At 41.7% G+C, this 286,968-nt stretch overlaps 16 protein-coding genes, 2 non-coding genes and 2 pseudogenes across 31 annotated transcripts; 10 read left to right on the top strand and 10 right to left on the bottom strand.

Annotated features, from left to right (window-relative positions):
- Positions 1 to 120,682: 120,682 nt before the first annotated feature.
- On the top strand, positions 120,683 to 124,261 carry ccni2 (cyclin I family, member 2). The gene is made up of 5 exons (XM_028982539.1): positions 120,683 to 120,892; positions 121,292 to 121,448; positions 121,680 to 121,814; positions 122,493 to 122,567; positions 122,729 to 124,261. The coding sequence occupies exons 2-5, from the start codon at positions 121,329 to 121,331 to the stop codon at positions 122,963 to 122,965; spliced, it is 567 nt and encodes a 188-aa protein (XP_028838372.1). The 5' UTR covers positions 120,683 to 120,892; positions 121,292 to 121,328; the 3' UTR covers positions 122,966 to 124,261.
- On the bottom strand, positions 123,289 to 140,845 carry septin8a (septin 8a). Of its 3 annotated transcripts, none has more exons than XM_028982536.1 (10): positions 140,816 to 140,845; positions 136,888 to 137,002; positions 136,589 to 136,784; positions 135,484 to 135,670; positions 133,675 to 133,836; positions 132,196 to 132,292; positions 128,798 to 128,966; positions 128,566 to 128,698; positions 127,692 to 127,861; positions 123,289 to 124,341 (listed from the first exon to the last, which is right to left on the bottom strand). In XM_028982536.1, exons 1-10 carry the CDS (start codon positions 140,843 to 140,845, stop codon positions 124,176 to 124,178), a joined length of 1,425 nt encoding a protein of 474 aa, XP_028838369.1. In that variant the 3' UTR covers positions 123,289 to 124,175. The 3 variants fall into 3 exon arrangements, with proteins under 3 accessions (XP_028838369.1, XP_028838370.1, XP_028838371.1); XM_028982537.1 differs by having other exon boundaries at positions 124,176 to 124,338; XM_028982538.1 differs by lacking the exon at positions 123,289 to 124,341 and adding an exon at positions 126,153 to 126,829.
- A 1,001-nt stretch (positions 140,846 to 141,846) lies between these two features.
- sowahaa (sosondowah ankyrin repeat domain family member Aa) lies at positions 141,847 to 144,427 on the top strand. The gene has a single exon (XM_028982695.1). It carries the CDS (start codon positions 141,880 to 141,882, stop codon positions 143,314 to 143,316), a length of 1,437 nt encoding a protein of 478 aa, XP_028838528.1. The 5' UTR covers positions 141,847 to 141,879; the 3' UTR covers positions 143,317 to 144,427.
- Positions 144,428 to 144,432: 5 nt separating this feature from the next.
- Positions 144,433 to 168,271, bottom strand: shroom1 (shroom family member 1). 2 transcript variants are annotated; one of them, XM_028982687.1, is made up of 9 exons: positions 168,086 to 168,271; positions 149,295 to 152,032; positions 149,101 to 149,138; positions 148,473 to 148,940; positions 148,146 to 148,305; positions 147,700 to 148,067; positions 147,305 to 147,425; positions 146,945 to 147,217; positions 144,433 to 146,233 (listed from the first exon to the last, which is right to left on the bottom strand). In XM_028982687.1, the coding sequence occupies exons 2-9, from the start codon at positions 151,914 to 151,916 to the stop codon at positions 145,979 to 145,981; spliced, it is 4,305 nt and encodes a 1,434-aa protein (XP_028838520.1). In that variant the 5' UTR covers positions 151,917 to 152,032; positions 168,086 to 168,271; the 3' UTR covers positions 144,433 to 145,978. The 2 variants fall into 2 exon arrangements, with proteins under 2 accessions (XP_028838520.1, XP_028838519.1); XM_028982686.1 differs by having other exon boundaries at positions 147,700 to 148,305.
- Positions 168,272 to 171,862: 3,591 nt separating this feature from the next.
- On the bottom strand, positions 171,863 to 192,465 carry aff4 (AF4/FMR2 family, member 4). 6 transcript variants are annotated; one of them, XM_028982688.1, is made up of 22 exons: positions 192,069 to 192,464; positions 185,696 to 185,890; positions 185,110 to 185,282; positions 182,742 to 182,868; positions 180,222 to 181,106; positions 180,085 to 180,129; positions 179,890 to 179,976; positions 179,624 to 179,663; positions 179,453 to 179,513; positions 179,257 to 179,349; positions 178,906 to 179,050; positions 177,881 to 178,741; positions 177,167 to 177,252; positions 176,569 to 176,806; positions 175,904 to 176,001; positions 175,722 to 175,785; positions 175,252 to 175,388; positions 173,519 to 173,590; positions 173,339 to 173,432; positions 173,207 to 173,250; positions 172,873 to 173,090; positions 171,863 to 172,444 (listed from the first exon to the last, which is right to left on the bottom strand). In XM_028982688.1, exons 3-22 carry the CDS (start codon positions 185,124 to 185,126, stop codon positions 172,317 to 172,319), a joined length of 3,540 nt encoding a protein of 1,179 aa, XP_028838521.1. In that variant the 5' UTR covers positions 185,127 to 185,282; positions 185,696 to 185,890; positions 192,069 to 192,464; the 3' UTR covers positions 171,863 to 172,316. The 6 variants fall into 6 exon arrangements, with proteins under 6 accessions (XP_028838521.1, XP_028838522.1, XP_028838523.1 ...); XM_028982689.1 differs by lacking the exon at positions 185,696 to 185,890; XM_028982690.1 differs by lacking the exons at positions 185,110 to 185,282; positions 185,696 to 185,890.
- A 1,224-nt stretch (positions 192,466 to 193,689) lies between these two features.
- zcchc10 (zinc finger, CCHC domain containing 10) lies at positions 193,690 to 195,678 on the bottom strand. Of its 2 annotated transcripts, none has more exons than XM_028982696.1 (4): positions 195,603 to 195,678; positions 195,223 to 195,384; positions 194,600 to 194,712; positions 193,690 to 194,497 (listed from the first exon to the last, which is right to left on the bottom strand). In XM_028982696.1, the coding sequence occupies exons 1-4, from the start codon at positions 195,641 to 195,643 to the stop codon at positions 194,235 to 194,237; spliced, it is 579 nt and encodes a 192-aa protein (XP_028838529.1). In that variant the 5' UTR covers positions 195,644 to 195,678; the 3' UTR covers positions 193,690 to 194,234. The 2 variants fall into 2 exon arrangements, with proteins under 2 accessions (XP_028838529.1, XP_028838530.1); XM_028982697.1 differs by having other exon boundaries at positions 193,691 to 194,497; positions 194,600 to 194,644.
- A 55-nt stretch (positions 195,679 to 195,733) lies between these two features.
- hyou1 (hypoxia up-regulated 1) lies at positions 195,734 to 208,361 on the top strand. Of its 3 annotated transcripts, none has more exons than XM_028984686.1 (24): positions 195,734 to 195,757; positions 198,254 to 198,323; positions 198,431 to 198,524; positions 198,631 to 198,709; positions 198,812 to 198,966; positions 199,179 to 199,255; positions 199,359 to 199,540; positions 199,619 to 199,734; positions 199,826 to 200,012; positions 200,699 to 200,833; positions 201,806 to 201,888; positions 202,166 to 202,298; positions 202,373 to 202,560; positions 202,759 to 202,897; positions 203,137 to 203,197; positions 203,283 to 203,359; positions 203,618 to 203,770; positions 203,864 to 204,054; positions 204,751 to 204,838; positions 205,045 to 205,301; positions 206,235 to 206,319; positions 206,430 to 206,703; positions 206,881 to 206,976; positions 207,542 to 208,360. In XM_028984686.1, exons 2-24 carry the CDS (start codon positions 198,260 to 198,262, stop codon positions 207,589 to 207,591), a joined length of 2,964 nt encoding a protein of 987 aa, XP_028840519.1. In that variant the 5' UTR covers positions 195,734 to 195,757; positions 198,254 to 198,259; the 3' UTR covers positions 207,592 to 208,360. The 3 variants fall into 3 exon arrangements, with proteins under 3 accessions (XP_028840519.1, XP_028840520.1, XP_028840518.1); XM_028984687.1 differs by lacking the exon at positions 195,734 to 195,757 and adding an exon at positions 196,324 to 196,739 and having other exon boundaries at positions 206,881 to 206,973; positions 207,538 to 208,361; XM_028984685.1 differs by lacking the exon at positions 195,734 to 195,757 and adding an exon at positions 196,324 to 196,739.
- A 91-nt stretch (positions 208,362 to 208,452) lies between these two features.
- On the bottom strand, positions 208,453 to 212,229 carry LOC114792173 (zona pellucida-like domain-containing protein 1). Its single transcript, XM_028983073.1, has 11 exons — positions 212,186 to 212,229; positions 211,864 to 211,958; positions 211,483 to 211,709; positions 211,199 to 211,383; positions 210,753 to 210,825; positions 210,540 to 210,637; positions 210,384 to 210,464; positions 210,124 to 210,295; positions 209,918 to 210,029; positions 209,751 to 209,777; positions 208,453 to 208,898 (listed from the first exon to the last, which is right to left on the bottom strand). The coding sequence occupies exons 1-11, from the start codon at positions 212,227 to 212,229 to the stop codon at positions 208,744 to 208,746; spliced, it is 1,269 nt and encodes a 422-aa protein (XP_028838906.1). The 3' UTR covers positions 208,453 to 208,743.
- Positions 212,230 to 214,945: 2,716 nt separating this feature from the next.
- On the bottom strand, positions 214,946 to 215,543 carry hist2h2l (histone 2, H2, like). Its single transcript, XM_028983810.1, has one exon. It carries the CDS (start codon positions 215,527 to 215,529, stop codon positions 215,149 to 215,151), a length of 381 nt encoding a protein of 126 aa, XP_028839643.1. The 5' UTR covers positions 215,530 to 215,543; the 3' UTR covers positions 214,946 to 215,148.
- A 212-nt stretch (positions 215,544 to 215,755) lies between these two features.
- On the top strand, positions 215,756 to 216,562 carry h2ax1 (H2A.X variant histone family member 1). Its single transcript, XM_028982795.1, has one exon. It carries the CDS (start codon positions 215,838 to 215,840, stop codon positions 216,222 to 216,224), a length of 387 nt encoding a protein of 128 aa, XP_028838628.1. The 5' UTR covers positions 215,756 to 215,837; the 3' UTR covers positions 216,225 to 216,562.
- Positions 216,563 to 216,857: 295 nt separating this feature from the next.
- zpr1 (ZPR1 zinc finger) lies at positions 216,858 to 221,308 on the bottom strand. Its single transcript, XM_028982794.1, has 14 exons — positions 221,070 to 221,308; positions 220,819 to 220,980; positions 220,607 to 220,697; positions 220,432 to 220,502; positions 220,268 to 220,354; positions 220,049 to 220,171; positions 218,506 to 218,571; positions 218,368 to 218,434; positions 218,197 to 218,267; positions 217,857 to 217,946; positions 217,634 to 217,744; positions 217,452 to 217,541; positions 217,243 to 217,308; positions 216,858 to 217,162 (listed from the first exon to the last, which is right to left on the bottom strand). The coding sequence occupies exons 1-14, from the start codon at positions 221,187 to 221,189 to the stop codon at positions 217,031 to 217,033; spliced, it is 1,347 nt and encodes a 448-aa protein (XP_028838627.1). The 5' UTR covers positions 221,190 to 221,308; the 3' UTR covers positions 216,858 to 217,030.
- A 593-nt stretch (positions 221,309 to 221,901) lies between these two features.
- On the bottom strand, positions 221,902 to 225,971 carry LOC114791978 (heat shock cognate 71 kDa protein-like; annotated as a pseudogene).
- A 4,420-nt stretch (positions 225,972 to 230,391) lies between these two features.
- On the top strand, positions 230,392 to 236,226 carry LOC114792831 (cytotoxic and regulatory T-cell molecule-like). The gene is made up of 11 exons (XM_028984302.1): positions 230,392 to 230,617; positions 232,109 to 232,252; positions 232,374 to 232,523; positions 232,616 to 232,735; positions 233,086 to 233,247; positions 233,576 to 233,680; positions 234,125 to 234,229; positions 234,397 to 234,540; positions 234,654 to 234,734; positions 234,827 to 235,016; positions 236,071 to 236,226. Exons 1-11 carry the CDS (start codon positions 230,554 to 230,556, stop codon positions 236,099 to 236,101), a joined length of 1,296 nt encoding a protein of 431 aa, XP_028840135.1. The 5' UTR covers positions 230,392 to 230,553; the 3' UTR covers positions 236,102 to 236,226.
- LOC114792833 (cytotoxic and regulatory T-cell molecule-like) lies at positions 236,084 to 241,514 on the top strand. 3 transcript variants are annotated; one of them, XM_028984305.1, is made up of 10 exons: positions 236,084 to 236,266; positions 238,439 to 238,594; positions 238,698 to 238,853; positions 238,946 to 239,065; positions 239,416 to 239,577; positions 239,896 to 240,000; positions 240,445 to 240,549; positions 240,717 to 240,860; positions 240,983 to 241,054; positions 241,147 to 241,514. In XM_028984305.1, the coding sequence occupies exons 1-10, from the start codon at positions 236,203 to 236,205 to the stop codon at positions 241,338 to 241,340; spliced, it is 1,278 nt and encodes a 425-aa protein (XP_028840138.1). In that variant the 5' UTR covers positions 236,084 to 236,202; the 3' UTR covers positions 241,341 to 241,514. The 3 variants fall into 3 exon arrangements, with proteins under 3 accessions (XP_028840138.1, XP_028840137.1, XP_028840136.1); XM_028984304.1 differs by having other exon boundaries at positions 240,974 to 241,048; XM_028984303.1 differs by having other exon boundaries at positions 240,974 to 241,054.
- Positions 241,515 to 243,271: 1,757 nt separating this feature from the next.
- LOC114791977 (heat shock cognate 71 kDa protein-like) lies at positions 243,272 to 247,078 on the top strand (annotated as a pseudogene).
- LOC114793230 (small nucleolar RNA SNORD14) lies at positions 244,777 to 244,871 on the top strand. Its single transcript, XR_003750222.1, has one exon. It is a non-coding gene; the product is annotated as a small nucleolar RNA SNORD14 (small nucleolar RNA).
- Positions 245,544 to 245,638, top strand: LOC114793229 (small nucleolar RNA SNORD14). The gene has a single exon (XR_003750221.1). It is a non-coding gene; the product is annotated as a small nucleolar RNA SNORD14 (small nucleolar RNA).
- Positions 247,079 to 247,354: 276 nt separating the features above from the next.
- Positions 247,355 to 259,558, top strand: jhy (junctional cadherin complex regulator). Its single transcript, XM_028984010.1, has 8 exons — positions 247,355 to 247,712; positions 249,763 to 250,387; positions 254,297 to 254,401; positions 255,958 to 256,523; positions 256,884 to 257,067; positions 258,244 to 258,330; positions 258,869 to 259,003; positions 259,125 to 259,558. Exons 1-8 carry the CDS (start codon positions 247,531 to 247,533, stop codon positions 259,329 to 259,331), a joined length of 2,091 nt encoding a protein of 696 aa, XP_028839843.1. The 5' UTR covers positions 247,355 to 247,530; the 3' UTR covers positions 259,332 to 259,558.
- Positions 259,559 to 261,413: 1,855 nt separating this feature from the next.
- On the bottom strand, positions 261,414 to 262,822 carry bsx (brain-specific homeobox). The gene is made up of 3 exons (XM_028984618.1): positions 262,483 to 262,822; positions 262,105 to 262,295; positions 261,414 to 261,968 (listed from the first exon to the last, which is right to left on the bottom strand). Exons 1-3 carry the CDS (start codon positions 262,733 to 262,735, stop codon positions 261,735 to 261,737), a joined length of 678 nt encoding a protein of 225 aa, XP_028840451.1. The 5' UTR covers positions 262,736 to 262,822; the 3' UTR covers positions 261,414 to 261,734.
- Positions 262,823 to 266,426: 3,604 nt separating this feature from the next.
- On the bottom strand, positions 266,427 to 268,652 carry lim2.1 (lens intrinsic membrane protein 2.1). Its single transcript, XM_028984399.1, has 5 exons — positions 268,523 to 268,652; positions 267,630 to 267,811; positions 267,225 to 267,374; positions 266,976 to 267,110; positions 266,427 to 266,724 (listed from the first exon to the last, which is right to left on the bottom strand). The coding sequence occupies exons 2-5, from the start codon at positions 267,802 to 267,804 to the stop codon at positions 266,663 to 266,665; spliced, it is 522 nt and encodes a 173-aa protein (XP_028840232.1). The 5' UTR covers positions 267,805 to 267,811; positions 268,523 to 268,652; the 3' UTR covers positions 266,427 to 266,662.
- Between the last annotated feature and the right edge of the window lie 18,316 nt (positions 268,653 to 286,968).

Below are 286,968 nucleotides of genomic sequence, written 5' to 3'. Positions count from 1 at the left end.
ATAAGCTGCACTGTGCATGGGACTCTCTAGTGTGAAGGTCAAAAGTGTCATAAGAATTTGCATAAATAGATAAAGCAAGCACAAAATCTTTATTAAAAACTGTGTTCTCGTTATCAAAAGAAAATGTACACACCAACAAAAAAAGTTTGTTTCTCTTTTTCAAAACACAGATCAGCACTAAGCAGTTCTTTCTTGTTTTATCGATTTATGTAAATCCTTAGGGCGCCTTTACCTTACACTAGGGAACAAAACCCACGTTTCGCTCCAGGCAGTAAAGGCTTTTCTCCATTTTGAAAAAAAAGATTTGTATCTAAACATTCTAATATTTTTTTCTGGCTGCTTGTCATGTCCTGATACTTTTGTGTTTGTTTTCTCCTGTTTGGTTTGTCACCATTGTGTCCCTGAGCAAGACACTTAACCCTAAGTTGCTCCAGGGGGGGCGGGCCTGTCCCTGTAACTACTGATTGTAAGTTGCTCTGGATAAGGGCGTCTGATAAATGCTTTAAATGTAAATGTCTGTATATGACCAAGCCACTTAATTTAACAGGAACAAGTCTGACTTACTAACACCTTGAAGCAGGGTCACTTTCTAAACTCTTCCGATGCCTTCATTCAGATTTCACTTGATGCAGCCGCGAATGTGCGCTCACATCTAACTCCAGATGCCAACGGTGCACTGCAGCTGCGACGAGATCGTCACAGCGCCGCGGTGATGTAATGCCGCTCCGGTGGTTCCATCATGAAACATTACGACTTCTGCCCCAGACGATGTGACACCGCACTTATTCATAGCATTTTGCAAACATGCTCCAAATTAAGCATATGAATCAGAGCGCATGGTCCAGGCACAACTCCGAGACAACACCATCACGGGCTGCCTGTTTTAAATTAGGTGGACATTAATTATGTAGCAGCTTGCCTAGCATGCTGAACCGGATGACATTTTTTAAAAGTAATTAGATGCTTGTTACTTTAATTAGGAACTAAAGGCTAGAGGAAGGGGGGAGCAGCAGAATCCAAAGAGATGACTTCTTAGAAATGCTTCTTGTTTAAACACAATAATGTGACGTTGAATGCGAGGAGTGGTTCGGAGGATGATTGGTTAAATGCTCATGAGGCGCCGCTCAAACAGCTAAAGGAGGAACTGCCGCTGGAGCTAAGCATGAAGGGAATGAGGGTCCTCTCCCAAGGCAGCTTTTCAAAATGAGGTTAATACAGCATTTTTAAAAGAGCATATCTCCACATGGCTTCATTGCTTTTGCATGCGATGGATAGTGGCTGGATATCAAAGAATGCCTCTGAAGATGACAAGATGAAGATGAAGCAGACGACGAATGTCAGTCAGAGTGATAGACACAAGAAAGGACATGAGCTTTAGAAAAGGAAAACACAGAAGCAACAAGGCAGGTAGAATGTCCCCAAAAAGTGTCACACCATTCTGTTTTTTTTTTTTTTTTTTTAAAAAAACAAAAGTCCTGCTGAGATTAATTTATGTGCTCGATTGCTGTTGCAGCACAAAGAGGAACACAGTGAGGTTTTTCTATGTTCTTTGAAGGCAGGTCTGATGGGGCTTCTAGCATTAAAGGGGACATTAGCTGCCGGTGCAGACAAAAAAAAAAAAAAACAAGCTATTAAAGCAAAATCTCTTCCAGATCCCCCCAACCCCATCTGACTAGCTCACATTTTTTTTCCATTTTGAACCACGAGTGGTTTTTCTGTTGCTCTGGGCAACAATACCTTAAACACAGGGGAAGGCCTTTTAACGTGGCATCGAGGAGGAGGAAGAGGAGGGGGCAAAAAAATGTGTACGTCTGAAAGGACTTTATGAGCTGTCATGCTCAGTTACTCCTTGTATACATCACGTTCTGCATTAGTCAGCAAAACGTTAGTATAAATTTCCTCTCAATACAATACCCAAAATACAATATAGTTATTATTACATGGCGGCCTATAGTAAGAAAGGGTCACGTTCCACCAGGCACCCAATTTGTGTGTCGTCAATTACTCCCGTGTTAAACTTGTTCAAGATTGGCTAATTAAAATTAGCCAAACACCCAGAGAGGCATTTCCCTTCCAGATGCATTAAAAAGCCTTTGATTATGCACTCGCTCATGTTTCATTCACAGAATATTTTAATGTCAAAAGATACATTGCAGGGTCATGAAATATTAAGAGGCCTCCGGGGCAAAGACAGTTTTCTCTCAAGAAGATCAAAAAAAGAGAGAGAGAGAGACAGAGAGAGAGCGATATGAAAAGAAGACACGAGTCAGTCCTTAATTCCCTCATCTCATGGTGCGACCGGATGCTCTTCTCATCCGGCCTGGTCTGAAGAGATGGTATACAAGGGCATCGGCAAGAGTTACATCACCGTTCGTCAGGATGGAAGGAACAGAGCGCAGCAGACATGACAATAATTTTTTCTGAAGATTGGTGCTGACCGATAAAACAAAGAACAAAGAACTGTCATTGTCTTTCCTAAGCAGCTTTAAACATGCTGATAATAAACTCAATTAAGGGGTTGTGTTTAAATCATGAGGACATAACATCATAATTGCAGCTTACCTCATTTTAATACCAAGGTTTAACCTTCATTGGTTCATTAATGGAATAAAGACACTGTCCTATATTTGCTTTGTTGGTAACAGCCTCTGCTGCCTGGGTTTCTTCTGCTACGTAAAATGAGTAGAAAAAAAGAGCGAAACTCTTTTTATTATTGTTTTAAATGTGCCTCTGCCTTGAGGCATTAAAATAAGAATTGCTGGGTTTTAATGACACCCCCTCACACACATACAGCCCATGCCTGTAATAATTAATATACTTGCTTTGTATGTAACGATCATAGCAACATCAAACACACACACAAAAAAAAAGATGTTAATGGGAACAGTGTTCAAACAGACGGCTTGACTGCAAGAGACCATTGTGAATTATATTGGACTTTGTTATATGGGCCCTGAACCTACAGGATAGGGCTGTTCAGTCACATTATGCAGGTAGATTTGCTGGAAACACACTGTCATATCCTCCAGTGCTGGGCCAAATGAGCGTCTCCGCACTGAGCACCTTCGCCTAAACAAAATGGAATATTTATGAAGGCTATTTCCACCTGCTGAATAGAATGAAATTGACCTCGGCGAGGTCTATCTACTGGTCATGCAGCTCCCTGGGGGGAAAAAAATGTGCTTTGTGCGTTTGCTCAAGCAGCAGAACAGACATTAGGGACTAATAGGCGAGTGAATTATGCATAGAAAAGCAATGCCTTTCTGATTGAATGGTTACCTTTTTCCCTGCAAAATGTCCCTTCCACCCCCCCAATCCCTTCTCTCTGGCTCTCGCCCCGGCAGAAATGGATTTGAAAGTGGATTGCTGTCGTTGAGTCTGTCGGTGTCTAGTACAGGTCTGAGAGGCCATTTCACCAAAAATTGCTACGATTCCATGACTTGATGACTTTTTCTTTACGTTTTATTTTTCTTATACAACAGAGAGCCTACCACACAAAGTATGCAGAGTTTCAAAGTTTCATTTCTCTCTTTTTTTCAATGCCCTCTTAAAATAGTCCAAAAGTGATTATCCTTGGTAAAAATTCATTGCGTTAGCGTGCGTTTTCCACCTCTACCCTCTGGTAGAAGCCATGTGCCAGAGGAAATGTAAATCAGGCTGCTCTGTGGACTGTTTTATAGTCTCCTCTGCTCCTGCATGAGGACAAGCAGCTGCTCTCAGCACACCTTCGCCTCAGACCACCAGTAATGATACTGAAAGAAAAAAAAAGCCAATTCCGATAGAACAGAAATCGATCAAGAAGTAAAAAAATTCATTTGCTTCGCTCCTACCATCACCCATCACTCATGAACAGCTGATCTGTAACACCAGAGCAACACTGTACCTTCTTGGCCACACCCACAATGCTAATCTTTTACACATTTCATACGTTGAAAGAGACCATGGCTGATATAAGGCTGCAACAGACCCTGCAACCGCAGGTCTCGTGCATGCTGGAGCTAATCCCCGTGGTGCTCAATGCAGCTCACTGCTGTTTAGGCTCTAAATGTACATGACAGCTTCCCTAAGGACATGACATGGTGGGTCTTCATCAAAGCTTGCGAACAGGTGATGAGAGCTCTACTTTATTTGGTTTTGTCTACAGGGGCGCTTAATCACCTGGAATCAGGCAGAGCCGAGTTGAAAGGTAAGGACAAGCGCAGCCTGAGGACCAGTCTGCAAACAAACGCAAGTGGTGGACGCGAATAAAAAAAACACCCAGACAGCAAAATCACATGGAATTTTATCAAAGTCACCATGGAAATTTAGTAAAATGTCATTCAAATGCTGCACGCACGTGTGCACCAAAAAAAAAATGCCGGTTTATCTGCAAATTATGGCAGAGGCAAGTTTTGGGAGATTCACTCAAAAAGAGTGAGCGACAGGGCTTGTCTCAAAGTTTACCGAAGGACTGTTTACCTGTTTGCTTTAGCTAATCTGTGAACGGGGGTCTCTTAAAAAGCAAGCAACGCGCTCTCAAAGTACCCCACAAGTTATTGTTGTGTTTGTTGCAAACAAACATTTAGCTATAAACCTTCCCCGTCTACAGCGCCGCCTCTGGATCTGTGGGAATTCCGCGGATAAGAGACAGTCTTTAGTTCTCTGCTAAATGTAACCATGTGTGTCCTTAACCGATTAGTCCTGTTGCTCAGGGACATTTACATTTACAGCATTTATCAGACGCCCTTGTCCAGAGCAAATTACAGTCAGTAGTTACAGGGACTGTCCCACCCTGGAACAATTTAGGGTTAAGTGTCTTGCTCAGGGACACGATGGTATTAAGTGGGATTTGAACCTGGGTCTTCTGGTTCATAGGCGAGTGTCTTACCCACTAGGCTACTACCACCCTCAACAGACTCGGGACCAGCCTCGGGACCATCCCGAGACTCAGCTAGGGTTCCAGCCAAGTACACACTCACATTTAACTCAGTGGGCAGCAGTGTGTGGGGACGGTACTTTGCTCCTGAGTGGACTCGACCCAGCAACCCAACCATCCTTACCCAGTAGGCCAACTGCATGTGATGTCGGTCACGGTGTATTATTTCGACTCTACTGAAAATTAATGGAAGATTTTTGTTAATATTGCACAGTCCTTTGATATGAAATTGTGTGGTGAGCAACGCGCTGTACAAAGGCTATTTGTACACATACGGTTTCATCCCAGAACACTCAAATTGTGAGATTTATGACAAATAGCCCAAGTGTCACAAGTTTTTGTAACCCACCCCAGCCCTAAAAAAGTGTCCATTTGTATGCAGTGTCCTCTTACTTTAAAAAGAATAAACTTCTTATTGCTTCTTCTACCCTGGTCTTCAGAGGAAAGACTGCCTTTTTTGATGCGTGTGCAGCACACTCTGGGGAAAATTCACAAACCTTAAATGTGCATTCTGCCCCTGATTGATGCTTTTTCTGAAGATTACCTGAAAGGGGTTTTGTTCATTTTTAGAGATTTTTAGCTGATCGCAGCAGAAGGGACTGTGCCTTGAGCAGGAAGGTCAACAGTTATGGAATGTTGATAAGCTGGTGAATGTATTCAAATTCTGCAGAACTTTTTAAGTACTGGTTTCTTTGTACAAAGTGGATTAGATGCAGTGTCTATATTCAACAGTACATTTCTTAATACATTAAACAATATCATACATTTAAATATATTACAGTCAAGGTTTGAAATTGTCTACGCTTTTCGGGTAATTACAATGAGGAACAAACAAACTATTAAGTGTTTTATGATCTCATTCATCAGCAAGCATCAAGCCGCCAGTTTGTCCCTGAACAGGATAATGAAATGGGTGCTTTAAACGGCAATCTCACTGTCAGACAGAAGGGTGCTTCTATTGATGAATCTGCGCCATTTGCCTTAACTGCTGCACCCTGACAGACGGTTCTGCTGGCTGCCCCTCCCAGCATCGACCAGCAAAGAGCCACAAAGACACAGGAAGTGCTGATCAGAAAGACGGCGACAGCTTGATCAAAGCGTAGTCGAGGCAATGGAAGCGTCCCTGTGATGAGGATCTAAGTAAGCTCACACACTTTTGCTTCTCCTTGACATGCCCTACAGGAAAAATTGATTCAGCAGACTGAGATTAATTGTTCTGTGTTATCAAAAATCTCCTTAATGACGGTGCTTCATAAATATGTCAATACCTGCCACACTCATGGACAAAGTGACTTATACATATAAAAAAAAAAAAAAATCATACATTATACCTTTGGACAGCAAGATCATAGATCACATTTTTGATTTAGCTTTTTAACACTATTGGGATATATCTAGATAAATTTTATCATTTTGCCTTATTCATGTTACCATTTTGCAGGCATTTAAGGCAGAGGTTACAAAGCATCATGGTTTTATTATTAAAACTGCAAAAAATCAAAAATCAAGATTCCCTTTACTTAAAACACTTTTCAAGTGGCATTTCTATCTAAAAATCAACCAAACAACAAAGAGATAATAATAATTTGATGGAATACTTCTGAACATAATAGATTTTCTATATTGAATCTTTCATTGCGTTTATTTATCTCTCTCAGTTTTCTTGGGTACAATTTGAATTTGATGTGGGTCATTCCATTGTAACAGATTTTCTCTTTGCTTTTAATAAAGGTGACATACAGACTTCTCTACATGCTAAATATCCTAATAAACAAATGAATTTAAACATTAATATTTAGGAATAAAGGCAAATGTTAAAATAAATAAATAAATGATGGGAATTATCTTTTTAATTATACTTTTAGGTTTATTTATGCGGAAATGGTCGAAAAATGGTTGCACCATCTACTGAAAATCAGAACAGTATGCCACACACATTATTTTTTATCAGCACTCCCATCACACACAGAAGGCTCTCCACATGCTGCAATCATTATCACCTCATGCTCTCACCACACACTTGATCTGGGACAAAACTGGGGTGTGAGCAGGGTCTGAAGTATTGTGGTGAATGCAAACTCCCTGGGTGGACAGATGAAGCTTGATATCAGCAGAAACTTTTGTTTTAAACTTCAGTTCCTCATCAAAGACTCCAACACAGAACATCCGCAAAATGCACGAGGCAGCTTAGAGTGAGTCTTAGAAGAGCAAAATAAATGCAGGCTGCCCAAACATCTGGGTAAGGAACAGGATGGAGATCCCACAAACGAAGGCAAGTTCGTGAGAGAATGAAGGAGGCTGACAATGAAGAATAAAAACCCTCACATCTCTGACATCCCCACCAGACTCTGCTGAACGGAACACAAGCTTTGCACTGCACTGGGAGGGCGTTCATTAAGTATTTGCAATGCACTCTTCCACTTCAAAGCCACCAGCTTCTCGAATCAGTGATTTTTCATGGAACAAAATCAGCAAGAACCCTCTGCCTCATCAGAACTAAAAACTGCTCTTCCCCAGTTAAAGTTTTTGTGAGGAAAACAAGAAGAATAGGCCTTGTTAACTTCAAAAGTTTTTTTTTTTTACTTTGAATTCCGGCCTGTCATAGAGCCTTTGGCTGATTGATTTGTTTTTGTGGCACACATTTCAACTGAAAATGGCGATAATTTGAGAGACTTATCAGTATTTATGTTGTTTGATTTTTTTATTTATTTATAAAATGCATATCTACTACCCTTGTTGCCATGGACCAAAATGCTGAATGATGTATCTAAAAAACATTTTTTAAATAAATTAACACCATACTTACCAAAGTTAATTTTTTTAATGCTTTTTTTTAGGAAAGACAGCAGCCTTTCACATGTTTGCATTACTACTAGTAAAAAATAATGATTCTTTAATAAGTGATTATAATCTTGGATGAGAGTGTATCATCCAATTACTGTATGAAAAACATATTACAAACTGCACATATTTGTAATCATCACTGAGTAAGGACAGAATTCAGCACAGCCAGCTCTCCAATAAATACTCACATCCTAAATACAAATAATGCAGTAAACACATAAAAAGTGAGTATTCTGTCCTGTGTTACAGGTCTGCTGACATTGGTACATTGCCAAGTTGCAGTTTTTGTCTCCTTTTCAGAATGAAAGCTGATACTGAGATCAACACTATGCAAATGTTGTGGGGGACAGAAGAAAATCTATTTGCTAATTGCCAGTCAGAAATAAAGAATTTGATGTGCAGTGGAGTCTGGCTCACAGAGGGACTTTTCCTCCGACCTGTCCAGGAACGTCAGATTCCTGGCTTGAAAAAAAGTGTTCACCCACGCATTCTGCAACACTATATGCACACATTGTTTTTGTTGGGACCCCCAATTAAACAGCACCCTGTGGCCTGCTCAGAGGGAGGTCAGCGGTCAGACCTCCACTTAACCAGCAACGTTAGACATTCATTTTACAATATGATTTCATGTGCAAAATTAGTGGCTGTCTCGTGTTCCCCTTGACATTCATAAACAGAGGCATCAAGCGCAGGTACAACAGCTGCCGCAGGGTGGAAATTATGCATATCTATAATTTCCCATTACAGGACACAAGAAAGAGAAAAGACGACAACATGACAAGTCAAGCGCATAAATCAGAGTGGTAAAAATGTCTCTGCTTAAAGGGAAATAAAAAAAAAGACTTTAATGACAATGGCAGTGAGTAATGTTAAATCAAGCAGAGGGCAATTTGCATTAAAAGCATGGGAGCATTTGTCAGAACACTGACATAAATGGTGGAAATCAAAAAGAAACAACAAAAACACTGCAAATAAAGACCTCTGCAAATTTCAAATGAAGGTGTCCTCAACTGGGAATTATGGCTCTTTTGAAAATAATTTGGTTGATATTTTGTGGAAAATTAAATGAAACATGAATTTTTAATGTGACCAAATGGCACTAAGTCTGTGAAAAATCTGTGAAATTATGTGATATACTGTCAGTACACAAGCCTAAAATGCTCACTAAAAATTGTTTTAGACTTACTTTTATTTGAATTAGAACAACCATTAGAAAGAGTCTCCAGGGGGACTGTCCCTGTAACTACTGATTGTATGTCACTCTGGATAAGGGCGTCTGATAAATGCTGTAAATGTAAATGAGTCACAATGTCTGGAAACATATTAAGTATATTATATTATATCATCACCTAGAAGCAAGCATTTCTAAGTTCAACAACACTTCACATGCAAAGAATGAACAACTTCTATCAATCAAACACTCCGTTTACAAGCAATAGTTTTTCATGACATATATGAGAAGCAGTAAACAAAATTGCAGGATTAGTAATCAATCCTGTTCCTGGAGCACTTCCCCTGAAAGAAAGTTTTTGTTCCAAAATACTTTGTGTTCAACCTACCCCATACATAATTAACTTGTTAATGATCACTTTGTCCTGATTAAGCTGTGGTTGGAATGAACAGGTTCCAAGATCCAGACAAGGAACCTCTACCTCATCCTGTTTTTTTTTGTTTTTTTTGTAGTTTCACCCAATTTAGCCTTTTATCTTATTTCCACCCAGTTCTTGAGTTGAATCGGGAGTGGTATAACATGGAAAGAACTAAGCAAGTCCAGTTCCCTTCAGGACCAGGGTTGGAGACCCCTGACTTAAGCTTTACCAAGGGTAAGAATTTATTTAACATAACATTTTGTTGAACATTTTTTTGTAACATATAGGAATGAAAAATGTCAACGGGATCACAATTTATATTCTCATATCTCCACAAAGTTTAATATTCTGTGCCTGTGGATTGTCTATTCACACCTGAAAATGTGCTGGGGAATCAGCCTTTTGCATTATTTACATAAAACCTGAATTCCAAAACACAACATCTGTCACTTGCAGAGTTTTTTTTTTTTTTTTTTATCTATGTTGGTTAAAACTAAAGTATTCTCTCTCCATTGGCTCTGAAAAGGACATACATGTAGCCATGTCCCCAGTGGCTTGAAACTGCAGTGGTAACTTGCCCCTGAAAGAAAAAATAAAGGAGCCTCTGCCATTCGTGTTTATAAAGGAACCACGATAATAAGGCCCTTGGTGCCTTATAAGCCAACTCTGACAAAACATGATTCCATGAATAGAGAAGCCTTTTGAAGTTCTAAGTGCTATGCTCCTTCGTTATTTCCTTCTTGGGATTGGTTGCTGTTCGGCCCTCCATGCCAAAAAAAAAAAGAAGAAAAAAAAAGTGGCAATTCATGTCTGTTTGAGATTTGGTCACTTTCACAGGAAATGTCCATGAGAGATGTTTTGCTGCTCCATCAAGCCTGTACGTTTTGTACACCAAAACAACTCTTGTCTTATTTTCTCTGAAATAAATGCATTTTGCATTTCATAAATGCATTTTGCATTCTTTTTATGTGCATTTCCCACAGTCTCATGCAGCTGCCACTCATGCGGCTGATCAACAGGTCCTAATTGGGTCGTGCCATTGGGTCCGGGCGGTCCAGGGACCACCACCCTGCCAGACACAGGGAGAGATGCAGGATGCGTCAGCAGGGACGTGCAGCACCAGACGACATTGCCCTCCTTTTTGTGTGCAGGTTTCCTGAGGGGCCGGAGCCACCACCATGCCAGGGGAAAGCAGGGGAGCAGCCAGAGGGTCTGGGTCCTCCGATGCCAGGGAGAACCAGCAGTGGAAACAAGAGTGGCAGATACCGCGAAGAAAGCACCTGGAAAACATTCAGTCTTATAACACCAGGCAAAAAATAATAATAAAAAATAGCATCTTCATAAATATTCTTGTGACGGCACAATTAATTCTCAAGTTAATATCGGTGCTGAGCATAAAGCAACGAGCTCGAAAAAGAGTCTTTCTTCTCTAACTGCTCTAGGGAAGAATATGTTTATAGTCAAGAAATAACTGGCAATGCAAAACACTTAATGAGCAGGAAAATGAGCAATTCTTAGTAAAGTGCAAAATTACCCCCAAGTTGAGGCAAGAAAGTGTGTGGACACTTTTTCTATCTGCAAATTATGCTGACTTGTTAAATAGGTCAGATTAAATTTGGCTGTCGTTGGCAGTATTAGTTTTGTCAATTCCACAACGGAGAGGGGAAACCAAAGTTCAATTACATTCCAGTTTGTGTTTAGATGATAAGCGTTTTGCGCAATGTGGAAAAATATACTATTTAAAAACCCACAGTGAAAGAGTGAATACATGGATGCTATAAGATAATGCTTTTTTGTTGTTGTTGTTGTTGTTTGCTTTGTTTGGATGGTTGGGATTTATGAATTATTCATGCATGTGTTAAACTGAGTCACTGTGGTAAGCACAAACATGCGGCAACTCTTATATTTTAAAAATTCTAAGCCTTGCATTTTGAGGACTGAACACTTCATTAAACAGCACAGTCTCAGTGAGAATATCAAATGAGCTGGTTTACTGTGGTCAAACGCTGAACTGAAGTTTAAAATGCTTCATGATCAAAGATGTTTTCCACAACAAATTCAGAATCATTACTGATGTGGGTCATTATAAAGCTGATCTGGGAATCTGATGGGAATCGTTGACTTTAATGATTCGAGCCTCAGCTGACCTTGATGTTTCTGAGCATGTGGCAAATCAGGGATCACACGTCACTATATTGTGCATTTAGTATTTATGAGTAAGTCGCTATGCAGTCCTTTGATCAGAATATGACCAGTATTTGTGCGTGTGATGTTACAGCACAATTTAATTGCAATCTGTTTGGAAACTACGCTGTCACTGTTACGGGGCAGTGGAGGCCTAGCGGTTGAGGAAGCGGCCCCGTAATCAGAAAGTTGCTGGTTCGAATCCCGATCCGCCACTGAGGTGCCACTGAGCAAAGTACCGTCCCCACACACTGCTCCCCGGGCACCTGTCATGGCTGCCCACTGCTCACCAAGGGTGGTTATTAAATTGGGTGATGGACACATTTTGTTGTGTGCACCGTGTGCTGTGCTGCAGAGTTTCACAATGCCAATCACTTCACTTTCACCTTTTACCTTGTGATGGATATAAGTTGTAACAACTATACACAAAAAGGACCAAAACAGAACAAATACAAATGAAACAAACACAAACCACCCATGGTGTGATGTATTTGTTGCAATACATTTGACCAATATATGGTGTTTAACTAAATAACAGTATTGTCAATCTATTTTAATATGACTGAATAAATACAAATAATGTCACATACACAAGTATAACACAAGTGAAGAAACCAGAAGACATAATTTTATCTGCTGCATATATGGCATTACTACTTTAATAACTGCATATGTTCTGAAGCTTGTTCTTGCACCCTGATGCCATTCTGTGGCTTGATTTTACTCTGCGGTCGCCACTCAGAGTCCTCGGATTGGTCCCAATCACTCAATAATGAATGAAGCAATTAGCTCAGATTATTAAGTGCTTTGTGGAGCCTCACTCGTGATGAATTGGCAGAGCGCACGTTCAATTAATCAGGAGCCCTCTCCAGGCAATGGCGGATGGCACTCCTGTTTGTGCCCCCTAGTCTGCCATCCGGCATCCTCTTACCTTGGAAAGAGACAGGTTCTGATTCTATGTCCTTCCCGACTATTGACAGACTGGAATTACAACTACAACAACACCATTATGGTTGGCACTTGGCCACTAACCTGTCATGTTCAAGAACCTTCATGAATATTTCAGAATGTCTTGTAGTTGATATTTATATTACCCGAGAAGGTTAAATTCAGGATTACAGTTTGTGCTTAAATGCAATTGACAATTGCCACAAACAGCAAAAAAAATAATGAAAATTGTAATAATGGCCCTAATGCAGGCACTTCACCAAGCATTGTTGTTTGCTCTGGCCCATCACGCTAATCACTCCCGGACACCCAGCAATATCGATTGAACTTTAATGCTTTTCTAAGAACTTCAGATTTGACACTTTCACGAGTGAAATATCAACACATTCTTTGCAGTAATGAGACACAATTTATTAGAAGGTCACTGCAAAATGTCCTGGAAGTACTATAGCTAATTTTATCCTTTCTAAGCGTTCCAAGCATAATTTCCAGCTGCTTGTGGTGGAGGGGCTTGAGATATTAACGAGCTATGCAGCCAAATATTTTGGCCCTACTGAGGTCTCCTCATCTGTCCTACATAAGGTAGACTTAGTACATTTGTAGTAGCTGCAGAGCCCCAGAACCTCAGAAACAGCTGAGTGGCAGGTGAGGAGTTCAGGATAGTGCTTAACGTCTTATCTCCAAGTAAAGTCTGGGAATCAAACAGGTATCTGTCCTACTTTTTGATGATGAGAGCCACCAGATGGGACTGGAATTATTCACAAGCCCCCAGCTGGCGGCAGCACAGCTGGAGCTAAACTTGATTCAGAACATCTTCAGACTTGCAGAAGGTTGGAGGGATGTTAACACCGTAGTGACCTCTCTAACAGAATAGAACCTCAAGATAGAGGCCTGTGAGAAACTTTTTTTTTACAATCAGTAGTTACAGGGACCGTCCCCCTGGAGCAACTCAGAATTAATTGTCTTGCTCATGGACACAATGGTAGTAAGTGGGTCTTCTTGTTCATAGGCAAATGTATTACACCCACTACCCAATATCACAACATTGCAATTTGTCATCAAGGTCTGCAGTTGAGTACATTGTCTGATTATCTGATTTATTAGATATTCTAGGTCGGAAATTTTATAGGGCCACATTTGGAGATGACTATTGGTATATCAAGCATTGTGATTAACAATGTCTTTTACATGGCCAAGTTGTGTCTCATAATCATATATTTTGGCAGTTCTCAAAATATTTGAATTTCAATGCTAAAATGAAAGACCGTCTTATAAAAGAGACCTCGCAGGTGAAGATTGTATGTTTATAGGGGTGTGTTTTTCTAGAGAGAAAGGCACAGTCACTGTGACATCGCAATCATTGCATCAAACAGTTATTGCATGAAGGCACAAATTTACTTGGCTGCCTTTGGGTGATAACATTGCACTGATTCTAAAAGAATGTTTCAGTTTTTCAGTAGAATTTTATGGTTCGCTAATAATGACAGGAGGAACTCATCATAAGGGAAGGAATAGATTGCAGTTAAGCAGTTTTGTGGTGGTTTGGGCACCTAGTGAGGATGCCTAATGGGTGTCTTTCTTGAAGGTATTCCAGGCTTGTTAGTTGTGTTGTGTCCCTGAGCAAGACACTTAATTTTGAGTTGCTCCAGGGGGACTGTACCTGTAACTATTGATTGTTAGTCAGTCTGGATATGGTTGTCTGCTAAATGTCGTAAATGTAAAGGCTGTGTGTGACAATGCAAGTAGATGAGCCAGGATAGGTTATCATAATATGGAAATAATATGGTTCGAATCATGCTTAGAGAGATTTCAACAATATTGTATTGTTAGTTCATTAGTGGAAATATGATTCCACAAAAAATAGGTTAAAGGAATTTGTCACTTATGACATCAGTTAATGGAATTCCATTAATTACTATTAAATTACTATTAACTATTAAATAATCATATATTTGCATTTACGACATTTATCAGATGCCCTTATCCAACTTACAATTAGTACACTGACATGTCACCCTGGAGACAATCAGGCTTAAGTGTCTTGCTCAGGGACAGTGTCTTCAGACCACCTTTATATTTTTGGTATAGACAGTCCTTGTGAGCCGAACCTGTGAAAATTGTAGGACGGAATGCTAGTACTGAGTGTGTGTTATTAAACTCTTGCTGATGAGGAGTACAGGTACAACAGTTATAATGGACATTTTAATTGACCTTTTGTTTTCATCTACTACTGTGTTTCATCTACTACTCTATAATGGCTTGAATCTGTCACAACACCAAAGAAGGGGAGGACCCAGGTGCAGGAGCTTAAACAAAACCATTTTATTTAAACTGGACAAACAAACACATAAGGCTCTATTTGGGGCAAATGGACGTGGAAACAGGAAAAGGAAAGATTAAACTCACTCTGGAACACATACTCCACCGACACGCCCACACACTCCACCGACACGCACCGGACTCCAGACTCTGACATGACGCGTGAGCCAGGGCCGCTCGGGGTCTGCCCACCAGCCACACACACAAAACACACTCAACAATATCACACTCACACCACGCTGACACACACTGATGGACAGTTTTGCAATAGCGGACCAGGAACAGTGGTGCGGGTATTTCTATAAAGAACAGATACCATGTGCAGGGAGTCAGGAAGGGGCAGGCCATGCACCAGGACAGGTAATCACGCTCAGCTGAATCTGGATGCCTGGGAGGATTGTTGCAGAATTGTATAATATAAATGAAATGATATATACGGTTTACGCACTTGAAAAGACTGTAAATGCAAAGACTGTAATGCAGCACACGTTAAATACTACAGAATCTGTACATTTTCATTTCATTTACATTTACAGCATTTATCAGACGTCCTTATCCAGAGCGACTTACAGTAAGTAGTTACAGGGACAGTCCCCCCCCTGGAGCAACTTAAGGTTAAGTGTCTTGCTCAGGGACACAATGGTAGTAAGCGGGATTTGATCCTGGGTCGTCTGGTTCATAGGCGACTGTGTTACCCGCTTGGCTACTACCACCCGTTTTGTGTGACAAAATGAAAAAAAGAAACCACAATATGGACAGATTTTTGAAAACTAACCGATAATGTATTATCTGGAGTATTTATAAATAATAACAAAAAAATTGATCTTGAACTTGTATTTGAACTATTATAATGCACAGTACGATGCTAAAAAGGCAATTGGAGTGGAGTTGTGCTTGTACCCAGCCACATTTCCAGGTTATTAAGACCCATCTCACGTGAGTCTGTGCTCAGGAGCACTGAAACATGTCCAGTGAGGCCACGGGTGAAAGCAGCAGGCATCTCACAAATGAATTCTTTCATCACACCCTCTCTCCCTGTAATGGAGAATACATGTGTTTTTAAAGGATGCTTTTGAAGAAGTAGTAGAATCAAAGCAAGATATTTGACATTGAAATGTATCGATGTTAAAGTTAAAAAGTCTCCACAAATGTAAATGCTTTAAGTAGACGTACACAAAGCGACTTAAGTCCAGTAATGAATGACATTTTTTTCGTTACTGTCCACCACTGAGTATACAGATACTGGTACTATACCTGGTTTCCCTGGTTTCTGATGTTCGTCACCATAGTCTATTTATAGCTTGACTTTGACATGGGTGATATGGTTCACGCTAGAAATGTCTTGAGAATTACATGCACCTTATTTCCTGATAACTCCCCATAATCATGTACATAAATTACCAAAGCAAAAAAAAAAATTACGATGCTGCATGGTTTCTTTCTTTTTATGAGTATGCTATAAAAAAAAAACAAATCAACTACATGAAAATTAAGAATATCCGTTCACAACAGAAATTTGCAAGGTCAAGTGCATTTGGCAGTTCTAGCACTTTAAGGTCATTTTATCTGCAACAAGTTTGTATGCCGCATAGATTCCAGCCTCATAAATAAGGGGAGAACTGCTTTACATTCTGCAGCATGCACAGGAAAATCACTTATTAGAAAAGGGTTGCACTGCAGTTACTCTTGATTAGCAATCCATGCTTGTGCCAGCATGCGCTATGGGGATTCTAATTGCATACAAATTCAGCAAGTCCTCAGGACACTGGTCAGGGTCAGGGTCAAGCAGACAGAGGGGAGTAAATGTAGACAACAATTAAGTGCACAACACAGGGAGGTGTTTTGTTCATGTTATTGTGTTTTGTATGCTCAGGCTGATTGTGTACCGTTTTGTGTACAGTAGAACATAGTGTTGCTACTGAGGGACAATGAATGGGTTGAGTACAGTGACATTGATTCTGCATTCCACTTTGTAATCTGAGAATTCTCTGGATGCTCTGTACCTGGGTCATTTCATGGTTTCTATTTTAACACCTTTTAAACCTTTTTGCTGTGCTTTCTTCACTGGCTTCCTTTAGCTGCCTACATTGGATTTCAAATACTCATGCTAGCCTACAAAGCCTAAAGTAGACCAGCAACGACCAGCCACAAAGCACTTTGCAAAGCCTAGACGCTCTACTGCTCTAAATCCTAAAACACAGTAAGATTCTTCAACATCCTTTACATCCAGGTGGACAAAGTGAACCAGGTCTTGCTGCATCCCAACATTAACATCTTAATGTAGGCGAGGATAATGAAGAACGTAACTGTTGTCAGACTGTTCCTGTACCTAATGGATCAGTGGTTATGAGGTTGGCTGAATTTGTTTATTTGTTGTTGGTGTTGAAATGCTTTAGAAGATTTCACTTCGTTTAGCATTACTTTGAATGTGTTCCCAGGGTGTCAAAATAAGGCAGGTTTTATAATTTACCAGATGGCAGAAATATAATTTTAACATATTAATCAGTATCCTGTTGTGAAAATTGCAAGCTAATTCTCTGATATGACAGAATGTGACGCATCTGTAGTTTGAATTAATGTGCAAAGCCCAAGGCAGTAATTGCTATATGCACCTGACAGTACCTGACAGGCAAGCACCACTTTTTTTTTAAGCACGCTTGCAAGCCCTGTATCTTTGCCAGAGAGCTTCCTGCACAACAACCGAATGTCTGCTTTAAAACCGCAGTGTCAGTCATGGGCGCTTTGGTACCCATGCTGGTCCCACCTGTGTCAAGAGCACCCTGGACCATGTGACAGGAGACACTTTCATCACCACAAGATCTGACCTGCATTCCTCCACCTCCTTAAAAGAGCTTAAACACACACACACACACAGACACTTGGACTACAGTATTCCCATGCTGACATGCTCGGGCTTTATGCATAACGCCTGGTTTGTGGCTTGTATGGTAGTTCGTGTTTTGTCTTTTTGCTGGGAGTGATTATGTATGGCATTTGCTCAGACTGATCAGATTCTGTTACTGTTCAGATTCGAGTGATAATAATGCTTTAATAACTGCAGTTAAAGGTGTCATTAAGTAATGAAGTCACTGTAATGAACTTACAGTGTGCTTATTTTTACATGAAACACCTTATAAGGTGTCGACCATATGAAAGCAAAAGTGAAGTGATTGTCATTGTGATACACAGCACAGCACTTGGTGACACAATGACACGTGTCCTCTGTCCTTGGTGAGCAGTGGGCAGCCATGACAGGCGCCCGGGGAGCAGTGTGTGGGGACGGTGCTTTGCTCAGCACAAAGGGATTTGAACCAGGAACTTTCTGCTCCTTTCCAGTTCCTTAACCACTAGGCCACCACTGCCCCTGCCCCCTAAATGATGTAGGAGTGAGTTAACACCAAGAAAACTGATCATAACCTAAGTGCACTGCAAACTGCACTGCACTGCACTGAAAATGTTTTTTTATGCAACTAAATGTTGCATTTATCAAAACCAGTGAACATTTTTATATTTTTACATTTTTCAGTGTCTCTGTGATGACAGCTAAAATGACTGTGATTTGCCCTGATTCTCAAGCAGCCCAATAACATTACTGACTGATGTTTGCTATAAAGACAAAACAGGCAAAGGCAGACAAAAGGGATGTTGCAGTCAGTCCCGCAGCTTTCCCAAAAACGACATACATATCAACATCAATAATTGAGAGCTAAGAGAGTGCACCCCACCCCCCAGCCTTGATGAATTGTCTAATTTGCTTATGAGTTGTTCTTGCAGAGGTTTGTCAAACCTAACAAAATGGGACAGGGCTATTAATTAGTCTTTATGTAGTATAGCACAGTTCGTTATAAATTGTTACTTGAATGTATTCTTCCTTTGATTTTCAGATAGTATTAAAAAAATTCTGGATTCAGAAATTTGTTTGTAGATGACTTGTTTGTATTGAGATGTTCTAATATGCCATTCCATAATTTGATTTCACATTTATAAAGGATTTTAACAAAATTGCTTATGAGGAAGGAGCAGCTTTTGAGTCTGTAGGATAAAAGCTTAGAATAAGGTGTGGGCTAATAGGTGTATTTTTGCTGGTGATGTGCTATGAGACAAGGTGATGGCCTTCTTGGACACTGGGAAGCCATCTACGCAGGAGCTTCTGCTTGTTATCCTCTCACCCTGGTCATCATTAGTGTCCCTGCGACCTTTTTCAGCAGCACAGTGCAATGTTGTCACACATTTTGAATACAGAGGACAGTCCCTGTGACATTTATGAGACACATATTCGGTTTCAGCAGGAAGCCCCTTCAGACTGGGAGCCTCTAAATGGGGTCCTGTGGGTAATAAACTGGTTTTAAGATAAATTACAACCTCTTTAGGGTTAGCAAAAGTAAAAAAAGAAATGTTTTACATGAAAACATACAGTATGCCTTTAGATCACCTTCTAGTCATCTGACCTCTTCAGTCCCCATGGAAGTAAGTAGACCGAACCATTTCCCTCAGTCTGACAAATGATGCAGCTTGAATGTAATCACTGAGCTGGCCGGTGCTTATCTCTGAGCCAATCTTATAGCCCACGCTTAGATATGCATAGCACTCCATATCTCCATATCTCCAAATCTCTGTCCTTGGATCCTATCATACCTTTAACGTTGTACTGTTATTGGATCAGGTCTGGATATGATGCCATGTGGAGGTGGCGTTGATTGTTACTTGCATGATACCCCCTCCTCTTCACTGCTAATGAATTAGGGCATGGGACCACTTTATTGATTGCCATACTCGTTCTTCATGCATGATAATGTATCGTTTATGGACCAGCAGTCACTGTCCTAATCAGCAGAGGAACGGGACCAGACGAAAGGGATGGGGAAGGTGGAGGTGATGGTTAAAGGCTTTGTGATGACAGGGATGAGTCTCCAGAGAATTACTCCAAAACAGGAGGCTATACCGCATGACAGGGCTTAGTGATGGGCCTGGTAACAGGCTCATTTCACAAGAACAAATTGAGGTGCCATTCATTAAAATGGTTGGATACACGTCACCACGTTTTTAAACCTTGACTGAAATAATTGATTACAATGATGGTTTTAGGTATTAAAAAAAAAGCAAACAAAAAACGTGTGAGCTTTTTGTCATGCAGATGGTGCCCTCACAGAATGGCTGAGTGGATTCTTCTGAAGATTAATGTTGAACTGTAGGCATGCAATAGCAGAGCTTTGTTTTAATGAACAATGACATCACAGGCACAGCATGTACAACTTGAGCTCCTATGGTCAGCAAGCCCTAATGGAATAGTTTAGGTGGCCTAAGAGGGACAGCTTGCAGCACATGCAGGAGATGGAGGACCGGATCTGCCAGGTGGCTCCTCTGGTTATGGTCCAGGAATTTCAGACAGGTTAGCAGGTCCTTGTGCAAATCCTTAATTCACTGTGTAAATGTATTCTTTCTTGGAAGAATCCATACGCCATGGAGGAGCATCTGGGGCTGAACATCAACCGTCTCAACCGCCTCAAGTGGTTTATCCATCCTGTTTGCTTTCTCCCTGCTTGGAATGTGGCTTTCAACTGTGCTGGAGCAGGTGCACCTTGGACTAGACCTCAACCTGTCCCCTTTCCTTAAACTGAAATTCAAGTATATTTTGTTCTTTTTATATACGGCAAGCACTATAGACAAATGTAATGAATCAAATGTCCTGCCTCTATCAAAATGGTGTCTCTTGCTTGCATGTCCCAAACAAAACACTGACAGCTGAATTTGTTAACAGTGACTCAAATCTCATTTCTCAGATGTACATAAAACAAAATGCAATTAATATTTACCGCACAAATATTTTGTGTGTACTTTCATCTAAAAGATTTTGTTAACATCATGAACAATAACATATGAAACCTCCCAAATACTTATTATTTCTATTGTAAAGGGTATTTTTATAGGGCATTGTTCAGTAGAAAGAAATTGTCTCACCCAAAGAAAAGCTTGTCTTATCATTTTGGTGCATGAATATAACTCAATTAATATATCTTTTTCTTGCATTGAAACAATACTTAAACAACAATATTTTGATCTTCCAACTATAAACAATGACTAAAAAGAAATTAAGAAATATATTTAAGGTCAAAACTCCCACTTCAAATAAACAATAGAACAATAATCAGATTCAGTGCAATTTATATATTATGTAAACATTAAGAATTCATAAATCAAAAAGAATTTAACTCATTTCATTGCTTTAAAGTTTCTAATCGTTTCCCAGTGCTGGATTAAATGGCTAAATTGAGCTTAAAGTTCAGTAAAGGCCCTCACTTTTCCTCTGAGTCAACGTCCATCAAGCGCACCCTTAAATTAAAGAAAAAAAAAGGGACTTGTGTGTCCCTGTAAACCAATAAGAAATGCACTCTGTGATTCTCAGTGGTGCAGTGGTGGCCTAGCAGGTAAGGAGGCAGACTCGTAATAAGAGGGTTGCCAGTTCAGATCCTAAACAACCAGTATGCCACTGAGGTTCCACTAAGCAGGGTGTCGTCCCTACACACTGTCAATGCACCTGTCATGGCTGCCCACTGCTCACCAAGGTGATAGGCTGATAGATGTTGTGTGCACCTTGTACTGCAGTGTTTCACAATGACACAGTCACTTCACCTTCACTTCCCTTACTTTATGGATCCAGACATCAACAACTTGTCCATAAACGCGCTTCAATTTTAAACACATATGGTTTCATATGTGAAAATCGATGCACTGATTCGCCGCAGTATTATATATTATATACTAAAAACACATTTGACCCCAATTGCAATTCAAAACTCTAAAATAGAGCTGGATCTACATCCATTACTATAAAGTGTTTTCCACAGACTGATACATCAAGTTGTGTTTAGGTAAATATTTGAGAGCTTCCATAAGTTCCTCAGGCTTTTTTTTTTTATGGGGGGCATTCAAATTTTATGAAGCTTGTCAGTTCTGCTTATGCACACATTAAGCTTCACCATGTCCATCATTTCATCAATATGAGGCATTCTGCTCTTATTTACAGGGAAATTATCCATTTTGGATCACATCCATTGACTCAGCAACTACCTCGATAATCCAAGCAACTTTGTAAGAAATGGAATTTAATAACCTGAAGTAGGAGCCATTTTATCCAAACAGGAGTGATACATGCACTGCATACAGCATGCATTCAATCCGTTCTTTCTTCCCAGGGCCATTCAACATGGCCATAATCACCTGCTAGGTTTCCTTTCAGTGGGAAAAGCCAAGGGCTCTCAGAAAGTGCTCCAGGTGGTGAAATGCGCTCTTTGAGGATTTGGACCGGTTATCTCATGTGCCATGTCTGCCCTTTGGCCTGGCGCCTTCTACGACCAGCCAGCGACTAAATGACCGTCGCAGCGGCGTGCCACGGGCCTCGCTTACGTGCGTGCTGCCTCTGCAGAGTAATAAAAGAGCAGGGCTTCCTCAACACGACACGCAGGGGGGGAACAGCGGCAAGAGCCCTTCGGGCACTTTAATTGAAAGTGAATGGCCGCTCACATTTCAATTAGTTCTCGGGCTGAGAGGAGGAGAAAGTATATCCTTCACAGAGCGAGCAACAGAGCCCCCGGTTAATTAAAAGTTTTGGAGCATGTCAGTTTAAACCTCATCATTGTGGTGTTTACATTTCATGAAGTCATAATGATGTGTCCAATTAAACTGTAAGGATGGAAAAGTGGCTCATGGCTTGCGTTGTAATCTTGTGAATGTCCTTATCATGCAGAAAGCACAAACCGCAGCAGTTCTGCTTTTTTTGCCTCCTTTCACCTTGCCATCAAAGCAAATTGTTCCACATGCGTCAATGCTGTAATCCACCAAGTTTTTTTTAATCAATTGAGGTAATCTCATTTAACTCCCCAAATCAGCCTCATCATCACTCAAACACCGCTGACCTCTGAGGTTGTCTTCGTCACCTTTGTAATTACCCTGGAACGAGCCGAGAATATGATGATGCAAAATCGATCAGCAATGAGCCAATCACGGAATCATTCCAACGGAACAGGTCGGCTCTCCCTTCAGATGAGACATGAAAAGCAAGTTTCTTTGGAGGAAGAATCAACATTAGTCATGCTCAGTCCAGATGAAATTTCTAAACCTGAAATAGTTCACAAAATCAACAAATCTCAGCATCCAATGAGCGAATATCCAATTACTTTCCCAGTCTGGTTCTTTCCTTTACATCTAAAAGATTAAAAGGCCTTTCTGAAATGTTTTAATCAAAACAGAAATAGACCTCTCCATGTAACACAGACAGAGCACTAAAATTCTCAACAGAAATTAAAATTCTAGACAGAACATTAAAGAAAGATTGAAAAAAGAAATTAGAAAGTCTTGTGTGTTAAAAAAATGTGACAAAACAGAAAAATTACACCACACTGTTCATGCATGGTATGGCATCTTTGAAGATTAGGTACTTGTGGCTTTCTTGAGTCAGAAATCTAATTTGTGTAGATGTTCCAGTATGGAACTGGAGAAGCGGAGATGAATTACGGTAGCTTCAAATCTGCCCTCAGCCATATGGTGAAAAAAACATCCGTTGTTATCACAAGTGAGACTGATTAGGAGTCTGGTCTGGGTAGCATGGACATTCTTGGAGTGTAGCATCCAAAACGTCCATACAACATGCATTACATTGCCTGTATATACTGCATTGGCAAAGCTGATACCTTCTGGAGTTTGGGAATTACAAAGTTTCAAATACTGCTCAGGGTTTCTTCAAAGACATTTCAGGGACTTCAGTAGTCCATAACAGAGATATACTGCCAATTGAAAGACAGACTTTCTTTTAATAATGGACCATCTTGGTCAATGACAATCATAATTGCCTTAAAGGCTTATCTGTACTTACAGTTTAATATCATACTGGTTAAGAAGATCCAGGGATTGAGAGCAGTGATGAGATGTGGAACGAGGTATCAATTCTTTTTAGAGTGTGAGCCATTCAACTTGCAATCTCGCAGAGAATACATAGTGCCTCACATGAAAGATTTGACCCCCACTGCGTCTCCCATGGTCCTGAAATGTAAAATTTATTTTGGTAGTTTAACACATTTCTTAACTGCTTGGCTCTGTACCATAGACATCAAGACATCATTTAACATTCAATCTTTAAACATAATTAGTATAAGTATTTAAAACAGAGAGAATCAGACTTGTATTAACATTTTAAGAGTGACATTGGAGGCCTTAAATACTTTGTTGGGTCAAACGTTGGAAAACATTTTCATTTTAATCAGAGGTGGGATGTAGTCTACTGAACCGATCATTTACATTAGACCCAGACCTCACTTATAAAAACAACCATCTGGATTCTGGAGAAATACAGAGGATATTTTGCTATTTTCTGTTTATTACAAAACCTCACATTGTCTTAGGGAATACATTAGTAGTATTCTTACAATACGTACTTTCTTTTCATACTTACGTTTTGCTTACTTACACTTTAATAGAAAGTGAACTTTACTTGCTTTCAATATATCCTCCTGTCACAACCTTTAGGCATGTCACGTTCCTAAGTCTAGGGGTCTCAGAAACGCAACAAGGGTGTGGAGAGGAGGAGGTCCACTGTTACACATGCAACCAAACAAACGATACAAACAGTGCTTTTATTCACAGTGAGCTAAGAGGCAAAATAAAACAGTGGACTCAGGACAGTTAACCAACATCAAAACAGCCTGGATGGTCCAGCAGGGATAACTCAAACACACACACACACACAAACAAGTTAACAAAACAGGCACATAAAGCTAACAGGCTAACACAGACAAACAACAAAGTGTCTATTACACAAAGCAACAAGAAACATGAATGAGACCCCCAACAGAGCTCCTTGCAGATCTCCATGGACCCTGGGGACCTCTCGAAAGAGTAAGGGCCTAGCAGACCCTGGGGAACACAATCCGAAGTCTCTTTAAATAGGTGGAGGTGACCAATGGCAGATGGAGCTGGTAGGTCTCAACTCCTCCCACGAAGTCAACCTAAAAGGGACAGGATGCAAAAAACACAGCCAGACACACAGAACACGTGGGAGCATACGTCCAGGGACGTAACAAGGCATGACGAGACAGGTGAACAGAGAGGAGGACGAAGAGGTGACGTGATCGTACAACGTCACGATACAGGGGTTTAATGGTGCAGAACAGGACAGGGGAGACATCCGAGACGCGGTGAACATGTAACACATCAAAGACCGACGGCAAACAGAAACGAACAGGGCAGCTTCATACACTTAAACAGGTCAAAACGATTAGGGAACATTACACAGGTCAACCGTGAAGCTCCGGTCCGGACCGGATCATGACACCTCCAACCATAGCTGTAATTCTGTAATACTGTAGGCTCTGCGTCATGGTCCGATCAGTTTTGTATTTATATCACTGTATGAGGTGCATGCTAAGTGGACCCTCTGCTCTCTGCCTGTGCCCAGATTGATATGTAGTTGAGCATCAGTGATGTGCTTGCCGGTTATAACACAAATGTGCATGGAGCCCAGGGAGACACAATGTTGTCTGCGCTGCTGGCAGTGGAAGCAGGGCATGGTATGGTACGCCTGGCATGTGCACCTGCTCGCCCTGCTGCCCACTGCAGTCTGTGAGCGCAGGGGAAAAAACTGCAGACTCTGCGCAGCTGCAGATTCAGGCAGTCAGAAAACACACAGCATTTTACACAAACATCCCTCACGCGCCAGACATGATTAGTCTAAAAAAATTAAAAAATAATGTTTTCTACGATTGCAATCGATTTACGATTCTTTAAACATTATAACATAATTCAAGAACAGTAACAAGAAGATTAGGGCCAAGCTGATTTTTGTATATGCTACACTTTCTCCCTCACAGTGGGATTTCTCAACTGAGTGATCACTTCTAAACTTATTGGGATTAAATTTTCTGTTATCGGCGACTATTTTAATTGCATATTTTTTTCTGAATTCCTAATTATGGTTCAAAATCCTAAACTGGGTAAGAGCCTGCACCCATGCTCAGCAGCGAACACGTTGTGAGGCAGTACGTGACAAGGGCACTCTGACCACAAAAAAGTCGACTAGACACAGGCAGTTGGCTCCAATGTAGAGTAACCAGCTGCAGAGCTGTAAACAGTAATGGAGATCTGAAAGACATTATCTCCAGCGCATGGAAGAATGGCTCTCTGATTGGACGCTGAAGGTCTAGCCTTCCAGCACAACATGAGGAGAAGTCGCCACTGGAAAATTGGGTTTTTCAGCTTTGAGAAAGATACCTTTTGTCCCCACTAAAGACAGAGGTTACATGTGCCTCCCACAATAAGAAATGGATCTATAGCTTTTTATTTTGATAAAATAAAAAAAAAGCTGGCTGTCATTGCAGAAACCATTCCATTGAGATGTTTGGTTTGAGGAATCGATGACTTGATTTATGGTTGGCCAACAAAGTCGTTTGATGCAGAAAAACTTTTATGGCATGGTGTGACACTAGATATATTATGTGATGTGCAATGCAATCCACTGTAATTTACAAATCTCAATTCTTAAATGTGCTAAGTGAACACAGAATTTGACTTGAGTGTCAGGTCATTCATTTTATGGTTCATATTAAGATGATTGATCATTCTAATATACCCCAAAAGAAGAGTGTACATGCCCTCATTTTGATCTTAGAGCAAAAGCAATTATTGCAATAGTACTAGCCATTTTAACTGTCAGACAAAGTTTACTGCTGCTCCATTTGTATTAAATGGATTAAAAAGTTGTCTGATAAACAGATTAACTGATTAAAATAACAGTGTGACAATGCATCTATTTTCTCTGTAATGCAGTACACTTTAATGTAAGAAAAGTGCACTTCAAATTATCTGCAACATTTTTCAATTTTACTGCCTCTGTAGTCTTTTTACATACTTAATATATTTCTTATATATACTGTCAGACTCAGCTAAATTTTTATAATATATTCTAAGTGCACATTAGCACAAAAAAAACAAGTCACTATCTAACTTATTGAAAAACTGGTGGTGAGATTTACAACTAATTGAAGTGGTTGTGCCGTGTGATTTATTTACATCAATCACCAAAACAATAATGGGTGATGTGCTGATTAAAAATGGCTTGAATTTATAAAGTCATACACATGCATCGAAAAAGAGACGGCCACTTCATATTTATTTGGAGGCGAACATCATTTGCATAACTAACTTGGTTACGCTGCGCAATTATGTTCGTGCATGACACACGCTGCCTTGCTCTGCATATAAATGAAGTCCTGGAGATAAGAATACCTCATAAAGACTGGTTTAATTGGCACCAACACCCCCCACCACCAAACAGTTGCTATTAAAGGCACAGTGTACATAGACATATTTAACAATGCGTTGGATCAGGCCTGCCCACTGAGAAACACGTTTCCTCTTTTTTCCTTAATTGACGAAGATAAAAGACTCAGATGATCAGTGGAGGAGCACTGCTAGCCTGTCTTGACACCATACGGCATTCAAGTGCGGTTTTCTCGCGACAGGCCATCTATTTCGTGATCAAAAGGGTTTCATGCTTTGCTCTGAGTACTTCAAACAACATTAATAATGAAAGCGCTTCCTCCACCTGCAGTGTGTCGTATCAACGGCCCACATCTACGCCGTCTTGTGAGCAATGAACTTTCTTGGCAGTAAAGAGGGGTCTGTCTGCTGAAAGTTTGCTGCCGATTCAAACAGTTCAAGCTAAAGCAAGATTAATCTGACCCATAAGACTTTTTTCTATATATGACACACATATGCTTTCATCTGTAATAAAAGGTACTGGACCAAGAATCCAGAATGTTCCTCTGCATCCAGAGCATTTCATAGACAAGACTTTGTTTCATTGAAGAAGGGAGATGCCAGGATGTTCAGGGTTGGATGATTAGCAGTCAGAGGTACACATACATACCACCACACTTTACTGGATTGTGCATGCAGGCACACACACAAACCGTCAACAACGTGTGCTGAAACCACCTTAAACAGCCTGAACACAGATGCTTTTACACATACACAATGTTCACTCTAGGGGGAAGATTCTATATGGGCTAAACTTTATGAAACTAATTACTGGGAGGGAATATTGAAGGCAGTGAGCCAAATTAAAAGTTAATATAGCCGAGGAGCCGATAAAGTATTCTGGATCATATAGCCTGTATTGATTTGTTGTTATCTCAAGTCCGCAGACATGGAACAAAGCATCATTGCTGATTCACTCAGGCATGAGAATGCTGTGCAATGCGTTTCTGTTTTTCCATGGTTAAATGTACATTGTGACAGGAAAGTTGCGGTAAAATGGTTTTGTAGTGTAAGGCCTCAGCTGCAAATTCAAATTCAAATTCAAATTTTATTTGTCACATACACAGTCATACACGGTATGATGTGCAGTGAAATGCTTTCTGCAACTGCTACAGACCACAGTATTGCAAATGTTGCAAGTAAACAATGAACCAATATGCAAATATTGCAAACATAACCAAGTATTACACTTTTACGTCTTTAACATAAAATATGTGTAACTGGTAGGGTGAAGGTGTGCAAATGAGTTACAGTTTTTACAATGTTTAAAGAAAGAGCGAAAGAGCCATAAAAGAAAGAGCAGTAAGGACCTAAAAAGTGCAGAGTCATTTTGTGCAAAGTGATTTTGTGCAAAGTGGTTTTGTGCAAAGTGGTTTTGTGCAAAAGAGTCCGGAGTGATAGGAGGTGAAAGTGCATGAGTTCTATGTACTGTTGTTGAGAGCTTGGACAGCCTGCGGGAAGAAGCTCCTCCTCATTCTCTCTGTGTTGGATCTTCCCTGATCGCAGCAGAGAGAAGAGTCCATTGTTGGGGTGGGTGAGGTCCTTCACTATCTTCCTGGCCCTGGTGCAGCACCGTTTGCTGTAGATAGATTGAAGGTCAGGCTGTAACCCTGAGCAGCTAGAAGCTTAGGCACTGCGGTTTGATTTCACTCTGTGCACATAAGAGCCTTTCAGTTCTTGTTGGAATATTTATGCATATTTCATTTATTGTTTATTACCGAACTTAGTTTTTATTATTGTTCAGAATGTACTCACAATGTTATTCAGAACTACTCTGCATCTCAATTGTAGCACTGACTTATAAACTCAACTCCCAAAAGCAACATACATTTATAATGAATGACACCATGAGTGGTTTTTAAGACATGTTTTCCACACGTTCTGGGCCACTGAAGGCTAAAGCTAATTTGTGCCCTGTGCCCAGAAGTGTGACCCAGCTCAAGGTCACCATTTTGGTCATTCCCCCATTATCAGAGGGGCTTTCCTAAGGTGGAACGTCAATAACTTTGCCAGATAAGGACCGATCCTGTCATAATGGAAGCACTTTGAGGCCAAGACCAGGGTAATCCTCTGGACAGTGGTGTCTCCATCAAGTCTGTGCATTGATTGATGGTCTGGCATGGTGAACCATTGCTCAATATGGCCGTTGAGCTTAATCTTAAATCCACCCTATAGTGTCTCCAGTCCATCATGGGTTAATGGATTAAATGGGTGACGGTAGCTTTGTAGGAGAAAAGCAGATGCTTAGGTATTTGTGCGAAAAGCTGTACAATCTCTAAAATCAAAGTCCTATTATGATCTCTAGCCCTGAAAGGTATGCCCATCCAAATGAATTATGTGTTGTTGAAATATTGTCACAGTTGAAACATACAATATTGTGTGTTTGTATGTCCAGTCAAGTTCATATTGACCATTCCTTTTTGTTATGGCCTGATTACATTTAGGTTAGGGACATTTTTTAAATCTATTAGTGTCAGAGTGATGAGTCCATAAAATTAAACTTGTAAGAATTGCTTTACTGTGATACTGCATCCACTCCAGCGTTTCAGCATTGCGCTGAGTGACAGACCTCTGAGGACAGTCTGTCACCAGGCGGGCCAAGCAAATGCCAGATTGTGAGATTGCCGACGTCTGCCTCGGCATATGCTCATTTGATTTTCACGTGTTTGTTTCATTTGCCCACAAAGCACAAATGCCAAATCAATTTCTACCCTCTCATCTCAGGTGGAAATGTGGATGAAGGTAAGATTCTTTTACAAAGAACCCAAAAGTCCTTTGTAATGACACAAAATAAATACATAAATGAACAAATAATCTTCTGACCATGCTTGCTTTGAACCTAGATTTATATATAGTTTTTGCTGTTTGTTCATTCTCTGTTTATAGGGTAATTAGTGACCTTTTGCATTTCCAGAGAAAGTCTAATGACTAATACCCCATTGCCACAGTGACATTAAGCAGCTAGAAAGACAAGATCTGAGTCATACGTGTTTATACATATGACCCTTTAATATGTTACTATTTTAATATAGATAAAAATAAATATCACTATAGCATTTTTTTTCTTCTCCCTAATGCAAATGCATAGCATTGTATTTGTGGGGTGTCAGTGACACACCTTATTTCATCAAATGAACAATTTTAATATCCTTTACGTTAAATATTCAGTTGCATTGTTAAATTATGAATGAGAGGGAGGTTGGAATATGCCGGTGAGGCCAGCTGAGCGGCAACTTAACTTCAGGAAGTGAAGAATTACTGAGAACATTGCGACTGTGTGGAAAGGATGGCCAGACAATCAACAAGGGGTTCGGATAACCTTCATCCGCTTCAAAGCACATCAGATCAGTTGTCCAAATTAGATTAGAGTAAGCACCAAGAGTGCAGAGGCTCATAAATGCAAGGACATTGAGACAATGGAAAGCAGACAGAAAGAAGCCTTAAGTAGTTTCTTTATGTCACTGTCAAAACTCACACACCATACAATAAATTGGCAAAAAACTTTTGTTGACACTCAGAGAAAGCACTTGGGCTTTATTCTGACAAGTGCAGACAAGTTAATGGAGCAAGCAATTAGATGGTTATTGGTCATGATTGACTTTCCAGGGAATAAACCACAGGGAGCTACTGGACCACAGATCTAGCCCACTTGTCAACTTTCTGAGCATTACACCTGCCAGCTCAGCTGAATGTGATAGGGACTTTAGCCTTTGAAGTCCTCTGAGGTTCCTCTGCTTAATAACTAAAGTGTCTTATTTTATTTTTCTCAATCTGCAATGGCCCTGGGATTATGACCCACCATATTATGCAAGATCATTGTTCATTCAGGTCGGTCAACCCACCGATCCAAGGATGCATCTGCACACTGTTTAACTGGATGTTGAAGAACAAATAATTTGCTTAACTGGATGTTGAAGAACAAATCATTTGCTAAGTATTTGTGACGTGTGCTGTGTTTCTCTGAAAATGTAGTGGGGTATTTTTTGTAGTCCAGTGTTTTTTGGGAATGAACAACAAACACATGCTTGTTAATATTATGTAGATGTTAAAGTATCATCCAAATAAACAAAACATTAATATTGCTAAATGACTCATTGACACATGGCATTTGATTGCACACCTTCAGCAAAACCTCAGTGTGTCAGGCTGTCCTTGGACTTAGCAAGTCTATGATCCTCTGCAGGCACTCGAACACTAAATTTACCATGCTTTCTTAGGCAATCACTGCTATGGTACAGTTACAATGCATCTCTGGAAGGCTGCATGAAGAAAGAGGTGACATCCTTGATTTAGGCACATGAGTTCCGATCTTAAACAATATGAAGCAGTTAAAAGGCAGCACTAAAAAAATTTGAAATGTTACGTATGCCCCTGGGTTAATGAACAGATTTCTTCTGACATGCTTTGGACATGTCAGCCCACCTCGGATCAAGGATTCAATTTATTCAACTGAATGTAATGCTTTGACTTGATTCAAATGGACAGTCACTGCTGTGGTCATTACCCCAGCCAAATTATTACCATCAGCACAGCATTAAATGGTGCATTAAATAACCTTTACGCAATATTTAAATGAATTTTGTCTGAGGATATGCTGAGACTTGCATGCCATTATGCATTGCACAATGCTGCAATTGTTAAAAGTTTTTTTTTTTTTTGCTTTTATATACAGTACAGGCCAAAAGTTTGGACACACCTTTCAATTCAATGTGTTTTCTTTATTTTCATGACCATTTACATTGTTAGATTCTCACTGAAGGCACATGTGGAGTTATGTACTTAACAAAAAAAGGTGAAATAACTGAAAACATGTTTTATCACACTAACAATCACTTCATTTTCACTTTACTTTTACTTTCAGAATGGCCAAAGCACTCTTGCCATTTCTAGCCACTGCAGGACCGTAGACAGGCTAGGGGAACAAGTATTAATGTTAAATAATCTGAAATTTTTAAAGTGAAATTTTTATAATAGCGGACCTTTAAAGGAACCCAAGGAAAAAACATGTCTGTTCTTCAGCTGTTTGCAAAGCTTTTGCTGTCTGGCCTGAATGGGGATAGAAAAACCTCAGCGTTGTGTTCAGGTCTGGTCTCACTGGGGTTTGATAAAGATGAAGTGAAACGTTGAAAATCAATAGGCCGCTCGATATGTCCTCAGCTGAGGCATGGGCCGCTGGAGTCCTGGGAGCATGTGATAATTTAGCAGGTTGCGGACAATGCCTCAGTGACATTGCAAAGACAAAAAGTTTAAGGAAGCGAAAAGGCGAATCATTAGGTGATATTATGTGATGTACAATGACATTGCACAAAATGAAAAAAAAAAAAAAAAAAAAAACGAGATTCTAACCGGTGACTTTCCCAAATATTTCCTTGAGAATTGGTTATTCAAGGACTCGTAGATAAATGATAAATGGATTACCTCAGGCTTTTGTGTTCAGGAAGGTATGTTGATTAATATGGTTGTGGCGCTCAATATCCCTGGGCCACAAACATCCCTGCATCCTAATACTCAGCAGGCACTAATGTTGCAGAATCAACAACCTGAACTTTACTTCAATCCAGAGGAGCATATTTGCATCCGGAAGCGACACTTCACTGGCATATCGACCCAGATGTTTTCAATGAGCAATAAACCATCCACGGTGAAATAAAAAATCTATCATAATGGTGAATCGTTTTTTTTTTTTGGCATCAGCTGCTTCGAAAACACGAAACCTGAACTCGTCGAACTGGTCCAGCTTCACTAGCATGAATAGCAAATGCTGGTCAACCAGCTAGTTTGCCATTTTTAGTCTCTGTCTAAACCCTGTAACTGCTGTAGCTGTTCCGAAATGTGTGCCTGACTTGTTTCATTTAGACATGGCCATGCAATGGCATGGTGGTTAGCAACTAGTTCTGTTATGCCACACCTGTTAAAGGTCTGTTTTTTTTTCTTTCCAATGAACTTGAACATTGTCCGAGCCTTTTACACGTCAGCACTTGCAACACTTGCAAATCTGGCTATTGATCAATATTGCTGGTGGCCATCCTGCAGACTATGAACGTCACAGTGCATAATCACAGCTCACTGTTGAACAGAGATAAAAATGTTGTCTTGAAAGGACACAAAAGCTAGATCATGAATCTTCTTTCTTATTGTGCACTCACCCACAATATCAGATCGTAACAGCTTTATCCCCCAGACAAAAACAGGGATAAAAGATTAGCCTGGCCTGTGTGGGTCAAAATCTGATTTTTTTCTACCGTTGTGTTTTTCAGGTTTAAAAAATGGGCCTTGCTTCACACAGTAATCCATTCAAAGCATGATGTACAACTTCACAGGGTTCAATTATTTATCCTAGGCAGCCAGTCTTCATATGTATTGGTTTGTGGGAAATTGGTGAAGAAGCCGTAATTTACTGTCCTAATCTTGCTTCTGGAGTGCTAAAATGCTTTCAGGTCATGTAATCAATGTGGAAAATACTTTTTATAATCCCATCACATGTGTTGTCACTATTGTATTAAAAGTCTTTCTACATGATTCACAACTATTACTTGCGATTACCACTAGTGCAGAAGCAAAAACCACTTTCTATGTATTTATCTAAATCTATGAAATAATGGATTAATTGGGGCTCAACATCCATGTAACCATATGAATAAATAAGAGAAATAGACTCAAGACTCAAAAATTACATGACACTTATAAGTCATCACTTTCATTATAAAAGCTAGTTTTTTTTTACGTCAAGTAATTAAAAGTAACTTTTACTCAAAGTAAAATATAATCTAAAATGTAATAAGTAGATTATTAGATATTAATTGTTCTTTATTAAATTTTTTCAGCAGTTTTTCCACCTCTGATATTTTCACAACCTAGGTCCAGGGGTGCACATGCAGAGGGGTGGCAGGCGAGACAAATATGTATAAGTGGAGTGAAAGTGAAGTGATTGTCATTGTGATACACAGCAGCACAGCACACGGTGCTCTACATGTGTCCTCTGCATCTCACCCATCACCCTTGGTGAGCAGTGGGCAGCCATGACAGGCCATGACAGTGTGTGGGGACTATGCTCAGTGGCACCCCAGTGGCAACTTGGCATTCAAACCGGCAACCTTCTGATCATAGGACCACTTCCTTAACCGACAGGTTTTTTATTAGTCTAATTTAGCCGAACATAAACAAATTACATGTATAATGTATGTTGTGTAATTTGTGCATGGATTACACACTTTCCTATGTCTAATGTTTCAGCATACAGCATACAACATTTACAGGAAGCTTTGTTACGCAACTTCGCTTCAAAGATTGACTCACGCTTCTAGCCAACCGCTTCAGCAAATGACTCAAGCCTGAGCATCTGTCATCTGGTTTTCAGTTTGCAACGTTCCAATTTAATAATCCTCAATCCCGTACTTTTATTCCAGTCAAAATGAAGGCAGATGGGATCATGCCATCATTTCTCCTGGCAACACAACTAAACATGTAATCTGGGTTTTTAAAGCAGCCATGGTGCATGCTCCTCCACACCCAAGATAATTCAAATTGATTTGTGTCCTATGTCCTGGCCTAGGGTCATGAACGTAAACAATGAGAATGGTGGAAGGGAAAATGCTACGAGTGTTTAACAAGTTACAGGAAACAAAAAGTTGAGACAGCTTCTCCCCACCCCCCAAGGCCAACGCAATTATCTGATGTCTTCCCCTTCTTCATCACTGGATCTTCCATGTTGTTTCTTGTGTCCAAATTTACAGTGGGGGGGAAACCAGAGAACCCAGTGGAAACCTGTACCAACAAGTGAAGAGCATGCACACATGAGTTTAATGAGTGTTATAACATTGTTGCAAATTAGTGTGTCTTTTAGTCTTGAGGTAGAAGCTGTCCTTCATTTCATGTTTGGATTGTCCTGAGACAATCTCGAGAAAGCCAAAAGTAGAAAAGTGCAGCGTGGCCAGAGAATTTCCTGAGGCAGCGCAGGGGGTGCAACTGCCATACCAGTGTGTAATACACCCTGCGAGGACGGGCTCCTCAGTTCACCTAGAGAAACTGATAAGGACTGTGAGGAACTGAACTGAAGGTGTCAGCCGCTTAGACCACCCGAGGCTGTCTGTGAGGCAGACCCCAAGGAAGTTTAAAACCGCTGACCCTCTCAACAGTATCTCCAGAGATGTAAATGCATCCAGCATTCTGAAGTTTTGATCAGCCTATCCTGACAGCACTCTGCCATGGTCCCTTTTCTGGGTATTTCTAGACTCATCACAAAAACTTGTTGTTTACCTCAGGGACTCACTGATTAAATGTCATTGTTAATCGCCATTTTTGCAGTCAGCCTTTTCTATGTCTGAGGCTATTATTGTGTGGTATTGTTTGTTTCCTGATGACTGTTTACTTCAGAGAGGGCCTTAAACACTTTCCTTAAAAAGGACATGACAAAGAACAAGGGTCCCTTAGAAAGCTAAGCATTCCTGAACAGTTAGATGAGAGTTACAACAAGTGATGGGAATAAAGGCGTTAAAAAGTAACAGTGTTACTGAAATGCTGTTAATGTTACTGACAATGACGTGCGGTGCATTACAGTAACAAAGCTGTTTTCATCCCACCAGACTCTCAGCAACAGGAGCAGCAAAGATTTTTTCTTTTTCTTCATGAGAAGTGAGACAACCGCATATGTGATGATTGGTTAGGGTTGAGTTCAACTTCATGGTAACAGCAAACCAGAGGCAGAGGTGGACTATATAACAGGCGTGACTTTCCCCTTGTTTCAAGTCAGGGATGCATACGTTAAATGTACACGATGCCCTGAACCTAAGTCTTTGTTAATGCCAGTAACACAATTCAAATCTGACAAAACTCCTCTTATCGTCTCAGGCGTCATCAAAACTAGTGGCCAAGAATGTGGAAGTTAATAGTTCCGCTAGCGAAGAAGGAGGTAGAGACACGCCCTCCACATTTTTACATATTTTAACATTTTAAGTTACTTCCCTGGTAGCTAGTTACGTTTATAATACTATGTCTCAGTTACTAAATCAATTACTTTTTGATATAAGTAATTAGTAACTATTTTAAAGTCATTCATCCTGGTTACAACACCGCTAAACTAAAAGTGAAAGTGAAGTGATTGTCATTGTGAAACACAGCAGCACAGCACACGGTGACACAACGAAATGTGTCCTCTGCTTGTAACCATCACCCTTGGTGAGCAGTGGGCAGCCATGACAGGCGCCCGGGCAGCAGTGTGTGGGGACGGTGCTTTGCTCAGTGGCACCTCAGTGGCACCTTGGCGGATCGGGATTCGAACCGGAAACCTTCTGATTACGGGGCTGCTTCCTTAAACGCTAGGCCACCACTGCCCCTTGACTCCATTTCAAAGGGCAGGGCCATTCATGCTGCGCTAATAGAAAACTTTGTTTTATAGAAAAACTGTTCCCACTTAGTTGAGTTTTCTGAGATTCAGGAGAATGTTGCATGCTGAGTCCTGTCAAATATAGTTTCATGACAGGCACCACTCGATATATTTTGCTCGATGTTTGAAAAGCAGGGATGTTTTTGTAAGAGGTGTCATGTACAAAAGCTACAATGTCTTTTTGCAACAGGTGGCTATGATCTGCTGCCTGAATCCATCTACTGTCAGTACTTGACCCACGGTCAAGTTTATGATCACAAAGAGAATACAGATGTCTCACATTTGAAAAGAAAAGAACAAGAAAACCTATTCAGCAATGGAAAAAAATCTTCAAAAATATATAACAATCAACAAAGTATTTTAGTCAGTTCTTTGCGAAATACTTAGCCGATGCCAGTATAACTATCATGTGTCTTCTTGATGTCATGCCATGAAAACTCTCATGAAACTGGTTTCTATAACTTCAACTTGGTAGCAGAGTTGGCAGAATTTTAAGCCTTCTTGTCACAAACCTGACTTTGTGGGGTGACAGAATGAACAGACCATTTTTTGGACGCAGCCAACTTAGCCCCGATCATTCGGATCATCTCGATTTTTTTAGCCGCCCGTCAAAGGGCATGGCCAATCCCTTTTCCCAGCTCAGGTGCAGCCACTGTTTTAAAGTTCCCTGCAAGGCCCTGACACCCACAACGAACCCTGCTGCGGCCGTGGTTGCCTGCATCATGGTTCCCTGGTCTTTGTGTGGCAGGACCTTGGCGCTCATGCCAGTCCACCATAGGGATGAGGAGACCTACTGCAGTTTCCTTGTGTTCCTGGTAATGCCTGAGGCGAGGAGGTGTAATTGGTCCTTTGGGGCTGTTTCGTATTCCTTTTTGATCATGTGCCTGAATATTATTCCATGAAATCCCTGCTGTTGCGTAAATATATTCCTAAAGAAATTATGCTGGTTTTTAATTTGACTTTTCTTTTTGTTTGCTCACTTTGCATTTTGTAAAATGAAAACCCTGAAAATGTTTTTTCACACTTGCCAAAAATGTTTTCACATTACTGTATGTTAGACACTATGTTGAACTGACCATTGTTTTAATGACATTTTTGAAACCCATGGAGACAGATACCTTGTGCGCACCAATACATGTGTCTACATGGTTTCAGTGTAATCAAAATGTCTACAACAAGTCTGCAGAATGCTCTGATGTACTTCCATTTTGGCTCTATCACATGAAAATGCCCTTCAGCTCGGGGTGTAATGATTTCCCCTGGAGTGCGGAGGTATTGTGCGAAGTAAATCAATGCTGCCACTGGCTCAAGCTTTATTGCGCTCCAAAGGGAACGTCAGCTCATGACAGTGGGTATGAAAGCGCTGTCCTTGGTTGCTGTATGCCTGCGCCGAGTGGCATATCACGAGAGGAGGTCGTAAAGAGCCTGCATCTCTGTTTAGAAACATAACATAGAGTATTTATGCCCAATGAGGTCCCATCAATCATTTACTGCCTTTAACCTCATTACCTGCTAATCACCATGGTCTGCTCTGCAAATTGTATAGTTATGACCCATAACTTGATATGGCATGGAGCCAGTATTTCACTCAGCCTTGAGCTACATGGCCTAAAATGTAAACTCACTTCAAGCTGACTGGTTTAACTATACAGGAAAATGGGGTCAAGCCATTAGTAAGTTTTAGAAGGCATGGGGTTTTGTAAACTGTGCTTTTAAGTTCCTGAAAATAAATAAATAAATAAATAAATAAATAAATAAATAAATAAATAAATGAATGAATGAATGAATAAATAAATAAATAAGTAAGTAAGTAAGTAAGTAAGTAAGTAAGTAAGTAAGTAAGTAAGTAAGTAAATAAATAAATAAATAAATAAATAAATAAGTGAACTGAAAATGTGCCCTTATTGGATATAAAACACATTATTGAAACTGATCGAGAGTTTACAAGCAGGAGTCCTGAGATAAGGGCCATAAACGTCTTTGTTAACATGGTCGGTTGCCTCCCAATCTTCTGAGTCATTGAGGGTGAGGCCAGTGTCCCCACTTTCTCAGAGGTTTGCAGAGCACTTAAGCAGATGTTCTCTTCCAAACTTGCCTATTTTATGTTAGCACCTGTGCCAGCTCGCCAGCTGTTTTTATGGTCTTTTTAAACAGCAATAACAATTTGTCTGCTGATGTGTCTCTGCACAGCTCGAATACTACGTTGAAAACGGGAAATGCTTTCGGGCAGATAGTAATTCACAGGAAATGTGCATTCACAGGAAAACTATTATGAAATATTATTTTTAAAAATAATATTGGACATTTTAGAGGGATATGTGGTGCTAATGTGTAATTATTTGATGTTTTTATGAAAGGAGTTTAAAATCTGGCTGATTTTCACCCGCACTCTTCAATATGTCACATGCACACACATCACCAAAGATGTTCTGAGTGACAGAAATCATTAAAACAAAATGAATGCGTTCTGAAAGCAGATGATTAGCTTGGATGCTTTAAAGAAACTGAAATGGATTTATGATCAAAACCAAAGAAAGTATAGGAATTCTGAATGTAAACTGAAAAGACACATCACATGTGTTAAGTCGTTTGTGGTGATGATGGTATCTAGATTCCTGTGATTGAAGGAGGAGGTTTTGTGATCAAAATGTAGGGTGAAGGTGAACAAGTGGGTAGGCGTGAAGAACGCATTAAGCCTGATAATGTCATTCAAGCTCATCAGTAGCGTATTAGGCTTTATTTACCAATGCACGATTAATAGTTCATCAGAAAAGTGGTACCAGTATGTCGGATGGATGCCTGACGTACCGGGGTGTACCAGGGTGACACTGAAAGGCCCATGTGCTGTAGTTCATGTCCGACCTGAAACATGTAAGGTCTACGTTAGCCTTTTGATCATCAGACCAGGATCAGTGAAAGTGAAGTGTATGTCATTGTGATACACAGCAGCACAGCACACGGTGCACACAGTGAAATGTGTCATCTGCATTTAACCCATCACCCTTAGCCATGACAGCTGTCTGTGGGGGCGGTGCTTGCTCAGTTTGTTGAGTGGCACCTCAGTGGCACCTTGCCGGATCGAACCAGCAACCTTCTGGCCCCAGTAGGTATCAGTAGGTATCTGCATGCTGTTGGATGTTCAGACATCTTGAGCTCAAGGCAGCGTGCCGTAGAACAGCGCTGTGTTATTCTGGTGACACAAACAAAATGTGCTGTGGGACCGCGACATTCACATCAGTTTGAAATATGTCACAAAAAAACTGCCGCGCAAGTGGAGAACTGCCTCACAGAAATCTATGTGCTGTTTGCATTTCGCTCTCCCTGGGGGGCTAGGGAGGAGGGGGGGGTTGTTGGGTGCGCTGCTGTTTGTCATTCCAACCAAATCCACCCACCATCCCCCTCTTTCTCATCCTCCCATCGAGCTTGAGGCAGTTTACGGTGCAGAGGATATCTTTGCTCCATGTTCCCACCAGGAGTTTGCATCTGAAATGTCCCCTGGGCATGGAGGGGAAAGGCCACCATAGCAGTGAGAGCTTTACCCTAATCATGGGTATTTTGAAGAACCTTGCTTGTGTGATTGCATTTTTGAGGGTTTGACCTTACAGGGTTAGGCTGCAAGGTCTTTGCAACAATTTCTCAGAAAGGTTTGACTTCCACACATGTCCTGTGACAAACCGTTGTAAATATAACATCCTTCATCCTTTTTTTTACTTGTTGTTAAAATCCCCAGTAGAGAGGACCTAGATACAAAAACCAACTGTCACTGCAACGCCTCGAAAAATCCCATAAATGATGAATGAAGACCTTGTTAGCATACTGCCTGCATCTTAAAGAAACTACTGATGTTATCGGTGGGACACGCTGAAGAGATCCGATTTTTAAAAATGCATGTATAGGAGTTTTTAGGATTTAAATTACCCATGTTAGGTCTGCTGAATAAAGGCCAACGTTCTATACACGGTCTGGTTTAATATTTGATATTCCTCTGCGTTTTTACTATTTCATTTGTTTGTTTTTCAGACTCATAAATTGTATTTATTTAACTGAATCTTTAATTCTATTATTCTTTTTCAGTGTGTGTGTATGCTTCTATTTTGTGTCACTTTGCCTGCAGTGCATGCTGTGCATCTTTGGCATATTTTGGCAAAATATGTTTGATATGTTTCAAATATGTTTAATATAATTCATCAGGTGGCACCCATTAATCATGTGTGTTGGGTCCTAATCACCCTCAGCCTCTTCAGATTATGAGCAGGCTGGTTAGGAATCTTTTAAAGCAGGGCCGTGCCACCCTGTATGCTACAATTACATTTTATGTATATTTAGTTGCATTTTCCCCTTTTTTAACGATGTTGAGCGCACACTTTTTTCTATTGCTAACATTAGAACATCGATAAATAACATTCATGGCAGAAAATAGTTTATTCATATATGTTCATAATTTCCATGGCTTCATTTAGAAGACTGCCCTATTTTTAAAGAAACAGTTTCATCTTAAAGTAACAACAACAATAAAACCAACATTTATTTAATATACAGCTCAAATTACAACCAGTATGTCTCAATGAGCTGTCCGGTCCTCTTTTAGGATGCAGCTTTGGCTGCATATTGTGTTCTCCTTGGTCCAGTGATCCCACCTCAGTTATGCTGAAGGTCAGGGCTTTTGAGGTGTTGAGGTGTTCCAAATAGGTCAGTCCTTATCTGCTCGTTGTTTTTCTGGAAGAATGGCCCTGCAGGACCATTTCAAGGTTGAAATATGTAATTTGGTGCCTGATGCAGAGAAATCCACTGGGTTCAGTGTTGTGACAACAGCAACCTGTCCATTTTACTGAGTCTTTTTTTTTTTTCTAAAGTTAAATCAATGTTATCCATAATTCAGATTCTCAGCTGGTGTCTTTCACTTCTTACTTGGGGGGTTTTGGCAGGTTGTATTTGCAAACATGTTTTATGTTGTTTAGGTCGGGGCAGTGAAGGCACAACCTTCAGCTTGTGCTTCATGAGATGTCCCCTTGAAAATTCTTGTGTGAGTTCAGATCATTCTAACTTTTATTCTGTGAGATGTTTGCATCCTGAATTTGAAGGCTGTGAGAGTGCCAACGCTTGACTGGCAGCCCCACATATATACAGAGGTGTTTTTTTCCTGGAATTCTGCACCCATCCCTTCTATCGGCGTGACCAAAGGCTTGCAAGCATCAGGTTTGCAAACCTCAAATCCAAATGTCGCTAGGATGTAAGAAAGCTGCCAACTCGATCTCACAGATCAAATTTGCTTAGTTGCACTGTAGAATTTTCCTGAAGGTGTTTTGCAGCCAAACAGACTTTTTTTTTGTTTGCCTTTCTAGCAGTTTCCTTTGTCATGCACACCTCAGCCTTACCGTTATCTGCAATTCTGTTTATTTTCTAAATTTTTCTACAGATTTAAATTTTTAGACCGATTACATTTGGTTTAAATTGCTAAATGTTTTTTGCTAGAGTAATAACCGATCTCTGTTGCCCGGCATCATATTCTCATTGCAGTTAAAAATCCCTGTATTGCCGAGCTAATTACAGTGCCATTACTTATTTAAATCTTGTGTGTTTATGAGTCAGCCAATAAATAGTAAATTGTCTGAAAGAGATGTCCTCAGGGGAGTTTTGAGGCAAGCTTTATTAACTCCACTCCTAAGGATGATTTCACACAAGGCCAATTATTTCTAGAATCCCAGCCAGGAACCATTTAGAAGAAAAGGGACCACAGGACTAATGACACAGTTAAAAGGCCCCCAGAAGACACAGTGTTATTTGAACCAGGGGACAGTTTCACTATGAATAGGAGCAACTGAATTAATCTTGAATCACCTTCCATCTCCATGACATCAAACTGGCAAAGCTGGCCAAATGGCACTCCAGCTCGTGACTTAAGTTGTGTGGTTATTGGGAACAGAGGACCTCTCTTCTCAGAATAAAAATGGATCAGTACAACTTACGCAGGCTTGATCAATTAAGATAAAGAAGAAGAAACTTTTGGGGTCTCTGTGTTCATATTATATGAAATTGTTTATTTAGCAGTTTTGATCATTCCTTTCATAATTCATCGCAACTTACATCCGTTCAATATAAAAGCTGCTATGTGAAAGTTGGTGTATTAATAGGTATTGATTGGTTTTGATTTAGTCTAGTCAAATAAGAAGATATCCTCAGGAATTATGTCTCACGCTGTCTTGGGAGAACCATGGTATTTCCCCATGATAGGCGCAAGACTGTTGCTGAGGTTGGACCAGCTCAAGTGCTGGGACTGGACAGGCAGCTGGACCAGCAGCTAGTTTGCCTGTGTTCCAAAATGGTTTCATCTAGATGTCTATTACTGACTGGTCGTGACTATAGGCTGGTAGGCTTGTCAGATCAGGTCTCATATCACTTGGAGCATCTTAGTTTGGCCCAGAACCAGTGTTGAAATCCCATAATTGGGGAAGGGGTTGTGGAGACAGTGAGGAGCTGAGCAATTTCATGGGATTTTATGGTCATTTACCTCGAATGGGGATGAATGCCAAGGGAACTGAGAGGACTGTACTGAAGTTGAAGACAGAGATGACTCTGGGTGAGGTCTGTTGACTGGTTGTTATTCTGTACAGAGGTTTGCCCCTGCTTGCTGTTCCACCTTTAAAGCTCCTTGATATATATAAATGCAATCGCAGTACAGAGGTCTCAGAAAAATGTCAGTCTATGATGACATTTAGTTTTTTCTGTCAAAATGTGATGTGCGTTCAAATGCCATCCACTCAGGAGCTGACATCATGGCTAGTTGTCAAGCGCTTTACAAGATAGAATTTTCATCATGGCTACACCCTTGGAAATCTTTCCATCTGTGGGGGGGCAGAGCATATGCGATTTTGTCTCTGGCTTCAGTTTCCTTTTAAGTCTCCCATATAGACAGTAATGCATTTAAAGAATCATCCTGCAAATCCAAGCCGCGTAATGGAAACAATAACATGGTGAGATAGGTCGGAAGAGAATGATTTGCAGATATAACCTCATTAGATACTTGACGTTGGTGGGGAAAAAAGGGCTTCACTCCCCCGCCACACACATTCTCTACTCACGCGGCATGACTCTTTAATAATTCATTCAACAACAAGTAACAAAAACACATTAACTGTGGAGACACACACAGATGCAGGAGATCCATCAAGCTGGGGTGCTGCCAAGGCGGCTTGGTCCCGAGTCAGCACATCCACCATTACCTTTCAGAAAAACACAAGCACATGAACGAGGCCCACCAAAGCCCCACAGATAGATGAGGACACCACTGAGGAAGCTTTTAATTGCTTTTCAGCAGCTTGCTTTTATACCAACGCCGAGGCAGAAAAAAACAAGAGGAAGGCAAGAGTGATAGTACATTATGTTCCACCCTCAGGCTTTTATCCAATTTTGTCAACTATGCCTGTCAGCTCCATCATATGACTGAAGGCCATGTTGTGAATGGTTTAGATTATAAAGATCTACTTTTCATGGGACATGGATGACCCATTTATTTGTCATTTTTATACAGCCATTTTATTCCTGGTGATATATTCAGCCATGGGTGAGTGTTTTTTTTTTTTACGCCAGTCACTTTCACCACCATAAAACTTGTGCTGATAAACTGAATGTTTGTCCACAGCAGAAATCATGTTTGTAGACTAGATGAGTTAAGAGCATAGAGGATGGAAGGTAATGAAGGAGATGGGATGCTTGTTCTAGACCTGGGCATATGTGGCAGAATTAAATTGAGGAAGTGCATGAGGTGTCAAACATGCTTCTGGGTGCTTTCATTTTCAAACTTTGCTTGCAAAACCATTATTAAAGTGCATTCTCAGAAACAATTACACAGTTGACAGGGTTGGGTGGGTGGTTAATTTATCTTCTCCGAAATAAACTAGCAATCAGTCCTTTCTGGTTGATGTATTTCCAAATGCAGTGACATTGTACCCCTTGTCTCTAAAGCATTAGCCCTGCATGAATTGATCCATGAACTCCAAATACATTTTGAACAGAATCAACACATTGAAATATTTGAAACATATTTTTTCTTTTTTGGCACCTATAATTAAACCCTATGCCATATATTGAACTCTATATTGACTGCATGTAATGAAAAGTGCAGTCTGTCCGTTGATTTGTGGTGCAGATTGCTCTCCAGATACACCAGCTGCATTTCATTTCTCATCTGTACACTCATTTCTGAGGTAATTTTCATGTCAGGCGCAGGGTCGGAGGGAATGGATAGCGGTGTGTTTTCTGAAGGAGGACTGACCCTGTTAAAGCTGAGCTTGTGTGACTCCCCACGTATGCACCATGGGTGTAATGTTTCATAATGTGTCATATTGTTTCGTGACACCTCTCTGCTCCGCACTCGCCCACAGGACTCACAGCAAGGCTTCACTCAGCATGACACGGGGAGATGAATGAGGGAATGGGGACAGGAAGGGAAACAGGGGGAGGGCGTCAGACACTTCCCTTTGTCTGCTGCTGTCCACAAGGCTCATGTCCTTAGAGAAGGTAGAGAGGGGGAAAATTGGGATGGGAAGTGGAGAGGGAGAAAGAGAAAAATCCCCTTCCGATGAGGCATCTTGATGTACTGTTTTGCTGGGGGGTGCCATGCGACACCTTGAGAATGTTAAGCCATGTGACATGACAACCACAGGAGCCTTAGCAGGACAGAGCTACCTGTCAGGGCTTATTTTTAAATCCCATAAGCTTACAGAAACACACTTAAGGTACAAACAAAAACAGTGCCAGAAACTGTGTGTGATAGTGTGATTTTTGATGAGTGTGGTATATTTATTTATAATTGCTGGAAGTGCTGACATCCCCCAAGGTCACATTTAATTATTTCCTGTCATACCTGCGCTCTCACCAGAAAGGAAATCCTTCATATCTAAATTAATTGAAGTTTCCAACGAACCGCCAACGGTGGCAGAGGCTCTTGCTATTTCCTGGCCAGTAGGCCCTAATCGCCTCCCTTATGCAGAAGCTTGACTGGGGGGCAGACGGCGGCATAGTTAGGTGTGCCGATTCCTGCTGCGCATTTGGCTTTGCACCGTATCGCTCACCTTCCACATGAGATGCCATGGCCGACTCCCTCCTTGTCTGCTCATGAGCACCTACTGAGCTCCCATGTGTTGCAATCTGCCCAGTCCTTATATATTCCTTATATTTTTATATTCATATATATAAAAGGTGTGTGTGTGTGTGTGTGTGTATATATATCACTGTAATACAACTGTTGCCATTCTGCTCATGTTTTGAATCCCTAATCACCACTGCTGTCCTTAATTTTCTCATTCATTTATTCCGTAGCATCCCACTTTGAACAGTTTCTTACCAAACAGCACTAATGGAATGGAGATTTTGCACTTTATTTGCTGGGGGGAATTGTGTGAATGGGAAGGCATTGATTACTTTAACCCAGACACTCAGATGCACATAACGTCACCTGGAATGACTCTGCATCCAACTGCCAGATTAAAATCCACTGAAAAATAAATGAAAATGGCTCGCAAATGTGTCACGACTACGGAAAATCAAATGTGAGACCATGACACGTTAATGTAATCAGACTTTTTTTTTTCACAAATTGAGTTTGGTTACTGCTCCTCAACTTAAAAAAAGAAAATGAAGTGTTTTAAACTATGAGATGCCATCAAAATCTGCACAAGTGCTGTTACATTTTTGATTAAGCATCACCGCAGTCATTTTTTTTTTTACTCCCTGTTAAGTCAATAATAGGTTTGATTGCCTGTGCAGGAAATGTATGCTTTGACAAAACCTGCTGGGTGTCAGATAAGCGGTTTCAGTCTGGAGACGCCCCCAAAGCATTTTCACCTGGCTGCTAACAGGTCATGCACAATGGCACTGGACTCATTAAGAAGGCCAACACCACTGAGGTTTTGCGATTACCTTGGCTCCACTGCTTCCCTGTTTTAAAAAAACTGGACCTCTTATACACATCCACACTTCATTTAAAATATGTGTAAATCCTTTCATTTTTTTTTTTTTTCAGCCTTCCAGGTCACAGGGATTCTGGAGTCGCTCCCAGTAATCCATGTTCACAGACAGGAACAAACCTTTAACAAGCTGTCAGCCTATTGCCTGCATGTAAATATATGTGAAATGCCAAAATGAAATAAAATACAAATTCTGAAGATCAGACATTGGAGTAATTTAAGAAACAAAACAAAAGGCAGAACTGAAGCTCTCCTCTGCAATCTTTCATCCAAAACCAAAAGATGGTTGAACAGCAAGTTTGACTAGCTATTTTTTCATATTGTTTTTTTGATGGTCATACAGGCTAAGATCTGCTGAAAGTAAAACTTCCTCTACATGAGAACCTAAAAGTCAAACAACAGGAATGATCATCTGTCATTCCAGCTGCAAAGTGTGAAAGAACGATTTTGGTCCTGGGTGAATGACGTTATTTCTTTCTCTAGATATTGAGCTCGAGCCAATATCTAGAAAATATGCTAGCTTCACTGGCAGAAAATGCAAAGTTCAGGTGACTGCCTCAAGGTGTTAGAAAACCCAGCGGTACCATGACAGAGCAGACAGGAAACTGTCTACCAGGAAGAGAAGGAAGGGCATAATTAGCATGGACATCTCTGCAGCGTTTGTGGTGGTGCTTGAAAGGGTTCCAACCAGGTCCGGAGACAGAACAGGGACACTGACAGTGGAATAAATGAAATGTCAAGGAAGTGTAGCAGAGAGTAAGGCCAAGTGGCATCCAGACCTTTCCTAATGTCACTAAATAGCTTCCCTTTTACTGATATCGACCTTCGTAATGGTCATTCACTGAAATGTTGATCGTTACAGCCCCACCTTACAGAGCAGTCAAACACTGGGTGGGAAATGAGGCACATTGCGGAGTGTCAGTTACCTAATATTTCTGAGGACAGGAGATGAGAGGAAACTTTTAAGAAACAATTCCTTTGTGGTGAGGACACATCAGAGGAATTTTCTCAGCCATGAACATTGAAACTATATCAATAATGTATAGATATGTGACTGTAGTCTTGGATGAGTAGGTTGTGAAAAGAGAGAAAGCTGTAATCTTTTGGAAAGCTATGTGCATGTCCGCTGTACAAACAACACTTAAGTTCGTGTTTTTCGCAGATCATATCAAGTAAGACTAGCTCCGACCAGCAAGTTTGACTGGCTTGAGTTGTGCCGGTCATGTTAATCAAAGCCACTGTATTGGCTAAAACCAGCCAAGACCAGCTTAATCCAGCAACCAGCCTTATATTGAGGTTCTAGCACCCTAGTGGATAAGACACTTTCTCATTAACCCAGAGGACCCAGGTTCAAACCCCGCTTGCTACCATTGTGTCCCTCAGCAAGACATTTAGCCCTGATCTGCTCCGGGGGACTGTCCCTCTAACTGATGATTGTAAGTCACTCTGGACAAGGGTGTCTGACAAATGCTGTAAATGTAAATGCTGTTGTTAAGTATATGGACAATTTGTGAAATATCATTTATTTGTGTTTTTTTTATCTAACAATAGCTGGTACAAACCTGGAGTTTATTGTAGGTAGTTTATTGGCATTTTTGCTAATATTTAACATTCCCTTGGGCTAAAATTAGAAGATATAGTGATTATTATTGTCATTGAGATACACAGCAGAGCAAAGCACATGGTGCACACCATAAAATGTGTCCTCTGCATTTAACCCAGCACCCTTAGTGAGCAGTGGACAGCCATAAAAGCCACCTGGGAACCTGGGTGTGGGGACGGGGGCAACCTTGGCGGTTCGGTGGCACCTTGGCAGTTCGGAATGTAAACCCTCAATCTTTCAGTTACAAGTCTGCTTCCTTAACCGCTGGACTGCCACAAATGATTTATTCCTGGTAGGTATTCACTGCTTTTGGCAAGGTAACATGAAGGGGAGATGATGTATGGATAATTTGAAAAGATAATATTTGTATTGATTACATGTGTAATGTAGAGATATAAAATGTAAATGCATCCCACAGGATGTAAAGAACGTCCGGCCTCTGTTTGAGGCATCTTTTGGTCCAAGACGACCCATTAGATGATTGGCAGCACCAGGTTGGCAACTTCTCTGTGCAAACACATGCCAGTGTGCAAGAAAAATTGGGTGGGGCCATAAGAGACAAGAAAACACGCAGGGATGTAGCATAATGCTGCTTTCTATTTAAATGTTTTTATACCAAATGTGAAGGTGTCATTAAATCCTTTTCGACTTCGAGTTTTTTTTTTTTGAGACATTGTGTCTCCCAATGCACACATGCATGCTTATTAATGTGCCGGAGTTAAATGGTTACACTAGATTTATAAGTGTATTTCTTCTTTCTTGTGTCTTTTATTTTCTTATTTTCTAAAGACTTTTATTTTGTTTACCCGTATTCTGATGTGGGTAAGGGAATTATAACGACAATCAGGGTGTTTGTTCAATTGTAGAATGTTAAAATGTGTTAATGTTTCTGGTTATGTTAAATATGTTTCTGTATTTTTGTTTGTTCAATTTATGGTTATTATAAGAAGTTATGTGGGTTCTAAAACTTTGATAACCCCCCTGAAAAGTGGTTGGATGCAGCCCTTGGGTTAGTGGGTTGGAGACCCGGTTTAGTTCTCTTAGACACATGGCATGAGCTGTGAGAGGTGCGTGGGGTTTGTGTGCAAAAAAGTTATTTTTTTTCTATTTTAATTTATGTACATATTAGGAATATTTTGCATGTGTGTTATTTTGTGAATATTTTTTCATGTTCCGTTAATACTGTATATTGTAGAGAGAGGTGCAGAGAGACGTGGTTTGTGACGCGATGTTCTGATGTGACCTTGCTTTTGTACAGGTATGCAATATTTTAAATTGTAAATACTTTATGTTATTGTTCGTTCTCTTGGACACATGGCATGAGCTGTGAGAGAGAGAGGTGCAGAGAGACGCGATTTGTGACGCGATATTCTGACCTTGCTTTTGTACAGAATACACTTTGCACGGAAAATTTCTTGGGTGTCAGCTCGTCTATTACGGTTCAAGAAAAGAAATCAAAAAATTACACAACGCAGAAGAAGAACCGCTACATTAACATGTAACCTTTCTTAATTTAAATCACCCATCATGTTTCAGAAGAATCAAAGACATCTGTGCAAATAATAATGTTACCTGAATCGGTGCAGTTGGTCTGATAAAATCTATTGTACAAGCCCCATTCCTGTATTAGAAAGAATATTCTTTGTACTATTGATCAGCAGCGTGTTTAAAAATGTAATGGCAATAGATCAAGCATGAGATTTATTTTGTGCGAGTTGTCATTCCAGATGCATGAAAGCTGGAAATCTTGCTTTTATACACATATCATTTCTTTGCTGATGTGAGATTCCATTCACATTATTGCTAGTACATGCTTAGGCCAGAATGGAGCCATTACAACATGACTTATGCTCTGTAAATGAAGATTGGAGACCTAGGTTTCCATGTTCTATCTGCTAAATTGGCCTAAATTGCATGTGGACCTGTGCACTTGCAACCTGTCCAGGTAGTGTTACTGTCTGCTTAGTAAACAGAGATTGCCAGTGTAGACTGCATTTTCCCCAACAACCTTGACCTGTATAAACAGGTTGGGAAAAGGGAATGCTGGTTTTGGAAAACATAAAACTGGAATGTTTTTCTTTCTATTGCAATTTGAAATGACAGGAAAGAGGATCATTTTATTTTGGCCTGAAGAAAACAGATAGAATCCCTTGTTGCTCATGGCACACACAGAAAAGAAATCATTGCATTTCATTGGGCAGCATGTCTCATTCATCTGAATAGTTCTTCACGTGGATGTTTAAGGTAATTAAATCTCGGGACCAAATGAGGATTTATGCGCACGCAATGAAAGACAGGCAGCGACACCGAAGCCAATGGTCCTGCTTTCATAGGGCCTCCACACACACTCTTCTGGCATATTTCACTGAAAAGCACAGGTCTTCCTGGTTTTGCTTTGATATGTCATTTGCCAGGGGTTCAGTGGCAAATGCTGCACCTGCGCTCCATTATGCAGGATGGGCATGGGGACTTTTAAAAGCCCCCGTCCCTGCTTCTATGGGCCGAACGTCTCTTCCTCCTCTCCCTGGCTCTAAACAGGCAAAGAGGATTTTGTGCTTTTGAGATCTAGCTGCACCGGCACTGAAAGAGAACGGGGTGTCACTTACACTAAATCATCCATGAAGGACAAGACAGAGGGAGGGAGAGAGACAGAAGCTGGGGGGTGTCTGTGGAAGTGGGGGTGGCCTGTGTTTGGCGGATCTCTTGTGAGAATATGAGAGGTTTCACCTGCCACAGTTAGACGATGAAGGCTGATTATACAACAATGCAGTCTGAAGAGGTTTTCTCATATAAAGTATGAGTAGAACCCTTTAATGTCGTCATGGCAGATTTATACTCTGCCCACTATGTATTTTTCCACTTCCAAAAAAATTGCTAAATGTACCATGAAATGCAGAAAAAAATAACTATGACTGGATATGCAGATTTTAATGGACACTGCATAAAGGCTTGAGAAGAAATGAAGGGTGTGCAGATTACGGAAAGCATGCCAGGTCATCTGTGAATCATGATGGAAGCAGGCATCTGGCAACGCATTCGACTTAACACAACGTTAGATCATGGTATGGAGATTTATTCTATGTATAGCCTACAGTGTTTTTGAGGACAAAAACATTACTGAGTCACCAACAAATCTAGGGATAAAGCATAATTTTGCCTTAAAAAGAAGTCTTCTGCAAAAGAGTGTAAATGCGCAACAAATTTGCCATTTGCTAACAAAACTCAGCCTTAAAATCCTGTTGGACATAAAAGCACATATATGTGTATTTCATTTTATTTTGAGCAGAAATTGTATTTTTATCTTTATGTTCTAAGTTAGCTTCTCCAGCTGCTCAGTGGCTAGAACTGATATTAAAACAGCCGCTGTGGTTATTAAGAAAAAATATAATTGCTGGATAATAAATGTTATGCACTTATTAGATTGCTGCTAAACTGTTGTCCAAATCCCTGCTCAATAATATACCCCCCATAAAGTCTTGGTTACCGCTGCCTGGTCAAAATCCAGATGGACAGACAGCAGTCCTTCTGCCCCTGTGTGAGCTCAGGACTGACTGATGTTCACAAGGTCAGTGGCTGACGTGACTTCAAATCCATCAATCAAGCCTGGTAAATGAGCGACGGCATCGTCTCCATTTTAATGAGGCGACTCCGGGTGGGGACGATGGCACAGAAGCCCTTGGTGCACAGGTCACTGAGTTTGTGACAGAAAAGCTGGACCGTGTGAGCCCAGGAACAACCGTGAGATCTGCTTTTTATATTTTATTACTAGGGCAACACACCCAGTGAGGGGGGGGGGGGTGTTCATCTGTAACAGCAGCAGGGATCCAGGCCCGCATCCGCTTCCTGGCATCTCTCGCTGCGCACCATGCCCCCGGCGCTACAAGCCGCTGAACCGCTCGAGATCTACACAAGCAGTTCCTCCACTGAACTGATCCCCCTTTTTTTTTTCAACCCAAGCTGAGACAGTCCTAGCACGGATGCACAGTATCCGCTGATGAGTCAAATACTAAGAAAATTCAGAACTTCAATGAACTTCAGAGACCAGAAACTGCACATAGAGTGTGTTTATTTTATCAATACTTTCTTCAAATTAGCCAACAGTAAAACTTTCATTGAATGTAGCCTGGAAGCTAATTTATCTGCTTGGTCGCATTCAGGCTTCTTCTTGGCACGGAAACCCAGTAGGCCTTGGCATCTGGAGGTTAAGCTCCTTAACCACCAAGATAAATGTCTAAATTCCAATACTTGAAAAAAAAAATGATTAGTGATAGTATTAGGTTGATGTATCTTTTTTTGCATGTATTAATGTATTAGAATCCAGATTTTCTTTAAGTGCTCTCCCTGACACTCTTCTGTTTAACATTTCTTTTTGAAACCCTCAGAAGATTTATCTGTTCCCTCATCAGGACTGGTACTTAAGGGCTCTCCATGGTTGCACAAGGGACTTTGCCATGGTTCAGTGCAAAAGGAAATTCAGTTGTGGTGTCAAAGTACCCTGTGAAAACTTTCTGAAGTGTGCCTTTCGAGGCATTATCAGGTGCTCTGGGCCTCTGCTATCACGTGCTCTACAGACACCACTCCCTGGGAGATTTAGGCAGGAATGGAGCTTAAGGAAAGCAGTGGCACGGCACTGAATCACTGCGCTCGTCCTGGCCTCCTTAATGGGCAAGGAGAGCAGAAAATCCCCCTTTCAGCACATTGTGGTCATGCCTCAAAGAAGTCCCTGCAGATAATTTTGTCCACCTCACAAGCAACGACCAGGAAAAGACTCGCACAAGTGCAGCCCCTGAGCACCACACTTTTAGCTTCTGAATTCAGCAGGAATGATAAATGGCAACGGGAAACACCTCACTGTTTCATTATATGAACTGTTTCACAGCAAATTAGGTGTCTGCGTGGAAGAGAGCGCTCTTTTTGCGTCTGCTCACTTTTGCATAATTTTCAACTCTATAATTATCCTAATTTGATGTTTGCAAAGAGTTTTTGAAATTAATATTCATGGATCCAGGGCTTGTAGGCTGCACTGTCTCTTGGCAGGTTATAAAGCAGCTGTATTTAGGTTTAGTTTTAGTTTTTATTTTTTTGTAGAGCCAGGCATTAAGTATGGGTAACGGGACTATAAGAGGGAGAGGCATAAAGGAAGCAAAACACACAAGAGACTATTTTTCATTTACACTCTTTCACTAAGGGAGTAGAAATTTGCATGTCCACTGAACCTTGTGACTCACTGCAAATGTATCAAATTTTAATGGAGACAGAATGTAACGAGTTGCAAGATTTATTTTTTATTTTCTTACTGATACATTTGTTAATATTTCATGGATGCTGTAGCCATGGCTACAAATTTAGTGTCTGAACAGAGAAAGCAGAGGATTGTTCAAAATCCCCTAATAGCCTGACAGTGGCTAGGACGAGGCTGCAGAAAAGGCCAGTTCACCTATTGCTTATTCATATAACTCTGTGTTCCTCTTATTTATTTATTTTTTCCCACTCTCTCTCCCTCTCTGGCGCAAACTTGTTTAATATTCATCTGGCTGCCTGGCCATGGAAAAGAGCAGCTCTAATTGATGAGGGCTTTTAATGCAGGTTATGCAGCAAGAACCAACTCTTCTTTTATTTAATTCTTTTTTTCTGTAGCAGAAATAAAGGAGAGCATGCTGTGCCTTACCAAAGAGAGAATAGAGTGCTGACATGGACCTTTGATGTTAGGGGTGCTGTAGTTCATTTAATGTAATCTGGCCCTATTCAATTTACAATTCTCTTTTCACATGAGGGGACAGTACAAAAATCCTAATGGTTTATATGCTGGCTAAATCGAGCACTCTGTCTGTTTAGGCATATGCTTTTTGTACTCAGAGTCTGATTACATTACTTTAAATAATGACATGTCTTGTTTTTTTTTTTACTGTGCTCTGTTTGGTAGGGAGTCTTCAATGAAGTCTGAGGGGAGTTAATGCAAGAATCTGTGAGAAGCAGAAACAGCACATACATTTAAAAGGAGGAGTTGAGGGTTGCACCTATGTCAGGGCTTTAAAATATTTAAACATGAAACATGGAATGTCATACATGATGCTACCACACTGCTACACTGAAAATCTGAGATTTCTATTCTGGAACCTTTTTAGCAATGCTAAGCATTGAAAAAGCATTCCAAGGTCAAGGTCAAATTTGCTATACTGATGCACATGTTTTTATAATGTTCAGATCTTACTGAGATTATACTGATCATCAGGTTTTGAACAAAGTAGCCTATTCCACTCATGAGCATTATGCCCATATAAATCTCAATTAGAGGGCATAGCAGACATGCCCTCTAGAGACAACGCATAATATAATAATAATAATAATAATAATAGCAATAATATTTAAATTGCATATTTAAACTGAATATTTTAAGATCTTAAAGTAAAAACCAAAAGGTTTTCAGTCCATTTATATCATTAATCAGCCAGAGCCATCATCAGGTTATCCTGATTAAGATTAGATTAAGAAGAGGATGTGCATTAAATACAATGGCTGTCAACATTAGCTGGATGGCCAGAGGAGCTCTAGCTCTGACATGCATATTATTTATTAATTTCCCTCATCATCAAAAGGGAAAAAACTTGCCAACAAAGGTTTTCTTTTTCTTGGGCCCTTGAGTGCTGCAAATCTACAAAAGTGAACGCTCCAAACTCCAGGAGACTAAGGCAAGAGCAAAACTAGCCCTGAGAAGCTGCAGAGATGCTGTGCTGATCTCTGAAAGATTAATGCAGTTATCTTCCTGTCTAACCCAGGGCTTAAAGCTTGCACGTTATTACTGAGGGTTTTGGATCGCTGGTTTAATTTCATGCAGGCAATTATAATGAATCCTATTTAACATAACACAATATGTGTGGTATCTCTTGGGAAGAAAAAAATCAATATTTTCATAAATGAAAATTCAAATTGAAGGGTCACACTTGGCTATTGTTGGCTGATGGATATAGAAGGAAAGGATGGAGAATAGCTTTAATTTCCAGCTGTGGTGCATCTAGGAGTGAAGACTCACACTCTGTGCCTCTCTCACCTTGTCGGGGTGCATTAAAGCTCTGTGTTTACTTGGGAACACGGTTCGGTGGCCTGACCAAACTCACACAAATGTATTCAGAGTGGCAAAGTCATTGACTTGTCATTCAGAGTCAGGCTCACAGATAACATCACGGTTGTAATCTCATGGACTGGAGCCCTGTTGAAGGACCTTGCTCACCAGCAGCAGTTCTGCTGTGTACCAGAGACGCTTTTTATGCAAATGTGGGTCTGGGTGAACACGTACATGCAGAATTAGTTTGGGAATATGTAGCATTTCAGATAGGATGGTGAATAAATGTCTGGGCTCATTCTAATAAGTCCACCAGTTGCCATTGTGCCCCAGACCTTCATCTACTGAGTGGGAAACTGAGAACATGGTACTGTTGTAATGGACCCCATGCTTAATCACTGCCACCCACCTTGGCAGATTGTAATTTAGGTGCGCTGGGAACTACCCCTTAGAGTTTCTCTCCCTTTCTGAGGAATATTAACTACTGTATATTTCCTGGACATTTTAATAGCCTTCGCTTGTAGGATATCTCATTAGTCAACCGGTTGAACTTTCCTGTCCTTTGATTACTTTCTTTGAACTTCTGTCGGGATTTCTGTGGATTAAAGTTTGCTCTGTCTCTAGCGTAATGGTCATTACGATCTGTATAGGTGTCACATCCATGCGGGCACGACGAGGCGGGTGCACGGAGAGGAGGACGAAGAGTGACGAGGAGACGAGGAATGAAGGACGCTATCACCTGACATCACGAAACAGGGGTTTTAATGGTGAATCACAGGACAGGGGAGACATCCGAGATGTAGACACTGGTGAACACGGAACATAACGTTAAAGACCTGACGGAGAACAGAAACGAACAGGGCAGCTTTATACAATTAACACAGGTGAAAACGATTAGGGAACATTACACATGACAACAATGAAACTCCGGTCCGGAGTAACCCCTTTTCGGACCGGATCGTGACAATAGGAACACTGACACTGTGAGCACATATAAGGGTGGTGGTAGCCTAGTGGGTTCGCCTATGAACCAGGTTCAAATCCCGCTTACTACCATTGCTACCAACTACCGCTTACTACTACCAACTACCGCAACTTACTACCGCTTACTACCAACCCTAAATTGCTCCAGGGGGGGACTATCCCTGCAACTACTGATTGTAAGCTGCTCTGGATAAGGGTGTCTGATAAATGCTGCAAATATCAATACTTGTGTCCTATAAATTCAGGCTTTATAGATGCAAAGAGTTAATACAATAATACAATATCAGACGAATCCGCCCTTACCTGTCAACCCAGGCCACCCAACTACTGGTTCAGTCCTTAGTAATCTCACGACTGGACTATTGCAACTCCCTTCTAGCTGGTCTACCACTATGTACCATCCGACCTCTTCAACTCATACAAAATGCAGCAGCACGACTGATCTTCAACCTTCCCAAATTCTCCCATACCACCCCTCTGCTACGTTCCCTCCACTGGCTCCCAGTAGCTGCACGCATCAGGTTCAAAATACTGATGCTGGCCTACAAAGCCAAACATGGAGCAGCACCATCCTACCTCACAGCCCTTATTACACCCCGCACTGCACCTCGTATACTCCGAGCCTCCAGTACTGCTCGCCTGGTCCCTCCATCTCTGAAGGTAAAAGGAAAACATTCATCTAGACTCTTCTCCATCTTGGCCCCTCGGTGGTGGAATGAACTTCCCCTCGAGGTCAGAACAGCTCAGTCACTGAGCACCTTCAAACGGCAGCTCAAGACCTTCCTCTTTAAAGAATATTTAGATTAAATTGTAATTTTCTTGTTGTCAAACTTTGTGTACAGAATCTACAACAGAGTGAATAAAATAGATGTATTCATAGTTGGGGTCCTAGTGAACCGGAATTGATCTCTTCATCGATGGAAACTTGAAAGCACGTTGTAAGTCGCTCTGGATAAGGGCGTCTGCCAAATGCCGTAAATGTAAATGTAAATATAGAGTTAAAACTTGCAACTGCTCATTCAGAGGATTTTCTTTTTTCAATTTTTACACATTGCAGAACAAATCTGAGAGACACAGCACTATGAAATTAGATTTGTTTTTATTCACTACAAAACCTAAATGTCATGATGGCTGGACATGGCATGGAAGAAGGATGCATACGCATGATGTCACAAAATACATGCTGAACAGGACAGGGGAAACATCACCAAACAATGACCCAAACAGACATGAACAGGGCAGCTTTATACAATCATACACAGGTGAAAACAATCAGGAAACATAATAAATATGAAACTCCAGTCCGAACTCCGAACCCTGAGTTGCCACTAACAGATCAAAATGTTTCAGCATTTTTGACTGTTCAAAGAAGGAAACAGTTACTGTGATGACAGTGTTTCACATCATTACTGCATGTATGACATAATGATATAATAAAAAGGTCTTGTTCTTACACATTATTCACATAGTTGATCCGTGTGGAAAAATCAGGTTCTCTCAATCTGGACATCATAATCGCACTGTGACTCCTGAAGTCTCTGTGAATGTCCCTCAGATCTGGGAAAGTTGACCAAGGTCCACAATCGGCTGTCCCCTTTGATGTGTTTCTCCTATATGATTAGGAGAAACAGGGAGAAACATCTTAGCTAGGGTCACTGTGCTGATCAGCAGCAGAGGTTAAGGAACCTCTCTGTCATAGTGGAGTCACTGCTGGTTGATCTTCTGATGCCTGTCACACCGCAGGAATCCACAGGAAGGCAGGCCACTATTCAGATGGGGTGTATGGCACTGTGTTTGGCGTCGATGCACCGGGCTCTTGCCGGAGCATCTCTCCCCGTTGTTTTAGCATCTGGGCTTGTTGTTGGATTAAACATCCTTGCTGAGTGACTGTCTGCTGTAAATCAACGCCTTCTGTTGTCTCCATATTTCAGCCAAATCTTCCCCACTCAGGAAATGGAAATAACTGAGAAGAGTTTAATCCAGTTGGGCAAATCCAAATCCGAGGTCGTGTATTCCTGTGGTTGGACAGAGGCTTTGTCAGGATGCTTGGTGCAATAGAAAAAACATCGCATTTTGACCGTTCAATTTTGATAGTAGGACCAAACTGTAACAGAGGTATTAATAATGAACAGGTAATAACAGTACTAACTGGTACTAAATGTAAGCACTGAAAGCAGATTAGACGCAATTAAAAGATTATATGCAATCAAAGAATTAAATAATGTTCCAGCTCTAGCAAGGTTTTCGGCGATAGAGTCGGAAAAGTCAGTCATCTCTTTGGGAGATTAATTTCAATGCAGGCTGACCATTTTAATATGGGTTTTTAAAATTATGTTCCGAGTTAGTATTTGAGTGTTTGGCTGGGCATAACAATAGTACCCTTATCCGGGTAAGTCAGCCGGTGCACTTTCTGAGGAACATGACGTTTTAAAGGCCCCCTCGGTCTTTGTCCCTCAATAAGGGCTTCATTGGCTGAGTCAAAAAGAGAGATAATTAAAACCACACACACACACATACACACACCACACTCATCTTAGTGTCGAGTGTCTAAATTAAACTAGATTTGTCTCTGAGTGAACTTACAATGCTCTCTTTCACACACCCTCTCAACTGAGCAATAGGGAAAATGAAATGACATTTAAATAATCCTAATCGCGCCGCAGTTAACATCTCTGGAGGCACAAGGAGAATGTACCACAGCCTTTCTTCTTTTTTATTCAACCATGAGGCTGGTGGAAGGCCCATCAGAACACCACGACTTAATATACTGGCCAAAGGTGGAATTTTTTTAACCTGTTGTGGGGAAGGGGGTTGAGGAAATTCATACGGGACTGCCATGTAATAGTATTTTTTATGGAATCTTGTAACCCAACTCACACATTCAGTCAAACTTGCTTTAGAGAACAGCCTCATTTTAGATGTGTCTTGGGTCTTAAGACAGGGTGTCTTTTTTAACTGTGTTGCAACTATTACATTCTGATAAACATGCATCTATTGCATTCAATAAACATAACCTGAATTACTAATGCCCTCAGTGCACAAATGCACATAGTATGAATTATGACAATGTGATCGGCTCAGCCAGTCCACCTCCAGAAAAAGCCTGACACATTTTTTGATGGGATCTCAGACAGGTTCAAATGCATTCTGGGCACTGTCATTCAGACACCCTAGAACCTCTACCGACCACTGGCAGCCATGTTTGATTTGGGAGGTGAAGGCCTCAGTTTATCTCCAGTATGGCAACTCTTACCATCTGTTACCATCTAGTCATGGTCTAGAGGCAGACACTGCCACAAACCTGATGCACTCACTATGTGGAGATCACATATTGACCCCCACTTTAACTTAAGACAGGTATAATGGGTTAATACCATTGACTCCCCTATCGAAGGAGGAGCTTTCATGCATTGGTTGCTGCAAACTCTTCAATTATCTTAACGTAATCCAATCCCCTGCACTTGGAAAAGCCATTGATTTATTTAATGATTCTGCTCTTAATTCTTTGCATAATTTGTCAACGTGTGATGTTCCCAAGTTGTCTTGCCTCCTTGTCCAGTTCATCCACATTGTTCAACCCTTTCTGGATGTAGACGCGTATGAGTCTGCATATCCAGACATGTTAAGGGTCTCGGCGGCCAGCACCACTGGCCAGAATCTGTGAGCCCAGGTGAGTTATCACTGGCCGATGTCAGCAGGAGTCACGCCCCTGCTGATGGAGCTGCCGAGGCTCTCTCGGTAATGAACCCATTCCCCAGCGACACGACCTTTGATCCCTCGTCTGAGGTCCAATGTCATGTAATAAGATTCATTACTTCTGTGGCATCCTAACACTCAGTCCTCGCCACCACACCACCCTACCCTTATGTTGCCTCCACTGTGCCCTTTCTGGTCTTTTGTCGAGTAAAGGGTACCTCCACATACCGACTATCTGCCACAGCTCCACCTGACATGTCCTTAATAGAGAAATCCAATCAGGCCGGCTACCTGCACAGAGAGAAACAGGCACCTTTAAAAGAAGATATTCCAGTTATAAAAGTTATAACGGAAGCAAGATAAAGAGAGAGGAGGTGACAAAATGTGAGAAGTAGAGAAAAAGAGGCAGGGGGGAGATAGAGAGCAAGAAAAGGGAAGGAAGAGAGAGGGAGATGCGAAGGAAATTGATTTCTGGCCTGGAGAGAATCGAGAGTGAGACAAGGGTAATCTCTTGAAGTGATGCTGGGACTAAACTACAGAGAATTCGTAACATGAAGCGGCCATCAACAATGCATTGTTCGCTGCTTGTAGTCATTCTTTTTTGTTTCTCTTTTGGAGAATACTTTAATGTTTTTTTTTTTCATAACAAAATCACATTTTCCTTTTCTGGATAATTAGTCCAGCATTTTTCCACACCCAGAAGTTCTAATAAAGTTATTTTATTTTCAATCAATCAATTCCTGATTCAAAATGCATTTCTTCAGCTATAAGTCCTTCCAGGTATTTAGTGTCAATGTTTAGCTTTTTTTTTAGCATCCTCCATCCTTGCGGTTAGAACGATAAAGTGAATCGTTCCACCTGGAGGTCTCTTCACCGAAGCAACCATTAAATTTCATGGTGGAGCCACAAAAATCAATGAGGAATTACAAGTGGGAAATCAGATTTAGTGCATCCGGAAAGCATTGCAGAACAAAAAGTCATGTGATGAATATATCAGAAGCACTAACATATATATATTATTCATATATATAAATGTTATATATTCAGACTTCATTCCAATACAATAGCATGTCAGGATTGCTTAATTAATGACAGACAAATTTATGATTAACCCAATTAATAGTTTAAAAGCAAGGACATTTAAAAGCTTCCTTGAACTGAATATATGGAATGAGATATACACACACACACACACACACACACACACACACACACACACACATATATATATATAGAAGCGGGACATACTAGAAACAAGGATTTTATTAAATAATAAATAAACAATGGCACGATGGCCGAAAACAGAGGAGAAAAGTGGAAGACTCAAACTAGCCCACTGGCATGTGGCGATTGCCAGAACTCAAAACACAAGTAAAGTAAAGTGAAGTAAAGTGAAGTGATTGTCACATGTGATACACAGCAGCACAGCACACGGTGCACACAGTGAAATTTGTCCTCTGCATTTAACCCATCACCCTGAGTGAGCAGTGGGCAGCCATGACAAGCGCCCGGGGAGGAGTGTGTGGGGATGGTGCTTTGCTCAGTGGCACCTCAGTGGCACCTTGGCAGATCAGGATTTGAACCGGCAACCTTCTGATTACGGGGCCGCTTCCTTAACTGCTAGGCCACCACTGCCACCAAATGTTTGCCATATCCAATATGAAGGCCAAGTTTATGAGAGGGTTCACGAAAATGTCGGAGAAAACCCCAGCACCTCTTATCCTCCTGTCTGGATGACAGCTCTTTAAATTAAAATTAAAAATTAAATTGACTTGAAATTTTTGGAGTTTTTTCGACACCCATATGGCTAATCTGATTTTGCGTCTGTGCTCATCTTTGTAGATTCTTATCACAAGAGCAGACTTTAAAAAATAAATTAAAGTCAAGCACATCTTAAATAAACTTTTGCATGTGAATGCTTTGTGCCAGTTCGTTCTGCTTTATGGGGCTCTAAATACAAAGTAAGATGCGAAAAGTGCTCAGAGGGCCATGTCTGATGTGATCTGATTCGATATCCCTCTCCAGGGCCTCGTGCTGAATTCAGAATTACATTTTGTTAAGCAAAGTGACTACGTTTCCTCATTCCTGTCTTCCCTAGGTAAAGAGAGGGACAGATACAATCTGGCCTTTTCTAGATGCTATCAGCCACACAACTCTCAGACACCATTGTCTATATCTGCCAGTGTCATGCGTGAAAACAATACAGTGTAGTTGCAGGAACTCTCCATACCTAGAGCATCGCCCCAGCAAATGGGGGAGGATTACTTTTAAAAATTCATGAGGACAAGAGTGTTGTGCATCCAGCCTTTTAGGAGAGGATGCTGAAGTCAATGCCAGGAGGTATTGGGGGAATTCTGAATGTGGTTCAAAGAACAAAAATCATTAACAATATAATTTTCTGGAGTAAAAAACTTTTTTTTTATTCTTTATGACCACTTCATAATGATATTTATTATTCCAATTTTTTAAAAATGTACCTACTGAGCGAGGTCAGTTCAAAACTGTGTCTTTTTGGGGAAGTGGGCAATAAAATTTAATACAAAATAACATTATAATTATTCATATCTGATATATAGCCAAGTGTTGTGCAAAATAATGGCCATTATGTAATGTTGATGGCATGAGGTCGTAAACACATCGGCACACATGAAAAATTTTCTTGACACGTGTGCTGCTGTTTCCCAACCCTGCTCTAGTATCCTATACACTAGATCCATGATGGGCTCAAGCTACACTGTAGAAGTAATTTTTAAAACAATTTTAAATAACATATTATGCTAACTGGTAATTTATTAGATGAATATAATTGAATTGAAAGCTTATTGTAAAATGGTTGTTAAATGCAATTAATATTATGATTAAAAGCATTAAAGCACTTTATGATTAATTATGATTAAAAGCCTGATAAACACAGGACCCAGATTCCGAAATCTTGCCACTCATCACTAAACTTTCTGTATTTCTTCCACTTCAGCAGCAACATGGCATCTTACCTCATAAGGGGTTTACTTCTTTTTGTGTGATATTTCCACAGACGTGAAAAGCCAAATGATTTACCTTCGTGCACAAGAATCCCAATGTGCATGGATTTCCTATTTGCATAAAGGGAATAGAAAAAGGCAATAAGCTGGGAAAAAGAAATGCTGAAAGGTGACAGGTGGATGTCTGCAGTAGAGGTCCACATCAAATACGTGACTAAACTGAAATACAATGCTTTTTTACAGTGTAATGAAAACATGTACAATTACCAACACACTTTGCAGATTTGAAATGTGTGGACATGTGGGAAATTGATTTTTATTCTTGGTTTCTTGACCCCTCCACCCCCTGCTACAAAACCATGAAGAAAAAGCATAATCCCCATCGTAGCACAAAGCTTGGTGTATGATTATCCCTGCCTGAATTGAAACTATTCACGTCAAAATAGAGCTTTTGTACAGGATTTGATGCTTGACATTGTGAAACTCTGGCATCGCAAGGCATCCAGGATTTTGAAATAGAGAAAATCTTCTGCAAGGCGGCAGCCATAATCGCAGCTTGAGTTGAAAAAAAAAAAAAGTGGTTTGATTATATCTGACTATGTTAAAACATTATTCTTGCGGGATGCAAATGGATGGTGTGTGTTTCCTCAAATGAGCCTTTAACACAACATGGTTGACAAGGCAATTATGCAACAAGTGTGTGAGGAATTGACCCAGACAGAGGTGTGATAAAGAAGGTCTTTTGCATGTACCAACAAACCAGAGCTGGGACCCAGCTAATATGAGAAAGAATCAAGAAAGTAAGCAAAAACAAGGTGCTTTCAAATTGTAGATAAATGAAGCTCTTAGTAGACAGAACTGTGTTTGCAATGCAAAACAACTTCAGTTAATGTGAAGAAGCATTTAATTTTGTATTGCATTTGAAGGTTGTCTAAGGGGAAGGAATTAAGCCAGTGAAGCAACAATAAGCTGGATCTCCTGATAAAAGTTTCATACATGGTCCAAAACAAAAACACAAAAAACATCTCCCATTTGCACTTAAGTGCTTATTTTGTGCACACCTAGTTATTTTCACCATACTGGCCCAATCACACTCACAGTTCATACATTCTGAATGAAGATGGGTTCATTAAAAGAGGTCGAAATCAGGGCCAGAGTGACTTTAACCCCTATGACTTGTATCCTGATTTACTTATTTGATAGGCTAACCAGGCTTGTTTGCATGAAGGATGCAATTTTAAATGTTAATGAAATACAGTAGAATACAGAATGTTACTTTCAGAAAATAAATGAAAAATGTATTTACACTAAAATATTGATTTGATTTTTAAATATATATATAATCTTTGGTACATTATGTATTTATGCATCATTGTTAAATATCTATTTTCTGTTTCCAGTACATTCCACGATATGCAACCCAATGTGATCATCAGCAAAGAACAGAACAGTGATAAGCTGAAATATAAGTACATGAGATATTCAAGCCCAAATTTTATAAAAGATTTTTATCCAAATTCCTAAAATACAAATGCATGCATAATGGAGATTTCATGCAACACATGCATTTTTTAAAATCATACTCTCATGGGATAAACAAATTCCCCACCTACAATTCTGCTGACTGAGATGTATAGAGGATTTGCCTGTCCTGGGCCAGGGCCAGAAAGTATACTGGGCCTGACTTATGTTTACCGGACGTGTGCATTTTTCCCCTCCAAACAAGACGTCATATTTGTAGTTGAAATCAGGAACTTCTAGCAATCCATCAGGGATTTTCCCCAGGGGTTAAAATTTCTTTTTCACCTTTTTTCTACAATGTAACAGTTGTTGTAGTAATGTAATCGTTGTTGTAGTTTCAAGCATATAAAAACCTATCTGCAAACCACTGCGCTTTCATCAATTACAAATCAGTTCAGCTCAAATGGAAAAAAACAACAAACTGTACTGTATTATTGTCAATTTTTTTTTTTTTCTGAAAGTAATAATTTAATTTTCCAGGGATTTCTTCTTTCTGCTCAGTATGGATGAAGGGAATTCTGTCGACTTTGAACTCGGTGAGTCAGGCTGTATACCTGTAATAATTTTTGTACTACAACTTTCTGGATTTATGTATTCTCAATACCATGATATTTTACGTTCAGATATACAGTGGGGAAAATTATTTGACCAACTGCTATTTTGTAAGTTTGCCCACTAACAATAAAATGATTAGAAAAATACATTTCAAAATAGTTTTAAATTAATTAGCATTATCATGAATGTTATAAGAATTTGATCCATTTTGCAAAACAGGCTTTAACAGAAAAAAACAGAAAAAACAGAAATCAGACGTATGTTGTAGTTGGCCGCAAGGTTTGTACATATCTCAGGGGGTATTTTGTCCCACTCCTGTTTGCAGATCCTCTCCAAGCTGTTTTCAGTGTCCCTGGCTGAGGGAGGTAGGTTTGATGGTACATGTCCCCCATCCGTGCTTTGATGCAGCGCAGTTGTCCTGTACCCTTGACAGAAAAACATCCCTAGAGCATGATGTTTCTACCTCCATGTTTTGCGGTGGGGAGGGTATTCCTCCTCCTCCAAACACGGCGAAATGAGTTGATGCCAAACAGCTAAATTTTAGTCATATCTGACCACAGTACTTTCACCCAGCTGTCCTCTGAATTATATAGATGTTCAGTTGCAAACCTGTATATGTGCCTTCTTGAGCTGGGGGACCTTGCTGGCTAAATGATTTCAGTCCAACTTTCTTGGTGACCAATGTCCCAGCTCCCTTGATATCATTGGCACGTTCCTACCGAGTAGCTCTGGGCTCGTTCCATGAGGCGACATTTTACATGGAGCTCCAGACTGAGGGAGATTGACAGTTATTTTGTGTAGGTCCACAATGTTGTCCCTGACATCCTTGGAAAGCTCTCTGGTCTTGGCCATGGTGCAGCGTTTAGTATCTGGATAGATTGAGTTCTTTTATGGTCAGATGTCTTTTGTACAGGTAATGAGTTAGGGCCTTACATGTATAAAAGCCAAAATTCTTGCTGACTGATTTATTTCTTGAAAATAAATGCAAATTAATTTATAACTTTTTTTAAATGCATTATTTTGGGACATGTACTGTACAAAAAAAAATAACAGGACAAGCAAACATATAGGGCTCTACTTTGGAAAAGGAGAAACAGGAAAAAGGAAGGCACCACACCACCAATTTCACACCACCAATAAGACCAGTAATTACTCAGACCAGCCTGTCTGCAGGGTTTGCCCTGCAGTCATGTCCGCCTACCGACCAGACATTGTAAAACCCACCGGGACGTCCCTGTGGCCACACGGCAGGAAATCACAGGGAAGACCGAGGCCGCACTAGCACATGGACTCATACAGACTACACATGGTGACAGGGAAACAACAAGACCGAACCCGGAAGGAGCGGGCGTGGCCTGCATTTAGTGCACCAGGACCGGTGCTCACAATCTTAAAAATTTATTTACACCCAGTCTCTCAAATGAAACTCAATATCGAGAGACGTGAGAAGTACCTGAATGTTTAAGAATGTTTGAGCAGTAACAAAATTCTTCTTGAATGTATTGGATGTGACATTTTTAGGTCTGCATTGATCTACCATTAAAGTCTATGACTCATGTTACCATGAAGGGACCTGCAACATCCTTTAGGTAGGTGTGTAAGTACCGCTTGTCAGGTCAATGATGGAATCCAACTGCTTGTTGTGCTAAAAAAAAAAGTTTACACCATATTTAAGTGATTACAATGTTCCAGTGGCACTTTGCCACAAACAAACTATGTTATTCACTTGACCTGTGCATGATCTTAATGTTGTACATGGTGAATCACAGGACTCATTTTCAGCTCTGTGATGCACTGACATAGAGAAAAAAAATGTAATTCACAGCTCCAAATTCAATTAAACAGCTTGTTTGTGGGAACTTTCAATGTAACTTGCATTTGACAATCGTAAAAGCCGTGTTTACATAGAATGACACACTGGGTGACCAAAAGCACCAATAAAAAACACTCTGGGCTATAACCCCCATTGTAGAAATCCACTAAATGGGATTTGGGATACTGCTGTAATTACTTGGACACCATCACTTCTGCTGGTGGAGGTGTAAAATATGACCCCCCTCCACCTTCACCCAGCAAAGTAATACACCCTCAGGCTTATATACAGTTGTATTCCCTGTTAGGGCAAAGGGGTTGTGGAAAAAGTCAAGTTTTCTGAAATGTCAAAAAACATAGAGTTTTTTTACACTGTACATTCATTTCCATCCGAGTCAAAGCTAACAAGGATCCAGGGACAGAACATGCAGCAAAGCACTTTATCATCCAGTTTTCAATCCAGTATTTCTGGCTGCAGTCGCACTGCAGGTAAGTCCAGCAGGATGTGGCTGCGGAGTGATGACCAGTGCTGCTCTTTAGCCAGGAAGATTTGCATCCCTGTCCGTGGTGCTGAAAGAAGAGATCAGACTTGTTTGAAGGCCCAGAACGAAACCATCAACTGCAGCAAAGCATGTTTAGACTAAATGACTTGCTTGCCCCGATGCCCAAGGAGACTGATGATCCTGACAGGTACACTCATGCATGTATGCCACTGCAAGCTATCACAACTTGAGATGCCCATACATAAATTCACACACATTATGGATGTAGAAGTCCTAGCTTCTCTTAGCAATGCGTGGATGACTGAGGACCAAACATCAAGGGTCCCTCATGAAATCCCCATTTCCTTCCCCAACCCCAGCACAGAATCCTGAATAAAATAGGGGAAAAGTGTAAAATGTGTAAAGGTACTGCACTTAAACAACTTAGACTTATGTACAGGTCTAATTATTAATAATTAGATTATTGTAATTGTGGACTGTACTGCTTTGTACAGCTACATGGTGTATCTTACACTGGTTCTGCAAAACAGAAGTGTGTAGAGTCCACAAAAATCTTGACCATCACTCACTATCCTTGCCTTAGGCAGGGCCATGGCTGCTGGAGCCCATCCCGGGAGACTGGGTATGGGACTACGGACAATTCAGAAACACCAAATCACCTACTCTGTATGCCTTTGGACTGTATCAGGACATTGGAGAGCCCAGAAGAAACAGGGAGAGCAAGCAAACTCCACACACACACACAAGATCCAAGTCAAGATTCAAACTCACAACCTTGGAGGTGTGAGGCCAAGTCATATTCCAGCACCCCACTGCACAGCCCTTGTTGCAATGTGAAAGAAGAATATTTCAGTTGTGCACCATCTGTTAAATGTTGACTATTCCCCAGGATGTTTTCATCCCAGGGCCCAATGCAGCAGATATTCTCTGTTTCTCACTAAGCAAAGCCTGTAGTGGTAAAAGCCTGATTCAGCCCAGTAACGCAACAAATCTATCTTTCTGGAATATGTGTCCCCACTAACCAATTCACACAGCCACATCCGTTTTCACCAACCAAAGCCGATACGTTAATCAATACAGAAAAAGGAGATAATTGAATGACAATCAATTCAGGTTGCTGGTCAGGACCAGCACCTCCACTGAGAGACGTTGTTATTGGGCAGTGAGCTCAAAAGGGAGGGTTTCATAGAAGAAACGTCAAAGAATGTAAAGTGCAATGTTTTGTGTGTGAACATCTGTGAGGCAGACCCAACTCTGATGGTACCTGTTGCTCCTTATTGAATTCTGTGCATCATGAAATGTGCATGATGCTTAACTATTGCTTAAACCTGAGCTTAACTATTTCCATAGTTAAATAGATAGCTGTTCCATAACATTGGTCTACATAGACGCCCTTCGGCAAATTGAGGTCAGGGTCAAAAGATCTTCACCTGTACCCGTATCTGGCCTGATCATTGATCAACTAAGGAAATTAATAGGTTCCGGGTTCAAAAGTGAAGGATGAATATCAATGGAAATCGGTTCAATACACTGGGAACAAAATGAATCAGTTAGGGCGAGAGAAAAAAGGGTCAAAAGTTCAGAGGAGGAAGAAGAGGAGCACCAGCCCAAAAGGGCATGGCCAGGCTCTCCGCTTATTAGGCTGGATTGCCCAATAGGCATGACTAGAGTTTTTTTTTTTTATTTCAAAGTATTTCAAATAAATAAACATTTCTAGAGGTTGAATTCTAACAGGTAAAAGGCCAACACAGCATGTAGAATGTCCATGTCAGTGACAAACTGGTGCGAGACCTGTAGAGCAAAATCAACAACAACACTGCAAAAGAATGTGCAAAAAAATGAAGAGCTACAGATATGTAGCGAGTGGGAGGTGGACCAGTTTAAAGCTTCCAGGCTGACATGAGGTGGCCAATTTAAAGTGTCAGTGCAGCGTAGGGTGTCACAACCGAGGAAAAGCTCTGTTCTCCCTGTGCATGACACAGTAAAGAGCATACAACAGTTCAGCTGGCTGGATCACCTGTTGGCAGGTTTAGGCGCTTGAGTGTCACCTTCTTAGGCTGCTTTTTCTTTTTTTTCCTCTTTTTCTCTCTCTTCGCGAGTGAGCTTACATTCAAAGCACCAAGTGTATTGGCATTATTAAGTCCACAGTGCCAAAGTGATATTGGAAAACTAATTTAAGAATTTACATGACCTTGTGGTTTGAGACTAAGCAAACTTCAACTTTTCTGCCATGGCGGCAAAGATTTCCTTGCATTTCATTAAGGCATTCGTCTGCCTCCTGATGAATATTTCAGATTGGGGGTTGGAGGTTGGGGGGGTTTGCGCAGGGTGACATAACGGTTCTGTGAAGCAATACTGCAGCCCTAATTCTCTTTGATCTTCTGAGTCTAATGAACCTTGGCTCTTAAACGGCCACAGCGGCCAGCCAAACCAGGTCCACAACCGAAACCTGGGAACCTCCTCTTCTCTGTGCCCTGGTAAGAGCTGACAAGATTCAGAAGTTTCAAGCGCGCTTGCGAGGGAACACTGAAAGTTATGCTCAGACCTGAGTTGAAAGTTAGTTCAACATCAAGCGCAACTCTGAGCGCTTCAAAGGTAAGTCTACACACAATCTTTCACACTCTTATTTTACCCCCCTGAGCATGAGCGTTTGTTGCCACCCTTGCAGATTCCACGTTGAAGTGCCATTTAATGCCGAGGTTACATCCCATTTCATCAGTACCTTGCAGATAGATCCTTTCACCGCCTCTTTAGAAATGCTCATCTTGTTTTTAATGAATCATTGATATTCGGCCTGCTCAGTTTCACTTGTCACTACTGCCTCAGAAAAATTGGCTCAGTAGTATAAGCTCATCAAAACAGAGGAGGTGTCAGAGCCTTCATTTCTTTTGTGTCTTTGGTGCAAACAAACAGTCTAACATGCCGAACAGCAATTCAAATGAAGTCAGAAGTCGGTTTTGTAAAAAATCTAGTTAAAGCTGTGTAAGATAGGAGAGGATTGAGTGTAATTTACTCTGGTGTAGCTAAACACTGACCGCTTCTACTCAAAGCCCCACTTTAAAAAAAGAAAATTAAAAAGGTACAAAAAGCAAAGAAGAAGGAGATATCACTACATATTCATAGGTGCCCGCTGTAACTGGAACCAGGACGCTAGTGTAAATTAATCACAGGGCTTTTTGCTTCGATTCATGTGGGAAATGATTTGAAAGATCTGCATGTGGGTCCTGAACTCAGCCAAAAAAGATAAAGTCTCAATGCTTGGAATGTCAAACCTTTCCTGCGGAACTTTAATCTGCCTCAAAGGAGAATCGCTTAAAGGCAGTGTTACAAGAGCAGGGTTGAAGGCACCAGACTTTTTTTGAGAAAGCAGTTACCTAACATTTTACTCTACACTCTAGCAGGTAGTGGCTGCTAGAGACCATCCTGGGATACTAGGCACAGGGTGAGGACTCAGGGCAGGTTGCCAACCCATCAAAGGGCATGCACACACACACACAATTCCCTCACACACCTATACCTATGTGTATGTTCAAATTAGAGTTGCTAGTCCAGCTAGTGTGCGTACATTTTGATAGTGGGAGGATACTGGAGAACTTAGAGAACATGTCAACTCCGCACACACAAGGTCTGGGACTCGAGCTCACAACCTTGGAGGTGTGAGGCCACATCACTCACTGCTGTGCCACTATTGCATAGGTAATATTTTTGTATCTGATTAACTTTACAGCCAGATCGTGGTTATTGCTGTCTTATTGTTTTTTGTTCCATCAAGTCTAATCCCTTTTCTTTTGCAAAGAACTTCAATACAATTATTTCCATTCAGTACCGATTCTGAGAAAAACTTATCCACAGTCGATCAACACGCAAAACCCCACAAACCAAATCTACGTGTCAGGCTTCTTGGCTTTGCTGGAAAATGCTCAGTTGCATCAGCAAGTAAAAGTGGTTTAACCATTCCTACACATTCTCACTCACACCTGTACAGGACCCCTCAGGGTTTGACATATTGCTGTGAGCAGCTACTTGTCTGCAGAAAGTTCCAGCTTCCAGAAAAAGACTTGGATTAAAACTGTCACAGACTTTATTTGCCCAAAGTTGCATCACTTTTCACACCACCATGGAGCGCCCGCTGGGAGAGCATTATATAGAAACCAAAGGCTGACATCCCACAAAGCTGCTCCGCTGATACAGAGCCACTCAACGAGCAACATTGAACCCAAGCTTTGCTTAGATCTTTGCCCTTTCTCAGGAAAGTGTTGTAATTAGGCATGTATGTCACAGTCCAGAATGTTACTTGTAACCTGAACAAGGAATCATGTTGCTTAACTTCAAATACTGGTGCCACAAAGTGGGCAGCATGACAACTTCCCACGCTAACCTGGCTTTTAATTACTGCGCACTGCATCACTCTCACGTCCCTCGTCTGTGGACTGGCTCTGAAGGTGTCAAGGTTCTGGGCAGATTTCAGCTCACAGGGACCAGAAACCATGGCGCCAAGGAAAAGGCAAGGGACAAGTCAACACTGCCCCCTACAGTCACCAAGAGATGATCCATGTGAGAGAGAGAGAGAGAGAGAGAGAGAGAGAGACAGACAGAGACAGAGCAAAGATGTTATATAAGATCAGACCAGGAGAAGAACAAAAAAAAAAAACTCGTTTGCCGTTATTCTGGATCAGACACAATAAATGACTGCTCCGTTTCATGTGATCCCAAACCACTGATAATGGCCTTGATGGCAGAGACAAAAAGAAAAAGACACAGACAGAGCGAGAGAGCAGAGACTCATTTAACCTTACCCCACACTAAAATTTTGAAATAAAACTGCCATCTTTTTATTCCTCAAAAACAGAGTAAAATATGGCCCTACAAGGCCATGAAGGGCCACAAGGTCTGCTAGTTTTCTGGGCTCAAAACATGCGTTGGACGTGTGGCATTACATCAAGAGGGGTTCTACTTATCTGCCACAATGTTCTTGGTATTATGTCTTAAAGGACTTGCTAAACGTTATTGTACGTACTAGACTTATAAAAGGTTTTGACACACCAACTTCTCGGGTCCAGGTCACTGAGAACCCGAGAAAACCTACACCAACACGTGGAGAGCAATCAAACTCTTTGCACACAATGTCCGAGCCAGGATTCGAACTCACTACCTTGGAGGAGTGAGAAACACACAGATGAAAAATTGCTAAGAAGCTGAAATATTTTACAATTTAGACTCTACGAATCAGAAGACTTTTACTGTGATGACAACATTTCACGCTCTGGGCTTGGACAAAGGGAATGGTTTTCCAACAGTCCTGAAAGAGTTCCTGTTCTGAGAACTTTGAATGATGTTTCTCTTTCACTCATGTTAAGGAACATCTCGTGAAGCTGCTAATGACAAGTGTATAGAGCAGTCATTAAGGAAAAGAGAAAGGGACAAGTTTCCATAACCTCCATAGAGAAACAGGTGGAAACATATACACATATGAAGGTCATCAAGTGATGAGTTCCATTATATGTTAAACATGGAGGTCAACACAAGCTAAATGCTCCTCACTCCCAGAGTTGGCACCATGGTGGAGCTCAATGTTTGGCAAGCGATCAGACCTGAAGTAAAATTCCACGTTTTTGCACGGATTTATTTTTGCTTCATAGTTGCCATCAGGCGTTGTCATCAGCAGTAAACACTCTCTCTGCAAACACCATAATTAATCCAAAGCTGTTTTTTTCTAATATTAATTAGCATGAGAGAAAAACAGAGCACAGAATGCAGTTTTGGGTCTTTAACCATTCTCTGTATTCCGTGTACAGCTATAGTGAACAGAGGCTGTGACTGAATAATCCTTGCACAGGCGAAGAGGCACCAAGAGGCAGTACATAACTTGTAAACCTCTTATCAAAAAGTATTTTCATTGCTGACTAATACATACCACCTCCTGATGGCCCCTACTGTACACCCCACAGCATCTCGTGTCATCTCCCATGTCCTTTACCTTTTTGAAATACATTGATTTTGTTAAGCATGTCAATATGGTCAAATTCCACAATGCATGCAGGGCCACTGCAGCCCTACTGCTCCTTGATGCACTTTCTCATGTGTTTTCTTAAGGGCATGAAATCATTTGTGGATTTGTGGATGTTATAATTGGGTCCATTTATTTTCTGGGCAAAAATTCCTTGCTACACCAATCAACCAAAGCCAGTTTTTATCCATGTGAACCAGCCCTGCCTATCTGATTCTGCACAGTAACTTCACTTGTCCAGTTAATTTGTGCACAGCAGCATTTACTAAATTGTCAAATTGAGATTACTGATTGTTTTGCAATTCATGATGTGCTTGAATGCCTGGAGCAGTAAAATGTTGAAATCGGTGTGCATGTCTATAGGGTGGCAGCCATCAGGTTACTAGATGGCGTGAAGCCTAAACTTATAAGCAGCTGAGGCTATATCGTTCTCTCCTCTCCAATTGTTCCTACAATGATTTGGACTGTCATTTTTCTACAGTGAATAGGAAAGGAAAATAGAAAAAGAATGTCACACATGTATGAAAAGTGAATAAGAAAAAGGCTTAATTAAGGAACACTGAAGATGCAGAGGAAAGCACGCTTGCAGGTGCAGGGTAAGAGAAGAGAAGAGAAGAGAAGAGAAGAGAAGAGAAGAGAAGAGAAGAGAAGAGAAGAGAAGAGAAGAGAAGAGAAGAGAAGAGAAGAGAAGAGAAGAGAAGAGAATACCATAATAACAAGGCCACTTGTATCAATTAATGTTATATCTCACATTTTTATTTTCTTGATGAAAAGTAAAATCAGTTCCTGTTGCTATGGCTACGTGCATTCTCAGCTTCCATAGACGATTTTATTAATTCAGAATAGTGCTTAACCCTGAATGGAACTCTATATATAGTTTTAATAGTCACATTTATTTTTTCAGAATCTGGCCACATATAGATTATAGAAAGTTTAATAAATAACACTGACTGCCAAAAATTTAGAGCATCACAAAAACAAGTCATGTTGCAAGATGTTCAAAAAGCCATGTGATGTATTTCTGATTAGCAGTGCTGTATGCTAATAAATAACTAAATAAATACATACATACATAAATAACATTCTGCAATCTGTTTGTTTAGAAATCTGCGACCCATATTTCAATGATGGTATCAGATGGAATAGCACAGCTGTTGTCCAGCAATCTGAAAAGGGCTTTTGCCCAAACTTGTCTTCTTATTTTGGGACGGATTTGGGGAAAACTATTTATTAAAAATCAGATTTCCTGGAAACAATCTTGGGTATGGTCAAAAATGTCACTCCCAGAAAACCAGGCAATGAAGATTCAATTTGAAAGAATTTGAATACGTTTCAACATTTTTTTAATACATAAATGAATTAAAAATGACCATGAATGTCAGATTACTCATTCATCACTCCAGGATATAAAATTGCAGAAAATAAAACATTAGCATACACATTACATTAAAAGAAAAACAAAATATGCTGGGGTATAAGTTGAAAGCAGCAGATTCAAAGGGTGTGTAGCACAGTCAGATTGCTCTTTAGCTACAGACAGGCCCACTTGAAACGTTGATCTTGGCATCTTGTCAGTGGTGAAGTATTCCATTTGCGCCATTACTTCAACTTCTCACTCATGCACACATTCCTTAAAGGAGATGTGACCTCTTAAAGATGGGAATAAATCAATGGCCTCAAGGAAAAATAGCAAAATATGTGAAAATAAATAGGGAAAAAATTGAGAATATATATGCCTCAAGGATGTCAGATCAAGAGAGGTTTTATATCAGATGGTCATACAGCAATGCATTTCACTTCGGTTTGGGCACTTTCTTCCTGCTTTTCCTGTCTTTAGCAGAAAATGATGTTTGTATTTCCTTGTGCATTTGGCAGGTCATGGTGAAGACCCTGTGATCAGTTGTTTCCCTTTGTTTCTGTAGAGAGTTGACGGCTCTAATTAGAGGGGTCTGGTTTTGGTCCAGAAGCCTGAGCAGTGTGGCATGTGTGAGAGTTGGTTCATTAAGACAGGAGGGTGGAGCAGTCAGCGGCGCAGTAATGATATCCATGGAGGACAGCCAGCAATAAGAAGCAGAGGCAATGTGACCACGGAAATGCCAACATTCTGAGTCTGATGTAGCTGTGAGAACATGAAAACTGGGATTGTAACAAAGTAAAGACCTTTTTAGCAGACTTTGGTGACTGCCTTTCCATTGGACATTTGGAGACGGTCATTCTGGCCTAAAACTAAACATGGCCTCCTGAGATAACAGAAGACATTTGGTTTCAGTTTACATGCTACCACATCCTTCTGCAAGTTATTAACTATATAGCAGAGAGAGAAAATAGTGAGAAAGTGTGAGGACAGAAAGGTTTTGGTTGAATCAAAAACTCTTGGTACGTGGAGGAGGGGAAGAAAAGGGGAGAATGGGGGTTAGGAGGGGGTGGAGGTAGCAGACAGAGATAACGACTCAGGGTGGCAGATGGAATAGAACAGGATTATATTTCCAGCAGAGGATTAGTGCCAGCACAGACAAGGTGGCAAAGGCCAACAAACGCCAGTGAATGTTTTAGCCAGGGATCAATACGAAGTGTTATGTACAAAAATTATGCAGAGAAACGTTCTTGATCCTTATGGTATTTAGAATAAGAGCTGCTCTTCAAAAAAGAACATGGTTTTGGAAGACGGCATGATGATGAAATGAAGAGATGCAACACTCACATTCCGATGAGGGAAAATAGAAAGAAAATCAAATATACAACCACAACACACAAATGCTAAGGGTTTGATTGTCCATTTTTTTGTTCATTTTCTGTGAATAAAAAGTTTTACATTTCTTTTCTTTCCCACAGACAACTTTCAAATAGACTTCAGCATTTTTCAAATAATTGTATTTATTTGAACGTATTCATTTATTTATTGAATGCATATTCATACCGCATATGCTTGTACTTTTTAATGTTATTGTTTATTTGTTTATTTCTACTTATTTAACTTTATTTATTACCTTATTCATATTTACTCTTTTGTCATTTTTACACTTGTTTTATGTAGTGTTTTAATAAAAAAATTAAATGGACTTCTTTTCACAGTGACGATTGTTAACACTGATTTTGAAACTGGTTTATGTAATTAGATTTTTTATCTCTACATTTAGACATTGCTCAAGTTGTCTCAATATGTACAGTACAGGCCAAAAGTTTGGACACACCTTCTCATTCAATGTGTTTTCTTTATTTTCATGACAATTTACATTTGTAGATTCTCACTGAAGTCATCAAAACTCTGAATAAACACATGTGGAGTCATGCACTTAACAAAAAGTGGAGACCTGGACTCCACAGTCACCGGACCTGAACCCAATCGAGATGGTTTGGGGTGAGCTGGACCGCAGAGTGAAGGCAAAGGGGCCAACAAGTGCTAAACACCTCTGGGAACTCCTTCAAGACTGTTGGAAAACCATTTTAGGTGACGACCTCTTGAAGCTCATCGAGAGAATGCCAAGAGTGTGCAAAGCAGTAATCAAAGCAAAGGGTGGCTATTTTGAAGAAACTAGAATATAATGTTTTTCAGTTATTTCACCTTTTTTTGTTAAGTACATAACTCCACATGTGTTCGTTCATAGTTTTACATTTACATTTACATTTACAGCATTTATCAGACGCCCTTATCCAGAGCGACTTAAAATCAGTAGTTACAGGGACAGTCTCCCTGGAGCAATTTAGGGTTAAGTGTCTTGCTCAGGGACACAATGGTAGTAAGTGGGATTCGAACCCGGGTCTTCTGGTTCATAGGCGAGTGTGTTACCCACTAGGCTACTACCACCCTATTTTGATGCCTTCAGTGAGAATCTACCAATGTAAATGGTCATGAAAATAAAGAAAACACATTGAATTGAAAGGCGTGTCCAAACTTTTGGCCTGTATTGTATATCAACTAACAAAGCAAAAACTGTATTTAACTTGGCCCATGGATGAGACCATTGAAAAGGGATCAATAGGCTTTGTCAGATATGCCTAATCTCATGTTGTCCCTAAACAAAGCAGAATTAAGAATAGTTAAATATAGGCCTATGTCTAAGCAAATAAGTAAATACCCTGAGACATTTTTGTAAAAGTCTTAAATGTGGAAATATTAACACTCCCCTAAAAAAATAAATCAAAGAAAGACAGTTGTCAGCAAGAAGCATAATGAGCCCACAGCAGAGCTAATCCTCTGTAAATATTTCACTGGCGAGAGTGAGGCAGGCTAATGGATATGCTATTTAGTGATTTCATTCCACTGGCAGCGTAGCTACTGAGGCCGCTGAAAGAGGAGCAATTAATTTAATGTCTTAACTAACCTTCACCAGCTATGAGACTGTCTGCCCATAGCACAGTAATTGCTCAAAGCCGGTGGACAGGATTCTGAGAAAAAAAAAAGTTAAATACCCCCGAGGCAGAGGCCAAATTTACAGTACAGAGATGGAAGGGAATTTGGCTGTGTATTCTGACAGGGATGGTTAGCCGGCCGTGAGGACTTACAAAAGGAGGGTTCACAAAAGTTTACAATGATCTTACACAAATGTCATATCACTGGCTCAGTCATTTCATGAGCGAGTGTCACAGTGAGTTCATCTGAGCAACTGTAGAAGGAAACAGCAGAATTTGGACTATATGGGTAATAGAAGCCTACGAACCAGAAGGTCACAAAGTCAGAGATTCAAACACTGCTGCTCCTGAGCATCTGCTAAATTTCATAAATGTAAATGTAAAGCAGAATCACACACTCTTATGTAGCTTTGTATTTCAGCGTCAATTATTTCTTGAGGTGAAATGTATATTATTCTTTATGTGTCTGTTTCTGATGGTTGTTTTGGAACCTTTGCGATGCACATTGACGCATTCCTGGTAACAGATGTCTGTCATGGTCCCAATTGTTCTCTCTTCTCTCCATCACCCAAAATTGGTAAAATGTCCCAGGCCCAGGCTTTAACAAACAAATTCATAGCACAGTTATTTCGGAAGGAAGATAGCAACGATATGCTAATAAATCAATTGGCTCGTGGCCTGACATTTCCATATCTGACATTGTTCTGACTGGGGCCTTAGTCTGGTCTGGGCAAAACACCAGATTTCGTGTGGCATTTACTTGCCAGTGGCCATGCTTGATTCAGTTCAGTAAAAACCCAGGTCATTTGCTGGCTATAATCAGTTAGAAAGAAAAACATGTTTCCATTGGACTGTGAATTTGCAATGGAAATAACCATTACATTTTCACTTGGTCAAGATTTTTGATCAGGTATAAATGATGGTTTGAGGATGCACTGGACACTGCCCATAACACTATGTCAATAAAAAAGCTAGATTACATTAGCACCAGCAGTTCTCAGTAAGTAATTTACAAAACAGCTGTCTTAATATTAATTTCCCAAGGATAATAATGCAAAGTAGGGGTGGATTAGCGGTTAAGGAAGCGGCCCTGTAATCAGAAGGTTGCAGGTTCAATTCCCGATCCGCCAAGGTGCCACTGAGGTGCCACTGAGCAAAGCACCGTCGCCACACACTGATCCCCGGGCGCTTGTCATGGCTGCCCACTGCTCACTCAGGGTGATGGGTTAAATGCAGAGGGCAAATTTCACTGTGTGCATCGTGTGCTGTGCTGCTGTGTATCACATGTGACAATCACTTCACTTGTGATGAAAGTTGTCACATGAGACACAGCACAGCACCCAGTGCACACAGTGAAATGTGGTTTCTGCATTTATCCCATTCCTTGAGGGAGCAGTGGGCATCCATGAAAGGGGGGCAGTGTGTGGGGATGGTACTTAGCTCAGTGGCACCTTCTGAACACAGGTCCATCTTCTTACCCACTTCTGTTTCCTACCATGAGGAATGAGATTGATTGTCAAGAAGAGCATTGTTCTGTGGTCAGTATTGTAACTCTGCTCTGCTCCCCTTTCATGACAGAATGAGAACTCCAAGAACCTACTTCTCAAATGTCTGGAAGGCCTTCTGTCATCTCGTTGGTTCCACAAAAAAGCCGCTCCTCGGACTACCATCCACAGACTAATGGGCAGGTAGAGTGGGCTAACTGGAAAGTTTTCTGTGGTGCTTTTTGTCCAACCACCATCAGACCTGGCCCCGATATCTGCTGTGGGTGGAACTGGCGAAGCTCTCCAGCTCCACCGGCCTCAGCCCCTTCGAAATCTGCCAGGGTTACCAACCGATCATGTTATCTCACCAAGACCCGGGGACGGACGTGACATCTGCCAGATGCCAGATCCAAGGCTGCAAACAATCCTGGACCAAGGCCCAAGCTGCTGTGCTTCATGACACCCATCGCCGCTCAATATGACCGAACGTGTGTGGCAGTCCACCCGGAAACTCAGCCTCCACGAAGAGTCCCAGAAATTGGCCCCGCGCTTCATTGGTCCCTACCTCGTTCCCCCTCTGTCCTGGGGCCATCTGGAGTTGGCCCTGGAGGTGGTAGGTGGGAGCTGAGAACGCAGAACTGGGTGATTCTCACAGTTTATAATTAGCACGGACTCTGTATTCAGCATTTAGGTCACAGTTGAAATGACATGCAGCTCCCTAACCACTGTGACTCAACTTAATAATAATTCTTGTTCCTCTCCCAGTCCTCTTGCCTCACCTGACCCTGACTTCCTCCCCACCTCACCTTCTTAAACAATGGTGTTGCGGCATCATCTGTGAGACGCTCGCATGGTAAAAGCCAAAAATTCACCCGACCTGCAATTGGATTTACGTTTTTTCACCACAATCGCTCTTTCACTCTGCTCTGCTCCCCTTTCATGACACTACCATTTTAAATAACCCAGCCCCTATAAAATAATTCACAAACTTTAGTATGTAGTATGTTTGAGAAAATTCTAGGGTTTTGAAATGATAATGCATCCCAAAAACACGGAGAGGACTGGCCTTCTGAGCACTAAGTTTTTTGAACGTGTAGTCGAGATATCTGGGCCTTTGGTGACAGTGTGGGTCTTTTCCAACCTGACAACAGAGTCCCCCACAGCGCAAATCAAGCTTACTTTCACTCGAACACAGGAGAAGTGGGAGAGAGGGGGAGAGATGGAGGAAAAGGGAGAGTAATCCTCTTGCTTAGAAACCTCAGAGGCTGTGCATTTCTGCCGAGTCACTGTGGATCTTCACAGCTCTGGCCATTTCCTCAGAGACCAGACAGGCATTAAAAACCCTCATATTAAAATACAAAAATGTAGTCATAATGGAAAAATCCCTAATGCTGTCGAAAAACCCAGCCTGAGGGAGAAGTTCTCTCCTCCACACGCTGAGCCCAGGCTGGTTTAATGTGATGGAGCAAGCGGCACACTTGGCTACCTTCGGACCTAATGTATCCCCTTAGAAGCAGCAGTGGGGGGGTGGCTGAGATGGACTTGATACATTGCTTATTCATTTGGATGGGCTGGGGGGGGGGGGGGGGGGGGGGTTAACGGAAGAGAAGTTGTTTCTTCTCAGAAACCCGCTCTCGCCCCCTTGTCTCTCACGCCCTGGACAGAGAGACATTAATGCAGAGGGACATGATCGCATTGCCACTGGCTGGCATTTCCCCTCCAGCCACCGTCCATTTCACAGGGGGCATAGCTCAAATGTCACGTCCACTTTGGGAATGGGAGTAGAGGGGCTTGGCTCTGAAGCAGCATACGTCTTCACTTGGATGCCACTCCTGTCGCCAGTGCTGCTGGCCTCACAGTTCTCAAATCAAGACTAATCTTTTTGAGGAAAGAATATCTTTGTGGTACAGACATTTTCAGAGGGCCTTCTAAATATATGACCAACAACTATAGGTAAAAATGTCTTAAATGTTACTTATTAATATCCCTTTTTTTATTAAGAAAATACTTTACATGAGTAAAGAGTTGAAAGTTGTGTATTATGTTCTACTCAGTGAAGGATTTTTAGTTAGCAAATAAAATCTATTATTTTATATTTAATTATAGTAACAAAGCCGTAAACAAAAGTCCATTTAAATGCTATGAAGACCCTTAAATGACCAATAAATGATTTATGAGCCATAGACTCATATTAATTTGATTTGTGCAACTTTCAAAATGAAGTGCATTGGCAAACTGGGCCAAACTTTCGTAATGCTTCAGTGTGTTGGAAAATGACCCTGGTACCGACTGTGGACGGAAGGTGTGTTCACCAAAACCATTAAAGTGTGAGGTTTAACAGACAGCTCAGAGCTGGGCTTCCCAGATGTCAGACACAAGAAGACCGCCTCTCTCTGCAAAGCAGTGCACATGTCAGAGATCCGGCCACAGAGGTCAGACATGCAGAATTATAGAAGTGGGTATTAGTGCTTCTGTTTTAGTGCTTCTGTGTAGGTGTACACCAGGCAGCAGGAATGACATAACATTTCCTGTTTGGATGCTCAATCGCTCATGCACAAATGCTACAGAAATTGAACTGTATGTTTGCTGATTAGACACTATATTGTTACACAGAAGTCAGACAAATGACAACGGACAAGCATGGAGAGCAGCAACACAACAGAAGATTAGAAATGTGATGTTGCAAGGATAACAACGGTGGTTATATTTTAAACATAATCAATTCAGAATTTTGCTTATCAAGAATAACCCCCTTTTTTCAGAACATTTTCTTTTTGGAGAATACATCCTATTTTATAAAGAAAATTATTTCATTTTAATATAATGATTCTAGACTAGACATTTGTGGTAAAGAAAATTTTATGAAATCGCTGGATTAATTGAATTTATCATTTAGATTAATTTGTCATATTAACATAGCTAACTGAATGCACATTAAAACACACTAAAATAGTCTATGTTATATAGTCTCTATAAAAGAAGACTGACGGCACCTGGACTCATCACCTGTGCCCAATCCGGACAGCATTTAAAAGCCGGGGATTTCCGCCCCTTCGGAAGCGCCGGCATTTTCGTGAACTTGACCTGGCAACGATGTATGTGTATGTATTTTGAGTTCTTGCAATCGCCACACGCCTGCGGGTTTGTTTACGTTGTCCCCCTTTATTTCCCTTTTCGGTCGTTGTTTATTTGTGTTCTTTTATTGTATTTATAATAAAATCCCTTTCCCAGCATGTCCCGCCTCTCCAAATGCATGTATCTGGAAACACTAGTGGCTGGCTCATTCATAAAATGTCATACCAGTATTTTTATAGACCCTAAATGTAAGATAACAAAACAAAATGCTAAAGACAATTGGTGTGCATTGCTGTGGTGTTTAAAACATACTGCCCATATAAAATTTACAGTATATTGAAACATTAAATATTGAAGAAAAAAAACATACTGGCCACATAACTATAATCCATAACACTGACATTACAGGGCAAAGGTCACCCAGGATTTTTTTCAAGTGCTCAAAAGATTAATCTGCATGTAGGAATTGTGTTTGTTGGCTAAGCAGTCTAATGGTTTGGCTTTGCCTTCATTGCCATTCTGGTTTACAGATTTTGACCAATGGATCAGTGGGTAAACATATAAGAGCATGTGCTGATATGGATGAGGAAGAGGAGTGTCAGAGCAGTGTCTCTGTGTGAAGGGCGGCACACTGAGCTGAATCCAAATGAGCCATACTAGGTGGCTGACTCTCTCTCTCGCTTGCTTTCTTTCATTGCCAGGCACTGGCCAGAATGTAAGGAACAGTTGCAACAGCCAAGGAGAAAATTGCACAGCCGCACACATCAAAACAAACAGTGTGGCACTGTGTAATGTGACAGGGGTGCGACAATAAGGACAAAATGGAAAACGAATCCATGAATACAGAATAAGCCACCTCCCCCTACTTTCCTGACACTCTTGTACACAAAAACACACACAATCATCACGCACATGCAAACACAGACTGACAAAGATTACCCACAAAACTACCCACCAACAATTCACAGGAACACTGCCCATAAGCAACAAAAATATATTTCTTAATATATTATGTAAAAATTTATTTCTTGTGTATTCACATTTTGTGAATTGTACATAGTAATATATGTTGATATGTTTTATATGTAAGCAATATGAAATAAGATATATGACAATATATGAAAATACTGCAATTTTCATATATTGAATAAATACATTGTTATACTATTTGATATATTATTATATGTATAGAAAAATTATTATATATTGAAAAAGGCCTTGCAAATATATGGGGAAGTTTCTCATATACTGAAATATATTTACCAATGAATTGCAATATAAATTCTAGTATATACATTTTTTGTGTAAGGACATATTCACAGGTGTAACACCATTTTTTTTTCCCATTGCACCAAAGCAGTCAAAGAGCCTAATTTTAATAAATGAATCAATTTCTGATTATAAAAATGTACACTGTTGGCTGTGGGGACATCTTAAGCAATTATTCAGCTGAGACACTGCATTGCCCAACAGCTGGAATCACAGTTCAAATCCCTGTTGTGCCGCATTGTGCCATCTGTTTCGGGCAATCCCTGGGAACACTGATTCAGCTGGGTGAGGCGGCCGTATCCACTCGCCCAGCGCCCTGCCGCCAGCTGGGTGTCTTTATAACTACAGCGGCTGCATCAAACAAATAGGACCTTCCCACGAACTCATTGAGTTCACTGGCTGAATACGTGCTGGTGGTGGCATCTGGCATGTGCATAAGAACCTGGTGATCGACCCCCACAGATGAATGCAGCACTGTGAACTGAAGTGAACACTGGTGTGCATGGGAAATGGCATGTAACATAAAGTATTTACGATTCTGCACTCTTTCTGGGTCACTGGTATTTCAGCAGATGTGTGAAGGGTAGTGTTCTAAATATGAGGACATTTTGAAATGTGAAAAGGTCACTTTGAGTGCTGAAAAAGATCCAGCACCACATAGAAAATCCATTGAAAGCTGCATAAAAATAATATCTAGTCAATTTAGAGCTGTCTACACACTCTTGATCTTGCACTCAGCGTTGCCTGATTGAGCTTTCTGAACATGAAATTGTTTTCCAAGAATAGGTATTGTGGAACCAAATTGAATGTTACATATTACATAGTGTTAAAGCACATGTTGGCGCATCTTTGGGCTGAAACAATAACTGTCTTGGTGAAAGACCTTAGTGAACAAGCTAACAATGCCCTCTGTGAGTATGTGTGGTACCAATTGCAGACAGAGCAAGTCACCTTTTTAAATGTTCTGATTTTCTGCATAAACCATTCAACTGAACCGTTGAACTTAATGGTGAGTTATGAATATTGCTGTTTACTGTATACTGTTTGGTAGGGGTTTACACATAAGTAGTTTCTTCTTCTCTTTGCTTCAAAGTGAGTTTTTTTTGTATGTTACGATTACAATCTGCAGCCTGGAAGTTCAGATAAAGACACACAGCCTTCAGTAAAGTATTAAGACTATAATGCACACTCCAATGCAAAAACAAAACTTGGCATTGCTATCAATATAGCGCATATGATAAAAATAGCTGTATATCGGACAGAGGAATAGTCTACAGTACAAAGTAAAAAGTGTACCCTAAAGTGGGATTTTGCCACTGAAAGGATGCAAAAGAACTATACAGAAAGGGGTGTTAATGTAATCCCCAAGCGTGGGTAAACAGACTGAGGTTTGGGAGTGCAAAGCAACTCTTCCCACTGAGTCTTTGAAGGCCTCGGATGGGCAAGGCATTGATAGGACAGAACCCTTTCTCTCGCCCTTCCTTCCTCCCCGCCCTCCTCTTTCCTCCTCTGTTAGGGACGAGATCAAAGCGCTAGCGCTGGAGGTATTTAACCAGGCTCCGCTCTGCCTGATCAAGTCCTCCTGTCATGGTGATGAGCCTGCAACCCTTATACCCATGTGTAACATTTGATCTAACACTCCATTTCTCCCACACACACACAGATACACACCCACGTCTGCATCCTGACCATGCAAGGAGAGAGGAAGTTATTGGAATTTGCACTTGGAAAGTGCTGACGCTGACCATCGATTGATATCTTTCATCCATTCAATGGGGAGAGTGCATGCATAATCACGATTACAGAGCCCCCTGATCTTCAATTTACCTCACATTCATTTCTGTCGATGATTTTAATTTATATTCATTAGCTCTTTGAACCCATATACCTTCACTGCTCTCTGATGTTGGTGCCTGCTGGCTACCCATAGACAGCTCCACAAACCATGTGCTAGAGTTTTGTTCTCAACATTTCAAAGTCAGGGCATGGCATTTTATAACATTCAATGGTGTATTTCTCAGGCTATGTGACCCCCAAAAAAAGGCTGTGCTAGTATCAGAGGACAGCCTACATCAGAGAACAAAATAGTGGACGTGAAATCGTCTGACATGAACAAAGAGCAGTGTTTCTAAAGAAATTTTCTAAGCTGAGCCACAGTGAAAGCGCTGCATTTTTATTCTGTATAAAGAGGATAAGTCAATAGTCTTTATTCATGGGTGCTTGGGGCTGTTTATCGGTCACACAGGGCACGTTTCCAACAGCAGCTGTTACCTGCTCCGAAATTATAATGCACAGAACTCTCAGCCAAAATTTCAAATGCTACCTCTAAATCATACATCTGGAAACCTTTTATTGCACATTATAAATAACTGCAATCAAAATGCAGTCCATGTTTTTTTAGGTTTATCTTATTATTAATAAAGAGTAAAAAAAATGAAAGTTTTGACCATTGAACTAGATTCTTCAGGGAAATCAGAGAAGGGGGAATAGAAGGTTCTTCATCAAGAGAGCTAATTAGATGCCATTTAAATAGATAGATAGATGAGGGATCACTGAGATACCTCTGGTAGAATGCTATACAAGGTTTGGCAGCTCTCCTTAAGCCACACCCATCGCAGAATTAGGTTTCATTAGATCAGCAAAGTCATTTGCATCTCATGTTCAGGTGGCTGCAAAGAGAGCAGAAGATCTCACCAGAACTGAAAACCCCAAAGATGTTTTAGCCAATTGGTATCACAGTCTTGGTTTTCAGGGATCCTTCTGGAGCTGATCGAATTCTGTTGTATATGCATGTAGTGGGAATATACATGTCCCATCACATATTGTTGTTAATATCACAAGATCCTGGACTCCTGTTGTCCCCTGTTTCCAGGTATGAAATATCCATGTAAGGTATAACATTTACTTTCTATATAATAATGGCCATTAGTAGCCAACAACAGGCTGGTTCGTTATGATATTCTCCTAGGCTTTTGACTAAGATAAAATCCCAGTTGTTGATTCAGAAATATAAATGCCAAGTACTTGGCGGATGTGATCATTTGTAGCATTAGGGCTTGATGGAGTATACAGGATGACAGAGTCGTACATTTTAGCAGATATTTAAAAATGAAGCTAATTAGTAAGGCCACAGCACGAGGGCAGTTTCAGATGGCAAAGAATTTAATTACGGCATCCTTCACACCGAACAATGGCCTGTGGTTTCTATCACTGTCTGGCTGTGACAAAGCACATTTTCAAATACTTAAACTTCACTTGGTTGGTTTGCATAATAGAAAATTGAGATGATTAATACCAAATCAAGAATGGTGGATGGTTCATACAGTGTACATATGTTAGAGAAATGGAAGCAAGTGAAAAACGGGAGAAGGGAGAATATTGATCAATATTTTATAAACTATATGTTGCCATGCAGGTGAGTAGTTTTTCACCAGAGTAATAAAACACTTGAAGCTCAGTTTTTCTGGGTACAACCCAGCAGCAGCGAATACGTGACATAATGGTTGTAGCGGGAGACTTATGACATTGGTTGTATTGATTCTTCTGGCTATTTTAACAGCCACACGTACCTTTCAGTTAAACTTTTGCAATAATGGCATCGTTAAGGCAAGTGGGGGTTTCCGGAGCCATTTTTCATCTGCCGACGGCAGCACGAGGGGAGCGGGAGTTGTTGAGACGTTATACAGCATTCCTCTCATTTGCTCTCGTCTTATCGTGCGCAGACAGCAGCCACACCACATTCCCAATAGCTGTCACTCACTGCCGGCCAAGACGGACATCCCATTTCTCAATGTCACACAGCGTGCTGCTCACATCGCGCCATGCTCTCAATGTAGCTTGGAGATAAAGACTGTAGGAAAAGGCAGCATTAAAGAAAGAGAAACAGTGCTGGGCTTTGTTGAGTCTTCAGTACTAAAAAACAAAAAACACTTGAAGTGTGTTTGTGTGTGTGTGTGTGTTCTTTGGTAAAGGAATATAACACGTAAAACTAAATTGCACAAAAAAAAATGCTATCTGGAGCCTTTTGGTTGCAAAAAGTAAAGTTTCTCTCTGAAAATAAATGGTCTTTGATGTCAGATGCTGTGTCTCCCCCAGTCCCTCTCGGCACATTCTCTTTCCATGCACCAGCAGAGTGGCCCTTGAGAGCGAAGAAGGCGATAGACGTGCTTGCACCAGGCCTGCCTAATGTGTCAAACGTAATTTTCAACCAAAAAAAAAAAAAAAAACCTGACCTGACATCCCCACAGCGCCCCAGTGATCTACCCAGCAGCCTACAATATGCTGCATACAAATGCTGATAGCCTCTTGCTTTAATCTTAACTACCTCCACCAACCCTGGGCAAAGCCCTGCCACAATATTAATTTCAGTCCATTGTTTTTTTTTAGCTGTGCTAAGGATTTTGTGTTGCGCACGAGGGAGTTGTAACCACTACAAATTATCCTCTGGCACATCCCAAAGTTTTCTCAATGGGGTTAAGGTCAGGACTTTGTTGTGGCCGATCCATGCAACCAGACTTTTTTTGGCCGGCAGTGTAGGATCACAACCAACAGGGAAAATCTGAGGCACTCCACAAAAGCCTCAAAATACCCAAGAATGTATTGACAAGCCAGTGGGTGTTGAGTCACGGACGGAACATTAATAGGCTGCTTTCAAATGATGCTGCATTGCTTTCAATAATACACATCTGGATACTGGAAACAGACTGTAGGATCCATCCTTAGTGGAAGCATTCTTGAAACCTCAAGTCTACAGATTTTGGTTGAGGGACTATTGAAGCCTGTTTGCTTTTAGATCCCTCTTGAACTTACATTAAAAATTTGCTGCACACTGCTCTATCTCTCTCGCACTTTAACACACACCCCATGACTCCTGCAGAGTGAAAAGCACCACCATTCTCAAAGCACCTCAATTACTTGCCCTCGATCGGGAAGCCTCAGACGGCTCCAAGAAGCATTGCGGCTCACTTGTAGACGACTGGATGCATAACCCAATTTGCACTGGCTCCCGGACCGTCATGAAGATAAAGAGGGCTGCGCTCTAGAACCGGGCTCATGTAGCTGACGCCAAAGGCAGACAAGCGCCAGGCCACAGAAACCTGCAGACAAATGCTTCTAAAGATAGACATGATAATTAAGCAAATAATTAAGAGGCCACAAGGTGCCATCAAGAAAAAAAGCATTAGACAAGCATCAAGGTAAACATCAAAGCCCTAGGACTCCATTCATTCAGGTAATTGTGAATCATAATGCCATTGATTTTCCTGCAAAATTGCTGGAATTGAGGTCGCCAAAATGATCCCAGCGATTCATTTTTCTTGTCTCTGACAAGGGTTACTTCAGAGGGTTATTTCACACAGACGTGTCAGGGAGGAACTCCATTTTGTGATTGTTGTCAGCCCTATTTCTCACAGGACGGAGGGGTCAACAAAATAAAAACGTTATGAAGTCAACCGCTTAACATTGCACACTAAGTGGAAACCTTGTGAACTTTTACCTCCTAAAGGTTATTCATTTACATTTACGGCATTTATCAGATGCCCTTATCCAGAGCGACTTACAATCAGTAGTTACAGGGGACAGTCCCCCTGGAGCAACTTAGTGTAAAGTGTCTTGCTCAGGGACACAATGGAAGTAAGTGGGGTTTGAACCTGGGTCTTACATTTACATTTACGGCATTTATCAGACGCCCTTATCCAGAGCGACTTACAATCAGTAGTTACAGGGGACAGTCCCCCTGGAGCAATTTAGGGTTAAGTGTCTTGCTCAGGGACACAATGGTAGTAAGCGGGATTTGAACCTGGGTCTTCTGGTTCATTGGCAAGTGTGTTACTACTACCACCCTTTTCACCATTTTGCCCAACTGGACTTTAGTCCATTAAATGCTCAGAATTAGTTATTTTATCATATCACACAAAAACTCAAATTATTATATTATAGAAGTAGAATTGTCCAACAGAACCCTAACAGAACCCTAACCCTAACAGAAAAGTTTCCTAGAACAAATCAACACAGGCACAAGGGCCAAAATTTTAACAATTTAAAAATATTCTTATTTGCTGTAACCTGTACAAATACATGGTGGTAACTGGTCGGTTCTCAGTCTGCTCACAGTTTGGTTAAGTTTATGTTGTCCACTTCATGCTCCCATAGTCTCAAGCCATTGTGTGAACTGGTGACCTTAACCTGACCCTGGTGTAATTGTCTGGCTGATCGCCATTGTGTCTGATGATTGCTGGCACTGACTCAAGCTTCCCTGTGACCCCGACATAGACAAAGGTTTTATAATAAAGTGATGGCAGATGGTCCCAAATATGAAATGCTGAAGCAATGTTGAACTACTGATGCTTTGTCCTCACTGAATCGATGCAATGTTAGTTTGTCCCTCCAGAGAAGATGCAATGTTAATAAGCTGGCCCATTTGGGACAGCAAAATGTCCAGCCGAGTTCACAGCTCCTCACCGCCAGCCTCATTGTGTCTTCAGTCTCTGAGCCACAAAAGCACTCACTGCGCCTCTCCATAGAGATCCGCCTCTCCATAGTCCTCTCCATTTCAATCTCCTCCTTCCCCTTGTCCTCCAGAGGTTAATATCATTTTCATTTGCAGCTTTGCCTGTCCTTTAAAAAACTGTTAGTCATATTGCCTGACGTGGAAAGAGAGGCAATGAGCTGGTTAGAGTGGCTCAAGGCCCCTGGAGGGTGGGAGCAGACGGGGAGGGGAAGGTACTCGTGAGTAATGAAATGGATTGTCTTTTGGGTGAAGAGCATGAATGCGCTTTACATGTGAACAAGGCAGACAGATTCAGTCAGATGCAAACGTCTGTGAGTATAAATCTTTTGAATGAAAAATGAAATCTTGGTACGTAGCGCCACTTTACATTTACATTTAAGGCATTTGGCAGACGCCCTTATCCAGAGGGACATACAATGTGCTTTCATGTTACCATCGATGAAGTGACCAGTTGTGGTTCATTAGGACCTCAATGATGAATACAATCTTTCACTCTTGTTGTTGATTCTGTGCATAAGTTAGACAATAAAAAGGCTACATGTTAATCTAAATATCCTCTAAAGAGGAAGGTCTTGAGCTGCCCTTTAACAATAGCGCACCATGTTTAGCGCAAAGTGGTCAACAATAACTAGATAAAACGGTAATTAGAACAGTAGCCAGATAAAACAAGAACTGCTTGGTGGTTATCTGTGTCTTGAAAAAGAGAAACTAACTTTTTGTTGTTGATGTGTAACTATTTCTGTCACCCAGAACATGATCTTTATACATAGCATGTAGAACTCTGTTTAGCAACAGCTTTAAAATAGTGACCATGATGCTTTGTAATGAGTATTTTAATCTTAAAAGAGGCGCTTTTTGGTTATTCCATTGATCTGATTGTCAGGTCTTTGACAAATATGTTGTTTAAATACATGATGGACAAACTGAATTTATCACTGATGCTCGTTTATGCATGATTTTACTGGCCAACCTGTCTAAGAGACTTGATTTACTCTTTACCAGCAATAAAGTCCGTCGTGGTGAAGAGTATGCATCTATATTTATTGCAGCATCAGCAGTCTCCATCATTCGTAGAAGTACGTACATGAGCAGGCAGGGGCCCGCAGGAGCATGCGAACTGGGAGCGGCTTTCAGAATTTTAACAGCCTCCATAAAACTGATGTTAAACAGCCATCCATCACCATGGAGATCCCCTACGCTGTTCCGCGTGGAGACAGCCGTGCAATAACAGAAATGATTGCGCGCTCTGCCGACACGAGCGTGGGCCGGTGATGGGCTAATGCACAGCCATCGCCGGCTACTCCGGGCCCCCGCTACACTGACGCTAACAGGTATCAGGGGCTTCGTGGAATTTCATTACGGCCCATCCCTACCAACCCCCAACACAGCAGAGAGGAGCAGAGATGAGAAAAGGGTGAAATATCTTCAAATGAGATTAGAGGACATAATCAGAATTTGAGCTAGCATGACTTGCTTTTGCTCCAACAGAGTTGTGTTTATTCATTTATTTGATGATTGCGCTGCAGGAAAATGAGAACGCATGAAGCTTTGGATTCTGGGAATACGACAAGGGATGAAGAGGGAATGCTTGGCATTCAAGGAGCCAGTGAGTTCAGAGCACATCGGTGTGAGTGTGTGTGTGTGTGCACATGTGTGTGTGTTAAAATCACTCCACAAATACCCTGTGTCTCTCAGAACCCCTCCCGATGTGGCTTTAATAGAGACAAATAAGTTTGCCGGTTGGGCATTTTATAGGTGTGGGGATTTGCAGAGTGATGGAGTCGGCCGAGCCCCTTCCCATGGCTACTCCAAAACCAACCAGGGACTCTCTCAGCCCTGCTGAGAAACAGGAGGAGATGAATATGCCGGAAAAATGAGAGAGAGGGAGTGAAAGGCAAACGAGAGAGACCTCACTGTGAATGTCATCAAAAAAATGTTTTTGTAGGTTGCGTCCCCATTGGGAAGGAGCACGTTGACTGCATGGCTGTTCCACAGGCACAATGGGATCAGCCACAGCCTGCGCCACCGCGCATGAGCAGCGCCAAAGCCCGCACTCACAAGGCATGCAACCTGACTGAGGAGCAGAAAAGGCAGCACAAGACGATAAAGGAGAGGCAGCAAGTTGCCAGTGATGAAGGGAACACGTTGCAGGGAGTGCATGAAGGGAAGAGAGAGAGAATTAGCCAGGGTGGAACAGAGGGAGAAAAAAAGACCCTGACGAAGAATGGGGAAGAAAGGGCTCAAAACTACAGCATTCAGACGTAGGTAATACATCGCAGACTCCCCAACCACAGACACAGCAACCACCCGCACCCAAACATGCATCAGCTGGCTCAAACACCGCCTAAAACCCACCGACAAATTCAGTAAAAAGCGCCACACACACACACACACAGCATCCCAACCACAAAAAGCCGCATGCAGCACAAATCCCACGGGTGCCGTGTCACTTACTCGAAGACAAGCATTAGCATTTTTCCTCCCACTGTCCAGAACACTCACGTGCTGCTCCATGTGACTGCACAGGCAGCAGCAGACGTCAAATTTACCTTCACCTCAAGTGACGCCCCGCTGTGGCGTACAAGCACACACACACACAGACACACACCGAGCAAGAAGCCCAGCAAGAGACTCGACACCACAGGTGGCCTCTGGGCAAGCTTAATTGGTGAGTTGCACATTCGTTTAAAAATATATTTTCTGAATTTTTTAAATATGTTTAATTTTGTACTTTTTTGTGGTATTTTACCCATGCTTTCGTTTTTTTTTTTTTTTTTTTTTTTCCCCTATTCGTGAGTCAAGCTCTTTCCCAGACTCACTCCTCCGTGGTTTCACCTCACGTTGTGGTGTGTCAGACGTGTGTCTGGGGCACAGAGACCTGTCAGTCTCTCAGTGGGGGGATGGGATAGGAGCACCAACCCAGACAGCCAAACATTTGAGGGGCACGGAGCCCTGTCAGCCCAGCACTGGATGACTGGCTATCAGGAACGGTGTGTGGAGATCTGATGAGCTGAAAAGGAAGGAGGAACGGCACATCAGGGCAAACCTTACAATGAGAAAATCTGAAGATGAAATTTTGTAATGGGTCTGGGTGCGTGTGAACTTCTGTGTGACTTAATATAAGATTATTTTGGGCTAAATAGTGCATATTTCGACTATGACTATTCATGCATGAATTAGTTTTAAAACCCATGTGTGTGAAGGTGACTACATATAAAAGCATGTAATATAAAATTTATTTTTTGTGCATTTAGATATGGATGACTGTAATGTTGAAGCTGATTTAACAAATTAGTTAACCATTCACAGGTACTGTAGAATTTTGCAGATGTATTTCAAACATTTATTTTCTATGTATTCTGAGAGCCTCACTTTAATGGAATACATTATTGAACACTGTTATGGCCTGGATGGTTGACTTCCAGTGTGCTCTCTTGTGGAGGAGAAACCACAATTATGGCGGTTTGCCTACCCCTCCCCAAAAGGTCATAGGCCAGATCAGTACATGCATTAATGTGAAGAGGTGCTACAGAAATCAAAAATTAAAGACAACAAAGACATACTTTAGTTGTAGGGCTGAGTTACAGAAGACACCTCACTGAGATTTAAAAGGCTGACCTTAACGTCCTCCCAAAAAGCTGCGCTGGCCCTGGCAGGGCTAAACACTGTAGCATATATAACAAATAAGCTACAGGTATCCCATATTAAAATGAACAATTACTGAAAAAATGGACAAACTTGGAAAACCACACAGCCCAAGGCTGAAAGAATGTAGACTTAAGACTTTTTTCACTTCACTAAAGCCGTGATTTAGAAGCCTATGGCTAAACCAGTTACTTTGCATGAGGAGTAGCATATATCTGGATTCTGTTTGAAGTACGCCTCAAGGTTTTTAATCAGTGCATGAGTCATCAAAACACTTCACACAGGAACAAATTGCAAAAGTAAAACTTTATATTTGTCAGAAACCAAGATAAAAATGCATGAGGCATGGGTGAGATTAATATGAAAAGGAGAGTAAAACCCATATAGAAAACAGGAACTAGGAACTAAAACTCAAAGGAGACCAATTCAAAACTCAGGAACAGGACAAAAAAAAACTGACAGAAAGAGACTGGCACTGAGTGAAATGATTCAAGGCACCGGAGAGTGTATGTGTGAGATACAAATATTTATTGGAGATGGGAGAAACAAGGGACATGTACAGTGAACTGTAGAGATCAGAAGTTTGGAGATAACACAGTACAAACTTCTGTGAGATATTAAAAATTCTTTGCCTCAAGTTCTATTGAGTTGAAAGGGTGATGGCCACAGGATAAGGGGACATCTAGCTTGATTCTAATAAAACTCATTACTATAATGTGCTCCCTATAAGCATAATTAAGGTGTTTAAACATGAGTGGAAAGATTGATAAAGTTCGGTAGAATGGTGTACAAATTGATTCTCCCATTATAGTCTGTCAATGTAACATATCACAAGCATTGCTTTGTTCTCATGGAGAGCTTCACACCAAACACATATAAGACAAAATCCATACATGCAGCGGGATTCAACCCAGATTTACATAAGAATTAATTATGGTAAAATAAGCAGCTGTGGGGAGCTGGCGTCACTCAGGGGATTTGTTGTTGCAGATGTAATTGAGGGTTTGCATGGTGTAATGCTCCTTTGAGGTGCTCTGCAGTGCGCAAGATGATTGAGAACACAGAATTTCAGGCTGAGGGGCAGTGGGGATCACTCACATACACACACCAACACAGGGCAGGTAAATCTGGAATGTGGGCACACCCCTTATCTCTCTCAATATTCTATAATCTCTGGGACTGTAGTCAGTTTAGGAGTCATTGGTTATTCATCTGTACCACATGAGCATGCAGTAGAGGAGACCAAGGGCAAAGAAGCCGGAAGAGGAAGAGGAAAGATGGAGGTAAAATAAGATAGGAAAGAAAGGACAAGAGACAAATAGTGTAAAATTCTGCATGGAAATTAGCTAAGTGGCTGTGTTAACACTCATTCCTCTTCATAAACACCTTAATGCCCTTTTTATAGTTTTACAATGGTAATTAGGCTCATTCTCACCATTCTCAAATTGCCTCTAGTGAGTGCTGTTTCTTTACTCCATTAGCTCAAGTGAACTTTGTTAGATAAGGTCTTTGAGGGCTGGAGGGGACAAGTCTGTGGAAAATTACACCTTAAAGACAGAAAGCGAGCAATGGATGCTGAAAGCAGTCAGTAATATTTCTAAAATACATGGCAATAAAATAGTTAACAAATGTAATTTCTATTGGAAAACTGTGGTTGGGAGAAATTAGCTAAATTTGCATCTCAACATTTTTGATATTTTAGCATACTTGTGTCATGATCATTATTCAAATATTTTAATGTTAAACATTTTGAAAACGGGCATTTTCATTCCATTAAGGCCGATTTCACTATATACACAGTACCACTCAAAAGTGTTAGATTACCCCAATTATTCCAGTTCAATGTCTGTCTCACTGAATCAGAAAAACCTTTAGATGGGGAAGGCCGCCATACTCACTGACAACTGTGGGTCATTTTCTCTTCCATTGTTAATAGCCTTTTTCTTGCCATTTTATAGCAGCACACTAGTTTCTGCAGCACAACGTTGTGTATGGTACTACATGTATGTTTCTCCCGTCAGTCCTCAAGAAAATGCTGGGAAACCTGTAGGATCACACATGTTTTTTCCAGATCAAGATCAACAAAATAATGACAACAGACAAAGCAATTTAGCAAAAACTTCCATCTTATTTTACATTTGTCATTTGTCAAAGTGCCAAAATTACAGTGTATCTTGTGTATTGATTTCACTTGACTAATTGTATGCATTTTGTAAAAAGCTAAGCATTGAGGGCAACTTGACTGATCTGGGCACAAACATGGGGACAGAGGCGCCATCAAATATTCAATAAAAATTGCTTTGGGAAATGAAGGACGTGCGTTGTGCATGATTATACCTCTGCTCCCCACAGACACACCCCCATCTCTCCATGAACAATCGGTCTAGCCGGCAAGGGGCTAAAACTAAGAGCTCAATCAGAAAATCCTTCTGTCTTCTCACACCCCATTCATCAACCAAAGTTGTGGCTGCTGCAGGGAGATGGTAAACACAAAATTTCCAAGGGCAAACAACTCTCAGCTCAACAGCAAGCCAAGCACTCTCCTGTTTAACCCCTTCACTTTAAAAGTCCATTCAAATAGTCTCATATTCATGGCTTTACATTTACATTTATGGCATTTAGCAGATGCCCTTATCCAGAGTAACATAAAAACTGTAGTTACAGAGACAGTCCCCATGGAGTAGCTCAAGGTTAAGTGTCTTGCTCAGGGACACAATGGTAGTAACAGGGGTTTGAACCTGTCTTCTGGTTCACAAGCGAAAGTGAAGCACACGTTGCACACAACAAAATGTGTCCTCTGCATTTTACCCATCACCCTTAGTGAGCAGTAGGCAGCCATGAGAGGCGCCCGTGGAGGTCAGTGGCAGCTCAGTGGCACCTTGGCACTGGGGGATTTGAACCAGCAACCTTCTGATTACGGGGCCGCTTCCTTAACCACTAGACCACCACTGCCCAGAGTGCTTTACTCAAACACTACTACACCACCCAAGAATGTTAAAAAATGTAATGGACTCACTGCTCTCAAGTCATCAAGGAAACATAACGTCATTACAAAAGATGGCTGTCAGATGTAAGGTTTAGTTATACATTTTTGAACATCTGGTCCCACTGGATATAGCCTATATGGGCAAAGCGAATGGGAATTCCAAAAAAAGTTGATTTCCAAACAGGCAATTTCTTTCCAGGTTGAAGTGCAGTCCCATAAGGAAAATGACATCAATATATTAGTGGTGACACAACATAACATTGGATCATTTTGTACCTGATTTTTCTGTGCCCACCTATGATTCCATCGCTTCCTTCAAAACACACCTCAAAATCAGCTAACCTACCATAATTTGTCATTTCAATGTTTTTTTTAATTGGTAATGTTTGGTCTTGTATTTGCAGTGTCTGTTGCTTCCCAGCTTGGTGTTATCTGTACTGTCATTTGTTCTTTGTTGAGCACTATATTGTTTTCGGCGGGGGCAGTTGTGGCCTAGCGGGTACGGAACAGACCCATAATCAGAATGTTGCTGGTACGAATCCCTGAACTGCCAAGGTGCCACTGAGGTTCCACTGAACAAAGCACCGTCCCTACACACTGCTCCCCAGGGCGCGTTTCATGGCTGCCCACTGCTCACCAGGGGTGATGGGTTAAAAGCAGAGGACACATTTTGTTGTGTCACCGTGTTCTCACTTTCACTTCACTTACACAAAAAATAATATGTTCACTTGATTGCCCAAACTTGATGGTATATAATCATTAAACCATTTGCCATTATTCAGTTTATCAAGTTGCAATGGTACTATACATTTTGTAAAAATTTTATACAAATGTTTCCACTGTTAACTTCCAAAGTGCTCTTTTTCTATTTATTTCTCTTCCAGACATGTTCACACAATTCTTATTTAATGCTCAGTGCCTGACCAATTCATTTGAAATAGGTATGTCCTCCAAGCCTATTTGTCATTGCACACTTCCACTGTGTTTTGTATTAAGCATAGAGCAAAGTTCAGTTTGCTCCAAGCGTGACTCTGTCCTAACGCGCTTGCATACTTTGTGGTCTTCCCTTGCATGCAAAAGGTGCAGGACTGGCTGCAACAGACCGTCACACATAAATAGGACATAAAATGCAGTGCACTAGTTCCTGGAAAGTGACAAGTGGAAAGTTGCTCTGTACGGCCAGATTAGTTTTTAGTCTTGTGCACTCAGTACACAAGAGCGGTCATACAGGGAGATACGGTAGGGCTTAGGGAAATCCGGTCCCTGATGAGCCAAAGAGAGCGAGAACAAAATGGGACAATGACAGCACAACTGCAGATGGGGTTATAAAGAGGGGGGAAATGGACACAGACAAATTAGAGGGCTGTAAGCCCAAAGGTTTACACATGCCAAGAGTCTGGAGCCATCTGCACCGCTGTGACTTTTTGTACTCTCTGCAGGGTTAGACAGAATCAGGGTCATAAGTTCCAAAAAGTTGAGCCAGACTTTTTTTATTTACTTATTTATTTATTTGACTGAGGTGACCAACATCAAGAGGGGGTATGGGAGTTGCACAGAGTGCAGCAGTCCCTGCTTCACCACCCTCTTCCATTTACTTTGAAATGTCCTACATACAGTCGCCACTCAATTAACTCTTTCCTGAGGTTGCAGTCTCGCGCAGTCACACTTCAGGAATCAGCAGTTTGTTCTGTCAAAAGCACTTTCGAACTCAGCCAAACTCTGACCAGACATCTGCAGAAATGTGATGAGCTGTGCATTTGGATGAGATGGTTTCATTAATACATCCATATAGTGACTCAGTCCATCTACAGGGCACCTACAGATTTCATTAAGAGCTTGGAAAGCTGGCAGACTATCTCAAACTGTTATGTCCTACATTCAAAAGCCTCACATGAATGTTCCAAAAATAGTACAGAGGCATAGATAGCCCCAGATCAGTTGTGATTGCAATAATTTATGCAAATTCAAGGAATCCCTGCAATTTCTGCACAAACTTTTGTTTAATCCTCTCTCTAGAATTTCATCAATCATAGCAATGGCTTCTATCAGTAATGTAGTTATGCTGAAAATGTGAGCAAAGACCAGAAGGATGGGAGTTGTAATTAATCTTTTACCCCCATTAGTAAACTTGTATTGTCAAAGCTTAATATACAGTACCAGCCAAATGTTTGAACACACCTTCTCATTCAATGTGTTTTCTTTATTTTCATTTACATTGGTATATAAGTACATAATGCCACATATGTTCATTCAGAGTTTTGATGCCTTCGGTGAGAATCTACCAAAGTAAATGGTCATATAAATAAAGAAAACACATTGAATGAGAAGGTGTGTCCAAACTTTTGGCCTGTACTGTATGTTTATTCAACATTGCATAATGTTATGTATGCATGCTTTTATATGTCTTGTAATGCATTGAAACATAATGTAAATGTGTTTTTCTTTTTCTTCTAAGCATGTTCTTCCCGATTGGGCAGTCCACTGGACTGCACTTTCAAAATCACACAGCCATTCCACAAAAAAAATCACCTAGTCCCACAAAAAAAGGAAGGACTGCCATATTAGCATCTTTGTTGTGCATCTGGGGTGAACAAGCCATTAATCACAGTGTAGTGAAAGGTACAGCGAGTGGAAGGACATCCATATTTGCAATTATTTGGTGAAAAAATATTTTAATCAGACAAAAGCGGCAGAAGCACTTTTTTTCAGGGGGCATTTGCCTCACCTGAGCTTAATTAGTGGCGTTGTGCCTGTGAAAGTCTGATAATTTATTCTAATTAGTTCAAATTTCCTCCCCCAGCCTGTTTGTCAGAGATGGCTCCCTTCTACGGGTAACTGCTGGGGGTCATAACCTCAAATCGCTTCTCTGTATCTGAAGTAATTTCTCCACTTAGTATCTCTTTGATTTGGAATTTCCTACATTTCATTCTCTTTCTTGTTTTTCATCATGGAAGCACCTACAGGGGTGCTTTCAATCCTCCTTCTCATGCCCTCTCTCCCCTCTCACTCCCTGGTCTTCAGACTGACTGGGGAATGGCTGCCTACTTTCCTCCTCAAGGTCTATTGATCATGTGAGACGGACTGACGGCTGTCAAGAACAACATGGTTTCTCCAAGTCACAGAAGACAAGGTAGCTTCCAGCTGTCCATTTCCATTTCAAAGGGCTGGTCTTCCTCCATCAAGATGGAGAGAGAGGTAGAGAGGGCAGCTTCAAGCAAAGAGAGATAGAAAGATTCCTGTTGGAAAAAAGGAGATGGGTTCTGATTTTGACAGATAGGGAGAAAGATTTTAAGAGAATGATTGAAAGATAGAGATCTAGATTTAAAATCCTCGAATTATAACCATCAAATCCAAAATGACAGATAGTTGAAAAATTCAGAGGTCATATCATGGCATTTTGGAAATGAATCCCCCAAACATCCCAAGTATGCAGTGATACTCTCTCTCTATTGCTGCCACTAGAGAGTAGTGACCAAGAAAACCCCAACACCTTTCCACCTCATACCTGCATTTCTGAAATGAGGGGAACGTGTGTGGTGCCAAGCATGGATTATTAACAAACTTTTTTTTATGACATGCCAGTATTTGCTATTTCTCATTTCTGCATTGAACAATTGATGTATGCTCAGCACTGAAGCCAGTCCATGGGAATTAGTTACAGAGAGGCTATTCTTAAAATGTGCATGCGCACACTGCAGAGAACATTGAAGCTGCTGAGCTAAACGGGGCAAACACAATAGGGATATGTGGAGGCTACTCTCTAATAGACCCCATCTCTCTCTTCCAGTTCTCTGATCAAACAAGGAGAGGAGACAGGCACTTTTTGGTTCATTATGTTATCATCACTGCTGGCTGTCCCCACTGGCTCCTCTTGCATGCTCCATTCGTCTCCATTCGATGACGCATACTGTGAATGGCAGGCTTTCATACAGGATGGAGAAAAAATTCTGTGAAGGATAGTGGTCTTGTTGTTTAGGTTGATGAAGCTTAACAACATCTTTATCAGAACATATAATGGGCCCGTAACATTAAAACCACACAGTTTCAAACACTGAGCACATGATACTCTGTCAGTGCTTTCAAATGATTCCTTAGCGACCCCCAGCTTCTTGGTCTGCTCCAAATGATCAGTGTTCCACAGGACTGGCTAACCTGGACAAGGTGTGTTTGAAGGCATGACTATAGCTGCTGCTCCCACAGCAGTATATTACTTAAACTCACCTTCGTTTTTCCTTAAGTCTGTAAAAAAAAAAACATAGAATCTTAATTCTTCCATATCCAGGGGATTCCTTGCATGGAAAACAATCTTCTGAAGCACATTCCATCATTCTCAGTTATGCTGAGATCTGATGATTGAGCCTCAAACCAGTGACACTCCAGAGGAATTATGATCCTGGATGACAGTCCCACTGTCAGGCTACGTCAATGAGAGGAGTAGACACAGGTGAGCAACATGAATTTAACTCAAAAAGGTCTTTTAATAAGGAAACTCAAAAATGGCCTGAAAAGCAGCATAACATATTGAAACTCGAATAAAGCTCGACAAGGGAGTGTGAGCACTCCCCTGCTCTTAAAGGGCCCTAATCACTCTGCTTCTAACGCTGAAGCTGCTGAGAGTCATTAGGACCAATTATATTCAAACCATGGGTGATCCCAGACATGGCATGACAATCTCTGATGCTGTAGAAGACATACTTTATCACTGTTGAACTGGTCACGCCTTTATTTTTCATGCTAGAAGCCATTTCAAGGAGTATCTTTATTTCATGCTGTTCCTGAGTCCACTGCTTGATGTCCTTCCAAAACAGCGAAGTTATTCAGCAGTGGTGACCCAGGTGCAAGGATGCACTGCATGAAAGAGCAGAATGTGAGACAAACTGAGTCAGCAGTCACTGAAGGCTCATTTGCAGGTCACCTATCACCATGATGGGTAAGAAAATGGAATGGAAAGTTGAATGAGGGTGAGGAGATGTTAAGTGAACCAGAGAGAAAGCAGGTTGAAGGAGGTGAGAGGAGGAAACATGGGGAGTAAATGACACTTAAAGAGAATCTTTGCATCATTATTTCAATGCCTTGATATGGGTCAAAAGAAATGAAAGGTCTATGCCCAAACCATTAACAAAAAAAAGGTGAGCTTGTGGAGGGAGGGGTGAGAGCCATGGAACACAGATTTTCTCACACAGATCTAGAAGCCAGCTCCATCCCCCAGGCTGCCTTGACACAAGATTATCCCCCCAAAACCCCACCTCCACCCAAGCCCAATCCCCTCAACTGCCTCCGATTAAAACGTGACTTCAGCCCTATTGCATGCCTGCCCCTTTTGTCAGACATTGATTTCTTTCGCCTTATCTAATCCTCTGCTCAAATAGCAAGGTATTAATTAGTGGAGATGTGCAAAGAACTGAGATTCTGAGAAGGAGAAAAAATGTGTGTGTGTATGGATGGGGTGGGGGTGAAGAGGAGGGGAGCTGAGACCTCCAGAGACCTCCATTGGCAAAGTACAGATGCAACTCTTTCATTGGGAAATTTCTTCAATTTTATCATAAGAACATTTAACCTGAACTCCATTCCCTGCCTCACCTCTTGTTGGGAATGAAGGGTCATCATGCCTGGACATCAGTATCTGTAACTTGGAATTTGCTATCTACCTCTCAGCATAAGCACCACTAGATCTCATTCCATTTTATAAGCCTTCAGTTTCATTAAATTGAAATGCTGCATGCAGCACAGTGTCCGGGAAGAAGACCCTGAGGAAAGAACGTGCTGGGCCATGTGTCTCTGCTGCCATCTCATGGACTGGAAGCCAGAGCTATGGCATCTGCATGGACGGCCTCTCATTAAGTTTTGAGTCTTAAGCAACCCATTTAGTTTTACTCAGTGTCCTATGTCTCACTGAGAATGGGAGAATGTTGAGAGAACTTCTAATTCAGACCAAATCCCTGATTGAAAAAAGGGGAAAGATGGTCTTCTAATTTCTGATGACGATGGAAATAGTGTCCCATGGTAGCCCAGAGGTGCATGATGACTGGTTGACCGAATAGCAGCAGAGAATATTTATCAATGTGCCTCCCTTGAACTGGTCACTGCAACAGCAGTGTGGAGGAAGACTCCAGCTGTGACACGTTCCTGCCACCAGAATGGCTCCTGACTCATCTCAGACTATTATTTTTAAGATCTACACTAGTCTGAATATGCATTGGTTAAAATCCTGCAGCCCTACAGTATGCATTTGGCTCTTCCACTACAAGTCTACACATCTGGATATATCTTATCTAGTAAGGGATAATAAGGATAAATAATCTTATCAAATTAAGCAGCTTGAATCACTGCACAGTAGCAATAACTAAGATAAGATAATCCTTTATTACTCCCACAAGTGGGAAATTTGCATTGTCACGCAGATAGTGGACAGTAGAAGATAAGCGCAACAAAAAACATATATAATAAAAACTACCAACAGTACAGTATAAAAAGTACACTATACAAAGAAAATACAAATATGGATTAGTGTATTAAAACTAGTCTAGTTTTATGCACAAATAAGAGTATAATTCCCCATCTTATCACAAGCTCATTAAACACCTGTCTTTCATGAAGCTTTGATCTTATAACATATTACCTACATAGTCATTTGTTTCTTCCGTACTGGTGACAATCATGCATCATGTTATGCTTTCTTCTTTCATACTCCTGAGCAATTAGTTATGCATAGCAGTGATCTTATTACTGCCACTTGAGAATGTAAATTTATATCAGGTCCTGCCCATCACCTTGGTATGTGTGCCTTGATCCAAGTCAGTCAGTGGAACACTGACTGGAACACTGTATAATTTTTCTCTTGGTTCGGTTTTATTCTCACATAAAAATCCAAGTGAAACAAAGCAAATCACTTCACATATGAACAGAACTTTCTGCTTATTGGTCAGACGTGTCACCGTTGGGAAGTAATCACAGGAAGTAGATCTTCTGTTGTGGACTACTACATGATTATGTGAAATCGCAGTAATCAGACCAAGTGTCTGTGAGGCACCGCACCTCCTCACAATTGTCCGCGATTCATCTTACAGGATGCTGAGTGCACAAAAGAAATAACTTAATTGAAATTTACGAGTGTAGTTCGCAAATCATATGATTTATAGTGTTTGGTCATGTTTAGGTTTCGGTCTCACCGAGCAGATCACAAGCAGAGTTTGTGATTTGATTCGGATCATGAAACCCTCTATTTCGGGGCTTGATGTGGTTGTTTTGATGCGCACCCGAGTGTGATTACTGTGCTCACAATGGACTAAGCGGACCACACCAAGATGAGGAAACAAACCTGAGTTCGATTCGAATGGAAAAGCCTGCCTGCGTGAAAGCACCCTTAGTTGAAAGACTGAAGACTTGACCAAAAAATAAAGGCCATACACACAGCCATCTGTTCATGCTTTATTGTGGGTCAAATGTAGGACAAATGGAGGGAAATAACAGAAAGCAAAATGGGCAATTTGTAGAAACTGAGAATGGCACAGAATTAAGGTCAAACCTGCTTGCAAAAAGGCCCTTTTGTTTGGTTTCAAATGACTTTCACTCGTTTCATTAGGCCAGGCAATGAATTTGGCCAAGGAGGAGTTTTGAAACAAAAGATGGATCTCTTGAAATCCAGTGACAGACACATTTATTTAGGCTGCCTAAGCCAGACCCATTTCTAACCGCAAAGTAATACAGAGTGAGGCTGATGTGATTTCTTTCCCCTCTTTTCTCCCAAAAAAGTGGAACAATCTTCTCCTCCCAAGGTTAACTGTCAACCATTAGGTTATGTAAGGCCATATAAATCTATGCAGTGGAGAGAACGGGGGCCATGAGTGACTGAGGCACTGCTGGCTGGAGTGTGGCCCACTCAGATACCCCCTCGGCTCGGCCGATTTACACATGGGGAATGAGGCGATGTAGAAGTAGGCAGCTCGGTCTCCATTAGCCACAATCACGACGGCACCTGAAGAGGTGAGTGAACCAGAAGCTGACTTCTAGTTTAGGAGCCAACACAAGGCAAGAAGTCTCCAAGCAGTAGTGTGATTATCTATTAATTTAACATTTTTTTCTCCTCATTCTATGGCAAACTGATATGCTAATTGCCACCCAGAGAAAAGTCTTTTAGTAGATAGAGCTGGCTAGATTGGGTGGGTCTCTTAAGCATGCCAGGAATCAGACATTAGGGATTAAAATGAGAGATAATACCCATCCTCCTCCTGCAACCGAGGCCAGCATGTATTATATGGAGGATAGACAAACTGATTTAGAGGTTAAACCACCATCATCAGCAATATATACATTGTGAAAATTAATTAAGCCAAGTGCAACCTCTACCTATCTACACCCTGCTCTTCGGCAACTGCGCAGTACTTCATCTTCTATTCCAAGTTTGGCTGATTGGATTTCAGCCCCCTCCTGCTTTCTTTTTTTAAGTCGTATTATGACAATTCAGCACATAAGTAATATGTGGTAGCCTAGCAACAGACATTTCTCAGCAGCTGACACATAACAGCTAACACCGGTCTCAATCAAATTATGAGAAAACAACAAACCAAATTCCACCCAATCTACCCACTCAAGGGCCAGCAGCTGCTGGTGCTAGATTAGGATACCCCGCCATGCCCCCAACCCTCATGAAAGGCGGCGATGAGCGGAAGACAAAAATAGCATCTAAGGACCGGCTAGCACTGGAGCACAGCATTAAATGATATTGGGGTGAGGCCTTTCACACGCTTACAAAATCTGCCACTCACTCAGTCACGGCAAGTGACAGCATGACACCATAACAAGGGGAGCATGTCACAGCAACCGCCCCTCCCCCCTCAAGTTATTTTTTGATTGCCTGAGTCTCCCACCCACTGAATGACAGCTGGCGTCAAGAGGATAGAAAAAAAAAATAAAAAATCACTCCCGGCCAGAGATCCAGCTGCAGCTGAGTTAGAGTTTGCGCCGGGACTGGGGTATGGTGGGTGCTGTGGAGTACTTCTCCAAAACCCCTGTACATTCATCTGTCCTGAAGGGGAGAAAAGCATAACTATTTGATCACCAGGTGCGCCAACAGCAGTCTATATCTTCGTACTTCCAAAAAAAAAAAAAAAAAAAAAAAAACATAACGTGTGAGCTCAGTGTGCACACATAGTCGCAAGGGCGCCTGCCAGCTCCTATCAGCATCACAATTAAAGTAAGTCTAAAAAGAGAGTGGTGTTGGCCCGCCCTACCCCACTGCTACCATCTGTTGGGCCTTCAGCCATGATTAAAGCGCTGCCGCGCAGCGGTGCCCGGCTGAGGAGGCCGTGCTTCGGAACGCGGCCAACAGGTGACCTCACAATTACTCTCCGCTCCCAGCATCTCACTGGGCCTGCTCTGTAAACCAGCCGGCCCTCCTAAATGTTGGTTTACCCCCTCTCTTCTTGGTCTTCAGGGTTGTGCTGCTGTTTAAAAGCCTGCAGGAAATCGGAACTGGGCACTGAATGCACTCCCGTATTTCCGTAGCCGTTACGGAAAGCCTTTAAACCATTATACCACAGAAGGCTGCTGCTTCTACTCTCAACACCATAGATCATTATCAGCAATAAACTGAGCGCATATACCTTACTTACAAGCTATAATTGTAAACACTCCTCACAAAATCAGCAGCGGGTGCTAAGCGGTTTCCGATGGATGTTCCAGAAGCCGTCAATCCACTGCAGCCCAGCCGGAAACTGCGGCACTCAGTCTCAGTCTCCACTACACATTAAGTGCCCAAGATGTCCATAATGGAGAAGCTGGTCATGAACGATATTATCTGAGTGGTGGTGCTCCGCCAGCAGCAGCGCCGTCTCTCCGGCTCTTCACATCTGGTGTGCTGGGAGATCATTAGATCTGAAGACTGCTACTTGCAATATGGCAGTGCAATAGCAGCCACCATGTGTCCTTATAACACTGCTGTGATGCCTGTACAAATGGGAGAGTTATGGTCATAATGCGGCAAAGAGCGGCATAGTCGACACTGACAAGCACGTCCATCACAGTTTTAATTAACAAAATGGTCAATTACTTTTAATTACATAGGTAACTAGAGTTTCGATTGGACCAAATTGTCCTGAGCTTGGGATGGAAAAAAGGCTTTTGCTTAATTGCTTCAGGTCCCTGGGCATTTGAATAAAAAAAAATAAAAAATTCAAAGCTATACATTCCACTTGAGAAAAGCAGGACTGATCATTAGAAGTACCTGTCTGCAATATCGGTCTGTTGTTTCAAGGAAAGGAAGAGCATCTAATGGCTAATATGGCCAGACAGATGGGCTGCAAGCCGAGTGCAGTGATGAAAACGAGCTGGGGAGGCAACAGCGAGGGCATTAAAAGATGGTGCTCATTGCCCTCTTCGTGCCATGCTACACTAACACAAATTTATTCCTGTTTAGTCCGCAGTGCCACTTCAATAAAGGAGAGGCTATTTAGAAGAACAGCGGGACAATTGAACAACAGAAACTTGTCTCAATATCAGCAGTCTCCACAAATAATAAGGGGCTGTCTTAAAATGCCGACTCATCATTAAACAGGGAACAGTCTGTGCTCATTAGCGCAACATGCCATTTGTACAAGTTCACAGGCAAGCATGACACCACAGTAATGACTTGCTACAAGGCAAAGCTGTGTACCTCGTACCTTCCAATAAAGCCCTGTTTTAAAGTACTGAACACATAGTTAACCAGGAGATAAATGCTTTTCCACAGCGTCTAGGCACTCTAAACAGCACCTGACAGTGAATTAGAAATTGATTAGAGCACTTAATGCACCGTCCCATGGCTCATTTAAACACTAAATGCTAAAACTGCACCCTAGGGTCATACACTGTGATATTCTTTTCCTCCAAAACACTGGGGTCAGTACAAAATCTCGTCTCAGCAATCAATCAGAAGTCTGTTCGTCATGCTATGGAGTGAGATGCAAATTGCTCAACATTTTAAATAAAAAAAAACTGGAAAAAACTATGATATTATAATACCAGAATAATGCAGGACAATGTACATGTCCTGCAGATACACTTATAAAGGTTTATACTTATAAAGTAATCTGTTTATTTGTTTATTTGTACCACTACACACCCTCACAAAACGGTATGGTGAATCTTTAATTAATCTTTCAGATACTTAAACATTTGAGCAATTTGAAAAAATCTCCATTTCTATCCATTGTCTCGTGGTGCAGAAATGCAGTACCAAATTATGTAAAACATGACGTGACCTTACCACTGGTCACCATTCCTGGGTGACAGCCTATCACAATAAAATACATTTTGGATTTAAAAGTAACGCATAACAAGACCCTTGATGGGAATGTAGTAAAGCAAAAAGAACTATATAAAAATATATAAACAAGACATAAGAAACGTGAACATAATCTACTTGGATAAAATTTTACGTAAGCATGCAATGCATGCAAACACCCTTTAATCATAAAATATTATTAGCATTTTAGATAGATAGAAAGATAGATTTGTGTTTATGTCTGTGCGGTGTGTAGATTCAATTGTAGTCCCATTAAAGCTTTGAAGTAGGTTTTCCTGTAATTGTTTGTAACTCAGGTGGTAAATGTACTAACTAACATGTTATTTTGCACACACACACAAACCATTCTCCAAATCATTTTATATACAAAAATCATTTTATATACATTACTTAATTTCACTAAAAGAAGCTGTTTAAAATGCTAAAATGTTTCCTCATGAATTTTGCATGGTGCAAAGATTTAAGGACCGCTTTTCACATCCAAAAGCTCATTCTATGATTCCACCTGCCTACAAAAAAATCCATTAACCTTTACTTTACCATGTTTAATTCATGCATAATGTAAAATACTGCAATTCTTGACTCACTGGTTCATAATACTTCTAATGAAGCAGGCACAGCTGTGTATGGGTTCAGGACTGTAGTTTTTTTGGCACACCTGTCTTGTAGTGGCCTAGCAGGTAAGGAAGTGTACCTATAATCCGAAGGTTGCCGGTTTGTATCCCAAGGCACAATGGAAGCACTGAGCAAAGCTCCATTTCCACTTATTGCTTGCTGTGCTTTTAGTTTTTAGCTTTAGTCTAATCTTTGTGTCCACCTGTCATTTTAGTCTTTATTAGTCTTAATCACATCCAGACTAGTCTAGTTAAGGTTCAGTTGACAATTTCTTTTGTCATATTTTAGTCAGGATTATCCATAAAAACTGATGACATTTTAGTCTAGTTTTGGTCAATTTCATCTTGTTTTTATTTGTCAACAATATTTCTTTTGTCATTTCATTATATTTCATTATAGTAACCATCACATGACCAACATTTACATATTGTCTCATCTTCATTGCGTCAAAAAGGTTACTTGACGAATATATTTCGTCATGAATTTTGTTGACAAAAAACAACTCTATTTAGGCCTATAATTTTTTACATTAAATTTAGGTTTAGTGTGATGAATGTAAACTCTATGTTACCAGTACTATGTTACAATACTACTATTACCATTTGCAGTTTGAAAGATCAGCTCAAATTAAGAAATTCTGCAAATATTCTAGAAAGTTCCATACAAACAAAACCTTTGGGAAGAAGAAAAATTCACACTGGGTTTTGAAAGTTTTGAGATGTACTACCAGATGGGAACAAAAAAAGCTTCTCTTTAGATCCTCAAAACTTTGATAAAAAGTAATTCAAGAATTATGGAAAACGTTGGCATGGAAACTGGAGTATTGAAAAATCACCCATTCTCCTTGCATAAGACCTTTTTTTTTTTTCTTACTTTTTTGAAGGAATAAGACGTCATCTGTTTAAGGATGGCAGACAAGCATTTTATTCTGCTCAAACATCCACACAGAACAAAGCACTGCTGTATGTTAAACAGATGGTTCCACATATATTCTACTGCTCTTCTGAAATTGGTATGACCAAAAAAAACTGTAATTGCTTCTGGCAAAGTTATAAAAGTTCTTATTTTCTGTTCATTGGCTATGTTTGGAAATCATGGTGGTCATTATGCATCATCCCGAAGTGATTGCTTCTGTGCATCTGAGAATCAAGCAAGTGGTCTCTGAGTACAGCTGCGGTTTAAAAGAGCAATGTCCAGAAAAATTTCACTCTGAAATTTCAGTTCTGAAATGCAACAACAAATCAGTCAGATCAAATGTGCCACATGCTTAATGTGTATTCTTATACACAATGCACAGAGATTAAATACTGATTAAAGAGGATGGAAAAGATCCATAATATACACTAGTCATATCTAGACCAAATGTCTGCCATCACAAATGCATCAGTCCAGTTAAACAGAAGAGTTTTAGAACAGCTCAGGAAACATGATGATGTGGTACAGGAGGCAGAGGAAAGATCGGACTGCTGATGGAACGGAGCACAGATGATTACGTCAGTGAACTGCCAACCAGTAAATTAAAGATGTTTTATGATATATTAATGAAATGGCTTAAATATACAGCAATGCCAGCATGCCTGCATTTGTTTATTTATTACTACATCCTAAAAGCATTGTTCAACCTGTTCAGATTAGATTTTTTGCACAGACTTTCCAGACACATGAAAAAAAAAATATATATATATATATATATATATATATACACACACACACACACACACTCACACACACATATATAAAATATTAAATCTGCGTAAAGACGCAGGAGTGAGAAATGAGAGCGCAGAGAGATAAGTGAGTATCTTCAAAAAGAACCACTCCATTTGCCGGTTGGGGAGAAAATGAAGTGAGAAGATAGCGGAGTGGAAAGCACCAGGCCTAATATCTCTAGTGTTACAACACCGGCAACATTTCCTGGCATTTTTTTTTTAAATGTGCGTAAACCTCTAGCTAGCTAGCTTTAAATAAATCATCAAACCAAACCCACACAGGAAATAAGAGTTTGCCATGACACAAGGGGCGATTTAGACCACGTCCTTAAATTAAACATTTATTACATTTTTTTTTTGCTGTATGCAAATTGCAGAAACCACAGTTTCCACCTCCATAGCAATACTGACACATATAACCTTCCCAGAGACACATCAGTGACCCCATCCCATGTCAGCTCTGCCTCAGGGTTCACAGGGCTCACCTGCCAAGCGATCGCCATGGCAACACAAGAAAGCCCCCACCTCCTTACGCACACGGACACCCTTCACTTTCCACTAGAGTGCTGCAGGGACAGAAATGTAACAAGACAGGACTGGTTGCTGAGGTACGTCAGTAGAACACCACACCGGCAACAGCCCCGGCGGACACCCTTCCACAAAAAAAAAATCAATGCAGCCCGAATTAACTGCAGTGTGTCGTAGTGTTGAATTTCCCCAAATATCCTGTCGCCATGGCTTTCTTCCATGGACTGCACTGCAAATTTACAAGAGGAGGGTGACATTTACTTCATACCAAAAAAAAAAATCTATATTTACTCACAGAACCAGCTTTTACGAGGATGATGTGTGCTGTAAGGATCATCGAGAACACTGAAATGTAAATGTTTACAGTTGCTGAGTTATGGGAAGAACATTGTTTAAGTCGGTTGTCTTAAATCAAAATGAAGTGCTGAGGAATCCAGCCAATGCGAGGCCACCGCACCTTCCCTGTCTTATATTCCACGGCACATCTGACCTCAATAGCATGGGCTTCCATATGGGAAGCACTTGCTTTAATTTGTAGGCCTTTAGATTCTATCTGCTGACTATTAATATTTATATCGGCCCGTGCTGCTCAGCACTTCTTTAAATGTTTAATTTGATTCAGGGACATTAAACAATAATGCTGGCATGGCTTTGGAAAAAAAAACCTCCCACCACCACTGTGGAATATGTTCCATGGCACAGGTGCTCAGGTGTTTCATCTGTGCATTTCTGTGGAAGTGACATATGCAGGGAAGGTGGTGGAGCATTTTGCGGTGGTCGTATATATAAATTTACCAACCTGGCACCAGCTGCCATTGGCTGATAACTGAAAAGTGGCTGTCGCTCCTTTGAGTCCAAGAAAAGACACAGCGCAAGGAAAATGTATTTGTGGGACATGGTTGGAGATAATGGACTTCTAAGGTCATGCAGTTCTTTCAGTTACATGTTCTGGCTTGGTGCATTAAAACTGGGTCACCTCAATGTGTGAGGAGGAATCATCTGGGCCCAGTGAAAGATAGCTAGTTTGTGTATTGGTTCATGATGGTGGGTTTTGCAAGTAGGAAGATCCAGCTGGAGCTGGATGCTAGGACTCTGTCGCTCATAACGCACAAGTTAGGAGGAACCAGAATGAGAACTGTGAAGTTCATGTGTCGGGTTAAGTGACAGCTGACAAGGAGATGTCCAGGAGGCCAAAGGCCAAGGGTCATGGATCACTACGGTCTTGAGCACCTCAACAAAAAAGTATTCTTCTCTACACAATGAAGCAAGGGAACAAAAGATCTGCCATAATTTGTGCATTAGACCTCCTATGATGTAGGCGGCTATGTCTCTATCATAAACCTCTCCAAGTGTCCACACGGGACATATCAGGACATACACGCAGGTGGAAAGCAATGCAAAGCAGAAAATGGTTTGTCCTAACTAATCAGTGAGAGGTGTGTTTTGTCGTAAACCAGAATGGCACGTCACCTCTTTCCAAACCTATCACAATAAAATCCTTGTCAGTCTGTGTTTGCTTTTAGTAATGTGCCATTGAGATTAGTCCAGGTTTTTGCCTTGAGTTGCCTTGAGTTGGCCTTGAGTTAAAACTAAATAGACTCACGTTTAAAGTGTAGTAGTGTGAACTGCCTACAGTGGCAGACAGTTACACTGAACCAAAAAAGATGTTCAAGTTCCCGCTTCATCACACAAAATAATGCATATGCTCTTCAAGAGATGTCATTGTCTGATAGAGCCATCTGTTCAAATCTGAGGAATGTCAGCTCAGTAAATGTCACTGATAAATCCAGCTCATTTCAGCTCAAAAGAAAATAAATAAGAATTCAGTTCAGGTACGCATTTTGATTTAGCAGCAGAAACGGGGCTTTAATATGGAAGTCTCAGTATAATGGAGTGGAAAACAAGAGGTTATATTTGCAGAGATGAATATCTGTGATTACAGCGGCATTCTAATTAGATGGTGATGAGAAACCAAACAGATCTGCAGACAGACCATTTAATTCACATCAAAATGGGTAAGAATGGCATATTTTGTATTTTGTTCAGGTTATCACTCTGTATGAGACTCCTAAAGCAGTCATTCTGAACTCTTCTAGCCTTCTAGACCCAGCAGCCAGGTTAGATTTTCGTTTTTTGTTCACATGCCCTGTTTGTTGGGAGTATTACAAGAATCCAGAGTGACTGGTGTGCCTTGGGTGTATAAAGTAAAAAAATGTACAAGAGGACAAATGGAATTCATACTAGGCCTGTAGTAGAATGGGACATTGTCCATAATAAGAGCTCCACAGGCTGGTAAATTAAAAGTAGAGTTGGTTTCCATTTAAAATGATGGCATATATCATAATTTGATATGCCCTTATCCTTATACAGTTCAAAGACAGTCTTCCTGGACGACTCAGGGCTCAGCGTCTGGTTCAGGGACACAACGGAAATAAGTGGGGTTTGAACCTGTGACTTTGTGACTTCATAGGCAAGATACAGAATATGAAAATGTAGTTCTGAATATGCTAGTCATGGATTGTTTATCTTCATGTGAGCAAAAAAAAAATGCTGTTTTTAATTGACACCCTGGTGAAGAGAAGTACTGAGCTGCCAATTAATTGGTGCCTGGTTTTGGGGTAGACATTTCTGAACAGATTTGACAAATAAGCACAACCACAAACTTTTTCCAAACCCCATATGAGGCTGGGGACACACTGTTCGGTTGCGAAAGCAGGTGCTTGAAATTTGTGTCAGTCTGTGTTAATGGCGACCCAAAAACTCGTCAGCGGTCTCCTGTTCTGGAGGAGGCTGTCAAGTGTCTTGTGTGTCCAACTCACTGATTGGTGGAAAGCGTCAACAGGGTGTTAAGTTCAGTAGCATTACGTCAGCTTTTTTTTTTTTTTTTACATCAGACTTTTGTGCTTTCTGGTCCACATCAAACCATGGCCTTGAGATTCGGCTGACTGCCTTGTTGCCATAGCACTGAACCTGAACTGGCCTGAAGTGGAATAGTCAATGGGAAAATGATGATTTAAACATTGCAGGGCACTAATTTTAATGTTCTGTAAACATCAACTAGTGTTGTACTCTTTTCGATATCAAAAACTAAATGCTAAAACTGAATGTTAGTCTACACATTTCTGTGTAATTCATTATTTTACTGATCAAAAGAAAAGCAACTAATTTTTTTCAACTTTTTCAATCAGTGTTTATTTAACAGCACTCACTGTCTATATCTATAAGGGTAACATTTTTTAGAAATATAAGTTACATTTACATTTACATTTACATTTACGGCATTTGGCAGACGCCCTTATCCAGAGCGACTTACAAAGTTACATACATGCAATCAGACCACTCAATTCAACACATCTATACAATAGAGTCGAGTTCCTATCCGATTTCTATTGTTTCTTACCCTATACTCATTTTGTGAACTTTCTCTTTTGGCAAACCTTCACTTTGACGATGAGCTTTGGGAAAATTGCCCAAAAAAGAGACTTTCAAAGAGCATGCAGGTTTGGATGAGAAGGCTTTGCAACCCTCCAGCCAACATATTAAACCAATGCACCTCATTTTCAAGCTTCGCTGCGTGTAATTATAACCTACATCTAGCAGGAACAGACACGCCAGTGGCGGACGTAGCTGTACAGTGTGGATTAATTAAGTTCAGCACATGAATGGGCAGTGGTGAAACGGCATCTTCACAGGGACGTAAATATCATTAAACTCACTTCTGACAGCATTTTTAAAAGCATTTAGCACAATTGCTGAGGCAGTCCAAATGAATTGTTTACCATTTCAGAAGTTCCATAGGAGTGTTTCAAAGCATTACTCATGACATGGTTATGTAATGCTGTGGAATTCTGTGGAATGTCTTCACATCAGTAATGAGTACTGGGAAGATTTTCATGGCGCAACACTGCCATCTATCGGCAGAGAGTGGGACTGGCAGGACACGTGTAAGGGCCACATGGAGCTGATTATAAAAGGCTGCAATGAAATGTGCGAACTACATGTGAATAGCTGTGAGCACACAGTCTCAAAGGAATGCGTCGTGGCTTGGAGATCTGGGGTCTTTTCTGCCTCGTTTTGTATTGCGCACACGCGGAGTAGGAAATTACTTTTTTCACATTAACCACAGTGGAATTTTTAGATCATGTACTCATTTTATTTCGTTTTATGTAGGATGTACGTGATGGACTTCTAGCACATGGACATTGCGAATAGGTTTAGGCAATAAGAGAATGTCATACATTTATAATGCGTTCATTTGGTCTGTTCTCCCCATGTGAACAGAAATGACCAGGAAGTGGTGGTCAATGTCTCCCTCTAACGGTATTTGTATTTAATGCATGGTCGTGGACTATTGCAATGTTCACCTAGCTCACTAATTTACATTTATATTGACTCAATTCACCGCAGAAAAAAATGTTAGTAACATGGGGTCTTTCCTACAGGTCCGCATTTCACATATTTGAGCCACATAAATGGCATAAAATAATAAGTATTAGTATTAATACTATCAGGTAGAGAGAACATTCCATCAGTACTAAAAGCTTGTGCTTCACTAGCATTGATTAACCCCAATGTGTGTCTTTATCACAAAGGTTTTAAAATATATGATGTACAGTGTTATCTTGGGGAGACAGCAGTATAGGTTTGATGACAACAACATAACCACTGCTTTATCTGCGGAAAACCAAAAAAGTGATTATAAGTGATAAGTGGCAGTCCACACTCTGCACACAATCTAGCTCAAAAGCAGTTGAGCAATTTCAATTATCATATGTAATCTAGATGAGCCCTTAAAAAGAGTTGTATCTACTATGAATAGAAAAAAAACGGGAACTCCATGACTGATTACATTTGTGCATCCCAGAGAACTACTAACTGTGATTTTTTTTATATATATATACTTTACTGATCCCGAAGGAAATTGCTTCTCTGCTTTTAACCCATCACCCTTGGTGAGCGGTCATGACAGGCGCCTGGGGAGCAGCATGTGGGGACGATGCTTTGATCAGTGGCACCTCAGTGATTCAAACCGGCAACCTTCTGATTACGGGGCCGCTTCCTTAACTGCTAGGTCACTACTGGCCACCCTAAAATGTCTTGTGTGCCAATATGTGCCATTTGTCCACTTACAGGTTACAAGAAAAAGGAAGGAAAACCAATGAAATAGTCACAGGACCATGGGTGGTCAAGGTCAATGTTGCTGCAGTGTAGCTGCAGACTAGTCATGATGTCCATGATGACCCATGTCAACCACCAATAGCCACAGAAACATCAGAACTGGACCACGTTACGCCCCTTTTCCGGTGTGTAATTAGATTTCTCACATTTTTTTATGTTATGTTACTCTCCTGACATCTACAGGATTTAAGGACAAGGGAAAGAGTTATGCTGATGTGAAATGCTGTGTACTGTGAAAGGGAAAATGTTGATCTGATCTAAACTGAATAGTAATTTGGCTGGTGATTTTGGTGTAATATGGTGCATTGGCATTCATACAAACATGAATAAAAATAGTCCACGTTAAATAGTGCAAGCTATTTAATGTGGCTAAAGGCTGGATTATAACATCTTTTGTTAATCGTTGGTGTTAATTTCTGATGAATTAAGTAATATGAATTAATTAGCATATGTCACTGCATATGGGCTACAGCAGCTGCATGAACACTTGCAAATCTGCATGCAAACAACATGGACCAGGCATGTTCATCTGCTGCACCTCAGGACTTGGTGGTGTTAATGCTGCCACATCTGACACTGTGACACTTGCTTCAAAATTACAATTAACAGGACTGTTAACAAAAAAAAAAAAAAAAAGTGAAGTGATTGTCACATGTGATACACAGCAGCACAGCACACGGTGCACACAGTGAAATTTGTCCTCTGCATTTAACCCATCACCCTGAGTGAGCAGTGGGCAGCCATGACCGGCGCCCGGGGAGCAGTGTGTGGGGACGGTGCTTTGCTCAGTGGCACCTCAGTGGTACCTTGGCGGATCGGGATTCGAACCGGCAACCTTCTGATTACGGGGCCGCTTCCTTAACCGCTAGGCCACCACTGCCCCCATTAAATGTTATTTATGCCAATGACCGGATTCGAACCGGTGACCTCTGGACTCTTGTCTCAGCACGCTACCGCTGCGCTACATTGGCAGAACAGGAATGTGTAATTGCTAATGTGTAAGAAATGAAAAAGTAAATGCTGTACATGTAAATGTAAGAGGAATGAAACGGAGAGGTTAGGAAAATGTTGCATGATATATACTGTGGGTAGAATGCAAACTGGTGGTTACAGAGAATGTGAACTATGTTCCCAAGAGTGGTGGAGGCAGGGGCTAACTGGACATCAAAAGAAGGAGGAGGGTTGAGTATGAGATAAGATGACAGATGGACATATGTTAGAACATTTGGAATGAGTCAAAGGACATCATGGGGACAATCAGGAGGGACAAAAGAGGGTCGAAGAGGACAAATATATCGATATTTCAAATATATCGATATTTGAAATATAAAGTTAGTCCTCCGGGTGGTGCTTTGAATTACAAAATATGACAGACCGAGTCCAAATCTCCAAATCTGAGACCATGGTTCTCGACCAGAAAAGGGTGGCTTGCCACAAGGAGGTCCTGCCTCAAGGGGAAGGAGTTTCAGTATCTTGGGGTCTTGTTCACGAGTGAAGGATGAAGGGAGCAGGAGAGCGACAGGCAGATTGGGGCAGCATCTGCAGTGATGCGGACGCTGAACCGATCTGTCATGGTGAAGAGGGGGCTGAGCCAGAATCCAAGGCTCTCGATTTACCGGTCGATCACCTATGGTCATGAGCTTTGGGTAATGATCGAAAGAACGAGATCTAGGATACAAGCGGCCGAAATGAGTTTCCTCCGTATGGTGGCCGGACGCAGACTCAGAGATAGGGCGAGGAGCTCGTACATTCAGGAGGGACTCCGAGTAGAACCGCTGCTCCTCCACATCGAGAGGAGCCAGTTGAGGTGGTTCTGGGCATCTGGTCAGGATGCCTCCTGGACGCCTCCATGGGGAGGTGTTTCGGGCATGTCCTGACGGAAATTATATCTCCAGCCTGCTCTGGGAACGCCTTGGGGTCCTGCTGGAGGAGTTGGTGGAGGTGGCTGGGGAGAGGGCTGTCTGGGATTCCCTACCGCCCCCGCGACCTGGACCTGGATAAGCGGAGGAAGACGACGACGACGACATACCGAGTTAGCGACCCCCTCTATATGTAAAAAATAAACCAGATAGCATGGACTTGGATAAAGGAAACGCAATTTGCAAGCTGTGTAACGCTTCTGTGAAATATTCAGGCAACACAATCTATTTACAAGCTAATTTGTGCAGGAACTATCCAGATACAGCACAGCAACAACTGAAGCCTACAAACCAACAAAGTACGCTGGATACCGCAAACAAACTCCCATTCACCTCACCTTGCACTCAAAAAATGACAGAATCGAAAGTGCATTCCCCTGTAGCGCAGTTAAAAACAATGGGTTCAGGTACATGTCAACACCTCGGGGCTGCGCTAAGTGATCCCAACTCACAAACATCATGGAGGTAGCAGTGCCCGGGATGTATGAGGAGATACATTTTAAAAAAAAACTTTTCTCTCTGCAGAAACAGTGGCATTGCTCCAATTGCTGGATTTCCAGAGCCACTGAATCTTACGTTACGATAATGTTGCACCACATTAATGAGGTCTGGCTACTGGTTTTCCATGAAAGCCATACTGCCAGTAACTGCTGAAAGTCCACTTTGCACAGTGAACACATGCAAATAAATTCAAATTCAAATTTTACTTGTCACATACACAGTCATACATGGTATGATATGCAGTGAAGGGCTTTAGCCACTGCTATAGACCACAGTATTGCAAATATTGCAAGTATTCAATGAACATGCAAATATTGCAAACATAACCAAATATTACACATGTATGTCTTTAACATAAAATATGTGTAACAGGTAGGGTGAAGGTATGCAAATGAGTGGAGTCAAAGTATAAAGTGAAAAGTTATTTAAGCAAGAGTAAAAAGAGTAAAGAGTTTGTGCAAAAATTCTGGGGGGGATTGAGTCCAGAGTGATTGAAAATGCTGGAGTGTATTGGCGTTCTATGAAGTGTTGTGATTGTTGAGAGCTTGAAAAGCCTGTGGGAAGAAGCTCCTCCTCTTTCTCTCTGCGGAAGAACTTCCCTGATCGAGAACAGTCCATTGTTGGGGTGGCTGAGGTCCTTCAATATCTTCCTGGCCCTGGTCCAGCACCGCTTGCTGTAGATTGATTGAAGGTCAGGGAGCTTGGTACAGCTGATCGAACCACCCTCTGTAGGGCTAGAAATGGCGATATGTATAAAGAGTGCTTTGGTCATTCTGCTTCGCCCCTTATGTCATCATAGGGTGATAGGTTACCTCCCCTTTCACATGCTTTGTCTGCCCAAAGAATGTCCCACCCCACCCCTAAAAAAGTATCTTCACCAACCATCATGGCTTGAAAACGTGTAAAGCTTTGCAGTTGCTCAGTAATTAGTTCAATTATGCAAGACTTTGAATAACCAGTGGGTTAATTTTATTTTTTCTGGAAAAATGCAGACACGACGTCCTGTATGTGCCAAACATCGTGGTTGGTGACTGGTGTTGACGGAATTTCCCGCTCAACTTTCATAGGCCGCTCTCCTCCTCGTCCCGCCTCTCTCCTCTTCATTAACATTTAAAGCTACGCACACTGAAACAGCGCGTCCTGGACAAACCTGATTTTGGGACTGGATCAAAGTGGTTGTAATTCTGCACCAAGGCTGAATTTCGGCAAGAGACTTCAGGTACAGTACGAGGGGACCACTAAGACCTATTGAAAAGCAAAACAAAAAAAATTATAATAAATCATGTCACGGGACCTTTAACCGATAATAAAGAGTGTCCGTGTTCATATGCACATTATTTTTATATGTTTACAGTTCATCTCAGTCCTCTACTGGCACCACTTAAGATTTTTTCAGTGAACTGTACAATATCCCAATATGTACAGTACAGTAATCATATCATGACCTGTGTACCATGATACGTATCTTATTGTGAGATCCCTTCCAATACACACCTCTCCTTACCACAATTGTGTCCCTGAGCAAAACACTTAAACCTGAGTTGCTCCGCGGGGACTGTCCCTGGAACAACTTTTTGTACGTCGCTCTAGATAAGGGCATTGAACAATTCAAGTCCTACGACACCATTACAACCACCGCTACCCATATCATTTTACAGCATTTATCAGACGCCCTTATCCAGAGCGACTTACAATCAGTAGGGTTCACTTAGGGTTAAGTGTCTTGCTCAGGGACACAATGGTAGTAAGTGGGGTTTGAACCTGGGTCTTCTGGAACTATTAATGTGTGAGTGTGTGTGTGTGTGTGTGTGTGTGTATGTGCAGATTTCTTCCATACAGTCATCTCACTGCTGCTATATTGACAATAATTTACCCAATAGTTTCACTTATTTTTACTGACCAAAGCCTTCCACCCTATTTATTATATTTATGATGCCCTTGCATATACCCCCCCAAATGTCTCTTGTACCCATATATTGTGTATATAGTGTTTTTATGTTTTTTTTTTCCTTGTATCTTGTTTTCTTGCATTTTTGTGGTCTTTCCAGCTAATTTCATTGTCCAGGTAACTGTACAATGACAATAAAAGTCTTGAAGTCTGGTTCATAGGCATGTGTGTTACCCACTTGGCTACTGACACCCTAATGACACGCATAAATGAAACATCTACAACGTATGGTATGGGCCTCTTACGACGTGACCGCCCTGGGGGGTATCTCGCCGCCATGCCCAGGCCGGACCGCGGAGCGCCCATTTTGTCCGGTGAGCCCCGTATGTCTGACCCACTAACACATTTTTTTTATTCGCCTTGTTTGTCTGACGTCACGCTGACGTGGGCGGAGCCGCAGGCGTTCAAACCCAGAATCGGTTTCTCTCGCTCCCTCTCGGTTCCCTGTGCGCCCTGAGGTTGCGTTTGCAGTCGTTTTTTTTTTTTTTTTTTTTTTTTTAAACTCTTTTCTCTCTATCAAAAAAGTTTAAAATTTTCGTTTGTTCGAGAGGCAGGATGCGCTTTTGCTCTCGCCTGTTCATTTTGCACAGGCGCGTCACGGAGTAGCTCTCGCGTTTTACCTCCATTTCATGCGCTTGTCGCCTTTCAACCATGGATGTCTGAAAACGTGCAGATAAATGTGGAAGACCTGGGGCAAAGTAGCCCTTTTCCCACGTCCAAAGGTAAGAGTGTACAACTTTAAAGTTGTTGTCGCGCCTCCGCTGTCTGCTTTGTGCAGCTCCTGGCGCGTTATTGTCCCGCTCATATCTCGTGGTTTTTGTTGTTTTGCTGTAAGGGCGCCTGAAAAAAAAAACCGTGTGCGGTTGGCCCCGAGCGGGAAATAAAAGTCTGGTGCGATTAAATAAAACAGTAATTAGCACAAGCTGTAAAACGCGTTGCGTTGTTCTGTGCGTTCGTGCATAAAGCGCCTCGTCTGAGGTCCTGCTGCCATGCACGCTTGCTTGTGTACGTAAGTAATGAAAACGACGGCGTTTAATCACTGTGTTCTGTCGCGGGAACTGAATGAAAAACATAAAAGTCCACTTCCTGGATGCGGAGATTTTACGCTTGGTCCCCCGAAGGTGTCCCCGTCCTCCGTGCAGCCTGGCCAGCGCTGGGATGAAAATGAAGTTCTCCGGTACGGAGGAGAACCAGCGGCTGGTGAGACTGCTGGAGGACGCCCTGGCTCGAGAGGCTCGCCTTTGGAAAGCCCCCGTCCTCAAGAACGGCCGGGTTCAGGTACTGTCGGCAGTGCGCATGCGCTCACGTAAAGACGTCACTACACTTACGGCACGTAGCAGACACGCTTATCCAGAGCGACTTGCAATCAGTAGTTACTGGGACAGTCCCCCGGGAACACACCAGGGTCAACTGTCATGCTCATGGACACAATGGTAGTAAGTTGAGTTTGAACCTGGGACTTCATGGCCTTCCGGTTCACAGAGACCCATTGTCCCCATGTTTCACCAGGGATCTGACATATCGTGTGTACAGCACCAGGAGGTGATATCATGGCTGCAGGATATGAGCGTCCTCTTCAAGTTTACCCAGGAGACCTTTGCCCTTGGTGTCTGTGTTCTCAACAGGCTTTTGGCAACTGTGAAGGTGAGCGAGCGAATGACGTTTCACTTGGAGATATTACTCACACCGCCGAGGTTATGAGTTTGAATCCTGGCTGAGACCCTGTGTGTTCACGACTCTAAAGTGGCAGTGATTGAGTGTGTGTGCCCTGTGATGGGCTCTGACAGGACTAAGCAGTTAATGAGTGAGTGACATCACAAGGAACTAATTGGACACCAGTTTGGGAGTGTTTTCTGGTCAATTTAAATAATTGCCTGCTAGTTATGCGTCTTGAAAGAGAGAAACTTTGTTTTATATGCAATGTTTATAATGGAATGGCTTGCATCGGTGATTGATATCACTGACACACCCTCTTCGTCATTCTGGATCATTTAAAACCACTTCTACTTTTCTTCTCCGTTTCACTCCAAATTATTTTGCTCGTAACACCGTGTTCACAGGCTGTCAGTAGACACAAGTTTGCAACATCACAGTCTGACCACATCCAATACCAAGCCAAACGTGCAGATATGAGTAGCATTGTTTTGATTCAAGATTTCTCATGTTAACTCTCCCCACACAAATCCGAATATGCAAATTAGGAAGAATATTATTTATTGTAAGTATTTAAATGGTTTTATGCTGTTTGCATGTGATACATTTAACACTAACGTCGGCGTCTATTGCCTAATAATTATGTCATTAAATGTATTCTGTTTGTAGGCACAGTCTAAGTACCTTAGGTGCATTGCAGTCACTTCGCTTATTCTTGCTGCAAAAATCAACGAGGAGGATGAGGTAGGCCGTGTGTGTTTTCCCCTTACATGTACACATTCGTGAGTATGAATTCTGTAAATAATCACTGTTACATGGTTTTTATTTGACTCAAGACACAGTTTCTGGTTCACCTTGGTATGTTTTTTTTTTATTGGTTTCATTGTTGATGTCTGTTATAACAGGTGGTTTCCTCGGTTAAAGACCTTTTGGCACAGAGTGGATGCAACTTTTCAACAGCTGAAATTGTTCGCATGGAGCGGATCATACTAGACAAGCTGCAGTGGGATCTTTACACAGCCACGCCAGTCGATTTCATTCACATTGTAAGTTGCAGCGAGCAGGCAGTATTCTTTTGTGTTCTGACTAAAAACACCACAGTACAAAAAAAAAGAAAAAAAATGTACAATTGCAATCACTAACCATTGTCCTGTTCTACAAAATTGTGCAGGTTTTTTTTAACTAACCGGACAGAATAAGATGGTAGCTTCACACCCTACAAGCTGTTGCTGAGCACAATATGAGTCAAGTGCGATGCATATTTAGCCGAGGCACTTATCTGTCTAGATTTTAACCAGTAAAAGCACAAAAAAAGTTTAGCCTTGATCAAACCAGGAAGGAACCTCTTTAGTTCAAATTGAGTGACATATTTTCTGGCCATATTTGCACAATGCATATTTGGCATTCATTGAGAAGCCATGCGGTTTTGCGTCTGAATACGACACTCGTTCCCACATGTGAATTGTTTTTTTTTTTTTATTTATTCTAGTGATCTTGCACAGCCTGTGGCCTTTTGCACCAGTGTCCTAAAAACACAGAACATTTTTATGATAAGACAAGAGGCATCACAAAACAAGGGAAACATTTTCCCCCACCACCACCACCACCACCTACTTGTAGAATTGGTTGCTTGGCAAACAAATAATGGCTATCAATATAGATGTATTTTTTACACCATTAAAAATAACAAGAGTATTACAACATGAGATGAAAATAAATAAATAAATAGAATTATAGAAAAATAAATGTCCTTGTTAACTCTTAAAATAAATACTTCAACGTATGCCGTGTAATGAATACATTCCAGTGAAAAACTCTGCACTTGAGTTCAGCGTAGATGTTGTAAACCAGTGAGGCTAAGGTCAACGTCACCGTAGCAATGTTCCCTAAATAATAACACTTGTGAAAGCTGGATTGTACACCTCCGGAATGTCTGTTTCCAATGCCACGCGATATGTGTCACTACAACCTGAACATCAACACTTTCTCTTTAAAACAGCATGGCTTTTTGTTACAACGTTAGCACTTTGGCTGGTACTAAACAAATGTCACCTGAAACAAGGGAATCTAGACTGGTGGACAACAGCCTTCGCACATTTACCTGGTTTACGGCAATGGTCATCACATGGGAACAGGGGGGGTAAACCGATACTGCACACAGCAAAGAGGGGTTTACACTTCCAGAAAATGGTAAATTAATGGCAGACGTTTAGTTAGAAATCAGGAAAATGACCTAGGACCTATGGTCTTGCTTTGATTTTGGTCTCCATTTCTGTTTAAAACCCTTCTCGGACCATTGCAGTTCCACGCCCTGATGATGTCTGGACACCCCCATCTCCTGTACCTTGGGGCTCAGAACAGGCCATGTCTCCAGGCATCGCTGTGGACCAGGCAGGTGCAACACTGTATGGCCTGCCACCAGCTCTGGCAGTGCAAGGGCTCCACACTGGCTTTGGCGATCATTACCTTGGAGTTGGAGACGGTGACCCCTGACTGGTTCTCGGTTTTCACTGATCTGCTGAAGAAAGCACAGGTATGGATGAAAAGGGACATGAAGGGGTAAGCTGCTGTTGTCTGAGGCGCGGTTCCTCATCTCGTACCCATGTGTACTAATACTAGTGTAAACACTAGTGTTTGAGGACCTGTGACGAGAACGATTTAAGGAACACATAGGTAACATTTTCACATCGACTGTATTTAACCATCGCTAAATAAGACTTGGTCTGTAGTCCAGCTATAGCAAAGTAGTAAGACGTACTGTTGAAGATCTTAAAGAAAAGGGATTGCTGACTGCTTACCCTGTAAAATTGTTATTGGGTTAACAATCCAGGAGGTGGCCACTTGATTGGGTATTTGCAATGACATCCCAAGTCTCATTTAGCCTGTTAACTATGCAGTATTACAAAATGTCACAGTAATTACTCAAAACTATTAGACTTGGCTACTATGATTAGTCTGTAATAATTGTGAAAATGTTACCACAAGCATACATGAAATCATGGGTAGGCGTGAGATGGTGGTATTTCCCTCATTATGAATTGATTATGAGCTCAGGATTTATGACTGGGTATTGCATTAACCACACATTGTCATATGAGATTGTCAAGTACTTACCTGAAGCAAACATGGTGTTTTCCTTATATTTATTGATCAGTGAAGTCACTATATGATTACGCTGGTTATGAATGTCGGTATTTCTTATAGTGACAATTCTGTACATTTAAAGGCCTGATGTCGTTCTACACAGATGGAGAGCTCAGGCTTTATCCGATGGAAGGAGATGGTTGATGAACAGCTCACCAGCCTCCAGATCTCCAGGCCAGCCAACGCTGTGTACATCTTCCATTCCACCTACACGACCAGGTCCCAACCACGTGACACTGAAGTCAGTCGTGAGTGGGGCTACAACAGTGGAGGGCATCATAGGCAGAGAAAAAGGAGGAGGAGCAAGAAGGTACCAAGGTGTCACAAAGAGATGGATGTTGCCGAATTCTATGATGGCTTTAGGTGCCTTTATGAGGGGATGGAATTTGAGGAGGCACATGGCGATGTGCCTGGGGGTGTTTGTGCAAGTCCCCAGGACCATGTCCTACCTTGTCCACCCCTTCAGCCCCCTCTTTGCTGAAATAATAGGAGGTGGGTTTTGAGTCTTCCCCAAATACTACTAATGAAGCACTTTGATACTTTATAAGCTTTTTCTTTGTGTAATTTTATAGTCCATGCATTGTTGTTTTATTTTTTTTTTCTCTAAAGCTGGTTTATTTTTGAAAATGCATTTACTTTTATATGCATTTGTGTAGCTACTACTACACAATGCTAAAATGTTACAAAGATTTATTTTTAATTTAAATAAACCTTTTTTAAGGGTGTGTGGATTTTTTATTTTTTTTCATTATTCAGGAAAAAATGAAAGTTCTTTTTTTTTTAAGCTAACATCAACTTTTATGAAGAAGACATTCCGGTATTTGGCATTTTTTATTTATTTTAAGTAAAAAATGTGAAGTAACTGAAGCACTTACTGTATTCCCTGGTTACATGTCACTTCATATGGAGGTGATAACTTCAGTTTGTAATGTGAAGCTTTTTACCTTGTGTTTGCATTTCAGATTTCATTTGGAAAGGCAGCTATACCTTATGCTTCATTCATGTCTGACTTTTTTTAATATTTACTTTCTCTTCAGTAAAAGGAATGGTTCTTTCTTGATTAAACTGTTGAAACCGTTATACTTTGTCAGTTTTTTACACTTTCTACCTTTGGTTCAACATTTTCACTCTAGCACTCCCTTAATTGTGACAAAATATTGGCTGCAGGAGGGTACCAAAAACTGGTACTAGTGCAAAAAAAAATGCAGTTTATTCTGTTACAATACAGAATTATTACTCTCCATGTAAAAACTATACGCATTCATACGAACCATCAATTACTACACCAAAGAAAGGTTTGACTTAAGTGTAAGATTGGTTTATTCAGCGGTACCTAGGAATTTGCAAAATATATATATATATATATTTACTATACACAAAAGTAGTATTCTTATTTCCATTATTGCTATGCATTATAATAATTGCATTATTAGCTCAGGCCTAGTTTGGCTCAGATCTTTTTAATACAACTAAATTAAGAGGCAGTCACTCACCTGACCAGAAATATGGCAGAACCATCCATAAACAGACTGACATACATTAGACGTTATGAGCTATAGCAAGTTGGCTTTGCATTCTTCTTTTATATATTACCAGTTGTAAGTCACAGATGAATCTCAACATAAAAGAAAAAAAAAACACCAAAAGGAATGTATAAAAAAACCTGAATGATTCTTAAAAAAAAAAAAGCCACTCTTTTTAGTGAGTCAGCACCCACAATGCACTTCTGTCTTGTGTCTCTCCATAGTCTTTGGTCCATATTATTATTTGCCATGGGAATGTAAAAAAAAAAAAACAAATGTTGGCGTTGCTATGGTGATGGAAGACAAGTCCACGTTCGAAGTGATGGGCTCACAAATTAACTGGGGGAGGAAAAAAAAAAAAGCAAAATGAAAAAGAAGTAAACAAACAAAAAATGAAACATGCAATGGCCATATAATAACAAGGGTGATTTTTCATTATATTGCCTGCATGCAGTTTTATGGCAGTGAACTGAAAAACATACAAACATACATTTAATGACAAATAATAATGTAGTTACTAAGCTCTTTGACTGCCTTCTTGTGGCTGAAAGAGCAATTACATTATTATCTATAGGTCATAATAAAAAGCACAAACTAAGCCTACAAGGACAATAAATAAGTTATACTAATAAACACTAAAAGTTTGTCTTAACAAAAAAGATACATGTTTGAATTTCATTACAAAGCATGGATCAACTCATTTTTTTAACCCGTATGCGTCCAATAAAGTCAGTATGTATTATGTTTAAATTGTATAATATTAATAAATATTAAACAATCATATATGATACAGAAGAAAATAAAAGTGACTATTTAAATCTTCCAAACAAAAAATTGGCAAAATTAATCTTGAGTAACAAATCGGACCACAAGATTGAGCATATTCAGCACTCGCTCATGAACCTCAAAATATGCCTCTGGCTCCCAGGAAGTTTGGTGAACAATGCGTGCTGGATTTGTGTCTTTCTTCTCTCATGAAAAAAGAGCCCCTGTGTTCATTGCACTTTGGCATTTTGCAGTATCCAATGGATATTTTTTTTGGAAGGCAGTTCTCTGCTTCTCTATGAACTGCTACATAACTGCTTTAAAAATCATATTTTTGCACCAAAAAGATTCTTCAAAGTAAACCAATGGATGACACCAGATATTTGGAAGATGAGAAAGGGGATGTACGAGCTGATAAGGAGAACGGATGACTCACTTTTTCTTGTCTTTGTCCTTCTTCAGCGGTTGTGACAGGGACAGTGTCTCCGCAGCAACCTTCCGCCTGTTAAAGGCGTTCATCTCCTCCTCCAGGTCCCGACGTTTCTCCTCTACTTTCCTCTTCTCCTCTTGATGCATTCGCTTCAGTTGCTCAAACTTGTCATGCAACTGTGGCAAGATACAGACAAGTGTAAGATTTTTCTGCATTCAAGAAAAAAACGTTTATCACAGATATATGGCACTGACCGTTTCACTGTGTGAAAGAAACATCTCACTTAGTTAACGCTGGTATGTAAGATCATCTCAGAGGAAGGCAATGGGGACAATTATGTGGCTACATGGAAGAAATGTTCCTTGTTCCTCTAACCTCCTGTAATGTCAACATGGCCTAGACTTACAGTACGTTCTCAGAAAATGTTAATGGCTGTTAATGACTGCAGTAATGTCTTCCATTAGCTCGAGCAAACATTTGGCCTTAAATTAGTGACAGTGGTTAGTGAATTTGCCGATCGATCAAACACTGGGCAGGACCACCAATTCATAGCCTTTAGTGTTCATTTGATTGAGCAATGGCAGGAATTTTTTTTGGTAGCTCTCATGTCACGGTATTAGCTGGCTGCAAAGCCCATTCAGGCCTTTATTGCAACATTCTAATTACTTTGTAATTAAGGGAGCTGAATGGCCCTGGGTTTGAGCTGCTCAGTCGTCAGCTGACAGCTTAAGGCCCATCTGTGAGGGATCTGAGGTGTAAAGGCTGCCAATTAGTGCTCCGGGAGTATTCATTTCAGGGATCAGGAAGAAGAAGTGATAAATGTTTTAAAAGCAGCTGTGGTATTAAAGGACCCCGCCTCCCCTCGCCTATCCACCCGGACCTCTCTCTCTTTTTCCTTTAGCTCCGCCTCAGTCTCCTTCACTTTGTTGACAAACATCTGCCTCATCTCCTCTTCCTTGCGTTGAAGGTCGCTCAGGAACTCTTTCCTCTTGGCCTCGTAGGTCTCTTGCAGGCTGTGGGTGGAGCAGATTCTCATTTTCACACCAGCAGGTTCTCATGTAAACAAGACTGGATTTTGTTTCGCATTTGAAATGCGTCGAGCAATGCTTCACCTGAATGGCTGGCTGTCGGGGTCTGTGTCTTTGAAACCCATCTCCTCAAGCTTGCAGCGGCGGTACAGCTCGTAGTGCCGGGCATGAGTCTGCTCCCGCAGGTCCTCCATGTTGACACGAATCAGCATCTCCCTCAGCTTCACAAAGTCACAATGGCTTTCGTTCTCCACTGCAAAAGTCAAAAGCCACAGATCACCAAATCACTTTGTCAGATCAATAGCATTGTGGGTTGAAAGGGCCTCGTGGCCTGCGCATGCAAACATTGGTCAATATGGAAACATCCGACAAAGTCATTATCAACAGCCATCCCCAATTCTCTGTAATTACTCCGAGGTGCTACATATGAGCAAGTTCTTTCACACATTACTGCATGTTACTTTTGCTTGCATATGTATGTGTATTTATTATATACAGATATTATTCTTTCTCCCCTCCTGTTAATTATTGTGACCTGTCTCAAGTGCTACCTGTTCTACACTACTAATACTACGACTAACACCAACACAACTACTACTACTAGAATATAAATTTGGACAAACACATACTTTTTTACGGGGGTTGAATATAAGTTCACTATAAATATAAGATGACCAGCAAATGTTGTACTTTGAGATATATCATGTACATTCTAATTATTACAAAACACTTCATAAAAGGGGCAGTAACATTGGCGCATGGAGTGGAAGTTAAACACAAGATCACAATAAGATGAGAGACATGCCAGCAATGGCAGTAGTTACAGGGACAGTCCCCCCTGGAGACACTAGGTGGGGTTTGAACCTCTGACTTTGTGGTCATCTAGTTCATAGCTGAGTGTCGAACCCAGTAGGCTACTACTCCCTGATACATGTATGGAAATACTTCACTCTAGACCACACGGTGACTGTGCTACATCTGTGTAATGATGTCATCAAACGACTTGCCGACTCAACTTTATTGATGGTTAAGTTCATCTGAAAAGATCTGAAGTACATTTCTGTTCACTGTTTTTCTCATCCAATTTCCATAACTGTTTAATCCGTACTAGGCCCACCGTACGGTGCCTTAGCCTCACCCAGGTCATCTGGTGCAAGGCAGGAACTCAGTCTGGGCAGGGCACCAGCTCATTGGATCCACTCACACATTCACACTTATAGCCAATTCACCTGTGGATGGTGGGAAAAAAACTGCTGAAAAACAGCATGCGAAACTCCCAGCCGCTTTTCTGACTATTTTGTCTGTATGTCAAAAGTATCCCCATGCTCTCATAGTGAAACCCCGAGGGGATTGGCCGATATCTCTACTGCCAACTTCCAAAAGGCTTCTGTTAGAACTCTTGTCTGTCACCATTATAAGACTGAGAGGCTGGGCTGGGATGCATGTCAGCTCAAATAAACAAGAGTGAAATATGAGGACATCAGGATGGGGGGGGATCAAGGAGAAAAAGCCAGAGCTGTCTGCTGAATTATGGGAGTGAGCGGGGCTGTCAGAGGGGAAGGGATAAGCTTGTGCTGAGCCCAGCTGGAAGTGGGGAAGGAGGCCAGACCGAAGCCCAAGTTTGAATAGCAGAGCAAACATGCTCCTCACACCCTCCCACACTCATGCACAGAAAGAGAATGCAGTTTCCTCATCATTTGAAGCACAATCACGTCAACCACCTACTTCGCCTTTGCATCAGCTTTTCTAAAGCGCAACGTTTCACAGTACACAAACACAAAAAAAAAAAAACAAATGCGGCAGCAATTTCCTGCTCTTGAGTGTGACCTCAGTATGGGAGCATTCACAGCGGATGAACATTGCACAGTGGGACTCAAGAGCTTCATGCCCAGAGCAGTACCACATGGCTCTCTCTGATGTGGAGCTTTAAGCAAAGCGATTGCTTAAGATGGCGGAAAACGGGTCAGTCCAATTAAATCCTTCATAAGTCAGAGATAGAAGAAGGAATGATTGTCACAAAGCTAAACCAGCTTGAAACAGTGTTTGTTTGCAGAGATGCGCCGGATGAGAAATGAGGCTTCTGGTATGCAACCGCCTTCCAGCTGAGACCCACGGGGCAATTTGGCTGGCCCCCGTTTAAAGCCCCCCTGGGACCGTGAGTGTATGAGACATGACCATGGACCCCCTTTACTGACAGACAGGATAAAAATATCAGATAGGGTTAGCAGCCTGCAATCTGTCAGTTCTCCTATTTGTGGATTTTGTGTAGAGTTCCCCAGATCCTTTTGGAAGAAATAGATTTAGAAATAGCAACCCCGTCTAAATGGCATAATTAACCTCAGTTTAGCAGAATGTTTACTGTTGTACAGACTGTGGGGTTTGTTTTCCATCTTTAAAGGTAAATCTCTGTCCATATGGAAATGCTGCAGAACATCAAAGATGGTTCTGCTCAGCTGGTCCTTCCACCTCTGAAGGTACCAAGATGACACTTCTCTGTCTAAGGTCCCTAGGTGATGGAAAGATTAGACAATACTTTTACGTTTTTGTAAATCTGACTTGTTTAAGAAAATCTACAACAGAGTGCATAAAATGAATGTATTCATAGTTAGGGTCATGTATAGTGAACCAGAATTGATTGCTTTCACTGATGGTAACTGGAAAGACCATCTGCCAAATGCTGTAAATGCGAATTCTAAATGACATTTTCATCTGCTCCAAAAAAGCAGCACTGTAAATACCAATGCATAACAAACAGCATTTACAGATCATTTTGCAGCACTAGTATAAAAACTGAAGACACTCTATTAAGTATGGGTGCCCTCTGGATGCACAGCGGTCCAGCCATTAACATTCCAAGGCAAAATAAGCTCAGTTCACTGTGAACGGTGCAGGAAAAAAGTGAACAGCAGTAAGTGGAAAGTGATGAGCTAATTACATATCAGGCACTGGAGCTCAAAAATGCAAATAAAAAGAGCTTGCAAATGAGTTCCCATTTGTTTGTCATTATCGTAGGTGGTTTTAGTCATTGTGCAGTGTTTTTGGTTTATCGTTTGTATTTATTACTTTATTTCACTAGTGAATTTCCACAGTAGCAGTGGGTATAGAAGATGTGGATAACTGGTGACATTGTAAGGTGTTCCAAACAGAGCAATTTTGTTGATAGAAGTTTCCCTAACTAGGGTGCAGGGAAAAGGAAATTCTGTTTATGTCCACTTGATAACAAATCACAGTTCATGTGTTCAAGATTTACAGAAATAAACAGGTCAAAACAAGAAAATACTGCTCGCTAGTTATCTGTAAGTTGAAGATCAGCAAGGAACTACCCACACAGTCCTTTGTGTTGCCATCTATTTATTTTTGACACTCAAAAGACAAATGTTAAACTACCCTTTTAAAACACAGAAATTAATAAATCACTGATTTAATTCAAGCATTCTGGCACTTCAGAAGAAATGAAATGAGAATCAGGCAAACACACCCACCTTGAACCACACCCCAGGGATACTGTCTGGCTCTCACCATCTTATTCCCAACTTTGACCTCTTCAATGCTCCCCACCACAGCAAACGGCAGATGGGCCTATAGAAAGCACAGAGGTGTTACACTGGATTAAAGGTCCCATGACATGACAATTTTACTTTATGAGATTATTTAACAACAATATGACTTCTTTTTTCCCCCCACTATCTTTGGCTTCACTTTTCAGAGAGCATCAGCTCAGTTGGCTGGATCTGGAATTTGTCCCCTTGTGATGTCATAAGGGGAAAGGTTACCTCCCGTTTCACACCCCTCCCCTAAAAAAAATAACTCCACTGACCATCACGGCTTTCAATCGAGCGAAGCATTTTATTTCTTCCCGAAAAACACCAACACGACATCCTATCTGTGCCAAATATCGTGGTTGGTGAATAGTGCTGATTATTTCATTTCCATGAATGCCCACTCACTTCTACAGGCTGCTCTCCTCCTCGTCACACCTCTCTCCTCCTTGTTATCATTTAAAGCTACAGACACAGAAACGGCACGTCCTGGTGAAATCTCATTGTGTGACTGGCTCAAAGTGGCTGTAATTCTAAGACCTAGAATAGAGTCTAAGACCTATTTAAAAGCAAACAAATTTCATGTTATGAGACCTTTAATACAAATTGTATATTACTTCTAAGCACAACCCTAACATTAAATGTATAAGTAACCAAAGGCTGAAATCAAAATGTTGTAAATTTACTTTACTTTATTTAGCAGACGCTTTTATCCAAAGTGACTTACAAGAGGAAGACACCAGCAATTCTCGTTCGATTTCTATAGAATATTGAGTTTACAAACTAAGAGCCCTGATAAGGCTCAACTTGTCAGCGAGGAGCATGCTCAAATTATAATGTATTTATACATTATAATGTAAATGTAATAACAGTTGAATGTAATGTAAATAACAATTGAATCCTTTTTTTCTGAAATGCCATGCTTTCCCATAAACAACATCCTTATATTTAGTAATAGAGCACAAATATAAGAACACACACCTTTATCTATTATGCAGAAGAGACAATGAAACGATTTTCAAACCAGTTGTAAAGAAACCTGACCGAGTCAGCAGTGCAGAAGCTGCTCAGCATTTTCAGACGCTCAGATTAGTCGGGAGAGCTGGGAGAGAGACCAGCATCATGGGAAAAAACTCCCAGCAAAAGGCATCAAGAGGCGTCGGACATCGACGCCAGGAGAGGCAGGCACAGACTCTGAGGTCATGGAGCAAGGAAACAGACCCTCCAAGCCTCAGGCAAAACTGCCTTGAGTACAACATCCTCCCCACTTCACAGCTTTTCTCAGAGGGTGGAGGAAGACGTACAGGAAAACATTAACATGACAGGATGAATTAAGGATTTAGCTGGAAGTGTCTTAATAAGGGGTGGGAGGAGGAATGAGAAAGTAGCACAACATTGGCCTCAGGGAAGAGTGGGACGTACGTTCATGGAGGAGTTGATCTCTGTGACGGCTTCATCGTCTGTGGGAAACTGGTAGATTTGGACGCCATTGCTGACTAGCTCGCTCATGATTTTGATCTTAAACTTGTGCAGTTCGCTCTTGGAAATCGTGTCTGCTTTAGCAATGATGGGGATTATGTTGACCTACAAAGAGAAAGTACAAATGTTATTTCTACATAATTAAATTAAATAACATGGCAAGACACCAGGTCCATTTAATGTAAATGTTCTGATTCTGAACATGCCTAAGCCTCTTATCTTGTTTACAAAAATTAAATGCACACTAATTCCAAACTGGCGCTAGGCAACTTGTTCACTAGTGTAAGGTCAAAGGTGTGTTTAGGACTAAATGAATAGTCAAAACAAGAAATACACAATGTGATGCATGGACAGGTACAAGTTTAAATAATCCCGAACGGGAAAGTAGCATGTGTGACACCGGTCAGTCATTGAGTTTATGCCCTTTTAAACCCTGTTTATAAAAACCTCATTAAATGTTGTGTTATGCGTGGAAAAAAAAACTGACATTAAAAGGTAGTTAGTTTACCTTCTTCATATAACTACCAAGCCTTTTTTCTATTTACGCAAATCCCGAGGATGTTGCTGAATTTACACTAGCAAACAAGCCCCATGCTCAGGGAACGTATGCAAAACCAAAGTCTCACATCCTCATTACAACTGTAAAAACAGAGCCATTGTTGGCAATAATTTCACCATCTCAGCAAATTCCAGTGCAGACACACAACCCCCCATCACCGTGACAAGCTTTCGCAAAAGACACCAACGTTACGCCCGTCCACTTGTCCCCTCAGTGCACACTCAGTGAACTGGGCCCTCAAGACAGACATAGCTTGACGTGACTTGTACAGTTGCGATCCTTAAAACGTCAGTCATTCAAACCGAGGCTGCTTAGACGTGCAGGAACAACGCAAAGCAACGGGCCATGAGAGGACAAGGGTTACAGTCATTTCATCACAGTTAAGGGGTTATAACTATCAGCATGACAAAGTGCAATAATTCTCAATAAATGCAAAATATCAGCAAAAGCAACATAAAGCAGCTGCTGTATACGTGGAGTATGTTAAAACACTGCATGGGAACACGTCTCTTGTTTTCACCTCCTCCTTTTCAACAGATTCATTAATTCAGATGTTATTTAGATCTTCCAAGCTCGTTTTGAAGGATTCCTTTGCAGATTTACCCCTAGGTGTGATAGTGGAGGTGTGCGCGTCACAGTGGAGAGCTGGAAGCGCGCGCGCGCACACACACACACACACACACACACACACCCTGCTGCCCCACACACCATCTGTCTGCTTCACATCACTGCATGAGCTCACTCTCGCTTTCTCACGCTCACTATCTCTATCGGGCCTTTCTTCTACAGCAATGATCCGTTGGACTGGTTTAACCATTAACCCTTTCTACTGCATACATTCATAACTCAGCACATCGGTAAAAGCATGCAACGCAGTCTTCACACGAAAGAAATTTCACTAAAACAAACATGCAGTTGCTGTGAATTAGGGCTAACCCTTGAGGGTAACACTGATTTAAATGATCGGACTGCGGTGCTGTCAATATTTCATTCAGAAAAATGCATACTGACCCATGTGTGCACCTAACCTTAGATACTTAACCTTGCTACTTAAAACATCGCAAGGCTATACGCTACATAAGGGGGAAAAAATTTGAAACAAAAACATACGAAAATATGCAAACACAAAATATCGCTATTTTATAAGTGATATGCATTTAACACATTTAAACTATAGCAACTGCAGCAGGTACCTTACTGTCCAGCTTCTTCATGGTAACTAAATCGAGGGACTTGAGCGAATGTCCGGTTGGTGAGATGAAATACAGGCAGATATGGATCCTGGTGTCATGGTAGTTGAAGAGGGAGCGCTTGATCTTCAGTTCTTCCTGAAGGTAGTTTTCGAATTGCGTGTCAATGTAGTCCACAATGGGTCTGTAACTGCACATAGAACCAAAGAAAACATAAAAAAAATACAGTAAAATGTTAATGAGCTATAATATACTATGAAATGTTGTGTATCAAAATATATATAGCATTTGAATTTGAAAGTGATAACTATGTCAAATATATGTTACAAAGATGACATGCTGTATTGCCAATCTGTTTTACTGTTCAATGTATTTCCTAGATTTCTTTTAAAGAAATGGTGTGGTGCCTATCACTACATGATAAATGCAAATTTACATATATAAGATACAAATTTTCAAAATCTAATCAGACCTGATGTTGCAGTTGCACAAAAATAAAATAAAAGATGGTCTATTTTCATCTGAGCATAGCACATAAAGAGATTAAAGGCTAAAAGTAGCCATTCCATTCATTCTCACGCTCTTTATATGAGCATCCCAGTGGCAAGGGGAGAAAATGAGCCGCCGATAGCGGGATGTGCCAAGTGCATGTTTATCATGCATGACCTTTTGCTGAGCTTTCCCACAATGCATCGGTTCTTTAAAGGCCTATTTCAGATGGACGCTCTTTCCCATTAGCATGAGTTGGTTCGTTCCCATCTTGGCGACATGCAGAGTCTGAGATATTCTCTATACAGCTGGTTTATGGGTCACGAAAACTCATGCTCCCACAGCTGCAGGTCAACCCAAGAATTTCCTCATCTCTCCCTCACTGGACAAGAAAACTTGACCAGTGTTCATCCAAACTGAACTAGATTCCCCCCCCACTGTCTGATCTGCTGCTCTGTAGTTTTTGTCAGTATCTTTCCACGATGGCTCTAAATTAGCTTACGTCCCCCTGATCTGATTTCCAGCATTGCCTCTCATCAAATTAACCTTCATTTCTCAGCAGTTTCAGAATTAGGAGATGGATCTGGCGTTTTTTTTTTTTTTGTTAGTAGCTTTCTACCTGTCTTCTTTGTTGATTTGGTCCCCAAAGCCCACCGTGTCCACGATGGTGAGTTTGAGGTGAACATTGCTCTCCTGAAGGTCGTACGTTCGGGGCCGCAGGTACACGCCGTTCTGGTAGTGGCTGGCTTCTTCGTTCTCAAACATCGTGTTAAATAGCGTGTTCATTAGCGTGGACTTGCCAATACCCGTTTCCCCTAGGCAAGAAACGGAATGGAGTGAAGCTCTCGGTTGGGGGGGCAATTACACCAGTTCTATCGCTCCCTGGCACACATGAAGGACACATGAAAGAATGTTTACCCACACAGAGGATGTTGAAGCAGAAGCCCTGTGTCACCGATTTGCTGACCAGCTGATGAGGAAGGCTGTCAAAGCCGACATGGCCACCCAGGCTGAGGCTGCGCTTTTCTTCATTCTGTAAAGCAAACCAATGAATTAATGACGTGATCAATTTTATGATCACTCACTTAAAGATAAAACAAGACACCACAAACTCAGACCACGCAACACAATAGTAGAAACTAAAAATGTAACTTTAAAGGGTCAATATGCTTGTTCTGTGATTGTCAGTCAGTGGAAAATGCACCGAATGCACCGCTTCCTTCTTGAATTTAAGCTGGTGACAGCTTACATGTCTCATTTCAGTCTAAATGTTGTCACAATATTAGAACTGGCAGGCTAACGAAGGCTAACAGCAGATATCAGCAAAGTCTGGATCATGTAATCAAAAACAAGTATCAAGCATCCTCTCCATTACAGCGAAGTGTGAATTTGCAGCTGTTGAAGTGCTACAACTTTGCATTCCAACATATGTGCTACTATATACGGTATGCTACTATATTTGAAGTGGACTGGCCAGATGATGCACAGGAAAGCCCTAGAATCTTCCCTTCTGTGCGATTTTCCCTGCCGTGGGATCAGGTGTAAACAAAAAGTCTCTCTCATTAATGAGTGCATATTTAGCAAGCTGCTGATCAGTCATGCAAATTGCAGCTCCAAGGCCCGAGAGGGACAGATGTGTTACTGTCTAGCTAATAGTCATTTCATGAGACCAGACAAAGAGCTAGATAGAATCTACATACAAACTACACCATTTATAAGTTACAGAAAAGGTCACAAATACATTTACTACAGCTGATAAATGTATAGAAGCACCACTGTGTTCCATTTAAAAAATCTTGATGCCCAAACCAATTTTTCCACAATATAGTGTTGTTACATTTAGAGCCAACTAATTGTAAGTCGCTCTGGATAAGGGCGTCTGGTAAATGCTGTAAATGTAAATGTTTACACAGGAGGCCAAACAAACCGTACTACGTTACAGCAGTAAATATTCGGACCAAAGACATAGATGGCTTGGAAATATAAAAGACGAACCATAATCCATGATGCTGATTAAGAAATTTCACGCCTTGGCAAAACCGACAGCACCTTCAGTTCGCAGCCGTTATGCCCGCAAGGTTGCAGCTGCATTTTTGCAGGGTGGTGTCAATGGTAGAAGACAGCCAACCAAGCCCGGGCCATGGCAGGAATGAACAACAGGCCTGCCGCAGCGCACTACACAGCGGTGCTAGAGTGGCGAGACCAAGTTGAAACGATGAAAGAGTAAAAGTGCATTCCAAAAATTTACACCAGACCATAAATCCAAGCTTAAAGCCCCCCAAGTACCTGCCTTCCCTACTTCCTACTCATGGATCTCCTGAGCGACAGCACATAAACATACGCAGACCCATGCGGATGACTGGAACCAGGAACAGGCTGACATACGAAAGTGAGAAGTGCCTTTTGGCTGACTCCAGTTAAATGGTCCCCCCGGCTAGTGAGGAAACATTTCCACCTCCCCCAGGGGGTCAGAAATCAGTGGGTTGAGAGGAAATGGCTGCATGTTTTGTGGTGCAGAATGACATTTTCTCAGTGTGGCCAAAATGGCCAGTTCCCAGTCTGTTCCGGACCCAGACGTTCGAACATTTCAACAAAGCCTGAGCAGACGGTTGGGGCTGCAGGGACCAGGACGAGGACGGGGGGGCGAGGAGAGGGGCTTTGGCACATTTCCTCCAGCACCTGAGTTGTCTGACGGTCTCTCTGCTTCAGTAAAGGCAGGATGAAACATTGGCAGCCATTGGCGGGGCCTAATGGCACAAATGCTCACCACAAGAAGACAGATGAGATTTGGTCACAGTATGACAGGAAATAAATAAAGTTACACCACTACTTTTCAACAGGACCTTGACTCATGCGCCACAGTGGTGGCCTAGTGGGTAAGGAATCGGTGCCACTGAATCGGTGCCCACACACTGCTCCCCGGGCACCTTTCATGGCTGCCCACTGCTCACTAAGGGCGATGGGTGAAATGCAGACGTGAATTTTCACACATCCTGGCCCTTGGCAGCAAAGAAAACTACAATGGACACGCCACTCATGCCTTGCACAGTGCTGTACAATAAATATAACTCAAAATGAAAGATAAGTTATCTATAGTTTCGCCCACCATAAGTGTTAAGGTGGTACTCATATAAATGCAATCAATAAACAGAAATACTTTAACAGAACCATAAAAGTGTTGTTTATTTCCAACATCCTTTTCAACACCATTTATTGTGTGAATGAAAGAAATCATTTATATCATGATTTGCATTCTCCAAGACTAGATAAAAGCATGCTGGGACCAATGGGGCAGTGCATTATGAACGAGTGAGTTAAATATATAAAAAAAAGAGCAGGGTATGTTAGTGGGCCATGTGAGGCAATGGGTAAAGATTTTGAAATGTTAATTTATTTTCTTCAGCTTCAATGTTGATCACATATCTTTTTGCTCTGAGGAATTTATCCACCATTTACATTTACATTTGCAGCATTTATCAGACGCCCTTATCCAGAGCGACTTACAATCAGTAGTTACAGGGACAGTCTCCCTGGAGCAATTTAGGGTTAAGTTGCTCAGGGACACAATGGTAGTAAGTGGGATTTGAACCTGGGTCTTCTGGTTCATAGGCGAGTGTGTTACCCGCTAGGCTACTACCACATATCTTTTTGCTCTGTGGAATTTATCCACCAGCAATAGCCATGTTGACCATTTAGTGCATTTAAAATTTACATGCAAAACATCTCTTGCATTGAGCCCATTTGTCAACATGTGTATCAAATTTTTTTTAAAAGTCCAAAAATTTCAGACACTACTTTGCATTCTTCCCCATGAAGATTTATTGTGTTAAATAGTAGAAATCAATAGACTCAGACCTAATGAACTTGAATCACAGCCTAACTGGACACTCAGAAAGCGAAAGGAAAAAAAAAAAAAGAGCAAATCAATACAAACAGAGAGCAGAGCCGAACCCCGAGCGGATCTTTTCATCGCACCGCTGCAGTGGTCGCGATAACGGGCCATCAAGGCCACATCCACGCCAAACCAGTGACTGGACCCTCACACGGAGCAGAGGACTCAGAAGACAAAAGGCCTCTCTTTCCTCCAGCCCGGCACGCTGTCACAAACCAAACACTGTCCGTTTGTGTCCGTAGCTCTGTAGTCCTTGCACAAACGCGGCGGCACAGTGGCACCACGCTTAGCCTGTCACTCCGCACGCGGCCTGAAAGTCAACATGGACCCCCCTTCCCACCCAGGCCACCAGCAGCTCGGGGGCTGGTCTGGGAAGAGCCGGCTGCTGAAGCGTGGTGGGACCGTCGAAATCTGGTGGATAACAAATCCACTTATCCCTCGACCCCAGTGCCTAGCCCACGCTCCCGTTTCAGCCCACGTTGGCCAGCTGAAAGTCCACCTCCCTTCTGTGATCCGGCGGGTGCCCGTGCAGGCTGTGATTCTATCATCTTGGATCCATTTCCCTCCCTAAACAACCTCAGCATTCGCCCTGAAGACGTCAGAACTGTCAAACGTGCAGAAGTGACAACATCCGTCGTCCTTTTTAATGCTCTTCTTCAGTTTGTAAACTCCTCAGACCATCGGAAAGCGAAATAGTCCCGATCCCAACAAACGTTACAATCGGTTTCGTTAGCGGTACTGACGAAAATAAAAGATAAAAACAATTTTAAAAAAAATCTCTGTCCCTTCAGTGCCACACACCGCACAGGCGACGTTTCCACGGCGGGGACGAGTCAGTGGAGGCGGAAAGACCCTCGAGCTAGCTGGCCGACGTAGCTCTCCGGCGCCAGCTTCACGTTCGGCAGGGGGAAAAAGTACGCGCGGGGCGCGTCGCGGCGTGCAGCGGGTACTCACGGAGAACACGTCGACGTCCGTGGCAGCCATGGTGCGGAATGTGGTGTGTTTTAGCGCCGAGGGAACAGCCCAGCAGCCCGCGTCTCTGCTCCCGCCCCGTAAGCTGACGGAGGCGCGGCCCGGACTGACCGCCTACAACATGGCCACTTCCTGGAATGGTCCACTGCGCTTCATTCCGCCGGGGGTGTCCCAGGAGCGAATATTTCATATACGAAGCGTGTAACTACCACGCATGCAAAAATAAACTTCGACCAAAGAGAAAAAGCACGAGGTGTTATCCATCCGTCGCGGAACACGTCGTGTTATGTGTGTGATGACTAATCTAATGCAGGTCAGCATGGATTACTCCTGCAAAGGATTTCGGGATTTGTAGATTTTTGTGTCACAAGTATAAAAATTACAATGTTAGACTTTCGCCTGTAAAGCTCACTAAAACTCTCTATGACTAAACTTCTACTTATTAAAATTAAGTTTATATTTTGATAGAATTAGGCTAAGGTACTCACCAATTTTATTGAACAATAGTTATATAACTCAATGAACACGTATAAAATTATATGGAATATAACTAAAGCAAAGTATAGATTTATTAATTAACTTACAATACAATTACAATAGTTCACCCTATTATAACAAATAAAGAGAACATGTCTGCTTATTATTATCATGGTCATTGTTGTCGTTGTTATTCATTTATTATTACATGGTAATATTGTATTATTATTATTATTATTATTAATGTATTATCATTTTTGTTACATGCATTATATTTGTACAATGAGTTTATTTGGCTCTGGCTCCGTTTTTTATATTAGTAGGCCAATTGGCTATGGTCGTGCCTGTGTACTGTATAATACATTTAAACACAGATGAGCATCATATTGAACCGTATTGAACCGTAGAACAATAATGATCCGTTGTAGTCTACTGTGTATTAATGTGTGCATTACTGCGCGCGTTATTGCACACCTGGCTGCCTTGACGTGTCTCCACGTGGACGTGTCCCTCCGGAAACCGCAGGCAGTGCTAATGGGCAACAGCAGGTAAAGGTGCCGGAGCGGGTTATGACAGATCGGGGGGACGAAGTGCGGAGCCGCGTCTTTCCTTCGCGCATCGCTCTGGAAATGGATTTGTCCCAAGAAGGAGTCCTGTCCGTGCTGGTGGACGGGGGAGGCAAGGTGAAGAACTCCGAGCTGCTGCGTAAGTTCAGCGACCATCTGAACGGCAGCGATCCGGCCGAGAAGAAACGAAAGCGCGACCTGTTTAAGACGTTCGTGAACAATGTCGCCGTTGTCAAAGAACTGGACGACGGCAAACACGTTGTCCTGAGGAACAGGTTCCAGCACCTAATCGCGGAATGTACAAAAACGCGAAGACCCGACGGCGAAGGAAAGTTAGAAGTGGGTGCTGCGGTAGCCTCGGAGTCACCTGAGGAAGCAGAAGCATCCAGCCAGGAGTCCCAAGATGGAGATCAGGGTGGTGCCGAGCAACTCGTACACCCGGACTCGGATGGAAATTCATTCTCGTTCATAGAGATGGCACTGCAGACGACTTCGTCTTATGACCTAAAACCAAAGAAGGCGCTGAACTTCGTCCTGGACCAAGTCACTGCCATCAATAAATCAAGCCCCCAGGGTGGGGTGGTCTATCCGGGCCAGAAAGAAATGAAAAGTGGCCAGAAGCCATGTGCACTGCCCTTACGGATGCCGGTTGACGGAGAAGCAGATCACAGCCAGAAATCTACCATGGATGCAGTGAGCCAGGTGGGAAAACAGCAAGGCGTCCAGAGCTCCAGGAATAAAAGGAGAACATTAGAGGAAGGCACATCCACCGGCTCGCTGCAGTCCAGGAAGGTCAGCAGGAGCGCAAGGGGTCACTCCGATGACCCCGAACGCACCGAGCACGAGTGGCTGGTGAGGTGCGCCGCGGGGCAGTGGAGTCAGGTGTATGGGCTCCTGCTGCAGGACGTTCATCTGGCCGAGAAGAAGGACTTAATATCGGGGTTCACAGCCCTTCACTGGGCTGCCAAGGCTGGCAACAGCGACATGGCCTGCAAGATCATCACGCTGCCCCAGAAAAGTGGCAGACAGGTGGACGTCAACACCAAGACCCACGCGGGCTACACGCCACTTCACATCGCAGTCATTCACAACCATGAGGCCATCATGGCCTTGTTGGTGCACGACTATGGCGCAGACAAACACATCCGGGACAACAGCGGCAAAAAGCCTTACCACTACTTAAACAAAGGGGTGGCAGCAAAAACCAGAGAGCTCCTCGGCGAACCGAAGGCCCACCATCAGGAAGGGGTTCATGAGAAAGAAGACGCCGAGCTGCCCAAAGGCCACTCCACACTGACCCGCCTGTTCCAACCACACACTGTAGGTCCGAAGAGGAGGCAGAAGCAGAGAGAGGGCTTCTTCTCGCTGTACGAAGAGCCAAAGGAGGAGAGAGAGGAGAGCGTGCCGAAGCCCAGGATCCTCTCTGAAGTGTTTCGATAAGCGATCCATTTACATTCATTATATAGCCTCTAAATATTTAAACAGGTTGAAGATTTTTATTAGAAAAGTGGGATAAACTACGAATTAACTATATGAATGGTAAACTCTTTAGTGTTACACTGTAATATGGATCACTTTTGTTGCCCAAAGACGAGGTGCACAAACTAACTGTCACTGAATTTGGCATATGTATAATATAATTTATATTATATTATACATATGCCAAATATATATATATATATATGTGTGTGTGTGTGTGTGTGTGTGTGTGTGTGTGTGTGTGTGTGTGCGTGTGTGTGTGTGTTAGAGACAAAGAAAGCATAAATAGGCCTGAAAAACAGAGATGTAAATGTATTTTTTTTATTATAAAAGAATGACCTAAATGCTAAATACAGCCAGTCATCTGAACACGTACTCTTACAAGTTACAATGTTCTACCTATTTATAGCATTGTAGCAGGGCGTGGACATGTGGAATGTATCAGATTGTACCTGTAACCTAATGACGCAACTCTAGTGACCTTTTCGCCTGCAGAGCTGGAGGCCTAAGCCGGAGCTCCAACCCCTCGTCACGTGTGCTCTGAATAGGCCAGTTGTTCTGCGCTGGTTAATGGAGCGTGTGCTAACACGATGGGAAGTGAACAGGCTTGTGCAAGCTGCAGCCCTCAGCCTCAGCCGCACATGCGTGGCGTCGTTTCCCCGCGGGATTCATTTCTGTCCCCCAGGCTCATTCTCGCTACCTGCTCGGTGGTGGAGCAACTGCGCCTTTTCTCTGCTTGGCTTCGTGGTGGAGTGTCCTGTTCATTATGAGCATGGCAGTGGATGCAGACACTGACCTCTTTTGCCATGCCAAAGTGCCAATTGTGAGGAGCAATCAGAGCAACATTTGAAGTGTGCAGATGTGAATATGAACATTGAGTGCATTGAGTGCATTGATGATTTAATGATATAAGGATAATTGTTTTAATCATAATCAATTTAATTATATGTGTGGTACATTTTTATGAAAAAGGCAATTAAACACCCAAATCGCCATCACTTCTCATGCAATCACAATTTAGGCTCAATAAAATTCTTCTTATTGCATATTCAGTGGTTTCAATAAAGCAATTTAATGGACAGATGGGAAATGTGTTATTTATTCACATTATTACAACAACAATGCAATTCCATGTTTCCAGTCATCAAACAAGAAAAACAGCGCACAAAAACACAGTAAAAGCAAAAATAGTGCAGACTGCAGTTATAATGCCAAACACTCCAAGCACAGGCTTACTCGGATGTATAACAGCATTAGACATTTCGCAACCATCTGCAAACGTAAGTTTGGTGACATAACCCAATCAAAGCCTCCACTCCAAGACACAGCACTAAGACAGCTCAATTCACCGATTTTCTTTTTTAAATTTTTTTATGACACACATTGTGTTGCACAACGTGCACAGTAGAGAAAAATAATGATGTGATGCTCTGCTGGTATTCCTCACTATTGGCTCACTTGACATTTGATGCGAAGGCAAACACAAAACATCCATGCATTGAGCCAATTTGAAGTGCCAATGGTCATAAAGTTCAAGAGAAATGTTTGGATGAAAAGTATTTTAAGGATGTATTTGACTGTTCACTATTCAGTAAAAAGCTTGCTTTAGAGTTAGGAACAAAAAAAACATTCCTGGAATTCCATAACATACATAGTAATATGCATGGGCAGCCAAGTCAAGGCACTGAATCAAGGCTACAGAGAATTAATAGGATCGTATAATCCTAAATATACAGCAAGTTCTATACATACCAAAGAAGGAATTAACTTAAAAGGCCACTTTTCTTATGAAGATTGGAGTAATCAGTATAAATTAATGAAAACAAAAGTAAACATGATTCATTACTCAACAGAAGGTGGTTACAAATCCCTTCACATGTAATTAGTAACACCCTTCATATAGTCCTGTTTGTTAATATTTACGTAAGTGTGATGAAAATCTTCAAAAGCTTTTGCAATTATGAAGACCTGATGGTGGATTGAAAAATAAGAAACAGAACCATCAATGATATATAACTAATTCACCAGCCATCTACTGGCATTTGCAATAATTCCATAATTATATATAATTATCCTTTTAAAACCCACAAACAGGGGTTTAAGTGCCAGAGGTAGAGAAACAAGCAACAGTACAGTAATAGTAGAGCGTTGCAGTGCCACCAGGGTGGCCCTTTTTTTTTTGCTGAAATGATCTGATATAGTACAATGAAGACTTTTGCCTTATGTTGTGATTGGGAATACTTACGTCAGAATAATATATTTATTAAATAATATTTACAATGTGGAAAGTATCTAAGGCCTGCAGTAAAAAATAAGTATCGTCATAATTGTCTAATATGTTAGAAAAATTAATGGTCAAACAGTGTGTGTTGATACAATGTTTTCTGAAATGTGTAAAATTAATCAAGTTTTAATTATTACTGAAATTGAATAAAATTAAAGCTCACAAGGCTACATGCTCAAAGCACCTGCTGCTCTAGTTTCTTTAACTTGTCTTCGACAGAGGATGGCTGAGCTACTCATCATAAGCATGAGCAGGCACACAGTGCATACTGAACAATACTCCAAAAAAATTAAAACGCTACACGATTCCGACTTCCTGCTAAAAAAAAAAAATTCTCAATTATGGGGGCAAACTGTTGACCAGCGCATCCCTCTGCTCCTCGCCCAGCCGCTCCCTCTCCTCCAGGTCCTTCTGACGAATGAGGAGCGAGGCCTTGGTCTGGACGAAACGCCGGTAGCCCTGCAGCTCGGCCTCGGTCAGGTACTTGGACAGAAAGCTGGAGACCATGCGCTCCCGTTTGTCCAAATTATCTTTCAGGTCTTTGGCGTCGTCCCTCTGCTTGCACAAGAGACGGTGGCGGTTGTCCAAAGATTGCTGCCGTCCAAAAAAGAGAAAAGAACGGATTAGCGTTTAGGTGACGCAACACAACAGCGTTGCTTATTTCACTGCGCAATCGTTTAGATAGAAAAACTCTGCCTCATTAGCTTAATTTCATTAAGCAAGTGCTTGTCATGCTTTGTGGGCTTTGGCACATCTCGGAGTAGTTTTTGTACATTATGTAAGGAAAAACAATGTTTTTTTTTCTGCTTTTGGCAGTGTGTAAAGTGGTCTTAATTGAGTGTGCTCAGATTTCTGCCACTAGGGGGCAGTGTGAACAAGGTTCAGTTTGCCGAAACTGACCTGCAGTTTCGATGACTCACTGTTGACAGAAACACTGCTGATTGCGCAGCTCAACAAAAAAAAAAAGGGCAGTTTGGACCAAAGATAATGTTGCTTCCACTGTGTAGAGGCGTGACGTGCAATCTAATTCAAGCGGTCTACTTACTACACATGCCAAAATGGCTTAAAGTTTGAGATGACAGACATCAGGGAATTAGGGAGAAGACTCATTGACTCCCTATTTAAAGCTGGGTTTGTTTTGGATCAGCATGTGTACTGTACATGTCATGAATAGTGGTAGTTCCTGTTTGAATTGCCGCCTCGTATTTCTTGTACTAGATTTGTACAAGAGCAAACAAATTACGTGGGAAAATGCTGGTGCCGTTTTCAGAGGGTAACACCAGTGCATATCTTCTCGCTCCTCACCTTCTCCTCGCTGTCTGTGTGCTCGTCCACCACGGTGAGGGCATTCTGCACACGGGCGAGGCGCGCAGAGAGGCAAAGAAGTAGGCTGACCACACGCTCCAGGTCTCCGATGAAGAGCGCATAGCGCTCATGCTCCATGGGCAAACAGCGCTCTTTCACCAGGGCGTCCATTGCACCTCCCCGCACCCCGTTCTCCAGCTCTTCCTGCTGCAACAAGGACTTCTGCTCCTCCAGGTCTTTCAGATGAGCTTCAATCAATGTAATCAACTGCCTCTGTGAAGGCAAAGCATTCAAAAAATTCAAATCAATACAATTATAAAAAATATCTACTACTCTTAAAAATGAAATTGCCGTATTTACCTTTTTCTCTGTAATGTCACCTCCGGTAATTCTTTGGTTAACTGTTTGTGCACATTCCGAACCGCTATCCAAACTGTTAGAAGGCAAGGCACAGCTAGAATGGCCTTCATCATCTTCAGTGCTTAAGAACATGAGTAAAGAAAAGTTAAACGATGAATTATAAAGGATAACGAAACCAGTTCATGTAACACCACTTCTCTAGTATGATGTTTATCTACCTAATATGCCTTACAAATATAGCACTTTATACTGACGCTCCTGGGAGATCGAAACTCATTGCAAATATGCACAGCTGTGAAGGCACCAGGTGATGTGTGATAAACTAAACACCAATAAAAGGCCCGGACAGGATCTGTGCTTGTGCAACTCTTCCATATCATGGCTGTAGTGATTACCTTCCTGTTGGCTGGTCCAGGATGCTGGCTGTCTCCTCCTGCCGTTTCCTGTAGTGCTCTTCCATTAGAAGCGTATCTTCTGACAGTAGCTGCTCCATGAGCATCAGCGCCGTCTTGCGATTTGTCACCGGACACAGCACGTGAACCAGTGATTTGTCCATCGCGACCAAATCTTCCACAAGAGTGGCCCACTGTGATGGATCAATGTCAGTACTTGATTCTGGTCCCTCATCATCAGCTTCTGCTGCTTCTACATTGCTTTTGTGCTTGTCTTCCATTTCATAAGCTTTGTCTTCTCCTGGCTCCTCGTTCGACGTCTCAGCCTCATCAGACTGAACACTCTGGACGGAAGCTGATTGTTGAGCACACTGAGCAGAAGGAATATGATTCAGAGTTTCCTCTGGGTCACTACAGTCATTAGGACATGACTGATTGTCTTCTCCTACCCTCTCACCCTCGGGTAAGGAAGGCCACAGGGTAGGATCAGTTGTCACCCCAAGGCTAAGGGCCACCTCATGGATGGACTCGGATGAAGGCACGACAAGTTGGTTTTCTGCCGAAGAGTCCTTCACGAAGGTCTGAATTAAAGACTCAGTCTGAGATTTGCTAAAATAGAAACCCAGAATAAAACCAATAAATTTTAAGCTGTGAGTGAATACAGATAACATAAGCAAGAAAAAAATTGTAAAGCAGCTGTCTGGTGCATGAATTTTCTTTTCAGAACTAGGTAGAAATTATTTTGCATAGATAAAAGCAGACATAACAGCATGTACCTAGAGGTTGTCTCCTCTGATGTATTTGCAAGATTAGATTCTGGAGCACAAGACTCCGAGCTGAATGGGTGAGGGATGTCACTGGGAGAGTCCATGCGAGGAGAGCCAGAGCTGGATGAAGTAGAGTAAGCAGTGCCAGATGCGCACTCAGAGACAGATATTCCACGTCTGTGATGGGGAGGTTCCCAGTACCCGCTCCTAGTCAGGACAGCCTCGCCAGATAGTTTTCTGTGCCTGATGAACCTCTGGAGAGGCTGAGTTTGTACCTTGAACAAGAATCTGCTCTGGTGAGGGTGGATGTTGGGGTTGGGCATCCTGTTGTGAAGCATATCCAGTTGCTCAGAGCTCTTACTCAGAGATGAAGGGTGGCTGACCTTTGACACACCCAGCTCCTCCATTGACTTCCCTCGCTGCTCCATAAACCTTAGACGTTCCTTAACAGACTGGTTTTTATTCCTGTCTGTGGTGCTGTACAAACAAAGGGTTTGAGTCACGTAATTATTCTGAAATTAGACAGCGTGGCTTTAATGTTAATGTGTGATATCATTTGTGAGTATTTTATTAATTGTGCAATGCACAAAACGGAAAAACATATAGCAGTTTGTATTGTGAATCAGAAATCTCTCACCTTGGAGCATCTTTAGAAACACTAAAGTCACTTGAGATCTACAAAAAAGAATATACAAAAGACCCAAAATATAAGACAAGATAGCATATATATGAGTATGAAGTATTCTGATAGGTCCAGTGTTCAGAGGTATGAGTGTTTGCTCTCTACTCATTATTAAATCAATATCCTTTGGGAAGGAAAAAAAAACAAACCTGGAAGGGATGGGGTGTTGAGGTGGAACGAGCATGTATGAACTTGGACTGTTCCTGCTGGTCCAGGAGACTTTCAGCAGAGGCTGATTTCCCAGGAGATGAAGGCAACTCCTTCCAGCTGCATGGCTGAGAATGTTCACCATGTTCAGAGGAGCTGAACTGGGCATGCCGAATGGAGCTTGAGATGGAATCCAGAATGCGTCCAGCAGAGAGAGGCCTGTTCAGCTTCTTCTTGGGACCTGCATTACCCGAGTAGGGCCTAGGACCCCAGTCTGAAGGCCTGTCTGCAGTTGAGTGCCTTTGTTTGGGAACTTGGGAACAAGGCTGCTGGGGCTCTGCGTTCTTGTGGCCCATTTTACGTTCAATGTACTCCAACAGAGCTTTGTGCTGGATATGCTTCAGTGTGTTTTTAGAAACACTGGAGGCAGACAGAGTGCGACACCTGGATTCAACCAGCTTCCCTTGGGCACCCAGGGACTGCTTGCCCGACTCTTCTACTAAAAGCTGGCTCTCCAGCTCGTTACCTAGCGAGTGAGATGACTTGTGTGTTGGTCCATCTGCCAGCCGGTGTAGTTTTTCGGGTTCAGAGAAGCACATCTTCTTCTGATCATGGGACAATCTCTTCCTGCTTCCAATGCGTGCCACTTGAGGCTTGGCTACTTTAGGTGACCTTGTGGTCTCTTGCTCACTACACTTCTCTTTCTCTTGATCAGAATCCTTCACTTTATCCTTCTCAGATGATTGATGGCTCTCTCTGTGAACTTCAGTTTCTCTCTTCTCATTTGTATTTCCTGTGGCTGTAGCCTGAGGTGGTAGGTGACTGGGTTTGTCTGCTGTGAAAATAGTGTCCTGAGAGGAAGAGACCACAGGGGACAGGATTGAAGGATGATGCACAGGTTGCTCTTTAAACCTGTGTGGCCAGGAGAGCTGCAGGTCTTTCCTCTTGAATGATGTTTCCCTTAGTACCTTGGACTGGGCATCCTTAATCTTCTCCCTGTAGTATTTTTTGTAGGAGTCATCCAGTGTGTTGCAAGGGTATGGGCCCTCCTCTGGTTTCTCATCCACAGGTCTTTTACTTGAATTATCTAAAGAGCTGTTGCTACTTTTGTTTAGACACTTCTCGTCCATACACCTGAGCATGTCTTTTTCAGGTTGACACAAGGGTCCACCGTTCCCCTCTGAACCATGACAGCCAACATCAGAACTACTTTCATTTTCAATTTTGTTCATCATTGCCAATCTGTTGGCACTTGTGAGGTGGTATAGAAGCGGAGTAGTTTCCTTGTTGATCTTCTCACTGGGGACGTCTCCCAAGGGTTGCCGTCTGCCTTTATTCCCCTGCTCCTCATTATTAGGGACCATAGATTGGTCCATCGCCATAGGAGTTGGCTGACTCTCGGTGTGTGAGTATGGAGGAAGCAAGTCCTTAGGTCCACAGTAGAAGAAAGGGTGGCTGGAGGTGTGATGTCTGCCACTCTCCCTCCCTATCAGCCTCTGACTAGGCTCAGCATTTTCTAAATATGATAAGACTTGGTCTGGACTGTGACTTGAGTGTTCCTTGTCCAAGCTCCTTGAATACAACACCTCTCTCTCACACAGGTCGTCATAGCTCCTACGCCTATGGCGGGTCTTGAACAGATTCTCCGCGGTAGTGTGGGACCTCTCCTCTACATGCCTGTAAGGTTCCACCGAGGCTTTGCCAGAGCACGGAGCTTGTCTGGCATTCGCTGATTCAGCTGATGGGCGCACACCAGTCACAAAATAAAACTGGCCTTTGTGCTGAATGCTCCCACTGACTGTGTTCTGAGGCCCATGCCTGGAGTTAGAGCTGCAATGCTGTTCTGGATAAGAGGAATCACTGGTCGAGCTTGCCTGCTTCAGCTCTCTCTCTCTCTGGTCACTGCCAAGCCCGGGTTGTTTTGGGTGTTCTACTTGACTCTGGCACATTGGGGGCAATCGGCTTAGGTTGTTTGCTGACTTTTGTTGCTCCACAGCCTGGGCTAGAATGTCTCGGTTTGCTGAGTTCCTCTGGTAATGCTGGGAGACCCTGTGGGCATAGCCTGGATCAGATTTGGTACAAGGGACATCAGGATTAGCTGTCTGGGACCTCTGGTGTGACCTGTCTGCCAGCTGACCTTCTGGACTCTGGCGTGTCCGGCTGTTCTCCAGGTTCTTGGTTGTGACAAAGCTATCGAGGCGGACAGGAAGTGGCGGTGGAGGGGATGGAAAAGATGATGGAGGAAGTGGCTCTTGGCTACCATGGCAACCGTTGGTGTCTTCTTGTCTATATTGTTGAGCAATGCCCTCCATGGAATGGTACAAGTGGTCCATGCTTTTAGAACTTGATTTGAGAATGTTAGGGTTGTACACAGCCTTCACATACTTAAGATCTGCATAGTGATTGCTGTGTTGATGCAGGTCTTCCGGGAATAATGAAGAATATTCTGGGGCACTGGAACCCCCTGAGAACGAGCTGTATGCAGAGTCACCTTTACTGTGGTGGTGCAAGAACTGATCTGTGCTGCTGGCGGATTTAGCTGGCGATAAACGGCTGATGGGAAGACTAAGAGGATGCAGATCCAGGTTGCTCATCCTCTCAAAGTGAAAGTTGAAGGAATCCATGATCCATGTGGGGAGCTCAAGCTGAAAGTGGTGGCTTTTGTGAAAACGGGTTATTTTTCAGGCTCTTTGGGCGTTTCTTCTCATATCCTTTAATGTTTTATTCAGAAGGCCAGCTCCTGTGCAAAAAGAAAACATGACAACATTAGGGTGAAGAAAAAAAAAACGTATTTCCCTGTACCGTGAATATGAACAGCAAGGGAAAGTCTTTGCTGATACTAATCACACAACTGGAGCATAATGGTATTGGGTCCTCAGGGTGTGTTGACCTAAAATAACAACATGTTTGTGTTACTTTCCTAATACTGCGTATCAACTGGAGGAATAACACCCAAAGTTGATCCGAAGATCAAACGGGCTGTCAGCGAAAACGTTATCAGTGTTCATTTGAAGTGTCCGTAAGGACTGCACACTTTTCTGGTTTGCTGAAATGCTGATATTTTGTTCAGGTTAAACAAGTTCCCTCCCTTCAGACAAACGTGTCAAAACACATCAGTTCAAGGCTTGGCCAACTGTGCTGTAGTGCAATGATACGAAAACACAAATCGCCGTTTAAGGTTTCACGGTCAATTTAGTGCAGAGAAGGAAACCATGCAATACATACTTTATGATCGTTAATATGTTTGTTTTTTTTTATTTTAAGATATAGACAGAAATGAAAAACACAAGTGTAGTTTCATAAAAACAAACAAGGAATTTGTCTCTTTAATGAGGTCTTTAAGGTCAATGTGAAGGTGATCAAAAATGTTTGGAATTCCATGTCGACATTTGAGAAATATTTTAGGATTAATCATGTGATTATGCTTAATGGATTAGTGGTTAAGGATTCTTTTTCAATTAACCTTAAGTTTGACAACTTACTTGATTTGTTGAATGACTCAATGTGTACTAGTTCATATTATGTTATTTCCCACGTTCCATGATAAATATTGATATACTGAAATTGTGGGATCATTATAAGTTATAGACATGACATGACTGAAAAAGAAATGGTCTTTCATCAGACCATGTCACCTTCTTCCATGATGTAGTTCTGACTCCTTTGCTTAGTGTACACACTTGTGAACAGTGGTCAGGATGGGCACCCTGGCTCACCTGTAGCTCCTGTGTGTTTGGACACCCCTCCATCCTGTCCCGCATGAAGATTTTCAGCAGTCTGTATTACAGTAACCCCGCAAGACCTGCCATTTTGGAGGTGTTCTTGCAAATATAATCACATCCTTAGGCTTGGCCACTTTTCCTGCTTCCAGCACATCTACAGTCCACCTAAAACAGCCTATTCCTTGACAGACAATGTATTTACTTCACATTTCATTGGATTTAATGGTAATGGCTGACTTTGCCATTCTGGGAAATGTAGATATGGGCTACAACTATGGAAATCTGAATCAAATCAGCAGTAGCCAGCAGTAATGGTACATATCAAGGACTTTAAAAACACAGGGTATGCATGATGCTGGCATGCAGCCTGCAGCCTTCCAGCTAGAAACACTAAACTTGCTATAGGGTAAACAGTGGCAAAATATGACAATGGATAGTATGTCATTTTTCACCAGCAGTTTTTATAAAATTCCTGCAGTTTATATTATTAAAAAAGCTTTAGTATATTTATAGAATATAAATATACTATAGTATTATAGTGTTTATTTTATAGAAAATGGGATATGTTGGAATATGTTTATATTACAGTAACAACTGTAATACATTTCCATAATTTTTTCCAGTTTCACCCTGCAATCACATCCATGTTCACCTAAGTATCTCACGGAAACTATGAGTGGAGAAAAAAAAATTATCTAAATGAGTGCTTATGTAATCATTATATCATAGTTATCTTGTAACAACCAACACACACATGTGGCAGTGGATAATGGTTATTCAGCAGGTGATATATTCCAGCACTCAAAAAAAAAAAGTTTCACTTTGCTAAAATAATTGTGAAGTACTTGGGAAAGTAAATACACACATTTCAGACAGATATAAATCCATACAGATCAGATTAGGTGCAATTGTTAAAAATCTCCTGCATATGGTGATGCTAAATTTGGATATAAATATAAAGGCCTTCAATAAATGTCGATGACTGCCATCATAAAGACTTCTGCTATCATAAAGACACTGGAAATAAAGATAAATAAGAGTACACAAGCCAACTTCCTGGAGAAGAATATTATATCAGATATATAGAGATGTGTCAAAACTAGACAGCATAAATTCTAGAGATCAAGTAGGACCCAAATATAATGTGGGGCGATGTCAGAAAGATGAAGTTAAACCCGGTGGTGGACCTTTCAGTAGGATAATGATCATAAGCACAGAAGCAAAGGAATGGCTCAAACAGGAGCAACTGAAGCTTCTGGAATGGCCTAGTCATCGCTCTGATTTAAATCCCTCTGAAACGTTGTTTGGGGATATGAAATGGGCAGTATGGGCAATAAATGGATAGTATGTGACAAATGACAAAAACAATTAAAAAGCAAAAAAGGTTTTGTCTAGTAGATCACCGAAGGCACTTCACCTGTAATGTTTTCTTGTTCATCCACTTGTTTTGAGCATTACAAAAAATAATGCAAATCTGACACTTAAAAAGGGACAATTGATTATTAGACTATTTGCAATGGTCTAAGTACAAAAATATGGCCTAGTGGAGTGTCTGGTGCATTAGCAAACCGAAATTTTTGAATGGTAGTATACAGTCAGGTCCATAAATATTGGGACATCGACACAACGTTAACATTTTTGGCTCTATACACCACCACAGTGGATATCAAATTAAACGAACAAGATGTGCTTTAACTGCAGACTATCAGTTTGAGGGTATTTACATCCAAATCAGGTGAACGGTGTAGGAATTTCAACAGTTTGCATACAGGGAGTGCAGAATTATTAGGCAAATGAGTATTTTGTCCACATCATCCTCTTCATGCATGTTGTCTTACTCCAAGCTGTATAGGCTCGAAAGCCTACTACCAATTAAGCATATTAGGTGATGTGCATCTCTGTAATGAGAAGGGGTGTGGTCTAATGACATCAACACCCTATATCAGGTGTGCATAATTATTAGGCAACTTCCTTTCCTTTGGCAAAATGGGTCAAAAGAAGGACTTGACAGGCTCAGAAAAGTCAAAAATAGTGAGATATCTTGCAGAGGGATGCAGCACTCTTAAAATTGCAAAGCTTCTGAAGCGTGATCATCGAACAATCAAGCGTTTCATTCAAAATAGTCAACAGGTCGCAAGAAGCGTGTGGAAAAACCAAGGCGCAAAATAACTGCCCATGAACTGAGAAAAGTCAAGCGTGCAGCTGCCAAGATGCCACTTGCCACCAGTTTGGCCATATTTCAGAGCTGCAACGTCACTTGAGTGCCCAAAAGCACAAGGTGTGCAATACTCAGAGACATGGCCAAGGTAAGAAAGGCTGAAAGACGACCACCACTGAACAAGACACACATGCTGAAACGTCAAGACTGGGCCAAGAAATATCTCAAGGTTTTATGGACTGATGAAATGAGAGTGAGTCTTGATGGGCCAGATGGATGGATTGGTAAAGGGCAGAGCGCTCCAGTCCGACTCAGACGCCAGCAAGGTGGAGGTGGAGTACTGGTTTGGGCTGGTATCATCAAAGATGAGCTTGTGGGGCCTTTTCGGGTTGAGGATGGAGTCAAGCTCAAGTCTGCATCCTTCAAGAAAAACATGATTTTCATGCAGGACAATGCTCCATCACACGCGTCCAAGTACTCCACAGTGTGGCTGGCAAGAAAGGGTATAAAAGAAGAAAAACTAATGACAGGGCCTCCTTGTTCACCTGATCTGAACCCCATTGAGAACCTGTGTTCCATCATCAAATGTGAGATTTACAAGGAGGGAAAACAGTACACCTCTTTGCCAGATCAAAACACTGACAGAATCCATGGATGGCAGGCCTTTGAGTGTCCTTGCAAAGAAAGGTGGCTATATTGGTCGCTGATTTGTTTTTGTTTTGTTTTTGAATGTGAGAAATGTATATTTGTGAATGTGGAGATGTTATTTTGGTTTCACTGGTAAAAATAAATTATTGAAATGGGTATATATTTATGCACAGTAATAGTCACCTGCACACACAGATATCCCCCTAAAACAGCTAAAAATAAAAACAAACTAAAAACTACTTCCAAAAACATTCAGCTTTGATATTAATGAGTTTTTGGGGGTCATTGAGAACATCGTTGTTGTTCAATAATAAAATAATTCCTCAAAAATACAACTTGCCTAATAATTCTGCACTCCCTGTATGTGCCTCCCACTTGTTAAGGGACCAAAAGTAATGGGACAATTGGCTTCTCAGCTGTTCCATGGCCAGGTGTGTGTTATTCCCTCATTATCCCAATTACAATGAGCAGATAAAAGGTCCAGAGTTCATTTCAAGTGTGCTATTTGCGTTTGGAATGTCAAGATGAGATCCAAAGAGCTATCACTATCAGTGAAGTAAGCCATCATTAGGCTGAAAAAACAAAAGAAACATATCAGAGAGATAGCAAAAACATTAGGTGTGGCCAAAACAACAGTTTGGAACATTCTCAAAAAGAAGGAACGCACCGATGAGCTCAGCAACACTAAAAGACCCGGAAGACCACGGAAAGCAACTGTGGCGGATGACAGAAGAATCCTTTCCCTGGTGAAGAAAACACCCTTCACAACAGTTGGCCAGATCAAGAACACTCTCCAGGAGGTAGGTGTATCTGTGTCAAAGTCACCAATCAAGAGAAGACTCCACCAGTGTGAATACAGAGGGTTCACCACAAGATGTAAACCATTGGTGAGCCCCAAAAACAGGAAGGCCAGATTAGAGTTTGCCAAACAACATCTAAAAAGCCTTCACAGTTCTGGAACAACATCCTATAGACAGATGAGACCAAGATCAATTTGTACCAGAGTGATGGGAAGAGAAGACTATGGAGACGGAAAGGAACTGTTCATAATCCACCTCATACCACCTCATCAGTGAAGCACGGTGCTGGAAATGTCATGGCGTGGGCATGTATGGCTGCCAGTGGAACTGGTTCTCTTGTATTTATTGATGATGTGACTGCTGACACAAGCAGCACGATGAATTCTGAAGTGTTTCAGGCAATATTATCTGCTCACATTCAGCCAAATGCCTCAGAACTCATTGGACAGCGCTTCACAGTGCAGATGGATAATGACCCAAAGCATACTGCAAAAGCAACCAAAGAGTTTTTGAAGGGAAAGAAGTGGACTGTTTTGCAATGGCAATCACCTGACCTGAATCCGATTGAGCATGCATTTCACTTGCTGAAGACAAAACTGAAGGGAAAATGCCCCAGGAACAAGCAGGAACTGAAGACTGTTGCAGTAGAGGCCTGGCAGAGCATCACCAGGGATGAAACCCAACGTCTGGTGATGTCTATGTGTTCCAGACTCCAGGCTGTAATTGACTGCAAAGGATTTGCAACCAAGTATTGAAATGTTTAAGTTTGATTTATGGTTCTTATTCTGTCCCATTACTTTTGGTCCCTTAACAAGTAGGAGGCACATATGCAAACTGTTGTAATTCCTACACAGTTCACCTGATTTGGATGTAAATACCCTCAAATAAAAGCTGACAGTATGCAGTTAAAGCACATCTTGTTCGTTTTTAACATTTTAACATTGTGTCGATGTCCCAATATTTATGGACCTGACTGTATATATAGTGTAAATAGTATATTTTCACGTACTTAGTTTTTGATGGATGCATAAAGCCATGAAGGTTTCTAAACTGTTATCTCAAATGCACTTGAAAAACCCATGACAGAAGGAAAAAAACGAATTAAACTTTCACACGTGTTCACACAGGACACGTGGGAGTTCAGAAATTACCACTCAAAGGATTTCAGCAAGCTCACACACAAATACAGTGCAGCGCTGAAGTGGAAGTGACAAGCAGTGCAGAGATGGAGGCCAGAGGGGAGGGAAACTTCATATCCAGCGTTAGCATGGACAGAAACAAGAGCATCCAGTTTATCCGCATGAAGAAGCGCACTTTTATGCATCTAATCAAATGATCTAGCATGGTGTGTGTGTGTGTTAGTGGGGTGGGTTAAATGATCCCTTACCACAACTGCTGCGTTGCATTCACTCCAAGGAAACCCACTCCCTCTCGTTAGGAACTCCATTTCTCTCTATTTGAGCGCAAGAATTGGACCTGTCATTTGCAGGCCGCAGCAGGACTGCTAATGTTACCCACGCCGTGCTGAGAGGCCGGGTCTTTGCGGCTCTGACGTATGCCTCAGACACAGCAGAGGGAATATTTCACTTCTGATGATGCCGTCTGAATGGGAGTGGGGGGAGGACCTCACATTCCAGGCTGGCTTCAAAGACAGAAAGACACAAGGCCGGGGTGCCATTCATTCCCAGAGTTCTCTCCACATGGAGGACAGCCAGGAAAAAGGGAGAGCTGGGATTGGGTTGGCTCGTTTAAGAGGCGCCATATCATCCAAGGATGTATAGGGTAGTCCCCCCCAATCCAGACTAACATTTTAAGCAGCCTAATGCCACCTTCATCTTTCTGTGAAGGACCACTACATTATTACAAGTCAGTACTGGGAAAAATATGCTGTCCATATAGCATAGGGTATATAAATTAAACAATAAATATCTAAATGAATTATTTTTTTTACACATATCACTCCTGATAAACAACGGCATGGCAAAGTATCTAAGATGATCTTCATAAATAGCAGCATTTTATTCGGACTCATGTACAGATGCTTGTTTCAGCCATGTATGCTTCCCAGCTTTATACATTTTATTTTTAATAAAATGTATGTTATTCTATTTTTCCTGTGTAGATCCTTATGGAAATTGAAGTGATGTTCTACTCAACTTATTTTGCTGTATTTACTTGGTGACCTGTGACCGAGAGAGAAAAAGATTGTCTGGTCCTTTGGATTTTATGTGTCATTTTTTAGGAATATGGAGCCTTTCTTTGTGGAAACAGAGATCAGCTGGCAGTCAGAAGTTACTTGCACGTCAGACATCCAAGGCTGCAGACAGGGTCAGAAAGATTTGTGACTACTGAACAAATTATTTCCTAAATATTCTGAATAGCTTCGAACATCTCACTCACCTCTCACTTCAAACACCATTTCCAGAAGGCACCGTGGCAATAAAAATATTCTTCTGGTATGGAGAGAGGTGCACAGTGACCTCTCTCACAATGGCATGAAGTAAGCCGATTTACTCTGTGCCGCACAGAGATGCCTGTGTGATTTCCAGTACTGTGTGAGTTATGGTGTTTTTCACCAGAGTGACCTCCATGTGCTTCCTGCCCACCTAATCTCATAGAACGTCAATGCATTGTACTTCATAGCAGACACGGACGTCACCAAGGGTCACATTTGCTAATGAGACAAACGTTGCAGTACTGTTTCGTTTCTTTGCCCGATTGTAAGTGGCCACCCACTGAGGAGTCGTGCAAACTATGAAGTGGGAGAAGATTCATTATCTCAGTACAATGACAATGGGTGGGATATATTAGGAAACAAGTGAACATTTTGTTCAAGAAGTTGATGTTTGCAAGCATAAAAAACAGGTGACAAGGACCAGAAATTTGTGGCTGCTTTGTGTTTGAGGTGTTGACTTCTCCAGATGTCAGTCAATAACAAGCATCTGTGGGATGTACAATCCATGAAGGCACCACAATTCACAAGAACTTGCAGCATGGTGCCAGACACCACAACACACCTTAAGAGGTAGTGGGACCGACACAACATTAGTCAAAGTGTTATGGCTCATTGGTGAGAACCACATAGCAGAACTGGGCCAAAACTTCCTGTACCATCAAGTCAACTCTTCTGTTCTGTTGTCATTCCAAGACATACAGCAGACTATCGCCCATCTGAATTCCCTATAATTTTTTGATTCATAATAAGTTGATAAACTATACCAAATCAACGTCAGAGTGTATTGTAGTTAGTGGTCTGAAATGTACAAATCGCTTTTGCAATCTCGCAAGATTGCAAGTAGCAGAAATGCAGAACACAAAGGCTCACAAAGAGAGAGAGAGAGAAAACAGAAAGGAAGGAAACTAGGAGCTTATGTACACTGAAAGAGACAATGCTTGCTCTGGCTCAGAATTCCGTCTCCGTAGTGAGGCGGTTCAAACAATCCCATAGAGGAAACGCTGCTCTTCGCCAACATTCAAGAAAATGTGTTACCCGGCAAGGGGCTTTCATTAAAATTTTTCACAGCAAAAAAAAAAAAAGAGGGAAGGAGTCACCCATAGACTGAAGCAGCAGTTGTGTCCAGCTCAGAAATGTAGTAGTTATTAGGCATTTAATCTTGATGATAAAAAAAAAGTTTTAGAAGACAATAATTAACTAACTTAAACCACTGTGGCAGGCCATGCATAAGAGGAACTGAAAGGGTTTTGGCATTTGATGGTGCTGTGCTTGACAGATAATTAACTAGTGTGTCCTGTGCATATGTGGACCAGTGCCAGCCTGATCCATTTTTAAGCAGCACATATGCCTGTGTTACTAGGGCTGGGTGACATCATATCCCACAAATTCAGTTTTTTAGCACGATTTTTGTTATTACAAAAAAAGAATGTTTTAAAGCAGCACTGCTTTTGAACCTTTTTGTCTTAAATAACTTAATTGTCAGTTTCACTCACTTTCATTCACATAAGTGGAGTAAATAACTCCGATGTTAGTGTAATAAGCATCTCAGGTAATCTACTGAGATTCTGTGAAGGGTGTGAAAGTAATATATGAGCAGCCGATCAGATTTACCATTACAGTTTACAGCATACAACTGTTTACTAAGGTACGACATTCAGATACAACACAATATCAAATTATAAATATATAAAAAGTGTTTAATCTCACCCACTGTTTAATTTCAAAAGACTGGTATCTTAAAGTACAGTTAAAATTGACTGAAAATGCTGAAATAACATTTGGAGCATAATGGAGCTAGTGGGACAGAAGTGATACAAAACTGGGTCACGCGATAAAAATCTTTGGCCACCTTTTGTCCGATCTCTCTGAGGAGCTCGCTCGTGATAAAATCACGGGCGACAGCAACAGACTTTACCTCAGCCGACAGCGAGGTGACACAGCACGTTTCCAGAAATGGGTCATGAAGCATAAAAGAGCCATGGTCTGTGGTAGAGGATGAGCAGGAAGGAACTGACATACTTCCATTCTGTATTATGGACGGACACCTGAGATTCGAACACGGGCCACGGTCAGATCTAGTGGTCCTCTACCCACACACTCCTCTCACTGCAAGTCAGCGGCTTATTTCCCTCAGGAATGGCACAGTAGTATACCCGTGGATGGAGACGAACTGTTCATTTGTAGACCGTGTGGAAGGGCATCATCTAGCAACAAAGAGAACTGTGGAGAACCGCACAGTTCTTTGGTGTATTTCTGGATGGAAATTAGGTTTTAGGCTGTACAATTAGGCTTTGTTCTGAGCTAAGAAAAGAGGTGAACGCTTTCATAAGTCTGCACTTTGGCAAGGCGTTATCTTCAAAACCCTTTATGGATGAAAAAAAAAAAGCCTTGCCTCATGAACAAATCATTCACACCTTCACACGAATGAAGGTCTGGCCTGCAGTGCTTTTAAAAGCAAAGCGCCACATTAGGTCACGTTATAAAGGGTTTTCTTCACTTCTAATTGCATTTCTTCTCAGATGTGTCCAGTACAGGTTTGTTCAGTGAAAGAGATAAATGGCAATCTCTTCATTACTTAAACACAAATGAACTTACCGGGAGAACAGTAAAACGTTTTTGTACGTTGCTGGTTCCAATTTATGCGAACTAACATATCATAAAAGTAGGCGTACACAACATACCATTTAAATGATATGAAATTGCAACAGCTCGTGAAAGGTGTCCGCAACATGGTGGCAGAGACCACGAGTACATATTCTCGCCTCGATTTGATGAGAGAGGGTAATTCTGTGCCTTCAACTCCGCCGGCTTTTCCCTCTGAGCCTCAAATCCTTATCGCTTGTGCAGGTCCCTGGACATTGGCAATTACTCAGGAAAAGGAATGTGCATGATAAGCTCCCTAGGGTAAAGCAAATATCGTTGCTACAGACAGTATTATGTCATGCTTTTCCTAGCAGACTTATTATCTCCTATAATTTCCTATCATCTGATCCTCCTCGGGTAGCAGGGTCAAAGAGGAGCATATGATTTGCACTGCTGTTTCTTTTATTTCACATACTTCTCGTGTTACTTCAAAAAAGCTTGATTTCATCTTACATAATATGGAGCAGCACATTACACAGGCCAAAAAAAAAAAAAGAGAAATGTAACTGCTCAAAGAGCCTAATGAAGGCAAATGTGCCCTGTTGCAACTTTCCTCTGTCTGTTTCAAACGAAAAGTAAGCTGAGGAGAACAGGCAATTCTACCTGAGCCAGTTTTCAAGTAACGTGACCTGAGGGCAGGTCAACAGGCTCAGCGCTCGTATTACCTCTCCCAGACCCTGGTAAAACAGACACTTGTCTGGGTCATAAAACTGCATTTACTGCATTAAATGGCAACAACAAATTGCATTTTAGGTGCGTGACACACCATCCACTGGAATTAAAAGCTGTGCCTGTTCTCCATCCCTCGTCTCACTTTAGTGAAAAGCACATATTTTTTTCCCCCCCGTGTCTCGCTATACTTCCAAACTGGTCATCCGTCCATCCATCCCAAATCTTTTCTCAGGATTATGGACAAATCAGACTCAAGAGGACAATTTGTGCAGAATGAGCAAAGCATCAGTGTTAACTGTCAGCAGGTCTGGGATTATCATTAACCAAATGCTTAATGAAACTTTTGCACTTTAAAATATATTAAATATATAGTCTAAAAACTATAGCTGGCCTAAATTAGCTTTGAGTTGAGCCCATTGTTCACGGAACAGTTTTGGGTTGTTTTTTTTCATAGTGCTGCTTAGAAAGCCATGACCATGTGGTCCTGTTCACATTCTGTCATATAAAGCTCTGGAAGACTATTTTACCCTCGTTTTCTCCCACACTGAGTGGACAGGATTGTACAAATGAATCTTCAATTAGCAAAATATCAACAGCTAACTAAACAATTAATTACCATTGTTAATTAATATAATAGTAATACTAGTGGTCTAGCGGTTAAGGAAGCGGCCCCAGAAGGTTGCCGGTTCGAATCCCGATCCGCGAGGTGCCACTGAGCAAAGCACCGTCCCCACACACTGCTCCCCGGGTGCCTGTCATGGCTGCCCACTGCTCACCCAGGGTGATGGGTTAAATGCAGAGGACACATTTCACTATGTGCACCATGTGCTGTGCTGCGGTGTATCACATGTGACAATCACTTCACTTTATACTAAGATGACACAAGAAGGTTTACTGCTCAGGGGAGGTTTTCCAACCTTTCCTTGTTTGGCGAGATTTGTTTTAGCTGATCATCTAATCATCAGCTCATCATGGCTTCATTAAAAACAGAAAAGCACTGGTTTCTTTTTTCCAGAGCTGTATCCACAAGTAGGATTATATTTGATGGAGGCCAGCAAAGGACCAGGACTAGGAATGAAGAATTCACTTCATTAGTTATATTATGCAAACCAAGCAAGGAAACCCGTGTGCTTGATAAGCATTGTGTCCTAATATAACAACAGCATTCTGCAAAAAAACAAAACAAAAAAAAACTTAAATAATAAAATTCATGGCCTGCAGAAGAACAAAAAGAAACAGGAAAAAGCTGAGGGAGATTTGCTTTCCGATTTGACTTGCAAACCACTGCACACCCTGTGTTAGAGGCATTGTCCCTCAGTCCGGATATATCCTGTGTCTACTACAGTCCATCGCACACAAGTTTGATTGCACACAAGTCGCACACAAGTTTGTTACATGAAGCTTTTGAAGTTTGAACTCTGTATGCCAATCGCATATAATGTACTCTATTTTTGGACCTTGGGGATCTACATAACTACATCGTTTCAAATAGCACACAGTGATTCACCAGTACAAAGATTTGGGTTTCAAGACTATTTTATTTGAATGTTTAACATAATTAGCGCAATACTAACTGCCCTGAGTTTGGGAAGTTACCTGGAATATGGCAACTATGGTCCAGTGCCAGTCATGAAAAATCCCTAAAAGTAATCCTGCAAAAATCATGGGGAAATGTGTTATTGTAGTATGCATGGTCACTGATATACGACACTTCATGCATCTTTTGTCCAGGTCAGCGTTATTGTTGATGTTTAATACAGAGCTGCAGACAAGTTAGTCTTTATATTTCTGGAATTTTGTTATGATCATGTACCACTTGTATTTACCGCAGTGTTTGCCCCCCAGATATGATATCAGGGTCTAAAGCCTTACAAGAATTTGAGAGCTAAAAACTCCAGCAAGCAGTCCCCACCTCCAACTCAAATAACAGCTTTCACTATGTGCAGCAGCCTCCTCTGAGGGAAGGTTTCATCTGCTGGATTGTTCCAGATAATGGTGCAATTTTTAAAACTATTCTAATGATCATTATTAGGTCTGACGGGGGCATATTTCATTTACATTTACGGCATTTATCAGACGCCCTCATCCAGAGCGACTTACAATCAGTAGTTACAGGGACAGTCCCCATGGAGACACTCAGGATTAGTGGGGTCTGAACCTGTGATTTTGTGGTCTTCTGGTTCATAGGCGAATGTGTTACCCACTAGGTTAGTAGCACCCATAGGTTAAGTGTCTTTATTTGAAACATATTATATGTTTGCTGTCTGAGCGAGAGCGAGAGAGAGAGAAAAACACACAAGAGATTAAACTTCACCCCAACGCTACTGCTACAGTCCCACGCTCCCTGAACTTTGTAACCTGGAATTCGGGAATTATCGTGAGTGAACAAGAAACTCAAAGAACCGCAAGGACCAGAAGGGGAAATATTACAAAAACTCAAATTCCATAAGAATTGTGGTAATAAAGGTGGGTATTACTGACAAAATGGCATGTCATGATTATTTCTCATTAACGGTGATGCTATCAAACAGCTCAAACCCTATAATGAACCCGTGGATAACCTCCTCGGATGACCAAATAGTAGCCATAACTGTACAGTAATTATGTAATATCTTATAGTCTTATTCATGTCATTAAACTACATTCACGAGCTAATGTGACAACCCATTCTGTCTCGGGACAACAGTCTTAATCCTCCGTGACAGGCCGTCACACACACTTTCTCATCAGGGCATATGAAAATGCACCCCCTGGCACGGCCACTGTGCCTCTGTCTGGGCCATAAATGTACTCAAATGTTCCTATCATCCTGCGTCTCGGTATAAAAGGGCAGATAAAGTGAGTCGGACGTGAGCAGATCCAAGCGGACGGGCCTCAGTAAGGAGCTACTGCGTAAAAATACCGGGCCATCATACTATGGTATTCAGGCATAAAGCTATAGAATGTTGAGTACGGTTTGAGCCATCTTTGGGCTTGAATGCTGCAGAAAATAAAAAAGAGTAACCTTTATTAAAGTAATGCTTTCCCCTGGATCCAGAGCCAACTGAGCGGCCAGCGTAACAGCAGCAAGCACGGCTATAACCGAGCACGCAAGAAGCTGCAGGTCAGATGACATGTGCAATAGTTAAAAGAGTTTATGCCGACAGAAGCCGCGGCTTCACATGCGTGAGCCTAAATTATTTATTGATGGGAACAGGAGAACGCATCCGCTCGCGATGCCAATGTCCAAATCGACAGCAGGGGGGTGGCACGAGGTGTACCGTGCATAGATAACTAATAGAACATATTATTAATCACAGACCCTTACAGTATTTCCAATAAATATTAACACTTACTAAGGCAAGTCCTCTCCCAGATGAATATGACGAATTGATGTCACCCGATTCTTTACAATAAAAGCCTTTTCACAGTAACCAATAATCCAATAACCATCTAATACATGCATTAATACGGGAAGCTTAAGAAGGCACCACACAAACGGTTATGCGCAGGCCGTTAAAACTGAGCCAGGGCGGAATTCCGAACATCCAAGCCGCAGATTTCCCAACCGCTCCAAATCTCTCTTAACACATTCTGCAGGTCCCTCCCACTGTGCTGATCACAGCCAATCATCATCAAAACACGCTTGCATGATGCTGCCTGGAATTCCTCAACCGGTCAAGCTCCTCACATGTGCCATTTCTAAAGCTTAATGTGATGCTTAAGACAATTAGGGACAACAATTCCACTGTGGACTCAAGAACCCACTGAGGAGAGTTGGAAAAAAAAAAATAAAATAAAGTCACGTTTTTTTGCGGCTACCAACCAAACCTGAAATTCAGGGAACTATCTGCTTAATTCAGATGGGATGTTTAAAGGACAAAGCGTCCCACATCCTTCAGTGAATCAATGCACCTTTTAACGCGCCACAGCTTATGTATGAAGGCAGGGTGCAGACTACTGTAATTAGAGTTGTCAGTCAAAAAATAATGCCACCAAACAGACCAGATCAAACGAGAGGTGACATTTACAGCACTTGGCTTCTGCTATTCCGCAGCGCCTGAAAGGTTGTGTGATACTGGCTGGCATCCTGTTAGCATACCCACATTATTAAAAATGGGCAAAAAAGGGAGGGGGGCGAAATTTCTTAGCAATTTTAGGCATTTCTGTGTGTCACAAAAGCTGGACGTTTCATTTTTCCCCAGCAACAAGCCACCATAGACGACCGGCGGCGTCTGGATGCTGGGGCTGAAAGACCGACATGGGTGGAATTCATACTCTAATATTAAATTTGCAGTGATTTCAGATACACTGTCTATCTACGTGAAAGTGAAGTGATTGTCATTGTGATACACAGCACGGCACACGGTGACACAGTGTCCTCAACCTTGGCGGCCGGGGAGCAGTGTATGGGGACGGTACTTTGCTCAGTGGCGTTTTCGCGGTTCGGGATTCGAACCAGCAACCTTCTGATTACGGGGCCGCTTCCTTAAGTGGCTAGGCCACCACTGACCCATGATTCCAGACGGAACTTGCACAATGGTTACATAAGTTTGGTAGTAGCCTAGTGGGTAACACACTCTCCTACGAACCAGAAGACCCAGGTTCAAATCCCACTTACTACCATTGTGTCCCTGAGCAAGACACTTAACCCTAAGTTGCTCCAGGGGGGGACTGTCCCTGTAACTACTGACTGTAAGTGCTCTGGATAAGGGCGTCTGATAAATGCTGGAAATGTAAATGTAGTTGCGGATCACAATACTACAGGTTTTTTAAAGCAATGTCATCTGTGTACCTGCAAACACGACTCAGCTTTTTTTTTGTATACAGGCAGCAGGAGGGTAAATAAAGCAGTGGAGCGGCTGTGCATGATGATGAGGATGATGATGATGATGTGCGAAACAGTATCAAATGCAGATACTACACTGACAGACAGGCCCAGGGGGCAGTTTTCTTACCCTGCCCCTGCTATGTAGGCAGGGTACGGGAGGGCAGTTCACACCACATGAGCTATTGGGTTTCAGCACCAATGACAAAGGCCCAGGGTTGGGTTTCTGCGAAACAATAAAGTCGTCTTCTGCTCTAAATTAAACATACGCATCGCTATCCAAAAGCCACATGCGAACAAATTTATTAGCCAACCAGAACACGAGCATTAAGATATCGTATTATTTGCGAGAAAGGAAATCCAACCGTAATTTCCCCACATGCTCTTACGTAGTAATATCTTTCACGTAACTGCCACTACTGCATCACGTGACTCATCAGTACGTAATTTACAGTACGTAAATTAAACCTTCAGAAACAGTACGTAAATTAAATCCCTATATATATATATATATATATATATATATATATATATATATATATATATATATTCTAAAAAATAATTTTCTAAGAGCGTGATAACGATGAGTTAGTAATAACAGTATGAACATTGTGGTTGTACTTCTGTATCATTATAAATGTCAGCATTTTTCACAACAAAGACAGCTTGCAGAGTTACAAGCACGAAGGGAATATAAGGATGGACCCGGAAAAAAAAGTTGTTTATTCTGAACGACTGCAGGCTGAATTCGGGATAAATAAGTACGTTTATGGGATCTCGTTTCTCGGTTCGGAAGCGCCCCGCTACCGCGGACCGCGGGTGACCGAAACTCGGTTAACGATCACCGGACGATACCAACACCTGCCGACCTCCGGAGACGGCGCCTACCTGGCGAGCGGCGCCGGGACAGCGCGTCTGGTTGGCGGCCTCGCTGCGACGGAGCGCGTCTTCGGACTGTCACGGCGTTGAAGCGTCCGATTCGGCTCGCGTGGCGGGACTAAACGCGACTTTTCCCCTTCTTCTCCGGCGATTAGGGCCAGGCGGGCCGCCTCACCTCCCCACATCGCGGGCAAGTGGCGGAGCTGGAAACGGAGCCGCGATCCGGCCAATGGGAGAGTAGGTGGGCGGGGTTAAGGGATGAACGGGGAATAAAAGGACGCGCTCGTCCCCCTGCCGTCGTGTGCCGTGGTCGCGGATGTCGTTTGTAACGGGACACGAGCAGTTACGCCGAATCGAACAGGTTCATGGCAGAACCCGATATCGTATTGGTTGCCATAGACACAAAATGAGGCGCAGTCCTGCCCCAAATCGCCAAAAGAGGTCAAGGAGAGAGGAGATTTCAGATATACAAGAAAGATTAACAGTCTTCTAAGCAGCAACCACAGGCCGAATTCAAACAACCTCATTAAGCTTCAGAACCTTTTGGGAGGCGAGGCCATAAAAATACAGCCTAGACTCGGCGTAAAGGTTTTAGTAATGCTTCAGCTAATGTGAACAATGTTAAAAAAGTAAGAATAATTTTTAGAAAAAGTAAAATTCCCACTTGTGGGACTAATAAAGGATTATGTTTGTCAAATGAAAAAAATTACAATTAAATAAACAGCGACCGCACAATCTGAATATATATATATATATATATATATATATATATATCACACACGCTTTTCTTATTTTTGGTTACAGTTCAGAACGTAATATCACTTTCATATGCAAATTGATTTACTGAAATGTTATGTCCACTAGATGGCACTCCAGGGGCGGTTCAAATTAATAATATTAAGATTGGTAATAAAAATAAATACAAAAAAAAAGCATGTACACACCAAAACTCAATTGAGTGATTTGACAATATATACTAGTATACTGTAGTTTATTTATATATATACCTTTCATATGCCATGTTCAGACTGTTCATGTATGACTTAAATGTAACATATGGATTTAAAAAGCAAGGTACTGGTTAACCGGTCTAAAATGCAAAGTGCCTAAGAGAGAGTTTTTGTTATAAAAAGAGTAAATTCAAGGGTAATCATATACATTTTATTCTCAATACAATAAAGTACAAAGAATATTTGCAACAGACTGAGAAAATTCATTAGTTACCAGTAATACTCACTTCACAAAAATGTTTAAATTACAAGTTATTACAAGATTGGATCATTTAAACTCATGAGTACCTTTAAAAGTATAATTATCCTATTGCCTCATAATATATTTTCATGTAGACGTTTTGACAATCTCTTCCGGGTTATTTGAAACTGAATTATATTGTTCTGCATCTGCTGAACTGCTGTCTCCTTTGATACACCTATATATTTATATATATTAAAAAGTACAACATACAAACAACAGCTTTAACAGTACAGAAATACCTCTGATTCAAAAGACATCTCTGATAAAATGGGTTTTTACGGTCCTATAGGAAACAGCAACTGCAATGGTAATGCCTTAAAGTCAACTGCATATCCAGTTCAATTTCTTCAGAGCACTGCAATCAGGTGAACAATATCCACTGACGAATGTACAAGTCTGTTTCGTACACAACAGAATCTCACTCAACTAGGACAACACTGAAGTCAGACAAAGAAGTGTATAATACAGCAAATAATGTTTGTTTTTTTCTGAACAGGAAAATGCACGGCAATAATTAACATAAAACAGTGACACAGTGTTTAGTCCAAACAGCGAACAAAAACATAGGGAAGCAAAAAGGAAAGAAATCGTGGATGTGCACATATCATATCCTATTTACAAGGCCATATAAATGTTAAACTGCTGTAAAAATTTTACCCTAAAAGAAATATGTATATACATTTGTACAATTGTTTTATTTTAAATAGAAACATACAAGTGTTATTTAATTCTGATGAGTGACTGAAGAAAAGTTGCCCTGGAGTCAAGAATGGGCAGAGGGCAAAAAAAAAAAAAAAAAGGGGGTTTACTTCCATTTGCTCTAAAGCCCGGTTAGATCCAGAGTACAATAGTGAACCTCCAAAGGTCACAAAAGAAATGGAAATAAATTTGCACGAGTCCCAGTGTCTGCAGGCCAGCGGACCTTCAACCATCATCTCAATGCAAACACATGAAACGTGTTTCTATGCATGACCAGTGCATGGAGATGCGCAGCCTTAAATCCTAGCTTGGCATTTGTTTCTTTGTCACATCCTCACCAAGCTGGCTGGAAAGGGTAACCAAAGACATGGTTTTAATGCCAGAGATGGGCTGCAACATCGCCTCAAAGCACTGATGCTGGAGGGTTATTAGGTTATAAATCAAAAACACAAAATCTGAAACACTGACAATCTGTGCAATCGAGCATACTCTGGAAATCGTAGGGATCTAGCGACATGTAATGGAGTTTGTTGCTCAGTTAGCAGGCAGGGAGGAAAAACTGCATAGACGTTTCCTTCATCAACAAGAAGTGCAGGAATAAACAAACAAACCATGGAACCAGTTTCAAATACACATTGCAATAGCTAGTGCAAGCTGTGGAGATGCAACTACTTCCTGCATACATACAGTACAGAGTTCTGTGTGAGCAACATATCCAATCAGGCATCAACCAAATGGTTCGGTACCGACAGATCTGTGTTTTTAACCAGGATTTTAAAAATCCTTGGAGAAAAAAAAAAAAAAAAAAAAAACCCTATGTAGTCACCTATGACTACAATTCCCCAGTTGCAATGCTAACAGGATAAGGAGGAGGCAGTTTTATTCCCTTCTAAAATAACCTCAGTTTGAAATATACATACCATATAAAATGTAAATATCTATAGTGTATACCATAAATATATTCCATAGAGGACTTTTCCTTTAAATGATTTAATACACAAAAGACAGATGCTATGATGGAAACACCATGATCAACATTAAATATTTAAATACAATTTTGTTCAATTTACAATAGAAATACATTACATTTTCAGCTAATTCAAACCCTGTTCCAAGCCTTTTTTGCCCCACCCTTCAAAAACCACTGATCGGCCAAAGCAAGCTCTATGCATATAAATAAAATAGATTTTTGGGCCAGTTTTATATATATATATAAAATAAAATAAAATAAAAAACCTCCTGTGCTTTAGACAACACAAGCTATGGCTAAAAAGAGCGCCTATGCATGCTACATTTAAGTATCCAAAAGTTTTAAGACTTAAAACGCAAGTGCACAGACCCTTTAGTAGGTTTACTCCTGATGAACAAAATGTAGATCAACATGTTAAAGGTCACAATTATCAATATCCTACACACCCTGCTCTCCCTTTACAAAAATACATCATGCACAACCTCAGCCCAGATACCACAATGTTTTTGAACCTTGTTTTTGAATATTAATCATTTAAAAATAATAGCAATGCTTAAAAACCTGCAGTAAAAAGTGTTGTTCCTTTAACTACTTTAAAAGGATACATTTTAATCTGTGGAGCCACATAAGAAATTGTTGAACTCATTAGCTAGCTACAGTCTTGTTGCACAACAAGACAGGGAAGGACCAAAAAAAAAAAAAAAAAAGGAAGCTCCTTTTCATTGTGGTATGTTATCCACAATCATACCAAACTGTTTGCATGAATAGGGAAGCATTAAAATGGTCAAAAAGGGGTGTGCAAATAAGACATTAAAATAATAATAATTAAAAAAAAAAAAAAAAAAAAAAAAAAAAAAGGTGTGCTGTTTTCCTGTATCAAACACAAGGCACAAAACAAAATATAAAAGGACAAACCTTACTGTAAAGCACCTTTGGTTAGTGGGAGGTACTTTGGTTAAAAATAAAATAAAATAAAGAAAGAAAATAAAAAGCCAAAGAGCCAACTTATATTTACACCTTACTTAAGAAAGTGTACTAAAATTCATACATTAAAAAAATAATGGCTTTGTCATTGTCTTACATTATTCTAAACAAAAACAAATGACAGGAGCGCACTGTTGACAATGAGCGGGGAAATCCTGTCTCCCTAATGAAATCACATGGTGGCTGAAAGTTCATGTTAGCACATGATTCTGTGTTATTATTATTATTACATGTATTTTTGGCAAGATGGTGCAGAAGAATGAGCACAGTGTCACAGATATGTCTGAGGCAGATTGATAGAAGTGTTTGTGTGGGTCTAAAGACACTGGGGTCTTAAGGGATGAGCTTGGCGTCCAGCCGCAGCCAGTGCAGGCCTTGCCTTGTGTAGCGCACCAGCTCAGTCATACTGCTGGTGTTAAAGATCAGTGGCCCCATCATCTTTTCCAGCTCCGTAAAGAACTCTGTGGAAAGAAGAGGGGGGGTTTGGGGGTGGAGGATAACGCATCAATAAAGCTTCACTGACACAATCAGAACATGTTTAAATTGAACTGCAAATTCACAAATCGTTTCTCAGCCCACAAATAAATCCATAATTTTGTGTATTGTACTGACTGGGAGCAAACAATTATAGTTTTCCCTTTTAGTCAAAATACTCTGGAAAATTATCTAAAAGAGTCAGCACCATCGTAGTGAAAATACAATAAAACTATGACCTGGCAAACCAAATGTTGAATTCTCACCTGTATACATGAAAAAAATACCCTGCTACTCTTAGATTAAATCCTTTAAATATATTTAATTATAAACTCTGTGCATTCATATGTAAAACTAGCCCATAATATGTGCTTCTAATTACATTTTAACAAGGAGTTAGTTCAAACCAAGGTACCTCTTTGCTCCCTGGCCAACTGCTCTGCCTGGTCCCACACCTCTGTGGCATACAGGAAGTTGGAGGTGACCTGAACATAGCTGGCGGCCATCTGGTGGATGCGCTGTGGGATGGTGACTGAGGACGAGCTGCTGGGGTTGGAGCTGCTTGAGGAGTAGCTGCCTGCGCTGCCCGGAGACAGCTTAGGAGACACAGGAGAAGGCATGCCTGCGCCTTTGCTAGAGGAGGTACGAGTAATAGACAGTCGGATTAGGTGTGCAGATGGCGATGTGCTTTTACTATTAAGACAGTAGAAATCACTATAAAGTACGCAAAGTACAGAGCATTCACTTACTTTCCCATTCCAGGAGAGGGGGCCTGCGTATTACTTAGAGAATTCTAAGAAAGAAAGATAACCAGTCATTCAGGTTGAGGCACACAGAAAAAAAAAAACTCGTTCAGTTTGTTGTTCGTTCGGAAATGATACCTTCAAGTGTTCCGTGAGTGTTTTGGAGTACTTCAGTGCGCTTTCTTTCCTCAGTTTGAATAGTCGCAGGTATAGAAGTGACTGGCACCTCAAACTAAGAGTAAAATAAATAAAATTCAGAAATTACTAGGACTATATGAAAGAGATATATACCCAAGTAAATGTGTAATTTTCACCCACCAGAGAACAGCTAGCCTTTTGTCGGCAGATGTAGCATCTGGCGCCATGTAGCTCTTTAATTTCATAGTGTACCTTAAAAGAACAAATTTGAACAAATATTAATAACATCAATAACTGAACATCAGCCTCAAAATAATCATAGGACAAGGTTCCTACACATTTTTACAAAAGAATTTCCATGACTTTTCAATGATTAACGCAAATAGTCATGACCATGTGTCTGAGACCAAATTTCTGGGCAAAAAACAAATAAATAAATAATGACATCCTTACAACACTGACCAGAATCTTGGTAATATTGGATATGACAAAGTTCACACAAGCCCGAGCTAAAGTAAAATGGGCTACATCATATCTGGGCATAGATCATCAGCTCAGCTGTAATTTACATTACAAAAGGAGTCACCCGGCTGCAGAGATGCTGGAATATGGAAGCAAAGCATTCAATACCATGTGATGTGGTTCACTTCGTAAAGCTAGCAAAAATACTATAAACCAGTGCTGGTTTTTAAATGTTTCTCACGCAGTCTTACATGAACTATGTACTTCGTTATACATTTTCAGTCAGATTTCAATGACTTTTCCATAACTTTATATGTTTATTTTAGGGCTGCACGATTTGGGGAAAAAGACATATTGCGATTATTGAGATCAATATTGCGATATGCGATTGCGATGTGATAAAGGACACTTGCTTGTATAGCAATGAAAAGTCACATACTAATAGTGATATGTTTAATTTCAAAGTGAAACATACAAACTACTTCTAACAACCTGAAATGCCCAGTGTTTGTCGAACGACAAACCCTGGTAAGGCTAAACAACTGTTTTGATTATATTTGGCCATTATAAAATCCCGTATTATAGTTCTTACGTTTAACCAAAACGTTGTTTGGAGGCTGACTTGAACACAGGGATGCATAGCTTTGCTAGCTTAGCTAAGGTTAAGATTTGTAAACTGAGGTGAATTTCTTTATAGTTTGAGAAAAAAAGTTAACTAAACAGCTAAGAACAGTCTAAATAGTTAATGCCTATGTTTAGCCAAAATGTTGTTTGGAGGCTGACTTAGCATACCTTCGTAACTTTAGCTAAGGTTAAGACTTATAAAACGGGATTTTCTAATGGCCAAATATATTCAAAACAACTGTCCAGCCTTACCTATGAAATGTAATCCCCCGGGATCTGGTTTGGAGTGTACAGCGGTTTGTACAGCCCCAAGCAGCACAAGAGTGAGGCATTTTTATGCACTTCTCTCCATAGACATGTACATGCTTCACGCCACAGCAGAGCCTATCGCAATATGGTGGCGACATTGACGTACGATGCAGCGCGTCATGCGGTGTCTGACCATACGTCTCCGAATCGAAAGTCATGTGACCAAACACGTCACATCCGACTGAAGTGAGACTTCAGTCAGCTCGCAAAGGAGAGAATGGATCGGATATGTTGCCGATCCAATCCATGTACTAAATCGCAGCTTTTTGCGTTCATGTAATCGCACAGACTGACATCGTGATTACGATTGCGATTAGATTAATCATGCAGCACTAGTTTATTTCATAAATCTTCGTAAGAGCTGGAAAATTCTTTTCAAATTGCATGACATTTATATGATAGGAGATTTGGGGGGAAATAATAGACAGATGGTGTGAGGGTTGAGGACCACACACCCACACTCACAAACAGAGACAAACAGATAAAAAGATTAATAAAAAGATAAAACATGGTCTTACTTGATGAGCTCAACAGTCTCAGCATACATAGGGAAAGGGGACTTGGCCTCTTGTGCACTCTTCTCCAAAGCATTTCCACACTCAATAAAAGATACCACAGCATCGAGGTAGTAAACTGCCTTCTCAAACCGGTCCATCTGTTTAGGAAAGGGGGAAGGGAGCAGCCATGAAACCAGATTGCAGTATTTCACCTTTCATGCTTGACGTTTTATCAGCAAAGAACAGCAAACTAATTTTAAGTTCAAACAATAAAGTGTTAAAATTGATGGGTGTCAAAACTGCTGAGCTGGTGCAAGTGACTTGCATTGACTGGCCACAATCTTTGCAACACAGTTTTTAATGCTCTTTAGAATCTGCACCCTAAAGAGATGGCCGTGACCTGACAACAGGGGTGCCAGCTGGAGTTGTGGACCCCTAGTCCTGGATAATACAACCACCCATTAAGGCATCACAGTGCCACGCTCTCTTACCAGTGCATCAGCATTATGTTTCAGCTTCTTGGCTTCCTGCAAGTAGTGATCAGCAGAATGGACCCTGCAAAGTGAGCATATTAGTATTTGTCCCCCAGAGAAAACTGGACCAGACAAAAGACTGCGAGGAGAACTAGACAGAACCACTAAAAAGAAAAGAAGAGAATGGTGTATTTCCATACCGATCCTCAAAGATGAGCCTGGATCGTGCGGACTTTGGCCCATCAGATGTCAGCGGCTGTACTGCCAGTTGGTTATCGCTCAGCTTTGAAGCTTTATCCTACAAAGAAAAGATAGAAAATGTAAAATAGAAAATGTTTTGGAGATATGAACACAAGAAGAAATGTAATGATATTTTGTTTTAGTAGTGCTATATATTTTGGTATAAAAATCTAATGAGAGCCTTTGAGGAACTTGAAGCCAGAATATCACTTATACCCATTTGATTAAGATTATGAAGAGTTTTTGGTGATGAACGGTGCTGCCCTAATATAAATGCACTGGAAACTACTTCACCATGGGTGACGCACAGAGAGCAACGTGATCTATTTGCTAAATAACATAAATGTATTTTTAATAAAACAGGCAGGTAGGACAGGTGGTGACATGATCTACTTTAACTGACCCAGTAGTGTTAGGTAACATCAGTTCCTAAAGTGCTGTAACAAAGACACAATGAAACTACACTTAAATGACAGACTTAATCATTATTTGTTGTTTATGCCTTCTCTCCTGAATGCGCATGAACTAATGACTAAATGAGTGTCTTGCATACTGCTGATAAGGTCAAATGTTGCATCTGATTTCTCACAATGGAATTCAATGCTAGTCTCACATGCAGACATACCTTCCCCTCCCTGGTGCTCCTGCTCTGTTTGTCTTCACTCTTCCTGTGCTTGGAAGCAGAGCCATTCTTGGTGCTGTGCCCACCCTCTTTGCCACTACTGGCTCCGCTGGACAGGGAAGTTGACGACTGGCTGGCTGTGCGTTTGCGGCTTGGGTGCTCAGCCTTGGGCGTCCGCTGAAGTGCAGGCAAAGAGGGGGAAGGGATGGATTCCTTGTCCTTCTCCAAAACTCTCTTCGAGCTGTTATAAGCAAGATATATTTTTAAATCAATAAATTAGGTTCTCTCTACGTTGACTTAGTTTTAAAACCATAAAATATAACTTCTCAAACAATACAATGTCAAAAAACAAATACAGTATATTAAAAAAAATATTTTTAATATATTTAAAAATATATTCCATTTTAATATATTCCATTAAAAAGCTAATATAAACTAAGAATAGACACTATCCCACAGAGGTCAATTCAGTGGAGAGAATTATTTTTACATTGAATTTAGCTGTGTGGCATCAGGTCAGTTTTGTACAAATCCCGTTACACTGGAATCCCTCTAAAATCAGCATTTGGCCCCTTGGAAAGCCTCCACTTTAATAACTTACTCTTTGTTGCTGGACTTGTGATGAGATGAAGGCTTCTCTTCCAGTCTTGATTTCTTGTTCTCAGGCTTCAGACCCTCATCATCATTCTAAACAAGAAAACACCACTCGAGTCAAAATTGAACATTTTGGCACAATGGTACATACAGACAGATGAGTGTGAAGTAATTGATAAGGTCTGTTGAGGTTTGATTTGTTTATGGATCTGTTTTAATCTTTATTCAAGTCAAGATGAAACAAAATGACCACGTGTGTGTGTGTGTACCGAATGTCTTTTCAACTTAATAACCCAAATGCTTCACCTGAACAAAACGGAAACAAAACAAAAAACAAAAAAAAAACAAACAAAAAAAAAAAACGAACAAGACCAAACCAAAATCACTTAAATACATTGTTACAGCCCACGGTCATTATTGGATATTCATGTGTCACTGTTAAACCTGAAACAACCACAATGTGTGCACTGTTAACCACTGAGAGCACATTGGTTAAGTTTAGGATACAGGGTAAGGCAATCCCAGCTGGAATTCAAACAGAGCAGAAATCGCTCAGCCCAGAAATAAATATGATGCAACATGGTTATACAATGTAATAAAAGGCAATAATGACTAGTTGCAGTCATAAAATATTAGGAAATCCTAGGCCTTTATCAGATCAAACTACTCTAGTCGTCATCAGAGGATCAGACTACATTCTGCACCACCATATATTCTGTACCTTGTGCTTCCTCTTTGCTTTGGTGGACACCCTCTCAATGGTCTGCTTTTGGAGTTCTTTCCCGTCTCGGTCGGCAGTGCCATCCCGCTCAGTTTTCACCTGCTCCAGATCTTCATAAAGACGCCCAGGCACCCGTGACAGCAAGGTCAGGTCTATAGTCACCAGGAGCCTGGTGGGATACCGATCCTCCAGCTCGCTAATTGGTGATAGGAGCTCCTCTCCCGGTGGGGTCAACAGTGGAGTCCCGATGCCCTCTGCATACTTGGGTGTCTGTGACGAGGACGGGACACTCTCATTGCCTTCTGAGTCAGAGGAGGAAGAGTCCACAAACTCGCGGGACTTCTCACGGGAGGTTTTGGTGGGTGCCTTGGTCTTGCGCTTGTCAGGGGCCTGTCTGGGGGAGGACTTGGGCTCCTTCCGAGGATTCAGCTTCCGGGGGCCTTTGATGGGGGCTTTGTTTCGTGGTGTGGGAATGTCCTGAGGGGTCTCGCTCTCCACTTTCAGCCCCCCCTTGGGTTCTTCCACAACTGGAGGCTTCTCTGACTTTTTAGGCTGTTTTTTACCTACAGTCCTACGCTGCCCTGCATTCCCCTCGCTCTGGGCTGGAGACTTCTGTCGTCCTCTACTGCCCTCTGAGCCCTTCTGGGCTGCCCGAAGGTCTCTGCCTGGTGTAGGGGTGCCTGTGTCTTTTGACCCACTCTGACCACTGTAGACACGACCTGAACCTGTTTCTCTGCCCTCTTTTCTGTTCTTGGTGGGCACATTGTTGCCATCTACAGGAGAGGCTGGAGAAAACTTGGGGACTCTGCTGACTTTGAACCAGTTGTCCAGCTGCCACTTATTTGCGGTAGGCTGCTCTGGCTGCATGAGGGTGAAAAATATGTATTATTAAAGATACCCAGAAAGAGCGCAACAAAGAAATTAAATGACTAGCGGATACATAAGCCTATGTAGAATCCCATCTCCCTAAGGTTCAACTGATTAACATCCAACCAAAGTAATCTATTCCAGAATGGGTGTAATACCTCAGGCGAGGCAGGTCGAGGCTGCTCATTGGTCTCGCTGTCTGTAGAGCTACTCTCACTCTCACTGTCTGATGCAGAGCTGCTCTCTGAACCCGTATGGCTACTGGAGTCTTCACGAGAGTTATCCACCACCTCCGGCACCTGACTGTGGGACAGAAAAACAACAAATAAATAAATAAATAAATAAACAAGCAAAACTATTGCACATACAGCATGGATACAACTTGATGTAAATGTCTTTACAATGTTGATATAAAGACAGCAAAATCTGTGCATTCGTAAGACCACACAACCACAAAAAAATTTGCATTCAGTTATTTTATTTAAAAAGAGGCCAGCTGTGCAGGTTACCTCTGAGGGGCACTCCGCGAGGCAGGCTTGGCTGGGTCCTGCTCAGCATCACTGTCTTCACTGCTACTGAGTTTCAAATCGTCCTCCAGCCTGCTAAATTCATACACAAGAAGTTAAACATCAGCAAAGTTCTAAACATTCTTTAAAAAAAAATGCTGACAACTTATTATTGAGCGGGCTGAGTTAGAGCCCTTACGTATTTTCTCCATCTTTGGGTGCAGGAGTACTGGAGGAGCTTTTTCCTGTAATGCCTCTTTCTGAAAGAGAACAATGTGGACCCAGAAGGAGAATTGAGAGGAAGTATAAAAAGAATATGATCTAACAGATATGATCAAAATCCACTGGTCCATGTGATGTTATTACTTACTCCCATGTCCTCCACTGTTAAAACTTGAGTGTTGTGTGTCCTAGAAATAATTACCAAGAGTTTATACACAGACTGGGTTGGCACATTAAATACTGCATTTACAGACAGTAGTAAATGAACACAAAAAAAAAAGGAGCCATGACTAATGCTAAATTTATAAAGACATGGACTGTTAAAATATTCAGACAGACAGTTATATAAGCTCACGGTAAGATTAGTCATTCTTTGCAGTTCTAGTCAAAATCACATGAGTCTTTGGCACCAACCTTCGTGGGGAACGGAAACTTCGAAGGCTCCGTTTTGCAGGGAGTGTGAATGGCAGTCAGTGGGGGGGGCCACGACTGAGTCATTTCCTGCAGTAGAGGTTGGGGGGGCACAAAACACTCAGGTTGGGGGAAAACTCTCTTTACAAAAAAAGATTTTTTTGTAAAAGTTTGTAAACTCATTTTCAAACAACTAACCTTTAAAATCTCATCAACACAGCTTGCATCTCCAGACATGGATCCCTGTAACAAATAAAGACGAATAAATAAACCAATAGGACAGTTTCTTTTAAGATGTTGTACCAAATGCACAAATCATGTGTATGTGATCTTACAGTATGTCCAGGATGATGCTCTACAGGCTGTGTAGGGATTTTGAGCTTGGTGAGTGAGGCTTTGCCATTGGACTTCATTTCCCCCATACTGCTGCTATGCGACTGGCCGGTGTACACGTCTATGGAGGCTTTGGGCTCAACAGTCTCTTGCCCGTCCATAGGCCTGACGTAGGCAGTGGGTTTCTGAAGCATGGAGCCCGGCTTGCTCATGAGCGACGGAGGAAAGGTCTGGCTGGAGTGCTGGCCGCTGGGGAAGGAGGACGTGTGAACTCGAGAAGGAGAGTCCCAGCTGGGCTCCCTCTCGCGGGGCGATTTGGGTCGGTAGCGCTCTTTGCCTTGAGTCTCTGAGCCCATAGACCTAGAGTGACCTGGGCCCATGGAGCCTTTGGCTGGGCTAGATGTGTGGGACTTTGAGTGCTCCGAGCTGTGCTTGCTGGACTTCTTGTTGCTGCTGCTGCTGTTGTATTCTCGTTCGTGTCTTTGGCTGCTGCAGCTGCTACTGCTGCTGCTGCTACTACTGCTACTACTGCTGCTGCTCCCACTGCTGCTGCTGGCTCCACCCCTCTGGCTCCCTCCAGGACCTCCTTGCAGGCCTGAGCGCTTCTGGGACTGCGAAGATGAGGAAGTTGAAGAGGAGGTGCTGGGCGCTGGGCCAACAGGAGTCCATTTGCTGTTGCTGCCGCCGGCCTGACCACTACTGCTGCTGCTGCTTCCTCCACGTTGTTCAGGGTACAAGGACTGGCCAGGTTTCTCCTCTGAGGACGAAGAACCTGAACCTTTGATCATAAGTTTGGAAATAGGTGGCTCACTGATAGTCTCCTTCATCTCGTCGTAATTGCCCAGCATGCTCTGGATTCGACTGGATAGCTTGTCTTCTTTGCTGGACTGCAATGGGCGAGAGGAAGGAAGGAATGGAGCATTTTAAACCATGATACCATGAAATGCTATCGTTCTTATGATGAATGGATACACATAAAAAGGGTTTCAGATGGCGTTGAAAAGGGTATGAAAAAAATAAAGTCCTAAAACACAAAAAAAAAAAACGAACAAAAGGAAACAAAAAGACTTTGTTTTGCTCTGGACCAGAAGACCTCTGCAGCTGTAACAATACTTGAAGTCATCAGAAACAGAAGACGTTCAGAAGGCCAGGACTCCTGGGGTGAGTGATAAGGGCTCTCCACACAAGAGATTAAAATCAGCTGCCCTGATGGAATCAGACTCTGGGCAATACACAAAGCCCAAGTACTCTCCACTAGAGGTCAACTGCATTACTCAAAAAAAAAACAAAAAAAACACATGGATAGTTACATGCACAAGGTCTTGTGGTCCACAAAGAAAAAGAACAAATATACATGGTATAATTATATTTAGTAAGTGTTGAAAATTGTTGGTCAGTCAAATCCATGAACTGACCCCCCAAAAAAAAAAAAACATGGATATGGAACATGGATGCCACCCCCCCCCAAAAAAAAAAAAAAAAATCACATGGCATGTGATTTGCAACAGAGTGCTTGTTTATCTAGAAATCAGAGGCACGTAGCATTGCGCTTATGCAACTGTTCTGGTGTAATCACAAAAGACACTTTGTGCCATTAAAATACTAAAGTGCAGCTTGACATTTAAACTTCTCTATACTCTATACTGATTCTCATATATCACATTAGAAAACATGCTTTGGTGGTTAAAAAGTATAAACTAAGATGTCTTTCTGTTCCCCTGTGCTCCAGAATAAGGGGGGTGGGGGGGGTGTTTACCTGTAGCCCTTTCATATGTGTGTCACTTCATTCCCACATGTACCATCATGGATGGCTGTCCCCGTAAACATTCACTTACCTCAGCTTAAAGCTGGTTAGCAGAAGAGATTAGACCGAGGCAAACAAAAAAAAATCCTCTTTAGCTATCATCACACGGGTAAGTAGTGCCTCGATGCAGTGAAAAGAAAAGGACTACTTAAAAGCCCAAGATGGGATGATGTAATAAACACTCATATGTTATTCTCGTTTACATGCATCCTTTAGACATTTTTATGGAATGAAGCATGACCAGCTCTGACCTCTGAAGTCTGAAAATGACAACCTGGAACCTCAGGGTCACTGCCTCGCAGGATCAATCACCTGGCTTGTTACTCTGCAAAACTGTTAATCAGAAATCCCAGTGTAGGGGAAGCACTCCCTTGTGATACAGTGGCCAATGTGGTGTGTGGTGAAAGCAAAATCTGCCCCAACTGCCTGCAGGCTGGATATTTAGGTGAGGAGGGGCCATTTTGAAGCAGTCTGCTTAAGACCAGAGTTACACGATGCTGCCTCCCTACATCAACTGCACTTACCACTCTACATTTGCCCTCAAAATTGCTCAAAAAGACAGGAGGGGAAAAAAAAAAAAAAAGTAGGTTTCCAGGTGAATAAAGTAGGTCGATCTGGTGCAGGCAATGCTGTGACAGACAGAATGGACCACCCCTCCCATATAATAAACCCAACTTAAAAGGAAGATGAAAAAGTAGGAATAACCAAACAAACTTACAACTTTAATAGGTTCAGGAAAAAGAGGGGAGCTAGCTGGAAAGGCCTCTCCTCCCTGCTGGATCTCTTGATTTCTCCTTTCTCTTTCTTTCATTCGGAGAACATTCCGGTCTTCACGGTTCATGTTGCTAACAACAGAGACACACAAGTCACTAAGCACAGAAGGAAAAATAAAATAAAATAAAATAGCTCCCAGTGTTTTGACCCGGGGTAGAACCAAATAGACTCAACTCCACTTCAATTCCAGCACAACACAACAGAAAACAAAATAGAAGAGTTAGCCAATAGAACTGGAATTGACCTGGATTTGACGACAACTTATCAAGGAGAGCTCTTTACCAAATTAATAAAAGAAGCACAAAGCATCCAAAGGCATATCGTATTGGTAAAATGGAAAGATACCTGTTTTCATCCTAAACCAGGAGCTCCCAGTCCTGTTCCTGTGATTGGAAGGGGCTCCAGGAAAAGGATTGTGAACCAGTCTTTGTGAACCAAGATAGGCTAGGTCCAGCACCATTATAAAACCACAGGTACTTGCCATAATTTTTTCTCATATAAAAATACAGCAGTGTTTCTAACTTTGATGTTGAAAATGTGAAATTGATATTATACAGAAAGTCAAATAAAGGTTACCATTAACTACATCCATGGCCTCATTTCAAAAAAAAAACTCCAAGGCTGGAGACTATATAAAACTTCTAGATCTATATATATATTATTGATCTTCCGCCAGTTGTTTTGGCACAAATGTTTAATCACTGTGCCGTGATAATGAGGCATTAGAAAGACTAGGGTAATTGCAGGGTTGATCAACAAATTCTTTTCAATGCTTTGAAAAGTCATGTCACGTCACATCCCCATTATGCCCCTAGCATTCATGTGTACCGTTTTCTCTGTGGTGTTCATTTCAGATCAACAACTAGCTACAGGAAAGCATATCATTGGATCATAACAAACATACAGAGCTCCTTCGTGAGATATAAGGGCTACTCACAAACTCTATTCATTAGAAATCAGTTATAGACCGAGACAGCTTACAGTTTAAATGTTGTTAATGTAACCCTGTATTCCTTTGGTGGTAGTAGCCTAGTGGGTAACACACTCGCCTATGAACCAGAAGACCCAGGTTCAAATCCCACTTACTACCATTGTGTCCCTGAGCAAGACACTTAACCCTAAGTTGCTCCAGAGGTGGACTGTCCTGTAACTACTGATTCTAAGTCGCTCTGGATAAGGGCGTCTGATATATGCTGTAAATATAATGTAAATGTAAAAACCTTTCACTGAAAGCAGCAGCTGTTGGACTGTAAAGAGCCATGACATTTATATGCATTTTAACTTCGTTTTCACACAACGTGAAACTGTTACAACTACAATTGAATGACTTGTAACAAATTCCACAAATGAATGCAGATGGTACTTTTAAAAGTACCTCCACATAAAAGTGAGTAGAACAGAATGATGTAAAATAGGACAGTTGCTTGCACTCCTAATCTGTAAGGCTTTGGGTGTTCCCTGATCGTTTCAGGCTGATAGTACAGGCGAGAACGAGCCTTGACCACGTGGGTAAATAGATAGTCACTTTGCATAACAAAGTATGGCAATGATGGAAAGGGTGCTACTGCCATTGAATACACCTCATCCCATCACAGTCTTGAAGTTGTGGGAAGGACAGACACACTACGAACATAGGATTAGATGGGGAAATGTTGATTTACTGCTGTTTGTGAGCACAGAACACGTCTCTACCAAAAGCCACTAGTAAGGCCTGTGAAACGCATGGCATATTTATATTCTAGGCAATAAAATGAATCACAGAATATGTATCTCATGTCCAGCAATATTTCAATATTACATTTAGGACTTCACAGCCAACTGAGTAAATACTCATTACTATAGCAACAATGACAACCACTTCATGCCTATAAAATAGAACCCTATTAGTGGTCACTAATGGATGAATAAATGTATTAGTCAATGTAACAGCAGACCAACAATTCATGTAGTCACTGATCATGTGGTACACAGTGACTACCATCACCACTGATGGGTATCATTGGAGTCACAAAAAAATAAGGAATAAGAGTGTACTGGTCACACTCTTGCGCATTTTGGCATGTGTTTGATCTAATGAATGGGTTATTACTCTCAACATTCCCATGAATCACTTGGCAGAGAGTAACTAATATCTCACCCATTTCATTACCTCTTACCAATCAAAAAGGAAACAATGGGGAAAATGGAAGGCAAACATCAGGGAAGTAAAGATTTACTGAACCAGGCCGCAAAACTATACTCGGGAAAATTAATCAATGCAGGTTACATACAGAAAACATGGCAGAGAAGTTAGCCCAATGGCAGCTGCTTACCCTACATACGAGGCCATAAGCAGGATCAGCGACGCACAGGAACATAGAGAGAGGTGAAGTTCAGCAGTCTCGCTGCTTCGCTTTCGCAATTCCAAACACTAACTGTGAAGTTTCATTTCCAGACATGGCAGCCGTGTCCACCGCCTGTTCTCACACCAGCAGCACAGCAGTTCCTTGGAGTGGAGAGAAATCGGACTTAGGGAAGGGAGGATACGCTCACTTGCGGAAGATACCACTGTGTGACTGTTGGGAGGGGGGATTGCAGGGTCTAAGGACAATAGATGAAGGCTGCAGGGGGTTCTAGAAGAAAAAGCCTGGACTGGTGCCTACATAAAGCATTTGCAAAAATATAAAAAAAAAAAAAAAAAAAAAAAAAAAAATCACAAATACCATGACTAACAAATGAGCCTACACAAGCAGAAGGGGAGAAGAAGAAAAAAAAAAAAAAAAAGAAAACCTCAGCTACAAATTAATGAGAATGCTACAGAAAGTACAGAAAAAGAGCAGTGAAGGAAGGGAAAAAAAAAAAAAAAAAAAAAAAAAAAAAAAAAAAAAAAAAAAAGCTGACACAGGATCTCCAGCATACCCGTTTACATCAACATGGCTCAGCCCACGACGCCCCCATATATGGACATGTTATTTTATGCCGTTCGGAAGCCACCCAGATTTTGTGATGTCACTGTTGTGAGGAAGGCGCAGCCAACCAGAAGTGCTGTTCTAGTAAACAGGCTTCCTCCCCCACTTATGTCTGCTGCTGTGGAGCAACCTCTTCAACTAGAAGCTACACTTCAAAAAACAGACAAAGAGAAAACAGATTAAAGAGGGGAAAATATCCTATATTCTAAGAGGAATTTACACCCTATTAAGATTCAATTATTAGAGTATATATTTATTCCTAATCAGTGAAAAAAAATATTTCATTATATATTTTATGAAAAGTGAGAGCATTTGTCTATATTACAAAAATTGAGTGGGGGAAAGAAAAAAAAAAAAAGAAAAACTCAAAAAGACCAAGGTGACTAACAATAATGGAGTAAGTCACGTAACTCACACAGCAGCACACACCACTAGGATGTGTCAGCAATGCACTGTGATGCAACGTGACCATTCTAAAGCAAAAACCTTGTGGACAATACATTGATATGCATGTGATGCATTTTGTTTTGGTTTGACATTAAACATTTAACCAAATTGCTCATATGTCTTTATGTAACTGAATATGTTATAAAAAAAAAAATAGGTCCATATGAAATGTTATAATGTAATAATACAGGCTAAATATACATGAAATAGGACATGAAATATTCTCAACATAACACAAGTTAATTTTAGTTCACTTAATTTATCCCCATAACTAACGTATGTAGGAGTAGTCGTGCTTTACTACCAGATAGTTCAATGTAAAGTTATGACAAAAGCCATAAATGTAGTTTGAAAAATTGCCATGTGAGGCACGGGGCAGAGAGGTTTAACATATTTAAGTTTAACGCATGATAGCCAGTAGTAAGAGTTAAAATGTTGTGCATTGAATGAATATTTTAATTAAGCCTGATGCACTATTCAATAACATATATAAACTGAACTTTAAATGTCTGAGTTATGATAATTTGCTCTGAATTTCATTGAAATGCGTAAAATAGTCTAACAGCGTTTCAAATGTCTGCAAAACATTCGTGTTTGCAAAATTCAATGATGTTTTAGGTCAAGTAAAATTGCAAATATTCAAGTTTTTTTTTTTAGCATTTAGGTTTCATTTTACAGAGAATCTCCCAATTGCAAATTTAGCATCATTACTCTCCCTACTCTCCACTGCAACAGAAAATGCAGAAAACTCCCCAGAAAGTAATTACTGGAGGCATCAGAAAACTTTTTAAGAGTCATGAGCTGGTTTCTCCCTTGAACTCAAGTGGAGTACCAGGTCTGGAAATTGTCCAGACTTTCCTTTTTATGCATGTGCCACACAACAGGAGACTAACACTGCACCTTAGGGTGACACCCAATGGCTTGCTGGGATTCCAAAATTACATTTTGTGTGTGTGTGTAATTTATATATAATTACACACACAAAAAAAATGCAGACTGAACTTGCATGAATTTTGCTGTGCCCATTTAATATTTGGCCAGACTGACCCAGATATCCGCATTCTGAATGGTTGTTCCTCTAGGTAATGTTTAGATTGAAAGTTTGCAGTGCATGCCAGAAAACAGCTACTGATCAATGAGATTGCCAGTTCCAATCAGTATCTATGGACTGTGTAGTAGTAACACAATAGTAACAAGTCATCTTAATGTATTTATGTAAGTATGTCAATGACTGTGTACATGACAAATAAAATTTTAATTTGTATTTAAATGCATTAATATATTGTTACATACTTGTACTTAATTTCATTGCGGATCTGTCCAGGTTTTACAAGCCACAAAAAACTGGCACAAAGTGCATTGGCAAATTAAATGAAAACCACCCCTGAACAGGAAAAGGGCCAGACTGAAACCATAATATGTGAGCAGAGTATGAACCAAGGCTCACTATGACCTGTGCCATCCTGGCTGTTAAGCAGTCCTCGCACTCATCTCATTTCAATGAGAGGGCAGGAAAACTTTATAAACCAACTGATTTGTAGAACGCCAGTCTTGCATTTAGATATTTTTGTGAAAGCACATCAATAAATATTATATATTTTAGATAAATGGAAGCAAATCAATTAGTCATGAATTTAGCAGTACGCCTTTCACCCACAAAACATAAAAGCATTAACATAAATTTTCACCCAAATCAACTTCCTCCTGAGCAGAAAATGGAAGCCAGCTGTATTACACAGCTCCATCAGATGACTTCTTAACCCCTGCAGTAGTGTTGGGCAATTATATGATCTTGATCAATGACTGTGCTAAAATTTAGCGCTCTCTTTTTCACGATCACAATAAAAATGGCATAAATTAGCATCTTTTGTGTGTATATTTATATTAGTACTGTAATCTTAAAAGTTTGGCCTGACAAGGCTCGAGCCAGACAGGTCTGACTACCTGAACCCATTTAAAGCCCAAAATTATTGACTGCACCAGCATGCTTTGTAGGGCTGCTACTAATGATCATTTTAATAATTAATTTGTCGATTATTTGTTTTATTATTGTTAAAATCAGAGAATCTGATTTTTTTTTTTTAAAAGAAGAAATGGACTAATAGAAAAAAAAACATGTATGATTTACATCTGCCAAACATAGTGCCACCTCAGCTGCCAGAACAATAAATAATTTATATATATATAAAATAGAATACAATGTTTGAATGTCAGAACTTGTCCTCTATACTACACTGCAGACACTGCACACACTCACAAACGGTCACACTGACACTCACTTACTCTCTCTCACTCCCTTTGTTCTTTCCTCTACCTCCGCCCTGTCTATGAGGCGTCAAACTCTGCAGGCATCAGTGCGCGAGAAAGACCAAATGTGTTCACTTCCGTCCACGCTCAACTATTTTTATTTTTTTTAATAATCAAATGTCTGTGACACAAGACACAACAAATTGATTATGAAATTTGTTGCAGACTCTTTTAGTAATCAAATTTTATCAATTCGTTGTTGCAGCCCTAATGCTTTGTGCACACTACAAATGCTAGACTATGAGTGAAAAAGAACTGTGTGAGGAAATAAGCGGTTTGAATGTAAATATGTGTTACATGGGGATATATATATAGCATGGAGTGCTGGTAGTGACTGTGGCTCCAGAGAATCCAAGCGGGTGAGTGTTCTTTCTGCCACTTCAAAACACAGACACAAAGCAGGAATGGAGAAAAGGCTGATCTTAACAGTCTCTGAGTATCCAGTGATCTACAACACAACATTATATTCTTACCGGGAGTTTAGAAAACCACAATGATTTGTTCTGAACGTAGCTTTAGGTTTCTCCAATGAGCAGAAAAATGGTCTGTGTTCAGGACGTCTGAACCAGCCATTTGTGGCATCAGGTTGTAATGGGTTTGATTTGTGTAGTGTAGGAACCTCTGGTTAAGCATGGAGCGAAAGGTGAGCATTTAAAAGGAGAACTACCAGTATATACAACTGTTACAAGCTAAGAGCAGACTAAACGTAGCTAAATGTAGCATCCACACAGGTGTACAAGAACTTAACGCTTGTATTTTGGGACATTATGGGATGGATTGCAATGCATCGATAGAGGCATTGATAATCGTAATTGAATCGTGAGACCAGTGAATGCTCAAACCTCTAATACACAGTTTAGTGTAGGTGGGTTGTTAAGAAAGGTCTCCATCGTTCAGTGCCAGAGAATAAAAGCAGCCACATTCTCATTGGTCAGTGACCAAAAAGTGGGTGTGTTGTACTGTGGACTCCACCTACCAGCTTGTACAAATAAAATGTTTTTTCCCCCCCAGCTAGAATGAGTGGTGAGCACTTCTTCCTCCCGGTTCGGCAAAAGCTCACCACATTATTATTACTTTTAAATGGAGACATGCGGCTGCAGTACCACTTGACATGTAGTTCACTGCATAAAGGTAGCAAAGAGCAAAACGGCTGAAATCTGAGCAGAGGAGGGCAGCGATAGTCATGGTTTTCCACGTTAACAAACTGTTTATTATCTCCCGTGTCTTCGACTTCAGTTTGGCAATATCAGAAGGAATAGTGATTCAAAAATTGATTGAAAAATCTAATCGTGATCAGGGGCCATTTTGACCAGCCCTACCCTGCCGCCTGCACCTACTTCAAAAGTTAAAATGTTATTTTTGGGCACACCGTATCTACGGGACAAACAAAAATAGAAACAGACCGTAGAGTCCAAATGCCATCACATGTGTCGACACCTAGAGTACTTTATAGGAGATTCCTACACCACACAGTCAAGATCACTCATAACACTAAATATACAAAACAATGGAATTAAATGGAACAGATATACATGACAGCAACGCATTCCAGGAACCAAGAAAAAATAAATTAACAATTAGGTGCTTTTAATAAACTGAAGTATGCGGACTTGCTCGACAACTGCTTCCAGAGATGTTCGCTGGAAGTAATAATTTGACATTATGTGTGGATGAAACAAGCCACAGAAAGCTGGACTCCATCCCAGTCATTCAGGACACCCGTTTGTTCATTTCAGGCTTGGATACAGGCTCATGAAATTTGGCCACCAAAGCGACATTACGGGGTGCCAACACTCACCCACCAGGCTGTATATATTATTCCGCAGAACATGAATTATTACGTTTATTTCTGATCGGCGCAATCACTACCTTCAAGGTCAATCAAGACAGCTGGCTTTCTTCAAAACGACAGTTACAAGGAACAGGAGGTACTTCCTGTTTTTGAAAATGTAACATAGCACCGGATTCACCGTGCAAACAAGAAACAAATCAATCAATCAAGACGCCTGAATTGAATTCAATTTTTTTTTTTTAAAAAAGTACCAAACACACGCACGCAAAAGAACGCCGCTGCAATGGAGCTACCTGCCATGGCTCCTCTGTTACGTGACCGAGTCCCATTCGGCTCTGCGGGTCACTCGCTCTCCGCCTGGGTAAGTGCGCCGCCTGTGCCAGCAAAACATGACGAGGGCAAACTAGACACCGTGCACCACTGAACTGGGTAATTATGCAGCAAACTAAACTCTCAGCACCGCCACGACCTCCCCCCTCCTCCTCCCTTAAGATGGCCTCCGGCGGCCGCACAGGTTTTTAAACAAACGTTAAAGAAACGTTCCGCGGTCCTGCGAGGAGCCATTAATAAAAGCCACGCGAAGCCGGGCTTTTACAAATAATGTTTAATTGTGTTGTAACGCGTTGTGAAGAAAACCTCGCGGGGTCTACGAAGACCCGTGGCAGCTTCACGCGGCGAAAAGGGTTCTGTTTGGTTACTTTTATAATAATAAAAAAAAAAAAAAAAAAAAACATAATAATAATAAATAATAATTAAAAAAATCGATTCGAACGTCAAACTGACCAAAGCCTGCTGCGATACTGCTGACATAAATAGGCAGGTAGCATATTATTGCCTTGGTGACATTATTTGGTAACAAGCTTTACGGCGTTAAATACAGAAGAAAAAAAGAATTACTTTCGGTACTCAAAGAAAAAGAGGTGGACCCGGGCGTCAAAAGAAGGTACCAAATATCACAAAAAGCGAACAACACGTTCCTCTTCCGTAGCTAACTAGCTAACTCCCGCATACCACACCGTGGAACCAGGCATCTGGCCGGCAAAGAACAAAATGGCTAACCAGGAATTGCCAAGCTCCGAGTTTGCCAGACGCCAAATCACGTTTCGCCAACTCCGCATTCACACACGCGCGGGTTTAATTGTGAACAGGGCCGGCTACGCTCCTTAGCGGCCGGCTACCTTAGCTGCTACCTTCAGCAGGTAGGTTTCTTGTGTAGCAAGAGGTGGGGTGGAACGAGAAAACAAGGACATTAGAGCATCTGGTTTTTATTTCCCTCCCCCAAACAGCACAAGGCACATTACTACCTCGGATACGAATCTAAGACCCAACAAAGATCAGCTACTGGCCAGCTTGTTACATACATTATTACATTTTTTATCGTTTAAGACTAGCATAGCACGCAAGGCTGCTGCGACCCAGCTAGCTTCACAAGGTTAGCAGTCCAGTAGCTACGTTAAATAGGCAGACGATGGTCATGATTACAACCTAAAGATTTATTTTTTTTTTAAATCAACATTTCCGCGTCACGTTTTCCATTGTGCTTAATTACGAATAAATTATATATTTTTTGCTAACGCAACAATTAGCTGCTTTAGCTGGCGAGCTATGATGCGCCGCTGTCGGAAAGGACAATCGTGGAGCTGAGGTGCAAAGAAATTCCGCAGGCGTTTCGTTATTTCCCCAATTCCGTCTTACGCGTTTTTGCATCCGACAGAAATTAAAATGTATACGAACTGCTGACATATTGTAAATGTGAACATGGCTTCAGTCCGCTTACCTCTGGTCTTCTTCTAGGCCCAAACCATTCTAGCTATTGGAAATCCTTTCTCTTTGTCTTTTTTTCCCAGTTTATCGGCTGACGCCTGGAGATTCTGTCAACAGCCGCTAATAAAATTCTTTAAAAGACACCGGCGTCAAAGGGGGCTCGACCTGCCCTGCCTACGTGAGCCACGAAGTTATGTGGCGTGCGCGTCCCATTGTTTTGTCTGTCAGTTTTTCGCCCAACAAAACCACCAAGAACACATGAAGAGGGTCGACAGCGGCAGCCAACTGGGTGCTGGATTTCAAGTCCCAAACTCGGTCACGTGACCGACGCTCCGTCCGTACGAGGAGAGGCCGTGACGTTCCCCGCTGCGCGTGCCCGAGACGGCGGACGCGGAATAAAATTCGTGCGCGTCGTGTGGAGAGATGGCGTGCACGTCGCACCAAACGTCCGTCCCCCCCCCCGGGCCAGCGCGGCGTTAGCATTTCGACATTTTTATTATTTTTATTTTTTTTAAATCATTTTTATTATATATAACTATTATATATATATATGTACTGTACTATATGTACACGATGTGTAATATACAGTACAGGCCAAAAATTTGGACACATATCTTTATTTTCATCACCATTTACATTGGTAGATTCTCACTGAAGGCATCAAAACTATGAATGAACACATGTGGAGTTATGTACATAACAAAAAAAAGGTGAAATAACTGCAAACATGTTTTATATTTTAGTTTCTTCAAAATAGCCGCCCTTTGCTCTGATTACTGCTTTGCACACTGCTTTGAAATTGTTTTCCAACAGTCTTGAAGGAGTTCCCAGAGGTGTTTAGCACTTGTTGGCCCCTTTGCAGTCCAGCTCACCCCGAACCATCTCGACTGGGTTCAGGTCCGGTGACTGTGGAGACCAGGTCTCCACTTTTTGTTAATTATATAACTCCACATGTGTTCATTCATAATTTTGATGCCTTCAGTGAGATCTACCAATGAAAATGGTTATGAAAATAAAGAAAACACATTGAATGAGAAGGTGTGACCAAACTTTTGGCCTGTACTATATATATTAATTGTATTAAGATGGCATTGCTTTGTCTGCAGTGACCCAGTAAAACAGTCACTTCACTGCATGGCATGAGGAGAATGTGATTTTAGTCATCAAAAGTGATTTTATGCAGGGTAATGGAAACACCATTTTTTTATTTTTATTTGATCTTCCGCATATCCATCAGACGTGCAACCCTTCATTTCATGACACAATGTTCTCTAAAGTATAATATACAATATATATATATATATATATATATTTGGCAGGTAATTGGCCATCTAAACGTTCCTGGGGCCTTTCTGTCTCACGATAATGTAATTATGCCGCTTGTTTACATGGGATTACATAAATGCGTTGACAATTACCACTCAAACACAAGGCAATACATTTCAATTGGTTTGCAATGATCATATATCTCAAAGACACACAAATCTGAAAAGAGTATGTACAATTTATTAAGAGAACTGCTACACGATATATTTAACAACCCATGTCACAAAAAGTAATGAGCATTGTTACATCGAATTCACTATCTGTTTTTTATGGAGTAGCCAGTACCATTTGGAAAAAGAAAAAAAAATTTAGAAAAAAAAAAAAAAAGCATTTACAGGAACACGACTGATACTAAAGCAAGATATCATTTTCAGTCCGGCATTACAAGAACAAAGAATTTAAACTAAAACTTGATATTGTATCAGATATTAACTTTACATGAACAAAACTGAACTGGAATCAGATGCAATTTTCTGAAAAGTGTGGCTTTCTGACCAATACAGTTTGGTTATTGACTAGAAAATGCAAAAATAATGAGTAAAAAAATGAGTAACAAATTCAAGTGGCTGAAAGAATAGCTTGGAGACCATAGCACAACTTTTACAGAAGATAATACAATGTGACAAATTTCTATTAAAGTCATATGCTTCTGTAAGCAGTCATCTAACTGAGATAGCTCTGCAGTGAATTTCAGTTGATTTAGGATTAATGACCGATGACTTTTGAAGTTTAAAGACTCTATGCACACAATATGAAGTTAAAGGTTGACAAAAAGTCTTGTTTGTTACTGATTAACTGTTCAGGCAACATCCCCTCCACGACCATCATAGGAACTTTTAAAAAAATAAATAAATCAGCCAAAACATTCATTTCTTCTTTTTCCTCTTCTTCGGAGGACCTTGGTCTGTGCTGCTGCTGCTAGCACTACCGCTGCTGGAGGAGTCCGAGTCAGAGCTGCTGCTGCTACTGCTAGACGAGGAGCTGGAGCTGTCCTCACTATCACTACTGCTATCTTCAGAGGAAGATGAGGAGCTTGACGAGTCGCTTGAAGAGTCATCGCTCGAGGAGCTGTTTGAATCACTGTCGCTGCCACTGGAATCACTTGAATCCTTTGCCCTGAGAAGAAAAAAAAAAGATTAATAATTGCAAAAGCGTTCAACTAGGACACAGCCTTGGTCAACAGGAAGGAAGAGGGAGTGAGTGACAACTTTCCATTACCTTTTCTTTTTGGGTTTCTTTTCAGTAAGGGCTCCCCCACCAGGTCTACGAGAGAATAACATTCGAGTCGTAATTTCATTCGACCAGTAGGTGGCGGAGTCTTGATGAAAGTACTTAGAAAAACGAATCATTGTACTTCATTATGTCGTTAATGTGTTTATAAAAAAAAAAAAAAAACACACGACAAACATTAAAAACAAAACACAAAGTAAAGAATCACAGTAAACAGTAGAGTGCAATAAAGCAAATGATTGCATTTTGGAACAGGTTCCGATGTTGAAGGTAGAAGCGGTTAACAATATTCTACAAAAAAATACTGATATATATATATATATATATTTGTACATGCCGACGGAAGTTTTATTCCAAACTTTCAAATAGATTGCTAGAACTCACACAACTCCAAACAAACAACGTTGGTTAGAGAAAACGTTGCAACACGCTTGGTATCAATATAAGCGTTTCAACCGAATGCATAAAGCTGCATTATCCACTCGATTGTTCGCACCTTGGGTTTAAAATTGTGGATTTACACCTTAACCCCACCAGAAGTTTAGTAGAATATAGAAATACAACAACAACCACGGCCGGTGGCGCGGGTTCACTCCCGAGCACGATCTTACCCGGTCCCGCTCGACACCCGACCGACGTCTTCGCTCAGCTTCTTCTTCATCTCCGCGGTCCTGGACGGCCTGTACAGGTACTTCCTCTTCCCGGTGCACTCGTACGTCCAGTGGCCCATCTCCAGACACTTCTGACAGCGGACATTCTGCTTGTTCGCCTCCCTGTTCGACGGAAGGACAAGATGAAGATGACGAAGACAACACGGGCGGCTGGCGACAACTATTGGCGCGGACAGCAAGACGACGGCGAAACAACTTCAACGACAAACTCGCACGAGCTGAAGACTTTTAAGCCCGCGGCCACGTTTACTCGTGTTCACGCACGTCACGCGTGTGGCCCGCAAAGTTCACCGCACGGTTTTAAAACAGCAAAAACTTACGCTTGCCTACGGGCAATCAATCTATGCATGGGGGTCGCCATGCCGCAGCGCTACTTCTGGTCTCGGCAGGAAAGACTTTAAAACGCATCGTTCCGAGCAAAGGTCCTGCCACCTAGTGGCCTGGAGTAGCAACGGCAACGGGGTCCGTCCACAGGGTGAGAAAAACCAGGTATCCTATATGTTAATACTTATAACAGCATATATTAACTTGTAAGTGTAATATGTAAAAAAAAAAATCTTAATATATTATTTCGATTGCGCTTGCACTGCATCGCAGTAGCCGAGTGGTTAACACACTCGCCTACGAACCAGAAGACGCAGGTTCAAACCGCACTTACTACCATTGTGTCCCTGAGCAAGACACTTACGCCTGAGCGTCTCCAGGGGGGACCGTCACTGTAACTACTGATTTTAAGTCGCTCTGGATAAGGGCGTCTGATAAATGCGGTGAATGTAAATGCATCGCCACGCTAATGTAAAAAAAAAGGTTGAAATAGTTGGCCGGTCACGAACAGCAAAGTGAATTGGCAGGTAATTAGCAAACTCTTTATTTGACAAAAGCTCTTATTATCCGTACATGACAGGAGAAATTGAACTTGAAAAAGAAAACACGAATGCAGAACGCATTCATTCGAAAAAGCGGTAATGACAACACGTTAGAATACTAAAAAAACGTAAACTGGCACGAACGCACGTTGTGGAACTACAGCAAACCGGACGTCGCGTAAAAATCTCCGTCGAAACATGCCCGCCCACCGAATCAAACGTGGACCAATCAGAAAGCGCGACGAGCCCGCAGGGCGTGTTCGTCGTGCCGTCGCTTCGGCACGTGGACCAATCAGCGGGCGCCGTCCGCGGAATTGGAAGGGGGCGTGGCCGCGGGCGTCGGGGCTCAGCGCCTCGGTCGCGGAAGCGCGAGCCGAGTGGATCCAATGAGATCACGCCGCGTTCCGGGCCCGAGAAGCCGGCGTTTTTCGGAGGGGGGAAAAAATAAAGAGGACTGCGTGTTGCTGAGCTGGCCAGCGAGCGCTGCCTTTCACCGGCGGCCGCGTTCAGTTCTATCTATCGTGAGCCATCTATCTCATTAGAACACAAGAACCCGGGTGCACGAACTACGGGGGCGACCGAGGTCTTGAGGTGAGTCCCGTAACACCTTATCCGTTCTTTAAACAATTTAAACGTCTCGTCGTTGTCACGTAACTTGGTACGTTTATGTATGTATGTATGTGTTGAGGGGTGAGCGGGCGTTAGCCCGGATGCTGTACGGCCGAACGTTCCCGGAACGTTGTGTTTAGGCTAGGCAGGCGCCCATTGTCGCTCCCTTCGGCGCTGGAAGTTTCGAGGCACGTGGGCGGGATCGCCGCCGCCGGTTGCGTGTTCACGTTGCCCGGGGCCGGCACCCCACGTGAACCCGGCGTGTTCCCGCCAGGGTCCTGTTCACCGGGGCCAGCTGTCACCCTGACGTCCCCTGCGCTGCCGGGCGCGCATGAAGTTGCTCACTATGGCGACCATGCTCGACTTCGCTCTCTGTTTGTCGCCGTTCCTCCTGTTGGAGGAACGAGGCGTTGCAGGAGAAGTGTGACGACTCGATGACTTCGAGGTCGCAGGTCCGAATCCCCGAATCAGGGGTGTCTGTGGGCCCTGTTCCCTTTCAACCCAAGGATTCGAGGGCCCGTGGGTCATCATTGCCCTTTGACCTTGCATATCATGACACCCATCCTACAAACAGTCTAACACCAGAGTTGGGGGTGACCTGGTACTTTGTCACCAAAAACTTTCATTCCTTCCTACTCCTCATGTCTGTTGTTTTTAGGGTGTTTTTTTTTCCCCAATTCATACTACTCAGTGAATTTCCTGCCAAAAATTAGGCTGTTTATTTCAATTTAGGTTAAAACGTGAGTATATGACACCGTGAGCATATGAACAGGCAGCATTCAAACGAAGAAGATGGAAATGGATGCAAATGCAAGTTACGAAGCTACCAAGACCTCAAAATCGTTTGTCCTTTTTGTACTAATTCATTTAAGGATTGCAGTTTATTCTGTTGCCGAGCATGCGGCATATTTTGCTCAATTAATTTAGGTGCCACTGAGCAAGGCACCCTGCACCTTGACTCATGACTAAGTTTTGTATTAGTGATTCAATTAGTCGATGTCTTAATTCTAGACATGCTTAACCCCTCTCCATATGTCCTCTGATGTCAACCTAAACATATATATTTTTACGCATTAATATTGGCAAGGAATTTATCATAAAATAATTCTAAAAAAAAAAAAGGTTTTCTTTTTCTCATCAATAAATGGTTAATAAAAGGTGCACTAGATGCTTTACTGCATTACATCACTGACATTAAAATATATACTCACTTTACTGTAGTGTAGTGGCTATCACATTTGACTTGCACGTGAAAGGCCCTTGGTTCGAAACCAAGCAGAGGTTGCCGGTTCAAATCCCGAGCCGCCAAGGTGCCACTGAGGAGCCACTGAGCAAAGTACCGTCCCCACACACTGCTCCCCAGGCACCTGTCATGGCTGCCCACTGCTCACCAAGGGTGATGGTTAAATGCAGAGGACACATTTTGTTGTCATCGTGTGCTGTGCTGCAGTGTTTTACAATCATTTCACTCTCACTCATATATATTTTTTTAATAGATCAAAATGAGACTGTTGACAGCATGTGGTCTTTTGTGCGTGGTGTTATCAATCCTGCCCTCTCTGACCGGTAAGAAAAATTATTTCTCTAATTATATTGTGGCCATTGGTCTACTGGACCATAGGAGGCCACACACTCACACACACACACACTCTTACCATCATTTTTCTCAATAGCCTCAGTGGCAGTGATGTCTGTAGACTTGGGCAGTGAGTGGATGAAAATGGCCATTGTTAAACCAGGAGTGCCGATGGAGATTGTTTTGAACAAGTAAGTGTTGACTGAGGGGGACAGACTAAAAAAAAAAAAAGGATGTAAATCAAAACCAAATATGTTATAAGGTAACATCCTTCACTTTTCTTCTGGTTTGGATTAGAGAGTCTAGAAGGAAAACCCCTGTTGCTGTGTGCTTGAAAGAAAATGAGCGTCTGTTTGGGGATGGTGCCCTGGGAGTGGTGAGTACATTTCTTCATATTCACACTCGCTCCTTTTTTTATTTTTTTTTATTCTGTTACTTTTATTGTTATTGATTGATTGTTTTTATTTTTTGTCATTAGTCTGTAAAGAATCCCAAAGTGGTATACAGGTACCTCCAGAATCTCGTTGGTAAGCGGGTGGTTAACCCTCAAGTGGTGGAGTACCAGAAACACTTCCCGGAGCACCAACTTGAAAGAGACGAGAAGAGGGACACCGTGAACTTCAAGTACTCGGAGTAAGTTGTGCATTCTGGGTTAGGGGGTTTCACTTGGTGCACTTCTTTCTTCACAGGGTGGTGCTAAAAGCCATTATTTATTGAACAAGCCTTGATAATGTAAAGCAGAGTCGCCCACACAATTTAATCTGCCATTTTGATTTATTCTTCACACTGCGAAAAGAGCTGAATTTTTATTAGGTTTTCTGATTGCATTCTGATTTGTCTCCTAGAGAAATTAATTATTCACCTGAAGAGCTCCTTGGCATGGTCTTGAACTACTCTCGGGGCTTGGCACAAGACTTTGCTGGTTAGCTTCTTATTATAGGCTAAAACATTCTGATTTGTACTTGGTGTACACGAATACAGTAATGGTCTGTATTTTTTTTTTTTTTATGAATGAATGTTTACAGAGCAGCCCATCAAAGATGTAGTGATCACCGTTCCAGCCTTTTTTAACCAGGCAGAGAGAAGGGCAGTCCTCCAGGCTGCCCAGGTGGCTGGTTTGAAGGTCCTTCAACTCATCAATGACAACACAGCTGTGGCTTTGAACTATGGGGTTTTCAGGCGGAAGGATATCAACGCAACCGCTCAGGTTTTTAAATTTATTTCTTAAAAAAAATAAAAAAAGAAAAAGATTTGATTGCAATGTCATTTTTTTTTGTCTTTATAGAATGTCATGTTCTATGACATGGGCTCAGGCAGCACCACAGCCACCATTGTGACATATCAAACAGTCAAAACGAAAGAGTCTGGCACACAGCCACAGCTTCAGATCCGTGGAGTAGGGTGAGGCTCGTGTTCATTCAATAAATGTGCCTCGATTACCGTGGTGACTGGCAAAACAAAACGTTATGCATGAATGTAATGTTGTATTCAGCTTTGATCGCACACTGGGAGGTTTTGAAATGGAACTAAGGCTACGAGATCACCTGGCCAAGCTCTTCAACGAACAGAAAAAGTCCAAAAAGGACGTTCGGGAGAACCTACGTGCGATGGCCAAGCTTCTCAAAGAAGCACAGAGACTCAAAACTGTGCTGAGTGCCAATGCAGAACATGGCGCTCAGGTGAGTAGAAGAGAGCAAAGGTATAACACTGCACTACTGGACAAAAGTTTGGACACACCTACTCTGTAGCCATTAGGGAGACTGAGATGGAGCCATTTTTTGAAGAATCCAATGCTAGAAACATATTTAGTTTTTTTTTTTTTTTTTTTTTAATCAGGAGAACGTGACGTATGTAACATGAGTTTTGGTTTCCTCCCCTTTCTTCATGACTGCTTTGTTCACTATTGTCGGCATCAAAAGCCATGAATGAAAAAGTGTTCAACATGAACCTTCAGGACTGTTGGAAAACCATCCATGTTGCAATACTGTGGTCTGTAGTAGTCACAAAAAGCATTTCACTGCATATCATACCGTGTATGACTATGTATGTGACAAATAAAATTTGAATTTGAGGATCTTAAGCTGGTCGAGAGAAGCCAGGAGTGTGAGATGCTGCAATCACAGCAAAAACTCCCTGCTTTAGTTTAAGCTTTTTGCACTGTTTGCTTTTTTTTTTTTTTTTGTTTATTACATAACCTCACACGTGTTATTTCATAGTCCTATGTCTTCAGGTTTGTTCTATAATGTGAAAAATGCAAGATCCCTGAATGAGTAGGTGTGTCCATGTCCACACTTTTGACTGGTGGTGTAAATCATTTCCCCAGTTTCTCTGTGTTTTTTACACCGGTATTGCTCCTGATTTGCAGATTGAGGGGCTTATGGATGATATCGACTTCAAGGCTAAGGTCACACGTGCCGAGTTTGAGGCCCTGTGTGCAGATCTGTTTGACCGCGTTCCAGCCCCGGTTAAAGACGCGCTCAGTTCATCTGAAATGTCCATGGTGAGTCCTTCAGCATTAAGGACACGCCGATCCAGCTTGCTCAGTTCTGAAACCAGTACCTGGAGTTTTGGATACCAGACTAGTATCTCAAGTACCAATCAGATGCCAGTATTTAATTAATAAACTCATGTTGTGGGGAGAAGACTGTTATTCTGTCACATTTTAAGGAAATGTAAATATTCACTTAAATACTGTTTTCTGTACTTGAAAGACATTATAACAATTACACAAACTTACATGTACACTTATATACACAAAATTATGCACAATAATACTCCAACATGTCCAAAATTAGCAGGACTTAATAGGAAAAACTGCAACAAATGTCAGTAAATTGTACTATGTAAATTCTAAAAATTAAATCCTTAACTAGAGCAAACTAAATATAAATTGATTATATGAACAGAACATTATAGTTCAGTGCAAAAAGGATCAGCAAATATTGACTTATCAGAGAGAGCAAGGGTGACCTATTGCTTATACTGTAAAAGCATTAACTAGGCGTGCTTAAAGCATCAATGTCCCTCATGATCTCAACACAAACTATACCTCATTATTTCATTAAACAAACTGAAAAGTAGTTCTATAGGCATCACATGCTATTTCAATCTCTCCTCCATTTTGGTTCGAGACCCCACTTCGCTTCTTTGTTTCTGTTGGTTGTGCATCAGTACGTCACAGCCACATTGACTGTGGAGTTTTGTGGAGTGCCACTTTGTCATGATTGGTCTGCAAGCGGCTTTAACTGTGAGCACACTTTCAGGATGTTGTGTGTGCATATAAAACATTAAATAACCAACAATTTATCTGAATCGATTAGTTTCTTTGGTCAATGAACTGTTACCGATCCTGATCCAATTATTTGAATCATTATACGATTCATATATTGGTTCAGTGCGTGCCTAATACGCAGTGCAGTTGATTCATGTGCAGAGTTTGGCAAGTAAAATCTTGTGCACCTTCCTCTTGCAGGATGACATTGAGCAGGTCATCTTGGTTGGAGGAGCAACTCGAGTCCCCAAGGTGCAGGAGGTCCTCCTGAAAGCTGTGCAGAAGTATGTGTCCTTCTCTTGTATGCATCAAATGTCTTGTGCATTGGTTTAAAGACCAGGTCCATTATTTTTAGTGATATCATGAAACACATGCACACATATATAAATGAATGCAGGAAACTGAATTAGAATGCATTCATTGTAGCTAAAAATACTACAACACAGATACACCTTAAAATAGTAGCAAAACTATTGCCACCACAATGCATAAGTAGTCAGAATATACTAGCTCAATTCTAGCTTTTCATCATTTGAAACATTCATGGTCAACGGTTCACAGAGAGGAACTTGGAAAGAACATCAATGCAGATGAAGCTGCCGCCATGGGAGCCGTCTACCAGGCAGCTGCTCTCAGCAAAGCCTTTAAAGTCAAGCCCTTCCTGGTCCGTGATGCTGCCGTCTTCCCAATACAGGTAAAGGAATTAAATAAGTGTGGTCTACCGTGACTTTTTACACAGTGAGATGATCTGATAATCTTCACACCCAGGTGGAGTTCAGTCGGGAGACGGAGGAAGAGGATGGGATGAAGACCACGAAACATAACAAGCGCATCCTCTTCCAGCGAATGGCTCCATACCCCCAGAGGAAGGTCATCACTTTCAACCGCTACACAGATGATTTTACGTTCAACATCAACTATGGAGACCTGAGTTTTCTCATTGACAGGGAGCTTGGGTAAGAGGACATGAGGCAGTAATAAATCGATTCATTTTTAGAGTGAAAATTAAAGTCCCCAAAGCATGATTTAAAAAGTGCATTATTTGGGGTACTGTGGCTGTGTAACTTTCATTCCTCATCCCTTTTGTGTGAAAGACACTGATGCTAACCTGTTTTTAGGTCTTTAACAGCCTTTTGTCCTTGTCCCCCTGTCAGCATTTTTGGTTCTTCGAACCTGACCACAGTGAGGCTGTCTGGAGTGGGCAGCAGCTTTAAGAAACATTCTGATGCTGAATCTAAGGGAATCAAAGCACATTTCAACATGGATGAGAGCGGCGTGTTGATTTTAGACAGGGTGAGACGCCAACACACATGAGCTCACCATATCTTGTTTTTTATTTATTTATTTATTTGTGGCCAAGAAGGAACATATAGTATAATGTGTTGAGCAATTTAGTTTATCAGGTTAATTATATCTTATGTCATGTGTGTTTAACGTTAAGGTTTTTTTTCCATTTAAAACTTTTTTTTTTTTTTTTTTTTTTTTTTTTTATAAATACGTTCCTCATGGTTTATCTATGGTGGCTGTCCTAGGTGGAGTCTGTGTTTGAGACAGAGGCTGCTGTGGAAGAAAAAGAAGAGTCAACCCTGACAAGTAAATAGTCATAGATGCTTCAAGAAAATTTTGGTGGTAACATTTTGCATTTGGATTAATAACTTTTTTTTTTTTTTCTGTTTAGAACTTGGAAACACCATTACAAAGCTCTTTGGTGGTGGGAGCTCGGAGCCCAATCCTAATGTAACTGAACAAGTCCAGGTGAGCCTGTCTGATGTAAAGCACTGGAAGGGAGAGTTTCTGAAACTCATTTGTTTGTTGGGTTATGAAAAATTGATACTGTACAGGAATGTTGGTCCATTGGACTGGTGTTCAGAACCATGGATCTAAATAATGTGGTTGAAAGGATGCTCTGGTGAAAAATAAAGTATGATATATTGTAACAGGGTTTTTTGAACAATATATTTAGAAATGTGTTCAAATTTACATTTTAGAAATGTGTTCAAATATGTTCACCAGGATGAGGAGGAAGTTCCACCTGAGGCTGGAAAAGACCAGGATGAGCAGGAGGAAAAGCCAGGAGAGAAGCAGGAACCTGAAGAGAAGAAAGAAGCTGAGCCTCAGGCAGAGGAGCAGACAGACAAGGCAGATGGAGCCGAGGGTAAATCCGAGGTGAGGAAGATTGCTTTTCATGATTACTGAACAGGCAAACATGCACCATTTGAATTTATCGATGTGATTATGACTGAGGTTTTCATGAAACAGGAACAGAACGAGGGTGAGAAGTCTGATAAAGACGAGAAGGAAATCAAGGGAGAGAAGGCTGAAGAGGGAAAAGAAGAAAATAAAGACAAACCCCAGAAAAAGAGCAAGATATCTGAAGATGTCAGAGTGGAGCTTGTAGTGAATGATGTCCTGGACCCCAGTATAGATGACATTGACTCCTCTACGAAGAAGTAAGGATTTGAAATATTATTTTTTTGCCCCAACATCATCTCCCAGCTTCCTCAAAACTATTAGAAATTTTTGCCATGCTGTCACAGTAGCTTCATTAGTGCACAGGCCTATGGGGACTTTCCAACACTACATGACTACTGTAATAGCTAACCAACTATTTTCCTTTACCTAGCAATATAGGGCAATATAGCAATATAATATAAGCAGAAGCTTCAATTGAGTAAAATATGGCCACTATTTGGGTTTGACTGAGACAAAAGTTTATTAACCTGAGGATCAGGTCCTTAAATAAATTTCCCGGTGCAAATAAGTGATGTAACCATAATTTTATGAAACCCAAAAGTGAAAATGACTTAATTGAGTAAGAGGGTTAATGTTAATATTTAATGAGATTTAAGGCATTTAGCAAAATTGTAAAAGTGAGCTCAACTTGACTTGGACATAGGGGGCAGTAGTGTGCCATTATTTTATTTTTCAGTCATTTTTGGTAGTGTACTGACCCCTAGTGACTTGTCTGCTAAACAATATTATGCAGGTGGTTTTAATGCTGTGGCTGACTGATCCAATCCACATTTACTTCTCTGAACAGACTTGACTGTGCTGTAGATTATGTAGGTTTTGGGTTGACTATCTACTAATCGCTATGCTATGCAAAGCGTCATGATCCTGCCTAATCAGAGCTCTAAACTTCACAGGCTGCAGGACCTCACCAATCGTGACCTGCAGAAACATGAGAGGGAAAAATCACTCAACAGCCTCGAAGCCTTCATCTTCGAGACTCAGGTAACAAACTGGATGTTATCCATATAGATTTTCTGGATGATCTTCTATTATGAGGCTTCCTTAAGAGTATGCATCACAAAACATGACATTTAAAAATTATTTCTAATGATGTATGATTTAAAAAATGTATTTAAATATACATATATAGTTGTCAAGTGTAGCCATATTTCTGCCTATGTTTTGTGAAAACATTTTTGAATTTTCAGGACAAGTTGTATCAGGAGGAGTATCAGGTAGTTGTAAGTGAGCAGGAGAAGGAAGAGATCTCCGGCAAGCTGAGCGAAGCTTCAAACTGGATGGACGAGGAGGGCTACACTGCCAGCACCAAGGAGCTCAAGGAAAAGTTTTCTGAGCTGAAGAAGTTATGCAAGGCCATGTTCTTCAGGGTGGAGGAACGCAGGAAGTGGCCAGAAAGACTGGCGGAGCTCGACCGTATGCTCAACCAGTCATCATTTTTCTTGACGTGAGTATTGAACTTCATGGTGGAGTCGTGGAAAGCAAATAATCTTCTCTAGCATTATTGGCTGTATAGAACTCTTTGGTTTTTGAGAGAATGAGATGCCCCACTACACTGGATCAACTATGTGACTAAATAAAAAGAATCTTTGCCTACACATACCTTCTTTCTTTATTTGAAAGAAAGTCAAAGTTAAGTGATTGTCATTGTGTTACACTGCAGCACAGCACACGGTGACAAAAATTAGTCCTCCGCTTTTAACCCATCAGTCTTGGTGAGCAGTGGGCAGTCTCTTGTTATTGACCCCAATGTAAGACACACTTGTACACAGTGAGACCATTACATGGAAAACACAACTGAGGCTGTGGTGGCCTAGCAGTTAAGGAAGTGGCACCGTAATCAGAAGGTTGCCGGTTCAAATCCCGAGCCGCCAAGGTGCCACTGAATGAGCAAAGTTCCATCCCCACACACTGCTCCCCAGGTGTCCGTCATGGCTGCCCACTGCTCACCAAGGGTGATTGGTTAAAAGCAGAGGACACGTTTTGTTGTGTGCACTGTGTGCTGTGCTGCAGTGTATCACAATGTTTCACTTTCAAAATGAAGTGAAACAAACACTGCATGTATGACATCCACTAAGTCTCTGACAATATCCCTAACGTATTGTGAGTAGTGTATATTATAATGTCATATTCCAGGTCTATTTGGAAGACCCAGTGCAGTACCCTTTAAATATGGTGCATTTTAAAGTTTCATTCTAGAGTTACCTAGTGTGTGTTTCCAGTGTCATGCAAATGTTGACACTTATTTGGCCCAAGCGAGCGTGAATTGGATCACACTGAGTAAATCATTTGGTTAGGCTTCGAATGGGGAATTGAGATGTTTAATTTTTACTGTGGACACAGAGAGACGTTCATTTGATTTGTGTGTCTTGTTCTTCAGGGGTGTCAAACTTATTCCTGAAAGCGACCAAATCTTTACTGACGTGGAGATGAAAACGTTGGAAAAGGTCATCAATGAAACTACTGTGAGTACTGACTTTCAGTAAGCTATCCAGTATCTCCTATGCTCTTTTACCTTTTTTAAACCACAATTTACCTTTTTTTTTTTTTTTTTTTTTTTCCCATTTTATTTTAGGTTTGGAAGAATGAAACTGTGGCTGAACAAGATAAGCGTTCCCCTACTGAGAAGCCTGTGCTGCTCTCAAAAGAAATTGAGGCCAAGATCTCCCTGCTGGAGCGTGAGGTGAACTACCTGCTCAACAAGGCCAAGTTCGCTAAGCCTAAACCCAAACCAAAGCCCAAGGATACAAACTCCAGCAGCACGGAGAACAGCAAAACCAGCAACAGCACGGCTGACTCTGAAAAAGTAATCCCTCCCACTGAAGAGTCTGCTGCAAAAGACGAGGCTGGTGAGTGGCACATTTGAATAAAACTCGTAAAACCTTATAGGTTGAAGTGGAGTTGTTTTCCAGGGTTAGAACCCTACAAGACTGAAATTCAATCCCACAATCTTTTTCACTACAAAAACCGCAGGCGTTGACAATGTTCTCAAGGAGATAATCCATTTCCTCTGAATATTCTGGCAGATGCTGCTGAAGAAGTGAGCCCTGCTGGCGAGCCACCTACTGCAAATGAACAAGAGCCGATGACAGAAACAGTATCACAGGATGCAAAAAAAACAGGTATTTGTGATATTCAAGCCCTTTATGCTCACAGAACCTGAGATGTCCTTTTTACCACCTAATTTTTAGTGGCCTGTATTTATTTCCAAAAACCCAGAAGGTGTTCTTGAAGTGATGCTGGTAAATGTGGCCCATTCAAATATTTAATGACAATGCATGGCCTTTTTATGGCGGATGAGACATCCTTGATTTCCATTCTTTCTGTGATTTTTATACGGTGTGCCTAATCAGACAAAATAACAGGGATGTCCTCACATAATGAAATATTAGTTGTTGATTGGCACATTATTGCTATATTCAGTTATGTCAAATAAGTGTGGCCAGGAATCATTTTTTTTTTTATGTTTTGTGTTTTGTTTGTTTTTTGTTTTTCTTCTTTTTCTTCCGATTTATGCTATTTATTGGTGTCCTCCGTGTATGATAATTTCTTTTAAGCCACTCATGCATTTTCTTCAGGCATTTCTTCAAATTTCATTTTAAACAGTACAGACTGATTCCAAAATGGCTGTCTTAGTATGCAATGAGTAACTAATCAAACGTTTTCTGTTTCTTTTCCCATTTACAGAACAAACAGTGGACAATAAATCTGAAAATCATATAGGAGATGAATTATAACATCTGGACAGAAGAAATTTCCCTATATTTATTGACTTTGTTGACAATGTTGTTTTTTTTTTCCCCCTCTCTCCCCCCACTTTACCCCATCAACAAACCAACTTTGTCAGTGGGTTGGTAGGGAGTTTCTCATGGTGCAAATTTTAAGATTTAATTTCCCCCTGGCTTCTGTGTTTTGCTCTCACTTTCTCACGGTCCATATATTTACCATGCCATGAACTGCAGCTCTTCTCTGAGCCCATGGTTACTTTCAGCACTTGGAATCCATGTAACATCTGTGTGGTGTTACAGCTCTTTTCCACTGGATGGTGTCCTGTCTTGCTGACAACAGTTGTACACAGAACTTCTTTATTTAATGTCAGATATGCAACCACAACACACAAAATGGAAACCACGTTCTTGACTGGAATGACTGATTCTTGGCCCTGTTGTGGTGAAGCTCTTATCTACGTTTGCAAATGCTTTTAGTAGCTCCCAGGAGAATCTCCATTTAAGTCTGTCCAGTGTACACGTTGCACCACAAGCCTCCATCGAACAGTTTTTTTTTTTTTTTTTTTTTTGGTGTATGTTTTTGAATGTATGGTACTTTAAAGATTGCCTGTCTGCACTGGTGTCCGTTTGTTCTCTCTTCCGCCCCCACCCAACCATCTGTGCCACCAAACCAAGGCCTATGGCCTTACAGTTTTTGTTTCTTTTCTTGAATGACCTCAAAAGTGTGGAGAGGGAAAACAAATGGATGGTTTGGGAAATGGAGTTTTGGATTTTTTTTTTTTCCCTTTATCTAAACTGTTAATAAAGTCGTTTTTTTTTTAAATATATCTTCTTGTAACGTTTATTAGTAGAAGATTCATGCTTCATGCATTGTGGTATATATATTACTTTTATTGTGGTTATTTAAAAAGAAAATAGGTCATGGCTGAAGCATCACCAGTGATTTTAACTGTGTTCTATACTGGTTGCCATGAAATTATATTATACAGAATATATATATATATATGTCATGATAATACAGAATACTTCTAGATATATGGATTGTGTATATTATAATACATAGGGTGCTGGAACTGTATATTACCCTGCCAGTAGTAAATAGAAAGCCTCCATTAGTTGTTTCACAATGGCCATATTTTAATGTGTTTTCTTTTTGGCCTGTCAGTGGAACAACGTGCACTTTTCCAATTTGTGTCTCTTAGTCCGGTAAATCCAGTAGCAGATAGCTGCTACGGTCACGATGCAGAGAGTACCAATGACTGCTGAGACCACAGCCACCCCCATCACCGCTCCTCTGTTCAGAGGAAGGTTTGATTCTGTGGAAAAGAAGAGGAATGTGTTGGCTTATTAGAGAACATCTATGGAATGGAATAAAGCTATTAAGGTAATGTTTCCCCTGAGCCATGCTGCCTATATTTGTTATGTTCTGTCAGATATTATAAGACTACATTAAATACCAATATACAATAGCTTTTATTTAATTTTGAGAACAGATCGGTATTACTGAAATAAAAAATATAATAATTTCAAGTCTTAGATTTGGAACAAATCATGACCAAGTAACTAATGTGCTTCATACACTACTACACTACACTAAATGTGCCAAAGTTAAACAGAAAACATGTTAAAGAGTGGCCATTTCAAAGTTAATTGTTTAAATGGTTTTAAATCTGGAATTGCCTTCTTGCACTGTCATTCGAAGAATCTCTTTCCACTGTGACCCCTGGCCACTGTTGATTTATAACTTTAAAGTTGTCATCTAGACATGCATATGCTACATGGTAGCGTATGCTTAAAAACTTCAGATTATTGGATCAATCGGAGTTTACTGTGCCATAATGTATAAAAGAGAAATCAGAATTTTGATGGACTATTCTCAATCTCATTTTGGGGAAAATATTCTTCCGTGTCAAAACAAGAGATTTGATCTCCCCATCAACCCGGCTAATTTTTTTTTAATGCGTGGAGCATAATCATCCCTTTGTCTACCCAGGAAATAATGAAATTTAATCTAAGAACCAGACACTGAAAGGAAATAGTCCAATATGATACCAGGAGGTGACCTGGGTCTAAAAAATTACATATGCATCTTTCTATAAAACTCTGGGCTTCATTACACCATCAAGATCTAGTTCAAAGTCAAACCATAAACAAAAAAATTAAGCTACCTTCTGCAGGTTGCCCCACACCATCACCTGTTTGGGGAAAATAAATAAAAAAATGTGAAGATTAAAAGATTGAAACACACATTAAAAACTCTAGATATTCAGCATGATCTGATCATTTGCATTGATTCATGCAGCTCTCCATATGTTGCTTTATTTGAAAGCCCTACCCTTGTCCAATCTGGTGAGAATGGGACCAGAGGTGACCGTTGCCACGTCAGTCACAGAGGTGCCTTGGGCTGTCTCTACTGCTCTCCTTCTTCTGCCAATGACTGTGCAGTTCTGCCGAGTATGAATTCAACAGAGGAGAAAACGTTTTACCACACTGGTATTTAGAAATGCACAGTACCTGCTATACCACGGTACATGATGGTACCTGCATCAAAGAGCTGCAGTAGGTCCTCTCACAGAGTCTTGTGGCACAGTGAATATAGAAGGTTGAGACGGTCTGGTTCCTGTGCTCCACAAAACGAAAAGCCTCAAACGAGAAGCGAGCCTGTTGTGATGCACCATTTACACCCATCACTGTTTGTGCATCGTGGTTGCACCTAGAGAAAGGAAGAAATAACATGGTTAATTCTGCAATGGTTGCATGGGGCAGGAAGAGAAAAAAGATGTTTTATAGCAAACACTTACCCAACAAAGAGGTCAAAAAAACTTCTGTTGACAGGATAAGGGCTTGGCGTAGCATAGCATCGGTCCAGTAGAACATTGAACCTTCAGAAAACGACAACGGCCGTCCATTTCCAAGCCGTCTTTATTTCTTGGTGTAAAGAATATGCATATTATTACCTTTCCGTAAGATTTGTGGCTTTAACTTCAACATAGATCCTCGTTTTCAAATTCAGTCCGCTGTCAGGGATCGAAAGCGGTGAAGTGTACGATGAATCCTTGGACAGAATAAAAAAATGACATATTTACAAAGTGCACTTTCCCCGTAGACATCAAAATCTAAATGTAGATGAGATTTCCAGTGGACTTGAGCATAAAAAAACACATACGCACTCCATATAGATTCATGGCCAATGAGCTGATGAAGCTTCCATTGTTGTCTTTGACAGCTAAACTCACACCGGCCCTGTGAAGCAGACAAAAAGCTTGTGATGTAATCTGATGTATGATGAGGACATGATGTAACGTCAGTGAAAACCAAACCAAAGAGCAATTTTCTCAATTGTCTCCGCCATGAAATGTCCATGAAAATGGCACAAGCTTGATCAAAGCGATCTTGTATCAGTCCTGCAGATTACGCCTGTTTAACTGGTTTAACAGACAGCAAGCGAGGAAATGAACGGTGCTACACTGAGAAGATTAAGAAGTTTTATTGATGCGGCGATGCCACTAGAGGGAGCACGCCACAGTTGGACAGCCAAGGGCCCATTGAATTTGGATAGTTATTTGTCATATTGTTTCGGTTTTAGAAGATAAGGTTAATACGAAGGTAGACTCACACTCCTATCCGTGTGTTGTTGATCAGGTACTGCAGCGGGTATCGACAGGAGAACATGTACAGCATCTGCTGGCGGTAGGTGATTGTGCCCGCGCTGGGGTCCAGAGAGCTGACCGCCCCTGAGACGTTGACGAACTGGACGTTCGAGTAGTCGGAGAACAGGCCAGAGCCGACTTCCTGAGTGATCTGCAGCATTCAAATTCCCAGTCAACCTCCTTCGATTCAATTACAACATTTACATTTTTTAAAAAGACAGGATCTGGGCAGTGTTTTTAATCATTGTACCTGGAGCTTGTTGGAGCAGACTGCTAAAGCCTGCTCTGTTATGGAGAAATTAAACTTTAACACGGGGGGCCTGGCGATCCAGTCAGGGGTTCCCATGCAGTCTGGCTTGCCAAACTGTCCATTGAGGGCCAAGAGTGATGAGTTGAATCCACTAAAGTAGACGCCACACATCAAGATGTTCAGTTCCATTCTGTTTGTGCCACATGTTACCATGACATCAGAGTTCGCTGTAGTGGGAAGAATAACATGTAAGATATTAACATTAATAGTCACACAATGAAGTTATCACTATGTGGGAGCATGGGAGGTCACATAGAGAAGGTGAGTGCTTTCGGATCCCATTGACAGAAACTTTGAAGGATGCGAGAGTGTTTGACTCACTTGGCTCTCGATACGTTGGGTCTGTTAGGCAGGCTTCCTGAGCATCAGTGTCAAAAGTCACAGCAAAGAGAAACGCTGGCAGGAAGAGCCAGCAACTGCGGGGGGATCAGAACAATGTGACGTTCACCTCGACCCCACTTAACCCCAGTAAACATAAAGCCTGAAACTACAAATCTCTATTGTTCTTGTTTGTTCAATGATATGAAAGCACAAAATAAATTATGCACAGCAGGACTGACGTACATACTGAAGCAATGCATAATAACACAAACAACGGCACATCCACCTTTCTGCTTATTGCGATTATTGGAAAATGATTTACCTATCATGGATCAGGCTCCCCATCTCTGTCCTTTTCTCACTCATCTTCAATCTTCATACCTTTTATACTGTCCTCCTTTCTGGGTGGATCAGAAGTGAAAGGGTGTGGAGGGTAAAGGAGGGAGGGAGCAATCTGATCAGATGAAACACAGCTGGTAAACATTTTACGTCATGCGATATGCCTGAAGTCTGTTTTGTACTGTACTTACTTGTACAGTTGTTATTTTTAGATCTATTTTGAAATTGCATTTGTGAATTGGACCATAACACTTTTATTGTTTTTAGGTCAATTTCTGCTGCAAATGAGAACAAGACAATTAAAAAAATGGTTAACCCACCATTTATTTATTCAGATTACATAGCCTATTTAAATGCCCACAGAGGCATTGGTTTATTGTTTAAAAGCATGTAAGTCAAATAAATGTACCCCTTTGCAATTAATCCCTGCACGATAATATGCTAATCATGCCCACATAAACTAAATTCCTCCATAACCGTGCCCTGTCTATGGCCCGGTAGGGGTATTCCCTCACTTTTACACGCATAACCAAAAAAAAAAAAACAGCCCTGGGCCACGAGTCTTTGTGAGAAAATGAGGTCTCTCAAATATTATATCACTATGTAAGAATTCTCAAAGAACATCATCCCTTCTAACAAAGGCTTTTCTTGTGCCCATCGTCCAATGATACGTAAGAAAAAGCTAAGTTTGCATATAATCTCTTAAACCTCAAGCCATATTTTTGTATGAATATCAGTGGGTGAGCAAAATGGTAACATGAACATTTCGTGAACTGCTTGCATTTGGGTCACCCTTTGTTGTTATTGTACCTCTAATCTAATTAAGGTTTTGTATGCCTTTTGTATCTAATGTTGTATGTTTGGTGGTTTTTATTATAATGGATATCTAGTTTCTTACATTACATCCTCAATCAAGCTTCACATTTTTCGAAAGGAAAACTAAATGAAATTTGAATTGAATTAACAATCTAATCACCAGGTCAAGAGACCGAATGTAATATATGGTTGCCTTCACATATGTTTGTGCTGAAAATGTATTGTAATTTTATGCCTGTTGTTTAATTACCAGAGATTGGAGTAGAAGGGTTTTGGATTTTTTTTTTTTCTCAGTGAGCCATTTAAGATCAGGTGGAGAAACAGAACAGGCTATAAATTCTTCACACTCAACGCTCACTTCCGTTTGGGACGTTCCTTACGGTTTCACTTTCATCTCCATTCTTGAACGTTGCCTCTCATCCCTTCATTGTGTGGCTTGGTTACTGTACATTTGTGAAATCACTGTACAAATTGAGAATCACGCGGTGCTGACCAGAGTACGACTTGATGAATGTCATCAAGGAAGCATGTGAGCATGTAAATAGTCTAGACTGCAAATGTGTAGACCTCCTGTAGATACTATTAACATTCAAACTTCATTATTTAAGACCTTTTAATGTAATTGTTATCTGCCTAAATAAACTTGCTGGAGATGGTGGTGTAGTGGAAATAAAAAAATATTTCTTTAACAGAAGGACAATCTCAGACACACGGTGCAGAGGAAAAAAAAAGGTTTCATTTGAGAAGTCTCAGAGGCGTGCATGGAGAGCTCTGTGAAGGACTCTGGGTTAGCCAATTTTCCAATGACGAACATGCCTGCCTAATATTGCACAATCACATTTATCATATTCAGCATCAGGTCATCTTGCTCTGTGAGTACAAGTGAAGTGAAGGTCATTGTGAAACACTGCAGCACAGCACATAGTGTCTCAACGAAATGTGTCCTCTGCTTTTAACCATCACCCTCGGTGAGCAGTGGGCAGCCATGACAGGCGCCCGGGGAGCAGTGTGTGGGGACGGTGCTTTGCTCAGTGGCAGCTCAGTGGCACCTTGCCGGATCGGGATTCGAACCGGAAACCTTCTGATTACAGGCCTGCTTCCTTAACCGCTAGGCCACCAATGCCCCAAGACATAACAGGACTTTACATTATAACAGAAAGCATTATTTTATGCAGCAGGGTGTGTGCACATGTCAGGAGCCTCCAGTCTCTTCGCAGGCTGTGCTGATAATTCATATCACCGCAGCTCAAGGTTTTCCCAAATTCCTTCAGCCAGCACACAGGGTTGAATCCCAGCTCAGTTTTTTTGGTTTGTTTGATTCTACCATTAAGAGAAAGGTTTAAACTAGATCATAAGAGCATCTAAATTTCCTGTCACAACAGTGGCCATATTTGGATGGTTAGGACTTACTACAGGCATTTGGTTAGATTTAAGCACCTCTCTCACACTCCATAATCACTTATTCCTTTTCAGGGTCATGGCTGCCAGAGCCCACCACAGGGTGCAAACACTTACGCCTACGGTCAGCAGTTCAGCCGCCAATCCACCCAGCATGCATGCCTTTGGATGATGGGAGAGCATAGAAAACTCACAACCTAGGGGTCACACCTTTTCCTGCAGTGTAGCCCATGACTTAACACCCAAACCTCTCATTTAAGAAAATTTGTTCATCATAACCAAAAAAGAAAAAAAAAAAACCTAGTTACTAAGCAATACTACTCTGATCATGAGTAAAGAACTTAATTCGGTGATTAACACAGACAACCCCCGTCCCCCCAAACCACTCCCTGGGGGCAACATTAAAGTCCTTGTACAGTGTGGTTAAGAATTTCTTTATTTACAAGTCACAAAATAAAGATTAAGACTTTCAGTGCAACAGGTTTAAAAAAAAAAAAAAAAAAAAAAAAAAAAAAAAAGTTGAGTCCAGATCTTTGACCAGCCGACATCGGCCGCTCTCTGCTGCCATCTTCTGCAGACCAGATCCTCCAGGGCGGAAGCTTTAGTCATTAAAAAAGCGAGAGGAACGCATGCAGCTTGCAGAGTAGAGTAGAGTCTCGAACCCATTAGTAAAGGTTTTAAATATGGACTAACTCCTCGCATGAACAAGGTCCAGCCTCGCAGGAGGGCTCCTCATTTGGAGCTGGTGTACTTGGTGACCGCCTTGGTGCCCTCGGACACGGCGTGCTTGGCCAGCTCCCCGGGCAGCAGCAGGCGCACGGCGGTCTGGATCTCCCGCGACGTGATGGTCGAGCGCTTGTTGTAGTGGGCGAGACGCGACGCCTCGCCGGCGATGCGCTCGAAGATGTCGTTCACGAAGGAGTTCATGATGCCCATGGCCTTGGACGAGATGCCCGTGTCCGGGTGCACCTGCTTGAGCACCTTGTACACGTATATGGCGTAACTCTCCTTGCGGGTCTTGCGGCGCTTCTTGTCGCCCTTCTTTTGCGTTTTGGTCACGGCCTTTTTGGACCCTTTCTTGGGGGCGGGCGCCGACTTCGCAGGCTCGGGCATGACGCTCTATCTCGGCCGCGAACGACATAAACACTGCCGGTAGCTTGACCGGAAGGCTTTATACCACCGCCATGCAAACTAAGGTACGACAGCCGCGTCCTCCGATTGGTCAGCGCTCGCCGTCGTGCCACAAAATCCCCCTCTGCTATTGGGCATCCGGTTGCGAACGCGCGCGTCCAATCCGGATACCGCCCGGAGTATAAATACCAACCCCCGCCGACGTCACAGCACGGAGCATATCGGCAGACCCGGTGGTGTCGTTTTTATATTATTTTTTATTATTATTTATTGCGCTGCGTCGACGGAGGATGTCTGGCAGGGGCAAGACGGGCGGGAAGGCGCGGGCCAAGGCCAAGTCGCGCTCGTCCAGGGCCGGGCTGCAGTTCCCGGTCGGCCGCGTCCACCGGCTGCTGCGCAAAGGCAACTACGCCGAGCGCGTCGGCGCCGGGGCCCCCGTGTACCTGGCCGCGGTGCTCGAGTACCTGACGGCCGAGATCCTCGAGCTGGCCGGCAACGCCGCGCGGGACAACAAGAAGACGCGGATCATCCCGCGGCACCTGCAGCTCGCCGTGCGCAACGACGAGGAGCTCAACAAGCTGCTGGGCGGCGTCACCATCGCGCAGGGCGGCGTGCTGCCCAACATCCAGGCCGTGCTGCTGCCCAAGAAGACCGAGAAGCCGGCCAAGAGCAAGTGACCGCGCTCCGGCGCAAGGGCTCTTGTAAGGGCCGGGCGCGCCTCCGACCGAGCATGCCCGGCGTTCGCGGTGCAGGTCGGGTTTTTTTTTTTTTTTTTCTTAAGTTATTGTCACAGTGTCACTCCGTGGAATCATTCGGACAACTACACGAGCTGCAGATGCGATCGGGCCCCTCTGCAGGCTACGAAAGGGCCTGAGAGACGATGTTCTGACGATTTTTGGACTCCTGAAAGGTGTCCGGTGAGCGTGGGATTGCCGGACCGATGCCACTTTTTTTTGGTGCTTTTGTGAACTATATTGTCCTGGTTTTGGTTTCAATAAATTTGTGTTCGAATGTCTTCTGTGACTACTGTGTAAGAAGGCAGTAATTACTCCATACTCAAACTAGGGCTCGCCCTGGTTGTACAGAAATATCTTTGATTCTGTGTTCTCAACACTGTACTAAAATTAGTATTACACTGATAATATATGGAACAAAATTCCAGCGTCTAAGTTTAAGATTAGAATTAAGAGTCGGAACCATAGGCCTGTCAATTTTAAACACCTCTATATTAATTGTGAACTTCTTTTGTATACAAAAGACGTCATTTAGTGGTCCATTTAAAAATATGAGAACAAGGCTGACCATAGCACTGAAACAAAAAAAGAATTTATTTCAAAATACAATGCTTCCAGTCACGTAAAAAAAAAAAAAAATTATTTATATTACATTCTGTAATAGAGTATGATACAAAATTAAAAATCTTGATTGCATGAGACAATCGGATTTATTTTACGTGACCAACTCCACAAATAACAAAAACATCCTATGTTTCACAATCTACTTGTTCATAACCTTCTGTTTTCATGTCATTTAGACCCAGATCTTCATTCTGCTCAAATGTCCGTGTGTACTTTTCCACCTTCATCTCTGGGTCCGCATCGGGAGCATATATGTTCTAGAACAAGGCAGAGGAAGGATTCAAATACAAGTTCACAAATCCACTTAACGAGAAGCAGAATTGAATGAATTGCATACCTGAACATAGCTGTTTCCTGCTGGGTCATCAAGAATTAAATGGACAGGAGTCGCCCCAGATATCACCTTAAGCCAGTTCCAAAGCGAAATATTATTAGTGCTTAAATTTAATTGCAGACAAAGTTGAATTCATAAATAACACAGTAAAATTTCTGCAGTGATGCTTTGCAACAAAAAGGGGCATTAAGCCTGAGTTGCAAGTGACAAACCTGATCAATCTTTTCTCCAAAGGCCTCCAACTTCTGAGTTCGATCTGAGCTCGCGCTATCCCCACAGATAAAGGGATTCTTTGAAACTACCTGCAAATAAAGAACAATATTGTGTAAAAACATGCACATATGATTATTAGAACATAAGTCTTTGAATTATTGGTCAAAGAAGACGTCCTTACTAGATCTTTAATATCCTTGAGAAGCCCCTCCACGGTAGTGAACTTTCCCCCAAGGGCAGCCATGCCCAACTCAAATTCCAGCTCAGGGATCAGAACACAACATGTCTCCGACTGAACATGATTAAAAGAAGTGTGTTTAGATCAATTAATGCATTCATATGAATACCAATTTGAAGCTGATATTAAATTGTATTAACAATTCATCGTATGTGTGGCAGTCTACCTTGAGGAGATCTCGCGACATGTCGGAGGGGTCTGTCAGATGAAGAGATATTCTGGTTCCTAGTTCCTCTGTTGCACCCCCTGATTTAACCTATTAAATTAAAAATGGACTTAACTATGTGCATTATTTCAACATCCACAAAAGAAAAGCAACACCTATAATATCTATTATATTCAATGCATTATAGGCAATTACATTTATATTAACAACATTTTTAGTGTTCTTCTTGAACATTTCTGGGGCCCGTAAAACTCTAAAACTGCTCCAGTAATGATCCCTGAATAACGATAATATATAATAGTAGAGAAGGTTGGGGTCATAAAATAGGTAATATTCTTACTTCATTAGTCCGATGTCCACAGCTGTCACAATTTGTAGCCATGATAATGACTTCCTTAAAATGTGGAATTTCTGAATAGGAATCAAGGATATACCAGGTAAAATGCAAAGTAAAAACCTAATATAAAAAAAAAAAAAAATACAAAAAAAAAAAAATCACTGGAAAGGATACGGACAAGCTTCATGTTTGTAGAAGCTGGTGCATTGCATTCTGGGCAATTTGTGTTGAACATCAACACCTGGAAACAGAATGAGGTCATTTGTGATACAAATGCGCTTCAAAATAAACATTTAGCTATGAAAAGAATACCTCGTTTCTCATGGTCTCTAGATCACTGCCAGTCGTGTCTTCCTCCTCCTGCCCAGCCTCATTATCCTAGAAACAACAGTCACTGAGCAAGGTGCCGTCCACACACACATTGCTCCCCAAAAATTCAAATTTTATTTGTCACATACACAGTCATACACGGTATGATGTGCAGTGAAATGCTTTCTGCAACTGCTACAGACCACAGTATTGCAAATGTTGCAAGTAAACAATGAACCAATACGCAAATATTGCAAACATAACCAAGTATTACACTTTTACGTCTTTAACATAAAATATGTGTAACTGGTAGGGTGAAGGTGTGCAAATGAGTTACAGTTTTTACAATGTTTAAAGAAAGAGAGAAAGAGCCATAAAAGAAAGAGCAGTAAGGACCTAAAAAGCGCAGAGTCATTTTGTGCAAAGTGGTTTTGTGCAAAGTGGTTTTGTGCAAAAGAGTCCGGAGTGATTGGAGGTGAAGGTGAAAGTGCATGAGTTCTATGTACTGTTGTTGAGAGCTTGGACAGCCTGCGGGAAGAAGCTCCTCCTCATTCTCTCTGTGTTGGACTTCAGGGAGCGAAAGCGCTTCCCTGATCGCAGCAGAGAGAAGAGTCCATTGTTGGGGTGGGTGAGGTCCTTCACTATCTTCCTGGTCCTGGTGCAGCACCGTTTGCTGTAGATAGATTGAAGGTCAGGGAGCTTGGTACGGATGATTCGTTCGGCTGATCGAACCACCCTCTGTAGGGCTCGCCTGTCCTTCATGGTGCTGTTCCCGAACCAGGTTGAGATGTTTCCCGTCAGGATGCTCTCTATGGTGCAGGAGTAGAAGTTCCTGAGCACCTTGGAGGGCAGTCTGAAGTCTCTCAGGCGTCTGAGGTGGTAGAGATGCTGCCGGGCCTTTTTCACCACGGTGTTGATGTGACAGGACCATGACAGGTCCTGCGTGATGTTAACACCGAGGTAACGGAAGCTGTCCACTCTCTCCACTGGGCTCCTGTTGATGAAAGGGGTCTGGTAGGTCCTCTCCTGCTTTGTACTGAAGTCCACTATCAACCTCCTCCAGGTAGGCCGTCTCGTCGTTGTCAGAGATCAGGCCCTCCACGACAGTGTCATCAGCAAACTTGATGATGGTGGTGGAGTTAGTAGTGACTGTACAGTCATGGGTGTACAGGGAGTACAGCAGGGGGCTCAAAACACAGCCCTGGGGGGCTCCAGTGCTGAGAGTGATGGAGGCTGAGACGTGTCCACCCATCCTTACTGCCTGTGGTCTCCCGGTTAGGAAGTTGGAGATCCACTGACAGAGAGCACCCAAGGGTGCTTGCCTTCACCGTTGTTTCCCGGCCATAATTATACGTTTATATGTTTTTTACTAAAACTCATACTCTCTCAATGTAAGTGTTGGGAAGCCCTGATTCATGTAGAAATTCTACTGCATTAGATGTTCATTTAAGTTGCTTCTCTTTTATCTTGTGGTGAAAACGCTTATCTGGAAGATAGTACCCCGGTATTACCCTTAAGTCTCTGGTACACATAGCAAGATTCTCACCTGGATTCCTAGCTGTGCGTTTTGCTGTGGTGTCCTCGTATAAAAGGAAACACAAAGATCTTGGTCCTGCTGAGGAGCTAATGGGTTCTCCACAAAACTGTTGCCAGAAGGATCATCTATTACCTTTAAAAAAAAAAAGTTCATATTAGCTGTATATCATTATTATGCTTTGTAGAAAAAAAAAAAAAAAAAAAAAAAGTAAGAGCAATATGAACTTACCAGTGTAAATTCACATTCGACATCTTTTAATTTCTTCAACTTGCCAACGAACTCGTCAATTTTTTCTGCTACTTCAGGGTCGGTAGCCTGAAAAGTTGTCGGGTTTATTTTTCTTTGCCCAATGGACCTCTGAACAATGCACGTCAAGTAAGAAAAGGACATACTTTCCGTACTGCTTGGTCCTGTTCCAATCCTGATACTGCCCTATCTATAAGGCCCTCAAGAGTAGACAGAGCTGTTGGAAAACAACGATTAAGGGGATTTATTACATAGTAATAATAATAAACATGGTATTTTTATGTCTAGGTAAAAAAAACCAAAAAAAAAAAAACCACATACAGCCTTTCTGTGTAAAAGCAGGAATTTCGAAATCCAGTTCGGGTATCCTGGCGGATGCGCTGTCGGATTTCACCACCTCCCTGTTCAAATCCTGTTTGAATAAACCAGGGTCTGTCACCAAGAAAATTATACATATACACACACACACACATATATATATATATATATATAAATAATTTTCACAAATCACACAGAAGCTTCGACGGTCGTGCCTGTTTGGAGGTGACTTTCAGCGTGTAACACACGCCCCGGTCCTGGATGCGGCCCGCTGCCTGGACCTCGGTGTTGCTCCAGCTGCAGTGGGCGCATGTGAACGAGCTGACGATGAGCTCCTTGAAGAAGGGGATTTTCGTCAGCAGAAGGCGCGTCGTTCCCTAGACGGGGCAGAGCAAACGCGCACCGGCGATCACGGACCACGTCGCTCAAGCGGAGCACGACAAACGCGAACGGCGACCAAACGTACATTCTGATAGCAGTTCATGCACAAACTGTCGATTACTGTGGGCTGCGCGTCGTCGTCGTCCGCGCTGATGTCCTTAAAAACGCCGTCGCCGCGCACACGTTCCTCCTCTATTACCGACATGGCGTCCTGTTGCAGTACTCGACGTGAGGAATTACGCCCGCCGACGCCTGGTTTTGAGACAACGGACCTGCGAGAACGTTCCGCAGAAGCGCTAGCACAGATCTGCCATGACACATGGCACACGGCGCAGGTTTATGACGTAAAATACAGACGACGGGACGCCGTGCCCGTAATTTACGTAAAAAAAAGAAAAAGTCCGTGTTTCAAACATTTCGTTTTAAAGACGATTTAAAATATATATGCGTACAAATGTATGCTTTATACGTGATAAACGTTTGCTATGTTTATTTGGCAGGAGTTGTCAGATGGCGCATGTAGCCGGTCAGTACGCGCATGCTCAGTGTGAGAGTTAGTGGGACGTTTCCACGCGTGACCTTTTATCTGCGATTACGTCACGACGCAGATTTACATTTACGGCATTTATCAGACGCCCTTATCCATAGCGACTTACAATCAGTAGTTACAGGGGACAGTCCCCCAACTTAGGGTTAAGTGTCAGGGACACAATGGTAGTAAGTGGGATTTGAACCTGGGTCTTCTGGTTCATAGGCGAGTGTAGTCGATTAGATGGCGCTCTCCCTTTCAGCGTCACTGCTGCAACGCCGTTCTTTTCTATTCGTTCGGATCTTTCTGTATTTTTTTCTTTCTGAAAGGCATTTGAATAATTGACAAATACAGTCTTTTTTGTAAAAAAAAAAAAACATTTGAGCCATTTTCAGCAGTCAGCATCTCTTGAACTTTATTGAGCATCATGGCATAGTCTATGTGCATTTAAAACAGCCACTACATTTTATTTAACAGACAGCATAAATATAATGAGCAATTTTATATGGACTATGCTATTATTATTTTTTTTATGATTAATCGACTTCTTCAATGGTCGGCCCAGAAGAGCCACCGCCAGAGGGCGCTCCTCCAGCTCCAGGAAAGCCTCCAGGCATTCCGCCTGGCATCCCTCCTGCCATGCCCCCAGCACTCTGGTAGAGTTTAGTGATGATGGGATTGCACACCTTCTCCAATTCTTGTTGTTGATGATCATACTCCTCTTTCTCCGCAGTCTGGAAGACAAGAATGAGACAAACATGACACGTCTGCGAACTCAAAAATGGACGTGTGAGATTCAAGATTTTTATTTATAAACGTCAAAGTCAACTTTGCGCGAGACACACCTGGTTTTTGTCCAGCCAGCTGATTATCTCATTGCATTTGTCCAAGATCTTCTGCTTGTCTTCATCATTGATCTTGCCCTGAAGTTTATCATCCTCGACTGTGGATTTCATGTTGAAAGCATATGACTCCAGAGCATTTTTGGAGGACACCTTATCACGTTGGACATCATCCTCAGCTTTGTACTTCTCTGCCTCTTGCACCATCCGTTCAATGTCTTCCTTGCTGAGGCGACCTGGATAAATATCATCAATGGATTTTTAGAAGTAATGTCAATGATAAGGATAATGGATCTTTAAGTATATGGAATATACATTTTACCTTTGTCATTTGTAATGGTAATCTTGTTCTCCTTGCCAGTGCTTTTATCTACTGCAGAGACATTTAAGATTCCATTGGCGTCAATGTCAAAGGTGACCTCAATCTGTGGAACTCCACGGGGTGCTGGTGGTATACCAGTCAGTTCGAATTTCCCCAGAAGGTTATTGTCTTTGGTCATGGCTCTTTCACCCTCATAGACCTGCATTTAATTAGATGCATTTAATTAAACTAATTAAAGTCTTATGTGCAAAAGCACTGCATCCAAGAAGGGCTGGATTTTTCACCTGAATCAGCACACCAGGCTGGTTGTCAGAGTAGGTGGTGAAGGTCTGGGTCTGCTTGGTTGGAATGGTGGTGTTGCGCTTAATCAGAACGGTCATGACCCCACCAGCAGTCTCAATACCAAGGGACAGAGGGGTGACGTCCAGCAGCAGCAAGTCCTGGACATTCTCAGATTTGTCACCTGAGAGGATGGCTGCCTGGACAGCTTAAAGCCGAAGAGTAAGAATAAGTAAATTAATACTGTTTAAAATATCCATCTGAAGATATGTAATTTTTCTGATTTTGCATTAGCAATATGCAGTTTGAAGTACGATTTATAAAATTCGAATGAGCTGAGTGATCTTATCAAGTAAAAGACCTACCAATAGTGCTTAAATTAGAATTGAGGTTGCGACCTCTAGTGCCCAACTAGCCCAGATTTAAGGATTAACCAGTTAAGACCTACCTGCACCATAAGCCACGGCCTCATCAGGGTTGATGCTCTTGTTAAGCTCTTTGCCATTGAAGAAATCCTGAAGAAGTTTCTGGATCTTTGGGATGCGAGTAGAGCCGCCAACCAGGACGATGTCATGGATCTGAGACTTGTCCATCTTGGCATCGCGGAGAGACTTCTCCACCGGGTCCAGGGTGCCGCGGAAGAGGTCAGCGTTGAGCTCCTCAAAGCGAGCTCTGGTGATGGAGGTGTAGAAGTCGATACCTTCGTACAGCGAGTCGATTTCAATGCTGGCCTGGGTGCTCGATGACAGGGTGCGCTTGGCCCTCTCGCACGCGGTGCGCAGGCGGCGGACCGCTCTCTTGTTGTCGCTGATGTCCTTCTTGTACTTGCGCTTGAACTCTGCAATGAAGTGGTTGACCATGCGGTTGTCAAAGTCCTCCCCGCCCAAGTGGGTGTCTCCGGCTGTGGACTTCACTTCAAATATGCCATCTTCAATAGTGAGGATGGACACATCGAAAGTGCCACCGCCAAGGTCAAAGATGAGGACGTTCCTCTCTGATCCAACCTAGAAGAAAACATGAATTCGGTTTCTTGACGTTATTCTTACAAGGCACACTCTTCAAAATAGTACTTTTTTTTCATATCTATAACCTTCTTGTCCAGGCCATAGGCAATGGCTGCTGCAGTAGGTTCATTAATGATGCGGAGAACATTAAGACCAGAAATGGTACCAGCATCTTTTGTGGCCTGACGCTGAGAGTCATTGAAGTAGGCCGGTACGGTTATAACCGCACTGGACACAGACTGCAAGACAAAGCATATTTTACAGTGTTTGTGTGTTAAGGATACAAAACGCTGCATGCAGTGTGTTTGATGTAGTGCTGCCGACTCACTTTTCCAAGGTAGGCCTCTGCAATCTCCTTCATTTTAACCAGAACCATTGAGGAAATCTCCTCGGGGTAGAAATTTTTTGTCTCCCCTTTGTATTCCACCTCAACTTTGGGACGCCCGTTGTCACTGATGACAGTGAACGGCCAGTGCTTCATGTCAGATTGCACCACGGTGTCCTCAAACCTCCGGCCAATCAAGCGCTTAGCATCTGCGCCAAAGCAGAGCAGGCAAATTTACATGACCAGTTCACATTTTAATTCATCCAAGGCCTAAAGGTTCTGTGTTTCAGACACGAGGATAAAAATGTGGGTTAGATAACAGCCTGAACGGTATTGTGATCATTTATTATTATGTATTAATGCAATTGTACTACTACTGTGAAGTCCCATGATATTACTGAAGAGCCACCGCCAGAGGGCGCTCCTCCAGCTCCAGGAAAGCCTCCAGGCATTCCGCCTGGCATCCCTCCTGCCATGCCCCCAGCACTCTGGTAGAGTTTAGTGATGATGGGATTGCACACCTTCTCCAATTCTTGTTGTTGATGATCATTGTGATCATTTATTATTATGTATTAATGCAATTGTACTACTACTGTGAAGTCCCATGATATTACTGAACTTCTATGTGCTATTTACTTCTAAATACCTTTCATTTCCCCGTGTTGAGCATTCTTGTTAATAATGCATTAGACGGATCCACATATTGAATTACAATTTTTTTTTTCCACCTTGGTGACGAGTGACGCACATCCGCATTCTGTGCCGTCAGCCTAAACGCTTACCAAAGACGGTGTTGGTGGGGTTCATGGCGACCTGGTTCTTTGCGGCATCGCCAATCAAGCGCTCGGAGTCTGTGAACGCCACGTAACTTGGCGTGGTCCTGTTCCCTTGGTCGTTGGCGATAATTTCGACTTTGCCATGCTGGAAGACCCCCACACAGGAGTAGGTGGTCCCAAGATCGATTCCTACGGCAGTTCCCTTGGACATGCTGTCTGTGGACAAATAAACAGCGTGAACAACCAATCCAGCCCCGCTCTATTGTTAATTTACAATATGACGCAGCTCGGCTTGGACAAAAGGACACTGCAGCCGGCTGAAACAGTGGAAAGGGTGTGAGTTACACGGTCTCGTTTTACAGAGTTGCCTCCGGATCACACGACGCTATTTGGACAGCAGGGATGCCCCCCCCCCTCTTTTTTAGAATCTCTTTCAAAAAATAAAATAAAATAAATGAATTTGAAGCGACCGGCATTTCGTCTGCCAGGAAATCTGCACTCGCGCGTAATGCGCTTTGTCGGGGATGATCTGTCCCCGTCTGGCGCTGCGCTGGTGAAGGACGAAATCGCGCACCGCGCATCCAGAGGTCACCACAGGCCGCACATTGCGTCGAAATTGCGTCGAAAACACACGCAGACACACACACACAGTCTACTAAGAGGATATTTATTGTGCGCGTCCTTAATTTCCCGAACGACGTTACGTTCGTAGTGCGCGGCCGCGAACGGACAATTAATGTAATTCGACTGCGACGTACCTGAACTCTGCGGAGGACTCGCGGCGACGGAGCTGCTCGCGGTGTCCACTGCGCGCGCACTGCGGGCTCGACTCGGCTCTTTCCGGAGAGAGCCGAGGACTCGCGGCGGCGCCGACCAATCAGGTGCCGCGGCGGGTCGCGCGTCCCCGCGCGCTCCGGAGGTTGCGACGGTTGCCGGGTTGCACTCGACTCGTAATTTTTTTAAATGTGCGCTTGTTTATCTGTTTGCTTATTGAACCCCTGCGGCGGGTTCGGCGGAATTTGGACACGTGCTTGTTGGGGGAGGCGCGCCGCGTTTTTGCTTCGGTCGGGTTTTATTGCCGGTGCGCGTGCACGTGGGGGCAGGGTGGCCCGGCCCACGAAATATGCGGGAGAGTGACTGGAAGTGGAAGAGGCTGCACTGCGTCCAATTTGGCGCAGTCAGTTACAGTAAACTCTATAAAGGAACTATTCGCTTTTTGTGGAATATTTACACCCGTGGGCTTATGAAGGTGCAGACTGTTTTTCTGTTGAAACGGGATCTGCAATGTAAGGGGATGACAGCGGAACACCATGGTGACATAAAAAAGGTGGTGCTTAGAAAATAAGTCACTCATCATACTTCACAGATCCTGCTTTTATCCACAATGAACCAAAAGGGCATTCCAATACACATCTATTTAATATAAAATCCTAAAACCTGAGACTGGCCTCGTTTCTTATTAAAGATAAGGGTGCTAGTGATCCAGAAAACACAGCTTCAAATCCCATTTACTACCATTAGGTCCCCAAGCAAAACACTTGCAGACACTACTGACTGCAGTCGCTCTGGATAAAGCCTACTTCTAAATGCTGTAAATGTAATTTTAAAAGAATAATAATTATATAAGTGTATACACACATACTAAAATGCCAATAAAGACCTTTTATAAACCCTGTGAAAGGGGATTGGCAACTTTTATATATTTTGTGTACCGTCACAAATACAAATTATACACACACACACAAACACATATGTCGGTGTCGGTGTCAGTGCCTGTCAGTGTGAAGATGACAAAGAGCCTGTGTTCTTGCTTTCTTCTTGCAGTCCTTTGGGGTGAGTACAATTGTTTTTTAACTGTATATATTTTTGTAGATGCTATGATGCTAATGGCCTTTAATATATAAATGCAGTTGCAGTCTCTTCTACTGCATTTAGACAGGGTATTATCAGTGTACAACATGATTAATGATTATCTAAACTTCTGCATGCCAATTTATCAGAAAAACCTAAAAGAATAAATGTGCTTACTGATGTCTATGCTCAGTTTGTATGTATGTGTGTGTGTGTATGTATGTATGTATGTATATACACACACACACACACACACACACACACACACACACACACACACACACACACAGGCCAAAAGTACAGTACAGGCCAAAAGTATTTTTTTTAGATTAGATTAGATTCAACTTTATTGTCATTACACATGTACAAGTACAGGGCAACGAAATGTAGTTTAGGTCTAACCAGAAGTGCAATAAGCAGCAAGTGCAGGATACAGTTCAAATAAGTTAAGTTATATATATATACATAAAGTGATATGTGCTATACATAAAGTGATATGTGCAGTACAAAGTGATATGTGCAGTACAAAGTGATATGTGCAGTGCAGTGATTATCAGGAGTGTATGGGGGGGGCAGAGGAGTTCAGCAAGGAAACAGCTCTGGGAAAAAAGCTGTTCCTAAGTCTGCTGGTTCTTGTCCGTGGTAGCCTGAACCGTCTGCCTGAAGGCAGGAGAGAGAACAGTTCGTGGGCCGGGTGGGAGGAGTCCTTAAGAATACTGCGAGCTCGACGCAGACAGTGCTTCCTCTGGATTTCCTCAATGGATGGAAGTGGAGTCCCTGTGATGCGCTGGGCAGTTTTCACCACCCGCTGCATCGCCTTACGCTCAGCAACAGTGCAGCTTCCATACCACACTGTGAGACAGCTGGTAAGGATGCTCTCTATTGTAGAGCGGTAAAAGTTCAACAGGATGGTAGTGGGTAGCTGGTTCTTTTTTAATGTTCTCAAGAAGAAGAGGCGCTGGTGAGCCTTCTTGACCAGGCTGGAGGTGTTAATGCTCCAGGACAGGTCCTCTGAGATGTGGGTCCCCAGGAACTTGAAGGATGTAACAGGCTGCACAGTCATCCCATTGATGTGGATGGGATCATGCGAGCCTCTTCTCTCCCTCCTGAAGTCCACAATGAGCTCCTTGGTCTTGGTGGTGTTTAAAAGAAGGTTATTTTCTGTTCACCAAGTGGCCAGATGCTGGACCTCCTCCCTGTAGGCAGTCTCATCGTTGTTGTCGATGAGACCTATCACCGTGGTGTCATCTGCAAACTTAATAACGGAGTTTGATCCATACATAGTTCGGCAGTCATGGGTGAAGAGGGAGTAGAGGAAGGGGCTCAGCACACAGCCCTGTGGTACACCAGTGTTGAGCGTGACAGTAGTGGAGCGGATGTGGCCTGACCTTACATGCTGTGGTCTGCTGGTCAGAAAGTCCATAATCCAGTTGCAAAGTGAGGTGTTGATGTCCAGGGCTCTAAGTTTAGAGATTAGCTTAGAGGGGATGACAGTGTTAAATGCTGAGCTGAAATCAACAAACAGCATCCGTGCATATGTGTTTTGCTTGTCCAGGTGTGTGAGTACAGAGTGCAGCGCTATGGAGACTGCATCCTCTGTGCTCCTATTGCTACGGTACGCAAACTGGTGTGGGTCCAGAGTTGGTGGGAGGAAGTCCCTCAGATGTGCCAGGACTAACCGCTCGAAGCACTTCATGATTATGGGTGTGAGTGCTACAGGGCGGTAGTCATTCAGGCATGTTGGGCTAGAATGTTTTGGCACTGGTACAATGGAGGTAGATTTGAGGCATGTTGGAACAGCTGCTTGGGCGAGAGACATGTTAAAAATGTCCGTGAATACGCCAGCGAGCTGCTCTGCACATGCTCTAAGTACGCGCCCCGGGATGCCGTCTGGTCCAGCAGCCCTGCGCGCGTTTATCCGACTCAGTGCAGTGCAAACATCTGAGGAGGTGAATATGATGGGCGAGTGGTCGGTAGAGGAGGGGATCTTGACAGCAGGTTGCTTGTTGTCTCTTTCAAAGCGAGCATAAAAGTCGTTGAGCTCATTCAGAAAGAGGACATTTGTGGTTGTGGGGGCTGAGTTGCTGGGTTTATAGTCTGTAATGGCCTGAATGCCCTGCCACAAGCGTCGAGGATCAGCATTGGAGAAGTATTCCTCTAGCTTTAGTTTGTAGCAGTGCTTGGCCTTTTTGATGCCCCTCTTCAGGTTCGCCCTGGAAATGCCGTAGGCCTGTGCATCACCCGATCTGAAGGCATTGTTGCGTGCCTTCAGCAGGAGACGCACCTCCTTGTTCATCCAAGGCTTCTGATTTGGGTATGTGGTGATCTGTTTCTGAGTAGTAACCGTGTCTATGGTGGTGTTAATGTAGTTCAGAACAGAGGAGGTGTAGATGTCGATGTCCGTGTGAGAGCCACAGGTGGCCTGTGAAGCAAACATACTCCAGTCTGTGTGTTGGAACCTGTCCTGGAGTGTGATGTCAGCCCCCGCTGGCCACACTTTGATGGTCCTCACTGATGGCTTCACACGGTTGATGAGGGGGGAGTACTTGGGGGTGAGAAACAAAGAAAGGTGATCTGATTGTCCGAAGTGGGGGAGGGGGGTCACAGCATAGGCTTCAGCCATGTTTGTATGAACTTGATCCAGAGTTTTGTTTCCTCTGGTGTGACAGAGAATGTTTTTATGAAATTTAGGAAATACAGTCTTCAAATTGGAATGATTAAAATCGCCCGCCACAATGTATGCAGCCTCTGGGTGATCAGTCTGTTGTTTACTGATGGCCGCATGAAGTTCGTTCATAGCAAGCTTGGCATCAGCATCAGGAGGAATGTAAGCGGCAGTTATAATGGTGGATGTGAACTCCCGCGACGGTCTGCCGTTTACATTGATAGATTCTCACTGAAGGCATCAAAACTATGAATGAACACATGTGGAGTTATGTACTTAACAAAAAGCGGAGACCTGACCTCCACAGTCACCGGACCTGAACCCAATCCAGATGGTTTGGGGTGAGCTGGACCGCAGAGTGAAGGCAAAGGGACCAACAAGTGCTAAACACCTCTGGGAACTCCTTCAAGACTGTTGGAAAAGCATTTCAGGTGACGACCTCTTGAAGCTCATCAAGAGAATGCCAAGGGTGTGCAAAGCAGTAATCAGAGCAAAGGGCGGCTATTTTGAAATAACTAGAATTTAAAACATGTTTTCAGTTATTTCACCTTTTTTTGTTAACTACATAACTCTGCATGTGTTCATTCATAGTTTTGATGCCTTCAGTGAGAATCTACCAATGAAAACGGTCATGAAAATAAAGAAAACACATTGAATGAGAAGGTGTGTCCAAACTCCTGGCCTGTAATCTATGTGTGTGTGTGTGTGTGTGTGTTTATATATATATATAGAGAGAGAGAGAGACAGAGAGATCTAGGCCCTCTGAGGGGCATTGAGGAAATTGTAAAATATGCACAACAAGACTTTTGAAATAACCTTGGTTAATGTGCTGTGATTTTTTTAGTAACTACAAGTCAACAGGATTCCCCATATAAATTTAAGCATTCAGCGTGATGTGGAAAACCCACAAGAATCGGTGATGTCATGGAAGCCTGGTGTGTATAAGTACCGAGTGAGGAAGTGCCTGTGAGAGTTCATGCCTGTCGGTGTGAAGATGACACAGAGCCTGTGTTCTTGCTTTCTTCTTGCAGTCCTTTGTGGTGAGTACAATTGTTTTTTAACTTTATATATTTTTGTAGATGCTATGATGCTAATGGCTAACCTGACAATTGCCTTCTTGCCTTTAATATATAAATACTTTGCAGTCTCTCTTCTACTGCAATCAGACAGGGTATTATCAGTGTACAACATGATTATTAATCATCTAAAGTTCTGCATGCCGATTTGTCTGAAAAACATAAAAAAAGAAATGCGCCCACTGATGTCTGTGCTCAGTTTGTCAGGCATGTATGTGAAATGAATTAGAAGCAGTTTCTTTCATTTTGGGTGGCAAAAAATATAAAAGATACAGAAAATAATAATAAATAATAAATACAGAAAACATTGAGATCTGAAAATGTCATATGACATGTATTTGTGTGTGTCTGTGAGTGACAATTTATACACAAACCACCCACATGAACAGTACGTGGATTGAAATTTTTCTTTTTCTGTCACCCTTGTCGTGGCATTGTGCTGTCCTGGTAGAAAAAGATATTTTGCTACGCTTGAATACGAATTAAGCGGCAGAAGCTTCTCGCTTTCATGTCTCTTGGCTTCTGTCAAGACTCTCACCACTATGCTTCCTGTGTCAGAGTTAAAGCGAGCAAAAATATAGTATATTTGTCTGCCCTTGATTTGAGGAGAGATGTACAGACATTCTGAAACAAACCCCTCACCACCCAAATATGGCCACCTCCTCTCTTTCCCCCAGCCCCCAGCAGAAAAAAAATGATGCACAGGAAACGTGTGAACTGAGTGGTCGCATCAGCCTCCGCACGGTCTCACTCTTTTTCCTCTGCACTGTACTGTATCCTTCACGGTTTTCTGATTTGATAGAATTACGACAGAAAGGCTCAGTCTACAGTAGTTTTCTATAATGACACAAGTATTAATGGCTTCTCTGACGTTTGCAGCATGTGTGCTTTTAAAGCAACTAGTGTCAGGTTTGTAAAATCTGACCAAAAAAATGTTTCCCTCAAGATGCTGAAGGTTTTACTTTGGCAATGAAAGGGTTTTTTAAGGATATACAAAATCAGAAGCGAAGTGCTCTGTGTGGCCTATGCCTGATTTTAACCAACCAGCCATCCATGTGGTGAAATAACTTGGCGGTGCTGTAGCTTGCAATATCTTGCTTCACTCAAAAGAGAAAGAACATCAGACCAAGTAAAAATTAGGGGAATACTTCAGGGAAACCCTGTTTCAGTCTGATAAAAAGACTAAAAAATGTAGCTCATGAGACCCGATGGTTAACTTCAAGAACAGGAAGAAGCTATGGAATCTATGGAAATGGCCAAAGCGTGGAAATAAATTTAAGGAACAGTGGTATACAATGCTTGTACATAATACTTACACGATGTTATGCCATGTGGTCTCAATGAACATTATTATCATTTTGCCGATGAGAAAATTGTTGGGACAAAAGGATGGAGAAAAGATCTTTTTCAAACAATGACTCATAAACTCACGACTTTCCCCCCTTTTATTCACAGGCATTGAATTGTCACAGGCCATGAAATTTGTCACGGTGAGAAAGGGTGAGACCCTCACCCTGAACTGCAGAGTCAGAAAAGGCAAGAATGACATGGAGTGGAGAAACCCAGATGACCACTTGATGTTCTTTAACACACAGAAAGGTGATAAAAAAACAGTATGTATGCTGGTATATTTGCCATTCTCCAAATTTCATTATCACTCATTTTTGTCAAATTTAAATGATTTTGTGGCATTCACTGTGTTTCTTGTTCCACCGTACAGCTCTCAGAGACCCACGTTACAGTGTCCATAAGTCCAACTCAACATATTCTGTCACCATTTCTAACGTGTGCTTCAGTGACGGAGGAATCTACTCCTGCTTACACTATGGCAAAACATTCAGCAGCGAGCAATTTAAAGTTATCGTTTTGGGTAAGCAATGGCATCTCTTGTGATAATTGTAGGGGCAAAGAATCGTATTTAAATGCTCTACTCATGTTGTTCTTTTCCTTTCTAAACCTCAGGTGCCCCCAAAATAGAATTTGTGGAACATGAAGGTAAAACAATGATCAAGTGTTCTGCTGAGGCCAATGCACATCCACCTAAGTTATCCTGGCTGTTTGAGAATGGAATAGAACTTGAAGGTGAGTATCTGGCCAAAACCCTAATAAATAGGTCAACTTATATATTTAGAAACGGCCATAAAAAGCACTCTTTTGTTACATCATGGGCGTCCTGAACAGTTTTTAGAAAGGCAGTTGTGAGAAGTGCTGAAATAGCAACATGTGACGTAGAATTAATTGGAGAACTGAATGGTTCCTCCGTGAATCCCCACCGTGTCCCACCAGCACTGTCTCAAAACGTCTGAACTGAAATTCCTCTGCAGAGTTCACATAAGACTGTGAAATTATGGTAAATGGCCGCTTGTTAGGGCTGTGTTGAGTCCAAAAAGTCATCCTGGCAAATCACATTCACTTCACTTCATTGTTTTTAGCTCGACATCAGAGATCACAATACAAGAAAACTGACAAGTACTCCTCCACGGACATCATTCATATTCAGAGCCACAAGAGGAGGACCACTGTGAAGTGTCTGCTCCGCCATCCAGCTTTATTCAACGAACATTTGATTGCTTTCGTGACCATAGAAAACACATGTAAGTCTGTATATGGTTGTTTTTTTATGAAAAAAGGAAGTAGAAATGGTTTGGTGGGGTTAACAGTCCACAGAGAAAGCATAACTTTCTGTGGGTTCCACGGTACTTTTCCACTTGATCCTTTGGCCTTACTAGAATTGTAGGTCATGAGATATTAAAGACCAAGGTCAGGGGAGCATGTGATTACAATGAACACTATCGCTTTTGCAATTATTCACTTATTTACAACAACGCTGTGCTGAATGAGCTGCTTTTACTTGGTACATGTAAGGTGTTCTGAGCGGATATTAATTATTATTTTTTGTTTCCATTTGATAAAAATGTCCAGCAATTCCAGAAAAAGTCATAACAGAGGGATACCGGGAGTCCACCACAGATGAGACAACATGGCAGCCGACTGTGTCCACCACGAGACCACCTCGACTCACCACCGGTAAACATTTACAGCATTTAGCAGAGCGACCAACATTCAATAGTTACAAGGACAGACGCCCTGGAGACACTCAGGGTTAAGTGACATAATGGTAAAAAATGTATTGTAGATTTTTTTAAATATTGCACCTATTAATCACAATGTTAAATTTGGAAGCCAGAAGGCGTCAAATGCGTCCCTTCTCTTTGAAGTGAATGAGAAATGATGCCTGTGGAATTTTTTACATTTTTGTGTAGGTGCTACTGATGACATTTCACTCCCACCATGTTTGATAGATCAGGGGTAGCAAAGTTGACTCAGACACAGGTCTGGGCCACGGGTGGTCGCAGGGTCCAAGTTTAGCACACTTACGAAGAGTCTGCACAGGGTCATACGCCACCTAGTGGTGAAACTTTCATCTATCCCGTGCCTTGCATTTATGTTTCATTTTCATTCTCTCCACAGAAGGAATCGGTGTGACTAAACAAGCTGCTTCTGAGACAACATACACGGAAATATACATCAACACCAGTTTTCATGCAGAAAATACCAGCGAAAACATCACAAATGGTAAGCACACCAATATTTCACCAGGTCTTACAGGAAATGACGTCTGCTTTATGCACATGTAGGAAGGGTGTGTTGAGGTTTCATATGAACTGGCAAAATGGTTTTTGTGACACTTTTTAAATAATGCAATAACAGTAGGTTTAATAATGTATTCTTTGAATTTTTAGGCTTTGACTCCCCTGAAGAGCGAAAAGCCAGCCGAAATGCGCCATTGTTTGTGTCCGCGGTAACATTCCTCATCGTCTGCCTGCTAATAGTGGTCACCTTCTTGCTTGTAAAGTTGAGAAAGGCTCACCAAAAATGGAAATTAGGTAAATATCATCTGTAAACAAAACACAAACAGCAAAAGTACTTTTGGGCTTCATGATTGTTTAACAATGATATCATCATATAATGCCACATAATAACATATGCTTATTGACAGAAAATGAAGAATCAGAACAGTCTGTGGAGAGCGGTAAATCCAAATCCAGTGGCGAGGAAAGGAACCCTAGGAGAGGTCTGGGTAAGATTTTGCCCACTATTTACATTGAACATTCTCAATTAATATTATCTATTAGTTTATTTACTTCATAAATTGTTCTGCTTTCTCACTAGGTTTTCGCAACAATTTCAGCAAATATAAGGCAGAGGAACGGCCAACTGCAAAATCATCAACTTCAACATCAACCACTACAATAGAAGTGATTGGAGAAAATCAATCTATCCACCAAGCAGAAAACCTAACAACTGTGACAACAACAGCAGCAAGACAAGCACCAACCTCTCAAGTCAAAGAAACCGACTTGTAGGAAGAGACTTTTAAAATGTATTCTAGAAAAGAATTAATTTATTATTTGAGTTCATTTTGTCCTCTCCCAGGTGCTGTATGTTAATTTATTTTGTGCAATTTTGTAAATATTATTGTTCTACTGAAGTGTTGTTGCTAAATTAAGAAATATGTACATTTTTTTAACTTATTAAACACAGGCATCTACATTAATGACTATCTGAATGCAACTCAAAATAATATGCAAAACAATAAATAAGTGTTAATCAGTCAGTAGTGCTGAATTCAAAGATATTAATAAATGTTTTGTGTATACCTGTTATTGACAGGAATTTTCCATTTAATAAGACATGGTTTTCTGTACAAAAAAAAAAAGCACATACAGTACAGGCCAAAGGTTTAGACACACCTTCTCATTCAGTGTGTTTTCTTTATTTTCATGACCATTTACTTTGGTAGATTCTCACTGAAGGCATCAAAACTATGAATGAACACATGTGGAGTTATGTACTTAACAAAAAGTGGAGACCTGACCTCCACAGTCACCGGACCTGAACCCAATCCAGATGGTTTGGGGTGAGCTGGACCGCAGAGTGAAGGCAAAGTGCTTAACACCTCTGGGACCAACAAGTGCTTAACACCTCTGGGAACTCCTTCAAGACTGTTGGAAAACCATTTCAGGTGACAACCTCTTGAAGCTCATCGAGAGAATGCCAAGAGTGTGCAAAGCAGTAATCAGAGCAAAGGGCGGCTATTTTGAAGAAAGTAGAATATAACACATATGTTCATTCATAGTTTTGATGCCTTCAGTGAGAATCTACCAATGTAAATGGTCATAAAAATGAAGAAAACACATTGAATGAGAAGGTGTGTTCAAACTCTTGGCCTGTACTCTGTGTGTGTGTGTGTGTGTGTGTATATATATATATATATATATATATATATATATATATAGAGAGAGAGAGAGAGAGAGAGAGAGATCTAGGCCCTCTGAGGGGCATTGAGGAAATTGCAAAATATGCACAACAAGACGTTTGAAATAACCTTGGTTAATGTGCTGTGATTTTTTTAGTTACTGCAAGTCAACAGGATTCCCCATATAAATTTAAGCATTCAGCGTGATGTGGAAAACCCACAAGAATCGGTGATGTCATGGAAGCCTGGTGTGTATAAGTACCGAGTGAGGAAGTGCCTGTGAGAGTTCATGCCTGTCGATGTGAAGATGACACAGAGCCTGTGTTCTTGCTTTCTTCTTGCAGTCCTTTGTGGTGAGTACAATTGTTTTTTAACTTTATATATTTTTGTAGATGCTATGATGTTAATGGCTAACCTGACAATGATGCTTTATTCTTGCCTTTAATATATAAATACTTTGCAGTCTCTCTTCTACTGCAATCAGACAGGGTATTATCAGTGTACAACATGATTATTAATCATCTAAAGTTCTGCATGCCGATTTGTCTGAAAAACATAAAAAAAGAAATGCGCCCACTGATGTCTGTGCTCAGTTTGTCAGGCATGTATGTGAAATGAATTAGAAGCAGTTTCTTTCATTTTGGGTGGCAAAAAATATAAAAGATACAGAAAATAATAATAAATAATAAATACAGAAAACATTGAGATCTGAAAATGTCATATGACATGTATTTGTGTGTGTCTGTGAGTGACAATTTATACACAAACCACCCACATGAACAGTACGTGGATTGAAATTTTTCTTTTTCTGTCACCCTTGTCGTGGCATTGTGCTGTCCTGGTAGAAAAAGATCTTTTGCTACGCTTGAATATGAATTAAGCTGCAGAAGCTTCTTATTTGTTTCTGTTCTCGCTTTCATGTCTCTTGGCTTCTGTCAAGACTCTCACCACTATACTTCCTGTGTCAGAGTTAAAGCGAGTAAAAATATAGTATATTTGTCTGCCCTTGATTTGAGGAGAGATGTACAGACATTCTGAAACAAACCTCTCACCACCCAAATATGGCCACCTCCTCTCTTTCCCCCAGCCCCCAGCCCCCAGCAGAAAAAAAATGATGAACAGGAAACGAGTGAACTGAGTGGTCGCATCAGCCTCCGCACGGTCTCACTCTTTTTCCTCTGCACTGCACTGTATTCCCCACGGCGGGTTTTCTGATTTACATTTAAAATTTAAGGCATTTGGCAGACACCCTTATCCAGAGCGACTTACATTTACAGCATTTATCAGACGCCCTTATCCAGAGCGACTTACAATCAGTAGTTACAGGGACAGCCCCCCCGGAGCAACTTAGGGTTATGTGTCTTGCTCAGGGACACAATGGTAGTAAGTGGGATTTGAACTTGAGTCTCCTGGTTCATAGGCGAGTGTGTTACCCACTAGGCTACTACCACCCCAACGTGCTTTCATGTTACAATCAATGAAGTGATCGATTCTGGTTCACTAGGACCCCCAACTATGAATACAATCTTTTTATTCACTCTGTTGTAGTTTCTATACATAAGTCAGACAATAAGACGGTTACAAGTAAATCTAAATACTCTTTAAAGAGGAAGGTCTTGAGCTGCCGTTTGAAAATACTCAGTGACTGAGCTGTTCTGACCTCGAGGGGAAGTTCATTCAACCACAGAGGGGCCAAGACAGAAAAGAGTCTAGATGAATGTCTTCCTTTCAGAGATGGAGGGACCAGGCGAGCAGTACTGGAGGCTCGGAGTAAACGAGGTGCAGTGCGGGGTGTAATAAGGGCTGTGAGGTAGGATGGGGCTACTCCATGTTTGGCTTTGTAGGCCAGCATCAGTATTTTGAATCTGATGCGTGCAGCTACTGGGAGCCAGTGGAGGGAACGTAGCAGAGGGGTGGTGTGGGAGAATTTGATTTGATAGAATTACGATGGAAAGGCTCAGTCTACAGTGTTTTTCTATAATGACACAAGTATTAATGGCTTCTCTGACATTTGTAGCATGTGTGCTTCTAAAGCAACTAGTGTCAGGTTTGTAAAATCTGACCACAAAATGTTTCCCTCAAGCTGAAAGGGTTTGCTTTGGCAAGGAAAGGGTTTTTGAGGTTATACAAAATCAAAAGTGAAGTGCTGAGTGAGGCCCATGCCTGATATTAATCAACCAGCCAGTTGTTGGTTAATTTCAGTCTGTTTCAGTCTGATAAATAGACTAAACGTAGCTTATGAGATATGATGGTTAACTTCAAGAACAGGAAGGCAATAAATCCCAGGAAGAAGCTATGGAATCTACGGAAATGGCAAAAGCGTGGAAATAAAAGTTAAGGAAACGTGTAAAAGTGGTGTACAATTCTTGTACATATTTAATTATGCCATGTTACGCCATGTGGTCTCAATGAGCACTATCATCATTTGCAGATGAGAAAATTGTTGGGAAGTAAGGATGGAGAAGGATGGATCTTTGTCAAACAATGGCTCTTAAAATCATGACTTTCCCCCCTTTTATTCACAGGCATTGAATTGTCACTGGCCATGAAATATGTCACGGTGAGGAAGGGTGAGACCCTCACCCTGAACTGCAGAGTCAGAAAAGGCAAGAATGACGTGGAGTGGAGAAACCCAGATAATCACTTGATGTTCTTTAGAAGACAGAAGAGTGATAAATACAGTATGTATGCTGGTATATTCGCCATTCTCCAAATAACACATTTCCTTATGACTTCCACTCAGAGATTTTGTGGATTCACTGTGTTTCTTGTTCCACCGTACAGCTCTCAGAGACCCACGTTACAGTCTCCATGAGTCCAGTTCAACATATTCTGTCACCATTTCTAACGTGTACTTCAGAGACGGAGGAATTTACTCCTGCCTGCACTATCACAAACACAAAATCATCAGCAGGGAGAAATTTAAAGTTATCGTTTTGGGTAAGCAATGGCATCTCTTGTAATAATTGTAGGGGCAAAGAATCGTATTTAAATGCTCTACTCATGTTGTTCTTTTCCTTTCTAAACCTCAGGTGCCCCCAAAATAGAATTTGTGGAACATGAAGGTAAAACAATGATCAAGTGTTCTGCTGAGGCCAATGCACATCCACCTAAGTTATCCTGGCTGTTTGAGAATGGAATAGAACTTGAAGGTGAGTATCTGGCCAAAACCCTAATAAATAGGACAACTTATATATTTAGAAACGGCCATAAAAAGCACTCTTTTGTTACATCATGGGCGTCCTGAACAGTTTTTAGAAAGGCAGTTGTGAGAAGTGCTGAAATAGCAACATGTGACGTAGAATTAATTGGAGAACTGAATGGTTCCTCCGTGAATCCCCGCCGTGTCCCACCAGCACTGTCTCAAAACGTCTGAACTGAAATTCCTCTGAAGAGTTCACATAAGACTGTGAAATTATGGTAAATGGCCGCTTGTTAGGGCTGTGTTGAGTCCAAAAAGTCATCCTGGCAAATCACATTCACTTCACTTCATTGTTTTTAGCTCGACATCAGAGATCACAATACAAGAAAACTGACAAGTACTCCTCCACGGACATCATTCATATTCAGAGCCACAAGAGGAGGACCACTGTGAAGTGTCTGCTCCGCCATCCAGCTTTATTCAACGAACATTTGATTGCTTTCGTGACCATAGAAAACACATGTAAGTCTGTATATGGTTGTTTTTTTATGAAAAAAGGAAGTAGAAATGGTTAACAGTCCACAGAGAAAGCATAACTTTCTGTGGGTTCCACGGTACTTTTCCACTTGATCCTTTGGCCTTACTAGAATTGTATGTCATGAGATATTAAAGACCAAGGTCAGGGGAGCATGTGATTGCAATGAACACTATCGCTTTTGCAATTATTCACTTATTTACAACAACGCTGTGCTGAATGAGCTGCTTTTACTTGGTACATGTAAGGTGTTCTGAGCGGATATTAATTATTATTTTTTGTTTCCATTTGATAAAAATGTCCAGCAATCCCAGAACAAGTCATAACAGAGGGATACCGGGTGTCCACCACAGATGAGACAACATGGCAGCCGACTGTGTCCACCACGAGACCACCTCGACTCACCACCGGTAAACATTTACAGCATTTAGCAGAGCGACCAACATTCAATAGTTACAAGGACAGACGCCCTGGAGACACTCAGGGTTAAGTGACATAATGGTAAAAAATGTATTGTAGATTTTTTTAAATATTGCACCTATTAATCACAATGTTAAATTTGGAAGCCAGAAGGCGTCAAATGCGTCCCTTCTCTTTGAAGTGAATGAGAAATGATGCCTGTGGAATTTTTTACATTTTTGTGTAGGTGCTACTGATGACATTTCACTCCCACCATGTTTGATAGATCAGGGGTAGCAAAGTTGACTCAGACACAGGTCTGGGCCACGGGTGGTCGCAGGGTCCAAGTTTAGCACACTTACGAAGAGTCTGCACAGGGTCATACGCCACCTAGTGGTGAAACTTTCATCTATCCCGTGCCTTGCATTTATGTTTCATTTTCATTCTCTCCACAGAAGGAATCGGTGTGACTAAACAAGCTGCTTCTGAGACAACATACACGGAAATATACATCAACACCAGTTTTCATGCAGAAAATACCAGCGAAAACATCACAAATGGTAAGCACACCAATATTTCACCAGGTCTTACAGGAAATGACGTCTGCTTTATGCACATGTAGGAAGGGTGTGTTGAGGTTTCATATGAACTGGCAAAATGGTTTTTGTGACACTTTTTAAATAATGCAATAACAGTAGGTTTAATAATGTATTCTTTGAATTTTTAGGCTTTGACTCCCCTGAAGAGCGAAAAGCCAGCCGAAATGCGCCATTGTTTGTGTCCGCGGTAACATTCCTCATCGTCTGCCTGCTAATAGTGGTCACCTTCTTGCTTGTAAAGTTGAGAAAGGCTCACCAAAAATGGAAATTAGGTAAATATCATCTGTAAACAAAACACAAACAGCAAAAGTACTTTTGGGCTTCATGATTGTTTAACAATGATATCATCATATAATGCCACATAATAACATATGCTTATTGATAGAAAATGAAGAATCCGAACAGTCTGTGGAGAGCGGCAAATCCAAATCCAGTGGCGAGGAAAAGAACCCTAGGAGAGGTCTGGGTAAGATTTTGCTCACTATTTAAATCGAACATTCTCAATTAATATTATCTATTAGTTTATTTACTTCATAAATTGTTCTGCTTTCTCACTAGGTTTTCGCAACAATTTCAGCAAATATAAGGCAGAGGAACGGCCAACTGCAAAATCATCAACTTCAACATCAACCACTACAATAGAAGTGATTGGAGAAAATCAATCTATCCACCAAGCAGAAAACCTAACAACTGTGACAACAACAGCAGCAAGACAAGCACCAACCTCTCAAGTCAAAGAAACCGACTTGTAGGAAGAGACTTTTAAAATGTATTCTAGAAAAGAATTAATTTATTATTTGAGTTCATTTTGTCCTCTCCCAGGTGCTGTATGTTAATTTATTTTGTGCAATTTTGTAAATATTATTGTTCTACTGAAGTGTTGTTGCTAAATTAAGAAATATGTACATTTCTTTAACTTATTGAACCCAGGCATGTACATTAATAGCTATCTGAATGCAACTCAAAATAATATGCAAAACAATAAATAAGTGTTGATCAGTCAGAAGTGGTGAATATAAAAAATGTTAATAAATGTTTTGTGTATACCTGTTATTCACAGGAATAGATTTCCCGTTTACTCTATTTCCATTTAATAAGACAAGGTTTTCTGTACAAAAAAAAGCACATACAGTACAGGCCAGTACAGTACAAGGTTGGACACACCTTCTCATTCAATTTGTTTTCTTCATTTTCATGACCATTTACATTGGTAGATTCTCACTAAAGGCATCAAAACTATGAATGAACACATTATGTACTTAACAAAAAGTGGAGACCTGGCCTCCACAGTCACCGGACCTGAACCCAATCGAGATGGTTTGGGGTGAGCTGGACCGCAGAGTGAAGGCAAAGGGGCCTAGTAGGTAACACACTCGCCTATGAACCAGAAGACCCAGGTTCAAATCCCACTTACTACCATTGTGTCCCTGAGCAAGACACTTAACCCTAAATTGCTCCAGGACTGTCCCTGTAACTACTGATTGTAAGTCACTCTGGATAAGGGCGTCTGATAAATGCTCTAAATGTAAATGTAAATGGGAACTCTTTCAAGACTGTTGGAAAACTATTTCAGGTGACGACCTCTTGAAGCTCATCGAGAGAATGGCAAGAGTTTGCAAAGCAGTAATCAGAGCAAATGCAACTATTTTGAAGAAACTAGAAGATAAAACATGTTTTCAGTTATTTTACCTTTTTTTGTGAAATACATAACATGTGTTCATTCATAGTTGTGATGCCTTCAGTGAGAATCTACCAATGTAAATGGTCATGAAAATAAAGAAAACATTGAATGAGAAGGTGTGTGCAAACTTTTGGACAAATATTTGACAAGAAACCCAGCAGTTCCACTTAGCAAAGATTACTCAACGGGTATGAAAGACGATTAGCTTAGTCATACGTTCTAGCCCAGGGGTGTCGAACTCGTTGCTCACGGGCTACATCCGGCGAGATCGCCGCTTTCAGATCCACGCTCGGCGACACGAGGCGCCGACAACACACAAACTACATATCCCATAAATCAGCGCTTCGGTAGCCTTGCCGAACGCAATCTTTAAACCGCAGCTGAATCTGTACAGGAGCAGTTCCCACGTCGAAAGGGTCGCGAAACAGCTCGAAACTCCCGTTTCTTGCTTCAAAGTCACCAAATCTCGGCGCGTAGGGCGCTCAGTTTGTCGGCACAGTGCGCACTGCATTTTGGGATTCGCAGTCCGTGCGCCATATCGCCGGGCCAGAACAACAGATCTATACAAAGTGAGCTTGCGAGATCTCGCTTTTGGTCTAGACATAAAAACGAAACGTTAATTACATGAAGAGAAAAACTAAAGAAAACTTTAAAAGAACAATCCTAAGCTGGGTATCTATTTTGAGAAGAGGATATTTCAAATAGTCAAACGTTTAAATTAGTTATAAGAGTAGCATTGCACGTACAAGACGCTGAAAGTCTTGTACTTAAATGAAATACACATAATATATTTGTCCAAAGGACTAATTTATATAATTTTAATATTTCTAGTTTTGGAAAGTACTCGCACACGTGGTCCTATTTGTTGAACCTTAGAAATCGGAGGTAAGCAGTCCGGCTTGCAAAAAGACGGAAACGCGTTTTAGATTACCCACATGTTGAAAATACGCTTTCTCATTGGCCTGACAAAGAACCCGTCCTGTGATTGGTCGAGTCTTGGATTATAAATGCTTTGTCGGCAGTACATTCTGTCCTCTTGTTCTCCGCGGGCGAAACCTGGGAGTCGCGCCATTGTCCAACTCCGAGAAACAGCAGGCTCATCCTCGGCTCTATTAAGCAGGTACGCATTTAATTCCTTTAATTGTGAAACATCTCCCTGTTTGGTACCGAAAAATATGTTTGTATTAGGTCTTAAGTGATATTTGGTGTGTATTTTGTAGAACGTATTTCACATGTATTTAAAATTCGCCGTATTGTGGTTTTATTTTTTTTACGCAAATGATTTTTTTTTTTTTTTTTTTTGGTAGTTTGCTAATTTCCGCGTTCTTGTCGTCGCTCAGGCGGGTTGCCGGTCTGATCACGGATGTAACCTGGCTTGTTGCCGGTCGCAGTTTTTTTTACATCCGACAATACTCGGATTCTCATAGACTTGAGTGATTTGTGTGGCGCTTTACGACGTTAGATTTGACTAAGAAGACTTATTTAATTCTTATCGTGTCTTGGGCATACATAAAAGGACTCTAGCACATGGCGTTCGGTGGGGGGTGCGCTCTAAACGGTAGAATGTTCTGGAGAAGCACCACGTGATGTGACGTAATCAAGAAGCGCTCTCGCCCTTTGTTCCGCTCAAGGGCTCAATTTGAATAGTAAATTATGCAACTTTTTGTTTTTTGTTTTTTTTTTAATGTAACCGATTGTTCAAACTTTTTTTTTTTCCAAACATTTTTTTTTTCCCCAGAAAACATGTCTAAAGGACCAGCTGTAGGCATCGATCTTGGGACCACCTACTCATGTGTGGGGGTCTTTCAGCATGGCAAAGTTGAAATTATTGCCAACGACCAGGGCAACAGGACCACCCCAAGTTATGTTGCCTTCACTGATTCTGAGCGTCTCATTGGAGATGCAGCCAAGAATCAGGTTGCCATGAACCCTACAAATACAGTATTTGGTAAGTGAGCTTGATACTTAATTCTTATTTTAAGTCATTTGATGTGTACTTAGTCTCTTGCCCTCTCCCCCTCAATACAGATGCAAAACGACTTATAGGCCGTAGGTTTGATGATGGAGTTGTTCAATCGGACATGAAGCACTGGCCATTTACTGTAATCAATGAGAACACCCGCCCTAAAGTCCAAGTTGATTACAAGGGTGAAACAAAAGCCTTCTACCCTGAAGAGATTTCCTCCATGGTGCTAACCAAAATGAAGGAAATTGCTGAAGCTTATCTTGGAAAGGTATGTAGCATGCCACTCTTTAAATGATTTAAAATGACTACCGTAGTCTTTAATTTATTCCTTAATTTATTTTAATCCTGCAGACAGTAAACAACGCCGTTATTACAGTCCCGGCCTACTTCAATGACTCCCAGCGTCAGGCCACTAAAGATGCTGGTACCATCTCTGGCTTGAATGTCCTGCGTATTATAAATGAGCCTACAGCTGCTGCCATTGCATACGGCCTGGACAAGAAGGTATTTCTAGTCCACCTTTTACTGTTTTTAAAAATGTTCGCTGTGATGACGTTTATTCCTGCCATTCGTAGTTTCCACCGGAGGTCGAGAGACCAAAGATGGCCCAAGTACCTTCCTTGGATGTCTGAGCGAATCTACCCAACTGTAGTGTTTCTTCTCCCCACCCCCACCACCCTACTTTTTTCTTTTTAATAATTAATTTGTTTTATGCAGGTTGGTGCAGAGAGGAACGTCCTCATCTTTGACCTTGGCGGTGGCACTTTCGATGTGTCCATCCTCACTATTGAAGATGGCATATTTGAAGTGAAGTCCACAGCCGGAGACACCCACTTGGGCGGGGAGGACTTTGACAACCGCATGGTCAACCACTTCATTGCAGAGTTCAAGCGCAAGTACAAGAAGGACATCAGCGACAACAAGAGAGCGGTCCGCCGCCTGCGCACCGCGTGCGAGAGGGCCAAGCGCACCCTGTCATCGAGCACCCAGGCCAGCATTGAAATCGACTCGCTGTACGAAGGTATCGACTTCTACACCTCCATCACCAGAGCTCGCTTTGAGGAGCTCAACGCTGACCTCTTCCGCGGCACCTTGGACCCGGTGGAGAAGTCTCTCCGCGATGCCAAGATGGACAAGTCTCAGATCCATGACATCGTCCTGGTTGGCGGCTCTACTCGCATCCCAAAGATCCAGAAACTTCTTCAGGATTTCTTCAATGGCAAAGAGCTTAACAAGAGCATCAACCCTGATGAGGCCGTGGCTTATGGTGCAGGTAGGCTTTCATTCAGTGCTCATTTTGGTTCCATCTCGCTGTGATGACGTTTATTCCTGCCATTCGTAGTTTCCACCGGAGGTCGAGAGACCAAAGATGGCCCAAGTACCTTCCTTGGATGTCTGAGCGAGTTTGAATAATTTGACACCTTTTGTCTGTGTCCTGTTATGTTTTAAAAAAAAAAAAAAAAATTCTTCTGTTTTCTAGCTGTCCAGGCAGCCATCCTCTCAGGTGACAAATCTGAGAATGTCCAGGACTTGCTGCTGCTGGACGTCACCCCTCTGTCCCTTGGTATTGAGACTGCTGGTGGGGTCATGACCGTTCTGATTAAGCGCAACACCACCATTCCAACCAAGCAGACCCAGACCTTCACCACCTACTCTGACAACCAGCCTGGTGTGCTGATTCAGGTAAGCAACAATTCTATATGTGCATGACCTTATCCCTTATCTGCTATGATGAAGTTGTTTTCCTGCCATTCGTAGTTTCCACCGGAGGTCGAGAGACCAAAGATGGCCCAAGTACCTTCCTTGGATGTCTGAGCGAATTTAGTCTCTGCTCTACATGTTCCTTTTTATGTAGATTTTGCTAACCTTTCCCCTCTGAACTCCCTAGGTCTATGAGGGTGAACGAGCCATGACCAAGGACAACAATCTGCTAGGGAAGTTTGAGCTGACTGGCATTCCACCAGCACCACGTGGTGTTCCACAGATTGAGGTCACTTTTGACATTGATGCCAATGGAATCATGAACGTCTCAGCTGTTGATAAGAGCACTGGCAAGGAAAACAAAATCACAATCACTAATGACAAAGGTAAGGCCAGAAGGCTTTTTATAAATTGGATTTGTTCCTTTTAAGGTTTCAAGAACTAAAGTTTGTTTTTTGTTTTTATTTAATTTATTTATTTTTAAAGGTCGTCTTAGCAAGGAAGATATTGAGCGCATGGTCCAGGAAGCTGAGAAGTATAAGGCAGAGGATGATGTGCAGCGTGACAAGGTTTCATCCAAAAATGGCCTGGAGTCCTATGCCTTTAACATGAAGTCTACTGTGGAAGATGAGAAACTGAAGGGCAAGATCAGCGATGATGATAAACAGAAGATTCTTGACAAATGCAATGAAGTCATTAGCTGGCTGGATAAAAATCAGGTATGAAATGGCTCAAACATTTTAGGCTGGAGTTAAGCATTTTTATTTTATTTATTACATGTATTTATTTGTGTGCAGATGGCTGAGCGTGAGGAGTATGAACATCAACAGAAGGAGCTTGAGAAGGTGTGCAACCCAATAATAACAAAGTTGTACCAGAGTGCTGGTGGCATGCCAGGAGGTATGCCTGAAGGCATGCCAGGTGGCTTTCCTGGAGCAGGGGCAGCACCAGGCGGTGGCTCATCTGGACCAACCATTGAAGAAGTTGACTAAATTTGTGCCAAGTCAAAACTACCTCCTAGTTCAGATAACCCTCTGCTGCACAGCTTCAGTCGCCGTCCTGTTTTGATACATCAAGCTGTGCCAGAGTGTCATTTAAAAAGGAAAAAAAAAAAAAAAAAAAGCTTAATCTTGAACGTACCAGGTTTGCATGTGCCAAACCTTGAAATACTTGAATAAACACCTTAACTTTAATACATGGTTGTGTGTGGGTTTTTTTTTTTTTTTTTTTTTTTTTTTTTTTTTTTCCCCAAAAATATAAATGATTTAATGTTAACTTGCTGTAATAACATTTAAATGCGAACACTTGCTCGAGTTGCTTGTAACTAAGATGGTGACTAGTTATCCCCAGGAACACTGTGTTGCCGCGCATGCGCAGTACCGCTCTGACCGCGCGTCCTTGTTGCTGTGGCAACTGCTCCCAGGCAAAGGCGCGTGCTGTTGTCACCTTCGTGTCGTTCGGAACCGCCGAATGGTTTCAGCCTTTTAATGCCAATAAACTTCATGAAGCGACACGTTAACTGCATTTATCGTAATTAGACTAGTGGCGCCACACAACTTTTCTCTTCGGACTCCCTTTTGAATAATGGTACGAAATGAACCTTGCGCCGCCGTCAGAGGAGCAGCGGGACCTGTTCGACTCGCTCGAATCGGACACGGCGAGCCTGAGGCAGGAGGAGCGGACTTGCGTGCGGGCCGAGGGCGTGTGTGATAGCCTGGAGGAGTTCACCTTGCTCGAAAAGCTCACGGCGGCCGAGGACGTGGCCGAAGTCCCGAGGTAAACAGGCCCGAAACTTGCTCGTTAAAGCCATTATCAGGCGACATGTTCGCTGTCGCTAACTCCTCGTTTGCGCTTGCGCGTTTAACTAAGATGCTGAGCAAATGCCATTATTTTAGCCGCACAGGCGTAATCTTTAACTGAATAAATGACAGGGTTTTGTTCTCTCTCATCGTACAATGAAAACCGCCGCTGCTCCCGGGATAGAATGCGACGCGTCGCGTTTTAATTGGAACCCCCCCTCCCCTTCCCCTAATTTTGTCACTTTCCGTGCAACTGCCCCCTCGCCGAGAGCAAATTAGATTTCTGCTTTGTGTGAGGAGGTCCATTAAAAAGCAGCCGCTTTGTTGGCGTCGAATGGGAGACCCTTCTCCCCCCTGAAGCGCAGATGCAGGAATCTGAAGTGTGTGGATGCCCACATCTGTTTTCCGACCACAACTGTTGTGTCTGCTGAAAGAAAAGAGATACGCTCTCTTACTTTGTGTTTTGTGTGTGTGTGTGTGTGTGTGTGTGTGTGTGTGTATAGGTGAACTCCCCCTGGAGTGCCACTTCACCCAGATATTGTTTCAGTGTGTAATAACCATGGTAATCCTATACAAAGGCTCCATTTTGTGTTTTCATGAAACTCACGCAACCGGCAGCGTCCTCAAAAAATCGGAATAATCGATTCTGCGCGTCAGTTCGCTCTTAACACGCTCTCGTTGGATATGTGATATGTGTTGTTTCTTTTATTGGGCCTTTCGATTGTCCAAAGGCCCACGGTGGCTTCTTGTTGTAAATAAATAGAAAGACGCTGCACAAGCACTGTATTAAATCACGCAATCTTATGTTACCTGGCATGAAAGAGGCGTGGCACAATGGAGGTGACGAGAATGGACAGTTTCTAATTCATTAACACCCGTAGATCACTATTGCAGTTGCATGTAAATAAGATGAGATAAGATCAACCTTTATTAGTCCCACAAGTGGGAAATTCCATATGTTGTGTGTAAAAAATGTTGCCAATGTTACAGAAAAAACCCAAAATGAAATAAAAGAGAAAGGGATAGAGGAAGAGAGCAGCCTGGCCTGGGAGAAATAAGGAGATAAAGAACCCACCCCCCCAGCTCCAGGTGGAGGGGGAAAAGAGAAAATACTTTTATACATTTGACTCCCAAAAAGTTCCCACAGACCCATCAGGATTGTGTCCTTTTATGTCTCTGCCCCGTCCTTCTCGTCTTGACACCTCAAGCCATTTGCTGGCTTTTGACACCTCTTGTTTTTAGGGGGGTGTTGCAGCTCGACAAAGATACAAGCGGGGGACCTTCACGAAAGACAAGAGCACAAAATGGGCCATGGGCCTGGGATTTCCCATCTTACAGCTGATAAATGTTTTGCAGATGTATAGACCCATTTCAGGCGAGTCATTAGAAAATGATTCCTTAGCCCTTTGCCCTCGTCGGGTGAAGTGCCATGCACCTAGCTTGCATGACATATGGCACCATGAAATTAGAAGCGCATCTCAGAGTGTTCAGGGCATTACAATAGTAAGTACACTCATTATTTTAATGAGGTCTTTTCATCCATGTTACAAGGAGCACATTAGGTAGCAATTTCTGCCCAGCCAATGAGCTGGAAATTGGTAGAAATGGTCATTTAGTAATATATAAGTTTGTGGTGCAACATTTTGATGATTTTACCAAGCTGAGTAAAATGTTTTTGATGTACTTATATATCTATGGAATTCATATATATATATATATATATATATATATATATATATATATATATATACACCTATATACACATTCTCATATATATATATATATATATATATGTGTGAATACTATAATTTGTACCAGTTATTTATATTATTTGAGCCTTTTTGGCTGGGTGCTTATTAATGTTATAGTGCTTATTGTTTTTAACGCTTTTTAACTGCAGAATCATTTAGGTCCCTGAAGACATTAACAATATATTGTTTTCTATCAAATCAGCTCGTTCAACTCTATTAACATTTTGAATGCTTGTGCACACTTTTTCAACTTAGCATTTTTTATGGATTTTTCAGACCTTGCATCAATGATGATTATGCTGACCTGCGCTATGATCCCAACTGGAGAAAGAGACTGGGATGCACCAATAATTTAATCGGTGGGATAAGGGCCCAGCTGACTCAGGAATTGTTACAGATATCAGAGGAAGGCCTTGGGAAAGATGTCTCTGGAGAGGAATACATCCATTACGACATCAGTCAACATCCACCAGCGAACATCCTGATTTCTGAATGTCCATCTTCACCTTTCCATCTACACCCGCCCCAGCAGCATTCCACTGATACATATTTGGAAGTTGCAGATCTCTCTGACTCTCAAAAGAAACTTAGTATCAAGAACCAAATCCCTTCCTCAGGGCCATTCAGACAATCCTCAGGGAAAGAAATTTCTGTTCAGTGTGGCCAAGAACATGTCATACCCTCACAAGATGACTCAGCTAATAGGTCAGTGAAGCAATATCAGAAGACATTTACTCACAGCAAACAATATTCAACTCACTCATCCAAAAGTAAACCAGCCAGACCAAGGAACGACATTGTTGAGCGCAACAGATTAACACTGGGTATAAATAAAACAAAAAAAGACTCATATCTCAGTCTTCATAGGCAACAGGAAGACAAGCAAAAGGCCACAGAAAAGGTACGTTTGATTTCTGGAAACCAATTTTGTCTAATTCGAGAAACAATATGCTAGCCTATGAGCTTAAAGCACAGTATCACTCAACCCCAGGTGTATAATTGCAATCACATCGCAAATACAATTTACCCTATAATTATTATTTATTAAGCTTCCATCTATGATCCCACCAATCCTAAGAAATTTCTTTCAAACTGTTGACATAAATTATTTAAAAATTAGCCAGTTCACAACATATTGTGGTATACTTTAATTCAAGTCTACGTAATTCTTCAGAATGTTTTTGTTGCATTCTATGTATGTATGATAAATTCTTTTAAAAATACTTTTCCAGGTTAAACAATTTTAGATTCTGTCATAGTAAAATCCAGTTGATAATCACCAAATTGATCTGAAACTTAAATGTATAATACAATGAAGAGAGTGAACTGGAGTGTCCTGTCACGACTACATTCTCAAATGTGGCCACAAGAGGCTGCCCTAGCATTACCTTATACATAGGTTCTCTTAACCAGCACGGAAAGCTGATGATTCTAGTTAAATATTACTGCAATTTGAACTAAAACCCAAACTAAAACCTACAAATTACCATTAAAAATTTTGCTAAAGTGGAGTTTAGCATTATTGAACTGTTCAGGTTAGTTCATACAAACTAAAATCTAGTCATCATGTTATTGTGCTCATTGTTTGTACGTTTTTTTAAGCTAATTTGTAAGAGAGATTTGTATTTTGACTGGCTTCTGAAATTAATTTGGCAGACCCAGTATTCAATTGCAGGAGAAAAAAATGTCTGTCCATGTAGTGCCTATTATGGTTTGATCTGTACAACAGTACCTATTAAAGGACATCAGAGAGCCGCAGCTACCAATAGCCTCTTAGATTTCTGTGCACCTGGCACAGGGGCATAATTGGCTGGGGTGGCCTATCTGCACACTCGGGCATATGGCTGTCTGCTATATTTCTAACCTTTCCTTCTCCATCTGAGCCCAAGTCTTTCTTAATGTCTCACATCAGGCATATTTGCATAGTGAAGAGCTGTTACCATTGTGGGACTGCAAACAGAGCCACAATCTCCCCTCCCTTACCCTCCCTAACCGTCTGTGTTGTTGTCCAGTGATTGTGTTTGGTAGTTTTCTATTACAAGTTCCTGATTGTGTCTTTCAGAGAGGAGGGTCTTTCTGAATAAAGGCTAGAATAATACGTTGACAAGCACAAACATCCCCAACACTTTGTGAATTAAATCTAATAATCATCATTTCAGAAATGTCACATTGTGACTATTTTGTTTCACAAACATTACCCCTATTATACTAGATCATTAGTCCTGAAATGTGTCTATATTTGCGTAAATCCTAAAGACAAGAATTTTGCCTCCAGAATGATGTCCGCTATCATCGCTTTAACAATGAAAACATTACATACCAAAACACCTCCTTAAAACATTAAATACTAAAATAGTTCCATGCAATATGCTTTTCTTACATATATAAGGAAAAAATGTTACTATTATTTAAAAAAAGAAAAATAAATTCGGTGCACTAAACCATTAAAATGTAAGGACAGGTGCTGTGGTGCACTATTACATTTTTTTTTCATCTCATAATAGGCATGCATTATCCGTCATACACAATTTCATGTTTATGTACTCGTACGCCACGGCATGCTTTATTTTGTGTTTATGGCCTGCAGAAGAGGCCAGCCTATCATAGCAAATCAGCTTGGTTTTGCCATCATTATGTGGACATAGCCGCACATGCTGTTAGGCTTTTTAAAAGCACTGTTTGGTCTTTGACGGGGCCTAACTCTCGATAATTAGAGATGTTATTAAATGTACACAATCTTGTAATGCACCAACTTCCTTTTTTTGCCAGCGAGTGGCAGAGTCATGATGAGATCCAGCAAAGACCCCCTTTGATAAAGACAGAAGTAGCAGAGCAATCTTCTACCATTGCACTCAGCCCGAGTCCCTTGTCATCCCTCAGACCCTCACTTCAAAGCCAGGGACATAATGTACAATCTCTTAATAGCTCTAGACCAAGGCTCTGGGGCTCTCTACCACTGTATATCCTACCTCAGTGTAAACACCTAATCAAGATTGCCTGGGCGGCCACAATAGCAACCAAATGCAATAGGCCTTTGAAGTCTTCATTGCAAAAGCTGTGTTTCCCAGTCTTGAGGAAAATGGCAAGCTCCGATTGCCCGACTTTGTTGTGCCTCGCCTCCCCCGAGAGGCAATTACGAGGCCCAATTTAATAGAATAGATATTACACAGCTTATGATGCTCAAAATGCAATTTTGCTTGATCATTTTCTCAATGTGATTGGGATTATTAAAATGGCACACAAAAGGCAGCGACAGTGGCATGGGCAGAGGTTGTGCCCTGTTTTGCCACCGAGGACATAAAGAGCAGATATATGATGTCTGCCGCCGAATCATTGACACCTGTTACAGCACAATGGCTGCCCGAAACAGGCCAAGGGATACTAGACTGGCGCAGAGAAGAAGCCGCTGGAGCCAACACCTGCGTCTCAACCTGTGCCAGTCTAGCCCAGTCCAACGCCCTGTAAGCACTGCTTGAAAATGGCAGCAAAAATTAAGGAAAAATTGGAGTCTCCTCAAACAGAACAAGGCAGGACGACCTATGCTTCCCTTCAGAATTCTCTTATGCAGACGGGAGAGTTACTGTTTCCAACACGCGGTTGTGCCCGAGCGTCCCGAGATCGATATGTTTGTCGCATTTGCAAGCAACACGCTACTTGTAGAACAATAGTTGTGAAACAATTAGACCGGCGCACACAGTTTGACCACAAGCCAGACCACACAAGAGAGCGGGCATGTGGGCGTGTCTCCCACTGCTGTAACATTTACTGTTTCAGCTGCCCCTGGTTCATGTACTGTTTTTTATTTTTTTTTTGGCTATGCCTTTATCTGAGTGCATATCAGAACTCTGTCTCGGCTCGAGGCATTTTAATTTTTGTTTTTCTTGAGAAACGCCGTAGATATCATCCATCCGTGACATCTAGCCCAACAGTGGGAGCTGTGCCGTGTGATTAATTCCCCCGCTTACCTGCCCTTTCAGTAAATAGATAGATCAGCATGGCGGCGTGTTTATTGATGGATATATTACAACTCAATCCACTCGCTGCAGCATGGTTTGCTGTGACCTTAGCCTATTCACACTTTCAGAATTAGTCGCATTCATTGAGGGACTCCTCAAGCCGTCAATACCATTGATCGGGGCCAGATTGTCCTCAGCAGCGAAAGAGACTTGAAGTTAACTAAATGATTTTCATTACAGCATTAGGAGTAGATATTCTCTTCAGAACTAGTGCATTAAGAAATATTGAAAGAGTGCATTGATGTAATGCGAAAGTGTGGAGACACTTACCTTGAAATGGACACGAATTGATGTGTCGCGTAGGACTGTAGGATCAATACATTTCAGATCTGTCGACATTCGTGGGTGATGCAAAGTTTATTCTATTCAACGTCAAGCTTTGGTGTTAGATTCAAATACAACTACAAACATCCAAATATAAGATCACGAGTTGTACGTAATTGTAATGGATTAAGAGTTATTTTAATGTTGGGCAAAGGGAGAAATGGGTAAAGTGAATGATATTATGCTTTATTCAGCATTGGGATCACAGTGTAAACTGTGTAAATACAGTACAGTTAAAAAAAAAAACTATTGAAATGTGTAAAACAATTATGCACACTAAGGTGTGAAGGTACGTGTGTGTGTGTGTGTGTGTGTGTGTGTAATCCTTTTACAAATTTAAATGAATGCTCTGTAGTATGTGATTAGTTATTAGTGATATAGTGAATATTGCTTGCTTGTATGGGATTTCGGTCAACAATAGAATGTCGTTAACTGCATTTTTTTTCTTTACACCACACAAAACCCTAAAGGTTTGCGAGTCCCCTGCAGAGAGTTCCAGCACTGGAAGCCTGGAGAGCCGGGATGACATTTTGGACCCGGAGCTGATGTGGCAGCAGCAAACACAGCAGCTGAAGGTTGGAATACTGGCACCTCTGCTCACTTTATTGATTGCCTTCATTTTCCTGTGTGGATTTAGGCGGGATGCTTAGCACAATCCATTGCCTTAATGCATAACAGGCAGCAAGGGCTACCTCTCAAGATGAAAATGTCTGCGCCGTGGGCACAGTCACCCAGGATTTCATTTTGGTTGTGATGGACGCAATTTCTCATAGAGTTGTTCAGGCACAATGGAGCCTCTGAAATGTCTTCAAAAGGAGCGTCTGTATCCGAAAAAAAAAAAGGAAGGACGGGGGTGGGGTGCCGAATGGAGGCGCATCATTATTTTGAGCACTTGAGCGGTCACCCTAATGCTGCCAGGGAGAGCAGTGTAAATATTTTCCCATTAGAATGGTGAAAGCTGGTGTTTGGTAAATCAGTAGCATTAGATGCTGAGGCACAGCTGCAGGCCTCCTAGCATAATGTCTGTGTGCCCTGTGCGCATACCATCCCTTGAGTGATAGAAAGCGAAGAAGGGAAAAGAACATAGAATTGCCCTCTGGCTCATGACAATAGGGATGAACCAACAGTTATATGAGGAAGTGACTTGAAATTTCTAGGCAAATTAAAAAAAGAAGACATCCACTTTATCCTGATTTCCCATCCATTCGTGATGTTTTTAAATGCCCCTCCTTGAATGTATTTTGGTCATATTTGGCTCACCGTCATTGTAATTATGGGGGTGTTTTTGTTGTGTTATAAAAAATGTAGTGTGTCTGTGATGTTAACAAGTGTAAAGCTTGCCTTTCTGCATGTTTCTTGTGTTGTTAAGCATTCTGCAGCATTTGTGTGTCTGATAAAGGCACCAAATAAACATTTTTCAAATTCCAATTCAAATTTTATTTGTCACATGCATAGTCATTCACGGTATGACATGCAGTGAAATGCTTTAGTGACTGCTACTGACCACAGTATTGCAAATATTGCAAGTATACAATGAACCAATATGCAAATATTGCAAACATTACCAAATATTAGACTTTAATGTCTTTAACGTAAAACATAAACCATGAACATTATGAGAAAAAGAAAACTGAAAATGTAAGAAGACGTGAGGAGACTAGGGCTGTGCTCAGCTCTGCCACATTGGTTGGATTTGAAAACAATAAAAAAAAAAAACCTGCTATTTATTTGTTTGTTTGTTTGTTTATTAATGTATTCATGTATGCATTCAATTGACAGGTATGGTTTTAAATGAATGAGGAAGCACAGTGTATTTCGCGAGATCTTTCAATCACCGCCATAAGCTGCTCCCATTATTAATTAACTTTAGTTTTCTCGTTCAGAAAAATAACGATGCTCAAACTAAAAGGGCTGTCTGGATATCTATCAGTACTTTCTTGTTTGCATCAGTTTATTTCTGTATGTCCTAAAGACGCACTTATCAAATCTGACTCAAGTGTTGTGTCTCTTGTAGTGCTATGACAATATTAGTTAAGCAGGCTGAAGTTGCCCTGATACATTAAATACAGGAACGTACAAATATATCGAGTCTCAGAGTTAAAGAGTTGTGCGATATTCTAATCCAATGCAGATTCAGGACCACGGAGAGACCGAACTTCACCAGAAAGGGGCCAGGGCTAAAACCCGGTCTCACACCCGTGAGGGCCGGAAGTATTTGAGCCCCGGCATGGATCCACCTTCGGGCAGAAAAAAACACCCACATGCAGCCGAGGCTCCTCTCATTGATGAGTCTGGTACTGTCAGCACTTCAGCCACGCCACCTCCGCAGCCCGAGCACTTCCCCCCCGCGCACGGATCTCCCACCGCCAACCTGAACATCAACGTCAACGCGCCAGCCGAGCCCCCGCCATTTCTCAACAGGAGTCGGCAGGAAAACGTTCTGGCTCAGCCCTCTCCAAAGGCCCCCCCGTGGAGAGGTAGGCCAGGCCTTTACAACCCGTCACCATTCATCGGCGCCCGCCACACTCACGGCCTTCAGCCACCTCGCGATGCCGCGGAACGGCCGTCGGTCGTCCCGCAAGCCGCTGCCATGCTGCACATTTCCAGCCCCCTCGCAGACACAGGCCGGCAGCGGAGGATGAAGCTGCTCCCACAAGTCTACGGGCAGGAAGACACCAGTCCTCGTCACCTCAGGAGGTCAGGTCAAATCAGAGCTGTTCGTTTTTTTTATAGTAGTATAGATACTACTATAGTATACATTTACATTTACAGCATTTATCAGACGCCCTTATCCAGAGCGACTTACAATCAGTAGTTACAGGGACAGTCCCCCTGGAGCAATTTAGGGTTAAGTGTCTTGCTCAGGGACACAATGGTAGTAAGTGGGATTCGAACCCGGGTCTTCTGGTTCATAGGTGAGTGTGTTACCCACTAGGCTACTACCAGCCTTAGATAGATAGCCATCAATGGACTTTTTTGCCATCCTTTTATGTATTTCATCATAATCATAAGATTTTGTACCCGAAGCATTACATTTTCTTCTGCTTCTTTTTGCAGAGTCTTGAACCCAGACCCGGCTGAAGAGGACCCGGCGCTGCCAAATGACCAGTTTCGCAGTCCAGGCCGTCCCTCAGATGCGCAGAGCCCTGGTTCATATGTGGTGTTGCCCCCTATCGGGAGAAGCTCCCCCGGCTGCCCTGAGGGCTACCTAGCGCAGATGGACAAAAAGGCAAATTACAAGGTGTGTGCAGCGCGTCGCGCCTGCGTCCTGGTGTGAGCGTGTGTACAGATGCGAGGGGACAGAAAGAGCTCCTTCACAGGTGTTAAGAGAAAGGGACAGGTTTGTGCTGATGCAGACGCCAGGTTAATTGAAAAATGTGCTTAATTGCTATGAGATGATGACATAAGGCAGGCCCACAAAAGACATTTTGAAACGTATTAGGGGATAAGGTGATTAAGTGAAAGCCGCGTCTGTGAGACGCAGGGCTGGTAAGATGGCAATTTGCATTTAATGACAGTCTCTTTGTCAGTTGTCAGCTTGAGCTCTGCAGGTGTGTCCTGCCGAGGAGCAGGCGAGCCGGCAGTCGATCAGGCGGTTCAAATACAAAACTCACATTACAAAAAAAAAACAACATAAATGGGACATTACATTTACATTTATAGTGTGCATAGTGTGTTTAGTGTATCAATATTACACAATATTATAATACAGTGTGTGTGTGTGTGTATATATATATATATATATATATATATACACACACACACACACACATACACTGTATTATAATATGTGTGTGTGAGTGTGTATGTATATGTGTGTGTATACATATTTGATCTACAATTTGAAATAATGGAAATTATATTTTGTTGTTGTTATGTATAACAGATTAATTACTGTGTGTGTGTGTGTGTGTGTGTGTGTGTGTGTGTATATATATATATAGCTCCAAGATGGCCACCTGTTTAGCCTTTCACACTGTGCACACACACACAATGATAAAAAGAACGATCTCTTTACCTTGTGCTGTTCGCCATCACATCTCACAGGATTAAGGGATAAAATTGTAAAACGCCTAGTGCGGTTACCCAAGGGAAGCAGATCAGAGTGGAACAAGCTTTCCTGCAGTGTCCATGACCAATGGCTAATTCACAAGTGGCCCGAGACCCTGGAGGAGCCAGTCTGATCTGGAATGATTAGCCCCCTTTTGTCTGGGGCAGCTTGTGGATTGCTGCCCGAGTGCACCTCAGACGTACATAACGGATTAACTGCTTACCCCTCTGGTTTTCTGGAGGCTTCTTTCTCCCGTGCCCCCCCCCATCCTCCATGCTTGAGGATGCAATGCAAACATTTGTCCTTTATGGACCATTTTGAAGTAACTGGTTGTATTTGCACAGAATACTGTCATCTGTTTTGCAGGTCTACTCACTCCAGGATTACAGACATATAAAGCAGGAAGTGAGGCTTGGAGGCCTCGGGCCCAACAACACAGTAGCGGAAGCCACAGTAAGTTCACGTTGCAGACGAGACAACATAGCGGGGCGTGTGCGCATCTCAGTACGCCAAGGCAATTAGAGGTTTGCTTTGTCGGACCACAACCGCAAACATTTTGCCTTGATTTTATTCAGCATCACCTCTGATATTCGATTATCTCTTTGTAGTCTCAATTACCACTTTTCGCTTTCGTTTATTCATTAAAGACTTTTATTATTCAAAACAGATTAGAATTCATTTACAACGCAAATGGGCGCCGCTCATGAAAATTGGCCAGCAATTTTGCTTTATCCCTGCTAAGTACAACATGTGAGCAGTATGAAATCATTACTCTTTTTTTTTTTTTGCTCTGTAAGAGTAATGAATGATATGTGTAAATGCTGATGGCGATTTGTTGTGTTTTGCCTGGTTTTGTTTGAATCGTTCGAGTGGCCTCGGTACGGGACGCTGAAAGGAGAAGGGCCTTAAGGGAGAAATAGCTCAGTTAATTAAACCCCCCCCCCCCTCCACCTTTTGTAATCTGCCCTGCTTGTTCTTTCAATACTGTCAGGCCGAGAACATTAGACGACAGAAGCTGTATTCAAATGTGATCCGCGAGCAGAACAAGAAGATAAGTAGGATTCCCTTTCTGCCAGCCAGCAGCCCGGCGAGCGGTGGCAACGGGGACACCGTTCCCAGGATAAAGGTAAAAAGCCCCATGATCCCAGCGGTGCTTCAGCGGTCACGCGATGAGGGTTTTACTCCCGTTCCGGGCAAATAAATTCGTTCCAACTTTCTTTCCTTTTCATTCCCTTTTGTTTATTCAGGCCCTGGAGTACGCCAGGACCATCGCGAGACCCAAGGTGCGTCCCCACCCGACAGAGGAGCAGAGAGGCAAGGGAGGCGTCTTCTGTGACGATGGGACGTACCCGCCCGAGCAGGATCTGTCCCAGCTGGCGGTGCTGGAGAGTCTGTGGAAACGTCACAAGGAAGAGAAGCAGGCTGTTGCGCAATTTAGAGCGCAAGCCGTTTAATGCGACGTGTTTCTGATTGGACGCTTCGCAAAACATCCGTCCCAGAGGACAACTTTGCATATGTGTACACAAAACAAAGAAATATTTTAAGCATATCAAGCATATTTTATATATCAAGATGTCCGTACTGATGCTGTCAAGTCAGAAATTTTTTTTCCTTTTACCATCCTGAAAAACCCTGTTTTAAAACAGTCCCCGCTGCTAAATCTTCTATATTTCGTCCGATAAAAAAGTGAAACTCTGTGTTCTGTGTTTTATTTTTTCCCCATTAAGATGGAGAGTATTTCCAACAGCCCCCCCCCCCCCCCCCCCCCCCCCCCCCAAATGCACCTGGACACACTGTTCTTTAAATTGCGATAATGTGCTTTTTGCTGAAATCGGCACCCCCCCCCCATCCATATTTCGACTGCTTCTCCCTCCTCTCTCACAATGTGAAAAAATAAATGGGTCAAACAAAGATGACACTTTGAAGCCACCGTGATTAGAGCCTGCAAACTTGTTTTCTGTATTTTTAAGTGCTAATTTTCCCTCCATAAAACAGCCTCAAGCACCAATTTCTTTAATGGAGCCTTTAGATCATTATCAAAGAGCTATTTACTGCTATGTAATATTTTAATTAGATTATAGTCTCTATTTAACCCATCATGGCGCCTTTGATACCCTGTGTTTTTAGCGTTAAGCCTCAGATGCGAGGGTAATAAATACTGGACCTTTTTGAATTAATGAGAAGCGCGCCTTTCCAGACCTCCTCTCTTTTTTCCCCCCTGCTCCCCCCGTCCTTCCGCGCCATTGAAATCGGTTAATTGAAGGAGTCTCTGTGCAGGCCACATGAAGGAGGCGGAATTAGCATCCCTTTCTGGCGCGCCTTTGATGTGAGGACGCGGCCGAAGGAGGCGGCGGGGCCCGCGTGGAAATGAGCTGATGGCCCCGCTATTAGGGGCCAAATGCAGATGCGTCCATGTGTCGCAAAACGCTTAATCTTTTAATTGATCACCTTCCGCACGGACCGTTCTTCTCTCGAGCGCTTCACTCATTTACTTCTTTTTTTTTTTTTAAATCGCCGCAGCAAGCGGGTCCGAATCGGGACGGAATTCAAGTTAAACTGCAAAAAAGTAGAATCGTTTCGAAGTCAATCTCACAGTGTAATAGGTTCATAATCTACATGCTCTCTTTCTGAGAAAACCCGAGAATAAGTAAGATTAAATCCAAAACCTCAAATAAATTTGTATCTAATACCGAAACATTAAAATATATATATATGTAGATTTATTCATTTTAAACGAAAACGTCGTCGCTGCTCCTGTATTTCGACGCGAAGCTTTGGCAGGAAGAAACCTGGAAACCCTTCCCAGACCCTCAAATAAATAAAAAATAATGCTAAATATGAAAAATGTGTCTTTTTCAAAAGAATTTGGAAAAGCCCTCATTGGTAGCCCTTCATGGGATTGAGTCCGTAGTTCGAAGGAATTATTTAAACCCCTCACCCTGCAAATATCGTCCATTTAAATCCATCATCGTCTATTTACTGTAAATATTTCGAATTGTCTTTATAATAATAATGATAATAATAATAATAATAATAGTGACATTATAATTGCTAATAATATTATAGGATTTTGAAGAAAATGCTTTCTCCATTCAAATATATACCCAAGAAAGCTGAGCGCTAAATATATGAAACAATTAAAATAAGTGAAATAAAAGGTGAATCTTCCTGTCTTGCATCACAGACATCCTTTAGGTTCAAATGCCATTTTGGTCTTGAGAGACCAGTGGGTTAAAAGGGTAAAATGTGGTATCTTACTCCATCATGATAAAAAAAAAAACGTGGCCGACGATCGAACTGATCGTAAAATCCTCAATTCACTGAATCAGCTGTCCAGGATGCCTTTTTTCGTTTTCGAATGTAACTGTAATGTGAAGTTAACATATAAATATTCCTGTCTGCTAAATAATCAACGGAAGGACCGGGTGAAATAACGGCACTTTTCAACTCCGCGATGTTCACCATTTAATAGAAGACAAATTATTCAGCAGAGAAGGACATTTTCGCGCGCGATGTACGGTTCCATCCTGGCCAAGTGCTAAACGCAATTATAAAATAACTATGAAATCATTTACAGGTCGTCTTTACAGTATTTACGTTATTACAATATACAATGTACAAATGCAGTGGATAATAATAATCATAATAATCATAATACAATCATGAATATCCTTCCAGTCCTTTTAAAAATGCCGCAAGGGTAACATTCACATGAGCTTTGTTAACAGTATTCTTATAATCATGACAAGCGCCGGAAAAAAATATTTACATAAAAAAAAGTCATATATTTATAATTTCACATCTCGAAGACATGAAGTGCTATATGTACATTTGAGGTAAAAACGGCGCCACTTGCATTAGAGTAGATGGTCGGGGGAGCAGATGTCGTCCTCGATGTCCACGTCGTCGTCGTCGTCGTCGTCGTCGTTGCCGTCCAGCGTGTACGCGCCGGGGCTCAGGCCGCCCTTCGCCGCCTCCGCGCCGCCCTCGCTCGAGTTCTCCGCCAGGTCGCCGGGGGCTTTCTGCTCGTCCTGCGTCTTCCGCAGCTGCTTTTTGTGCTTCATCCTCCTGTTCTGAAACCAGGTTTTGACCTGGGGGAGCAAAGCAGCGTTTTACTCGACTCGCCCGGAATAAAACGACGTGCGTAAAATTGCGCGCGTGGCGTGCGTAAAACGAACGAAGCGCTCCGAAAAGCTCCCCTGTTTTGAGTATTTTTTTGACACCCACCTGCGTCTCGGAAAGGCTGAGCGCCGTCGCCAGCTCCACCCGCTCAGGTGTGGACAGGTAGCGCTGGATCTCGAACCTCTTCTCCAGGCCGGAGAGCTGCGAGTCGGAGAAGACGGTGCGGGCCTTCCTGCGCCTGCAGTGCTTCCCGGGCAGCTCCGGGTGGTGCTGGAACAAGGCGGGGACCTGCATGCCTGCCGTTCACGTTAAAACGTCACGTCACAACTCGGATCGATCATTGCTCACTGACATCATTCGCCTTTGAGGCCAATCAGTCGATTATTCGGTAAATATTCGATACATTTATTCCTGATGCAGAGAAGTTGTATAAAAATCTGCAAGTTTGCCGTTTTGTGCCAGATGGACGTTCTCTGCCCTTACCTGAAGTGAAAAAGTAGGGGTGGTTCTCCGGCTTGTGCAGAGGATGGTGAGGGTGAGGCGCCAGGATGGGGGTGGGCATCAGGGGGTATCCGTATTCCAGCAGGGGCATCCGGGACGCGAAGGAGTTGGAGAAGGGCGAGTGGAAAACGTCCCGCAGGGGTTTGGGCTTGTGCAGTAAAATGTCCTCGATGAAGAAGGACGTGGAGCGCTGCGCGGGCATCTGGGGAACCGGAGACGTGTAGTTCAGATTCATTTCTTCTTCTTCTTCTTTTTATCGGTCTTATTACTGTTTTAAAGATTGTGAAAATGTTTTTTTTTTAAATCCAAGCAGGAGCGTCGGTGTCCCTGCGTGCGACGCGCGGTGCCGCGCACGTTACTATTTATTGCGGCAGAAAGTCGGTGCGAGATCCGCGCGCCGGCAGCCAATGGCAGGGCTGCGGGGCGGAGGGTTGAATTAGTTCTTTATGGATTAATTATGGCGAGGGAGGGTCGCTCACCATGGTGCTGAAAAAAAGAGACAAAAAAACAGAAAGCTTCTGACAAAAGGCTCAGAAAAGCACCGACGAGCGCGGGCCAGTTACAATGCACACAATAAAATGAAAAAAAAGGGTTAATTTCGAAATGCTGACGATATAATCATGTTTATAGTCATACATTTATATCCAAACGAACGAAATCGTAGTTATTGCCGTTGTTGACATATTATTGCTTGTTGCATTATTCCAAGCGGAGTTTAATAAAATTATATATTCGTCGTCTATCTATCTATCTATCTATCTATCTATCTATCTATCTATCTATCTATCTATCTATCTATCTATCTATCTATCTATCTATCTATCTATCTATCTATCTATCCTACAGGAATCACAGTACCATTTTATTCTAAAATAGGCATCATTGTACACAATGATGTGTGATATGCTTTTTTAACGGCAGGTTTATAATTTAGTATTAATATATAAATTCGAATGCTTTTCGTGTCTATGAGAGACGTTTTTCGGTCACGTGCCTCTGTAACCACTTAGCCGAAGGGGCGGGAATGAAAAAAAAAAAAAACCCACTCGCATTTCCAGAAATTGACTATTAGTTTTTCTATTAAAACCAACGAGCGTCGCCTACAAGTGGGCGCTCCTGTTCCATCTCCACCGCGGCGCCAATAATTTGCTGTTATCCGGCTGTCATCACATTTCCAATCATGCCAGTTAGCGCCAAAAGTGTTTTAATCCGGCCAGAATTCTTGCTGCAATGCTATTAGATAATTAGCGGGGATGTTAGGGCGGAAGTAGCAACTCCTCGGGCGCCGGAGAGGATTTCCATTCGATCAGGTGGGCACAACAAATTCATTACCGCCTTCAATTAGCGGCCGAGCCGCGTGCTCCTTAATATGCATGAGCTCGCGAGCGGGGAATGATCGAGAATTGGTCCAAATTGGTCCAAACGGTAACGGGACGTGATGCCGCCTATCCCCTTTTCTTTCTCTTTTTCTCTCGACTAAAAGTCGCCGATGTACACCGTACAAAAATTTTGATATATATATATTAACCGCATTTTCACACGTTCGCATGCTCGAGCACGGCCAGAAAATGTTTGGCAAAAACTTTTAGAGAAACGATTTGCAAAAAAAAAAAAAAAAAAAAAAAAGAACACATTAAAACAACGCAACGAACAGTTGTTGACGCAAAAAAATATATATATATATATAACAATTAATATTATTTGGCTCAGGAAAGCTTTCCCTACACTCCTAGGGACGTTCTACACGTTTTTTTGTCCTCGGTGGAAGAAATCGTGTCTGTAGTACGAACAATTTGATGTTTTGCTGCAGACAGGTATGCAACAAGCATGGTTACCCTCCAGTCGTGGCTGTTATCTGTACTTTTCTCTGTGATGTGATATGGCGGTGTATAGAGCGAGGGTCTCTTTTTATTTCACCTTAGTTTGAGGTCAAATTATTTCCCAAGACGTTTCTCAAAAAAAAGAAGAAAAAAAAAAATACAAGCACCTTTAGCTGTCTGTTTTCAATCTGAGTGGTTTTAGCTATTCCTTGCTGTACTGGGTACAGTTCAGGCTAAAACGTTAATTCGTGGCAAGTACTTAAACCAGAGTTACATTCATTATGTTGCAGGTACGAGCCAGACGTAGATAATCATGTTCAAACTGACCTGGCATCTTTTTCGTGCGTCTAAAATATCCACCTTCTTCAGGACAAGCGATAACAATGAGCGTCAATGGAACAATTGAATTTTTGAACTTAGTGTACCAAACCTGTGTAGACCTCCCCGGTTTGGTTCGCACATGAGGGAAAATTCCAGCAAAAACAGGTAAGCGGTCTGCTAGTGCATGAACTAGGCCAATGGGAGGCTTCACCGCAGCTCAGTGTTTCCACCCACTGCACCAAAAAGCATGTTTGAGTTTTTATTTTGCGAATAAGTAATGCACACAGAAGCTACAGTACTCAAGCAAGCACATTTTCCTGTTCATTGCGTCACATTAACAGCCACGAGCCTGCTTCGTGCCGCAACCGCCACCCCAACCTGCTAATTGCTGTGAGTGGAATTAAACGAGATAATTTTGCATGCTTCTTGCAGTATAGATATGCCCAGCCTTCTGTCCATAAAATGTCAGGCGCTGATGGCGCCCTGATGCCTTCTCGCCTATGTGGACATGAATGTGATCTTTCCGTAGAAATCCGTGAGTCAAGTTTTTATATATACATTTTTGGCAGAGAAATAAGCACTCGGCACTTGACGTCGCCTTAAAAAAGCGTCCTACACATAAAAAAAAAAAAAAAAACGCGGGGAAGTAAGAGTAGAGGCCAAGAAGTTCTCGGCAGAGGTCAAAGTTCAGCCCCGGAGTCGGGCCGTGCGTCAGGCTGCGTGATCTGCGTAATGGAGACGCGCCCGATTACTTCGGCCTCGCGGTAACTAGTAGCTTTTAGGGGGAAGATGAGAAAGCAAATGAATTAATGGTGATGAAATCGTCTTTAGGCGGATGGTCGATCGAATCCGCGCGGGCGGGCGGGGCGTCTAAGCGGCTTTTAGCAGCCATTTCATCAAGCGAAATTCACCGCGTCACTTTAAAGTGCTGCGGGTTCCTTCTCTTTCTCTTGCTCGCGTAAGAGGCTTGTCGCCGCGCATCTTACTGGGTCAAATCTGTTTATCTTTTCATCTGCTCTTCTCTTCGGAGATGAAGCTGTTTTTTTTTTTTTGGGGGGGGGTTTATTCTCCGCACTTGCTGCCTTAGTTTCTTTCGATTCTCTGGAATAGGAGGATCCTCGCACATGAGCCTTTTAAAACCTGGTTTACATTTACAGCATTTATCAGACGCCCTTGTCCAGAGCGACTTACAATCAGTAGTTACAGGGACAGTCCCCCCTGGAGCAACATAGGGTTAAGTGTCTTGCTCAGTAAGCGGGATTTGAACCTGGGTCTTCTGCTTCACAGGCGAGTGTCTTATCCACTAGGCTACTACCACCCACATAAGGGGACAAATTCCAGATGCACGGTGAAGCAGAATGACCAAAACACTCTTTACACCTATTGACATTTGTATCCACTGCAGGACCATAGACAGGTTAGGAGAACTCATATTAACATGTACATTTATAGCATTTATCAGACGCCCTTGGTTAACTCGGATAGATATTTTGAAGTTAAGAGAACGCACGTGAGATTAAGAATTTTTTATGATAAAAAAATAAAATAATGCCAATGTCCTCTTTCTATTACTGTTTTTTTTTTTTTTTTTTTTTTTTTAACTTATTTTAGTTACTAGTCTGTTCCAGCATTCTAAAATAATTAAATAAAAACCAAGAACGAAGTTATTTGTGGGCCACACTCAGGGCAACGGATCATGTGCCTGGAATTGAATAAAATCCAAATCTGAACCAGGACCACACTGTTGTCCCTGGAGCACTGGCTCGATTCGGCGTGATTTAATGCAGGCTCTCCTGTGGCATTGCGGCCTTTAATTAGCCAGTTAGTGCTGCTCGTGTCTCGCGTCTGAGTAAAACAGTAAAGAAAGTGGCCCAAGTATGAACCGGACCCACCGCTCAACGTGTAAATGTGGTGCAAAAAAAAAAGGATGATGCTTCTCCTCTGTGCTTTATTTGAATCGATTCCATGCTTAAAGAGGTCATGTGATGTTGGGGTTGACATGAAGATGGCGTGAATGTCCTCTAATGAGTGTTTGGACTTCTTGGGCATTCATGCATCCGATAAGCACACATGTAGAACATACCTAAAAAAAAAACAGCAAAAAGTGTATACTGTATTAGATCTATGAGGGGAAACAATGCAGGCATGGACATACCTGAACACATTTTTATTTATATACATGAATTAAATACATATATATAATGTGTATAAAAATATATATACAATTATATACATATATAAAATGTGTCCCCTCATATATATTATATATTAATATGTATATAGTAATGCATGCACACCAGCATCACACACACAAAGACACATGTGATGAAGTACCTGAAAAGAATGTGAGCACCGTTGCGACCCAGCCGATTATGTATGACCAGGAGAACCTCCAGTTTCCATAGCGCTTTCCATAGTAATTTATTGTCACACCCGTGTATATAGCCATTGCCAGAAATACAAAAAAGCCTAAAACAACAACAACAACGAATCAATTAACAAATATCCTATTGTATGGGATATTTCAAGCTGTTATTTCGTGATTGTAGTTATTACGGCTATGAAATATATAAAGTGACTTACATGAAATGAAAAACAAGATGCCTGCAGCAAAGGTTTTATCAAACCTATCAAAGGATGAGTAGTGGATAAAGGCCATGATTCCAATGATGATGCCGAAGAAGCAGGCAAGCAGCGACAAGATCATGAACGCTCGGGTGGCGTCCCAGTAAGCTAAAGGTGGAGTTCAACAAAGGTCAAAGGTCATCTTTCCGACCAGCACAGTGTATCCATTATTAATGTGTTTTTATGCTTTTTTGGTAGCCGTTTTTTTTTTTTTTTTTTTATTTGATAGCTAAAAATACAAATGTATCCAAATGATTTTTAATTGCTTAACATTACTGATCTGACAGCACCCAAGTAGTAAAACAACATTAACAAGAATTGTACTTTGAGTCTTCATTGAAAAGAGTGTAGCAGAGTCCTCACCAATGCTGTCTGTGTGAGTGAAGCATTTCCCCGGCATGCAGTATCGCCACAGGCCCTGATGCATGTAGTTGTTTGAGTGTCGGTACTGCATCCAATAATCTGTTGCTGTGGAAACAATCAGGAGTATGTTCCCTATGCCCGCACAGAACAGCCCGCCGCCCATGAAGCTGTACATCCTGCACCTGCAGACAGACGAACACACACACACACACACACACACACACATCCACAGTGAGTTCTCTCAGCATCAAGGGCCAGCAGCTCAGCTCTCAGATGAGCAGCACTTCACTCAGAGGGGGCTAAGTGTCTGTAATTGCATTGTAATGAACACATTATTTTCACCAGATTGAACTGAGAGGTCACTATCATGAATTTGCCCGCATGCTTCACACCTCACCAGATCAGTCAGTGCGGGCTGCCGTGTGACACGTTAACTTTTAGGTAAGAAAGCCGCGTATGCCTCATTACACAGGGCTTTGGAACCAAATACAGCAAACACTTATGTATTTTAAAAGCTTAGACTTTCAGATGATCTCATATACTACCCTGAATAAAGTCAACTGTTTTGCTTCAGTCACCATCACATAGATCCACATGAAATTCTATGAATTCATGAAGTTTATATCCTGCATGTTGTTATCCAACCAGTAGAGGGCGACTTAGTTTGCAGGCAACAAAGTCTGATGCTTTGGATTCAGCAGTCATCAAATATCACATAGGTACATGAATATTTTTTCAAGAACTGAATAAATGCGTAACTTGCCAAAGAGGTGTGGATTAAGGGGGTGCGCTGGCATGACAACCACCTGATTAAACACCACAATCTGACGGTCATTGTTGTCCAAATCTGTCTGGTGGCAAATCTGGGCTCCAAAAGTAATAGGGGGACCTACCTTTTTTCACTCCAGGAAAGAACACCGACTCTGCAGTGCAGCACCGTACGGTTGCCTGTCAGCGGCCTGTACTACCACCACGGGCAGATATCCAGCGGCTAATGGCGCTAGCGCTTTGCCGGTGAATAGGGGAACAAGGAAAAGAACAAACGAACTCCAGAGACAAAAGGCACCGGCCAAATGCAGGCCAATCAGAGGGGACCCGTTTTGTGGCATGGGAATCTGCTGAAAAAACGAAAATGTCCAGCGCTTGCAGGTTGAAGTGATAGTGATGACTGGATGTTTTCCATTCAGCGTACGGGGCTGACATCTCTATAGAGGCGAGGAGGCCGACCGTAAAACATTAGGGCTACTGCCGCGACCGAGAACTTGGATTTTATTACCAGAAACAACGTCGAGTGAAATGTACAGTTTTTAAACGTCCCATCTGACGTTAGATATATACATCTTGGGGGGAAAATAAAGAGTATACATAAGAATAAAAACGATATGAAAGATATTTAGCATATTTTTATGAAAATGACTACTGACACAGATGCTTAAGAGCCCAAGCCAATCACAACATGTTCAAATGTGGCACATCTATCTACATCAACTGCCCAGGTTCAGCATGGATTCATCATCCTCATCAAAGAGCCCTGAGTTCTGAAGCACCATCGTCTTCCACCGGTGCATTTCCATGATGCTAAGTGTGTCCAAAACCCTCATGTCATGTACCACACCATGCCCTGACCTGCCCTGCTCACAGCTCGCGGACTGCACCTCAGCGACCCACATCACATTTTTAATCTTAAATGGCAATCGGACATTTATTTATTTATTTATTTTTAATATGCGCACATGCCAGTGGTCCACAAAGTATTCTGCGATGGAAAAAATTAAGGTTTGTTTTGGCTTGCCCTCATGTCCGTTATGAATTATTTTCCTCTCCAGGAAGGCATTCTCTTGTCAAGAACATAGCAACCTGAAGATGAAAGGATGCGACTGGGTCCATTACATGCATTAGAGCAAGTTGCTCAGACCAATTGACGAGTACAAAATGCAGTGGGAGAGGATTTTCTTTTTTTTCAAAAGATGTGAGTGCTGTACTTACTTCTAACTTCATTTTTATAGACCACCGCCTATTCTGTTCCATTTCAACTGTGCCGCCAGGAGGGCATTTGATATCATCCTGTGCTATCAAAGTGGACGATATATCTCAGCAATGGAAGAGCAATTCTGCCACAAATACATCTGGCTTTTCAAAGATGAATTTTGTTATGGAAAGCACACATTTACGGTTCTGCACACATACACTCAAATACACACACATACACACATTAATACAGGGCTTTACAAGCATCAGTGTATTAGTGCATTACTCATTTCACAGCAGGTTTACTCATTTGTTCTCTGCCTTCTGCCAAATTTGGATACCTTGTGGGTCCTAGTAAAGCAGAAATATATCTAAATAGGCATTTATGTTTCTTTATTTGTCCATAACATAAAATAAAATTAATATAGGAAGTGATCTAAACCTTTATAGAATCACATATATAAATCATTTGTATGCTTCCAAGTCCATGTGCATGTTGATCAGCATACATATTGGCAATAAGGAGCAGTAATGTATCATTAAAACCATGCTGAAGATAGTAAATAGCTATCGTTGACAATGAATGGTATTGTGTATGGTCCTTTCCATTTATATATATTGGTGTTTGGAAACAAGCATTAATCCCTCAATGTTGGTGTGACGGACATAAAAAAAAATGCAATCCTTTTGTTTTTAATGAACTAAAGATAAAATCGTTAAACCTGAAAGTGGTAAAACTCATAAACCAACATCTAGATTTATAATCGCTTTTAGGTCATTTGTCCGTTTGATAATACAAAGGTTAAACTTCATATCAAACCAAATGCTCTATTTTATTTTCTTTCATTTCTTTTCCACTATGCGTCTCCGAGTAGCCTTTTTTCTCTGATAATGGCACACTGCACAGCCTGTTTCGGCTGTGACCTCTCAAATCTAATGAATGCAGCCGGGCAAAATGTTTCTGAATCCTTTAAGTTGCCAGTCGCATTCCCCCTAAATGCCTAAATCAACTCTTTAGAATTTCATTTTGAAGCCTTCGGATGGCTAATTTGCGGAGCAAGTGCTTTCAGCGCTTTCCTCGGCATTTAAGCCGTGGCCTTAATCAAAAGAGCATGCAGACGATGCTGCCCCCCTTGTCTGCCAGACAGCACTGTGTAGATGGAATAAAACCCTTCCACTTAACCACTTAAATGAATATATCAAGAAACTAATTTGCCATTTTAATTGCGTGATTTACGAAGACGCTGCCTTACTTTTCCCTCTTCCATTTTGGTTGATTTCCAATGTGAGCGCACATTAGATTGATCTATGAAAGCCTGCAGAAATCACAACACTTAAGTCTTTTCATTTTCTCTCCATAATTAAATAATTGAAATTCCTGTCACTGTCTGCACTTTAGTGATACACAAACATTACCTACACTAGGGGACTAAAGGATTGCTTTTTTTGTGTGCCTTTCCTCTTTCTGCAAGCCTTTCCATTTTTTCCTCTCTCTCCTTTAGAGCTAAAAATTCATCCCATCTGCCAAAGCTCGAAATAGATCAGTGCATGTCCATTTTGTCGAGATTTACTGCTCCCATTAAGTGATTGCTTGTAGAAATGACGGGGGACATTTCTCCTGATACATTCTCCGAACCATGGCTGGCAGACATTAAGAACACATTATTGGGTCCTATTTTCTGCCAGCTGCAAGGATATCCATTAAGGTGGCTCACAGGCCTAAATTTTTCTATTTTCTCTCTCACTAAACTTGACTTCGCACATTATTCCTGCCTCTGTTTTGTAATTTTCAGCAACAAATTATATCAGGGAAAAGCTGCGTCCCGCTGGGCATCCCTCCTCACCCTGGTTATTTGCTGCGACCGATTCTCAAGTGTCAAAATGGACACATCATTACAGGTAATAATGATTGATGGGTACATGCTTAAAAGTTGCCTGGAGTCTGCCATCAAAGTTTTTTTGTCCTTTTCATGTTTCCGAACATGAAAATATATATATATATTTTTCATTAGAGAAAAAAAAAAAAAAAAACGGATGACAAGGTTCAAAGATTATAATGGATGTATTTATTTCCATTATTGAAAGTGAGTTTAATGTGGTGTGTATGTTTAATATTAATATAATGTTTGCTCAGTATTCTGTAAAATAATTATAAAGCTGTAAGATAACGCTGGTCCACTGTGATGTTTCATTTCAGAATAACTACAGGTATTAAATATATTGCAGGTATGAGCACATCTGACAGTCAGTAACTCAGAATTATGTCCAGCCTTGTACTGTGGTATAATAAGGCTTTGTTTTAAGGCTTTGTTTCTTTTTGCCACCATGTAGTCCTTTCTGCACTTGTGTAATGTTTGGATTTTTTGGAAATTTCAGAAAACATTTCTCAGTTAGATTGCAGATGGATTTTCTTTGTTACACAGCTTTTATTATCTATTACATCTGGGATTATAGAGCTGGCTTACAATATGTCTATTGCATGTTCCGTACTAGCAGGTCAAAAGACAAAATGACAACATTCATGTCTCTAAAACATACATAACAATGTAATTAACTTAGAATTAATTAAAAATATAGGAAAACACATCCATGGGAAATCATTCAATTGTCCTCCGCCCTCAGAACAATACTCCTTATTCTTGTCTTATCTTCCCTATTAATTCCACCCATGTTTGTCCTTTGGTCTCACGGGGTCTCATGAAGGACTCAGTATCCACTACTTAACCAACACTCACTGTCCACTGACCCGACCGACCCGATGACAGCTTCCCATCAAAAGGCATTATTAGCCCATAATTGTTCAAGTCAATCTCAATTAGGCAAATCTGGAGCAGATGCCTCCCTCTTCTGCTCGCTCTCGTTCCCTCGGCCACTCCACATGACGAGTCCACAGCGGCAGGCTCCCTGCGTGGACTTCTGTCTGGGGAGACATGTTGCTAATTGAGTTCTCACTGGTCGTTCCATCCCCCAAGTGAGCAAGAAGAAAAAGGGCACATGGTCTCATCTGCCGAGACAAGAAGAAGTAACATGTTTCCAGGCCTGTGAGGAGCCAGCATTTAATCCGCTGGGACACTGGGGGGAAAATTACACTGTTGATCCTTTGAAAAGAATCCTAATGAATTGCAAGGATTTCTGCCCTCGTGGCTTTTTCAGATGTAGCTTTGACAGCTCGCTGACCATTACCTCTGTTACCATTGTAAATGTTCCTCATCCATGATTTACCACTTCTGAGTGTATGTTTGTGTGTTGGGCCCAACACTGACCTCTCACCTCCCCCACCAGTAGGATTGGTGCGGTACTAGTTAACTCTGGATTGACTGGGTTCTGCCTCCTGCAAGGCCTTTGGCTCCCTTTAAACTCTATCTCTATCAGTTCCCGATCTTAAGAAGGTGTATGAACGTCACAGAACAGAGAGGAGCTGTGCTAGTAGGGTGGCCTATTAACCAGTTAACCTATGAGGTCATAGGTTCTTACCCCACTAATATCCTGCTACTATAAGAAACAATCCTAACTTAATCTATTGGACCTTGTAAATTGCAATCAGAACTTGAATTCATTAATAAAACGTGTAATGGATCTGTTGATTTCAGTTAACGTGTGTGTGTACAGTAGCAGCAAGTTTTTCCATTATAATTTTGGCTCTTCTTCAATGCTGTTTCAAGACTGTGCGCTGCTTAGCGTTTAAATTGAGTGATTGCAGGCTTTCTGAACAAATCATTTCTGATGATGACTCTGATGAGTCTGTTTAGAGAGAGATTTTTTGCGGCAGACAATTTGCAAGACTTAATCAGAGATGGGTTAGGACCTCAGGTAGTAACAGTACACTGGTAATCCAGACAGTGGGTAACACACTCGCCTATGAACCAGAAGGTTCAAACTGCACTTACTACCATTGTGTCCCTGAGCAAGACACTTAACCCTGAGTGTCTCCAGGGGGACTGTCCCTGTTACTATTGATTGTAAGTCATTCTCGATAAGGGCGGCTGATAAATGCTGTAAATGTAAATCTTTGCACGGTAATACCTTTACACATTTACCTGTGGATGGAGTAGCCAGTTATATTGTTGCCTGCAGGTTTACTGAAGTCCTTTGTTCTGATATCCATGATGGATTTTAAGACTGTGATCTCAAAGGGATTGGAGATCACAGGCATTGACAGCTGAGTTTCATCTTTGCCCTTTCTGCACCAAGATTTCACCGCATTTCCTGAGCCTTTTAAATATATTAGGTGGTGTAGAGGGTGACTCAGATTTTTACCCCGGGCCATTGATCCTTCTAAAACACATCAGCTTTAAGAACTATCCATTCCTTTGCTATTATTTCCACCTCTTGACATCTGGCATTCTAACAAGAGAATCAATGTTATTCATTTTATTGCTCAGTGGACTTAATGTTGTGGCCTATTCGGTGGTCAGAGGTCTTGTGGAGATGTGAAGGGCAGCATATTGGGCAGGTGATATTGATGTTGTCGCTGACTGTCACCTCATTATTAGTCGAGCACTACTTTTCTTTTAATTATTTTCGTAACCTCCTGCTTTCTGTAATTGCACTGGCACATTAAAGTCAGGGAACAAAAGCTTAATCATCACCCCCATTAACAGCCAACTTGTCTCCTATTTGCGCTTAATGGACAGACCATTTTTGTTTTATCTAGGAGTTCCTCTGTCGACCACAAAATGACGGCTACTAAAGAACAAATTTGCCACTTTAGAGAATCAGGGCCAACAGTCAGTAATTAGCCTGTTCATGAGGCAATCTCTTTAATTATCCCCTCCAGTGGTGGACTCACAGACCGGACTTCCTGATTACGTGCCTATTGAATGTGAATTGTGTGACAACTGTTTCTTTGCACAACTTCCTAATTGAGTCTAGAAGAGGAGTCATTTACAAACGTGGACAGCTGAATTAAGCTGAAGTGCTCGCAGGGACATTTAAATGTTACAGGGAATGCGGTTTTATCTGTCACTCAAGTCATTTATCCCCAGTAACTGCACTTCCTGCGTCACTGAAAGTTTGTAAGTATACTGTAGATATATGCTTCAGATCAAGCCACAGCAGTTTAGAGCAACTGAGGTCAGGGATGTTCTGAAATACTATGTTTCTCTGGTTGGAGTCATGCTGTGGTTGATCTACTGCTGTGTATCCTTGTTATCATTGGTCCCTTGGTGATTGATGCTCTCCACGGGGTTTCTACTCAAACTCAAATCCCTTTTCCATGACCAAAAAGCAGAATTTCCATGATCACCGGTTTAAACAGATGTCCAATATCATGTTTGGGTGCTAAGCAGAAAAGGGCTTTTTAATTTAAAGGGGTTATAGAATTTAAAATGTTGAATACAGGAAGCTTGAATGGAACATACCAAAACCTCAACTCCATCTCACATCCTCTACATGCATGTTTTGCATCACTTTGGGTGAGCCAATCCATAAATTCTTTATTTTCTAGCCAAATTTCTTGCCCAGCATGTTTGGTAAGATAACAAGTGTAAGGACTTCTGTGGACACAGACTTTGCAAAGATTTAGCATTCTAGAATGTTGCACATTTTTTGAGCGGGAGAGGTATACATTATTGTCATGATTGTTAGAATGCCCACCCAGCAGAGAACCGTGTGGTGCGGCTCAGGGGAAAAAGCTATGATTGTGTGCACAGACGGGAGAAGAATGGGAGAAGAAGATGAACGAGATTGGCCACATGTTAACAGAGCTCTGATTCAATTTGGGTACTTTCTGTATTTCTTTCATCTCCACAAGTGGGACTTTGGACCTCCTATAGAAACTATATATCTGTAGATTGTTGCATAATTTGGCAAGCAAGCAGGGAGGAGTAGCGGGTTTTTGAATATTTTATTGCATTGAATTTCATTTCAATTGTTGTGTTGTAAGTAGCCATGGATTCTGAACACACTTATGATGTAATCTTAAAAAAAGCTGTTTATGTTGTAACTAGTGGTGGGCCATTATCGGCGTTAACGTGCTGCGTTAACGTGCTGCGTTAACGTGCTGCGTTAACGTGCTGCGTTAACGTGCTGCGTTAACGTGAGACTCTTATCGGGCGATAAAAAAAATAGCGCCGTTAATCTATTCACAAAGTTGGGTTGGGAGCTGGGTCTATACTGCGCAAGCTATTGTGCCGGAGTTAAATGGTTACACTAGATTTATAAGTATATTTCTTCTTTCTTGTGTCTTATATTTTCTTATTTTCTAAAGACTTTTATTTTGTTTTTGAGACGCGGTTCAGGTCTCTTGGACACATGGCGTGAGTTGTGAGGTGCGTGGGGTTTGTGTGCAAAAAGTTATTTCTTTCATTTTAATTTATGTACACATAAGGAATATTTCGCATGTGTGTTATTTTGTGAATGTTTTTTATGTTCTTTTAATACTGTATATTGTAGAGAGAGGTGCAGAAAGATGTGATGTGTGACGCGATGTTCTGACGCGATGTTCTGACGCGATGTTCTGACGCGATGTTCTGACGCGACCTTGCTTTTTGTACAGAATACACTTTGCACAGAAAATCTCTTGGGTGTCAGCTCATCATTTGTTGTTCAAGAAACGAAATCAAAAAGTTACACAACGCAGAAGAAGAACCGCTACACTATGATGACTTTCACCTTGATATTTTAGCGCGGATGTATACCTAGCTGAATTGCACTGTAGGGGGCGAGAACAAGTCTTCGAACTGTGAAATTACCACATCAAACGTGACGTGGTAACATGGATGCAGCTATTTAACTGAATAAACAGTTGGTAAACACAAGTACATCTTATTGAACATAATTTATTTTCATCACCGATTACTCTGGATAGTAAAACATCTTTCTCAAGCAGTTTGTGATGCATTTTGGAAACAGTCATTATTTGGGTAACACACATATTCTGAATGCCTTCGGCAGAATTCAAATGAGCCATTTTTATCTAGATTAATCTAGATTAATCTAAAATATAGATTAATCTAGATTAATTTAGATTACTCTGGATTAACCTAGATTAATTCCAAGATTACAGTGAGATTAATCTAGATAAAGAAAATTAATCTATGCCCACCTTTAGTTGTAACCCTAACCCTATCACTTCATTTATCACTGATGAACAAATTACAGAATTCTGCTCAGTTTATTGGTCTGTGAACAAGGTCCTCAGGATTCAACAGACAGGACAAGAGAATGGTGTTAAAGCTCTTGTACAATTTGTCAAGAACTTGGTACCCGATATACCACAAACTCTTCCTAGTATAAGTGACCCTGGCATTATGTGGCGTGTGGATAGAGCGTATAAAGGGACCCCTATTCTTAAAGTGTCCCCAGCCATAGAAGGCCTTTCAGATTTTCCAGTGACAGCTCAACTTCTGCTAATGAAACTGATTCTGAAAACGGTAGGACCCCCTTAATTTATAAGCCATGCAATAAGTCCCACCTAGCTCAAAAGCTTTTCTATATGCACACCAATCAAACACACCAACAGCTAAAGCCCAGTTCAGCTGGAGTTAGCCAACCAAGCAGTGACATTCTAAACCCACTCGATGTTCAGAAGATCATTGTGGACCATGTCATAAGGGATGATAACACAAGTGCCTTTGTCCTTTGTTACGAACACTTCCTAAATCCCCAGATGAAGCTGATTTTCAGACATGGTCACTTCATGTTGACCTCATGATTCAAGATAAAACTCCTGTAGATATGCAGCGTCATAAAATTTTAGAAAACCTTCTTCCTCCTGAACTGAATTCCTGACTTGAAGAACATGAGGACTGATTACCCCTTGTTCTCCATAGATTAAAATATTTTGGCTTAAAACTTTCACCCAAAAATAATGAAAATTTTTTAGAACATCTGTTAAATACCTCAGGCACGTGGTATCTGCAAAGGGGGTGGAGACGGACCTAGCCAAGACAGCTGCTTTGACGACATGGCCAAGGCCCAATAACAAAAGAGCTGAAGTCTTTCCTGGGATTTGTTGAATATTACCGGAGATTCATAAAGATCTACTCGAAAATTGTGTCAGAGGCATCAGTGTGTATCAGCACCAGATATGAGATCAGACACAACCCACATACATTAACTAGTTGAATGTCTGGCAATTAAGAACTCTGCAATTCCTGCAGAGATCTGTCAAACCGATATCCTTGGGTCTAGTATGTTGCCGGAAAAGTCACTTGATGATTGGACAAGTGAGCAACGACAAGATCCAGCCATTAGAAGGATAGTAGATATTTTGAAGGCAGGAAAATGACTCAAATACAGATTAAGGTGCCGGGAAGATAAAGATGTTTAGCTGATGTTTATGGATCAGTTCATCATTTTAAATGGGGTCTTGTACAAATAAGTATATATATCAAGGTCACCCTTTCCAGCAACTAGTCCTTCCAACGAAACTCAGGAAGACTGTATTGGAGAATCTTCATGACGATTCTATTGGCCATGCATCAGTGAAAAGGTCATAATTGGTGAGGGGTGTATTCGGAAAAAGGCGCAAGCTGAAAGACGAGCCCCCCTGGTGAATATAAAAACCAGCCGTCCTTTGGAGTTGGTGCGCATGGATTATCTTTCTCTGGAATGTGACAGAGTAGTAAGGGGAATAGTAAGTTATCTCACTCAGAGTATATCAAAAGATTGACAGAGCATTTGGAAATTCCAAACTTTGAAGAGAAGAGAGTACATTTATGTATGTTGAATGTAGATTGCTGGCTGGGTTTAACAGTAAGTAAATGTTCTGTTAAACCTTAACTAATTTTCTACTCCTCCTTGAGACCTGATCTTACAAGAGGCACTGACATGACGAGATTATGTATGTGTAGATTGTGCCCCTGATGTCTGATGACTAAACATGAATATTTCAACGAGTCAACAAAAACTGATGACATTTTAGTCTAATTTTAGTCAATGAAAATTGTGTTTTAGTCTTTAACCCAGTCAAAATAGTACAAGTTAATATTATTAGAACCAGTCAACCCCTTTTCATAATTCGTTATTTTATTATTATATTATTGTTACCTGATAGATTCAAAAATACCTTTTGAGAATGACACAAATATCGTTTTTCACAAAGCTGTGGCAATTTGCATATACTCCATAATGTTATGAAGAGTGATCTGATGAATTGCAAAATCCCCCTTTGCCATGAAAATTAACTTGATCCCAAAAAACATATCCACTGCATTTCAGTGTATATCCCTGCCACAAAAGGACCTGCTGAGATCATTTCAGTGAAAACATTGTTCTTCCTCTGTTAACCGTGCTGCAAGAAAAAACATGCAGTCATGATTGCGTGGCATAAAAGGTGCTTCACAGGCAAGGATATAACTGAGATTGGACCTAAATTATTGGATCAATAACATCAAGGCTTCAGGGTGCCCAAGAAAGTCCAGCAAGTTCCGGGACTGTCTCCTTAAGATGATTCAGCTGCAGGATAGGTGTGCCACCAGTGCAGAGCTTGCTCAGGAATGGCAGCAGAGAGGTGTGAATGCATCAAGAATTTTATAGGATGGCCTGGTGTCAAGAATTGTAAAGAAAGCCATCTTTCACCCATCAGAAATATCCTGAATCGAATTAATGCAGTGATTGTGTGTAATTGAAGTGACATCATATGTGCGACCAGATGGGTGATAAAGTAAACAAAAATTGTGATATAATAACAAAATTAAATGAGAGGAAATAAAATGTTGTTTCCTTTTTGTCAACAAAGTGAAGTGAAAGTGATTGTCATTGTGATACACAGCAGCACAGCACATGGTGCACACAGTGAAATGTGTCCTCTGCTTTTAACCCATCACTCTTAGTTAGCAGTGGGCAGCCATGACAGGCACCCGGGGAGCAGTGTGTGGGGACGATGCTTTGCTCAGTGGCACCTCAGTGGCACCATGGCCGATTGGGATTGGGAACCAGAAACCTTCTGATTATGGGGCTTCCTTAACCGCTAGGCCTCCACTGCCTCCAGTTATTGTCATCGTGATACACTGCAGCACACCACACGGGGCACACAATGAAATGTCTCCTCTTCTTTTAACCATGCATCATCTTGGTGAGCAGTGGGAAGCCATGATAGGTGCCCAGGAAGCAGTGTGTGGGGACGGTGCTTTGCTCAGTGGCACCTCAGTGGCACCTTGATGGATTCGAACCAGCAACCTTCTGATTATGGGGCCGCTTCCTTAATTGCTAGGCCACCACTTCCCCAATGCCCCACTGCCCCAAGACATTTTAGTCTAGTTTTTATATTCTAAACCATATTTAGTCTTGTTTTTATTCGTCAACAACATTACATGAAATTTTTCGCTGTAGTTATTATCACATCACCAGCATTTTTGTTGTGTCTTGTCTTCCTCATGTCAAAAAGGTTCGATTAAAAAGATATTTCATCATTAATTTTGTTGAAGATAACGAAAAAAATTGTCATTGTCAGGATTGACTGCAGCTGGGCTTATCACCGGTGGCCAATCCTGACAGCGCATAAAGGCCGGACATTTCCGCCCCTTCGGAAGGGACTGCATTTTCGTGGATGTTAGTGCACGTATGTGAAAGTGTATTTTCAGTTCTGGCAATCACCACACATCTGTGGAGACCCACGTCCCTCCCAGCAGTGTGGGGACAGCTGGTGGAAGAGGGCGACGGGAGGTCGCCAGCCAGCAACTGCGCTGCCGGGACTGCCTCGCAGGGAATCCGCCATTCCAGCTCCGTTCGCCCGGACGTTCCCCAGCAGAATGGCAGCGCAGCACCAGCGCCCCCGCCTGCTGGAGAAGACGTCCACGCCACACACCCACCACCATCTCCACCCACGAGCCCAGCCCCGTGTGGGACAGCCCAATGGTCCCGGGACCCTTCAGTGGGGCAGCAGACACGGATGAGATCACCACCATCCTCGCGTGTCTGTCTGGGTCAGCATGGGGCTGGGGCGCAGCCCTCTGGCAGCAGGGAGAGACAGGCAGAAGGAGTTTTTGGGACTTCCTGTCGAGACTGAGGGCAAAGTTTGATCGGCCAGGGCCTGAGCCAGGGATCGAACTCTGCCCCTCCACCACATCCAGTACCAGTCAGGATCCGGGGCAAGAAGACTCAGCACTGGCGGGCGACGAGAAGGTCGCTCCTCCTGAGATCCTGGCTGTGCCCCCTGAGGAGGTCCCGGAGAGCCCAGAGAGGGAGCCAGACAACCCTCTCTTCTGTCTGTCTCTGTCTGTGTGTGCGTGGCATTTGTGTCCGTATGTCGCCCACACCAGATGGCAACCCAGCGACGGAGCCGAACCCCAGGGAGGGAGTTCCTAACCTGACTGCACTGGTCCAAGACGAGGTGGACGAGCCCCAAGGTACCCCTAAGCCAGTCGGGGGGGGGTGCTCCCCCAAATAATTTTTTTTATTTGGGGGCTCCTCCTGAGGGGAGGGGAGGTAGGGAAGGTATGGAGCTGGGTCCTCCGGTAGCCAGTGAGGAGGGCGGGCCAGGCATGGACCTGTGTCTGCCTCCAGAGGGGTGCAGCGCCATAGAGCCCCCGGGTAGGCATGAGGACCCAGTTGGGACAGGCAGGAAGAGGGCCTGCTTGTCCCAACGGACGCAGAAGGGGCTAGCTGGATGGTCTGGCAATGCCCCCCCCTTGGTACCAGGGCCGTGCAGTGCATGGTCCCAGAAGGCACCAGCCTGGGGTGCCTGGAACGGTCGCCGGAGGCTCCAGGACCACCTCCCTGCGCGGTGCAAGGAAAGATGCAGGATTGACTGCAGCTGGGCTCATCACCGGTGGCCAATCCTGACTGCGCATAAAGGCTGGACATTTCCGCCCCTTCAGAAGGGACGCCATTTTCGTGGACGTTAGTGCACGTATGTGAATGTGTATTTTCAGTTCTGGCAATCGCCACACACATACGGGTTAGTTTTAGTTCTCCCCTGTGTTAAAATCCTTTTCGGCCACCGCGCCATTGTTTATTTGTATTTATGTATTGTTTGTTATAATAAAACCCCTTCCCAGCATGTCACACCTCTGCGCTTCCTTCCCCCGTAAGTCCGTAGTCATGACAGTCATGGAGTGCTTTAACTCATACACTTCAGCAGATTAAGGTCTCAATCACTATCGTGAAACTTGGCATATTCATGCTTATTAATGTACATTTACTCTGTATATTTACTTTCACAAAGTAATAAAATAACATTTTGCATTTAAAACTTGCCATAATAAGAAATAACAGCACATTACAAACTTCCTCCAGTTTAAAAACCATTTCAGTTGGTTAATTAGTTGGCTAATGTTTGCATTGAAGTGTCTTGTTCCCTTTTCATGACACATTCCTCTACCTTCTATTATAAAGTTCACCAGCCTGTATCAAGTGATATCATTTTATGGAAAAAGACAAATTGCTGGAGGCCTATATTAAGAACACATTTTGTGTGCAGAGGAAAATACCAGTGCTCTGTAACAGTATATATGTTGGGTGTCAGAAAAACATTTCACCACTTTAAAGGTTATAAGGCATTTTTTAAAAAAAGGTTCTTCTTCTTATTATTATTATTATTACTGTTATTATTAATATTTGTAGTACTTTTAATTGCTCTGTGGCTCTATACTGCAGAGTACAGCAGAACATGTGAACATGCACAGATAACCAGGTTACTGCAAAAACCATTCTAGTATAATACAGACACATAAGCACTATAAAACAACATAGGAATGATGTACAAGAAACATGTACAACACTTACATATTTATAGTACTAGGTTTTATTTCATGAATATAAATGTGACTATAAATATTTTTTCAATATTAATTCAAACTGTGATAATATTAGGATCATTATTGTTGTTGTTATGCTCAAACAATTTGCCACTTTCCAGAAATTGCTCCATTTCCCAGATTATTTTTATTAAGGGAATGGGGAAGACACATGGGTGCAATATTCCATATTATGCAGACCATGTCCATTTCTGTGGCCCCCGTCTACAGATCTAACCAGACTGGAATTCTTAGCTTTGTCCATAGCTGGAAAATTATATCATTTAGAGAGGCTGACACCTTAAATGATGCACCTACCATCACTTTAATGATGTGTTTAATATGCTGACACCTACCAGGCACCTGAATAAATGTATTAATAAACCTTTAAGAGCAGAAATATCCCCAACAATTAAAACATTTATTAATTTGGAGAGAGAAGGCAAAAGGCAGTGCTAAATGCAAGCAGTCTGGAGGTTTCCTGAGACCCTATTGAGCTGCCCAGCGTGACGTTAAACGCAGATAATGAAGAAATGGAAAATGGAGCACAAATTGACCCTTTCACAGCATGTTAAGTCAGTTTGTATGGGTACCTGTGGAGGCCATCCTACTTGCCATCAATAAAATAATTTAAGAACACATTATACTCCTTTAAAAGGCCCCATTTGTCTGGCCAGGTGATTTTTAAAAGACCCGTTGGATTAGAGACACCCTGCTTCAGGTACTTTTAAATCAGCACACAATCAATATGACTTAGGAAACCTTTGTGTATGAGTGAATATTAAAAAAAGGATATGTATTTGAAATGCATTTCCTCAGATTATGGCTTAATCAATAAGGGCTGCACTGGCAAGGATTGCATGCCGTTTCACCCATTTTATGCAATGTAAAAAAAATGATCTGAACTCATGTCAGTTATTATGACATTTATTATTTATGCTGTTAAACTGGAGGCATTAATGAGTTTGCGTGGCAACATATATTCACAGAATTCTTTCAATACAATGCGATCCATCAACAATGCATATTTCGTACCTATTCAGTAACAGATTTCAACAACAAAGGCATGGAGTAAAATCTCTAAAATCATCATCCCACCTACCATGTTTTTATCTGCAATTCTTATTTTGTCTTATTACATATATAAAAGGGCAAGAACATGAGATGGAAGTGGGGAGGGATATCAATAGCTTGTTTGCCATTCTAGGTGGTGCACACACAGGTGCTCGGTGAAAAAAGAGACTGTGTATCCTCGGGTTTCCTTGGGAAGAACTTGGGGCGTGAAGCAGTGATTTGGCATGTTAGTGAGTGTGTTGAGGCTAATCAGAGAGAGGGGCAACCGTAATGGACGGAATATGGGCAGAATCACAGATAGACAGGCTGCAGCAGGGAGCAAGTAATAAAACTAATTCCTCCTCTGTCTCTGTTACCGCACAGACGGAAAATGGGGTCAAGAAAGGTGCAGGCAGCACCAAATGAACAGCTGTTGCCTCCTCGCAGCGTGTAGCGGGGAAGCAGGAGCATGCCAAAGCAGAGCTGCCAACCCCCTCCGCCGGCAATGAATGCAAACGTATGTATGTCCAAATGAGGGCCAGGACCTGTGTATATTTCTCTCATTCTCCGTTTAATCATTTCTAAAGCTCGCCCGTCACCCACAATGTATCTGGAGCCACTCAATATACACAGGAAATGAAATGCCCGCTTGGTCTTTGGTAGATTGCTTTTCTTTCTTTCATTTTTTATTTTTTTTCTCTCCAATGTTTCTTTTGCGTGATGTATAAGCAATAGCTTATTACAAAGGCGGCCCCCGCGGGCGAATAAGGGACCGGCGCGCACATCGGAAATGCTTGAGCAAAGGTTCATGCTGTACAAGTATGCATACATATCTTAATGTCGTAACGCAACCGAATGTCCCGGGGAGCCCGGTGTCAATTCGCCGCAGATCCATATTTTATGGAAATTTATTACACGGCAAATTGGAATGGCTGTATTTGCCTCCCAGAACATATTGGCCTATACGTTCCTGGGTATGTAAACATTCCTTTCTGATTGACGACAGCCCTTTCAGAAATGGCTTCTTCGAGCCAAACCAATATGTCTAGTGGATATGAGCAAAAATAATGCCACAAGACTCATCATTTCTTATTCTTGTCTGTTCGGAACAGGGCTTTTTGTTTCTTGTTCTGCCTCTGGTTTGCCTCTGGCATCTAAATGACATTATGAAAGAAAAAGAACAAAAAAAAGCTCACAGAATGTTGCTTTTTTCCGCTTCGCACATTTAATCTCCCTCGTGCGCTACCCGAAACCCTGCAGCGCAAATCAATTAGGGCCAATCAGCAGAGACGTTAATGTTATAGCGTCCTAGAGGCAACAGGTTTAAACGGGGAGACGGTCAAAAGCGTGACAGGAAGAGAGAGAGGGGGAGAGAAGGAAGGCCGGGATGCAAATGCAATCTAAGACGGAAATGCATTAAGCCCTCCCCGTCAGGAACAATAATGGATTAAAGGCCACAGTTGCTCCACAGTTTGCCAGTCAATGTTCTTTATTTTCAGCATCACCCCAATTTCATCTCCTTCCTGTACCGTCGGAAAGAGTCGATTTGCCGTCAATTGCCATCTCAGGCAGCAGCATTAATGCGTGCCCACAAAAGGATGACACACTGCATTATCACCTCACTCGCTTCCAAATTAGAGGGGGCCGCCGCATCCGCGCAGCTTGTGACTTGTTAACACTATCAGCTATTTGTTGTGATTGGCCCTAATTCGCAGTGTCTAAAGATTTCATCAGGCATTTGATGACGGAAATAAACCACTGCCCACAGGGAAATTGCTCTGATTAATAGAATTAGGCATTGGAGGGGAATCAATAAGAGAAGCTGTTCATGTGGGGAATCAGCCAAGCTGCCAGTCAAGCGGAGACTTGTTATGCCGCCGCCGCCGCCTCCGCTGCCCGAAGAAATGTGGCCCATCAGCACATGGCGCATTCCTGTTAATGGGGTCTGGGCTCCGTGTGCGACTTAAAAAGCCAAGGATTAGCACCTGGGCTCGGCGGCAGCGTGCAATCTGTTCAGTAAATGGCCGAGCCATATGGGTCCTGTTGGATGTGGATTATTTCAATACAATGCGATCCATATCGGAAAGAAAGTACTGTAAAGCTTTCAAAGTAGGGCACAACAGCAAAAACACATGCCTATTACTTTGTCTTTGTACTTGCGGCCTTTCTTCGGCACAGCGGCTGCCGCCTCCTCCCAGCATTCTTAGCCCGTTAAGTGCTCTCAGTGAGAAGCCCTCCCGCTAATGCACCTCTGCCCCGACCCGAAAGCCCGGATAGCAGCCCCCCACCCCACTTTCCTCCATTGCCTTTGTGCCCAATTCCACTCTTTTGCATTGACTGTTGCTCGCTGGTGACTGACTGGGGCTTTGGGTGGGTGGTAAAGAGGGGTGGGGTGCGAGGGGGTGATGGGGGTTGTGCAGGGTGAAATCTGAACCCTCTGTCAACACAGTTCATTGGTGCTGAACATCATTTGTCATGTATGTACATGCAAGACAGTCAGAATAAACAAACATGTATGAGATAAGCAATTGGTTATCTGACAGATGCTTCAAGGATTCTGAGAGCATGTAAACACTTATTACAGACAAATAGGTACTCTTGGTCACATCTTAAAGCCCTAATGGTTTAGATAAGGGGAGGCATCGGCTGTGGTATGGGTGCCCTCTGGTGTCAGAAGAGTGTCAATACATTGTTGGACAAAAAGTTTTGGCAACACATTTAAAGACAAATATGAGTAAGATAAAGCAACATTCCCTTTTTACCCTGCCCCAGACACATATTCTATGAAGTAACTATCCATATAGTTACTTCGTTTGCAGATTTTAATGAGGGAATAAAAAAAAGAGGTGTGAGAGGTTCAGAGTTCAGAGGCATTAAAGGGTTAATGAGTTTCCTTTTTTTTTAATACAATCCAATTCACTAAAACAAAGATCTCTATTAATGAAGATTTACTGCCCTCTAGTGGTAAATAATACTCTAATATATATTCGTTTTTAGGTTTGTATTCTGTTCACATTAAAATGATTTTTTTCATAATCATATTATATCATAATTATTACACACCATTAGTAGTTCTATTATAAAAATAACTTGTTACATTTAACACATTTTTAACTATCATGACCATATGACAACCCTAATCACACTAAGCAGCGGAAAAGAGAATATCCTATTAGAAGGGTCTCTCCGTTGTCAGGGCGACTGCCTGACCTCCTCTTCTGGATATCCGGCTAAAGGACAGATGCCTGGAGACAGTGGGACTTTGCTTTATTACCCTCTGCCAAATACTCCTTTAATGCTGGTGCATTTTGTTTCCAAATTTTACACCAGCTTCCAGGCAGGGGATTCTGCCCAGGTCACTTGGCTAATCTGGAATTAATGGCCGGAGTCTGCTGGGAGAACAGCGAGTGGCATTGTGGGAGCTGGTAGCAGGTGCCCTGAAACGGCTACAGGGAAGAAAGGGACTATGAGATAATCACCACTGATTCGTTCCTCCTCTTCTCATTCCTGATGAAGATTGGAGCCATGCAGTCTAATGGTTTCTACTCATCATTTGTTTAACGAGAAGAAAGAGGGCGACTGATAAAAGAACAACAAAGAACACTGTTTAGGGAAAGAAATGGTGATTCAACATCTTA

This window comes from Denticeps clupeoides, chromosome 6 (assembly GCF_900700375.1).
Source record: "Denticeps clupeoides chromosome 6, fDenClu1.1, whole genome shotgun sequence".
Classification (NCBI taxonomy): domain Eukaryota; kingdom Metazoa; phylum Chordata; class Actinopteri; order Clupeiformes; family Denticipitidae; genus Denticeps; species Denticeps clupeoides.
Note: the sequence above shows the minus strand (reverse complement) of the source record. Positions and strands in the feature narration are given on the sequence as shown.

What these genes read in the sequence shown, in the direction of transcription:
- ccni2 (XM_028982539.1), top strand. Translation starts at nt 121,329, where the DNA reads ATGAAAATGAAGTTCTCCGGTACGGAGGAGAACCAGCGGCTGGTGAGA. An exon ending in TCAAGAACGGCCGGGTTCAG is followed by an intron (nt 121,449 to 121,679) that starts GTACTGTCGGCA and finishes ATGTTTCACCAG; the next exon opens with GGATCTGACATATCGTGTGT. An exon ending in AAATCAACGAGGAGGATGAG is followed by an intron (nt 122,568 to 122,728) that starts GTAGGCCGTGTG and finishes CTGTTATAACAG; the next exon opens with GTGGTTTCCTCGGTTAAAGA.
- septin8a (XM_028982536.1), bottom strand. Translation starts at nt 140,845, where the DNA reads ATGGCTGCCACGGACGTCGACGTGTTCTCC. An exon ending in CAAATCAACAAAGAAGACAG is followed by an intron (nt 135,671 to 136,588) that starts GTAGAAAGCTAC and finishes TTCTATGTGCAG; the next exon opens with TTACAGACCCATTGTGGACT. An exon ending in AAGGACAAAGACAAGAAAAA is followed by an intron (nt 124,342 to 127,691) that starts GTGAGTCATCCG and finishes TGCTTTCTTCAG; the next exon opens with CAGATCAGTGAAAACCGAGA.
- sowahaa (XM_028982695.1), top strand. Translation starts at nt 141,880, where the DNA reads ATGACAGATCGGGGGGACGAAGTGCGGAGCCGCGTCTTTCCTTCGCGC.
- shroom1 (XM_028982686.1), bottom strand. Translation starts at nt 151,916, where the DNA reads ATGGATTCCTTCAACTTTCACTTTGAGAGGATGAGCAACCTGGATCTG. An exon ending in CAACACCCCATCCCTTCCAG is followed by an intron (nt 149,139 to 149,294) that starts GTTTGTTTTTTT and finishes TCTTTTTTGTAG; the next exon opens with ATCTCAAGTGACTTTAGTGT. An exon ending in ACACAGACAGCGAGGAGAAG is followed by an intron (nt 146,234 to 146,944) that starts GTGAGGAGCGAG and finishes TTTGGACGGCAG; the next exon opens with CAATCTTTGGACAACCGCCA.
- aff4 (XM_028982688.1), bottom strand. An exon ending in GTGTTGATGAGATTTTAAAG is followed by an intron (nt 179,977 to 180,084) that starts GTTAGTTGTTTG and finishes CCTCTACTGCAG; the next exon opens with GAAATGACTCAGTCGTGGCC. An exon ending in CTCGACCTGCCTCGCCTGAG is followed by an intron (nt 178,742 to 178,905) that starts GTATTACACCCA and finishes ACCCTCATGCAG; the next exon opens with CCAGAGCAGCCTACCGCAAA.
- zcchc10 (XM_028982696.1), bottom strand. Translation starts at nt 195,643, where the DNA reads ATGGCGACCCCCATGCATAGATTGATTGCCCGTAGGCAAGC. An exon ending in TTGATTGCCCGTAGGCAAGC is followed by an intron (nt 195,385 to 195,602) that starts GTAAGTTTTTGC and finishes TCCGTCGAACAG; the next exon opens with GGAGGCGAACAAGCAGAATG. An exon ending in AAGAAACCCAAAAAGAAAAG is followed by an intron (nt 194,498 to 194,599) that starts GTAATGGAAAGT and finishes TTTTCTTCTCAG; the next exon opens with GGCAAAGGATTCAAGTGATT.
- hyou1 (XM_028984686.1), top strand. Translation starts at nt 198,260, where the DNA reads ATGAGACTGTTGACAGCATGTGGTCTTTTGTGCGTGGTGTTATCAATC. An exon ending in CTTGGCACAAGACTTTGCTG is followed by an intron (nt 199,256 to 199,358) that starts GTTAGCTTCTTA and finishes GAATGTTTACAG; the next exon opens with AGCAGCCCATCAAAGATGTA. An exon ending in GTTCATCTGAAATGTCCATG is followed by an intron (nt 200,834 to 201,805) that starts GTGAGTCCTTCA and finishes TTCCTCTTGCAG; the next exon opens with GATGACATTGAGCAGGTCAT.
- LOC114792173 (XM_028983073.1), bottom strand. Translation starts at nt 212,229, where the DNA reads ATGAGTGAGAAAAGGACAGAGATGGGGAGCCTGATCCATGATAG. An exon ending in GCCACAAATCTTACGGAAAG is followed by an intron (nt 210,465 to 210,539) that starts GTAATAATATGC and finishes CGTTTTCTGAAG; the next exon opens with GTTCAATGTTCTACTGGACC. An exon ending in TGTGGGGCAACCTGCAGAAG is followed by an intron (nt 208,899 to 209,750) that starts GTAGCTTAATTT and finishes TCTTTTCCACAG; the next exon opens with AATCAAACCTTCCTCTGAAC.
- hist2h2l (XM_028983810.1), bottom strand. Translation starts at nt 215,529, where the DNA reads ATGCCCGAGCCTGCGAAGTCGGCGCCCGCCCCCAAGAAAGGGTCCAAA.
- h2ax1 (XM_028982795.1), top strand. Translation starts at nt 215,838, where the DNA reads ATGTCTGGCAGGGGCAAGACGGGCGGGAAGGCGCGGGCCAAGGCCAAG.
- zpr1 (XM_028982794.1), bottom strand. Translation starts at nt 221,189, where the DNA reads ATGTCGGTAATAGAGGAGGAACGTGTGCGCGGCGACGGCGTTTTTAAG. An exon ending in GTGGACATCGGACTAATGAA is followed by an intron (nt 217,947 to 218,196) that starts GTAAGAATATTA and finishes TTAATTTAATAG; the next exon opens with GTTAAATCAGGGGGTGCAAC. An exon ending in TTGGAGAAAAGATTGATCAG is followed by an intron (nt 217,309 to 217,451) that starts GTTTGTCACTTG and finishes AACTGGCTTAAG; the next exon opens with GTGATATCTGGGGCGACTCC.
- LOC114792831 (XM_028984302.1), top strand. Translation starts at nt 230,554, where the DNA reads ATGCCTGTCGGTGTGAAGATGACACAGAGCCTGTGTTCTTGCTTTCTT. An exon ending in TCTTCTTGCAGTCCTTTGTG is followed by an intron (nt 230,618 to 232,108) that starts GTGAGTACAATT and finishes TTTTATTCACAG; the next exon opens with GCATTGAATTGTCACAGGCC. An exon ending in CAAGTCAAAGAAACCGACTT is followed by an intron (nt 235,017 to 236,070) that starts GTAGGAAGAGAC and finishes TGATTTTTTTAG; the next exon opens with TTACTGCAAGTCAACAGGAT.
- LOC114792833 (XM_028984303.1), top strand. Translation starts at nt 236,203, where the DNA reads ATGCCTGTCGATGTGAAGATGACACAGAGCCTGTGTTCTTGCTTTCTT. An exon ending in ACAGAAGAGTGATAAATACA is followed by an intron (nt 238,595 to 238,697) that starts GTATGTATGCTG and finishes TCCACCGTACAG; the next exon opens with CTCTCAGAGACCCACGTTAC. An exon ending in TCACCAAAAATGGAAATTAG is followed by an intron (nt 240,861 to 240,973) that starts GTAAATATCATC and finishes GCTTATTGATAG; the next exon opens with AAAATGAAGAATCCGAACAG.
- jhy (XM_028984010.1), top strand. Translation starts at nt 247,531, where the DNA reads ATGAACCTTGCGCCGCCGTCAGAGGAGCAGCGGGACCTGTTCGACTCG. An exon ending in GACGTGGCCGAAGTCCCGAG is followed by an intron (nt 247,713 to 249,762) that starts GTAAACAGGCCC and finishes TGGATTTTTCAG; the next exon opens with ACCTTGCATCAATGATGATT. An exon ending in AGTCCTCGTCACCTCAGGAG is followed by an intron (nt 256,524 to 256,883) that starts GTCAGGTCAAAT and finishes TTCTTTTTGCAG; the next exon opens with AGTCTTGAACCCAGACCCGG.
- bsx (XM_028984618.1), bottom strand. Translation starts at nt 262,735, where the DNA reads ATGAATCTGAACTACACGTCTCCGGTTCCCCAGATGCCCGCGCAGCGC. An exon ending in CCCCTACTTTTTCACTTCAG is followed by an intron (nt 262,296 to 262,482) that starts GTAAGGGCAGAG and finishes CGTGAACGGCAG; the next exon opens with GCATGCAGGTCCCCGCCTTG. An exon ending in TCAGCCTTTCCGAGACGCAG is followed by an intron (nt 261,969 to 262,104) that starts GTGGGTGTCAAA and finishes TTGCTCCCCCAG; the next exon opens with GTCAAAACCTGGTTTCAGAA.
- lim2.1 (XM_028984399.1), bottom strand. Translation starts at nt 267,804, where the DNA reads ATGTACAGCTTCATGGGCGGCGGGCTGTTCTGTGCGGGCATAGGGAAC. An exon ending in CATCTTGTTTTTCATTTCAT is followed by an intron (nt 267,111 to 267,224) that starts GTAAGTCACTTT and finishes TTGTTGTTTTAG; the next exon opens with GCTTTTTTGTATTTCTGGCA. An exon ending in GGTGCTCACATTCTTTTCAG is followed by an intron (nt 266,725 to 266,975) that starts GTACTTCATCAC and finishes TTTTTTTTTTAG; the next exon opens with GTATGTTCTACATGTGTGCT.